Raw genomic sequence first — 239,042 nt, forward strand, 5'->3', positions numbered from 1 at the left:
TCGGAGTTCTGTTGGCTCTGTCACCCAAGAGCTGTCACGTTTACATTTACATGTATTCATTTAGCAGACACTTTCATCCAACACAGTGCACAAATAGTGCATATAAGTGCACTAGTGTGATAATGTTTGATTTGCATGTAAAGATCTAAACCCCAACACCACATGAGGCCTATCATCAGAGCAATTAGTAGAAGGACATAATAAAATGACATACAGTAATATCCATGTAACTGTGACAATCAGGTCCCCCCTACCTCAGATCATCATCCCTACTACAGTACTAAGAGGGCCCTCCCTCTTCACGCCTGCAAACAATAAAAGCAATCAGTCCACTCCTTTCTGCTCTGTGTATTTAAGCCAGTCACTCCCTTCACTGCTAAGTCTTGTTAACATTATACTGACATTTCTGGGAGATTTTCGAATAGACTTTCTGTTATATACTGACCTTGTTTTTGCCCCCGACCTTGTATCTGCTCCACCTGTACAATTCTTAGACGCCGTGATCCAGACCCTTGCCTGTCCTGTGGAACCTGAACAAGCCTTGCCTTCTTTGCCCAGTCCGTCCCCGTTTGACCTACGCAAGTGACCTGACTACCCTTTTGGATCTCCTCTCTGGCTCTGATATGTGTATGACCCCTGCTTGTCCAACTACGCCCAAATAAACCCGCACTTGGATCCAATACCCTTTGTCTTGGGAGTCTGTCCGTTACAGTAACACACGAGTATCCATCTGACTTTTAGTTTGCTGTATCTTTTAATAGGTCAGAAGGTTGTTTCCACCCCTAATGCTGTGTCTCTGAATTTGGGGAAAGATAAATGTGATTCTTCAATCCAGGCCAATACACCAGAGAGATTCTTCCAGTGGTGCTGTTGTTTTTTCAACTGTCACTAAATGAGGTCACTTTGAGGGAAAAAAAAGGTTTATAAATTGCTGAACCTACAAACACATGCAGGTGGAAGAGGATCTTTCCCAACTTTGTATAAGAATAGTTCCAAGAAAAATATTAAAAAAAATTGTGCAGTAGTTCATTCCAAAATGTCCAACCTTTTCAGTTTCTGAACATTTTATGGGAGGTTGTGTTATGAAATTATTAATCAAATTATTTGTTTTATGTGTTTGTGATTCATTTTAGTCTAAGATTTAGGCTAATATCCCTCAATCCTCAAAATACAAAATATGTGTCTGGCATAATTAATAGAAAACCCAGACAAATTAAGTACCTTACGTAAATCTACTAACAGTATTACAGTTTATTCATAATAATGTACAGGGGACATGCATACCAAGCAAAGTTTTTAAGATCAGTTGTTTTTGATAGTTGCTGTCCTAAACTAAAAACAACTTTTCTCTGATCTTTGTGTTGAGTTTATGAAAATTACTGACTTAAAAGAGAGTTAGAGAGGCTACATGTTTTTGTCTTTTCTTTTCTTTTTTTTTAATAAATTGTTTTGCCATGGGAAAAGCACATGTTGTAATTACAAGCAAAGACAATCAAAGTAGTATACACAAAGCAATATTTTTTTCCTATATAGCAGATATTCTATTTGACTTGACAATGTAAACATCACTAAAGTACCAATGTTTCAACTGGTCTACTGACAGGACTTTATAGGTAATGAAAACAATAAAAACATTTGAAATGTGTTTTTATTGTTTATCCTATGTAGTGGTTTGTGGTCAGGCTCAATCAATCTAAGTCCTTCCTGCACACCTAGGTGTGTGTAGAAGCTCAGTGAGGTAAGGGGACAGGATTTATAAATAGACCAAATGAAGGAAGGTGCCATCAATGACCCTTGAGATGTAGCGTTGGAGAGAGAGAGGTGAAATGGCAGACATTTATCCTGAAGAAACTAATCAAGCACTGTCTGTCAGCCAGGAGGTGAGTCAGCCCAGAGCAGCATCATTAGAGACAACCAGCTCTCTGATCATTTCTCATAGGGGAGATGACTATACACACACACACACACACACAAACACACCACACGTACACATTACCTCACACAAACCACCACATGGGCAAAAATCATGGACTATGATGTAATTGCAGTCTAATATGGACTCAAATATGAAGCCCACAAGATAAGAGTCAGTATCTATCATGTATTTCTTTGTTGACACACACAAAACTACTCACAAGCCTATTTGGTTGCATAACCTTAGATTTGTAATCGCAATCGTTTTGCAAATCGTTCCAATGGGATCATAAAACTATGACTGGTCGACCTAGATATGGTGTCATCCTTTTAACATCACAATATCATAGGCATTTTCAATGGATTACCTGTTATTCTTTTATTCCTCACTAAAGTTGTTATGTATCATCACATGATACATATGATGAATATGTAAACATGTTTACAGTATTTGGCTTGCAAATGTCCCATTAATTACTCTAGCCTCCTACTATTTTATACACCTTCAAATGATCAGGTGCACTGTCAATACTAGCCTACCCTCCTTCAAGCATTATAATGTTCAAGTGTCTCAGTTCGTCTTCCAGTTGATATCAAATCAAATTGAGACATACTCATGAACTGAAGAGCGTCCACGTTCACCGCCACATACATAAAGAGTAGTGAATGCTGACATGTTGACTGTTGAGCCATGTTCGGGGGACTGACGTCTGATGTCTTGAAGACGAGCGGCTTATAAGCGATGCCGCTCATTTGAATTACACGGACGTCGTCCAAAACGTTTCTAGATTAATCATGATCTTTCAAGGAGAAAGATGCGTTAGTTAGGCTATCTGTTACGACGAGATGAAAGGAGGTGGGATCAGCGCTGTTAAAGTTAGTTAACGTGGAGGGGAAGAGAGAGATATGTTATTCGTTCTTGTTTACACTTCCCCGCAGCGCGGCTCACCTCCTCGATCTCATTCAGTAACAAAATGACCTCGAGAATCCTCCTCGATGAGCTGTGTAGTCAGTCAGAATTCAGCATTTTGTTTGCATCGTTTTTCAAAGCCCATATGGCGCAACAGGATGCAGTATGGCAGGGCATGTTAATTCTAAACCAGCGTCAATCCCTGCCTTCTGAAATTCACTGTGCTGAACATTCATGCACGCTGTCATCTCTTCTCTCTAATAATGCAAGAAAATCTGTGTCTGTGTATACATTAGAATGGGTTTAGTAGCCTATCCCACGATCATCTCAAGAACCGGGCACTCTGCAAAATTCATATTTTGCAGGTGTCCTTTTTAAAATCCAACGGAGTGCAGTGCCACGATTGACGTGGTTTGGATAAGCATTTCGAGATATTTGCAAGGTAATTTGCAGCCAGTTTGGCTTGCTCTCTTCGCTCTGGACTCAGCCATCTTGAGTTGACTGAGCTGCACTAAGATATAGCTCTGGCGAGCAGAAACAATATGTAGTGAGCTGAAAACAGCCATAACATATGGAAAATATTATTTAGGCTATGTCAGTGCGATACAGAAAATCCAAGACTATTTTACTGATGACATACTGTCTAGCAAACTAAGAAAATACTATAGTGGATGGTTTATTTCAGCAGGTGCCTGGGAGGCACCTATACAATTATTGCTGTGTAATCTAGACTACACAGTCACAACGGTTTAGCCTAGAAAGACAACAAGGATTTGATTTTCATTGCTTTAGGTATCGTCACTTGCCGGTGTTACGTCCCAACTGGTTCCCAATTTAACTGGTTCCCCAGCTGTGCGTGCACCTATCAGTCTGCCTCTATCACCAGATTCGTTACAAATTCACAAATATGCGGCAAATATGAAAGTAGGCCTATAGGCTACGTGCGCACTACATTAGGCTACCATTCGCGACAAAATAAATGGAGACAAAATAAAACATTTGCAGGCTCGCATGAAGTGGGATTCGATCGCACTAAAGCAAAAATACATGCGTTCCTATGGCGTGAAATTAGTGCCGGGAGAGCGAGCTCTGTAAAAACGATTTGTAACTTGCAAAAAAGATTTGTGTCTCTGTAGAAAATGATTCGTGTACTTGCAAAAAAAAGTTTTGTGTCTCCGTAGAAGAAGGCAAGATTTGTAATTGCAAAAAAGATTTGTGTACTTGTAAAAAAAAGTTTTGTGTCTCCGTAGAAGAGAAAGATTTGTGTACAAGGAGTCAGGTAGCTGAGCGGTGAGGGAGTCGGACTAGTAATCCGAAGGTTGCCAGTTCGATTCCCGGTCATGCAAACTGACGTTGTGTCCTTGGGCAAGGCACTTCACCCTACTTGCCTCGGGGGAATGTCCCTGTACTTACTGTAAGTCGCTCTGGATAAGAGCGTCTGCTAAATGATTAAATGTAAATGTACTTGTAAAAAAAAGTTTTGTGTCTCCGTAGAAGAAAAAGATTTGTGTACTTGTAAAAAAAGTTTTGTGTCTCCGTAGAAGAAAAAGATTCCTGTACTTGTAAAAAAAAGTTTTGTGTCTCCGTAGAAGAAGGCGGGAACAATGCTTCCAAAACCATCTAAGCCAATCAAATATAGCCATTTCTGTGTCTAGTATCATTGGACATTTTCGTCTGTCAAAGAACGTCAGCGAATAAGAACAAAACTAGAATGCTGATGATTTCAATGGCGAGTCATTTGGTAAGTAGTTCAAAATATCCATGGGCATGTATCTTTAATGCAACATTTAAAGATTATTCGGTTAGCACACTCTTAACAGTATAAATTAATGGATAAGAGTCGTAGTAAGTTGAATAGTTTTTTAATGTAAATATGTATTCGGATATTTAATTAGACGACCAGTCATTAAACCTAGCATTAGTTGGACAATGTGCAGCTAAATGGCAGGGAACTGCCGCGAAATCACTCAATATACTTAGTGGTTTTCATTCGAAATGAAAGCTGGCAGTAAATAATACACTCTAGAGTGAAAGATCCATATCTTTTTAATTTATGCGCTTAACTTTCCCAGCCAACATTTGAGATCTATCCAGTGTGTCCAGCTCATGTTTAGTTTAGCATGGCGAATACACCAACATTAAAAAACATGTAAAGTTATGAACGCTTAGTATGATGCTTACCGGCTGCAATTTAGCTGCACATTGTCCAACTAATGCTAGGTTTGATGACTGGTCGTCTAATTAAATATCAGTATACATATTTACATTAAAAAAACTATTCAACTTACTACGACTCTTATCCATTAATTTATACTGTTAAGAGTGTGCTAACCGAATAATCTTTAAATGTTGCATTAAAGGTACATAGCCCATGGATATTTTGAACTACTTACCAAATGACTCGTCATTGAAATCATCAGCATTCTAGTTTTGTTCTTATTCGCTGACGTTCTTTGACAGACGAAAATGTCCAATGATACTAGACACAGAAATGGCTATATTTGATTGGCTTAGATGGTTTTGGAAGCATTGTTCCCGCCTTCTTCTACGGAGACACAAAACTTTTTTTTTACAAGTACACGAATCTTTTTCTTCTACGGAGACACAAAACTTTTTTTTACAAATACACAAATCTTTTTCTTCTACGGAGACACAAAACTTTTTTTTACAAGTACACAAATCTTGCCTTCTTCTACGGAGACACAAAACTTTTTTTTGCAAGTACACAAATAATTTTCTACAGAGACACAAATCTTTTTTGCAAGTTACAAATCGTTTTTACAGAGCTCGCTCTCCTGGCACTAATTTCACGCCATATGTTACGCGTATTTTGATCGTATTGTCTGGGTTAGCAGCGACGTTCTTAATATGAATTTTTAATATGTGGTGTCAGAAGGAGCTGTGATGTCGTGGAAAATACGGCTATTACCTCGAAAACAACCCCAAATACGTGCATAGTAGCTTACATTCGGGTAGTGTCTATGGGAACCAGGTGATTCAGAAGAAGCCAAATCAAAGTGTTACCTGAAGGCCAACTTAGTTAACAAATACGTAACGATTTGGCCAAAACTTATGAGCTTGTATAGCTCGCTGTGTAAATCAGCGGACTATGAAAAGCATGTATTTTTGCTCTAGTGCGATCGAATCCCACTTCATGCGAGCCTGCAAATGTTTTATTTTGTCTCCATTTATTTTGTCACGAATGGTAGCCTAATGTAGTGCGCACGTAGCCTATAGGCCTACATTCATATTTGCCGCAGCAAATATGAGATCCGACTTGAAAATCGCCAGTAATATGTTTGTGAATTTGTGACGAATCTGGTGATAGAGGCAGACTGATAGGTGCACGCACAGCTGGGAACCAGTTAAATTGGGAACCAGTTGGGACGTAACACCTGACAACCTTATGATCTTCAATCCACAAACGGGCATACAACAGGAATACTGTTCGTACGAATTTAGTGTCTTCGGCTCGTCAGTGTCTTATTTATGCAAATGCAATACATAAACTAGAGAGGGTACAATTTCTGGGGAAATTGTAGTGTTTGCGTCGGTTGCACAGGGGTCCGTTTTTTAATGACATTTTTACAACTGATATTTCTGTATATTTTATATAAAAATGCATAGGGCCTACTTATTATTTATAAAGATTACATTGATTTAAAAGCATCTTTTTTTTTACAACTCAAAATGCGAGTGAAGTGTAGAATGAAATATGATGTCTTCTCATTTCCCCTGCAAGAGGCAGCCTCATAGCTGAATCCAAACGAATAAATTTGGCAGACCGGTGTAAAAATTGACCTAATCTCTATGACTTAAACGTCCTTTTAAGTTTTCCCTTCTCGTGATATTTTCAGGCATTTAGCCTACCGCATTCATTCATTAATAAAGAACCCCCTTTGAAGATTATTCTACGACGTTACCGACAGTAGAAGATGGAATCGCGATTCAAACAGTAGCCTACCATCTGCTAACTGAAAATATGCCCCCAAAAACGTAAATAAGCTTGACATTTATTTGGTGGAAAATCGCTAATTCATAAAAAGCTCACTGGTAGCGATCATTGTCAGTAACAACGCAAAATGCGATATAGCCCTGTGTGGAGAAGCTGCCCCGGTAAATTGTACTACTACAGTACAGTACTAGACTACTGCTGTGTTCGTCTTGGCAGCGATTGCGTTGGTTGAATTCGATTTAACGTTCCGTTGTACGGTTTAGGCTGAAATTAATTATTTTCATGAACAGATTGACAAAGTTTAGGCTGTGGCAATGAAGTTCAGGTTAGAAGTCAGATAGTTTCACCTATTGAAAGAATTGATTTAAGTAAGGGGAGTGCCGAACATGTTCTGTCGGCGTTTGACTTCCTAAACATCTGTGTAGATGTTTTTGTAGTGTGTCTCGCGTAGGCTACAGCCTTGCAGTGAGCAACACTGGTTTGAAACCACAGGTAATGATAATTTCACCAACATATCGTTTACTTGTAATGTACTGTCATAAATCCTACAACGAAAATGTATTTGTGAGGAATTTTCATTTTAACGATCGAAAACAAATGCATCATAGACCACTGTAGTATGTGTTGCCCGGGCCACAGAGGCCAATGTCATGATGTTAAAGATCCTGTAAAGTAAATTCCATGTTTTGCTTCTAAGTACATTATATACGTGTGAAATGAGTTCCTGAAAGCATGTGCAAAGCGCTAAAACTTTGTCACACTGAAATGTTGAGTTAGACCGAAGAACCGTTTCTCTTCCATTTTCAGATCAGGTTTTAATGGGCGGAGCCAAAAAATGCCCTATCTACGTCATTTCGCCCCATCTACGTCAGATCACTGAATGGCTGCTCCTGCTGTACTGTTATTGTAGCTTACATTGGCTAGCTAGCTAGCTTCAGGATGTCTCCCACCACCCGCAACTGCATCTTCCCTGGATGCAAGAACTCCAGCTGCGCTGCAACGCTATAAGTTCCCTGTTAGGTGGATAGATTTTGTGAAGAGCCACGCTCATGGAAAGCTTCGGTTAAACTCCAACAGCCGCCTCTGCACCACTGACCATTTCACGGCAGACAGTTTTAACATGGACCAGAGACAGACTGGGTTCACCAACACACGGCTTCTCTTGCAGCGCGGAGCCGTACCGAGCATCGCCCCCCCCGGCCGTTCATCCTCCGCTCGCACCTGGACCATCCACCGCCGCTAGCAGTTCATAACTCAGTTCTGTGTGCTTGTTATAATTATACTAGATAACTTTTCCAGAGGTATCTCTGCTATGAGTTAGTGCAAACCGCTAAATTGATATTAGGCTACTCGGTGTAGAATTATGGTATTTTGGTGAAATGGTAGCTAATGTGTGAGAAGTAGCCTAGTTGGAGAGCTCACTGTCTGCTGTCTCTGGTGTCCATTTTTACTGTTACAGCTCATTTCATTTATATGCATCTGTATGTTTCACTCATTGAACAAATAAATTCTAATTCTATACGGTTTTGTTCGGCTTGACATAGCGTCCATTATCTGGGTCGGAGGTAGGCACTAGACAGCAAGGGGCGGAGCTTCAGCTCCTTCAGGCGACACGCCTCCCAGTCTCAAGAAGAGAAGACTGCTGATTTTTTCACGATTTCAAAGCCTAATTTAACATACTTGTCGGTGTTATTTTTTCATTCGAATTTGGATGGGTAGTTAATAACACATTATTCTGTTGTGTGGCGAACTTAAAACTAGTTTTCAGGTCCACTTTACAGGATCTTTAATGCTTGAGTGAAATAGTAGACTACCGTTTCCGAAAGTAGATGTGGGCCTACTTCCTTAATAATATCAGCTAATATTGTACATTACATTTCACAATTGTGTTTCACATCACAAAGTAAAATGAGTAAATAGTTATCACCCTGGCCTCTTTGCTTGTGGCGTTTCTGCAGCTGCCTTGCAGTAAAGCTATAGTTAGCCTAGCTATCCCCCAAGTTAACAGATGCGAAACGAATGTTCTGCTACAGGTAGTCACGCGTGTTTCCGTGACGTTAGTGACGTAGGGACGTTAGTAACGTCAGTGACTGTGGCTAGCAAATTAGCCACCGTTAGCTTCACTTTTCACCACAAAAACGCAATTTCTATTTCAATCGCTACCAATACGAAACTTTTGACACCTTGGTTGTCTATGTAGTCCAAATATTGACTGATCCTTAGGGGGGCGAAAATAAACAATAATAAATATATATGTGAGAGAACAAAGGTTGTGCCCTTGCCGAAGGCAAAGCACACCCAAATAGAAGACAATTTACAGCGTTGCATAGTAGAAAGGAAAACATATAAACGTTTATGTAAACATAGCAAACATCTCTTAGGCAGAACTGTAGGCCTACATGCATGCACTGTATGGTGAATTATGCTAAAATCATGACAACTGCCTAAACCATTGTGCACAGAACGACAATATAAAGTGGACCTACTTTCAGTATAGATCAGTGAAATTTGTTGCATAAATTATTGTATTTACTGCCAGCACATTGCAAATGTACAAGCACTGTATGGTGAATTAGGCCTCCAATTATGACAACTGGCTCAACCATTGTACATGTAATTACTTATGTTATGAACTAAATGTCTCGATGTTAGTGGTGGTAAGACAATTTAACAGAAAACCAATATAATACATTTTGATCAACATAACATAAGCAATTGATAACAACAAAAAACAGCAGACAAATGAAGGATACATTATCATTTGCATGAATGTACTAGAAAATTGGCAATTTGTTTAAAATAATGAGAAATTGCTTTTATGATGTGCATAAATGACAAGAATAGATGAGGTTGAACAAGTCCTTCAGAGATGACAGAGAATTTCAATTGTGATCTGAAAAATATAGGTAGCAAAGCCACTGAGAAGAACTGTTATCTACAGTGTTAACTACATCACTGGCACTGCATCTATCTATAATTCCAGAAATCTGTGTGTGTGTTTGTGTTTTATTAATAATTTTATCACGGGCACAGTGCACTATCTATAGTTTAAGTAATCTGTATTTCTGTGTTTCACTGACATCTTAAGCACCGACTGCATCACGGGAACTGCACTAGTTATGTTACAATTGCAGAGAGGAAAATCTTGACTTTGTAATAGGACACTTGGTTATCCTTATGAACAACAGTAACAGAAAAATCACTCTGGTTTCATAAATGATGGGATACATGTAGCCTACTCTACTGTACAAGTCATGATGATGAAGTCTAATTGGTATACAATTGCCTGCACACATTTCTGGTAACATCCGATATAGACAATTGATGTAGCATGAACAAAGTGCCGTATTTTCCAATTTGCTGTCTTCACTCTCATGTATGGTCTCTTCATTTAACTTTGCCATTACTCAGAGTGCCTCGTCTCTCTCCCCAATGTCATACACAGTTGAAAGGGTCAATTGCGTTTCATCTAGCATGTCTCTCTGTTACAGGATTCTATCATAGTCAGAGACTGGGGGATAGCTCAATATATGGATATTCTAATCTAGAGTTTTAATTAGACAGAAGTGCTCCAATGCTCCAGGTATTCCATTACTTCATTGTATCCCCAGACACAAACATTCATCATCATTTTTAGATAAACAGTATGGATGACACCGTTTACTGAGAACACTGTAGGCTATGTATTTCTCTCCTGAAAGGAAAACAACATTGGTCTCAAAAGGTTTGTCCCCTCTGCTTTTCTCTTTTGGTTTATCTGCTTTGGGACAGATTAGCATAAGGAACTGGGAAGTTCAGTGAGGAAATCGGCATGGCAGAATATCTCTCATTAGCATGTGTGTGCTATGCCAGGCTTCCTGTCTGGGTAGAAAAATAGAGTTATGAAGATGTCACTAGCAGACTGCTTGTGATCCGGTTCTGGGGGCTTGTCAGTATCCCTGGGCGTACTGAGAAGAAACATACACAATGTCACTGAAGCAGCCGGAGACAGAGGACTGAACTCCAAACATCTTATTACATCCTCTCTTGGAGGAAGAAAGAATTAACTAAAATAGCAGTAGTGTAGTAGTTGTTTAAGCATTGCATAAAAGGTCTTCTGAACTGTACTACAACCTTAGCCCTGTATTTTAGGTGGAATGTTATAAAATGCTATATTGTATCTGTTTATGTGAAAGAAATTGGGATTTCCTGTGTGCTTACATTATTCACTAATCAATAGAACTAGTCATTGGATACTATTTAGTATGATCTCATGTGAGGTTGCTATTAATAAGAGTAGATTGTGTCTATGTGTCAGGGTTAATAGATTTTCAGGGTCAGGAGAAAGTACTGGGTAAACGTCTCTTGTCATGACTACAAGGAGAGCACCAACTATGATCTCTCTAGTCTGAGAGTGGTCATGGAGAGTGGGGAGCTGTGAATCTCTTTCTCTGAGACTGTTGTAACGTCATAACTGCCTGACTGTCACTATCTATGTTTACATTCTTGTTCCCTATAAAAGATGGTCCTCTGGCCTTCAGAGCAGAGAGAGACATGACTGAGACCTAAGCCTGGTGTTGTTTTGTCATTTATTGTCAGAAGTCTGGTTTTCTCTCTCAATCTGCAGATTGATAATACTTATTTTGTCTGTCACTTCATTTATGAAGAGACAGACAAAACACTTTCTTCATCATTATCCATTCAGTTCACTGACAGAAAAGCATACTTTTAGTTGTATATAATAAAATAAAATGTTACAACAATTTTGTTACCAGTAATAATTTTTACTTCTAAAATAAATTAATAAAATGTAAATGGTGAATGATGGTGGATATTGTGTTTCAGAACAGAACCATTACATTTGATATTTTCTATGTCCTATTGGTGCTGATACTGTAGCTGTGGCTACAGTTAGTTTTTTTGGAGAGCTAACTTCTAGTCAGTGGTGTCAGTAGTGTTTACTCGCCTGTGATGGTAGACTGACATCTGCACTCACAGGTGGTTAGAGCTATCATAGTTGCTACACTTGCTCTCATTAACACTGTGAAAATATGGTGGCATGCAGCCAGTGCAACAGGTAGATTTTTCGAGTTGTTGTTGGAGTCCCCAGCAACAACAATCTTTGTGGTGAGTCTCCCCATCACTGCACGTCCACCAGGAGCCCTCTGAACCTACTCTGGAACCATCCTCCTGGTGTATGTGAGTCACTGTGAGCCTGGCCCTTGATCTGGTGGTCCATGTGTACTGAAGTTGCTGAGGTTCTGAGATGTCTGCTGCTGCATGATTCTGTGCTGTATGTGTGAAAGAGTGGGCGCCTTGGTGAACTCTCAGCACATGGGAGCAGATGGTGGTGGGGTGCTCCAAGCACCAGTGGGTGGTCTGCTATTAGTCTGGAATGAGAGGTGTCACCCACTCAATTTAAGGTAAAGTCTCTGTCTCTCCCTCTTTCTTTCTTTTTTTCGGTCTCTCTCGGTCTCTCTCTTTGCTTTTCTTTCTCCTTCTCTCTTGTTTTCTCTCTCCCATTCCCTTACACATTTATATCAAAGCTGAATTGGTTCATATTCTAACATTTGTGGTGCCCAAAATAATTTTATACATTTTCCTCATGCAAATTATATAATGACAGTATGTTGCGTTCCCCCTCCTTCAAGAAACTCCCACAGCCCATCCACTATCTCCTTTATCTTATCATTGTGTCGTCATGGTGACGGGTTTCCATCCTCGTGTCTCTAATTAAAGAGCGAGCGCTCGCTCTTCTGCCTGTCAGCTCACGACCTGAAATCCTAAAATATAGCTGATGCTGCTATTAAACTGTCCACACCTGTCCACAGTGGTCACTGGTCCACCCCTCTCACATCCATTGAACTGTCGAGAATATCACAGTTCAGTGATGGGAATGTTGAGGATTTGTACGCAGGAATAATATATGCTGTAGTTCTGCCATGCTCTATCCTAAATTGCATAGAATACGCTAGAATAGTATTGTAAAGAATAGGATAGTTATTACATGTGCAATTCCTGTGTGTTTTGCACTACATACATTTTCTATGCCATCTTGACGAATTTCAAGGCAATGTGGACCCCAGCACCTCTGTCACTGTAACCCAGATGTAACATGTTTGTTCTCAAAATTCTCATGCACCATGAATGAAAATGTTCATTATAGAGTGCGTCAAAATCAAACTCTCAATTACGAGAATGTCTCTTGATATGGTTTCCATAGTTACAGGAAAGGAGGGGGGAGATAAGAAAGGATGAACCAGAGTCTCCAGTTTAGGGTTTTTCACGTCATGTTTTTTTTTAATTGTGCATGTGTCTGTAGCAGGTGCTCTATGTTTTTTCAACAACGTTAGCACAGTTCTGATTACACAACTCAAATCTATTGTTACTAGTAACTGACATTTATTTGGTGACATTTATTTCAGGAGTCTCTATTTTATGAGTGTAGCATGATGATTACACACTGCCTTTTCAGATGACTTCCTTGGGGTTCTTCTCAATCATAAAAAAAACTATATGAATGGAATGAGAGTTCAGCATTATCACATTATATAAACCCGTAATCAATAGCACGTTTTTGAAGTTCAACAGTTAGAAATGGTTGCCTTTTTTCCATCACTAGTTATGTCCCCATCTCTTCAATCAATTGAATTATGTTAGCTGGGAACAAAATCAGCGATGGCACAGATAAAAAGCCCTTCACCTGACAAGTTCAGATGCTAAAAACCCCAGGTTAATAATACATGTTTCTAAACTATGCCCTTGTCTATATAACAGTGAGGGACAACCGTGATTCAGGTAGTTCCTAATCATATTGGATTTGACTAATCTAAGATGATTGTGTTTCCTCTCCTTGAAGGGTCATTGTGCCATATTTCTGATGGGGTTGTAGCTCTCCACTCTACCTGATTCAAGGGAGAGATTCTAAAATTGAGAAACAATACCCTCTTGTGTTAATTGAGATAACTACAGTCTGAAATCACTCACTGGCGAAAACACATCGGAAAGTTAAAATAGTGATGTGTTCATGGGTTTCTCATAAGTATTCCACACTCAGTTCATCCATTTAGAAATAGACATTGTGTTGAGGTAACATTTACATATGATGTTATGAATCACTTAACTAAACAGCGCTAAATAAGTTGATTAACAATACCATTTTGGCAAAATATCTCACACAGTTTATAATACACACTTCACAGCTGAGTAGTGTGTTTTTTCAGACCTTAAAGTCAGCATTTTACGTTTGCTCAGTTCTTAAAGCATTGCACAGATGAATGACAGGCAATGACTACCAAAACTTGCTGATGAAAATAAATGGAAATTTGTAGTCCTCTGTTTTTTAGAGGAACTACAAAATGTATATCCTTAAGACTCAGCTCAGAAGTTTCACGTGTGGCTAACACTCATAGAATTGGAGTTATATACATGGGGATTATATCAGCATGTATAGTAACACATCACTCACCCTGGGAAGCTGGTTTCCAGCCTGTAGATGTACAGTGAGGTTCTTTTCCTCCAAGTCCTAGATTAATGTAATAAATTACTTCTGACTGTCAGTTTAATATTCATTATACATTCAAATGAAGATTATCCATTACATGTGTATCTCATGTCAACATGACTGTTCTAAGGCACAACACATCTGTCAAAAAGGATTCATTAAGGACATGTAAGAAGCTGTCAGAGTCTAAGAAATATTAACTGAACCGAGTTAAATGGTAAGAAAAAAAGTTCTGAACAAACAGAATCTAAGGTGTAGCACATCCTGACTGAAGACCATCTCTAATTGTCGAAATGAGACAGTTAATAATACAGCAATGATTCTTTGGCTGGAAGTATCAGACTGCATTGTGTCCAGCTAACAGTGAAGGAAAGTGTCAGACACATGCCCTTATCAGTTCTCCGTCCAACGGATACAGAATGGATAGCTGGGCTGAAAAAGTGATAAGGAGATGTGGTCAACAACATTACACACTAGCAAAACATTTGTAATGGAGAATGCACTGAAAACTGTGAACCCAAAACCCTATCAGACCTTAATCCCACTACAATTTTGACCTAGTCTTCACGTCATCAAAGCCAGGACCTCTTTTCATACAGCATTAGTCGTTGGAAAGTAAGTATAGGTAACAAAGTTGCAGTATAGTGGATTTTCATCTTGGCAAATCTCAAAAGAATCAACAAGTTTGAATTGCAGTTTTCATCTGGTACTGGATCTGTTATAGAAGTATCCTTTTAGTGCTCGTTCACATCCAATGGCAAAGTAACTTTGTGGACACACCCCACTGAAGAGTTTTATTTCACATTAGCCCCACCTTGCTTCTCTTGTATCCTGTCTCTTATTGGTCTATATTCAACGTTGGCATTTTTGGTCCAGTCACTGATCTGTGTTTGGACAGTCTTTTGGTGTTTGGCCAATGGTGTACAAGGGGAATTGGCCAGACCCCAGGAATGGATGGAGAATAGTATTTCCCCAGGTGTGGCTCAGCTGTGCATTCCAGTCCCACATACCTGTCAAATCTCCTACTGAACTCTGACACTCCTGTATATTTGAATGTATATGGCTTTGAGGCTTTCTTCAATATCTCATATAGTGTATTAGCAGTACTGTTTTGCAATCCGTTGTGCCTGTACTGTAGATACCTATGACACTGTTATTATAGATGAACAAACTATTAACTGTAGGGGCATCATTAATATGACCGATATGACTTTTTATAAATACACCTGTACGAAAAGTATAATGTTAATTCCATGCCTTCAAAGTCCCTTGGGACCTAAATCAGCAAATCCACAAAAAAGGCTACACACATTTCACAACTCAGATGGGAAGGTATTTTCTGTCCCCAACATGACCCCTCTGCAACACCCATGAAGCTGTCTGTTTTCCCATGCTCTGCAGTTAGTGTATGTGTGTGTGTGTGACAGAATGGTTAGAGTTCAGTTCTTAGTGGCAGCGGACACAATCATACATGACACAGAAGATACTGGTCATTTTACAGACATTGGTTAGAGCACTTCACAAATGTATTCACGACTTATCCAAATTATATTGAAGATTAAAAAATAACATATTTGATGTTCGGCGCGCAATGACATGCCCTGAGGCCATTTGCATGGTCTGGTAAATTGTCCTGATCATCTATCTAGTGACGCCTGCATGCCATTGTAAGGAAGCGGAGGAGTAGCAGCCCACTGTCTTTGTGTGCTTTGCTGCTGGTTATCTCAGCCCAGTTCCTCCCCTTGGTGTGAAAGTCCTCAGCTAAACAAACATAGCTGGCGCACTCTTGATCCAGTTCCGGATTTCTTCTCCACACCAGCCGCCAGCCGCAGTCACACGGATGAAGGGAGATCTGCTAAAGCATCTCCTCTGCAGTGCTGCACTCTCCTGTGGGATTAGCTCTGCTGCATTCCCACACTCAGCAGCACCCAGGACTCTGTCCACACGTTCAGTGTAGGAGTTAGGGGGTCTACACACACGCATACCACACACTCTGACAAATACACACACAGAGAAACACACGCACCCACGCATACACATATTTAACAATGCTTCAGTCAAAGTCTGAAGCATGTGATCATTTAGAATAGAAATCAGCAAATACAGTACATTAATAGGAAAAATGTTGTTGGTGTCTGAAAGGGTTCTGCTTGATTTTGACAATTGAGACTTTGTGCACTGTGATCAGGTTGCAAAAATGTGCTATTGTTATTTGTCACATTTAGAGGATAAACATCCCTTCCCATTCATGTATGCCAGAGGACTAAGGATCACATTATATGGGTAAAGTAGGGGTCAGTGCACACGTTATCAGAGAATGAATGGAAAAAACCAGAGTGCAACAAGTCTTCACATTTCCCCGACTATGGCATTTCAGGTTAACGTCTAGAATTTCACCTCTATATTGAGGTGAAGTGATATAACTATTTTGGAGTGGCAATATACAACAGACAGTGCACAGCACACTGACAAGACAGACAGGTATCGTATAAAATGTTTATCATACATAAAGGGACTTCAGTGCCAAAAATGAGGATGCAGCTATTGCAACTACCTGTTGCTGTTATCACTTTTCCAAAGACAAACAGATAAACTTCTTCACTCTGAGCCCAGGTATGATGGATCCAAACCCAGACTAACTAAAGCCATATTGGTGAAGAGAACAACCCAGCCCCCAGAGAGAGCCCAGGGCAATCCAGAGACCCCACAACTATCAGATCACATTGAATTATAATTGAATGATTGCCTTTTCACTAAGAGGTATTGACTTGTGTTGAGGCTTGATTAGGGTTTACTATGGCGCCCAGGTAATTCCCTCTATGGGTGCCATAAGAAAGAGAGGGAGTTGGAGTGAGAAAGAGGGAGAGAGTGAGAGAAGAGACAGAGGAGAGAGGGACAGAAAAGAGTCACAGAGGAGAGAGAGGGACAGAGAAAGAGAGAGGGAGCGAGAAGGTAATAAAGAAGAGGAGGGAGGGACAGGGCCTTGGCTGGAATGTGCTAGATGTGCCCATGAGGATTTCTAGGAAGTTTCGCTTAAAAACAACTTCATACTGAATGTACTGCAGATCTTCTCCAGCAGAGGGCATTGTTGATGGTTACAATTCTAGCAATGGGACATTATTTCTAAAGGGGATAAGAGGCATCATGAGGATGTCTTCCTCTATTTCAGGGACAAGGGCTTTTTTTCATTCACTGTGCTCCAACAAGAGACTGAAAGACAATAATTGATCATTTTCAGTGTTTGACTTTCAACTTTATTGACAGTCAATGTCCTTATATTGTGCTTGCATTAGTCAAAATGCCCAAAGAGAAGCAGTAGCCAATATGTGGTATGGTGTGGTTGTTGGTAGATGTTTTTTTATGACTGACAGTGAAAATTATGATACATAAAAGCATTTCACTGAAAACATTGTAGAGCATATTATCTTGCATTTGGCCCCAGGCACGGACTATGGTCTAGTGAGGCCCCTGGAAACAAATACAATTAATTAATACAATCAAGTCGAAGTATTTCATAGTACTTATACCTACTTTAACCGTAACCAAGTGGCGTCTCATTTCATAGGGCTATGTAGCTCTTGCCCCTCAGAGACAGAGTAAGACAGAGTATTGGGATTCGGCCTAATAGTTCGCTAGCTACCGCTTTATAACCCTTTCACAAATACCGCAAACAAATAACTCCTCAGAAAATACATTCTGTGCCACCCTAATAGTTAGACAGCTAAGTTTTAGGTCGTTAGCTAGTTAACTAGCTGGCTTTTTAGTGCAGCTAATTTGGTTATAAGGGTAGCTAGCATGCAGAAATGGTGTCTGTTAACAAGTTGAATCATACTGGAAGCTAGCTAGAGAAAATGGGCAACTACTTCAAATAAAGGGATAGCTAGTAGTCAAATAACGCAGTGGTTCCCAACCCTGGTCCTCAGGGACACCTGTCCTGAATGTTTTAGATGTTTCCCTGCTCCAACACACCTGATTCAATTTAATGGGTCGTTATCCAGCTTTGCAGAAGCCTGCTTATGACCATTCATTTGAATCAGGTGTGTTGGAGCAGGGAAACATCTAAAATATGCAGGACAGGGGGTCCCCGAGGACCACGGTTGGGAACCACTGAACGGCTTGCCATAATATGACACCACTTTAATATATCCTGGTATGTAGAATGAACTGAGTTGTTGGTGAATATTGTATCATGTCACAGCATATTGTAGCATACCAACCAGTGGCTCAGTTAGAGGCTCTCTGAGAGGTTCGTTTTAAGCATGCACTGTACCAAGAAGATCAGGTGTTATACTCGATGCATGCACCTAGGGGCATGGGGACCCTTGTGGTCAACTCACACTGTAAGCACCAAGAGGCCTGGGGCCCCTAGTGGTCAACTCATGTTTTAAGCACAGAGGGTCCTGGGGCACTTGTAGTGAAATCATGCTTAAAGCCCAAGGGGCCTAAGGACTCTAGTGGTGAGCCCATGTTTTAAACCCAAAGGGGTCTGGGGGGCCTCACATTATAAGCAGTGAGGAGGCTGGGGGGCCTATATGCACCCATGGGCCCAGTGGTCAGCTTGCTCTGTCCGCACTGAGGTTCAATGCGTAAAATTTCTTTCGAAAAGTCAAGAGGACCCCTAGCAGTCCGAGGCCCCAGGGCACTGGCCCCACTGGTCAGAACCATAATCCAGCCTTGTGTGGCACAGTTCAGCTTGATTCTGCTCCTAACAAGAAAATACAATTTAGTCCCAAAAGCATTTACATTTAGTCATTTATCAGACGCTCTTAACCAGAGCGACTTACAGTAAGTACAGGGACATTCTCCCCGAGGCAAGTAGGGTGAAGTGCCTTGCCCAAGGGCACAACGTCATCTGGCACGGTCAGGAATCGAACTGGCAACCTTCTGATTACTAGCCCGCTTCCCTAACCGCTCAGCCATCTGACTCCCTGATTTACAGTGCAGCATTCAGTTTGGGGTATTAAGGATTCTAGAAAAACATATCAAGCTAGTTGTTGGCCTAATCAATTTTTGACAACAGAGAGTGGAACTCCGTTGCTATGGACTTTTAAAATTTTTATTTACCATGCCCATGACAACACATTAACACTGCATTTAAATAGGACACAATGAAACAACCCTCGATAAGACTGGATTTATCTGATTGTTTTTTTGTTATACAAATAAAGTACCTTATGCATTGTTAAATTTAGATATATGTAGCTATAATAGCCAACAAAATAGAAAGAGTGCACAGTACATTTGCACTGTACCCTGTCTGCCATTCCCTGTATATCACTTCATTTAATTGCGTTCTGATTACTCAGTCTGCTCGCTAAAAGCAAAAGCACTTGTACTAAGACATGAGCTCGGTGACATTCTGTAAATTGAGTGGCATCCCATCTCTCCACTGACACTAATTGTGGTTGCGTGTGGAAGTAAAATGAAGAGGCTTTATTAATGATGAGTGGCATATAGAGAGAAATCATTCTTATGCATTACAATTGCTATTATCCCCAGCTCAGTTTCACTGGTACACACAGTGAAGATAGCTATCTATATTACCATGAATCATTGTTACGTACAGCATAAATTACTCAACTCAAGACATTATAGGTAAGTTGCCATTATGTAATGACCATTTTACCTATGAAAGGCTGCCTGGGTGTCATCCTGCCCCCACCTCTCATATGCAAAAATATGGAGTTGCTGGATGGGGTCTCTACTTGATGGCTCTCACACCTCATTGTGTAACTTACTGTAGCATAGTCATATGTTGATAAGTAAGGGTCAAGAAGTGGTCTGATTGTTTGTTCTTGTTTATAAAGGGAATTGTGAAGCATTGTTCTGTGGATTCTTGATCTCCTGAGACCTTCTCTTCAGCTCTGGCTTGTCTTTGTACTCATTCTCCTTGCTCATCTCTTGCTTTCTCTCTGATTTACAATAATCATGGTAGAGCAGGTAAGATTTAAAGCCTTCATTTTGGAACATGTTTGCCTTGTAATTGATTTCATTCATTTGCAATGTTATTAAATGTATATTTCATTTTAACCTTATTTTGACCATTCTTGCTCTGATTTGGGATCAGATGGCTGAGCGGTTAGGGAGTCGGGCTAGTAATCAGAAGGGGGAATGTCCCCTCGGGGGAATGTCCCTGTACTTACTGTAAGTCGCTCTGGATAAGAGCGTCTGCTAAATGCCTAAATGTAAATGTGATTTAACCCATAGAGCACTACCTCCAGGGCTCTGGCATAGGTCCATTTTGAAGGTAACCAGGCAATGGTCTGATAATGTAGGATTGGGGGTTGACAACGAGGTTGGTAATCTCAATTCCCCACGTGAGAACTAGATGTAATGTATATGGAGTGAAGATGGGGTTCGGAGACCACTTGTGTAAGGCCCGTGGAATCAATGAGATCAGTGAAGGCCTTACTTAAAGATCCTGTAAAGTAAATTCAATGTTTTGCTTCTAAGTACATTAGTTCCTGAAAGCATGTGCAAAGAGCTAAAACTTTGTCTCACTGAAATGTGGAGTTAGACCGAAGAACAGTTTCTCTTCCGTTTTCAGATCAGGTTTTAATGGGCGGAGCCAAAAAATGCCCTTTCTACGTCATTTCGCCCTATCTACGTCAGATCACTGAATGGCTCCTCCTGCTGTACTGTTATTGTAGCCTACATCAGCTAGCTAGCTAGCTTCAGGATGTCTCCCACCAACTGCAACTGCATCTTCCCTGGATGCAAGAACTTCAGCTGCGCTGCAACGCCATTTAAGTTCCCTATTCATAATGAAAGGAAAAATAGGTGGATAGATTTTGTGAAGAGCCACGCTGATGGAAAGCTTCGGATAAACTCCAACAGCCGCCTCTGCAGTGGATAAGAGAGTCTGCTAAATGACTAAATGCAGTGACCATTTCACAGCGGATAGTTTTAACATGGACCAGAGACAGACGGGGTTCGCGGACACACGGCTTCTCTTGTAGCGCGGAGCCGTACCGAGCATCGCCCTCCCGGCCGTTCCTCCTCCCGGTCGCACCTGGACAATCCACCGCTGCCAGCAGTTCATCACTCTGTTCTGTGTGCTTGTTATAATTATACTAGATAACTTTTCCAGAGGTATCTCTGCTATGAGTTAGTGCAATCCGCTAAATTGATATTAGGCTACTCGGTGTAGAATGATGGTATTCAGAATCAGAATCAGAAAGGGATTTATTCGCCATGAAAGTTTGCACAGACAAGGAATTTGCTTTGGCAGGAAGGTGCATACAATAAACATATGCCTAAAATTTACATATGTGGACTAACTATACTAACGGTACATAAACTAGCAGTACTAAGTGGGATTAGAATAGAATTAAATATACAATAGAATATAAGTTTCTGTAAATTACAATATAAAAATACAAAAATACAAATATTACAAAAAATACAAATGTACAAGATACCATGTTGAAATGCAGTGCAAAAAGCACTTGTATGCACTTGAGTGTTTTAAGCAAGAAGTCATTTGAGTCAGTGTGGTCCCTTGGCCTTGTTGAAGAGGCCAACAGCGGAAGGGAAGAAACTGTTTTTGTGGCGTGAGGTATTGGTCCTGATAGACCGCAGCCTTCTGCCGGAGGGGAGTGACTGAAACAGGGAGTGTCCAGGGTGGGAGGAGTCGGCCACAATCTTCCTCGCTCGCCTCAGGATCCTCGAGGTGTGCAGGTCCTCGAGGGTAGGCAGATTGCAGCCAATCACCTTCTCAGCAGTACGGATGATACGCTGCAGTCTGCTCTTGTCCTTGGCAGTGGCAGCAGCATACCAGACGGTGATGGAGGAGGTGAGGATGGACTCAATGATGGCTGAGTAGAAGTGCACCATCATTGTCTTTGGCAGGTTGAACTTCTTCAGCTGCCGAAGGAAGTACATCCTCTGTTGTGCTTTCTTGATGAGGGAGCTGATGTTCAGTTCCCACTTGAGGTCCTGGGAGAGGATAGTGCCCAGGAAGCGGAAGGACTCCACAGTGTTGACTGGGGAGTCACACAGGGTGATGGGGGTGAGTGGGGCTGTGTTCTTCCTGAAGTCCACAACCATCTCCACTGTCTTAAGAGCATTGAGCTCTAAGTTGTTCTGGCTGCACCAGGTTGGCCGCTTCCCACCTATAATCAGACTCGTCTCCACCAGAGATGAGCCCAATAAGGGTGGTGTCGTCCGCAAACTTCAGGAGTTTGACGGACGGATGACTGGAGGTGCAGCTGTTGGTGTACAGGGAGAAGAGCAAAGGAGAAAGGACGCAGCCCTGAGGTGATCCGATGCTGATGGACCGGGAGTCAGAGACTTGTGTTCCCAGCTTAACGCACTGCTTCCTGTCAGACAGGAAGTCTGTGATCCACCTGCAGGTGGAATCAGGCACGTTCAGCTGGGAGAGCTTGTCCTGAAGCAGGGCGGGGATGATGGTATTGAAGGCAGAGCTGAAGTCCACAAACAGGATCCTGGCATAGGATGCTGGGGAGTCCAGGTGCTGTAGGGTGAAGTGGAGGGCCATGTTAACTGCATCGTCCACAGACCTGTTGGCTCTGTAGGCAAACTGCAGGAGGTCCAGTAGAGGGTCAGTGATGGATTTAAGGTGTGCCAGCACCAGGCGCTCGAAAGACTTCATTACCACAGAGGTCAGGGCGACGGGTCTGTAGTCATTATGTCCTGTTGGCCTTGGCTTTTTGGGCACGGGGATGATGGTGGAGGACTTGAGACAGGCTGGCACATGGCATGTCTCAAGGGAGGTGTTAAAGATGTAGGTAAACACCGGAGACAGCTGGTCAGCGCAGTGCTTGAGGGTGGCTGGAGAGACAGAGTCCGGCCCAGCTGCTTTGCGGGGATTCTGCCTCTTGAAAAGTCTGTTAACTTCACCCTCCTGAATGGAGAGAGTCATCACTGTAGAGGGGGGAAGGTGGGAGGCCTCCTGGGTGGGAAGGGGTAGTTCAAGACTGTCCAATTGTCTTTCAAATCTGCAGTAGAACTCATTCAGGTCGTTGGCCAGGCGGGAGTCGTTAGTGGAGTGGGGGGCTCTGGGCTTGTAGTTGGTAATTTGCCTGAGCCCTCTCCAGACAGAAGCAGAGTTGTTTGCAGAGAATTGGTGTTTTAGCCTCTCTGAGTACAGTCGTTTAGCCTCCCTCACCGCCTTGCTAAACCTGTTCTTCGACTCCTCCTCTCTTTGTCCCCACTCCTAAACGCAGCCTCTTTCTCTGACCTCAACCTTCTGAGTTTAGCTGTAAACCAGGGTTTGTCGTTGTTGTAGCTTACCCTGGTGCGTGTTGGTATACAGCAGTCCTCACAGAAGCTGAAGTATGATGTCGCAGCCTCTGTGAGCTCATCCAGACTATTGGTAGCAGTCGTGAACATGTCCCAGTCAGTGCAGTCCAAGCACGCCCGCAGATCCTCCATTGCTTCACTGGTCCACTGTTTTGATGTCCTCACAGCAGGCTTACAGCGCTTTAGCTTCTGCCTGTATGCAGGAATCATGTGGACCATGGCGTGGTCAGAGTGACCCAGTGCTGCTCGGAGGACCGCATGGTATGCTTTGCTGATTGTAGAGTAGCAGTGATCCAAGGTGTTTCCTTCTCTGGTAGGGCATTTGATGAATTGTCTATATTTTGGGAGTTCTTGAGTGAGATTGCCTTTGGTAAAGTCGCCTAGCACAATAACCAAGGAATCCGGATTTTCATGCTCCACACTCGGTATCTGGCTGGCGAGCACACGTTGAGCCTCGTTGACGCTAGCCTGCGGAGGCATGTAGACGCCAACCAGAATGAATGATGCAAACTCTCGTGGCGAGTAAAAAGATCTACAGTTAATAAAAAATGATTCCAGATCAGGAGAACAGTGCTGCAGAATCACTGTCACATCTTCACACCAGCCACTGTTAATGTAAAAACAAATACCACCGCCTTTTGTTTTGCCAGAGAGCACAGGGTCACGATCCGCTCTCAGCAGTTTGAAACCTGCTAGCTGTAGCGCAGAGTCTGGGATCAGTTCACTCAGCCATGTCTCCATAAAGCACAAAACGGAAGATGAATGAAAGTCTCTGTTTTTCCACACCAGTAGCTGAAGTTCATCCAGTTTGTTGCTCAGTGAACGCACGTTGGAGAGAAATAATATTTTGGTGAAATGGTAGCTAATGTGTTAGAAGTAGCCTAGTTGTAGAGCTCACTGTCTGCTGTCTCTGGTGTCCATTTTACTGTTACAGCTCAGGGGAACATTAACAAATAAATAATAATGGTTTTGTTCGGCTTGACATAGCGTCTATAGACCCAGATAATATATTATCTGGGTCGGAGGTAGGCACTAGGCAGCGAGGGGCGGAGCTTCAGCTCCTTCAGGCGACACGCCCCCCCAGTCTCAAACAGAGAAGACTGCTGATTTTATTACGATTTCAGAATCAGAATTCGGTTTATTCGCCATGTATGTTATACAAACACAGAATTTACTGTGGCAGGCAGGTGCAAAACACTAAACATATACAGATCTTAAATTAAGTAAAAGTACAAAAGTTTAACTATTTCTAAGAACTAAACAATCTAAGAATACAACAATTTAAATATAAAATATATATAAAAATAAGAATAGATCAAAGCCTAATTTAACATACTTTTTTTTTTTCATTCGAGTTTGGATGGGTAGTTAATATTATTCTGTGGTGTGGTGAACTTGAAACTCGTTTTTAATTCAATTTTACAGGATCTTTAAGCCTTGTACTATGACAGCTCCCTCATCCACCGCTTCATCAAAATGAAACGACACGCCATGATTGACGTGAACAATAGGCTACGTAGGTCGAGGTCCTTTTTTATATGGAAGCAAATCGTTACCAAAATTCAAATGTATTAGGTTGAAATACTATCAAACTCTGTCTTGTGACTCCACTAATCAGCTAATACCAATCACCTGTGTGAGAGACTGAGTGGTGCGTGTCTGTCGTTGCCACTGTGATGCAGCTTTGATTGCTAACGCGCTGAGGGCAGAGCATAACAGAAATGTAGCTAGAATCCACACCTCACAAAGTTAACCTAGACGCAAAACTATACGTCCAATCCAAAAAATAAGGATATTTTCAGAGACCCAAGACTCTGCCGAAACCAGAGATGTCCTTTATATTTCTGTGCGGTCAGAAATACGACTCAACCGGCAGTTTGAAAATCTTGTTCTTTTTGCTTTCTCTGACGATTTTGTCACCAGATTTGCATTGGTCTCTATGGGGCGAGAGTTGGACTTTGTCTCGCTTTCGTGGGGCTCTGAACAAATGTGTACGTCTGTTGGATTCAACAGACAACTGTCTACGACCAGCACAAAATTAGCTATCTATTGATCCAAAAACGAAGCATGAAAAGCGAAAATTGTGGCAATGCTGGCAAACTAGAAATATTTTTTCAACGACATCCGAAGCTCAGGCCTCCACTCTTGGCGTTTCAGTCTGCACTCTAGGGTTTCACGTACACACCCATGTAAATCTTAGAAACGGATTGAAAAAGTCATGAAACATAATCAGTGATATTGAAAAAAGTTGAATAGATAGCCTATCAAAAAGCTGAATTATTTTAAAATAGTTTAGCGTTTTGTCAACATTTTAAAGTTTAAATGATGGCTCTAGCTGAAAGATTGATGAAGAAGAAGGATTTGGAAGTTGAAGAAGTTTAAAGAAGTTTGAGAGGATTTGAAAGAAAACTCCATTGGAAACCCATGTGAAAAATATTATGAATATTGATTTATATTAATTCAAGCATAAGAGGTACAAAGCTGAAAAGTCATAGCACCCATGGCCTGAAACTGCAGAATTTTTTGATAGCTGAACGGTTTTAATAGCTGAAGATTTGAAGGCGCTGAAAGGTGCCACGGAAGAAATAGAAGAAAAATAATAAGTTGATTAAAGATTCAAAGAATAATACTTGGAATGCTGAAGCAGCATTCCAACAATAAGTTGATTAAAGATTCAAAGAACAATACTTGGAATGCTGAAGCAGCATTCCAACAATGAAATAAAATATAAAGTGGCTATAGTACAAATAGGGCAACATAGTGCAATATGGCAAGGTGTCTTGTGCAGACAAAGTGATAAGTGGTCAAGTCAGTGTGAGTCCTTGGCCTTGTTGAAGAGGCCAGCAGCGGATGGGAAGAAACTGTTTGTGTGGCGTGAGGTTTTGGTCCTGATGGACCGCAGCCTTTTGCCGGAGGGGCATGGCTGAAACAGTGTGTCCAGGCTGGGAGGAGTCGGCCACAATCTTCCTTGCTCGCCTCAGGGTCCTCGAGGTGTGCAGGTCCTCGAGGGTAGGCAGATTGCAGCCGATCACCTTATCAGCAGTGCGGATGATACGCTGCAGTCTGCTCTTGTCCTTGGCAGTGGCAAAAGTGTACCAGATGGTGATGGAGGAGGTGAGAATGGACTCAATGATGGCTGTGTAGAAATGCACCATCATTGTCTTTGGCAGGATGAATTTCTTCAGCTGCCGTAGGAAGTACATACGGTGGCCCTGAAGTGTAAAACACAACGGCAAATAGGAAAACACAACGGTGAATAGGAAAACACAACGGCAAATAGGAAAACGCAACGGCAAATAGGAAAACACATCGGCGAATAGGAAAACACAACGGCAAATAGGAAAACACAACGGCAAATAGGAAAACACAATGGCAAATAGGAAAACAGGAAAACACAACGGCAAATAGGAAAACACAACGACATTAACTTCTGACGGAAAAGGTAGGGCCTATCTAGCAGAGGACGGACCCTCCTGATTGGACAGACGGACTGTCTGTCTTTTAACAGGAAATTAGTACTCTTTGACTAGCTTGCTAGACCTCATGCCTTCATTCTGCGCCGAAATTGATAAAGGATGTTTTGCAGTCATTGTGGGCAAAAGTCGTTGGCGAACCAGCCAAATTTTTGCAGTGGTTGTGGCAAGAGAATTGGAGAAAGTCTTGAACCAACATCTTTGGCTCAACCCACCGATGGACCAAGTTCAGGTAAATTAACGTAATCTTATTTGTAGCTAATGGTGGGTTTCCCTAGCCTGGTCCTATTTGCCATTTTGCTGATTTGCCATTTTATAAGAATGCGTGTTGTGCTTCCCTGTTGTATCACAGAATCCTCCATCCAACCCAACCCCAAGATTACGTTTCTGGAATACCGGAAGAAAAAAGCAGAAGAAAGGCAAACGTTTTCCTTTGGTAAAATGCGGGAAAAGAAAAAGAAAAACAGGAAAGTGCAGGTAAGAAAATGTGTTTTGATAGAGTGAGAGTGAATAATTATTCCAACTCAACTCTAGTGTTGCTGTCGAAATCTCATCATCATTTGAACCCTATATTTAAGCCCCCTAGTAGGGTCAATTTAATGGCAAACAATCTAGTTATGGTTGTATCAAGTCATGTTGGGAGATAAAATATGTAAATGTTTGAAATAGGTTTCTGTATTGTAGTCAATTCACTCAGAAACAAAATAGAATTCCCAGATTTTACTTATTGGACATTTTTTTCTACAGATTTATGATCATGAATATCAATTGTGGTGTTCTGTGGAAATAGTTTCTTTAATACCCGATCAAGCTTTGATTTATTTAAAGGTGACATGACATGAAAACTTCACTTTAGGAGGTTATTTAACATTAATGAGTTCCCCTAGCCTGCCTTTGGTCCCCCAGTGGCTAGAATTTTCGATAGGTGTAAACCAAGCACTGGGTGTTCTTCTCCGCCTTTGAGAAAATGAAGGCTCAATTGCTCTGTTTGAAAATCTCCTACTTGTGACGTCACAAGGAGGAAGGTTACCTCCCCTCTCTCTGCTTTTGCCCGCCCAGAGAATATGGCCCACCCATAAGAAACTGAGCTACGACCGTGCAAGTGTTTTTATCCTCGAGAGACATCATGGCTTGCAAACGAACGAAGCATTACATTTGCTCAGTTTGGATGTACAAAGGAAAACAAAAATCTTTTTACAGTTCCTTCATCCGAGCCTCTGAAGACCCAGTGTCTTAATTTGCATTTGTTTTGTATGTCTGCGCCAAACACTTCAACCACGACTGTTTCCTCAACTTGAGCTAATACAAAACTGGCCTTGCTGAAATTAAATTCTGGATCAGTACTAACTCTCCTTTGTCCAGCTACTAACCTCGGACAAGTAAGTTAACTAACGCTATATCATTTTGTAGCTTTACTGTATATGGTTACCTAGCTTGCTACCCTTAGAATGTGGCTGTCACATTAGCTCTGCAGCTAACAGCTGAGTTACTGGCGCTAATGGAAAGGTAGATAGCATCAAGTATGTGTGTGAATACACATGCTGTAACGTGAGTGTTGTACACTTCTTTGTTATTTGGATAACCGTTCTGCTGTTGGTGTTATGGCGCGCGCGATATCTGCCTTTCACCTCATTGAAATGACTGTGTGCCTCTGCAAACCAGGGTTATCAGATGAGAATGGGCAAATTAGAGGCATCTTACAGCAATGGGGTTACAGCCATTGCGATACATACATTGCAGAGCCATAGAAAAAGACAGTTGCGACACGCTTTGATCTCGCCGACACGTGATCACATGGTTCATGTAGCTTGCTGTAGTTCCCAAAAAAACCACAGCTGTCAACCGGTTTGAATCATAGAGTTAACCCTCGTGCTGCCTTCGGGTCACATGACCCAAAGGTTCATAACGAACCAGCGTTGTGTTTACCCAATTCAAAAACAAATTAAAATAATTTTCTTTTAACCATTCCAATGTGGGGGGTCTGAGACAGCCCGACAGTTAAAAGAAAATGCTTCACTTTGTTTTTGTATGAGGTAAATTTGTCGCAATACGACGGTGGGTCACAATGACTGATGGGTCAGAATGACCCGAAGATAACACAAGGGTTAATATAACTAGAGGAAGCAACTTTTGTCTTCCAAGATGGCGTCCCCATTCATTTCTATGAAAAGTACTCAGTAGCGCAGTGAGGCAAGCGAGAGTACGAAACTGGACCGCGCCATCTTTCCACTTCCGACTCTTCCGGTCTAGCTTTAAACAGTGGCTCTTTTTTTCCCTAGCTCCGAGACCTTTTTTATTTTTTTTTATTTTTTTTATTAGCAATTTCAACAATGTCAAATGCATTCGAGTTTACAAGATACATATAGTAAGAAAAACATCATTTACATTCAGAGTAAACATGTATCAATACAAATTAAAATAACAAAATAAAATTAACGCTAGGGGATATAAACCTTTACATAAATATATTTAAATTACTACAGTGTTTTAATGGCCTTTTGTTTAAGAGAATTTTTTATTGAAAAAATATACTGTCTGAGCTCTCCGTTCAAGGCAATAAAGCAAGGTTTTCTTTCCATGAATTTGCATCTATGAATATGATACTTGGCCATAATAATAATAATACGATTATATATATACACAGGTGTTTTTCCTGGAACCGTCAAAAAGCCCAAACAATACATCCTTCCAAAATAAACAAAAATCAGCCTCAATATTTTCAGTAATAAACTTACAAAGATTTTGCCAAAATTCTTTTACAATTGGACAATGCCAGAATAAATGCACAACCGTTTCTTCACATTCATTACAAAAAGTGCAAACAACATCAATGTCTTTCTTAAATCTTTTCTTAATATAGCTTTTTGCTGGATAACATTTATGGATAAGTTTAAATGAAATTTCCTTCACTTTATTTGTGACTAAATATACATTAGGTAAAAGCCAGACATTCTTCCAAACAATATCATTGACAAAACGATTCCAGTAAGGAATAACATAGGACACCGTAGTTATATCTCTCTAAAACAAAGTTCGAATAGATCTATTATTATTTCTACCAGTATTGGAAAAGCAGGTTTTGCCTATAGGGGAGTCTGTAACAAGATTATGCACAAGGGGACAATTTTGGAGAGTAACCCTTAGCTGAGATTTAAAAAGCATACAAATACCAGAAGGTATTGCACCAAAGACTTTTGCATAATCCCCAGGTGTCACTGGAATCCTGTATTTAGCAAGAAACTCCTCATAAGTGAAAGGACGACCCTTCTCATTAAATAATTGATCTACCAGCAAGATATTATTACAGACCCAATTTTCCAAAAAGAGAGATGTTTTTATATAAAATGTTCTTGTTATTCCAGATCAAATAGTTGTGAGGAGAAAAATTGTGTTTGTATATGAGAGACCAAGCCAAAAAAAAACTGTCGATGATACGCAGATAATTTCACAGGAATTTTGTCAATGTCATAGTCACAAGCAAGAAAAAAGTTTAAGCCACCAAGATTAGACAACACATGGAGAGGTAACATATTCCAAACTGAAGAGGGGTTTCCAAAAAACTGTTTCAGCCAATTTAACTTAAAAGTATTATTTAAAGTACCAAAATCCAATACATTTAGTCCACCATTTTCATAGGAATCCATAAGAACAGTCTTTCTTATATAATGTGTCTTATTTTTCCAGATGAAATTGAATATCATTTTGTCTATCTCCTTTAGTAGCTTATTATCCAGATGCAGGGCCAAAGCCGCATAAGTCAAACGAGAGAGACCCTCTGCCTTAGTAATCAACACTCTACCTCTCAATGATAAATCTCTTAATAGCCATTGATTAAATATTTTTGAGATTTAAGGACAGGAGAAAAATTGGAATGACTTCTCTTATGTTGGTCTTTGGTAACTACAATACCCAAATAGAGAACTTCATCTTTAATTGGAATATTGTAAAGAGAAGAGGAAGTGCACTCCTTAATAGACAGAAGTTCACACTTATTAACATTCAAATGTAGAACAGATGCCTCTGAAAATTCTTTAATTGCTTTTATAGCAACAGGAATTTGAAACTGATTCTTCAGAAATAATGTGGTATCGTCTGCCAGCTGTGTCAATAGTAATTCACTGCCAAGTAGAGAGATACCTTTCACAGCACTAGCTTTAATATGGTCAGCCAACAACTGAGCCACTAAAAGGAAGAGATAGGGGGAGGTAGGGCATTCCTGCCGTATACCTCTAGACACCTCGAATCTAGGGGATGTGCCGCCTGTTAACTGAATAGAACTATTACTATGCATATACAAAGTTTTAATAGCCATAGAAAAGTAATTACCAAATCCAAACTTTCTCAAAGAATGCTAAATAAACTGATGCTCCACAGTATCGAAGGCCTTGTAAAAATCCAGAAACAAAATAAAGCCATTATCATCAATCACATCTCAATAATCCAAAATGTCCAAAACCAGCCTAATATTATTTGTAATATGTCTTTTTGCCATGAAACCAGATTGTGTTTCATCAATAACAGAAGTCAACACCATCTTGAGTCTTTTAGCCAAAAGTATCGCTAGAATTTTATAATCATTATTAAGCAAGCAAATTGGGCGCCAGTTGTAAATTAGCAGTTTGTCTTTGTTGGGTTTGGGAATTAAAACAGTCACCCCTTGAGTCATAGTAGTTGGGAGGCAATTTTTCTTTAAGGATTCCGTAAAGACCTCCAATAAAAGTTGCTAGTTCATCGGCAAATGCCTTGTAAAATTCTGACGTCAGCCCGTCAGTACCAGGTGACTTGTTGTTTTTTTAGTAGATTCAAATTATTCTTAATCTCCTGTACAGAGATAATCTTATCGCACATCTCCATTTGGCTCTTATCAATAGTTTTAACATTCAGAGAGTCCAGGTAATTATCCGCAGTTCTATGGCAAAACTTAGAGCTATATAATTTTTTATAAAAATTGTTACAATAATTGGATATCACTTTGAAGTCATCTGTAATAACCCCATCAATATTCAACTTATTAATACTCTGGTTATTGGAATGAGCTCTTTCCAAATTAAAGAAATAGTGGGAATTTTGTCATCTAATTTAGCTTGTAGATTAACTAACTCAATTTTTTCCTCGTCTAATACAGTATTTGGGCTTTTATTTGACAAAAAGGTATTCCTTGTTATTACCCTTAATTCTGCAGATCTTTGATATTTGGACTTCATAGAGCCATATTTTCTAAAAAAATACCCACCTCAAATTTAAATAGCTCCCAATTACTACTAAATCGTTCTTCTTCTTTAGCTTTTGACCAAAAATAAGAAATCTGATTTAAAACTCCTGTTCTAACATCATCAACTTGTAATAGTGAGCAATTGAGTTTCCAATACCTTGACTGAGCAGTCCCACTTTTCAAATTGGATAACTTTAAACAAAAACATATCGCCTTATGATCTGTAAGAGGAGTTGGGCATATATCCACCTCTATAGCATCTTTGTTAAGACTCCCAGAGATTAACCAAAAATCAATTATAGACTGACTCGAACCTGTACTATTACTCCACGTGAATGATTTATCATCAGGATATTTTTTTCTCCATATGTCTATGAGATCAAATCTATCCATAAAAGCTATGAGACTAGTATTGTTTCTATTTGGCTTACCAGGAGGCCATTTATCCATATGACAGTCTAAAATGTTGTTAAAGTCCCCTCCCAATAACAGAATGGCGCTAGGAAATTTAACCAACCATCTTCCAGAATATTCTCTAAGATACCAGTCAGGTCATCATTCTCCTTTTTTGTGTTATATCCATAGATATTGTAATTAATAAAAATCAACTCGTTGTGTTTAATCAATTGACATATAAAGTGTCCAGCTGGATCACATTTTGTAAGTAAAACCTCTCCACAAAACCTATTCTTTAAATGTAGCCACTCCCGCAGAACGTTCTGTACCATCAGAAAGCCATATGGAATTACCCCATTGAGATTTCCAAAAATTTACGTCATTTTGAAATAGAATGTGATTCTTGAAAGTAACAAAAATCTGTCTTGAACTGTTTAGCATATAAAAATAAAGCTTTACGCTTAACATTGTTACGCAAACCCCTAGCGTTAAGAGAAACAAAAGATAACGATAGCATATTGCTATAACTAGTAGTGAATAACTATGGATACTTGGATATGGATATCCGAGAACCGCTCGTTTAGTGATTGTAATTGAGCATTTCTGAAAATAAAACATTAAAAGTTGCTTCTATTATTTCACAATTAGAAGTAAATGAGGCTCAATATAGTCTAGAGTAAAAGAAACCTGAGTAACTTGAAAGTATATCACTTCTGCATACGCCTATACCTCAGACATTAATAGCCTATCATTTCATCCAGCACCAATATAGAAAGTAAATTGCACCAATATAGAAAGTAGACAAACAGCTGTATGCACCACCAGATAGATTCAACATTTCAATGAACCTGAGATATTGTAAGATACCCTACTCTACCTTATTATCTTAGTTTATGTCTATAACAATTTCTAAACCATTTACGAAACCTCTACCTCCCACGAAGTAGGCTGCTTTTCCATCTTCACGAGCCTTCTTTATCGCGGGCCACACACTCCCTTGCTCTGAAGGAAGTTGTTATTCTTTGCAGCCTTCCAAATTGCATCCCTGTGTCTCCGGGAGATAAATCTGATAATGATACCCCGGGGCTACGGGTCATCTTGTCGCTGTTTCCCTACACGATGTGCAACGTCAATGGCATCAGGAAGCTTCACCCTCTCCTCTGGTAGCACCTTTTGGCAGATATTGATCACCTCTGCCCGCACATTTTCCTTTTCCACTTCGGATACACCATAGAGCCTTAAATTCCACCGACGTCCATAACGCTCCAATTCCGACACTCGGTTCACACATTTCGTCGTAGTTTCCTCACTTCTCTCCACACGTTTTTCGATGGTGATAAACTTCTCATTCAAGTCCTTTATTTCGACACAGATGGATTCCACCATTTTTTTCAATTTTATCACTCCTAGAGTTGATGAGGTTAATCAGGGTGCGAACGGCGTCATCTGAGTTAAGCTCACTGCCCAATCCAACATGAGAGATGGTCGGTTTTTTAGCAATGGGTGGCTTACTTGGCGTTACCGGCAATGGAGGGAAATCTTCTTCGCTAACCCCTTGCACGTTACACTCCATTCCAACGACATAGTCATGATCGCTAGCAGGTGTGCAACTATTCGCTTCAATCTAGCTCGGAGACCTCGTCCACGCTTACAACTAGCTGTACACGTCATACTTTGCGACAACCAGTCGCGAGCATAGATTTATATGGTCGCGAGCGTGTGAGCTAAGGCATTGCAGTGGCAGAATGGGGTACAAGTCCGATAAGAATCAGAGACATGATGCAAACTTTACGGAAATGTATGCTGTCACTGTATAGTATTCCTTTCACTTGTTTTTTTAGAAATAGGCTATAGGGCTAAATATAGGTCTATTCTAGATGGAACTCATCACATATGTTGTTTTTATTCTTCGTGATTTGAGTATGATTTCCAACGCATTGTATCAGATTAAATAAACTGTTAACATGAACACTTAGCTCCGTCGTTGTTCTCGCCAGGCAAAGAAAGCTTAATAGTTATTTTTATAACAGAAATCTTCCATAATGCAGACTTACCATAGCTTACTGTCAACTTTATATTCAAACGAAATGCCACGAAAATCACACTGCCTTCAATTTAACATCAGTGTAGAAATGTGGCTTGTGTTTTATATGTTCAACCTACAAAACCAATTGGTTTTGTAGGGTTAACCCTAACCCAAACGCCTATTAATGGATATAACGTGATCTAACAAGACTTGGTAATAATGTAATAAATTGAGAAGTGTGTCTAAAATATAATCTACTTTATTGAACGTGCCTTTGAAAGGGGGAATATTAACAGAACTATATACAAGACGTTTCCATCAGATATAAGTGGGGGTGAAACAGAGTCACTGAGGACCTTCATTGTCCCACAAAAGCAGTCTGGCTTTGACACGATCAAAAAAAGAATAATGAGTGTGTTTAACAAAAGCTTCTGAAGGCAAGACTAATATTATTTAAATATATATATATATCATTTCCTATTGTGGTTATCAGTTAAAGTACTATTAATCTTCATCTTTTCTCCAGATAGACATGTCAACAATCTATGCTCACGCTTAACATAATATAATATTTGCCATGATGTCATGAACGTTTTTAGGAAAAATCAAATATATTTTAAAATAACGGGAATAAACTATATTAACAACATTTCATGTATGTGTGACAACCATTTGCTAAACTTGCTACAACAGGGCAGGCAACTCAAGCCATTTCTTTCAGCTCCAGGTAAATCGGCTATCGGCCAATGTGAACTTTTGTGCTCGTGCCCTGTTAGTATCCGCGAGCACATTTGCAGGCAACTTTTATTGACGTAATCAAATAAATGGGGTGCTAGTTTACCCATTTCGGATTGGTTTCAAAGTTAGCAAAAATCAGGAAAAATTCTTCTATGAAAAAGCTAGTAGTATGAGCCAGGAAAAATTATTTTCCTGGGAGAATTATTGGGGGAGATAGTTTTGTAAATGTTGACTGGAGTTAATAGAATAAAAACGACCGGAAGAGTCGGAAGTCAAACACGAAATGCAATACCACCTACATCCACCGTTAGACCTACAGTCTAGCTCTAACTGCGTTTCGAATCAAACGATCTTACGATAAACTTTATCTAAAGCTAGCTATATGAAATACTACTAATAACAATTGATATGTGGTGGTAAAAATATGAAAAAAGTAAGGATTTTCATCAATTTACCAGCTAACTTGCTTCGGAGACACTGAAAATGAATGGGGTTGAACGGTCGAAAATGCAATGTTTGTAACTACAGGTCGCATGTGACACTCTTTACTTCCGCATTCCTCGATTACAATGGGAGTCTATGGAAGTGTTGCAACTCTCTTTTTCTATGGCTCTGATCCATTGTAAACATTAGCGCATGGTGCCGCCCCTCCGCTCCTCATTAGCATTTAAAGCTACAGACACCAAAACAGCGCGTTCTGAGGAAAGCTCCTTGTGGGACTGCTAGTAGTGGCTGTAATTCTGCACCAATTTCGGGAAAGAGACTAATGAGACCAATTTCGGGAAAGAGACTAATGATACAGTATTAGGGGACCACTAAGGCCCATATAAAAGCATCCAAGCATCAGGTGGCTGAGCGGTTAGGGAACCGGGCTAGTAATCTGAAGGTTGCCAGTTCGATTCCCGTTCGATTCCCAGTTCGATTCCCGTCCGTGCCAAATGACGTTGTGTCCTTGGGCAAGGCACTTCACCCTACTTGCCTCGGGGGAATGTCCCTGTACTTACTGTAAGTCGCTCTGGATAAGAGCGTCTGCTAAAAAAAATGACTAAATGTAAATCCAAAAACAGCATGTCATGTCACCTTTAATTATAAAAGTGCCTTCCATAACTGCTGTTTACTAGGATTTGAAGGAAGGATTGGGGTTGCTCTGGTTTGAGTCACATTTTGAGTGAAAGATCTATTTTGGGTCTATGTGTAACATTTGCCAACAGAGAAACACCAACTTTTGAATTAAGCACTGTTCTTTAAACCAGGTGAAGAGACTCCCTACCAGTTCCTGTGTTTTGTATTGCAGATTAATCTTGGCTTGATGACTGCTCAGACGGGTGGTTTAAAGCCAGTTGGAGGAAAAACCATTCCCTTATCAACCGACTCTGACATCACCGCTCAAAGTCTTCTTCATCAGAGTGTGAAAAAAAGGAGGGACTTCAACCAAAACTTGGATGAAGGAGCCTTCATCCTTCTGTATCCAGATGGATCTGAAGTAATCAATACCCCTGGGACACAACAACATTTTATTGTAGAGGAGTATAAGGCAGAATTAGGCTAATCATATCGAAGGATCACAATTTTTATCTGCTCAAAGAAGGACTTTGAAAAAGGTAAGTTTTCATGTTTTGCCATAGCCATTTACTTCTGTGGCTAGATGTTTCACCTTTGAGAGATAAATACGTTTAAAAATAGCCCCCCATGGTGTTTTCTGCATTCATGTTAAAATTACTGTAAGCCCCTTGGAGTTGTAGATGCATAAAAACCAATCTGTGAACTTTTCCCCCCCATTGTCAGACCATGTGCCAAACCAGCTTTCTATTCACCACTTTCTTCTGGAGTTAACTTATTTTTAAATGTTTGTCTTTGACTGACTGACACCAATCAAGCTAATTTTAGTTGTTTTGTTTTTTGCAGTTGAAGTGTCAGACGTTTCTGACTCTGATACAGAGATTGTGATAAAAAGACCCCCCACAAAGTTTGACCTAGCTGACACGCTGGTGAGTGCAATGTAAAGCATATTTGGGTGTTTTTTTTAATGGAAATGTTGTTTTTGTTTGCTGTGTTAAGTATTGATCAACCTCCATTGTCTTTTTAATGCTTTACTACAGCCATGTGAACCTCTGCATGAAAGCAGTCCAATACAGACGAATACAGAGGATATCGGTCCAAGTACCTTTGGATGTCCTGGAAAGGCAAGAACTTATTACAGGTTTGGTTTGGGGTATTTTGTTTTAAATAGTTTACAATATTAAATATTAACACTCTTGAATACTGATAAGAAGACACACGGTATGTTTTCTTAATATTGTATTTTGTGTATATATTTTCTTTTTGTAGCAACTACACAGACCTGTATGCGCTTATCGTCATTGATGACGATGATGATGAAGTTCTAACTGTCAAAGAAACAAATGAGGCATCTTCTCAAGAACCTATGTGAGTCATGAGTGCATTATTAGAGTATTATCCATCATCCTGTCTCTTTGTAGAATGGACTTGCACAAAGTACGATTAGTCATTCAACGAATAAACATCACTGTATTAAGAAGAGTGAAATGCCAATTTCAGTTACTGTGGCAAGAAAAACTAGGCCCAGTAGATAGAAGTCTTTTTGTAAGGAATTCCATTTGAATGTATTAAATGTAGCTTATTGTTTTACTAACTGCCTAGAGTGTGTCCTAAGGAGTCAAAATCAAGTGTTATGAGTACAATTTATGAATATTGAATGGAAGGAATGCTTGATCCCATTTGTGTTCAGATAATAAGCTACAAAATTATGCTTGGAGCATCTTTCTTTTCAAACACAATGTAAATGTTATACTTTTTGTTCTAGGCATACAAGTGCACCTGAATTAATTGCAAATGTTGCGCTTCCCATTAACCACAAGAAAGTCAGCAGATTCAACGTGTCCGGATCTAATGTATGGGATGGTGCTGTCAGAGGTTTTCAGCGTTGCACGTACTCCGAGGAGAATGACATGTTTGTTAAGTTTACCGATGATGCTGGCTCCCCTGAAGAAGGCCTAGATACTGGTGGACCGAGGCGGGAATTCCTCACGCTTGTGATGAATGATCTGAAGCATCGTGCCATCTTTGACGGACCTCCAGAAAGCCGTTACCTGGTGTACAACTCTACAGGTGTCTTTTTTTCTTCATGGCAGTTTCTGTAACAAGTGTTAATATATTATTATGAAAGTATTATTTTTGGAAAGTCCAACTTTCTTCCAAATTTAAGCACTTTAAAATAAGTGTTGACACTGTACACAACCCCTTTAGTCTTGTGAAACAGAAAGTTGCTATTAACAGATAAAGATGGCCATTAACTGTCATTTTTCTGTACTCTGCATGACAGCTGTCAGGGAAAATTAATATGTCCTGGCAGGAAAGATCATTGCTGTGTCTATAGTACATGGGGGACCAGCACCACATTTCCTGTCAAAGTACCTTGTTAACCACATTGTAGGGAATCCCAGTTTCGGTGCCACTGTGGAAGATATTACAGATGAGGAGATAGGGAGAGTTGATGTATGAGTATGAAGTGACCTTGATTCAAGTAGTGGGTTTACTAAGAGAGCACATTATTTCAGAGTAAGGTCATAGTGAAATTAACAGACCAGAAGTTTCAGATCTCCCCTTCTATCAGTAAGACAACATTTAAGTAAAAATTAATTAGATCCCTGTTTTGTTTGTGGTTTACCATTTGACTTATGGGTTCTGCTAAGTCTTACAAAGTCTTTTTAATAGGTCCAGGATGCAGAATCTGTGGAATCTCTGCAAAATTTACTTTTGCAAAACAGCTCCATGTTCCAGACTGCTGGATGCTTCCTACATGTGAAGACTTCTGAGGACAAGCAAACGCTTGTGGAGGAATACCTCAGATGGTATATTTTACACAGAAACCAGAGTGTTATTCAAAGGTAATAGTTCTAAAGACTCATTCTCTGCCTCCATTCATCAAACATATTTCAATCTCTTGTTTAACAACCACATAATTTCCAGTCCCATGATTTATCACTTGCTTTAAAAGTGGCTACAGATAAGATTGTGTGACATGAAAGCCTGTGTAGACCACACCTCAGTCCAGCAAGAACTAATGGTCGGCAGAAGGAAGGCATAGCACTTGGATTTTGGTCAGATTTTCTTCTTGATTGTGAAGGTTTGTTATGGCTTTTTATATGATGTTTGTAAAAAGTGAAAACCTTTTGTTTTCAGTGTTAACTTAATTTACCTGTTAGATGATAAAGACTCTAAAACAATGTTGACTTTTCCCTTTCAGAAAAAGCGACTGCTGTGTGACTACTGCTTGGAGGATGTACTGATGTTTGCTACAGGGCTCGCATCACTTCCACCTGTTGGAGTAACACCACTACCATGCATCGAGTGCGTAACAAACTCGCCATTCCCTATGTCAAACACCTGTGCAAATACGCTAATGCTCCCTCTCCTTGAGACCTACAGTGTCTTTAAGACAAACATGGAGTTTGGCTTACAGAATTCTCCAGGCTTTGGGTGCATTTAACGCTGTGCCAAGTCTATTTTTGTCCAGTTTTAAAACATGCAGTTTATAAAGCATAAAAGAGTGCATGCTCAGTTCAGTTAAAAGTATTTTAATGATTATTATTGCTGTTCATTACTTGATTGAATGACAAATCACCGAAAAAATAAGCACAGGTCACATTACCAGTAACAGTAAAATTGTACTCGCTAAAATGTATGTAGTTTCACGTTTGAAACGGTGTATAAGATGTTGTGCTTGTAAACAACACCTCTTGAAAATAACCTGATAATCAATAAACAGCTAAGCCACATTTGAGAATGTTTTCCTTAACATCTGGCCTTTAAGAGTGGGCTGCAGTAGACCATATTTATAGGTCAGCTATTTATTTCAAGGTGACATATAGTTCTGAGGCTGACTCCCAATCATGTGGCTGCTGTAATCCATTTTGTTCAACAGTCTGTTGAAGATAATCCTGGATGTCTGGATCACTGCATGAATGAATAGTTTGCATTGACTCGGGAAATGTATCCAGTTCCCTGTCTTCAATGGGCAATCCACAGTCCCTTGAACCGAACCTGCATAGTGACACAATAATTAATCATAAAGGGAAAACATGCCTAAATACAAATGTATTTCCAATGTGTGTGGTGCAATTTATGCTTTAATACAAATTATATTGTTGTAAGAATGGAAATAGTTGATTGATATGGAGTTACCTGTGAGGCAAGAGATAGAATTTGTCTAGAATTCCCCCAGGACATGATGCAAGTTTGGAGGGTCTAATCCTGTGCTTATTCCAGAGGTCCGTGCACTCATCCAGGTCTTTTTGCAGAACATCACTGAAGCAGAATCTCAGTAAGTCCTGATGTTCATGGCTGCCATTAAAGTGTCTAGAGTCTCTCAGGTCTCCAAACAGGTCCATCCAAAATTGAGCCCTAGGAAATAGGAATACAACTCAAAGTTAAGCTACTTATTTTACACAAGAGGAAATTATTATAACTATTGAATAACTACAAGTAGGCTACTACAAAAAACAATGTTGCTGCTGCCAATATCCCCTGGCCCCTCAATAATGTATGAGTGGATGGCCACCCAGTCTGTTTTACCTGCTGAAATACATTTTTATTTGACTAAAGTCACTTTATTATGGCAGATGAATACTTTTGCTGTAACACAATTAAATGTATATGCGGCCGGAGCCGTAACAGTGGATTATTTACCTTCCTTTTCTCCACATGGACCACCACGCCTCGATACGTTGATTCCCAACCGATGATCCTTAGTTGTGGCTTAAGGAGCCTGCATAGTAGTCTGTATGCTCGTGTCTGAGGGTACGCTGTATTGCAGCCATGGTTCCATTTTCGGTACCATGGTCTGTCCTCAGTCTCATTGGGACCACACCAACACTCTTGACACAATTGATATAGTTGTGGGCGATGACCGATGGGTTGTTGTGGGTAGCCCCACAAACAAGCCACATGATCCTTATTGAAAACCCGTCTATACATCCTGAGAGGGCCAAGCCAAAGGGTTTCAGCTTATCGTAGCCATCTACATGCCAGATGTAGTTTGGACCCATGGAGTGATACGTACGCTTCACAAACCTCCGGCGTGTTTTCGCATCCGTTCCTTGTGGATTTAGTTGCTTCAGCAATCTCATCACTGTGTGTCGTTTAACACGTAGCTTGTGTTTTTGCTGAAGTATCTGCCACATAGTCCGACAGCCGAATAGTTGCCCTGGTCCACGCAGCTCTGTAAGGATGGCACGTCCCACCTCATTCAGTTGTGAATCGTTTTTCCTTCTGTACAACCCTTCTTTTCTCAAACGTGACTTCAAAGTGCGTATACTCATCTTGATGTTGTGGTTGGTTGACAACATATCAACCATAACGTCGTAGGTATGCCCTGCATCAAAATAATTCTTTAAAATACTAGTACTCATGTTTTCAAAATAGACGCTTTTCCGTTTTTTAACCTCTCCTTCCTGTTCAAAGACAGACTGTCCAATCAGGAGGGTCCGTCCTCTGCTAGATAGGCCCTACCTTTTCCGTCAGAAGTTAATGTCGTTGTGTTTCCTATTTGCCGTTGTGTTTTCCTATTCACCGTTGTGTTTTCCTATTCGCCGTTGTGTTTTCCTATTCACCGTTATGTTTTCCTATTCGCCGTTGTGTTTTCCTATTTGCCGTTGTGTTTTCCTATTTGCCGTTGTGTTTTCCTATTCGCCGTTGTGTTTTCCTATTTGCCGTTGTGTTTTGCACTTCAGGGCCACCATAAGTACATCCTCTGTTGTGCTTTCTTGCTGAGGGAGCTGATGTTCAGTTCCCACTTGAGGTCCTGGGAGAGGATAGTGCCCAGGAAGCGGAAGGACTCCACAGTATTGACTGAGGAGTCGCACAGGGTGATGCAGGTGACTGTCTTAAGCATTGAGCATGTTAGAGCATTGAGCTCTAACATAACGCTTTAACATTTATAAAATTAAATAAGATACCCTTTTCATCACTCTTTTTTCTCCTTTTTCAACCGCAAGAAAATATTGCAATGCATAACAATGACAGATTTACTTGTAACACTGTCTCACCATTTTGGTTTCAAAGCAACACTTTTTTTCACCTTCATACTGCTGACATACTTTTGTCTGCTATGATATTGATAACTGTTATGCAATATACTCTTCATCACTATATTTGCTCATTTTTCTAACTTCAAACTTTTTCTGTTTCTCAGTCTTTCATTCTTTAATACTTTTAACCCTTTTAATTGTATGAAAATAAATAAGATACTCTTTTCATCACTCTTTTTTCAACAGTAAGAAAATATCGCAATGCATAACAATGACAGATATACTTTTAATACTTTTTCTCACCATTTTGTTTTTAAAACACATACCTCTTTTAAAATCTTTGTAAAACCTTCATAATTCAAGCCATCAAAACAAAATTGTTTCAACTGCATTCAGCAAACACGCACATTTTTTTCAGGAAATTTACCTTTCTAGTTTATTTTTGCCCCCCTAAGGATCCGTCAATATTTGGACTACATAGACAACGTCGGTGTCAAAAGTTTCGTCTTGGTAGCGATTGAGTTGCTTGTATTTTTATTTACGTTCCGTTGCACGGTTTAAGTTGAAATTAAGTTTTTGTGGCGAAAAGTGAAGCAAACGGTGGCTAACTTGCTAGCCACAGTCACTGACATTACTAACGTCACGAAAACACGTGTGACTACCAGAACAGCAGAAGCAGAACGGATGCAATGGATAATTACTGAAGCCAGTTTAATTGTTCAAGATGACTTAACCTTAGGTAAGGGTAGAGATCTAATTTGGAATCTAATATTTTCATGTAGAAGCCCATCTTCTTCCACCAACTGCATCAGGACGAGGGGCTGGATGGATTCGCTGCAGTGTGAAATCAGCCATATCCTACCTCATGGACTTTGTGCAAGTATGTTTGTGTCTTATGACTTTTTGGTTGCATCACTGTTCACTGAACCTCCTGATGTTGTGCTGTGGCCTCGTCCCCATGCTGGTTTACTAATGTAGTATTTCAAACGTTTTGTGTTACAGTCTGGAACGAGCATCTCATCATTGCTTGAGAATCCTGATTCATCGAGGGCCCACCAGCCTTGCATCGTGTGCATTGGACACCCAAGTGGAGCTGCCCAGCATTATCTCATCGTCGCAAGAAGTGACAAGATTGCTGTGCCACTTGGAGATGAAGGGCTGACCTGCGCAATTGACAAGCTCTTCAAGATGTATTGGGTTTGCAATCTTAAGTACCCTGTCCAAATGCAGTCTGTCTTTTCCTTCCTGGAGCATATTTATGAAATACCCATTTCTGTTCAAAGTTGTTGAGCTTATCTCCAAGCTCCAGGCAATATCATAAGTAAGCCATGTATGTGTGCCCAAGGTGCAAGCGTGTCATTGGAGGAGAAGTCAGGAAGCTTATCCGGCATCTTAGAACCTTTGATGCTTTATCAGATTCCCAAGACTTTCAAATTGTATGTTGCCAGAACAACCGCCAAAGAACATATCACAATCTAAACTCCTATACAAAACATCTTAAGAAAGACCATTCAAAAATTATATCAAATGAACAAATTGACTATGTCCCAGGACACTTGGAATGTTGTAATATGTTGAATGAGGATGACATTGATAATGAACCAATTCCAGTAGGAGCCACAGTAGATCTCAAAATTGAAAATATGACAGTGGATTCAGCAACTCTTAATGATTGAGCATCTGCATTTGTAGCCCAAATGTATTCTTCACCTAATACAACTCTCACTGATGTGCAGAAGAGCGTTACATGTGCCAAAGAAGTCCTAGACCGAACTATAGACATAGTTGAAGAGAAAATGCTCTCCTTTATAGATACCCATTCCATACCTCATGATGACGATGCTTTTACAACTTTGATGCAAGAATTGGACAATGGGAGGAAAATGTTTGAGGATGTTGACACTCCCTATAAAATGAGCAAATATTTCTCTGATAAAAAGTGTCTTGTGAAACCAACAGACATATTCTTGGGGCATAGGGCAGATACTGCTAGAAAGAATGGACAAATGACACAAGTGCTGATCTCAGACACATGTCAGTATATTCCTATTATTGACACCATCAGATTTCTTTTTAGCAGTGAGAAAATGCAGAGCCTTTACCTGGAGTCTAATAAAAGTATAGATGGTAAAATGCGAGACTATAGCGATGGTGCACAGTTTGCTATTCATCCTCTGTACAGTAGATATCCAGATGCCTTACTGATGCAACTTTATTTTGATGATGTAGAGACCACTAATCCGTTGGGTTTTAAAACCAAAATACACAAAATGGGAGCTGTGTATTTTTCCTTCAGGAATTTGCCTGCAGAGTACAACTCATCTCTGGCAAACATTCATTTGTGTCTACTTTTTAACTCTATAGACAAAGAAACCTATGGCTTTACAAAAATACTACAGCCGTTGTTAGAAGACATTAAATATCTGGAAAGTCATGGTATTGCAGTTGACATCAAAGGTCAAACCCATTTGCTTTATGGTACCATTTGCCTTTTGACAGCTGACAACCTTGCTTGTCATTCTTTTTGTGGGTATTTGGAGAGTTTCTCAGCTAATGTGTTTTTGTCACTTCTGTTTATCTGACAAAGAAAATGTTCAACATGTTTTTGATGAAGATGAGTTTGAAAAGCGTACTAAAGACAATTATCAACAATATGACTGAACGATTCCACTTCCACAGGCATCAAGCAGGACTCTTGTTTGAATACACTTAAATACTTCCATGTAACAGAGGGTGTTTGTGTAAACATCATGCATGATGTATTAGAAGGTGTTGCTGCTTTGAAAGTCATGCTTTTGCTGCGACAGTTAATATATGAAGATAATCTGTTTACATTGGAGCAGCTTAACAATAGAATATCAAGCTTTGATTACGGTTACATGAATGAAAAGAACAAGCCATCTGTAATTCTGAATCTTAGAACAAACTAGAAAATGCATTTCCTGTTAAAAATACAGAAATGAGAAAAGCCGAAAATAATTTCAAAAATTGCTGAAAATAGAGAAATCCGAAAATGTACCAGCAAGACGAAAAACTGAAATGAATTTAAAAAATGCTCATAATACAGAAATGACAAAGTACCAGAAAGCGCAAAAATGAAATTAAGTTAAATTGCTGAAAATATTGAATATTCCAATGGCTTTGCTGAATAAGTGTTAATGCCAAAAAGTCAAGACGAGCACAGCAGGAAAACATAAAAGTGGCAGTGTGGAAGATGAACTGCAGCATTTAACAAAGCTAAGAGCTGAAATACAATGCAAAAGAAGCCAAAAGCTGCACTATTAAACTGTAGAAGTACTTGAAGAAGCAGTAAACATATTATAATACATCATATAATATTAGTTTTAGTAGCTGAAATTATAGCTGGGATAGTAATAGCAGTAGCAGATACAGTATCAATGGCATACTAGAATAAAACAGTTCCATTAGCAATAGTAGTAAAAGAGATATTAGTAGCATCTGCAGAATTAGTAGTTGTAGTAGTGGCATAAGATATATCAGCAGGTGCAGTAGTTGTAGCAGCACTAGTAGTTGTGTAGTAGTGCTCTTAGTCTTTTAATTAGACGAGTTGACTGAATAGCTGTCTTGTGACTCCACTAATCAGCTAATACCAATCACCTGTGTAAGAGACTTAGTGGCGCGTGTCTGTGTGGTTGCCACGGTGATGGTGCAGCTATGATTGCTAACGCAATGTTAAATGGTGTATGTAGCTGAAAGATTGAGGAAGAACAAGGATTTGAAAGTTTAAGAAGTTTAAGAGGATTGAGAGGATTGAGAGGATTTGAAAAAAAAAACAATTGGAAAACCATGTAAAGAAATTATGAATATTGATTTATATTAATTCAAACATAATAGGTAGAAAGCTGAAAAGTTATAGCAGTCATAGCCTGAAACTGCTGAATTTGTTGATAGCTGAACGGTTTTAATAGCTGAAGATTTGAAGGAGTTGAAAGGTGTCACGGAAGAAATAGAATAATATTAATATGAAGAATATGAAGAAGTTGAATAAAGATTCAAAGAACAATACTTGGAATGCTGAAGCAGCATTCCAACAATAAATATTTGAAGAACAATACTTGGAATGCTGAAGCAGCATTCCAACAATGAAAATGCTGTCAGGCAGACAGCCAGCCAAATGTTGTGTCTCTTACTCTTTTTGCCACTATTTATAGGAGACCTAGTTAGTAGGCAGAGTTCGCATTGGAAACGTTTTTTTTCTTCTGAGAGAAATATGCAGTATAATATTTGCACCTGTAGTCACAAACGGACTAGGTGTGTTTTTGAAGCAGTTGATTATAGACCATCATAACATATTTAAGACACTCTACCCAGACAGGCGACTTATCCCTAAGCACCATTTCATGATTCACTATGGTAGAGTGATTGTAATGTTTGGACCGCTTGTCAAGATATGGTGCATGAGGTTTGAAAGTAAACATTGTCCAGTGAAACGTCAGGCTCATGTAGTTTGTAACTTTAAAAACATATCCAAAACACTGGCTTACAAGAACCAAATACAGAGTACGTACAGCTGGAAATTTGGGAAGCCACTTGAGAGAGAAATATCAGTTCCAAATGCTTTTCCTGTCATTGTAGGCTCTTTAGAACTCGGTGAGCTGCTCCTTGAAAAACTGCATACAAAGGATGAAAATCTTGGAATTTTAGGCACGGTTCATGTTGCACACACAGTTAGTGTGTTTGGTCAGACATATAGAACAACCAGTGTAGTCCCCCTTTAATATGATACAAGAGGTGAATGCCAGTTTGGTGAAATAATTCACATCCTTTTTGGGGGGCATATTGTCAGTTAGCAGATGATACTGTTTGAATCGCGTCGTTGTTAGATAAGCTTCAAAGGGGGTTCTAAAGAATATATTGTGCTTAGTAAAGTTATGCATTGTGCTTATTAAAGTTCTGTCTTATGAACTTAGAAGTGTGCTCAGGCTTAAACATTGGGTCTCACACTGAGTGTGGGAAGCAGGCTGTTCTTTGTGTCTCTATCTCTACATTTTCAGAAACAACCTTGAAACCGGGTGGAGATGGCACCCGAGCAGGTGGGACGCGTAGGCAAGAACAACTCCCTGATGCACGAGAGAACAAGCTCAACCCTTTTTTGATACTTGTGTTTCAATTGCATTGTATATGATATGCTGGGGCAGGGAAAGATAGCCAGTTGGACTTTGTGAACCAGCCCAAACTCTGTTGCGGATAGGGAAACGTAGACAACCCCAGAGCTCTGTACTTGTTGATTTCCAACTGCTGCATTAAAGCTGATATTATCGGACCTCTGCGACTCCAGACCACTCTTTCTAGAACACAGACTTGTGTCATTGAATACCATCATTACATATTGGAATAGACACAAAGATTTTGAATCCTTCAGTTCTTTATTAATGAATGAATGCAATAGGCTAAATGCCTGAAAATACCACGAGAAGGTAAAAACTTAACAGGACGTTTAAATCACAGAGATTAGACATTTTTACACGGTCTGCCAAATGTATTTGTTTTGATCCATCGATTAGGCTGCTATATAGCCGATCCCCATTTCCTCTCCCAATTGTACCCTCTCTAGTTTACTGATGAAATACTGGCTGTAAAAAATATGATATTTAAAATGGTTGGTTTATTTCAGTAGGTGTAGCTGGAAGGGTATTAGCTACAATTGTGAAGGTGTAGACTAAACAAAGTCAACGGTTTAGCCTATAAAGACAACAAGGATTAGATTTTCATTGCTTTTGGTATCATCACCTGGGGGGTATTCGTCGTAGCTCGCTAAGCGGTTTAGCGAGCTAATTTTTAGGCTAAGATAAAAAAAACGCCCCTCTTTTTGGTTCGTGGAAGCAACTTTCGATAAATCACCATAGTAACATATCAATTAGCACTAACCTGCTCCAGAGCAGGCTAACGTAAGTGTAGCTGGATAAGCTTGCCACACCCCCGGAAAATAACATGGCAGCTCCCTTTTTGAGAGACCCAGTTGACCAAGGAGCTATATTTTAGTTCGATTAGCTTTCCATACCAATAGAGTTCTTCGCGATTGCCAAGATCCTTTATTTCACACGGATGAGTTCTTGTTTGAGCGATATCGATTCAGCGGACAAGGACTCATTTATTTGCAAGACCTTCTCGGGCCGTACATTGCAAATATCATACGCCGCAGCAAGCGTTATGAGCTTATGCTGCTGTATGTGAATATGTAACGCTATGTTTTAGGAAATGTCTTGTCTTATCTGTTGTGCCTGTGCTTTTTATATGTTTCACTGTGGGAGAGTGGGAAACGTCATATCGATTCCTTTTTATGTCTTGGCATGTGAAGAAATTGACAATAAACTTTAACTGTGCTTCAGACTCTGCATAGCCTTGAGGTTTTTTGCGTCAGGTATAGGCTAAATTTTTATACAGTATAGGCGATGCAGAAAACATTGGCAAAGCCGCAGCATGCGTTGCTGTAAGAAAAGTGTACTTGGCGCTTAACCAGCTGATGAATCAACTCATCATATTCCCTGGCCATGTCCCAGTCAATGAAATCAAAGAGGGATTTACACATAGGCCTACATGCATATACACATATATAGTACATGATATAAGCTCAGTAGCCTACATATATCCTCATAAGTGTCTATGAATTCGTATCAATTAGATACTCTTTGGCCTTGTTTTTATCTAGCCTACTTATTCTGAAAATTTCCATTAAGCCTACTGCCAGCAGGCACATTTAAAGAAATGTGATCTGATTGGGGTAATGAGGCACTTAAGATGAGCCTATACATTTCCCCAAAACTTTCGCATTTATAGCTTTTCGGAAATTTTGCCAAGCTGCTTGTCTTGCTCTGGCAGCGGCGGTGTTTGACTTAGGCATGATAATATGTTTATTGTCTTCGCAGAGACAGACTCATTATAATAGTTTGCTCGGATGGCGAGAATAGCCTATCACCGCTCTCTCTTTCGTCTTTTCCGCCATCATACCGTTAGAAAATCACGGTTTTGGTGATCGACCTTTCCTGCCTTTTGAAGTAGGACGTGCACGTGCAATTTCCCTGATAAGTTTAGCCTGATTGAAATTAACCACATGATTTGGATGCGGATCAGCCGTTGACGAACCGATATTTGCTGTTCTCACTCATCTCGCTAATGTTAGCGGGCTAAAGGGACAATTGATTAACTTAGCTTCAACCCTTACGACGAACGGGGCCCTGGGGCCTGTTCCATAAAGGCCCCTCAAAAAAGTTTGACTGAATGTCCCAAACCTGACTTGAATTAGTTTAATTAGTCAAGCGGGGCTAAAGCGGTTCCATAAAGGCCCATTTCAGCTCACGCAGTCCTACTAATTTAAGTCAGATTTAATTAGTCAAGCTAATTGCGCGTGCACCCTATTCGAGTCACATGACCCAAAGGTTCACAACGAACCATCGTTGTGTTTACCCAATTTTACCCAATACAAAAACAAATAAATAGCATTTTCTTTTAACAATCGCAATGTGGGGGGTCTGAGAAAGCCCGACGGTTAAAAGAAAATCCTTCACTTTGTTTTTGTATGCGGTAAAGTTGTCGCAATACGACGGTGGGTCACAATGACTGATGGGTCAGAATGACCCGAAGATAACACAAGGGTTAAGCAGCCCAAAAGGTGGAACGTGAATCATATCGATTAACAATGGCAAAAAGAGAGCGTGCGACCATATTCAACACGACCGATCAGCGTTTACTCCTTGAACTTTACGACCAGTTCAAACATTTAATAACTAAAAGAGGCAATACAGCGGTAATTAATAAAACGAGAGAGAAAGGCTGGCAAGAAATTACGGATCGATTGAATGCGTATGGTCTTAGTAGAAACAATGTTTAAATGTAAAAATCCTGCAATCCAACCTAATTTAGTAACAATTTTAGTTTAGACCTAACAAATTAAACTTTTTTACTGGGGGCGCACCTTCAAACAGCAACAACTTGAGTGGGGAAAAAGAATGTGGCAGCAAGTAAGAACCAAATACAAAAATATTATTCATAATGGTAAGTATGCCTAGATACCAAGCATTTTAGGATAATCAGCTTTATACAAGAACTGTCCAATCTCATGATGTTCAATTGCAGCTGCCAAAAAGAAGAATGACATCGCTGGCACTGGGGGAGGGCCAGCACCAGCGAATTTCACTCCAGCAGAGGAACTGGTCTTGGAGCAGAACAAGGGGAGGCCAGTAATGGAAGGCATAGAGGGTGGGACAGCCTCTGAGTCATGGCCATGTAGTCAAAGGCATAACTACATAAAAGGTTGTTTGATGTGTCTGTATTTGCATATTCTTGACAAGTCTTCATTCTGACATGTTATTTGTTTCATAGTGATGGATAACTCTGTGTGTCTGTTGGAACCACTAAACAGCATGCAGGAGGACCCTGTAAGTATGAAGTTCAAAGCACTGGTTCACTGTTAATGTTAAGTGGTGATCATTGGACATAAAAGACTGTCCGTGTATTCAAGGAGGGCTGAGGTAAGCAATGATTGTATGCTCCAAAGCCCTAGTTGTGCCCAAATGCCCAATGCTTATTTCTTTTTCCCAAAACATTTGTTGTAGGACACTGCCCCATGCCCTGACACTGATGACAAAGTGAGTAGCCTATAATACTAATAAATAAAACACAAGGGCATTCAAAAAAGGAATAACTCTTAAAAAAGGATGAAAATCTAAAAAGTGTCTACAAGAGATGCCTCCAAAAAAGAATGGATGCACTTGACGTAGACATGAGGTACAAGAAAATGAAGATGCAGAAGATGGAAATGGAAATCCAACAACTGTAGAAAGATGTAAGTATAACTGCCATTATCAAGACAAGCACACCCTCACATATATCAAATCACATTTTATTTGTAGAACTTTTTAAAAGCAATGTCAGAGGACACCTCAAACTAAATGTGTTCTGGTTTTTCACACAAGTAACTGTGTGCTGTTTCCCCCAACATCTTTAAGTTGAAATAAAAAATATATTGTGACTTAAATATCCTGTAAAGTGGAATTTAAAAACGAGTTTTAAGTTCACCACACCACAGAATAATGTGTTATTAACTACCCATCCAAATTAGAATGAAAAAAAGCAGACAAGTATGTTAAATTAGGCTTTGAAATCGTAAGAAAATTAGCAGTCTTCTCTGTTCGAGACTGGGGGGGCGTGTCGCCTGAAGGAGCTGAAGCTCGGCCCCCTCGCTGGGAGGCGTCGCCTCTCTCAAGTAAGCTACCTACGACCCAGATAATGGACGCTACGTCAAGCCGAACAAAACAGTATATAATTAGAATGTAGCCTATTTGTTCAATGAGTGAAACATACAGATGCATATAAATGAAATATTCCCCTGAGCTGTAACACAGGAGTAAACATTTACAGTAGAGACAGCAGACAGTGAGCTCTCCAACTACTTCTAGCACATGAGCTACCATTTAACCAAAATACCATCATTCTATACCGAGTAGTAGCGGTTTGCACTAATTATAGCAGAGATACCTCTGGAAAAGTTATCTAGTATAATTCTAACAAGCACACAGAACTGAGTGATGATCTGCTGGCGGCGGTGGATGGTCCAGGTGCGACCGGAGGATGAACGGCCGGGGGGGCGATGCTCGGTACGGCTCCGCGCTGCAAGAGAAGCCGTGTGTTGGTGAACCCCGTCTGTCTGGTCCATGTTAAAACTGTCCTCCGTGAAATGGTCAGTGGCGCAGAGGCGTCTGTTGGAGTTAATCCGAAGCTTTCCATGAGCGTGGCTCTTCACAACATCTATCCACCTATTTTTCCTTTCATTATCAACAGGGAACTTAAATGGCGTTGCAGCGCAGCTGGAGTTCTTGCATCCAGGGAAGAGGCAGTTGTGGGTGGTGGGAGACATCCTGAAGCTAGCTAGCTAGCTGATGTAAGCTACAATAACAGTACAGCAGGAGGAGCCATTCAGTGATCTGACGTAGATGGGGCGAAATGACGTAGATAGGGCATTTTTTGGCTCCGCCCATTAAAACCTGATCTGAAAACGGAAGAGAAACGGTTCTTCGGTCTAACTCCACATTTCTGTGCGACAAAGTTTTAGCGCTTTGCACATGCTTTCAGGAACTCATTTCACACATATACAGTTAGGTCCATAAGTATTTGGACATTGACACAATTGTCAGCATTTTGGCTCTGTATACCACCACAATGGATTTGAAATGAAACAATCAAGATGTGCTTTAAGTGCAGACTTTCAGCTTTAATTTCAGGGTATTTACATCCAAATCAGGTGAACGGTGTAGGAATTACAAAACATTTTATATGTGGCCCCCCCCTTTTTAAGGGACCAAAAATAATTGGACAAACTAACATAATCATAAATCTAATTGTCACTTTTAATACTTGGTTGCAAATCCTTTGCAGTCAATGACAGCCTGAAGTCTGGAACCCATAGACATCACCAGACGCTGGGTTTCGTCCCTGGTGATGCTCTGCCAGGCCTCTACTGCAACTGTCTTCAGTTCCTGCTTGTTCTTGGGGCATTTTCCCTTCAGTTTTGTCTTTATCAAGTGAAATGCATGCTCAATTGGATTTAGGTCAGGTGATTGACTCGGCCATTGCAGAACATTCCACTTCTTTGCCTTAAAAAAACTCTTTGGTTGCTTTCGCAGTATGCTTCGGGTCATTGTCCATCTGCACTGTGAAGCGCCGTCCTATGAGTTCTGAAGCATTTGGCTGAATCTGAGCAGATAATATTGCCCGAAACACTTCAGAATTCATCCTACTGCTTTTGTCAGCAGTCACATCATCGATAAATACAAGGGAACCAGTTCCATTGGCAGCCATACATGCCCACGCCATAACACTACCTCCACCATGCTTCACTGATGAGGTGGTATGCTTTGGATCATGAGCAGTTCCTTCCCTTCTCCATACTCTTCTCTTCCCATCATTCTGGTACAAGTTGATCTTGGTCTCATCTGTCCATAGGATGTTGTTCCAGAACTGTACAGGCTCTTTTAGATGTTTTTTGGCAAACTCTAATCTGGTCTTCCTGTTTTTGAGACTCACCAATGGTTTACATCTTGTGGTGAACCCTCTGTATTTACTCTGGTGAAGTCTTCTCTTAATTGTTGACTTTGACACGCATACCTCCTGGAGAGTGTTTTTGATCTGGCCAACTGTTGTGAAGGGGTTTTTCTTCACCAGGGAAAGAATTCTTCTGTCATCCACCACAGTTGTTTTCCGTGGTCTTCCGGGTCTTTTGGTGTTGCTGAGCTCACCAGTGCGTTCTTTCTTTTTAAGAATGTACCAAACAGTTGATATGGCCACACCTAATGTTTTTGCTATCTCTCTGATAGGTTTGTTTTGATTTTTCAGCCTAACGATGGCTTGCTTCACTGATGGTGACAGCTCTTTGGACTTCATATTGAGAGTTGACAGCAACAGATTCCAAACACAAATACCATACTTGAAATGAACTCTAGACCTTTTATCTGCTCCTTGTCAATGAAATAACGAACTCCCTTTATGAGAGAATAACATACACCTGGCCATGGAACAGCTGAGCAGCCAGTTGTCCAATTACTTTTGGTCCCTTAAAAAGGGGGGGGCCACATATAAAATGTATTGTAATTCCTACACCGTTCACCTGATTTGGATGTAAATACCCTGAAATTAAAGCTGAAAGTCTGCACTTAAAGCATTTTTTCATTTCAAATCCATTGTGGTGGTATACAGAGCCAAAATGATGAAAATTGAGTCAATGTCCAAATACTTATGGACCTAACTGTATAATGTACTTAGAAGCAAAACATGGAATTTACTTCACCGGATCTTTAAGACAATCTTTCTAACAAGTACAAATAAATAATCTGACTAATTTATGCAGACCAAAATTGAAGACAGTATTTTTTTAAAGCTGTACATTGAAATTACATTTACAATAGGCCTATACATTTACATTTATTTACATTTATTCATTTAGCAGACGCTTTTATCCAAAGCGACTTCCAAGAGAGAGCTTTACAAAGTGCATAGCTCTCTTTGAAGAGCCCTTCGCATGATCACAGCTCCCTCGTTTACCACCTCGTCAATGAAAGGACATGCCATGATTGCCAATGAACAGCACATTGAGTTCCTAAGTCTATTTATATACCTTTTATTTAGGCTAATTAGTCAAACCTGTTTGGTGGAAAATAGGCTGCTATCCGTGTTTTTATGGCCTATCATTGTGGTATACTTTATAAAAGTATATTTTATACAAAAGTACATTTTTGGACTAAAATAAAGTTACGTTTAGAGTTATGTCAGAAAATCTTAATAAATAATCGGTTTCCCATTGGGTCAGTGTTACAGGAAGGTCTGGTTAAGCACCAAGTCACGCTAAGCCTGACCGTTAGCCTGCCCCGGACCAGACTAGTTTCGCAGCCTAAGTTGCCATAGTAACCGAGTTCGAACTACGTTGAGCTAGCTTTATGGAACCGAATGAACTAGAAGTGAGTCCGACTAACTGACATTAGTCTGGCTTATTCGTAAACTTGCTTTATGGAACAGGCCTCTGCTAGACAACCTTTCAATTGGCAATTCACAAATACATTTTTGGGTACTTTATGGAAAGCCGTTTTAGTCAGTAAAATAAATAGATAGATGAATAAATATGGCTATGGAATAAACACTGAAATAAAAAAAGATGGCAATAAATAGATAAATATAGCATCATATAGCTGAATCCATTTACCTACATAAATAAATAAGTACATTTACTTTTTTCAAAATGACGTTTATGTAATGACATTTATTTATTTCATGGGACTTTTGTTTCCTAATGCCACTTTTAATATTTTTTGAGACTTTTATTTCCTAACACCACATTTATTTATGTGCTGTATTTATTTCCAATCCTACATGCAAGAAAGAGGGGCGTGGTTATCTTCAGACCAAAGCAGCTGCACAAGATCGAAGGCAGATAGGGGACACCCAGACCCCCACCCCTCGGCTTGAAGCAACGGACCCGGTGGATGTAGGTGTTATAGGGGTTATGCGGAGCGCCCAGCGTTCTAACCGGAAAACAGATGTAATCATTTCCGCTGCTGTGCTAAAAAATCTGAACAGATGCAGTCTCACTCAGATGTTTTACACAAATCACACCAAAAATCGTACAGCCTGGCTAAATGCAGAATTCCCATATCTCTTGAAAGCTGGCCTCCTCAAACTTTTTGATGTAAAATTGACCGGCATGTACAATTATTTACTTTGTGACATGACGCGAACGAGACGTGGCTGCCGCCTACAGTAAGACTATGCAGTCTACCGGGCGAGCCGTTCTCACTCAAATAAGACTATCACGACCCAAATCAAAATTCCGAGTCGACAGATCAATGGGGAATCACTTTTTCTTCTAAAGGCTGCCATCCTCGACCTTTTTGGTGCAGAATTCACCGAGATATAAAATTGGAAACTGCAGGCATCTTTGGTAAAACAGCATCATGTCAGCATAGAGCGTACAGATCCGGAAGTGATGATGTCTGTTTTACCGAATACAGAAGTGTTTTCTGCATAACCCATAGGCATAACCATATATATATATATATATATATATATATATATATATATATATATATATATATATATAAAGGCTTTATATATATCTATGGGCATAACCCCTATTGCATTTACGGTTAGGCACCCACCTCTTCCGGTCGTTTTTTTCTATTAACTCCAGTCAACATTTACAAAACTATCTCCCTCAATAATTTTTGTTCGATTCTCGAATCTGGCTCATACTACTAGCTTTTTAATAGAATAATTTTTCCTAGTTTTTGCTAAATTTGAAACCAATCCGAAATGAGTAAACTAGCACCCCATTTATTTGCTTACGTCAAGAAAAGTTGCCTGGAAACGTGCTCGAGGATACGAACATGGGACAAGCACAAAAGGGAACATCAGCAAATCGCTGATTTGCCTGAGCTAAATGAGAACAAGGAGAAAGGACTTGATAATTTACAGTTGCCTGCCTTTATTGTAGCAAGTTTTACAAATGGTTGCACACATACACACTGTAAACACAAATGTTCAAAGTAATTAAATATATTAAGTAGCGTAAACTTAATTTTAAAAAACAATCCAACTTACTCAAATATGTTGAGTCTGTGTGACATTTTCTACCTTTTGAGTTAATTGAACTGTTATTTTTTGATTTCCCTGAATTATGCGACCACTACAAGGCTACTCATTTATGACAATCACTATGCTAACACCAACGCTAACGCTAACCCAGAGGATGCATGCAATCACATACTGTATGCAACTTTAGTATGATCAAGAAAGACAACCTATGAGGGAATAATTAAGACATCTGGTTTAGAAGCTCAGCAATAAAACTGTAATGATCCTGCCAAATGGGTCGAACAGTATAACTAGAAAGGTACATTTCCTGAAGAAAATGTGTGTGTTTGCTGAAAGCAGTTGAAACGATTGTTTTGATGCCTTGAATAGTGAAGAAGGTTTTACAAAATTTTTAAAAGAGGTATGTGCTTTAAAAACAAAATGGTGAGAAAAAGTGTTAAAAGTATATCTGTCATTGTTATGCATTGCGATATTTTCTTACTGTTGAAAATGGAGAAAAAACAGTGATGAAAAGAGTATCTTATTGACTTTCATACATTTTTAAGCGTTAAAAGTATTAAAGAATGAAAGATTGAGAAACAGAAAAAGGTTTGAAGTTAGAAAAATGAGCAAATATAGTGATGAAGAGTATATTGCATAACAGTTATCAATATCATAGCAGACAAAAGTATGTCAGCAGTATGAAGGTGAAAAAAAGTGTTGCTTTGAAACCAAAATGGTGAGACAGTGTTAAAAGTATATCTGTCATTGTTATGCATTGCAATATTTTCTCACGGTTGAAAAAGGAGAAAAAAGAGTGATGAAAAGGGTATCTTATTTAATTTCATGAATGTTAAAGCGTTATGTTAGAGCCATTTTATATCATTCTAAACCTTTTACATTTTTAAACCCTTAGTATTAGTTAGACTTGTACACTTCTTATATGTTTAATGTGTGCACCTTCCTGCCACAGTAAATTCCTTGTCTGTGTGATGTTTCTTGGCGAATAAAATACCTATACTTAATTTAAAGTATGTTGATGTCATTTAAAGATGACATCAACATAATAATCCATAGTGCAGGGTTGCCGATGTTGTCGATGTCCCTGGTGAGTTTTTTTTAAATTCAATCTCGTCACATTATGTGACTTTGTTGTGCAACTGTAAAAGCTAGCTACTCTAACTCAGAATGCTGCTGCAAAAAAAGTAGAACTATTGTGGGTGGTAAATAAGATCACGTTACATCTAGCCAGCGGCTCATTTCTTGCAAGTGTGTCAAAGTGGTATTTTTACAGACTGTATTAACACCGTAGGCGTGAATAATGCATGCATCGTCATTGTCGTCCATCTTTAGCCGAAGAAGCTAGAGAGAGGATGCAATGGGAGATTTCCTACAGTAAGCTAGATACTGCTTCAAATTGAAAACGGAGACGATCTTTTGATTAAAGACAAGTTCCTTAACCTCTGTTGTGCATATCGCCGATAAAAAGTAAATACTGTTACGAAGCATTTGTTTGTAGGTAACGAACGATAGACGTAGCCAGTTCTCGCAGTTCTATGGCAGCTACTGTACTGTATGATGACAGTCGTAGCTAGCGTTGTAAGCACTCGTCACTAGAATGGCCATAGCTTTAAAACAAAAGATCATATTTCAAATCTGTCTGCTGTTCTACATTGCCCACACAATTATGTATATATATATCAACTCTAACATGGCTTGTATCTTGTATTGAAAGTGCTCGAAAATTAGCTTGTCTAATGTATGGTGGACTGAGAAAACATATTTGTCAAAGCGGAGCGAGCGGATGTCGTGGGAGAATTCCTACTGTGTTAGATTTACTGCTTCAAATTGAAAACGAAGAAGAAATTTAGAGTAAAGACAAGTTTCTTAACGTCTGTGTTCAATATCGTCAACTAAAAGTAAAAACTTTTCAGTTACGAAGCTTTTGTTCGTAGTAACGCCAGCTGCAGTAAACCTTTCGTGACCCCGGTTTGGCTGTTCGTGACAGTCGGATATGACAGTGTTGAGCCTCGATTTTTGCAGATTTCTGTGAAACTTTCTTAAAGAAAAATAATCTAGCTAGATTATGTACACTTTAAGTTCAATGTACATACCTTGTTTGGCCAATTTGGTCGATTGTGGAAAAAAGTAGAACCGTTTTTAGTTATAGAGAGCCATCGCGCTAGCTTGGAATTGCTTTATCCCACTCATCACTTCAGTGGTCATAACTTTTAAACAAAATAGTTTATCTTAAATCTGTCTGCTGTTCTGAATTCACGACAAAAGTACGCACATTTCATACGCTCTAACTTATCCTCTATCTTGTAGTGAAAGTGGTTAAAAATGAGGTTTTCTAAAAAAGTAATGCAGACGGAGAAGATTTGTCAGAATGGCTCCGTGAAATCGTCTTGATAAAGGATGATTTGCCTAACATGATCATATAAATATTTACATCATTAGAAAGCCCTAAATCTTGTCTTCAAAATGGTATAAACAGTTCAGGTATATTATTTGAAAAAGTCTGCATATTCAGGCAGGAAAGTGTTACACAGTGTCAAAAATTGACGCGGTGAGAAACACTTCTGTCAGTGCATGACGTCACAATTGAATTTGACTTGAACATTCTGAACCATTGAAACCCATTCATTTTTTTTGCACTTTAAACTTTAATACCTTAAAAACTTTAAAAGTTATCAATGAGAAAAGTAATAGCACACTAGAGCAGTTCAGACTTTATCAAATGAAGTTTGAACGGTGTTTCTAGCTTAAACGGTGTGAAAGGAGAGGCGACGGAAAAAGGTGGGAGGAAAATTTAAAAAAACTAGAAAAGGCTGTTCCTGCGAAACAGCAGTGAGAATGCTGAAAACATGAATGGGGATAGCTGACCATGCTAAAAAAGCTGAAAATAGTGAAAATTTTGTAGAAAGTTATAAGCTGAAGCTTCAAAGCGCCCGAAAGGTATTTTTGAAAGGGGCAGGAGCTGGACGAAGGCATAAAACTACAGAAAAGAGAAGAACAATGCAAAAAGAGAAATAATTCAGAAGAATTTGAAAATGTAGTAGAAAGTCATTTGCTCAGGTTTCAAAAGGTCTGAAATGTATTTTAGAGATGACCTGGAGCTAACTGATTAAAATGCTGCAGCAAAAAAAGTTGAACTATTGTGGGTAGTAAATAAGATCATGCTACATCTAACCAGCGGATCATCTTGCAAGTGTGTCAAAGTGGTATTTTTACAGACTGTATTAACACCGTAGGCGTGAATAATGCATGCATCGTGATTGTCATCTGTAGCCGAAGCTAAACTAGAGAGAGGATGCAATGGAACATTTCCTACATAAGCTACATCTACTGCTTCAAATTGAAAACGGAGACCATCTTTTAACTAGAGAGGGTACAATTTCTGGGGAAATTGTAGGGGTGTGCCTGCTTGCGTCGGTTGCACAGGGGTCCGTTTTTGAATGACATTTTTACAACTGATATTTCTGTATATGTTATATAAAAATGCATACTTATTATTTATAAAGATTACATAGATTTAAAAGCATATTTTTTTTGCTGCTCATTTACAACTGAAAATACGAGTGAAGTGTAGAATGAAATAGATGTCTTCTCATTTCCCCTGCAAGAGGCAGCCTCATCGTTGAATCAAAACGAATAAATTTGGCAGACCGGTGTAAAAATTGACCTAATCTCTATGACTTAAACGTCCTTTTAAGTTTTTCCCTTCTCGTGATATTTTCAAGCATTTAGCCTACTCATATTGCATTCATTCATGAATAAAGAACCCCCTTTGAAGATTATTCTACGACGTTACCGGCAGTAGAAGATTGAATCGCGATTCAAACAGTACCATCTGCTAACTGAAAATATGCCCCCCAAAACTTAAATAAGCTTGACATTTATTTAGTGGAAAATCGCTCATTCATAAAAAAGCTCACTGGTAGCGACCATTGTCAGTAACAACGCAAAATGCGATATAGCCCTTTGTGGAGAAGCTGCCCCGGTAAATTGTACTACTACGGTACAGTACTAGACTACTGCTGTGTTCGTCTTGGTAGCGATTGCGTTGGTTGAATTGGATTTAACGTTCCGTTGTACGGTTTAGGCTGAAATTAATTATTTTCATGAACAGATTGACAACGTTTAGGCTGTGGCAATGAAGTTCAGGTTAGTAGTTAGATAGACTTTTGATTTAAGTAAGGAGAGTGCCCAACATGTTCTGTCGCTGTTTGACTTCCTAAACAGCTGTGTAGTGTAGATGTTTTTGTAGTGTGTCTTGCGTAAGCTACAGCGTTGCAGTGAGCTACACTGGTTTGAAACGACAGGTAATGGTAATTTCACCAACAAATCGTTTACTAATGTCAGAATAAATCCTACAACGAAAATGTATATGTGAGGAATGTTTATTTTAACGATTGAAAACAGATAACACTACATCATAGACCACTGTAGTATGTGTTGCCCGGGCAACACAGGCTAATGTCATGATGCTAATACTTCAGTGAAATAGTAGACTACTGTTTCCGAAAGTAGATGTACTTCCTTAATAATATCAGCTTATATTGTACATTACACATCACAATTGTGTGTCATATCACAAAGTAAAATGAGTAAATAGTTATCACCCTGGCCTCTTTTCTTGTGGCGTTTCTGCAGCTGCCTTGCAGTAAAGCTATAGTTAGCCTAGCTATCCCCCAAGTTAACAGATGCGAAACGAATGTTCTGCCAAAGGTAGTCACGCGTGTTTTCGTGACGTAGTGATGTTAGTAACGTCAGTGACTGTGGCTAGCAAATTAGCCACCGTTAGCTTCACTTTTCGCCACAAAAACTTAACTTCAGCCTAAACCATGCAACGGAATGTAAATTCCAATAGAAGCAACTCAATCGCTACCAAGACGAAACTTTTGACACCTACTTGGTCTATGTAGGCCAAATATTGACTGAGTTTTAGGGGGGCAAAAAGAATAATAATAATAATATATGTGAGAGAACAAAGGTTGTGCCCTTGCCGAAGGCAAAGCACACCCAATTAAAGACAAGTTCCTTAACCTCTGTTGTCAATATCGCCAATACAAAGTAAATACTGTTCAGTTACGAAGCATTTGTTTGTAGCTAGGTAACGAATATTATGTCTGGAAAAACGTAGCTAGCTATGTGACCTGGTTTCGCCATATGATGACAGTCGTAGCGTCACTAGAATGGAGGCTAGATTATGTACACTTTAAGCTCAATGTAGCTACATACCTTGTTTGGCCAATTTGGTCGATTGTGGAAAAAAATCGACCCGTTTTTAGTTATGGAGAGCCATCGCACTAGCTTGATTATAAGAGAGAATAACAGAAATGTAGCTAGAATCCATACCTCAAACAAGTTAACCTAGACGCAAAACTGTACGTCCAATACAAAAAATAATGATATTTTCCGTGACCCAAGACTGCCGAAACCAGAGATATCCTTTATATGTCTGTGCGGTCAGAAATACAACTCTTGGCAGTTTCGAAAACGTGTACCCAACTCTGCTTTCATGTTGCGTGTCTTTCTGGTTGCCACGGTGATGGCGCAGCTGTGATAGCTAACGAGCTAGGCAGAGAGAAAAACGAACATTTACCTAGCATCCACACCTCAAACAAGTTGACCTAGACGCAAAACTACACGTCCAATCAATAAAATTAGAATATTTTCCGAGACCCAAGACTCTGCCGAAACTAGAGATGTCCTTTATATGTATGTGCGGTCAGAAATATGTCTCTACCGGCAGTTTCGAAATCGTCTTCCTTCCTGCTTTCTCTGACGGATTTTACCCACCTCTCCATTGAAGTTAGTGAGAGAATTTGAAAGGCTGCTCTCGCTTCAAGGCCCATAGCTGAAAATCTGTAAATGTGAGCTCTTTAGTAGTTACATTGGCTGAAAGAGGACAATCTTTCCTACATTTTAAGGTATAACTTGTTTCTGTACGTTAAACTATATGAACGTTAGAGGAATTTGTTTGACAATTTAGTTGAATATCAGAAAAAGAGCAGCCAGCAGTGTGCCACTCTGCTGGCTGCTCATTCATAAAAATCAAGAAGGAGCAAACATTTTAATATATTTCAAACTGTCATAATTCAAATTTGGCTGAATATTTGAAAAAGCTGAATCATTTGGGAATAGCTGAATGTCTTGTGAACATTTTAAAGGTTGAATGGTGTCTCTAGCTGAAAGTATGCTGAAGTAGTTACGTTTGAAAGAGGAGGAAGCTTTTTAATGATTTGAAAGGATTTACCATTACTTTTAATGGGAGAATAATTTGCACAAAAACCTTAATGTCTTAAAAAGTATAAAAGTGAGAAATACCAAGTCATAGCCAACATCTCCTGAAGGAGCTGAACGTTTTGATACAAAAATTAATAAGTATGCAGAATAACAATAGTGTTTTTGCTTGCAGCAAACACACTAATTACCTAGGGAGTCAGGTGGCTGAGCGGTGAGGGAGTCGGGCTAGTAATCCGAAGGTTGCCAGTTCGATTCCCGGTCATGCCAACTGACGTTGTGTCCTTGGGCAAGACACTTCACCCTACTTGCCTCGGGGGAAGGTCCCTGTACTTACTGTAAGTCGCTCTGGATAAGAGCGTCTGCTAAATGACTAAATGTAAATGTAAATGTTATCGACGCTCCGAAGCGGCAGGTGGCGCAATGCTTTTAATGCGCTGCTCAACAAAGAAGACACGTTGAACAATGCAACCGTATTGAATGCAACGCGGGATTTGCAAAGCCAAACCAACCGTCCTCAGGCACCTAAAGTCCAAGGTAAGAAGGCGAGAAAAATGCAAGCTCAAATTGTTAAAATTATATTTGCAGTGTGATGCATTCGGTTTGGATGTTTGAATATGAGGTGTTTGGTAATGCATGTTGTTCATTTATGGAATTAACAATTAATTGACCATGCCGTGGCTGTTAGCTGTATTGACGTGTTAGCCAGATAATTGCTAGCTAGCTCACGTGTCCGACCTAAACCAGGAGTTGAGTCAGGAGATTTACAGACATGCTTGAAATATCTGCACAATTACTGTATAATGTTGATTGGTAAAATGTATACATAGTTGGCTATTTTTGCAAAAACTGTTGATACCAAAGTAGGGTTGTCAACTTTTATTGAAAAGCATTAAGAAACATTTATTGTTCGCGGCTTTAACAGGCCATTTGATTAAAAATAGCTAGGTTGTGGTCTTGCACTGCCAAGCTGTAGTTAGCCCACGTGCTGAATTTAAAACCTATGTACTAAGCAAACACTACTGAATTGGACTGTTTGCTAACAATTAGCACGTTTCCTCGCCTCATTAAATTAACTTTGAATATTTTTGATGGAGGCCCGACATGCTTTAAGTTTCTGACTTTTTTTTCTTGACTTCCAGGTTGCTGGCTCCATTATGATCTGCAGTGTAAGTTGTGCTCAGCTTCTTTTAATTACAGAATACAATTATTTAAACATTATAGACTACAGCACAGCCACTTTTCAAGCGTTAGCCCCCTTCCATGTCTACATAATAATTGCATGTGTAGATTTAAAACGCTTAATGCACTGAGAACTCAATAGTCACGGTATCATACTGCACAACTTAGCAGTATTGCAGAGCAGAGTCAGGACCCTGTGTTATTTAAATGTCCTATATGCACATTTCAGCAACCTTTTTCGGAATCTGTTTTGTGTCATCTCAGAAAGCATTTAAAAAGTCATGAAAAGGTGGTGTGCCCATATAAGGATTGTGACTATAGCACAAATGTGTACTCTTCATTCAATTCCCATAAAAGTAGAGCACACCAATTAAGTCTTGCATCAAACCTTCGAAGTGAAATCATCATTGGTGATCCACAGAATCTCCAGGCCAGTATTTCTGAGGTCTCTAATGATTTGCATGAAGAATGTCAAGGCCAGAGTACAGAGGTGGGGGATGATGATCAGTGTGACACTGACAATCTAAAAAATCAACTCAAAATGAATGTATCTTCCTTATTCCTAAAGATGCAGGCTATCCTCCATGTCTCAAACACAGCTACACAGGAAATAGTAGACCACTTGAGTCAGATATTCTCCTTATCTCAGCCAATGATCAAGGAGGCAATTAGTGAGATATTGCAGAGAAATGGTCACAATATAGAAGAACCTACACTGGATGAAATTGTTAGTGCTGTCATAGACTCCAATGTTCTGTTTACTGCTACCTCTAAAGGTGCAGAGTTGTCTTCATCCAAGCGCAGAAAAACCTTTATTGAGCGCAACTATCCATGTGTAATTCCAGTAGAGTATCTGTTGGAGCAACCTGGACATACCATCATGTATGTTCCTATCCTTCAAATGATTCAGGAGTTGTTTAAGAACACAGACATTCTCAACAAGATAACTGAACAGAATACTGAGCCTGGCCAATATGTGTCATGCTCTAATGGCTCTCATTTTCTAGAAAATGAGTTACTGTCAGCAGGGGATCTCATCCTACCACTCCAAATATACATTGATGACCTTGAAATTGCCAACCCGCTTGGCACATCACGTAAAATTCACAAACTCTGTGCTGTTTACTGGGTCCTTGCCAATGTGCCACCAAAATACAGATCAGCTGTCGTTCCCCCCGACCGGTCCGGGGATCTCAGCTAGGATTGAGGCCTGCCTCACAGACATCTCCGCCTGGATGACCGAGCACCACCTCCAGCTGAACCTCGCCAAAACAGAACTTCTCATCATCCCGGCTAAACCCTCCATCTCCCACGATCTCTCAATCACCCTGGGATCTGCGACGGTGACCCCTTCATCCTCTGCCAGGAACCTTGGGGTTTCCATGGACGACGAGCTCTCCCTCACGGCCCACATTGCTGCGGTCTCCCGGTCGTGTAGATTCACCCTCTACAACATTCGGAAGATCAGGAGATACCTGTCTGAGCACTCCACCCAGCTGCTAGTCCAAGCACTCGTCCTCTCCAAGTTGGACTATTGCAACTCGCTGCTCGCTGGTCTCCCAGCATGTGCAACCCGCCCTCTTCAGAGGATTCAGAACGCGGCGGCCCGCCTGGTCTACAATCTACCCAGACGCTGCCATGTTACCCCGCTCCTCATCTCTCTCCACTGGCTACCTATCATGGCCCGTATCAGATTCAAGACCCTGGTATTGACCTTCCGAGCAGTGAACGGGACTGCACCCGTCTACATCAAGTCTCTCCTGCAGCCTTACACCCCCACCCGTCACCTACGGTCTTCTTCAGACAACCGCCTGGTGGTCCCACCGCTCAAGACCGCCCGGTCCCAACACAAGCTCTTCTCCTGTCTGGCCCCCCAGTGGTGGAATCAACTCCCCACCTCCATCAGAGACACTGACTGTCTCTCCACCTTCAAGAAAAGGCTCAAGACGCACTTGTTCCGGGAGTACAACGGTACTTAGGAACGGTTCGCTTGACCTGATGTTAGTTTCCTCAAGGATCACAATGACTCTTGCTTAGAGACTTGTTGCTCTTGTGGTAACTGATTTAAATTTTTGTTCTCGCTGTGATATATTGTTTTATTACTGTTGCTTGCTTTTTTCCACAGGTACACTTGCACTTATAGCTGTTCATGTTGTTTAATTGTAACTTGTTTAACTACATGCTCTTATGGTTCTTCCCTTTGGCACTTACTTTGGTTGTTCACAATGTGTGCTTCATGTTTTGGCTACTCGCAATGCTTTTTGGCTATCTTGTTGTTATGATCAGTGACCTATGCACTTTGTAAAGCTCTCTCTTGGAAGTCGCTTTGGATAAAAGCGTCTGCTAAATGAATAAATGTAAATGTAAATCAGCATTACACACTATACAGCTAGCAATGCTAGTAAAAGTGACAGACCTCCATAAGTATGGATATGCAGCTGTATTCGCGCCATTGTTGCGTGATGTTCGTTCTCTTGAACAGGATGGTGTGTTCATTGAAAAGGTTGGTCAGAATGTCAAAGGCACCATCTTTTGTGTTTCTGCGGGTAATCTGGGGGCCCATGGATTGAGTGGCTTTGTGGAGTCATTTAGAGCTGGCTATGTTTGCAGATTCTGTATGGCCACAAGAGAACAGTTTCAAGCAACTGTGTTGTGATTTAGGTGTTTACCTACATCTTTAACACCTCCCTTGAGACATGCCATGTGCCAGCCTGTCTCAAGTCCTCCACCATCATCCCTGTGCCCAAAAAGCCAAGGCCAACAGGACATAATGACTACAGACCCGTCGCCCTGACCTCTGTGGTAATGAAGTCTTTCGAGCGCCTGGTGCTGGCACACCTTAAATCCATCACTGACCCTCTACTGGACCCCCTGCAGTTTGCCTACAGAGCCAACAGGTCTGTGGACGATGCAGTTAACATGGCCCTCCACTTCACCCTACAGCACCTGGACTCCCCAGCATCCTATGCCAGGATCCTGTTTGTGGACTTCAGCTCTGCCTTCAATACCATCATCCCCGCCCTGCTTCAGGACAAGTTCTCCCAGCTGAACGTGCCTGATTCCACCTGCAGGTGGATCACTGACTTCCTGTCTGACAGGAAGCAGTGCGTTAAGCTGGGAACACAAGTCTCTGACTCCCGGTCCATCAGCGCCGGATCACCTCAGGGCTGCGTCCTTTCTCCTTTGCTCTTCTCCCTGTACACCAACAGTTGCACCTCCAGTCATCCGTCCGTCAAACTCCTGAAGTTTGCGGACGACACCACCCTTATTGGGCTCATCTCTGGTGGAGACGAGTCTGATTATAGGTGGGAAGCGGCCAACCTGGTGACCTGGTGCAGCCAGAACAACTTAGAGCTCAATGCTCTTAAGACAGTGGAGATGGTTGTGGACTTCAGGAGGAACACAGCCCCACTCACCCCCATCACCCTGTGTGACTCCCCAGTCAACACTGTGGAGTCCTTCCGCTTCCTGGGCACTATCCTCTCCCAGGACCTCAAGTGGGAACTGAACATCAGCTCCCTCATCAAGAAAGCACAACAGAGGATGTACTTCCTTCGGCAGCTGAAGAAGTTCAACCTGCCAAAGACCATGATGGTGCACTTCTACTCAGCCATCATTGAGTCCATCCTCACCTCCTCCATCACCGTCTGGTACGCTGCTGCCACTGCCAAGGACAAGAGCAGACTGCAGCGTATCATCCGTACTGCTGAGAAGGTGATTGGCTGCAATCTGCCTACCCTCGAGGACCTGCACACCTCGAGGACCCTGAGGCGAGCGAGGAAGATAGTGGCCGACTCCTCCCACCCTGGACACTCCCTGTTTCAGTCACTCCCCTCCGGCAGAAGGCTGCGGTCTATTAGGACCAATACCTCACGCCACAAAAACAGTTTCTTCCCTTCCGCTGTTGGCCTCTTCAACAAGGCCAAGGGACCCTGACTCAAATGACTTCTTGCCTAAAACACTCTGCTTTTTGCACTGCATTACAACATGGTATCTTGTACATTTGTATTTTTTGTAATATTTGTATTTTTGTATTTTTATGGCAACTTATATTTTATGGCAACTTATATATTTTTTTATTGTATATTTAATTCTATTCTAATCACACTTAGTACTGCTAGTTTATGTACCCTTAGTATAGTTAGTCCACTAATTTAAATTTTAGGTATATGTTTATTATATGCACCTTCCTGCCAAAGCAAATTCCTTGTCTGTGCAAACTTTCATGGCGAATAAATCCCTTTCTGATTCTGAACTGAAGTCAGAGAGAAAATGTTTTCTCAGAGAACCAAAGCCAACCATGACCTTCATGTACATCATGTTCAAGAAAGTGAAACTTTGAGCAGTCACTTTGGTGGTAAGCGTGGATGTGTCTTGCAAGAGTCCCTGAATTACTTCCATCCAATCACAGGATTTCCTCCAGATATCTTGCATGATCTTCTGGAAGGCATCGTTCCTGTGGAGCTTTCTCTTTGCATTAAGGAGCTGATCCGGCTCAAGTACTTCACTCTGGAGACTTTGAACCAAAAGATTGTATCATTCCCATATCAGCACACTGATAAAGTGGATAAACCTCACCCAATTCCAAAGACATTTACGTCTCGATGAACAATAGGTGGCAATGGGCATGAAAATGCCACACTGCTCTGTGTGCTTCCATTGCTTTTAGGTGGTGTAGTACCAGAGGGTGAAGGTGCATGGGCAGTTTTGATGGAATTGAAAGAGTTGGTGGAGTTAGCTCTGCGTCCATCGTATACGAATGCAACCTTAGACTCTTTTGAGTGCAAAATCAGTGATCATAGGCGGGTACTACTAGAGGTCTTCCCTGAGGTTAAGCTTCGTCCTAAACATCATTATGTTGAGCATTATTCCACCCTAGTCAAGTGCTTTGGGCCCCTGCTGCATGTTTGGACCATGCGGTTTGAGGCCAAACACCGCTTTTTCAAAAGAGTAGTGCATGACACTCAAAACTTCAAAAATATTTTAAAGACAATGGCAGTTAGACACCAACACATGATGGCATATCATCTTGCTGCACCATCATTTTTCAAGCCAAGAACACAAGCATCCAGAGTTGACTCTGTTCTGGTTTCAGCTCTACCAGAAGTAGCTATGGCACACATTAAAACACAAACAACTAGTGACACAATCTACCAAACATCAAAGGTGACCGTTGATGGCACAGACTATGTCTGTGGAATGTTTCTGTCTGTTGGAGTCAGTAGTGGACTATCCAAATTTAGCAAAATATAACAGATCTACCTTGTGAATCACAATGTTTCTTTTCTTTGTTCTGATTATGAGTCCTGGTATGTAGAACATCTTAGGTCCTATGAGCTGTCAGCCACTCATACAAGACTGTCAATCCATCTTCAATCTGATCTCAATGATACTTTTCCACTCTCAGGATATAAGATAGATGGCTTGCTGCTGTTGACTCCCAAGCACTTCATACAAGTGAAAGATAACTCAGACTAGCCAATGGTGAGTAGTTCTTTATTAATAAATCATTGTATCTTTATTTATTACTCTAATCGAGCAGTTCATTATCATATCTTAACCCTTGTGCTGCCTTCGGGTCACATGACCCAAAGGTTCATAACGAACCATCGTTGTGTTTACCCAATTTTACCCAATACAAAAACAACTAAAAATAATTTTCTTTTAACCTTTGCAATGTGGGGGGTCTGAGACAGCCCAACGGTTAAAAGAAAATGCTTCACTTTGTTTTTGTATGCGGTAAAGTTGTCGCAATACGACGGTGGGTCACAATGACTGATGGGTCAGAATGACCCGAAGATAACACAAGGGTTAATTGTCTTGTTTTGAAAGCACAATGGCATATGTGTCCCCACAACCCATGGTACTTCGGGTTGTGCAGCCAGATCAAGCAAGAAAGATTAAACTGAGTACACGACCAGCCTCTGTTGATGCATTGATAAGGATTATAAAAGAACAGTTGCAAATAGCACTCACAATTCACATTGTTTTAGCTATTTGTGTGATTGCATTAAAGATGTGAACATGTGATGTGAATATTGTGGACATGTTCTGATTGGACGGTTTAAAAGCAGGTCAACATCTTCAACTTCTATTTTTATTGTTAAAGGAATTGCATGACATCCACACCACGCGTACCACTGTTCTCCATGCCCTCCCTGTGTATCTGCGTGAGGAAGTGTCTGGATTTTTCAGAACCTGCACAGTGAGTCTCTGAATAATTAACAGTAGCACTTATATGGTGAACATTCATCAAAATACAAATGTTTTTGCACTTTCTGTTAATATGACTACATAACAGTATAATATTGGCTTTGTAGAACATTGAATCTAGTTCATGACTAGCATACTTTAGTGCAGGAGATAATTTGTCAACCAAAAAAATAGTCATCAGTGACAAAGACACAAGCCCAGTTCACTACCAGCCTGTGAAAATATCTGTCGTCATTGAAAATGACATTGTGGTCAGCCTCCCCAGACTTGCTGATGCCTTCCTGGTAATGTTTGGACTGATATATGCACTACACCTCAGCTATCCCATGGGATTGACCAACACTTTTGACTTCATTCAGAAGATTTTACTTGGTCTGGAAGATGGTAAACTGTCGCCCAAGCTGCAGACTCTCAAGAATGACTTGTTGATGTAGAAAAGTAGCTTGACCACAAAAACTTTGGGAGAGTTAGGGGAGGGAAGAGAAATTGAGGGGGGGGGGGGGGAGAGAGTGAGGGGAGAGGAAGAGAGCGAGGGGAGAGGAAGAGAGCGTGGGGAAAGGAAGAGTGAGGGTTGGGAAGAGTGAGGGGAAGGGAGAGTCTAGTTCAAAGGGCTTTCTTTTGTGAAAAGTAATGCCTCTGCAGGTTTTCAGCTGGTTTGTTAATCAATTACCCAAGATTTTGTTTATAGTTGCGGTGCATTTGAGCCAAATAGTATACATTCCATGTACATGTGAGGTGAGGAGAAAGTGAGGGGAGGAGAGATTGAGGGGAGGATTAGAAATGGAGAAAGTTGAGTGAGGGGAGAGAGGAGTTCAAAGGGATTTCCTTTATGAAAAATAATGCCTCTGCAGTGTAGAGCTTTTTTGATAAGTGTTTAACAAGATTATGTTTAGATTTGCGGTGCATTTGAGCCAAAAGTATACATTCCCATTCCTTTTGCATTTTTTTGTACATTTTAGTGATTATTTCTCTTCTGTGTTTTAAATATTAGCGATGAAGAAAATGGGCAAGAAAATAATAGACATTTGAGTTGGTTGTACTCAATTTAAGTGAGGCATTAAGTTGCCACAAAGCTTTTAAGTTTGAGTTTCATCTTTTTGAGTTTACTAAGTCAAAGTGTTTGACTTTTGTGTACAAAAAAAAATGCAATGGAGACTAATAAAAATTTAGTGAATTTGTGTATTTATTTTTTCTAAGTTATGTTAACTAATCCCTTTGGAGAGGTGAATGAAAACTTTGTGTCACAAGAACAGATATATTTGAGTTGACTAAATAAACACTTTAATTTAACTGTAATCAAAAGGTACATGTAGCATCAAATCCAAATATTTAAACTCTGAAAATATAACAAATAAGTTAGCAGAACTCAAAAAAAGTAAGGCAATCAGTTGCCTTAGTTTTTTTGAGTTCTGCTAACTTATTTGGGTTTACAGTGCATGACAGTTGTTTGTAGAGTTTATTTCCATTATTTTAAAGCAGATTTAACAATTTTGTAATGAATGCATTATGCTCATGGCATGACAAACGTAATTATAGCCTAATATAATTAGTTATAATATCGTGGCATGTTACGGCGTCATTATAGATTGCTGACATGTTATTATGGAGCAAAGAGGGAGTCAGATGGCTGAGCGGTGAGGGAGTCGGGCTAGTAATCTGAAGGTTGCCAGTTCGATTCCCAGCCGCGCCAAATGATGCTGTGTCCTTGGGCAAGGCACTTCACCCTACTTGCCTCGGGGAGAATGTCCCTGTACTTACTGTAAGTCGCTCTGGATAAGAGCGTCTGCTAAATGACTAAATGTAAATGCAAAGACGAAGATTAATAAATCATGTCTGATAACCACAATATTGTTATGGTCGTTATATTGTTAGAGCTTTGGTTGAACATTGGTTGGGCTCAAAATGGCCCGGGTGCTGTTCTATGCCCCCTGATACATACAGTGAAATTTTCCCGGGGAAAAACGCTAGGTTTTCTTATTTTATAGTATGCTCATGAATATATAGATGAGCTGCACGCTGATTGGTTGGTTTACAACGAGTGAAGCTGCGGAGCAAAGACGCAACACCCCACGTAGGAGGGGACGTTATTGGTACTTTGCATAACGTTCCCTAAAAGTTATCTAAATGTGACGAACTTCCCGAACCTTTACAGAACATTGGGGACGTTTTTAAAACGTTATAATTTATTTCTGAACGTACTTTTTTTAAAGTTTCCTGTATGACTTTATGGAGACGTTCCATGTATGTTATTTTGGTTATTTTATGGTCACATACAACTTTCGCTATATTCACATGCGTCGTACAATTTTAAACCAAAACGAGGCTATTACGAGATGGACGGAAGATCTTGGTTGCTTTTTTTATGGTAAGATGTGAAAGCTTACGGTAAATAGGTATATACTAATAACATGTGTCATCGGAACACATTCTAAAATCAAAATAAGCATCGGCAAATGATTTCTTCTAATCTCTGTGCTCTATTTCAAACTTCGCAGATACGTCGGCTCATCGTCGGCTCATCACTGTTTGAGCAAGAACGTTCCATAACGAGCAGCCAGAGACTCGCGAGTCAGAGGCGCTCACTTTTTAAACCGTCATTTATCTTCACATTAGAAGGAGCAGTATTATTCGTTGTTAGGTAAGTACATGGACGTAGAAAAATATCGAAATGTTTTGCGATAAGTATTGCTTGTAGCCTAGGCCTACAACAATGTGTAAATTTACTGTAATCTGCTAGGTTTGAATGAACTCTAGGCTATAGCTAGAGCTAGCGCAAGGGACCCCAACCGGCTACAGTACAGTAGGCTAGCTCTCGACACACTGGTCAGAAATGTTAAAGGGATGTAGCTAGCTAATAGAGCAAAATAAACATATACATGTTATGTCAAAGCGTATTGTAATAATTAACTAGGCATAAATACACATAGGCTAACACATTCTGGTTTAACAGTGATGTCAGATTTTTTTTCTTCTAATTTCGGCAGTCGGAGGGCGGCGGAGACCAATGGAAGACGCGGAACTGTAGGCAAAACTTATGTTTCTCTGTTCCGTTGTTCTCTCTTTTCTGTGTTGGAGTTCTTTTAAGAGCTTGATGGCATCAACATCCAGTCTGATAATAAAAGATCATTAACTTGAATTGTATCATTTCATTTTAATACCCACACACGAAAATCCAGGTTGAATCAAGTAGCTACAGTACTGCTAATAGCATACTTTGCGACAACCAGTCGCGAGCATAGATGTATATGGTTGCAAGCGTGTGAGCTAAGGCATTGCAGTGGCAGAATGGGGTACAAGTCCGATAAGAATAAGAGACATGATGCAAACTTTACGGAAATGTATGCTGTCACTGTATAGTATTCCTTTCACTTGGTTTTTAGAAATAGGTTATAGGGCTAAATATAGGGCTATTCTAGATAAAACTCATCACATATGTTGCTTTTTTTCTTGTGATTTGAGTATGATTTCCAACGCATTGTATTGGATTAAATAAACTGTTAACATGAACACCTAGCTCCGTCGATTTTCTTGCCAGGCAAAGAAAACTTAATAGTTATTTTGGTAACAGAAATCTTCCATAAAGCAGACTTACCATAGCTTATTGTCAACTGTATATTCAAACGAAATGCCACGAAATTCACACTGCCTTCAATTTACATATCAGTGTAGAAATGTGGCCTGTGTTTTATATGTTCAACCTACAAAATCAAACCCCTATTAATGGATATAACGTGATCTAATAAGACTTGGAAATAATGTAATAAATAAGAGCTTGAGAAGTGTGTCTAAAATATACTTTATTTAACATTTGCCTTTGAAAGGGGCATATTAACAGAACTAGGCCTATATATACAAGACGTTTCCATCAGATATAAGTGGGGGTGAAACATAGTCACTGAGGACCTTCATTGTCCCACAAAAGCAGTCTGGCTTGATGACACGAAAAAAAAAAGAATAATGTGTGTGTTTAACAAAAGCTTCTGAAGGCAAGACTAATCATATTTATATCATTTCTTATTGTGGTTATCAGTTAAAGTATTAATCTTCGTCTTTGCTCCAGATAGACATGTGAACAATCTATGCTCACGCTTAACATAATATAATATTTGCCATCATGTCATGAACGTAAAAACTTTCTTGACAGAAAAATCTAATCTGTTTTAAAATAACAGGAATAAACTATATTAACAAAATGTCATGTATGTGTGACAACCATTTGCTAAATTTGCTACAACAGGGCAGGCAACTCAAGCCATTTCTCCCTGTGCTCATTCAATATGGCTCATTCAGCTCCAGGTAATTCGGCTATCGGCCAATGTGAACTTTTGTGCTCGTGCCCTGTTAGTATCCGTGAGCACATTTGCAGGCAACTTTTATTGACGTAATCAAATAAATTGGGTGCTAGTTTACCCATTTCGGATTGGTTTCAAACTTCAGGAAAAAATCTTCTATGAAAAAGCTAGTAGTATGAGGCAGGTTCGAGAATCGAACAAAAATTATTGGGGGAGATAGTTTTGTAAATGCTGGAGTTAATAGAATAAAAATGACCGGAAGAGCCGGAAGTCTAACAAGAAAGTGTAACAAGAAATGCAATACATCCACCGGGGCCGTTGCTTCAAGCCGAGGGGCGAGGGGTGGGGGCTTGAGCAGAGCAGATGAAAGATAAAATTGCTCGCAGAGCAATCGAGCCTCAATGCAAAATTGGATTAGGCCTACATCGGACTGAAGCATGGTTCCGGAGTCTCATCAGCCACCTCACAAAATAAAGAAGGTTCTACACCAAATTTGAATATTCTTCTAAGAAAGTCAGCGACCGGATATAGGCCTATTTTATAAATTATTTTAAAGTGAGTCTCTTTGACTTTTGGGGAAAATGGGCCATTTAATGAATTTAAAATGATGAAAAATATTTTTTTTTCCATTGAAATATATATTCATATGTGAATTTGGTGTTGTTTAAATTTCAATATTAAGTATTCCATGCCTTTTAAAATTCAAAACATGTCACTGATTTGCTTCCATACAAATGGCAGAACGCCCTCTGCTGACATCCTGAATATGTGGACCAGAGTGACTGTCAAGCTCGTGGGAGCAACTTCCGGGTCACAACACAAACGTTTATGCAAAATTTAGAAAAAAGATTTCCACACACTATTTTACTTCCCAATTTCCATGTTTAAGCACATCAAAGAAAATCAGATAATGGGTCGTTTTTTCGTTTTCCGTTTTGTAATATCGAAACATAAAACGTAAAATGGGTAGTTTTCCATTTTTTGTTTTCCTATTTCTAAATGGTAGTCGGGAAACAGCTCGTTTCACGATTTTGGTTTTCTAATTTCAAAACGAAAATCCATTGGCCGCAAAGTACACAGACCCGTTTGCCGCGGATAGTGTGCAGCTGCTTTGGTATGAAGGTACCAAAGCCACTGAGAAGAACTGTCATCACCAGCTGCATCACGTCACTGCACTATTTATCTATAATTCCAGACATCTGTGTGTGTCACCGACATCATCGCAGGCACTGTGCTCTATCTATAGTACTGACTGGAATGTGTGAATGCTCTGTTTTACTGTTGGATGGCCACTAGATGGAGATGTCATGTAGATGATTGGTGAATCAAGCTCATTATTAGAATATATGATGAGGCTGCACTTCCTGTAAGATGCATATGAAGGAGCCAGCAAAATAAGAGGTTGCCATATAAACTGTAAGTGCTCCTTGGCAAGTTTTACTGAATGCAGCATATTGTTTGGTTTTATTTTTAGAGAAAACAACTGCAACCAAGATGAATCAACCATCTTGAACTAAAGTCACACGTGTGTCTGTTTTTCAACCACTGTTTGATCACAGTCAGCCACCAGCCTCAAATTCACTGAAATGACTCCATACTTGATATTCAAGTGAGTTAATCGAGGGTGACTTCAATCCTCAATTCAGAACAGTGCCTTGAGGAACCCTAACAACTCACATGAACATATCAACCAATTCAATTAAGACTATCTACTTTGAACTCTATTACTGTGTGTATAGGAGACAGTGACAGAATGTGTAACCTATAGTTCTGTACTGTATACCTGAATGGTTCCTGCTGAAAACCATGAATGACATAGGCCATCTTCTTGGCAATAGCCACAGAAGCATGAGGACAGAGAAAGTGATGAAAAAGCACATGCATGCATTTTCAAGTAACACTGCAGTAAAAAGGAGGAAGTTAAGGATCACAACCTCAAAAATCAGCTCTGAACAGTATTGCCAAGTCTTGTTGCTATGGAGATTGCATCCTACTGCAGGTGTAAGTAACGGCAGAGGAAGTCAACTATGCTTCCCCCTCTGTGTTTTTCTTCCTTTTCCTGTATCTCTCTCATGCTCTTTCCTCTCCCACTCACTCCCACTGGTAAAAAGTACAGTTGAGAGGCAAAAGAGACATCTTTCACAACCTTTGTTTCATCAGCTGTCAACCAAGAAGACTCACACACCTCATTCGTCTTCCATACACACATTTTTAAGATTTGATGTCAGAACTGAATCCAAGGGTGAGTTTGAGAGCAGCCTGACTCCAGACATCTGTTGTCCCCCAGACTGAGCCAGTTGATCAGACGACTTCAACGGACCAGAAGCTCATTCCGCAGTCTGTGGAGGATTGAAAGATGTGTGGACTGTGTGAGTGTAATTAGACCGTAGGCTATGTGTGCAGAACACAGACTGAAATAAATACATGCAGCCATCTAAATATTGCCTGAAAAACTCCAGCCAGCCAGAAGGGTTTTGCTAGGCATCGGTACTATGAGAGGCTGTCACGACTACAGGAGTATTGGCCTGTTCTTTTCTTGGGATAGCCCAATGCTGATGCTTTCATTTATACACCTGCAAGTTCACAAGTCAACTGAGTCAAGTCGATTTCCATTTACATAGTTGTAGTTGTGATCGTGACACATGAGAAACAAGAGAATTCAATGGGCAAAAAATTGCAAGACTCGCATCCTCGCCCTAGCTTGTCCAGTTCCATCAGTTTTGGAAGGTTTGTTTTGTACTGCAGGCGGCTTCCTGTGGCTTTGAGACTAACCAAGGCAGACTGAGAGAGGCTTATTAAACTCAAACGCAGCAGATCCATTCTTAGGGCCACGACCATGGCAAATGCACATCCATCCACAAATAGATTTCTAAATGTAGACCATCTAGATGTATGAAATGAAGACATGAAGATCCACTGCACTGGATTGTTTCCTGAAGGGAGGATTAATTTAACATTAATAAGGACTGACATTTTCATACTTCATGACTCCCCTCTCTGTGTATGCGCTTAGAATAGGCTTCATGTACATTTATTGTGCAATGACTCGATGTTGTCTCTGAGTAGGGGTTGCAGTTGACACTTGTACATTACATCTATAAGCACTTCTGGAAAAAAGTATGACAGTGGAGGATCTCTACTGCGTGGAGATTGGTGGCAGAAGGTCCTCAATGCTGCACCGGGCTGCTAAATCACTCAGCTAGACCGTGATCATGATTTGTCATTAACAAGCAAAACATTCCTTGAGAAGAATGTCCCTAAAAGAAGAATCAAGAGGAATTTATGGGTCCACACACCAGGAATAAAACAAAATCGGTGAAATTAACAGCATGTGCCCTACGGTCTAAATGTCAGACAGACAAGTAAAAGAGCAATGATTTTGGGAGGTTGCTGAGATGGGTTAGAGGGAAGGGGATGGGGGGTGGAAGGTTGCTGATGTACAGCTTCACCTCAAATAATAGCATTTTATGCTCGTCAACAGTGCATAACCTTGGCTGGCCTGGCTAGTGCAAAGCTGTGGTGTAAGTGATGGTCCTCTGCCAGGCTCTGACCATTAGGACTCATTAGATCCCATTGATAGCCCTGATGCACTGATAGGTACTCTGAGAAGAGGCCGCCAAGGAAAAGGTCAGCGTATGGATCTTGATTTGACCTCACCAACCTTTCCCTGATTGGCAGCATCTGTCATCCTTATGGTTAATTTCATGGTGATTGACTGCTGGAGAGAACAGACTGGTAATAACTGTTGCAGGCTGTCTCATTGACCTCACACATCCAAATGGAATCTGTGTCTGCCAGCCATAATGGCACATTGTCCTTTGTGCACCTGTGATCTATGGCTTGAATGCAGAGGCCATGGTTCTATCAGTATGCCTAACAGGTATCAACCGCATCGCCTTGTCTGTCTGCACCTTTACCAATCTACCTCTCTGGATAAATTCATCAGCCTGCCCTGGACATTCTTGTAACGATACAATACCTTCCAGAAGATTCTTATTTATACTGGGAATATGAATACTATATATATATATATTCGCCTACCTGTACAAAACATTATTATACTAGCATTATTATACCAGAGATTGACATTCTGGAGACAGGTTGAGAGATCTCATCCAGGGCCTGAGGCAGGAGTCTGGTGTGACTGGTGAGAAAACAAACTTTCCCACCAGCACATCTTCATGCCACTGTCTGTATTACTGTAGACTGAACAAGACTCAGGGTTGTGTGTTCTTAAGCAATGGCACAGTGTTGTTTGTCTGATCAATACCTCATTGTAAATATATGAAGTGTCTTGACGCAGAGCAGGAGTGTGAGGTGGACTTCTGCATGAGGTATGAGTGCCTGCATACTACATGGGTTCTTAACAGCATACAGGTTTGGAATTAATCAAACTGCTTTCGTCTGAACACAAACTGAAATTATCTTTGTTATGAGTATGGGTAGGATCAGCCAGGTAGCCATGCAGCACGTTGTAAACATTTCTAACTATCAAACGTTCCTTTGGGAAGGTGTTTGGAAAAAAGTGTAAACCAAAATTAACAATTCCTCTTTACCCACTCCAGCCATGAACCAAACAGCAGACACAAATGTGGTATAGCTGGAGATGGGAAGGATGCTCTGGGGAAGATGGGCCTTGTGGCATGGTGGCCTGACTGCCACCATGTCTTGCTATCTGGCTATCTGGCTGCCTGGTTGCCTGATTATGTTAACAGACAGACTTGTTTGCGTGTACCCTCTGAGAGCACATTAGCTTCTGGAGAAGGGGAGGGCTTTAAGACACCCTGCCTTTCCCTCCCTTCTTGGGCTCTGCCACACTGCATTAATGTCTTCATTCACAGTCACTGATAATTGGCCTACATTAATGGGTTTGTTTGTTTGCCTTCTACTGTAGAATTGCACATCAGAGAGCTACAGTGTGCAATAGGCCCACTGCTCTCCGAGACTCCAGCCTGGTAGTGGATGAGAACTTAGAAATAGAACATCACGAGGAAAAAGAAAACTGGAGGCCATATCATCCATATGATTAGTCCACATACAACAATAATCTGAAAATGGTTAAACATGTTTATTTATAGATAAAAGGAAAATAAAAATGATAGAACAAATGTTAAAATAACACATTAGCAAAACTGAAGACTGTGTTATTCAGTTGACATTGATAACCTGGCCATCATGCATCTGTACGTACTGCACTTGCTTTTACACCACCAGTTCATTCTTAGAATGGAAAACCTTGTGATGGCAGTCCTTCTAAAGATTAAATACCCCAGATACTGTGGGGAAATATGGAACATTGATATAAAACTTCTCCATCACACTGTGTTGTTTCATCCCAAATAACACATAATTTCAGCTAGTTGACAAAATCAAACACACGTAAAAAAAAACTATGTTCAAATATAGTTGCAAGCAGCAATGAGGTGGCCAAACTGGCAAAACAGGTAAAATGAACAAAAAACATTTTAGACATCCTTAGAACAGGGTTCTGAGTAAATGCAGCTTTGAATCCATCAAAGATTTGCTAAGATACGACCCAACTTCCTGTTTGCTGGCCTTGCCGCAGATTTTGATTGGCTGTACCGATCAAACCATTTCGGAAATCTAAAATAATTTTGATCGTTTGTGTGCTAGACAGAAAACCAGTGACATGGCAGGCTCGTTGGCTTTGGCTACGTTGCTCTTACGAGGACACCAATTTATCCTAGTGAATTATTCTCAGTGCTGGAAATTACTGTGTTCAGTTACTGTGTAAAAATATAAGCAGTTTTTCAACTGGCAAGCAGTTTGGCCCAAGTTTAAACAGCAGTAATTCAGTCCTATTTTGACATGTCAAGGTGACTGTGGTCTGAAGATAATCTGTGCCAAATTTGGTGAATATTGGATACATTTTGTTGGAGGAATAGGGAAAAAACGTTTTATAAAACGTAAAATTGGCGGCCGCATCAATTCAGCTGGTATCACAAGTTAACTGGTGCAAAATTTTTGCTTGTTGCAGCGCCACCTAGAGGTGAAATGGCATGATATTATGGACCTAGCAGTAGAGGTGCTGATATGACCTCACTTCTTTTATGGTGGCTTGGTTGACGACTTTGATTGGCTGTTCCAGTCAAAAAGTTTAGAAAATCAAAAAAACATGTGATGTCTTTTGTGAGGCTTGGTCTGAAGATGATCTGTGCCAAATTTGGTGAAGATTGGACAAACTTTATAGGAGAGTTAGCGAAAAAACGTTATATTCAAAATGGCGGCCACATAAATTCTGCCACATCAATTTGATTGGCTGTAACTAAGAAACAATGTCGAAAATCTAAAATCCATACGATAACTTTTGTGAGGCTTGCTATGAAGATCATCTGTGGCAATTTTGAAGAAGATTTGACAAAAATTGTAGGAGGAAAAAACGCTTTTCCTTAAGATTCAAAATGGCGGAGAATCTATATAACTGGGTATGACGTCATATAGAGTGCGTTGGACTCGTCTTGATCCAGGGAATACAACGCTACCTCATTTTCGAAAATGAGACATGTGGTTCAAAAGTAAAATGTGTAAACACACCTTCAACTTTGACCCATTGGTGGCGCTAGGGTGTTTGAAATGGAGACATGAAACTTGGTGAAATTGATGAGGAGACTGGCCCCAAAGAGTGTGCCAAATTTCACAACTTCTGACAATACGGTTCGAGGGGCTGCCATAGACTCCCATGGCAGAAGATGTATAATAATAACTAGAGATGGTACAATTTCTGTGGAAATTGTAGGGTGTGCTCGCTTGCGTCGGTTGCAGAGGGGTCCGTTTTTTAATGACATTTTTACAACTGATATTTCTGTATATTTTATATAAAAAAATGCATAGCCTACTTATTATTTATAAAGATTACATAGATTTAAAAACATATTTTTTCTGCTTATTTACCACTAAAATACTAAGAGTGAAGAGTAGAATGAAATAGTTGTCTTTTCCCTGCAAGAGGGAATGGTGATCAGCAGCCTCATAGTTGAATCAAAACGAATACATTTGGCAGACCGGTGTAAAAATGACTTAAACGTCATTTTAAGTTTTTCCCTTCTCGTGATATTTTCAGGCATTTAGCCTACTCATATTGCATTCATTCATTAATAAAGAACCCCCTTTGAAGCTTATTCTAACAACGACGTTACCGGCAGTAGCTATCTCAGATGGAATCGCGATTCAAATAGTACCATCTGCTAACTGAAAATATGCCCCCAAAAACGTAAATAAGCTTGAAATCTATTAAGGGGAAAATCCCTCATTCATAAAAAGCTCAGTGGTAACGATCATTGTCAGTAACAACGCAAAATGCGATATAGCCCTGGGTTGCGTTGTACATCTTAGGGTAGGGTAACCGGTTTACTTATCTACACATTTACGGTGGAATAAGTGACACAGCTCATCATCGGAATTACTTTACCGGGAAAGGGAACAAACATTTATTGTGCACGTGCTTATATACCATACAGCAACACGTAACGTCCAATCAGATCACTGTATGAGAGCATATGGCCCCCACTCAAATCAACACCCTGTGTGGAGAAGCTGCAGTACTAGTAGTGATGGGCATTCCGGCTCTTTTTCGTGAGCCGGCTCGTATGGCTCAGCTCACCAAAAAGAGCCGGCTCTTTAAAAAATACATGTTTTAACTATGAATTTGACTATGATGGGTGTGAAAACAATTTGAATTAAATTATTAAATGAAATCATACTCGACCGTAACCACATATCGTTAAAAATGCATTGATTTGTCATGGCTCTCCTCCGAGTTTTGACTACTCTCTGAATGTGTGAGTTGGCTCGGCCCTCCCTCATGCAGGATTGACAGGAACAGAATGTGAGGATGATCGTGTGCGCCTTTAAGCCTACAATTATTTTTTTGTTGTTCTTTGAATTAGTCAATTATTTTAAATACAATTAAAATTAGTTATTTCATAATCATTTAGTTTTTATAGGCTGTATTAATCTATTAAAAATAGAGTCGGCTCTTCAGATATGCGAGCCAGCTCCCGACGTTCACCTTCAAGAGCCGGCTCTTAGAGCCGGATCGTTCACGAACGACCCATCACTAAGTACTAGACTGTTCGTCTTGGTAGCTAGCGATTGCGTTGGTTGAATTCGAGTTAACGTTCCGTTGTACGGTTTAGGCTGAAATTAACTATTTTCATGAACAGATTGACAAGTTTAGGCTGTGGCAATGGAGGTCAGATTAGTAGTCACTAGTCAGATAGTTTCACCTATTGAAAGACTTTTGATTTAAGTAAGGGTAGTGCCGAACATGTTCTGTCGCCGTTTGACTTCCTAAACAGCTGTGCGGAGATGTTTTTGTTAGCCTAGCTACTAGACTAGTGTGTCTCGCGTACAGCGTTGCAGTGAGCTACACTGGTTTGAAAACATTTACATTTAGAAAACATTTAGTCATTTAGCAGACGCTCTTATCCAGAGCGACTTACACTAAGTACAGGGACATTCCCCCGAGGCAAGTAGGGTGAAGTGCCTTGCCCAAGGACACAACGTCACTTGGCATGACCGGGAATCGAACTGGCAACCTTCGGATTACTAGTCCGACTCCCTCACCGCTCAGCCACCTGACTCCCTGAAACCACAGGTAATGATAATTTCACCCACAAATCGTTTACTTGTAATCTAATGTCATAATAAATCCTACAACGAAAATGTATTTGTGAGGAATGTTTATTTTAATGATTGAAAACATCGTTTGCCCGGGCAACAGAGGCTAATGTCATGATGCTAATGCTTCAGTGAAATAGTAGACTACCGTTTCCGAAAGTAGATGTGGGCCTACTTCCTTAATAATATCCGCTAATATTGTACATTACATTTCACAATTGTGTTTCACATCACAAAGTAAAATGAGTAAATAGTTATCACCCTGGGCTTTTTGCTTGTGGCGTTTCTGCAGCTGCCTTGCAGTAAAGCTATAGTTAGTTTTCGTGAGGTTAGTGACGTAGTGACGTTAGTAACGTCAGTGACTGTGGCTAGCAAATTAGCCACTGTTAGCTTCACTTTTCACCACAAAAACGCAATTTCTACTTAAACCGTGCAACGGAACGTAAATAAAAATACAACCAACGCAATCGCTACCAATACGAAACTTTTGACACCTAGGTTGTAGTCCAAATATTGACTGATCCTTATTATTAAACAATAATAATAAAAATAAATATAGCTGCAAGCAGCAATGGCGGATTCCTCCAAACATTGCGAACCATTGAAAAATGTATATTCTTCACAAATTGTCTGTATAGAAAAATCCATGCTGCACACTTACCAATGGGATACCAAATCTGAAATGCAATACCATCAAGATCCACAAGGGCCTTCGCTTCAAGCCAAGGAATGAGTGGGGGCTTGGTCAGCCCACACTTTCCACTTTCCTGAGTGTGTGTGAGAATGTGGAGCGTGCGCGCTGAGGAGCAGCGGAGATATTCACAAAAAATCTACTTTTCATCTTACAGTCAACTTTTTCTCAGATTTGTGTACTAAACATTCTCAAGTCTTCATACGAACTTGTGATCAGAGTATCAGTTTTTGACCGGCGAATGTGTAAAGCGTTATTTTAGCATTAGCAATGAATTAGATTTCCTTTATTTCAATCATTTTTGAAGATATTAAGTTGCCTTTGCACATGGGAACATGTTGTAGTGTCTTCCACGTGACACACCAAGTTTGGTGTTGATATCTCAAACATTTGCTGAGATTTGACCCAACTTCCTGTTTGGTTGCTTTTTTGCCAAATTTGATTGGCTGTACCAGACAAACGGCTGTGAAAATCAAAAATGTGTTAAAGAATTGAGTGAGGGTTGCTCTGACGATGATGTGTGCCAATTCTGGGGAAGATTGGACAAAAATTGAAGGAGGAGTAGCGAAAGAACATGTTTCCTGAAGTTTTATTGTACAGAAAAATCCAATATGGCGGCCGTTATAGGTTCTTGAGGCTTTTTTGTTCCTCATGAGAAATAAGGCATATCTATTGAATTTCAGAATTTTGGGACAAATTGGATGCAAATGGCATCACTTTGTAAATGGACAATTGGGGCGTGGCCGTAGGGCCACCTATGGATAATGGTGCGTCATTTGTGGTGTGGTAGTTACTCCTGGCCTATACTATCAATGTTTCAGGATTTGGAGAACTTTTTCTAAAATGCATTACCATCAAGATCCACAAGGGCCTTCACTTCAAGCCAAGGAATGAGTGCGGGCTTGGTCAGCCCACAATTGCCTTAAATGTTGTGTATGCGTCTCGCCAAGCCCGCGCGTGTGTCAAGGGAAAGGCTGAGTGTGTGAGAATGTGGAGCGCGCGCTGAGGAGCAGGGGAGACATTTCATTGGAAATTTCGTTAGCAATTAGCCAAGCATGCATGTTTCAAATATTCACAATCGACTTTTCATGTTACAGTCAACTTTTTCTCAGATTTGTGTACTCAACATTCTCAAGAGTCTTCATATGAACTTGTGATTGAATCAGAGTATCAGTTTTTGGCCGGTGGATGTGTTAAGCATTATTTTAGCGTTAGCGATATATTCGATTTGCTTTATATCAATCATTCTTGGAGGTATGAAGTTGCCTTTGCACATGGTAACATGTTGCAGTGCCTTCCACCGATATACCAACTTTGGTGTTGATATCTCAAAGATTTGCTGAGATTTGACCCAAATTCCTGTTTGGTTGCTTTGTTGCCAGTTTTGATTGGCTGTACCGGACAAACGGTTTTGAAAATCCAATATAAAAGTAATACCTGAGTGAGGGCTGCTGTGACGATGATGTGTGTCAATTCTGGGGAAGATTGGAAAACAATTGTAGGAGGAGTAGGCTTTCAAAGGTTTTTGATAAAACCGGAAATGGAGGAAAATCTATATAACCGGAAATTGACGTCGTTGAACTCGTCTTGATCCAGGGAATCCAGTGGTACCTCATTTTTGAAAATCAGTCATACGGTTCAAAAGTTGCGTGTGTAAACACAAGTCCAACTTTGACCCATTGGTGGCGCTAGAGTGGTCTAATGGGATACATGAAACTTGGTGTAGGTATAGAAGGAACTGTCCTTAATGAGTGTGCCAAATTTCACAAAAAGTTATCGAAGGGTTCTAGGGGCTGCCATTGACTCCCATGGAACTAGAATAATAACTAGAGGGTACAATTTCTGGGGAAATTGTAGGGTGTGCTTGCTTGCGTCGGTTGCACAGGGGTCCGTTTTTGAATGACATTTTTACAACTTATATTTCTGTATATGTTACATAAAAATGCATACTTATTATTTATAAAGATTACATAGATTTAAAAGCATATTTTTTTTGCTGCTCATTTACAACTGAAAATACGAGTGAAGTGTAGAATGAAATAGATGTCTTCTCATTTCCCCTGCAAGAGGCAGCCTCATCGTTGAATCAAAACGAATAAATTTGGCAGACCGGTGTAAAAATTGACCTAATCTCTATGACTTAAACGTCCTTTTAAGTTTTTCCCTTCTCGTGATATTTTCAAGCATTTAGCCTACTAATATTGCATTCATTCATGAATAAAGAACCCCCTTTGAAGATTATTCTACGACGTTACCGGCAGTAGAAGATTGAATCGCGATTCAAACAGTACCATCTGCTAACTGAAAATATGCCCCCCAAAACGTAAATAAGCTTGACATTTATTTAGTGGAAAATCGCTCATTTATAAAAAGCTCACTGGTAGTGACCATTGTCAGTAACAACGCAAAATGCGATATAGCCCTGTGTGGAGAAGCTGCCCCGGTAAATTGTACTACTACGGTACAGTACTAGACTACTGCTGTGTTCGTCTTGGTAGCGATTGTGTTGGTTGAATTGGATTTAACGTTCCGTTGTACGGTTTAGGCTGAAATTAATTATTTTCATGAACAGATTGACAACGTTTAGGCTGTGGCAATGAAGTTCAGGTTAGTAGTTAGATAGACTTTTGATTTAAGTAAGGAGAGTGCCCAACATGTTCTGTCGCTGTTTGACTTCCTAAACAGCTGTGTAGTGTAGATGTTTTTGTAGTGTATCTCGCGTAAGCTACAGCGTTGCAGTGAGCTACACTGGTTTGAAACGACAGGTAATGGTAATTTCACCAACAAATCGTTTACTAATGTCAGAATGAATCCTACAACGAAAATGTATATGTGAGGAATGTTTATTTTAACGATTGAAAACAGATAACGCTACATCATAGACCACTGTAGTATGTGTTGCCCGGGCAACACAGGCTAATGTCATGATGCTAATACTTCAGTGAAATAGTAGACTACTGTTTCCGAAAGTAGATGTACTTCCTTAATAATATCAGCTTATATTGTACATTACACATCACAATTTTGTGTCATATCACAAAGTAAAATGAGTAAATAGTTATCACCCTGGCCTCTTTTCTTGTGGCGTTTCTGCAGCTGCCTTGCAGTAAAGCTATAGTTAGCCTAGCTATCCCCCAAGTTAACAGATGCGAAACGAATGTTCTGCCAAAGGTAGTCACGCGTGTTTTCGTGACGTTAGTGACGTAGTGACGTTAGTAACGTCAGTGACTGTGGCTAGCAAATTAGCCACCGTTAGCTTCACTTTTCGCCACAAAAACGTAACTTCAGCCTAAACCATGCAACGGAACGTAAATTCCAATAGAAGCAACTCAATCGCTACCAAGACGAAACTTTTGACACCTACTTTGTCTATGTAGGCCAAATATTGACTGAGTTTTAGGGGGGCAAAAAGAATAATAATAATAACTAGAGAGGATACAATTTCTGGGGAAATTGTAGGGTGTGCTTGCTTGCGTCGGTTGCACAGGGGTCTGTATATTTTATATAAAAATGCATCGGGCCTACTTATTATTTATAAAGATTACATAGATTTAAAAGCATCTTTTTTTTGCTGCTCATTTACAACTCAAAATACGAGTGAAGTGTAGAATGAAATATGATGTCTTCTCATTTCCCCTGCAAGAGGCAGCTGACAGGCTGAATCAAAACGAATACATTTGGCAGACCGGTGTAAAAATTGACCTAATCTCTATGACTTAAACGTCCTTTTAAGTTGTCCCTTCTCGTGATATTTTCAGGCATTTAGCCTACTCATATTGCATTCATTCATGAATAAAGAACCCCCTTTGAAGATTATTCTACGACTTTACCGGCAGAAGATAGAATCGCGATTCAAACAGTACCATCTGCTAACTGAAAAAATGCACCCAAAAACGTAAATAAGCTTGACATTTATTTAGTGGAAAATCGCTCATTCATAAAAAGCTCACTGGTAGCGATCATTGTCAGTAACAACGCAAAATGCGATATAGCCCTGTGTGGAGAAGCTGCCCCGGTAAATTCTACTACTACAGTACAGTACTAGACTACTGCTGTGTTCGTCTTGGTAGCGATTGCGTTGGTTGAATTCGATTTAACGTTCCGTTGTACGGTTTAGGCTGAAATTAATTATTTTCATGAACAGATTGACAACGTTTAGGCTGTGGCAATGAAGTTCAGGTTAGTAGTCAGATTGTTTCAACTATTGAAAGACTTTTGAGTAAGGGGAGTGCCGAACATGTTCTGTCGCCGTTTGACTTGAACAGCTGAGGAGTTTTTGTTAGCTACTCACACTAGTGTCTCGGGGAGGCTACAGCGTTGCAGTGAGCTACACTGGTTTGAAACCACAGGTAATGGTAATTTCACCAACAAATCGTTTACTAATGTCAGAATAAATCCTACAACGAAAATGTATATGTGAGGAATGTTTATTTTAACGATTGAAAACAGATACATCATAGACCACTGTAGTATTTGTTGCCCGGGCAACACAGGCTAATGTCATGATGCTAATACTTCAGTGAAATAGTAGACTACTGTTTCCGAAAGTAGATGTACTTGCTTAATAATATCAGCTTATATTGTACATTACACATCACAATTGTGTGTCATATCACAAAGTAAAATGAGTAAATAGTTATCACCCTGGCCTCTTTGCTTGTGGCGTTTCTGCAGCTGCCTTGCAGTAAAGCTATAGTTAGCCTAGCTATCCCCCAAGTTAACAGATGCGAAACGAATGTTCTGCCAAAGGTAGTCACGCGTGTTTTCGTGACGTTAGTGACGTAGTGACGTTAGTAACGTCAGTGACTGTGGCTAGCAAATTAGCCACCGTTAGCTTTACTTTTCGCCACAAAAACTTAACATAAGCCCAAACCATGCAACGGAACGTAAATTCCAATAGAAGCAACTCAATCGCTACCAAGACGAAACTTTTGACACCTACGTTGTCTATGTAGGCCAAATATTGACTGAGTTTTAGGGGGGCAAAAATAATAAAAATTATAATAATAATAATAATATATATGTGAGAGAACAAAGGTTGGGCCCTTGCCGAAGGCAAAGCACACCCAACTAGAGAGGGTACAATTTCTGGGGAAATTGTAGGGTGTGCTTGCTTGCGTCGGTTGCACAGGAGTCCGTTTTTGAATGACATTTTTAAAACTGATATTTCTGTATATTTTATATAAAAATGTATACTTATTATTTATAAAGATTACATAGATTTAAAAGCATTCTTTTTTTGCTGCTCATTTACAACTGAAAATACGAGTGAAGTGTAGAATGAAATAGATCTTCTAATTTCCCCTGCAAAAGGCATCCTCATCGTTGAATCAAAACGAATAAATTTGGCAGACCGGTGTAAAAATTGACCTAATCTCTATGACGTAAACGTCCTTTTAAGTTTTTCCCTTCTCGTGATATTTTCATGCATTTAGCCTACTCATTACATTCATTCATGAATAAAGAACCCCCTTTGAAGATTATTCTACGACGTTACCGGCAGTAGAAGATTGAATCGCGATTCAAACAGTACCATCTTCTAACTGAAAATTTGCCCCCAAAAACGTAAATAAACTTGACATTTATTTAGTGGAAAATCGCTTTCATGAAAAGCTCACTGGTAGCGATCATTAAGTAACAACAGTAACAACGCAAAGTGCGCTATCCCTGTGTGGAGAAGCTGCCCCGGTAAATTGTACTACTACAGTACAGTACTAGACTACTGCTGTGTTCGTCTTGGTAGCGATTGCGTTGGTTACATTTTACATTTAGTCATTTAGCAGACGCTCTTATCCAGAGCGACTTACAGTAAGTACAGGGACATTCCCCCGAGGCAAGTAGGGTAAAGTGCCTTGCCCAAGGACACAACGTCAGTTGGCATGACCGGGAATCGAACTGGCAACCTTCGGACATTATTGTTGGTGGCCAAGCCGCGAAGCGGCGAAGCCACCAACAATAGGTTCCCTCCTACCGGAGGAACCCTAATAATAAGAATACTAACAAAAACAATAGGTTCCCTCCTACCGGAGGAACCCTAATAACAGAAATGTAGCTAGAATCCACACCTCAAACAAGTTAACCTAGACGCAAAACTATACGTCCAATCCAAAAAATAAGGATATTTTCCGAGACCCAAGACTCTGCCGAAACCAGACATGTCCTTTATATATCTGTGTGGTCAGAAATACGACTCTATCGGCAGTTTCAAAATCCAATAATACTATATATGATAGAGAACAAAGGTTCCCTTTGCCAAAGGCAAAGCACACCCAATAATAATAATAATACGTAGAAACACTTAAGGTGGCTTCACCGCTTTGTGGCTTGGTCACCAAATACCATATTTTAGAAAGGAAATATAGTATAAAGTATAAAATACTTTTTAAATTATCTGAATATACAATACAATGTTTTGGTAGGGTTAGAATGTAAATGAAGCATGACCATGGGTATAATGGGTAGTGAAATCATAAACTAATGGGACTGGTTTGCCCTCAAATAGAACATAATGACAAAGCAGGAGAACCTTGAAGACTGCACAGTTAAGTGGGCTGTGGTATGTGTAAAATTCAATTACCGACCTGCTGTGGAGGAACTTTGGGTGGGCCATGCTGATTGGAGAAGGCAGCAGCCAGGTGGCAAGCCCACAGGCAGTATCTAACACCCACCACCATGCCCTGGGCCAAGGTCTCTGCCACCTATAGCTCTCCTTGCAGGACATGGTCACTCATAACTCACTCTCAGCACACTAAGAGCATTTGCCTCACTGCACTTAGGTCAATAAGGAAGTGAATGTACATTGTTGGGTACTTTACTCTATAATTCATATCCTAGTTCCAGAAATAGCAACATTCTTACTTTCACCATGGCACACAAAAATTGAATTGTGGCATTTTGGAATAATGTCCATGGAGGTAAGAATAAAACATAGTAGTTGTAAAATATTACGCCAAACATCACGAACAAATGGTTTGATGTGTGTGGAGGGTTCATATATTGAGTTTCAATCATTAGGACTCCTTCTAGTGGTGGCTCATCAGAAACAGCCTATGCAATTGCAGAAGTATGCCAATGGCCATGGTTAGAATGAAGTGGAAGTAAACACGAGGCCTTTCTGGTTGGGAAGGGCTCACCCAGGCAAGCGTCTGCATGAGCAGAGCGCCATACTTCCTACATGGGACCAAGATTCAGAGCCCTAAGGAGCTGCCCTGCCGTCTGCCTCAGTGTAGTTACACAACCAGCCCTGCTGCACCTCTCTGGAGCCACAGCCATCTCCAATATATCTGACTAAAGCATATTCTGACAAGTGGGGATCATTTATTTTGTTCATAATCTACTGTGTCTTTTGTCTTCCTGTGTATCCACCTTCAAGAAAAGGCTCAAGACGCACTTGTTCCGGGAGTACAACGGTACTTAGGAATGGTTCGCTTGACCCGATGTTAGTTTCCTCAAGGTTCACAATGACTCTTGCTTAGAGACTTGTTGCTCTTGTGGTTAGTGGTAACTGATTTAACATTTTTGTACTCGCTGTGATATATTGTTTTTATTATTGTTGCTTGTTTTTTCCACAGGTACACTTACACTTATAGCGGTTCATGTTGTTTAATTGTAACTTGTTTAACTACATGCTCTTATGGTTCTTCCCTTTGGCACTTACTTTGGTTGTTCACAATGTGTGCTTCATGTTTTGGCTACTCGCAATGTTTTTGTGGCTATCTTGTTGTTATGATCAGTGACCTATGCACTTTGTAAAGCTCTCTCTTGGAAGTCGCTTTGGATAAAAGCGTCTGCTAAATAAATAAATGTAAATGTATCAGTGTGTGTGTCCAACTGTTACTAATTACACTCTGAGGACCAGTCCAGACCACAGATATACTGATGGAGAAAGACATATTTATGTAATCTACAGAGAATTGTTAAAATCTTAAAAAAGGCAGAAATGCTGGTTGGTAAGATGAGTTTTAACTGGTCTTGGAGTACAGTTAACAAACAATCAAGATCATCTTTAAGGGAATTACTGGATGTGAGCTCATGAAATTGCAGTTGGATTTCCTTGTGTCAATGAAACAACCAAACTAGTGTTTCCAGCTTCCTGGTCCTCCCCACTCCCACAGTGGTCAACTCTGAGTGGCAGGCCTGCTAATGGCTCCTGACAAAGGACAACAAGCATGAGATGAGTGGAGCAGCCGTGGGACCAACGGATGGCTGACACATTCTAGATTCACTTCATCTCTGTCTGCAGATCTAGGATGATTCCAAGTAGTTCTGGTAGAGCTGTGCTATCCTGAGAACATGCATGATTTTGGCAATGTGTGTCACCAGAACTCGATACTGGCACCAACTCTGTCCTGATTGAGTTGTCCTGAGTTCTAGAATAACTCAGAGAGAGGAACAGATTCTTCTCTCTGATCTGGAAAACATTTGATCCAGGCGCTTGTATTAAGCACTACTTAATTGATAATAAAGCCTTACTAATATACACTTACATAGTCTTATTAAGCACACATTAATAGTTATTAAGACTATGTAAGTGTTCACAATATTAGTAAGGGTTAGGGTTCATTTTATTACATGAGACAACTGTTGGGTTATAGGTAATAAGGCCCACTGTAAAATGCTTTTTAACATAAATGTGTTTTAATAAGACTTACTAACTTACTAAGGCTTTTTATGACAACAAAAGTAAATAGGGCCTGTTAAAATCCCAGAAACAGCTTCTAAAACAAGCTTGGTTAATATATACTGTTTAATGGGACTCCTGGTGGAATCATCCCGCATACAGCTCTCATAGTGGGGAGAACCACATTAACAAAAAAGCTACATCCTCATCCTCCAGGTCTCAGGGTGTGTAATAGGATCAGCTTGAATAATGCCTTCATGCCTTCATTACTGTCAGGCTTGCAGAACACACAGTAGGAATGTTGCGCAAAGATAGCGACGAAAACTGCAAATGCAAAGGAAAGAAAGGGAAGAAAGGCCTTCCTTATGATCATGAGTTTGCTATACTGACGGACAGTTAGCGAGAACCGGCCTGGTTAAACTGGTTTTAGCACGCGTCATCCTCTATGAAATTTGTGTGCCTGAGGGGAAAGTGTGTGGGGATGAGGAAGGGGGAGGGAGGTGGAGGAAGGAGGGTGGGGGGGTGTCCAGCAGAGCTGCCGAGCTACTCAGCTTCCTGAGAGCAGCAACACAGTCATTCCTGATTGAAGGTCCAACAGCCGTTGCCTTAGCTACCAGAATAATGCTGATTCAGATGACTTCAAAAGTGTAACAGTTTTTTCATTTGTCTACGTGAAAGAGAGCCACATTAAGAGGCATATCTGAAGGTGTCACATGTGTGTCCTGGGGTCCATGGAACAGGATGGAGACTGAACACAAACTGTCCTGTTGTAGGGGGTTTCAGCTAGACAGGAGCTTGGCACTGTCAAAGCACACCAACAATACAGCCAGTGTTATCAAACTCTAGCATGTACGTCGATGCAAATCTATTGAAAATGGGTCGTAAAGATTATTCATTGATAGGTGCCTAAAGTTTGCACTGAATCCATTTATTGCAAAAAAGGACTGGCATATGTTTTTGGCATACAGTACATCATAGGATTTAAACGATAATGTTAAGAATCTGACTTTCAGCTCATATCTATCGCATGAATAGTTGATTTAGAGGACAGTTTGTTTAACTAGCTGCCTCAGTGTAGCAAACGATTTATGAGAGAATGGATCTGAGAGAGAGCAGATAACAACAGGATGAAGTAATAGATAAATCTCCTCTGAGAAGGAGCAAGAGGGCTGACAGGACCAGATTAGAGCTTGTGCCTTTCAAACAAATTGGGTGCTCAGAGAGGCATATTGCCTGTGTGTTAGAACATGTTTTATAGCACAGCTATATAACCACAGGGACACAGACTACTGGCACAAGTCACATGACACAAGCTCAAATAAGCTCAGATAATGGGATTGTCAGTGAATTGTAACTGTGAGTTCAGCAATAATATGGATTACATACATAGGTTTATATGAACCTACACAGTAATTTGTGGAGCAGACAAGGTTACCTGTACACTAATGAACCCATCCAAGAACTGTATTGAATAAAAGAATGTACAATATTTATATACCCTTGTTGATTGTCAGATTTGAGACAGACAAAGAGATAAAAAAGCATTAGTGAACAACTATGTATATGATAACTTGATACAGCAAATTACTAGGCTGGGAAAACAGGCCCTGACAGTGGTTGGGTAGAGGGACTGGTTTACCTAGCAAAGCCATGTTACGAAAGGATAGATGTGTTTCTTCTATTGACATAGGCACAGTCACTGAGAGAGGCCAGTCTCAGCACACACAACATGATCCCAGCTTATGCGTCTTGATCTTTGCATTATGTGTGAATTGAAGGCTAATGCATTTATTTTTATTCTTATAGAATGGACAGTGCAATAAAGGCATTGTCAGATTATTGCCGACAATAAAAAACACCAAGATACTATTCAACCTTGATGTTACATTTCAGCAATGATTTTTTTTTGACTTAACAAAACCACATATCCTTCAAAAGTGTAAATTTTAAACATACACTAACAGACATGTGAAAATACAATTTCAGGTTTAAATAAAAATCAAACTGTCATTTAAGCCTTTAGAATGTTCAGTAAAATTGGGTGTAGTCTGCATAGAGAGCTATCCACTTCATAAGGGCAATCTCCATCTCATTCCCAGGAGAACAATGTAGGTCACCATTACATCTTCATCCATCTGCTTTCTGTCACTTAAACCCTCTCTACCACCAAATGTCACAAGGTAGAAAGGAAAAGCAATGGGACTAACACCCAAAACATTTCTATTGCCAAGAGACAATTTTATTGACCAATTTCTGCACTTTTCCAAAATTGTGCTGTCTCCTGGAAATAAATAAGTAAAACTGAGATACATTTACACTTACAATTATTTGAGAAACAAGTTGTCGCTGAACAGTAAATCTGATCAAAATAGCTTATTGTTGAATGTTGTTTTTCTGGAGGGCGTGAATGCAGCTACTTTCATACCTGTGGAGTAGCAAACAAGTTCATACGATGATGCTACATCTAGGATGCTTTGTGGTTGTTGCGATTTCCCTGTCCAAGGTCCTGAAAGCTGCCTTGCTTTCCCAAGGACATGCCACGCGACATTCATTGCCTGCCTGGCTCAGCACGGAGCTCATTGTTTTTTCTGAAGATGTCATGTGAAAATTGAACGAACCACCTCGCACACAGTTTCTTTCCCTTTCCTTGTTTGTAGATTGAACTAAAGACCTATTTTTTCTCTGTTTTTATTCAACGAATGTGAACTTGTTGGAAACCACAACAATCTTTTCAGACTCTGGGATGACACTCATGCATTCTTCGTTATGTTATCCTCTTTTTTACTTCATGCCAATACGGTGAATGCGTCGGCAGAGCGGGCTACTGGTGGTCCGCAAAAGTCCTTCTCTGTTAGGACGGGGTTTAGAAGGATGTAAGGACCAGCTACCTTTTTTCAACCAAAGTCTCCAGATCAAAATGCAGAAAGGAATACGACTCAATGATGGCCATGTTACCTTCCTTGGTCTTTTGGCAAAGAAGGATGGCACGAGGCGAGGCTGTTTGAGCAAAAAGAGCTCTGACAATACAAAATGGCACACAAAGTGGTTTGCTATATTACAAAATATGCTGTTCTATTTTGAGAGTGAGTCAAGCTCTCGACCCGCGGGATTATACCTGTTGGAGGGGTGCTTATGTGATAGGGCGCCGTCACCAAAATCTTCACTATCAGCCAAAGAGTGTTTAGAAAAGCAGGTAAGAAAAACACACGTACGCGCGCACACACATACACACGAGCAGGGACACACAAATACAAAGTTCATTACATTGTTCATTAATTTCAAATGAACAGTGTAAATTATAAATTAAATGTATAGTTGAGGAATGCGCAAGAATCGATGCTGCACTATATGTTCAGAAGTGCAAACAATTCATTTTATTGACAGTCATACACCTTGCACTTGTGAATTGTTGTGCTGTTGTGTCATTTTTCAGACTTATTTTTACTGTCTTCATGCATCCATTTGAATGATCGCATATGATGTTCATATTCAGTGCTTTACTATAGCCTATAAGATATGTTATGTAATTTTTGTGTTAAATTAAGGACTCCCTTTTCAACACCTTATTGAATTCTATGTTTTGGCTTGTGTAATGATGCACATTGCAATAAATAGCATAGCTTTTCCTGGTTAAGATAGCTATTTCTTAGCATCATCCTATTATTTTTCGAATGTTTGAACAATCATTGCAATTAATTGAATGTTTTGCATGTTCAGAGTGATATCTAATTCTAAATATGTCAGCTAGTTTGTTGTCATTGTTTACACTCTTGGAATAAAATTCTTCTTGAATAAAATTGTATGCGCAAAATAAGACGATCGCTTCACACAGTCGCCATCTTGCGGGAAACAGGAGTAACTACTGTTTGACGTACAGCATCGATTTAACTCTCACTCTGATATTAATAGCATCATATCTTGGCAACTGCGTTTTTCTTCGCAAACAGTGAAGTCAATATCCAACATAAAGCTTTCATTGGTAATTTAATCAGATTTGTACATGTTTTTTGTTAGTGTAGGCATTATTCCCAATTAATAGTGGTGATTTAATAATCCCTAAGGAATACAGGGATCAGTAGATTGTCATAGGATCAAGCTATGTCTAACCAACATGATCTGAAATCAACAAAACAATTTGTTGATAGTCTTGTCTATATAAATACCACAGTTCAACTGTCTGGTAACTGTTCTCATTATCAAAAGATTCAATGAGGTTTTATTCCATTGATCAAGATTAGCTATAGATTAAAACTGACTACTGTAGCTAGGGTATACCTGCCTGCCATTCCATGATCGTTAACCTTTTGCCTTTATAATTTTAGACTACCAGCTGCAGTGATGCTGTTATTTCAATTACAGGTAGCTATTGGTTTGTCGAGATTAGACAGGTAGAAAATAGATAGAGATTGATTCTCAGCCCACAGTTTTTCACAGGCTCTCTCCTTGTCTGAAAATGGCTGCAGTCCAAAGCTAGTCTGGGTCCTTCCTGTGAGCAGCTGCCCCTGTGCTGACAAAGCACTGTGCCTCGGACGGGGTAATGTTTATCACTACCAGTTTCTCCCAGAAAGGAATGAAAAAACGCTCATATCAGAAACATGCTAAATGTATATTGTTGCATCCCTCATTTTATTGCATAGTACTGTATTACACTTGAACTCTGAGTGCCTTGAGAGAGGAAATTGTGTCACTCTGAACAGTAGGCCATGTTTTGCCTCTAGGATGCCTCAATTTTGCTCATCTATACTTTTTTGTACAGCTGCCTTCTGCAGTATAATTCAACACAGATGATCCACTAGGGTCTAAACCATTCTGATTTAGAATGCACATATATTTTCTTGAGAAATGCTCTCTAATTTAAAAATACTAATGTATTTTAGCCCATGGTTCCTATGGCAACCCACATTAGAAGCTAAAAGAATGATGAGGATTGGGCGCAGTGACTGTGGAAAACTGCTTTGTGATGTGCCTCTATTAAAGCAACCAACCAACCAACTATCTGTGCTAAATTTGTCCTGAGCACCAGTCTATCTGGGAGTGGTCAGAAACCATTTATAGAAAGCACAGTCATCCCTCTTTGGGGTACAGTGTATATCCAACGGCTTTAGATGGCTCTATTCATAGACACAGTCAGCAGTGAGGGAGGAATGAATGGCTGATGTCTTTCTGCTGTGTTCTTTTTCATGTGATTTAAACATAACTGAGTGAATCTGTGACATTCAGAGACAAAAGGCATGATAGAGCAATAAGAAATTGTATTTATCCTTCACACAGTTTACTGTATACTTGCCGCTTATTCTTTTACCTAAAACATAGGCCATTAAATGGAAATTAATTCACAAGGAGTACATGTTCATGGATATTCACGCCTTCTTGCACTTTCTTGAGGATGTATGACATAGTTTTACCATTTCTCTGTTGTAGATTTGGGGTGTTCATTTAGGGCACTTGACAAAGAATTGCAGGACTCCATAATAGTGTAGCATGAAACAAATAGATGAGTTATATCTATAAGGTTTCTTAAACTAAAGAAAAAGTGTGAGTCTGTCACCAAGTGCATGATTCAGCTGTAAACATAACATGAAGCAGGGTGTTACATCTCTTTACTCTCCATGCTCTTAAAAGCTGATAAAGGGAAACTTCAACAGCGACAAGCAAACTCGCTCAGCTAGCAGGAATAGATTTTCTTTGAAGGAAAGATGAATACCTAATGAATGTGAAGATGGAGGTATTCATACATTTATAATTATGGTGAAGGTTTACACAGCTAGAACCTGTTAAACATGGAGGATTTGCAAGCTAAAGACAAGAGTCTTTAGCTAGAGTCTTTTGAATGTTCTTTTGATGGTTCTTGCTTCAAGTATTTAAAATCATTGCTATTCAGACAGTATGTTAACATGTTTGTAAATTGAAAAGTGAGAGAAATTGAAGTGGTTTGTTTTTGTTGACATTTCTATACTTTTTAGTAAAAAAAGTATGTAAAAAAGCTTTTATGTGTATAATTTTTTACCCAAAGTTTGATCACATTAAAAAAAGCTGTTGGGTGACTTTGATTGGGGAATTTAGCACGGAGAAGACACTGACACGCTTATCTACAGTAAAGGGGAGTGAGACCAGCGCAAAGAGCCTATCCATTTGCACTGAGTCGAGTTGCTAGGTAACAGGTAGCGCGCGTTATGTAATTGGTCATGCCTCCAGTCTCCTCCTTGCCTCATGGGAACCAAAGCCTTGCTAGGCAGGGGGAGGCTTCCCTCAGCACGCCTCATCGATCGCCTGAGTGGGTGAGGAAGATGTGGGTTTCCCAAGCTTTTTGTGGTTCTAACTCCCCTGTCTTGAGAGCAAAAAAGGAAAAGATGCTAAAATTTCTAAAGAACATGATTAAGTGGTTTCTGAATAATGACATTGACGTTCCAAACTTAGCCAGTTTTTTGTTCTTGCAGTCAAAATGTAGGCTCTCATTTAGAACACCGACAAAAATGAACAGTGAATGATACTCTTTTAGGATGAGGAGTTACTCGTTTATGCTTTTCACCCGGTTATTTTTGTGTTTCAGTACTATTTCACTGTCAGTTTCACCCATGAGAACCAGAAAGCCCTGGAGCTTCGTACAGAGGATGTAAAGGACTGTGATGAATGGGTGGCTGCAATAACACATGCAAGGTAACCACCATGTAGCTGAACATCAGCCTTCAACACTTTTTATCAGATACATTTTGCTGTCTCATTTTCATAGAGACCTGTTTTTATTTGAACAAAATATGTTGAACGTTAAAGACCTTCAACCCAAGGATGAATTAACGGTTTCCAAAATGAAACATGGTTCTTTGACATTAACAATATCATGCATGAGCTCATGCAGGTTACATGGATTGTGCTTTTGTGGTTGATACAGAGTACAATACTTTTAAAGTCCATGACCGCTGTGTCTGTGAATGTGTCCACAGTTACAGGAACTTGGCCACTGAGCATGAGGCGCTCATGCAGAAGTACCTACATTTACTTCAGATTGTTGAGACAGAGAAAACGGTTGCTAAGCAACTTCGACAACAGATAGAGGATGGAGAAATAGAAGTGGAACGCCTGAAATCAGAGGTAATATTTTAAAATGTTTCATTATTAATGTTTTCACCTCAACAGGGATTGAGTATTTTCAGTACAATGCATAGTATTTCTAGGATTGTGTCATCTCTGATTGAACCAAAATTGCAAAAGACAGTGTTTCTTTGTGTATATTAATTCATCTTACCTGTGCCAAAGAACAGTGTGATTGAGAGGGGGAAAAGGAGTGTCCTTCTGTCTCTCAAGTAGATATCTGTTGGCCCATTGGGCTCCATGGTGCATCGCCTCTCATAAACAACCCATCCAATACAGCTATGTTCCCTCCTGTATTCTACACATCAAATAGTCATTCACTTTAATGTGCAAATGTGAGGCTTGAAATTAAATAGTGTGCTGAATATGCATGAATAGGTCTTTATTATACATATTTCACCCCTACCCCTTCTACAAAACCAAATAATAAACTCTTTCAGTCTATACAAAGAAAATTGAGACACTTAGCTTCAGACGCTTCATTGGAGCACCCAGCCTTTCAGTGCTACACGTTTATTGTAACATACAAGATGATTCTGCACATAGCAATTTTCCTTAGTAAACCCAATAAGTGCTGATTCGGAGATGTTAGCCAAATGAACAGTGTTACTGTTGCCACCAACACATGGCTCTGCTGTCAACTCTGACAAGCTATAATCCTGCTTGATTAAGTCACTTTGTTAGCATGCTGGAAAGTGAGAAGGAAGTTTGGGTAGGTTCTTGTGAGTGTGTGAGAATGAGTATCCTGTGGATGTGTCCCTGGCAGATTAATGGGCTACTCAAAGACAATGAGAAGGTCCAGTCCAGCCCTACAGCAGCACCCATAGACAACGACTCGGAAATTCAGAAGATCAAAAAAGTAAAACCCAATACGTACATTTGAATTATATAACTTGATTTATAATATATATATCATATATATATCATAATCAAATCATAATTTGTGTTTTCCCAAAAATAAACATCCCTATTAAATGAATCAGAACTCCCAACCATTTTGATACCTGTGGCTCTCTAGGTGCAGAGCTTCCTGCGAGGGTGGATCTGCAGAAGGAAATGGAAGACCATCATCCAGGACTATATCCGCTCTCCACACGCTGAGAGCATGAGGAAGAGGAACCAGGTGGTGTTCAGCATGCTGGAGGCGGAGGCTGAGTACGTCCAGCAGCTCCACATCCTGGTCAACAACTTCCTGCGGCCGCTGCGCATGGCCGCCAGCTCCAAGAAGCCTCCCATCACCCATGATGACGTCAGCAGTATCTTCCTTAACAGGTGCGTGGGCAGTTTGTGAACACTCTGCTCTTCTCTCTGGGCTCTCGCTGTGGTCTCTTTCTCATGGAGGCTGGAGAGTGGTGGGGGCTCACTTTGTTATTGACCACTCTACGCACTGTACTGTTCATAAACACAGCTCGCAATGTGAGCTTCTAATCGTTTTTTTGTATATTTTCTGATGTTCTGTTGCTATCTAATCTTTCTTCTCATCATGTTGAATCATTCAGATTGCGATTGCACTCGATAATTGTTCCATTTTCATTATTGTTTCCTTTTTAAATTTTAGTGAAACAATCATGTTTCTGCATCAGATATTCTATCAGGGGCTAAAAGCAAGAATAGCAAGCTGGCCAACATTAGTTTTAGGTAAGCATATTTGAGTTTCCTTCACATGTCTGAAAATACCCAACTATTATCAACTCTTTCCAAGACCGTAACAAACTGTTATCTGACTAGGCTGGTATCTGTGTTTGTGTATTGTCCCTTCTCTCAACAGCTGACCTGTTTGACATCCTGCTGCCCATGCTAAACATCTACCAGGAGTTTGTGCGTAACCACCAGTACAGCCTTCAGATCCTGGCCCACTGCAAACAGAACAGGGACTTTGATAAACTGCTGAAGCAGTATGAAGCCAAGCCTGACTGTGAGGAGAGGACCCTGGAGACCTTTCTCACCTACCCTATGTTCCAGGTGGGCCCATTATGCTTGTAGTTGCCTGTCTCACTAGCTGGCCATCCATCTCTCACGCTAGCTGTAACCACCCAGCACAGACATGAGGCTCCTTCGATGATTAGCAACACAGCAGCCATTTGTCTCACATGCCTTTTGCTCAGAACATTCCTGTAGTGTTTTCCATAACCACATAAAGTGGTTGTTTGTGAAGCACAGGATTTCATAATGGCTCTTTTATGGCAAGCAATGCAGTTTTAACACAGTCGGCTCCATCGGGGCCTTCTTTGGGCTCTGCTGTGTTGGTTATAAATTTTTGCTGATGACTGTAAATGTGAAGAACTCCCCACTGATATGCTTCTTTGTATGTGTGTATATTGTATGTATGTACTGTGTCTGTATTCTTGTGTCTTTGTGTGTTTTTATGGGTCTCTGAAAAGCTTGAAAGCTTGCAAGCTTGATTATCCCGTATGTATATTATTGTACAATATTTGACTTACCTGTCTGTACTCATTCCCTGTGACTCTAGATCCCCCGTTATATCCTGACTCTCCATGAGCTTCTGGCCCATACGCCCCATGAGCATGTGGAGAGAAACAGTTTGAATTATGCCAAATCAAAGCTGGAGGAACTATCCAGGTATCAGCCCAGCCATGTTCACATGAATGCAATATACAGTATAAGACATATCAGTTGAGCAAGTTTGGAATGGTAGGCATGCACTGCAACATCCAAAACGCATCAATCTATAAAAAACTATCTTTGAAATACACTCCTTAAAAACAACCTTTTTCACCTGTCTAGAATAATGCATGATGAGGTGAGCGAGACAGAAAACATCAGGAAGAACCTGGCAATTGAGCGGATGATCGTAGAGGGTTGTGAAATTCTCCTTGACACCAGCCAGACGTTTGTGAGACAAGGTAAGCCATCAACGTGGTCTCCGACCTCAGGGAGGCTCTCCTCAAAGCAGCCCCAGATTTTAGGTAAGGGTAGGATTACATTGGTGGATTTGCCACCTCTCACCTGTCACACCGCCAGATCCTACTGTCCCCACAACTTCAAACCTTCTCTGAAACACCACGAGGAAATACTTAACCGAAGGGTTGGGCTATTTAATCCTGTTTGCCTCTAAAGAACAGCATGTACTCAAAGTGGGCTGACTCTGTAATTTCCAAGTGTAATTAGACTCTTACGAGGCGACTCCACGATGAGTCAGGGATTGGAAATGTCACTCGTCCCCCCACGGCTTTGACAGACATTTCGACATTTGAAGTAATTGAATCTCACACTGCACCTCTTACTCTGCATACCTGTCCAAGACTCATTCATGTTTCCGTTAAATCTCTTCTAAACCTCCACCTCCACCCCACCCCCCTCACTCTGCTGCTTTTCCTTCCTTTCTTGCAGGATCTCTCATCCAGGTACCTATGAGTGAGAAGGGTAAGATCACCCGTGGGCGACTCGGCTCTCTGTCTCTGAAGAAAGAGGGGGAGAGGCAGTGCTTCCTCTTCTCCAAGCATTTAATCATCTGCACTAGAGGCTCCGGGGGAAAGTTGCACCTCACCAAGGTGGGCCTGAGCTGCTGGGCTAACTACAGAGAGGTTCTTTTCAACACTTAGATAAGCTAACTGGAATCCCCAGAGCTATGGTTAATGGATTCATTCTCAGGGGATGAAAGTGTCAGAAATGTTTGTTTTATCAATTGCTGGGACCACTTTTCACTCTCTTACACACACACACTCAAACATTTTGTAGCTAATGAGATACACTGTAGTTATTCCAGTTTTATGCTATTCTATTGAGTACATTCCCGGCTAAAGTGTACTCTACGTTCTTCTCAGAATGGAGTGGTCTCTCTTATTGACTGCACTCTCATGGAGGACCCTGAGGGGACAGATGATGAGGGTAAGTACCTTGTTGATTCGTTATTGGAATACAGTAGGTCACTGAAATATGTGTGTGACTACTGCATAATATATGACCCCTAATCTAACATACAGATATTGCAGCTAGATTTCTTCAAGTGCAGTCTGACTCTGATTGAATCGGATAAATTGTATGTTTGTGTCTTTGTGTTTTTTCTACCCTTGACAGCCAAGTCAGACAAGAATGGTCAGGACATGGAGCACCTTGATTTCAAGGTGGTGGTGGAGCCCAAAGACAGCCAGTCTTTTACAGTCATCTTGGTGGCCTCCTCAAGGCAGGAGAAATCTGCCTGGACCAGTGACATCAGCCAGGTATGTCTGACTGCCTCTATCTCATATTTAGCAGTGAGATTTAGGACCTGGAAGTCTACAGCACTGGCCAGGCTGAAAACTCCCTAACCCTCTGTACCTGTGTCTTGTACGTAGTGCATTGACAACATTCGCTGCAACGGGCTAATGATGAATGCCTTTGAGGAGAACTCCAAAGTCACTGTTCCACAGATGATAAAGTGAGTATGACATTTGTGTGATTTGGATGTATGTAATGTGTGTGTGGGTGAGTGTGTGTGTGTGCAGGGGTACGTGTTTGTGTATGTGGCCTTATGTGTGCCTAGACATCTGGCAACAGCGCGCTTCTCCTTCTAACAGATCTAGGTCGTTTTGTTTTTTGTTTGTTTTTGCGCAGGTCAGACACCAGCCTGTACTGTGACGACGTGGACATCCGCTTCAGTAAGATGATGAACTCCTGCAAGGTGCTGCAGATTCGCTACGCCAGCGTGGAACGCCTGCTGGAGAGGCTGACAGACCTGCGCTTCCTCTCCATCGACTTCCTCAACACCTTCCTGCACTCCTACCGCGTGTTCACCGGCGCTGACGTGGTGCTGGACAAACTCATCACCATCTACCGAAAGCCCATCAGCGCCATCCCAGCACGGTCAGCACACTCCAGCCGCCCAACCGGGGCTCTTTTACTAGATCTATGGAGATCCTTTTCATATATATTTTCAGACGTTGTAGCTCTAGCTGTTTATGGGGTGTAAAACTCTTGTCATGAGCATTGTCCTCTGCCACGCAGTGAGGGATGTAGCTAGTTACTGTGTGGCTGATGCTAACAGCCCCTGACAGGCCTCACAGCCTTTAGCCTCCTGCTGGTTGGTTCTGCTCTTGTCTACTGCTGATACCCTCCCAACTTCGCTTTCACAGCCCACAGCATCCACCATTCACTGGGACTGTGTGTGTGTGTGTGTGTGTGTGTGTGTGTGTGTGTGTGTGTGTGTGTGTGTGTGTGTGTGCAAAAGAGTGAGAGAGAGAGTGAGAGGGAGCGAGTGGGGGGAAAGACAGTAAAGGTGAGGTGAGGTGAGGAGAATTGTGCAGAGGTCACGTCAGTGTGTATGTCAGCTTGGTGTGTTTTCCATGGGAGGAGGCAGTAATTGGGCCCAGACTCTCCCTCCTGTCTCTGAGCGTATCAACAGGGCACTGTTGGTGTCACCTTAGCAACGGGTCTCCATGCCGCAGGACCCTCTCTTTCCCTCATCCGTGGACATCTATAGGATGAAATATTGATGCTGTGCGACATATTACTGTGGACCTGACCACCACAACCACCTCTCCAGGCGAGAAGAGAGAGCCCAGGTCCAAGGCTCAGATCAGGGGGAACTCCCCATGCCTAAGCCTTGCAGCACACTCTCCTGTAGAGCCTGTCATGTCTCTGTAGGCCACCTACATGCGGCTGCTTGTGTCAGCAGCAAGGCTACGTGCTGTGTTGTCACTTGCTGGGCTATATATGGGAAGGCGTGAGGTTGCCAGGAGGGTGGCACTGAGTGGGAGAGATTTACCACAACATTATAGTCTGTCATATCAAGAAAACACAAGACGGGCTGTGAACACACAGCGTCTTATCTCGATGTCTCCGACGACGAATACATTGAAATGTGTTTGTCTACCTCTGTTGCAGGTCTCTGGAGTTGTTCTTCGCCAGCAGTCAGAATAACAAACTCCTGTACGGAGAGCCCCCCAAGTCCCCCAGGGCCAGCCGTAAGTTCTCCTCCCCCCCTCCCCTTGCCCTCGCCAAGACCTCGTCAGCGTCGCCCAACCGCCGGCGCAAGCTCTCCCTCAACATCCCCATCATCACCGGTGGAAAGGCCCTGGACCTGGCAGCCCTCAGCTGCTCCTCAAACGGCTATGCAAGCATGTACTCCTCCATGTCCCCCTTCAGTAAGACCACCCTAGACATCAACAAGCTCTATGTCACAAGCCCCGTCACCAGCAAGATCCCTGACGAAGGAGAGGGCCAGGCAGACAAGACCGAGGAGATCTCAGGTATGTCAGCTGTTGATAGATGGACATGGGAAGTAAACATGCAAACCTCTGACCAAGCGCTGACATAAAGTCCAAAATGTAAACAAAAAAAAGCTCCAAATTGTTTCTTTGCCATGGAGGCCTCAGGTTTGCACCAGTGTTCTAAATGTTACGCTAACTGACCTTTGTGCCCTGGTAGATCTCTCAGTGCGCGAGGAGAGTGACAATGACCAAAACCAGAATGATGACGCAGATCCGGAAACCTCTCCCATCAAGTCACCAACCACCCCAAAAAATGTCAAATGCAAAAACTCTTCAGGTACATTGTGTCCCAGACTGCGTCGTCATGATTCATAGTCATTTTATTGTCAGATTCCGGAACAATATGCTGGCTACCCATCTGCATCCCTTTTCTAAGACAAAACATGCACTATTTATCAATGATACTCTTTTCAGTCTCTCCTAATCTGAGTTCTGAAGACTGCTCTACAATACCTATATTGCCCTGCAATCTATTACATGCTGTATGGCTTAATTTGGATTTGTATTAATTTGTATGTATTTATTACTATGTATGTACGTACACACATGATGACATTATGTTGTAGTGCCAATGTCATTTTAAATTGCATACTCCAGGAAGTATTTGTTTCAAATAGGCTTATACTGTGGAAAATATACATGAATACAGGTGTAAATTGGAGAATTAACATGCTGGGGAAGCCAAAGCAAGGTGTGAGTAGGTGTTAAGGAAACTTGTGCCATAGCAACTACAGTATGAGTGCAATTTCCTTTTCCGCCCCCAGTGACAACGTTGTTTCATCAAGTCTATGGAGCTTCTTATGTGAGCTGTAATGTCTCCAAAGACAGCATTTATAATCTCATAGACTGCATATAATGCTTTTTGCTTTCTTAAATAATTCAGTCTTCCAAAAATCATATGTGATTTTAATTGTTTGTATACTGACGTTGTTCAACATGTAATATCTCTAGGTTGTCAGCATTTTCAATGGGGCGGTAGAGAATCAGTTGATGGCCCCATTATTCTTATATTGATGTATATAACATACACATCTTGAAGATCAAAGCCACATGTAGGGTCTTCATATTTTCTGGAATAGTGTTTTAGTGGGAAGCTACTACCCCCTGCTGGACGCATCAGATAGGGAAACAAAGCCTAAATACCCACACAATTAATTAGAGTGACATATAGGCTTAAAGAATCTGACATAAAACTTCATTCACATGCAGCAAAGTATTTTGAACGTTGTCTTTGATCTCTTTGAATGGATCAGATAATCTGCCTTTGTACCTGCTACCATTGGAGTGACTTGAAGCAGGCCCATGAAAAACAACACAACATTTGCATAGACTGACTGAGGAAACAGTTGTTAAATTAGACCTTTGCAAAAAGGGAAGCATCTCTATTTTCGTTTCCTCCTTCCTTTCTTTCACACTGTAAACCCCTTGTATCGACCCATTGACATGAACCTAGTGTAACACTTTGGGACTATGTCTCCCTGTAGAGTTCTCACTTTTCTCATACAACAATGGCATGGTGATGTCATCCAATCGGGAGCTGGACAACAGCCGCAGTGCCCTGTCTGCAGCCTCCGCCTTTGCCATCGCCACTGCAGGAGCCAATGAGGGCACCCCTACCAAGGAGAAGTACAGACGCATGTCCCTGGCCAGTTCAGGTACAAGTTCTGAAGGATCGTCCAACTGTAGACTTTTAGCAAACAGAAACCACAGCACTAAGGCTCTGCATGGACACTGGTCAAGCCCAGTCCAACACTGAGATGTGAATTTTTTTAAATTTAAGATCTGCAGGGCTCTCAAGTTTTAACAAAAGTTTTGCGTGAGATCACCATACCGGTCGACTGGAGGGGGTGGGGGCGCCTCGTCCATGAATTGTATATAGCGGGACAAGTTATCCCTTACTTCTCAACGTGAGAAATGTTTGAAATGTGTGAGAAATACAAGGTGATGCGTGACAGTTTGAGAAATGGCTGAAATGCACGAGTCTTGCGGCAAATGTGTGAGACTTGAAAGCCCTGGATTTGTTGTGGATAAAATTCTTAAGTTATTCTCAACAGCTACCATACAGTAGGGGAACAAACAGACATTCACCTCATCTGCATTCAAAGGGAATTATATTCTTTCCAAATATAATTTGATAAATTATCATTGTATGGTGCAACTCATTTTGGATGGTTGAATTCGGTTTCTGCAGGGTTCCCAACAGACCAGAGAAATGGGGACAAAGAGTTTGTCATCAGGAGAGCAGCAACCAACAGAGTCCTCAATGTTCTGAGGCACTGGGTGTCCAAGCACTCACAGGTATAACTCTTAAGGCCCGTTCACACCAAAGACGATGACGAGAAATAAACTATGTGGATATAGTTTACAGAATTGTTGAGTCCACACCACAACGATAACGACAGCTATATAGCAGAATGATATTGTTGGGATCACTTTCAAATGATTTTTTTCCAGCACTAAAAGGTACAACTTTTACACCTTTGCTACTATCACTTAACTACCTCCTTGGAAGGATGCAATGTCTAGATTGTTGTACCACATGCCACTCATGTCTTCGGTGGAATTTCTGTGTGCCTCCAGGACTTTGAGAGTAACAATGAACTGAGGTCAAAGGTCATTGCTTTCCTGGAGGAAGTGATGCATGATCCTGAGCTATTGACCCAGGAGAGAAAAGCTGCCGCCAACATCATCAGGTACCCACATTACAGTACCATCCTACAGAGTAAGAATACATGTAAACACAGTTCAGCTCAACTCAAAAAGTAGACCTCCTCTGCAGCACAGTAGTTGACAGTGTCTTTACATTGCCTGGCAGAACACTCACGCAAGACGACCCTGGTGACAATCAGATCAGCCTAGAGGAGGTGATACAGTTGGTGAGTGTGACAACCCTTACTTGGCACTGATCTTTTAGGTACATTGAAGCTGTGAACCCACTGTTTACATTCTTTATACCCATTTGAAAGGATCTAGAAAATCAACTAGAAAGTTATTTGGCATATCCCACATCTGTGGTGAGATGTTTACAGTTACGGTATGTGTGGTTTGGTGAGTAAGGCTCAGGGAGGCACGGTAGAGCCGTTTGAGAACCATTCTGCCCTGGAGATAGCTGAGCAGCTCACTCTGCTGGACCATCTGGTGTTCAAGGTCATCCCTTATGAGTGAGTGAAATGCCTGTTAACTGTACTCTCAGACAGTACTATACCAGAAGGATTGGCCCTGCTGTTCTTATTAGGGGAGAGAAACTGTCTGTTGAGAGTTTGCCTGATTTTTGAACTTTCCAGAGAGTTCTTCGGTCAAGGCTGGATGAAGAACAACAAAAATGAGAAAACACCTTACATAATGAAAACAACAAAGCACTTCAACGATGTAGGTATCAACCAACCATCCTCATCTAACAACATCCAACCCATAGCCTCTCATTCTATATATCCCAAGTTACAGGGAGGGAGATGTCTCACTCTCACCTTTGTTATTTGACCCCTTCCCTTTTAAAATCCTAGTATATGATCATAGAGGGAAAGGGTTGTATTTTACCCCCTACCCAACCTTGCCTCCCATATTTCAAGCTAAACCTAAATTCCTGATTTTCTCTTAGCTGATGCTTAGTCAGTATGGCCCACCTGTCATCTTCTCTGAGACAGATCAGCAACCTCATAGCTACAGAGATCCTGCGCTGTGAAGATGTGAATACTCGGGTCGCGGTGATGGAGAAGTGGGTGGCGGTAGCAGACATCTGCCGCTGTCTCCATAACTACAACGCCGTGCTAGAAATCACCTCCTCCCTTAACCGTAGTTCTGTGTTCCGTCTCAAGAAGACTTGGCTCAAGGTGTCGAAGCAGGTGGGGGCCACATGTTTCTGTAGTATTAATCATGCCAAAAGTAAAAGCATCATTTTCTTCTAAAATGTCACAATCTATCCACTAGACTAAGACGGTGATTGACAAACTACAGAAGCTGGTTTCATCAGAAGGGAGGTTCAAAAATCTGAGGGAGGCTTTGAAAAAGTGAGTGTTTCAAGGTGGCTGATGTAGGTTAACTAACACCTTAGAAGAATACTTTTAGCTGGTTGTTACTTACTGCCTTTTTGTGTCCCCGCTGCCAGTTGTGACCCTCCGTGTGTGCCATACCTGGGGATGTACCTCACTGACTTGGCCTTCATTGAGGAGGGCACACCCAATTACACTGAAGACAACTTGGTGAACTTTTCCAAGATGAGGATGGTATGCTTTCTCTTCAGTCAAGCAGAATATGATGCTGTGTGTTCTTGTTTTTGGAAATATGGTGATTCTCTCTCTCTCTTTCTCTCAATCACTACAGATTTCTCATATCATCAGAGAAATAAGACAGTTTCAGCAAACAGCATACAAGATCGATCATCAGCCAAAGGTACACATTTTATGTTTTTCATGACAGATACAATGTGCATTCACATTCATAATTTAGACACAGAGAAACTGAGAAAGGCCAGTGAATTAAGTGCTTTGGAAGAGATAACTCTTATTGGGAATTTGCTAAAAGTGTCCATCTGTCCATGTTTAGGCAGCACAGTATTTACTGGATAACAGCTCTGTTCTGGATGAAGAAAGCCTGTATGAAGCCTCTCTAAGAATTGAGCCCAAAGTGCCCAACTAATGAGAATGACAGTGTCCCAAAGTCAACTTCTTAAATAAACTGTAAATTCCTATCATGTACAGTCAATACAGAACTGTTTATGTCATGACTTACATATTTTGCACTTATTTGTATATTTATTTTTTAGTGGTAACCAAGAAAATGTATTTGTCTTATATTTTGGAATATACTATTTTCCTCCAGACCATTTTATTAGGCTTCTATTATGACTGCAAGCATATAAGTATTTTACAGTAGTGCGTTTTTGTGATCAGTTACGTTGATCTGCATTTTTTCATACTATAGACTTTGAACTCTCTGAACACACATAAGGGTGGGGTGTGCCTCTTATGTAGCATTGTAACACCGATTAATATCAAACCAGGTAAAAGATCACTGACAATTATTATCTCAACTAAGAATTTATATAGCTTGTCCAGTCATGGTTCCCAGTCAAACCTGGTACACCTGAACACAGAACTTTTTTGATATCCACAAAGACATGAGTTGTCTTCACAGGTTGTGACCCACATGCGAAGTCCCTGGCTGTGGAATAATGCAATTTTGTAGATGATGAACATTTTTTATGACATTTCAGACATCCAAACCTCTACTGTGCAAAACCAGTAAACCAATATTTCATAGGATATGCTCTCATTAATGTAATACCATGTAATATTGTAATATCCCAGTAATAATATCATATTATATTTAAAATACAAGGGTACTTCCAGTGTGACAGTGGTTAAGGACGAATATTTGCTGCTTTTCTCAGAGCATGCATGGTAATGATTCATTTACATTTACACAAGAAGATGTTCTTTTGCTTTGATTTCAAAGTAAATTGAGAACACACAAAGAAAAATAAATCACTCATATGTATTTATTTTCCAGGTTTGGTGATATTCATAAAGTACAAAGTTGTTCTGCTATTATGTAATTAAAAGGCAATCTGTGTCCTTTTTTCTGTTCCAGTGATTGTGGAGCGTGACAGTTAATCACTCTTTTCAATGCATTGTTGTTTAAAAATGAATTAGCTCCGCCTGCAGCACACTAAAGGTATTTTTGTAGTATAAGGGAGGACGAATACACTTAATAAGAACATGGGGACCTATTTTTTACTTTGCTGTTACTTCACCTAGTTGATACTGTATGTGCTGTACATTTGTATATGCATCCCAACATATTTCTTAATCTGGAATAATGTACACCTTAGAAATGCATTGTGTTTAAAATACAAATACACAATGCAACAAAAAGGGACAAATTCCAAAGATGATTTAGAAGTTTATCCATGTGTTTAGCATTGATACTGTAATCCTGTCTATAGTCAGTTTTATAGCAGGAATATAGTATTGTAGTGCTTATTCTGTGAATATTTGTATGCATTTTTTTTCATGTTCAGTCTAAAAACCTCTAAAGCTCATGTGGCAGGCATGCAACACTGTGTGAGTGTAAGAATACTAAAATACAATATATGCTTCATTCTGTATACACAATATGTGCACATATAAGTTATAGTATACAAACGTTTTGCTGTTAGCAATATCCAGTGGTATGAGAATTATATTTCAACCCTTATGTTTATTTCAAAGGCTTAAGTAATATTTCCAATTTTGTAAAAAATATATATATATATAATAATAAAATAATAATAAATAAAAATGTATGTTTCCTGATTACCTCTTGTTAATAAATATGTTCTATCTCAGGGGTATTGTTGTCTCATGAGTGTTTTTAGATAGTAGGGATCTTTCTCCCTCTCCCCCTCTTTACAGACTGAATAGTTTATCCTCCGCGTGACCAAATGGAGTAGTCTCTACCAGCGCTCTCTATCACCTATAACTTACACAAGCAAGCAAGCATGACGACAATACTTTTAACGCTCATGTTCTTATTTTCCGTGCAATATGCTATTTCAAAAGGGTTTTCAGAAGAAGGTAAGATAAATACCGTAATGCCGAGTAGTCTCACTCCAGTTCAAACGGTGTCAAGTCGTGTTATACTTTCACTTTTATTTATGAATCTACAATTGTGTCGATATTTACCACTGCAATTCTATTAGTTATCTGAGTTAGTTATTATCGTAAAAGTATTGTTCTCTTTGCAGACGAATATAACTTTAAGTCATGGATGATGCAGGTAAATAAAGTTATGAATTCAAATGTTTGTCCAGATACCAGTTTCTATCCCAAGGTTGCATGAGGAATTAAGGAAATTCAATTTAGGGCTGCATTTAGGCTAGTTTTTCGAAAGCTTCGGATCACTTAATTGTAAAATTTTATTGTTCAATAATTTACAGCACAATAAACAATATGACATCGAGGAATATTACCACAGACTTCAAATATTCATTGAGAACAAAATGAAGATTGAGCGGCACAATGGAGGAAATCACAAGTACAGAAGTAAGAATAGATGCAGTTTGTTGTTGTGATTCAGATTAATTAGTTCAATCTGTTCACTGGCCAATGAAGATCTTTCATTTTTCACTACCTAGTGGGACTGAATACGTTTTCTGACATGACCTTTGATGAATTCAGAAGGTCCTTCCTCCTGACTGAGCCGCAGGTATAGACTTTTTATATGGTGTACAGCTATGTATGATATGCTTACACATGCGAGTGATCAGTGGGCTAATAGCAGCAAATATTATGCCAGAGATTGAGGCATGAATGTATCAGTTGGCATTCAAACTGTATCTGTCTGTCTGCATCAGAACTGCTCTGCCACCAAAGGTACTCATGTAAGCAGCAAAGGACTCTACCCGGACTCAGTGGACTGGAGGAAGAAGGGAAATTATGTGACAAATGTGAAGAACCAGGTATGATAACGTTATGGTGTTGTTGATTTTTAAAGTAAACATAAAGACATGAAGCAATACTGCATTGATGGCACTTCTAAGGAATACATGATCTCACTCAGACTGAACTATTTTATAGTTTACAATATGAAGTACTTCACTGTACTTTTGGGTACTGTAGTAATACAAGGGTTTGTTTTGGACCTTAGGGGCCTTGTGGTAGCTGCTGGACTTTTTCCACCACTGGCTGTCTGGAGTCAGTTACTGCCATCTCAACAGGAAAACTTTTACAGCTGGTTAGCTACTTTTATTTCCTCATTCTTCTCAATGAGTACCACTTGCTTGTTTGTGATTGCCATTATCACAAACCTGTTTTATTTTAAGCAGTCAACTGTAATGTTGACTATCTTTTTTTCATTATGATACTGTTAGACGTATTCACAACAGAGTCCATAAATGCAGTGTGAATGTCAAAAGTATGTTTTTTAAAGGCCCTTTCCATAAGCTGTGTCATCTGATAACTCTTACATGTGTAAATGATTAGTCGTTTTTTGGGGCTTTTCTGTTTGTTAATCTTTAGTCAGAACAACAACTGGTGGACTGTGCCCAAGCATTCAACAACCATGGGTGTAATGGGTGAGTGTCAGCACAGGCACTGGTGTTTCCTTTCTGTACGAAATATTTCTACTGTATAAGTCTGTCCTCTTTCAGTGGCCTCCCCAGTCAAGCGTTTGAGTACATCAAATACAACAAGGGACTCATGACCGAGGATGATTACCCCTACACAGCCCAAGTATGTCAACAATACATTTAACAAAACACAACACAGAAAATAATGCTTATGATGATACAGATGATTACAAATTTTCATGTGCATTAATTTAATTAGGACGGGACGTGCAAGTTCAAACCTGAAAGGGCTGCTGCGTTTGTTAAGGATGTGGTCAACATCACAATGGTAAGAGAAATTTGCTCTATATGCTCTGGTCTAGTGACCCATCGAGTCATTGTATTTATTTGTCTTTTTCTTTCTGTGGCAGTATGATGAAATGGGTATGGTGGATGCAGTGGCCAGGCTCAATCCTGTTAGCATGGCCTATGAGGTGACATCAGACTTCATGCACTACCACAGTGGTGTATACAGTAGGTGAGAAGACTTTTCTTCCTTTTCTTTAAGGAATGTCAACTCATGAAAAAAAAAGGTCTTGTAAGGCAGGTTTTAAATGCTTTCTTTTTTTCTATGCTATAAAATCTCACTTCCTTTTTCATAGTTCTGAATGTCACAACACTACTGACACAGTGAACCATGCAGTGCTGGCTGTTGGATATGATGAGGAGAACGTCACCCCCTACTGGATAGTAAAGAACTCCTGGGGACCCTTCTGGGGAATGAAAGGGTAATAGGTCTACTATATATTATAAATCATCGAAATATGTGAAACTAAATCCCATTTGCTACCAGGAAAACATGTTGATGTGTGTGATAATAATCTGCTAATAGTTTGATGTTTTTCCTCACAGATATTTCTTCATTGAGCGTGGGAAAAACATGTGTGGACTCTCTGCCTGCTCATCCTATCCTTTGGTGTGATATTGATTGGTTGACAGCTAAGAAAGGAGTTACAATGTGGAGCCAATGTAATAATTTAAAGTCATAAATTAGATGGTTTGATTTTCTTCTCATACCTGTGGTTCATCAATATTCAATAGAGCATCCAGGCCACATTTTTTGTTTGTTGACAATACCTGATTGAGTTGTTCATGTTGTCATTAATCACACGTATTTGATCTGTTTTCAATTACTAATAAATACCACATCCGCAATGTCCTTGCATGCATCGTCAGTAGACGCCACAGTCAACATAGGTAACCATACTAATTTGAGACGTTTGTAGGCTATGTAATTAATGGTTATGTGAGATAACGTTTGCAAACTGAATTAAAAAAAGATTACTATTTACTAGTTTTATTAGCCTACTACTAAAATTAGGCTACCTATTCACCTAGTTATTACCTAGTTATTATTACCAGCAAACTGTTGCCCACTGTCACTAAGTTTAGCTAGCTAACGTGAACCATATAAGGTTGCTTTTAATAAAAATTAAAAAAGATGACAAATTAAGTCATATGAGATACTAAGTCGAAATTATGAGATACGTAATTCATAATTATGAGATACTAAGTTATAATTATGAGATACGTAAGTCATAATAATGAGATACTAAATCGAAATTATGAGATACGTAAGTCATAATTATGAGATACTAAGTCATAATTATGAGATACGTAATTTATAATTATGAGATACTAAATAGAAATTATGAGATACGTAAATCATAATTATGAGTTACTAACTAGTTTTTTAACGCCCTGCACTGCTTGCCTTCCCACAGTTCACGCTCGGAGGCCTCTTAACCTAGGTTAATACAGAGTTGTACCCAGCTAACAAAATGACGTCCCCAGGACGTCCCCTGAACGTCCCCGAATGTTATCAGGACGTCGCAAGGGAACGTCCCCAGGACTTCCCTTGTTAGCTGGGTAGTTCTCTAAGGTCACTATTGTTGTAGTCATGGCCAAGCGTGCAGACTTGGGTTCATGTACTCACAATATCGATCAAAATACCACTTTTACACAATATTGTGTAAAAATACACAATATTTTACTAGTGCAAGATTACAGTAGACTACATGTTACGCCACCGGTCACTCAACCAGTCGTGTGTCTGCTGTGCTAGCGAGCTAGCAGTGGCACAGAACAGTCACGTAATGTGACGAGACTGAATTAAAAACACACCAGGGACACTGACAACATCGGCAACCCTGCACCATTCATTATTATTTTTATCTAATCTTTAAATTCAGGCTCGTTACGTTTCGGGACTTTGTTCTGAACAGGAACGCCCGGCTTCATTGAAAATGAATTGGAAGACGACGCTCCGCGCCGCCCGCTCCGCTGTAGTGGACACGCACTGTATCTCATAATTGGAGCACACCCAATTATGCACAGCGAGCAGGGGCGGAGCTAGACTTTCAGTGCAGTGGGGGCGGAGCTTCATCATGGGGCCCTCTGCTACCAAGTCATTTAAAAATTAAAACCGTAAAAAAACGGTAAAATATCTGATGAATGCATAATGTGTCACTTGTTCATCCAAGTAAGCCTATATGTCAAGACACAAAGAAAAGCCACATTTGTTGACAAGTTTGTATTGACGAACAAAGAAAACAGTTTGCCAGTCAAATAAAATATTTTCAACACCACGGACAGCAACAGCTGATTGACAGCGATGGTGCTGAACAGGCCAAGTGCGCAGCTAACACAGTTACGTTGCCCTTACGTTGCCGCAACGTCACTCGATGACCAAACATACGTTGCCGCAACGTCTTTGGCGACGTTGCGGGACCGTGCATCTGTGGGACGCCAGAACGTAACCGCAACGTAATCTTTTGACGTTGCCAGTCCGTAACCGCGACGTCGTGGCAACGTTATTTTCCGACGTTGCCAGTCTGTAACCGCGACCTCCTAGCAACGTCATTTTCCGACGTTGCCAGTCCGTAACCGCGACCTCCTAGCAACGTACTTTCGTGACGTTGCCAGTCCGTAACTGCAACGTTAACTAAGTAACCTATTTCTCAATTCTACTGCTTATATTGGGGCGGTTCATATGCAGACCTCATTTGCCCAAAATGCTACTTGTTCTTGTATAATAGGCTACATGGTAGCCAACTTTAGGAGGACTATGTTTGTGTGATGTGTAGCCTGACTCCAGCTAATCATGAACAAGGCAGCATTTCCATGTAACATTGTCATTTTATTTCAAACAAAGTGCCAAACAGTGAATTAAAATCTTCTGCCAGTCCCCGCTACAGGTCCTGTCTGTTGGCCCTGACAATGAAGCACAAAATAAGTTAGTGTTCTATCAACATAATTGCACGTGTAAAAAGGCGCTATACAAGTCATAAAAAAATCACATCTAAAATAATATACATCATCAAAAAAAATATGTGATTCTAGATTTTTGTCACATAGCCATGTGAAAGGTTGGATATGGAAGCTGCAATCATGATTCATTCACCTGGCTTGTTTTGAATGGGCTGCCGGGGTGTGTTTGAGTGTCTCCTCTATGAGGAGCTCCACAGCTTTCTCTGCCAGTCCCGTCTTCCACTTCATCACAGCGTCTGGAATTAGAAGTCATGAACTTATTGTCAGCACCAATGTGAACGTTGAACGCTGCGTGTAAGCCATAGAGCACCGTAAGGCGCTCCTCAAGGTCTTGGAGTTCAACCTGTGTTTGGGCCACCTGTAGGTCCATCACTGGCACCTCTTCAGTGTGTCTGCCCTGTAGTCGCCTGAATAGGAGAGCCTCTCGCTGGTTCTCCTCCAATGTCTCCATCTTCCGGAGCATAACCTGTAATGTGTCTGTCATTAAAGACAAGTAAAACAAGTTTACAAGAGTTAGCATGATTGGCATACACTGTGGTTCATCTAGATTAGCTGTAACTTTGATGTAAATAACAAATGTTACCTTGAATGGTTGTATACAAACATATATTTTTATGAGTGTCTTATATTTGCACTTGCCTGGCTGCCAGCTGTTTTCCTGGGCCCCCAATGGGTTCACCTCCACCAGACCAGAGTTGACATCTAGGGGTATGGAATCTGGTGATGCAAAAGTTTTAAGTCATGCTTTTGCTTCAAAACAGCCTTTAGGGTTGCCATGGCTCATACAATTATTGTCACTGTTTTAAACGGTCATTCATTAATTTACCATCATTTCCCAGGGACACAGTGCTAGGCCGTGTGACGGTGGTAGGATAATCTGTACAGAAATGAAAGTTGAATGTAGTTTATGTACATAGTATTAGCATATTGATATTAAAGGAGTGGCATTGCACATATGTGATCGTTCGAAAGCAGGGCCCCACATCGTAGCGTCGCACATGTGTCATTCTGAACATTCCAACCGACTATTTTCTGATAGACAAAAACTATATGACAAACGCTATAGTATGGCTTCAAAATTTACTATTAGTAGGCTAACAAGTAACACTATCAGGTAGTAGCATTGCTACGAGTATTATGCTAGGTTGCTAGGTAACAGAAGCTAATTAAAGCTACCTAGCTGCCGTTTTGGAAAAATAACTGGTGGAAGCGTCGGAAATATTTAGAACTCACGCATCTAAAGGTTAAAACGAATAAACCAAAAACAGTACATGTCATGTACAAATTGAAAAAAATAGTGACATGATACTTTTATAGACGCCATTGCTGTGCATGCCATGGCCGACTGTGATTAAAACGTGATCAGCCACGCTAGCTCCACAGTCTTTGAAAATTCCGGGCTAAATAAACTATTTTGGGACAAGGTTTTTTAACAGTTCTGAACGTTTATTTTCACTGATTCTTTTGTGGGTGATTTGTGAGACGCTTTGATAACATGTAGGCCTATGCATTTTCAGTATTTCAACATAACTTTCTGGGGGGTTTAACCTCTACTGTACTGTAGCTAGCGAAATCCTAACGTAAACAATGTGAATCAGATAGCACATAAACAGGTTAAATAGCCTAAATTTCAAACATATAGTTACGTATTAACATGCCCCATCCAATTTCTGAAATTGTTTATATATTTAAAAACTATTTCTGTAAAGAAACTCACCTTTGAAGTAGCTAATTTCCAGTTGAAATCCAATGCGTACAAGACGGTGTTGAACCCCTGCAAAATCTCTTCTGAAACCCCAGTTTCAGCGATGCGTTGAAATGGGCATGCGCAAAGTTGTTGCTCAGGGGCAGACTGAGGGGCAGGTTTGCTAAGGAAGAATTGTAATATTCTGTGATGACTTGTCTTTGGAAATGAAACTCTTAAGAGTCGCTTACCTTTTGGTCACATTTAACAATTTTGTATTACAAAAATTATTGTGTCATACAGCTTTGGTGTGCTATACAAAGAATGTTTGCTTAATCATGTTACACATCACACATTAATTGCTTTTGTACATGTTTATAGTAAAGAATGAAAGACTAAATTATATTCCAAATTCAGTCTTTTATTTATTAAAGCTATGTTTCTGCATATGAGAACATTGATGACCAATGACATGCTGGGGCTGAGCTGCACATGAATTACATGCATTGTCTACATTTATACGTGCTGGGTGCAACATATAATATTGTGTGTGATTGAAATTCATGTAGACTATGGCTACATTGCAAAAGTGTCAGAACTGAGAGCAGTCCAGTGTGATCTCTCCATCTCTGGATAAACCACTATATTGCACTCGAGATCCGTTGTCCTGTGACCAAAGAGCGACTTAACCGCAACTTAACCCATGGTACCAAAATTAATGTATCCAGCCGACCAAGGTACAACGTCGCGGCAACGTTGTCCATGAGACTAAAAAATAACGTAACCAGCCGACCAAGGTACGACGTCGCGGCAACGTTGTCCACGGGTCTAAAAATAAGGTAACCAGCCGACCAAGGTACAACGTCGCGGCAACGTTGTCCATGAGACCCAAAAATAACGTAACCAAGCGACCAAGGTACGACGTCGCGGCAACGTTGTCCACGGGTCTAAAAATAAGGTAACCAGCCGACCAAGGTACAACGTCGCGGCAACGTTGTCCATGAGACCAATAAAATTACGTGACCAAGGTACGACGTCGCGGCAACGTTGTCCATGAGACCAAAAAATAACGTAACCAGGCGACCAAGGTACAACGTCGCGGCAACGTTGTCCAGGGGACCAAAAAATAACGTAACCAGCTGACCAAGGTACGATGTCGCGGCAACGTTGTCCACGGGTCTAAAAATAACGTAACCAGCCGACCAAGGTACGACGTCGTGGCAACGTTGTCCATGGGACCAACTGGCAACATTCCCTTTATAACGTTGCTACGACGTTGCCACGACGTTGCCAGAAGGTAACGTCGCGGGTTACCAACTGAGCACTTACTGGCAACGTTGCCGCAACGTCATGTGTTAGCTGAGAATAAAAACGTAGTTAAGGCGAAATCTTGACAAGATTTCAGGACCAATTTGTTATCGTATTGCTGAAAATATAAGGAAAACGCTAAATACTAGAAGGTAATACGCAGTAGTAATACCGCCGCCAGCATGCATAATGCAGGTTGCCTCTTAAAATGTGTTTTTGCATTCCTATTTGTAATTTGTAAAACTATTTTTTTCGCTGAACGATAAGAAACTGATACGACTACATTTCCCACAATGAACAGCAGACAGGAAACAAATGAGAAGTCAGGAAGAAGATTTCTGCCAATGGCAAGCTGTCTAAACAGGCGCAAAAATGATAATCCATTCGATTGAGCGAGCTGCTAGTCCCGCTGCTACGTTATTGTGGCTTCAAGCTGAAGTGACCACAAATTAAATGTTGTCTGTCTTTCTACGTAGGACGGCACGACAATATATCATGGAGACAAAACACGGATAATATACGATTTGTAAAAAAAAAAAGAACATGTTTAAACGTTATGAGCGCGTCTGTGACTTCGACTAGCAATGACAACAATGACAACATGTCGCAAGCTAGCTACAGTAGCTACACTACAGTATCTATTTAATTTATAAAGCTACGTGTCCTGGCTCATTTTACTTGAACTTAGCTTGCTGCAATGTCCTGTCTTCCGCAAAATAACCTGAAAGAGCAGCTCCAGAAGCATAGTAATGCAGCTCAGAGCAGACTGTCGTTAGCTAAACCAAAGCCGGGGTAGGTATTTACATGGTGTTTTTGTAACAGCAGACCACTGCCAGCCAGTATCAGTGTCAGTGTAGTCAACACCATGGACCTCCAATATATTAATTTCGGAAACTTGCTTATGTTTAAATGCCACATTCACAACGTGATTGAAAGTTTTGGAAACTTGTATCTAATTTTTTATGTTTTTTAAATTTTATTCCAGAGCATTTTGTTTCAGAAAGAAGTCTTCATCAGGCATCACTAAAGTGGAAATACCCACAAAGGTAAACAACTCAAATGTCTTGGCTTACAGGAGTGTCAACATCCCTCAAAACACTGCAATAACTAAACCTCCTTTGGTATTTTCAACCAAGCCTAACCCACCAGTTGTAAAAATCAACAACCACTTTCTAAGCTCTGAATACAAGTCGGATTCCAGCACTCCTGTGTTCAGCTCACATCCTCTAAGCAAGTCTGTTACAACATTGCCTGCGTCTGATGGACCTGCCTTGACAAAGTCGGACAGTTCATTCACTGTTAGCAATGGCAGCAAAGCCGCAGGACTTGACGGGTCATTTGGGTTTCCTGTGAATGCTTGGGATGATTTGGATGACTTCGAAACCCCTGTAAAGGGCAAAAAGGCTCTACCAAGCCCAGCCAGAACCCTCTCAAGTGGAAAGGCACCACATAGAACGAACAGAACAGATGAAGACATCCCAGGACTTGTACTGGACTTGGAAGCAAACAGCCATGCTGGGAAAAAGGATCCTCCTGCTGGGAAAGAGCTCGATACAGAGGGCTCAGAACAGCCCATTGCAGGCATCCCTGATGTTTGCCCTAGAGACACACAAACCCAGGATGAAGAGAAGTGGGCACCGGAGAAGGATTCCCCTATTCAGACGGCTAAGAGACGGCCCACTGCTCCATCCAAGTCGGTTCTGAGTGACAGTGAAGAGGAAATCACTGCTGAGACCAGTACAGCCAGAGGAATTCGGACAGGTGAGACAATTAGTATTAAAAAAAAAAGAAAATGTTTTATTGGCCGATCAGCATGAAAATGCATCTATAAAGAGACTCTCTACTCTCCTTGTCTTATTTTAGGTCATAAGAAAACATGGGTTGACCCAGATATAATAGATGTTGACTATAAGGAACCAGAAGATGACTTGGATTACATCCCTCCATCCCCCCAGCCTGAAGAGCACAGTCCTTCCATTTTTTCTAGGAGAAGGTGCGTTCATAGGAGATCTCATTTGAATCTGGTAGCTGCTTAGTATATGGTGTTTTTACTGATGTGTTTATGTGTTGCTTGATTTGTAGTGTCTCCAGATTGCAACCTGCTGGCTCAGCCAGTACAGACATAAGCCCCGTCTTAACAGTGAGGTCTGTGTCAAGCCTGCACAGTGTCTCAGATGCCCATCCTAAAGAAAGAAGTGGTGAGTTGAGTTTATTCTCTTCAAACCTTCCCCCCCGCTATGAATGTCTCGTTTTAAACGCATTTTGTTTTCATTTGTGATATTTTCTTTTGGTTCCATAGTCACTAATTCCAAAACAGATGACCAGCTCTTCAGCATCATGGAATCCATCTGTTCTCTGGTGGATTCCATCCCTGAGCATGCCATAATAGGCCTGTCCTGTGGAACAGAGCTGCTACTCCTCAGGGCTCACAGGTATTCTGTTTATGTGTTTACACTGAGACTGTACTCGGTAAATGTACCTTTTCATGTCAACATAAGCATCTTTTTACCCACAGGAAAAGGATTCTTGCCAAGGGAAGTGACATGTCTGTAATCAAGACCCAGCCAGACAGCACCGTGATCTTGGAACCCAGCGATAAAGAGAAGCCTTCCTTTTCACTTCCCACTCCCAGCGCTACGTCCTCCTGCACCTGTCTGCCCACAGACAGAGGGAACCCCTCCAAGAAACCATTTAGCAGGACGTCTGTCATATCAGTAGACTACAACAGCACCATGTTCGAGGACTCTGACTGCCTCATCAATGAAGTCCAGACTCCCAGAACGTCATGGAAGCCCAGCACCATAGCCGATTCATACATCAGAGGAGAAAAGGGGACACTAATTAGACACCTCAGTAACACGGACTCCCCATCAGCCTGTGTCCTCTCGACACCGTGTGACCTGCCTACAGACGTAACTATTGATGACCTGGATGTCCCTGAGCTCTTCTTCTCTCCTAAGAGACCAGCAGCTGTCCAGAGTAGATGGGAGAGCAGTGCTTCAGCAGTGGCTGCCTCGGCTCCAGTAGAGACAGAGCTCGATGACTTCTTCAATGATAACTTTGACATAGATGACCTGAACGAGTCGGACATCCCTGACTACTTTGATGAAGCGGCAAGCTCTTCAACATCTCGGTTTAACTCCCGCACCGTGACGTCAGCAGTCAAGGAGGGAGGACCCACTAAGTTGAGCTGGGAGAAGAGACCAGTCACTCCAGCTCCTACCTTTAAGCCTGCCCCAAAGATCTCCTCTCCAGGTAGGAAGTGCTAGATTTGAGTTGAGATCTGTGTGTCTACAAATATTTGTATATCTTCTTGTCTTGTACTCCTTCCTTTTTGTGTTTTTTTTGTTTTTAAAGAGTCTACATATAGAAATCCTGCCCATGATCGCTTCCGAGGGTTCAATTTTCCCCACGCTTCAGAGATGATGAAGATCTTCCACAAGCGATTTGGTCTTCATCAGTTCCGCTTTAATCAGCTTGAGGCTATCAATGCTGCTCTGCTGGGAGAGGACACGTTCATTCTGATGCCCACTGGTGGGTCGTTGATGAAGGTTGCATACCACACATCATACATGAGTAGTTCACCTACCTTACAAGAAACTGATGTTGGTTTTCTGATGGTGTGTTTGTGTGTTTCAGGTGGGGGTAAGAGCTTGTGCTACCAGCTGCCTGCTTGTGTGTCCCCAGGGGTCACTATAGTGATCTCCCCATTGAAGTCACTCATTGTAGACCAGGTTCAAAAGCTCACCACTCTGGATGTAAGTCATTTGACCTGTTATTTAGAAATGTTGACATATATTACAAAATAACCCTGAGGATTATGGAAATGTATTAATTGTATTTGAATATAAACACAATACCAAAGAATACAAGAGAAATAGTTGAGTAGCTAAAACCAGTATACCCAGTGAGGTTATTACCTTAAGAAAGGCCTTTGGGTTTTAGGTTTATTAGTGGATCTTAATGGAATTTAGAGATATTCATGGCATAAAGAGCAGTGTTGTGTCATGTATTGATACTGCTCTGTCTAAATAGGGCAGTGCAGTAGCTGTTAGGCTGGATGTTTCTTCTGATCTTGAGATGGTTATGAATTCAAATATCCTTACATAAAAGATCCCGGCCACAAGTTTGTCTGGTGAAAAGACTGATAGAGAAGCTGCCAACATCTACATGCAGCTGTCCAAGAAAGACCCCATAATCAAACTGCTGTACGCCACTCCTGAGAAGGTAGGAGCCTTGAACATTGCTACATAATCACAATTTGAAATCACAGTTTGAAATGCTGTGTGTGGTTCTCATGGTTTGCCGAGCCTTGTGGGAAATCCCCCAGCCGTTTTTGAGAGCGCATCTTCCTCCCCAGGTGTGTGCCAGTTACAGGATGATCAGCGCCCTGGAGAACCTGTATGAGCGAGGCCTCCTGGCTCGCTTTGTCATCGACGAGGCTCACTGCGTCAGTCAGGTAAGCGGCCTGCCGTCCCTATGTGTGTGTTTGGCGGCGGAGGCTGAGCCCTGTCGTGTTGTCTTGTGTCTCAGTGGGGTCACGACTTCAGGCCTGACTACAAGCGGATGCACGAGCTGAGGCAGAAGTTCCCCAAGGTGCCCATCATGGCCCTGACTGCCACTGCCACCCCCCGCGTCCAGAAGGACATCCTCAACCAGCTGCAGATGAGCCGGCCCCAGTTGTACGTGCTTCACAGAGCCCGGTCCTGGCCTAGCCACCAATCCCAACTGTCTGTGTTACAGGCAGCTGTTGGAAACCCTTGTGTGTGTTTCCAGGTTCACTATGAGCTTCAACCGGACCAACCTCAAGTACGTTGTGCTGCCCAAAAAACCCAAGAAGGTTGACGAAGACTGCATCGGCTGGATCAAGAAGCATTATCCACGTAAGAGTCCCCTCCCTGAAGTGCCCAGTGGTGGTCTAGTTTTGTTCTGATTAGTACCACCAAAACTGCTCTTCTCTCTGTTTGGCCCGTGCAGGAGACTCGGGCATAGTGTACTGCCTGTCCCGGAATGACTGTGACACCATGGCAGTAAGTCTCCAGAGGGCAGGGATCCAGGCGCTGGCCTATCACGCAGGTCTCAACGATAACGACAGAGAGTACGTCCAGAACAAATGGATCAACCAGGACGGATGCCAGGTGAGGGGCCCGCTCTCGAGCCAACAGACCTACTCGCCACCAGATCTACTCTCTATGGATCTCCAGGATTCGACGACGTGTTCCCTGGTCTTGCAGGTGATATGTGCCACCATAGCCTTCGGGATGGGCATCGACAAACCGGACGTACGCTACGTGATCCATGCCAGTCTGCCTAAGTCTGTGGAGGGCTACTACCAGGAGTCCGGCAGGGCAGGCAGGGACGGGGAGATCTCCCACTGCGTCCTCTTCTACTCCTACACTGACGTCATCCGCATCAAGAGAATCATCAGCAGTACGTAGATCTGAAACCAGTCGTGCCAGGGTCCCGTATTGGTTTAGCCTTCAAGGCTTCTGATCACAGTCACCCGTGTCCTATGATATTCCATGTGTTTTTATTGTGTCCTCTACAAAACTGCTCATTGGACTTTTATTCAGTTGTCATTAATGTAACTCCTTTCTCTCGTTTTGACCGCAGTGGATAAAGATGGCAACCGAGACACGAAAGCCACGCACTTCAACAACCTCCACAGCATGGTGCATTTCTGTGAAAATGTGATGGACTGTAGGAGGATTCAGCTGCTGGCTTACTTTGGAGAGCACAAATTCAACCCCAGCTTCTGCAAAGACCACCCAGACGTCATCTGCGACAACTGTGCTAAGCCTCATGTGAGAGCCAGCCCACAGAGACACTCTTCACCGCCTTAAAGCTTAGAGTCTACACATCACTTCAATAACGTGCATTATGATGAAAACATACAAAATGAGGTGATTGATTCCCCCGTCTGTGTTTCCAGCAATACAAACAGAGGAACATGACTGAGGACGTGAAGAAGATCGTCAGGTTTGTCCAGGAGCACTGTGAGAAAGTGGGGTGCAGATACGGCAGGTCCTCCAACCAAAACCGACTGACCCTGAACATGCTGGTGGACATTTTCCATGGTACAGACTGTCATGAAATCCCTTGCAGATAGAACAATAGTCGCACGTTTCAAAATGTCGAGGACCGTACGATCTTTGTTTGTGTTTTTGCATTGGGCTCTGCCAGGTAAGAATACTGCCAAGGTGCAGACAGGGATGTTTGGAATGGGCGCAGCCTTGTCCAGACACAACGCAGACCGTCTGTTTAAGAAGCTGGTGCTGGACAACATCCTATTGGAAGACCTTTTTATCGGCAGCAACGGCCAGGCCATAGCTTACATCTCTGCTGGACCGAAGGCCATGAATGTGCTAAATGGACAGATGCAGGTCAGCTCAACGAATAGATACTAATCACACACACTGGCTTTATGGAACTAAATAGGTGTATAAAAAAAACAGCCATAGATTCAGTTCCTGTTTACTAGATATGAAACTGCCTCAGTGCACTAAAGGTTTTTTCGCTAGATTTCTTCACTCGCATTACATTTGACATTTCATTTATCAGCATCTTTCATCCAAAGCTACATAGAATGTATGCATCTTGCAAGCACAGCAGAAAATCAAAGAGCACAGTTATCACAGTATTTCAGCAGTTAGTGCCAAGGAACAATCTGTATTATACCTGATGCAGTGGATCAATACCATCGTCTCAACCAGGCATACCAGTGTACTACTACCTACTACCTCGTGTCTCCTCCCAGGTGGAGTTCTTTGAGACGGAGTCGGCCTCCAGCATCAGGAAACACAAAGCCTCCGTGGCCAAGAGCGTCTCTCAGAGAGAGGAGATGGTCCAGAAGTGTCTCCAGGAGCTCACAGAGCTGTGCAAGAAGCTGGGCAAGGTGTTCGGCATTCATTACTACAACATCTTCTCCTTCGCCACTCTGAAGAAGATAGCCGGTGAGTTCTGAATCCTCTACACACACACACACATTTCAAAGGATTGCTGTAGTTGAACCGATCCAGCTCCTCAGTTTTGGTTCTCCGAAGGTACTCCCGTACTAAGTTAGTGACCGGGTGTTTTCTTCTGTTTCCTGCCGACAGAGACGCTGTCGGCAGACGCGGACGTTCTCCTGCAGATAGACGGCGTGACGGAGGACAAGCTGGAGAAGTATGGGGCAGAGGTCATCGAGCTGCTGCAGAGATACTCACAGTGGAAGCTGCCCGGTCAGTCACCCTCCCTCCCACACATACACACCGTGTGTGACCCCACTTCTGGAAGTTTCTGGAGGCCAAAGTGTTGATTAATGCTTGTGTTTGTACCCCAGCAGCAGAGGACGAGTGGGGCGCCAACCCAGGGAACACTGACAGATGGATAGACATGACACGAGACAACGAGGGCGATGACGACGACGACAGCGGCCAGTCGAGCTACTTTAGCAACACAACAGGCAGAGGACAGAAGAGAAAGAAAGCGCCCGCCTTTAATACATCCAAAAAAAGGAAGGCCTACAGCAACCAAAACTACAATTCCAAAAGGTGTGTGTAGTACTGTGACTGGAAAAATATTTTGTAATTCCATCTGCTAGGTTGTTTTAGTTTTGTTTCACTGACTTCTGTGATTCTGCTGTCTGTTGTGCAGTGGCTACAGTCGCAACAAATCCTGGACGTCCAGTTCCAGGGGTCGTGGCCAGTCTGCAGGCAGAGGCTCCACCAGGCCGGCTGCATCTTCACCACCATCAGGACCAGTAGGGAGGAGGCCAGGCTTCATGGCCATCCCTGTACCTCAAACCAACACTAGACCTTTTCTCAAACCAGCCTTCTCACACTTGAACTAGACAAGCTATCATGTATTGGCAAGGACAAGGATACTCTGACAGTTTAGACTTGTTGTGTTTGTACAAATGTGTTTTATTTTTGTGCCGTTTTTGTCTTTAAATGTATGGATGGATTTGTTGTATTTAATTGTACAGTTATGCAATGTTCTTTTAATTTTTTTATTAAAGGTTACTTGAATATAATTTCTGGGATTGATACCTTAATCTTGATTCATCTTCATAGATCTGGAGAACTGCACCACATGTAATGTCTGGTTACTTCCTCTAGATGTCAATCTTTGTGTGAGATATTTACCAGTCAAAGTCACTGCTGAGTTGAACATGTCTTCAACTTCAATCAAACATATGCGGAAGAACTACACACCACAAGAAGCCACATCACATTTTTATTCAATGTTTATTTCAAGTTTGAATAGTTTATTGGCACCAGTTACAAGGGACTATCAGAGAGAAACAATATTTCATACTGATTTGTACAGAAGGTTTCCTACAGTACAAACTTGGGTTTTGGAATGGATCGGACTGAACAAGAACTGGATTTGGCACATGGATTTCTATATTTGTATATTTATATATTATGTAAATAAACAGCAACCTCCAATAGAAAGATGCAGGATACAGGAGTACACAAAACGCCTACAGACACTGATATGCATATACACATTTACATGTATATGCACAGTTGTGTGAGAATCTGTTGGGAAGCTGGCAAGAGTGGGGCAAAAGCCTATAAGGTGACTATCATTAGGACTTAACCCCTCAGCTGGGTAGCTGTGTTCTCTGTCAATATGTTGCATTGGTATTGTATGACTGAAAAGCATCAATAGATGCTTAGTTTACATTTACATTTAGTCACTTAGCAGACGCTCTTATCCAGAGCGACTTACAGTAAGTACAGGGACATTCCCCCGAGGCAAGTAGGGTGAAGTGCCTTGCCCAAGGACACAACGTCAGTTGGTATGACCGGGAATCGAACTGGCAACCTTCGGATTACTAGCCCGACTCCCTCACCGCTCAGCCATCTGACTCCCTGAGTTAGTTAAATGTTTTGTAACTTTGCGTTATGATCACATTTGCAAAATTTACTCAAAATACTTGCTTTTATAAGTGCACCAGCATTTAACAACGTTCCCCTTTGAATGTACATTTCATGGATTTCCAAGGTAGTTCAATTTAAAATGAACCTATAAAGTTAATCTAAGGGTCCATGTCCAAAATCAGTGCTATTGTCTAACTCACGACCAGCTAGTCAGAAACATAGGCCTACTACTAATAAGCACACTGTCAGTTCGCATGAGAGATCAGTTAAAGAAATGTAAACATGACACCAGACCAAGATGTTAACAATGATTCAAGGTTTTTCAGCTGCACTATTCCTTTACAGAAAAATTAAGACAGATACAGCAAACATCTTCATCTGGACATAAGACATTGTTGTAAGTCCCCACCCAATAATCTATAACCTACGTAAGTTCAGACTCATCCACTCAACATTACTGAACAAACTCTATATGGGACAAAACAGTGGTTTCCCTTTAAAAGTAGTGAAATTAAAGGGTTTAGCCCATACCTTGTATAGATCCTCTGCATTTCTCTCTCCATTCTCTTATTTGCCCCTTTGGTGATGTACTGTACATAGCTGTTTAGATACTGAACAAGAGGCACAGGGAACAACCCCTTGGTCACGCTGAAGTACTGTTTAACTGTTAACTTTTACAGGTACAATCTCACCAAGAGCACTAACAATAAATAAATACCAATACACAATGCTGTAATTACTGAGAAAAAGTTAGCTGTCTTCATTTCACATTAGTATCATCAGGCAACCAAATTGGATAAAATGAAATTATTTCTTCAAAGCAGTCTGACAACGCAAAAAACTATGTCCAACGTAAAACTTCCATATTAACTTATATTCATGCCCACATGCTCCTACAATTTTACTGATTATTGCTCATTGAATAATGCTGCCTTGTTTGTTGCATGCATGGAAAGACCATTGATGCTACATAATGCTGAAAAAAATGGTAAGGTAAGTAAAAAGACCAAGGAAAAAAGATTATCTTTCCAATTAGCTAATCTTTAGTTTCTGCTTCCAATCTTAACTGGTTGATTTTATAGCATAAACATGTGATAATTACATAAAATGAACAAACTCTTAAAGTTTGTTTTTATATTTTACAGTGTCTATCTTAAAATGTTTCTTTAAGTTGTTATCCCTGTTAGTTTATCAGCTGTCTTTGTGTGTCAGTAAAATATAAATAAGGTTGTGGCTCTCTTTAGCTGTACTGTAAATCTGTATCCATGAATGAGTATGACACTTAAAGTTGTGATCTGTATTCATAGGAGCTTGGAGTCGGCTAATGTGGTAGCAGGCTGGTCTCCCCAGAGCAGACAGCACCACTGGGAGCTCAGTGGAGCAGCTGTGTAGGAGTTACGGTGTTAAATAACAAGCCAAAACAGGCAATGCTGCATAGCCAATAAGGTCACGAGCCACCAGGAGCTCACGTAGAGTATGTGCCATCTTGACTTCTCTCTCTCTGGTCACTATCAAAGTTTCTCAAAAATCCCTTCTTCTGACATCCTCTGTAACCCTACCTCTTTTACACTCTGCCCGTATACTTTTTTTCTTATTTGTCCAAAAATAAGATCATCCTCTTTCATTATCTGTCAACTCTTCTTATTACCAACTAAAACTTTTGTTATTTCCCAACATACAGTCACAAACAAGCTCAGCTATACCTGTACCAGGCACAGGATACATGAAACAGGTTTTACCCAGAATCCAGCAGCTATTACAGCAGAATTATTGCTCCTTCAATCGAGGCAAAATAATCTGCACCATCACAGTCTCAAACTACATTTACATTTAGTCATTTAGCAGACGCTCTTATCCAGAGCGACTTACAGTAAGTACAGGGACATTCCCCCCGAGGCAAGTAGGGTGAAGAGCCTTGCCCAAGGACACAGCGTCATTTTGCACGGCCGGGAATCAAACTGGCAACCTTCTGATTAATAGCCCGATTCCCTCACCGCTCAGCCATCTGACCCCCAACCTACAGAATAAGACTTATGTATTGTAATGTGAAAAGGTATTAACACATTTTAGACACCCAGATTTTTGTGGTAGTTGATACTAGGGTCAGGTCTACAGTTTAGACAATATACTGTTTGCCAACCATCTGCTGTGCCTTGCTTTACCAAATTGGGCCATTAAAGGTGTTTCTTGATGATTAAAAATATTTGCATACTGTGAAGAAACTGTAGCTGCTGGTGGAGAGGGAGAGGTGGGATCAGTGGAGTGTGGATCAGGCTAAAAGCCCTGTTTTCAAGACGCTCTTTCAATATTTCCACAAAGGCTTGACCTAACTTGAAACAGCTCTAAAAAAGGTATAATTTAATCTTCAATAACAAAATAACATTTCAGTTCTGTTAAAATATACATGGAAAACTGTCAATATATTAGGAAACAAACTACTTTGTACAAAAAGTACATTATTGTTATTTTTCTAACAATCAATTATAGAGTATGGTATTCACAAACTTAAGAGCAAGGCTGATATGGAACTGAAAGAAATCGATTTTTTAAATATAAAGAAATCTTTCTAATTCATAACAATAACCAAGAAAAGTGAATAAAATAAAATAAAGAAATATGATTAAACAAATGTGCACATTTAAAAGTACTGAAGTATTAAAACAATAGTAGTATTGCACATCTACAGTATTTAGACTGATTCTATTGGTGCCGAGGGGTTGCAAGAATTTGAGCATGAACACTTCTCTAACAGTTGCTGACACTATTGGGTCGCACAACATTGTTACTGCTTTATTTAACTGCATCCCTTATAAAACTTTAAAAAACGGATCTGAACTTCACAGCTTCTACTTTGTACATAATTTATACTAAAGTATCATTGACTTTCTTAAAAACAATTCACATAATTAAAAACTTTCTTCAGTCATTAACATTTTCTTTTTCCATAAAAGGCATTTGGCATTGTCACCCTGACCACACTCATAACAATAACTTGCACTTTCATAGATGTCACCTAGATTGTTTTCATTTCTTCAGGTTTTCTGGCCTACTTTTGTTGAACTAAAGCATTGAGTTAAATTGTGGTTGTGATGGATGCTTTTTCATCTGCATACACATTACAAAGTGAATTTTTCTCTCACTTTGTTGTGAAGGATTTCTATGGTTTTGCAACTTCCCTGATTCTCTGAACTTTCCATCACATTCTTTCCTTACGCAAACTTCTGTTAAATACAATAAATATTGAATGAAGGCAAGTTTCATTTGATGCAACTTAATGTCTTGTTCCTAAAAGGAACTGTTTAAAATACTTCAGTCTTTGATTTCAGTTTTGTATTTTTTCGTTTATATTTTCTGAAAAAATAAAATACCTGAAATGACCTGAAATAAAAAAAATGCAAAAATGTCATCTGGCTTTGTAAAAAACAAACAAAACGTAATAGGAAAAAAAGAAGGGGAACTCAAAAAATGAAGAAAAAGAGAGAGAGAGCTCCTAGCCCAGTGTTACCAGGAGTGGTCCGAGGGATATGTCTGCAGGATATCATGAGAGAAGCTGGGTTCATGGCTGGGAAGAGCTTGCTCTCCTCTCTGGAGTCCTAATGGTCTTCTCAAACCCCCAAACGGGCTACGCGTGCTACGGCCTCACTCTCACTTGTTAATGAGCAACTCGCCCACCCAGCGGAGCTTGCAGGCAAACCACCGCCTGAGGGGACAAAAGTATTCGTAATGGAACTGCTCAAATTCGGGGGTTTGGCGGATATCACGTAAAAATGCAATGTCAAGGTCGGACTCGGTGAGGACGATGAGGAGGAGGAGCAAGACAAAGAGGAGTCCAATGGTCACAAGGAGCAAACGGAGGACACTTAAAACAAACTTATTCACCTGTTCCACCTCGCTGAGTGCCGAAGACCCCCCTTGGCCTTCTAGTGCTGCTTTACTGTCAGTTCCCAACTCGCCTGCTTCCCCCACTGATGGGGTGCCTGCTTCCGACTCCTTTTCCTCCTCAATACTGCACGGGGCGCCGTTGATCTGACGCGAGACCGCCAGGTCCATACTGTGGTCGGACACCGGGGTAGGCAGGACGCTGTCGGAGGGGCTGTAGGCCTCGTCGGAGATAACCGCCGTCCCATCGCTGCCATCGGTCGCCTGGCTCCGCGATCGTGGCATGAAGGAGTCTCCGTGGGACATGGAGCGCACCGGCGTGGAGTGGGCGCTGTCACGCAACGACTCCAGACCTGGCCAGGGATGGGAGGAAAGAAGGAGGGGAGATGTGTGAAGATGTGTGAGAGATGAATCAGAAATGAAGGAAGGAAGGCAGAGGAAGGACAGGGAAAAGAGAGGGGAGGTGGAGCATTTTGGGGGAGAGATGGTTGGGAGGGGGAAGGAAGATGGTGGAAGCATGGACACAACAGAGTTGAATTACATCAGCACAAAAAGCCTATCAATCTCAATCGCAGCCCAGACTGCCTGTCTGTGGAAGAGTATTTGTCTATGGGTGGTGTTGATTCAGACACACTATAGAAGCGATCAATTGGTGTGGAGAGTCTGCTGCTACAGTGTACCACAGGAGCTGTGTTACTGAGAGCAGACACTCAGGCACCAGCCTCAGTCCAGTAAATAAACATGGACTGCCCTGACACAGAGGGTACCGGCACCAAATATACATTACAAAATGGCTTCCACTTCATGAGAAACAGTTAGTCCTTTAATATAATAAGTTTCAGATCTTTTCAACATTGCATCAATGCAGTGGGTATCAACATCCCGTTTAAACCAGTTTCCCATTAGCAATCAGATAACCCCATAATCAAACCCCAGTAGGTCATGAAGTATGCTTATTTTATTTTAGTATATTGGCTCAGAATAGTGCTGTAAGGTGCAGAAGCCTTGATAACTTGGCAATACAGGTAGCACGAAGTATTGCTCAATTCAAGCACAGAGTTATAATTAACAAAAAGAGCCCCATGAAATCTGAAGAGGAAAGAATCCTAATTCATGCTTCATAAAATAGATCTGAAATGAGACCTGCACCAAAATGAATCAGTGCTGACTGACGTAAATGAATTTTGTCAGCGAAATGCTTGAGTGCAGTACCTCTTCAAAAGCTTCTTAATATCTGTAAAATATCCTTGTTTTCATCTAAATCTACTTCCTGAACAGCTGAACCATGTCATGGGTCTCAACTGGGTGCAATGATCTGAAGTGTATACTAGATTCGATTTCTCTAGATAAGAAAATCAATACAAAACATATAAACAAAACAAATTTACCAACGAATAAACAAAAAACAGAAACAAATACACAGTACGATAAGTGTGCATTCTGACATTCTTTTTAAAAGTGCTAAACATTACAGTGCTCCTCAGTACAGTACAGTATGTCTGTGCAGAGGAGAGTCAATGCTGACTGTCACATTCCTCAGAAAGCCACAGCAGAAATATCATCCCTTCTTTCTGAAGGAGAAGGATTAACATTTGATCTTTTGATGAGTAGGCACATTTGAACTGCCATATGTGTGCTTTTCACACAGAATGAAAAAATCTTCATCCGAGAATCCAAAGGAGGAGATTAGGTGATGCGTACTAAACCCAGCTGACTGCTAGGGTTTTCTCAAATCAAAAACAGGAAAGATAAAAGTGTGCGGTGATGGTAGGGTAAGGTAGTGTGGGATAAAGCTGACAGCTGTCTTTACATGTAGGCAATCTCCTTCACTAACATCCCAGGGTATGGCTGGTTGGAGGGCCGATTGCTACAGGCAATATCCATACCTCCGAATGAGAGGTAGCCATAAGCCAAAATTCTCTTTCTCAACAAACCAAAAATCCAACACAGTCTCATCACCAAATCATGGTACTTCACTCTCACCAGACAAACTCTAAATCAAAACCAGGATATTAACTATGTGAACCAACATTCCAATAAAAGACTTAACGTATACATCTAAATCTAAATATCAATTCATTCACCATGAGCCCAGTGATTTAAAAGCCTCGACATAAAGAGGCACAGGACCATTTCCATTCTGTCAACATTGACAATGTATGGCTGATTTACGACCCAGAGGACGCCTGGCGGCAGGTAATCAACACAGTCACATGGGCGCCGTCTTGAGATGACTCTACCTGTCGGGGTGCCAGGCAGAGGTGTGGTCGACCGGGGCAGGGGTGAGGCGCTGGCAGACTCAGGCAGCCCAGTCAGGATGGGGTAGAGGGGCAGCACGCCTAGGGCCTTGCCCAGCATGCGGGGCCCCAGGCTCAGCACGCGCACCTTCACATCCCGGTAGCAGTGGTTGATCATGCGTAGGTGGACATTCACCCGGGTGGTGATGCGGATCAGACACTTCACCATATTGGCGGACGCTGGTGGCTTCTACAGCTAAAGCATACGCGTCCCTGTGCTCCCCCTCCTGTCCTGAACGCTCTCTCGCTGTGCGTGGAACGTTTGGTAGGCCCGATAGGTAGTCCCACAGTTGCCGTGTTGCGAGGTGCTCAGAGAGTGTTTCAGAAGCAATGTTTGCAGGGGTCAGCGCTGGCCGGCGCTTGTCCAAGCTCCACCCAGAACAGTGACATACATGGAGAGGAAGGGCCGGGCTATTTACGGCAGCCTGGGGTATTAATACTCTGTTAAGACACCCCGTCAGCACACACAGTGGGTGTGTTCCTAAGAGAGCTGGCAAGAACACACATCAGTTATCTCTGTCTCTCTCTCTGTCTCTCTCACTTTCTCCTTCCTACAGCAACAGGACTCAGCCAGGCTGTCGGCAGACAGGTGTACTTTTATTGTAGTCCCAGTAGAGTATGGATGAGAGGCAGGAGATCAGCTGTGACAAGGATACGTAGCAGAGCACCTCTAAGTGTCACGGTGCTCCTATCCACCCCGGCCTGTGCTGCAGTGTGAGCCTGCAAGGTTAGCCTTGGGGAGAGAGCACAGAATACAGTCTGAGAGAGACCACCTGCCCATGAGGGCTGAATCCTGGGACTGTAGGTTGTCTGGCTGGCTCTGCTCTCTCTTTTTTTATATCTCTCTCTCTCTCTCTCTCTAATACAAGCACACACACACACACACTGAAAGAGCTGGCACTGAAGTAAAGCAGTCTGACTGACACCCAGGCCTGTGACTTGGCCTTCCCCTACCACAAGCATGGACAGGGCCGAGCTCAGGTTACAGTGTGTGTGTATGTGTGTGTGTGTGAGTGTGTGTGAGTATGTGTGTCCATCTGCATATTTTCAGAGGGGAGGGCTACTGGGTCTCAAATAGACTCAAAGCCCTGATCCATTTAAAACTCTTTGGATTTCACACTCACCTCTCATAATGCTCTAATTCATTATGCACAGCTTTGTTTTAAACCCCCCAGATCAAGACAGAGGTACCGATGCTGTATGTGTACACTGTCCAGCGAAGGAGAGTTTAATCCGATCAAGCCAACAAAGAAATAATGATGGAGCCATATTCCTAAAGCCTCTTCTGGTAAACAATATGACCTTTGACACCAACACTGTGGTACCCTGTAAAGGTTTTTCTGGGGTGTCTGCTGAATGTGGGTGGTCGTGCTGAGGGCTGAGGGGAGGATGAGATCTTACCCTCCATGATAGATATGTGGACGGCTCTCCTGCGAGTCCTCGGTACACTAGTGAGGCGAGGGCCGTGAGTGATGGATGGACAACTTCTGCTCGGAACCAGTCCAGCCCTGTGGAGGCAATGGCAGGACCCACAAACGCACACACACATACAGTAAACACATGTCAGAGGGCGAGAGATGAGCGACACACTCCATCAGGGCATAACAAGAAGAGAATCAGTGACCTATGCACTTTGTAAAGCTCTCTCTTGGAAGTCGCTTTGGATAAAAACGTCTGCTAAATGAATAAATGTAAATGTAAATGTAGAATCATCGTGGGACCACGATACAGATGTGAGAAACTCAAGGACAGTGTATGGTGTTTCACCTCCTCTTGTTTTACCTGTGTATCTCTGGAGGCTCTCGCTTGATTTTGGCGCTCTGCTCCATCACTTCTTTTGCCACTCGTCCACTGTAAAACATGAAAACAGAACCAAACTCAAGACAGACAGACAAATAGATATCCCCCCCCACACACACACCTCTGACAAGTGTTGTGAGCAATGTCATCAAATTAACCTGCTAAACTGAGCCCAATCACTGCCCACCAGGTTAAACTCATCCCCAAGCAGGTAATTTAACCTTGGAAAAACAAACTCAATGTATCCATTTTTGTACACAGTTCTGTACCCTGTCACACACACACACATCTCCTTCATGCCCCTTTTGTCTCCTTGTGTGCGTGGTGTCGGCTCAGGTCCAGTAGGTGTGCTGCTCTCCCAGGAGAGCCTACCCTAGCCCAGCTGTGACCTGTCTGCAGTGCCCTTCCTTCCCCCTCCCCAACACGTCACCCATCAAACTGGAGCGTACCTGTAACGGAAGCGACTGCCCTTGAAGAACAGGTTGCTGCTTGACACCGTCCGCACCTGACTTGACTTGTCCAGTCTGATGGAGAAAATAAGGGAGGACAGAGATAAGATAGGAAGGACTTTCAGTGAGGATATAAAGGAAATAAGACTATATGAGAATGTGAGCATTCAAGAAAAAAATCATCTAGCAGGCAGGGTGAAATTATTAATAATTTCCCTATGGACCACAAAGCTCATGCTCTGATTGCTAAGCATATTGTCCCTTTCAGTTAGCATTGACTGAAGGTAACCTCTAGAGTGTTGCCGTTTTCTGAACACTAAGACGAGAAGAAGCAAAGACACTGCCTGCCTACTTATCTAAAGCTTAGCATTATTTGGATCCATTCCGGAGCTGAATACATCTTATGTGCATACAATGTGTAAAGACATATTGAATAAGTCACAAATGCGTAAATATTATAACTGGTTATCAAAAGTAATTCTCTGAATTATATGTGTGTGATATGATGTTATATTTCTGAGTGGAGCTCCATGATCTTGTTTCCTATTTGTCTGTTTTGATTGATATTTTTCTTCTGCCAACATCATGCAAAGCTACAATGCATTAGCCCTTCTGCTCATTCATGAGATCATCCCATCATACAAACTCTGTTCCAGATGGTGCTTGGGGCTGCCCTTGGTTTGCCCTCTCCACCCACCCCACCCCCCCCTGCCCCTAAATCCCCCCACCACTCCCCCTCTCAACCCCCCACACGGTTGACCTTTACAGGCGACCAAGGAGAATGGCAGGCCCATCCATTAGCACACCCTCTGCGGTGCTGGTGCTGTCGACAGGATGGGGGTATGGGAGTTGGGTGGGGGTTTCTATCATCTCACACAAGGTGAGGGAGACAGAGAGAGGACAGACATAGTCATCATCCGTCACGGCTGAGACAGAGAAGAGAGCAGCGTCTCTATATCATGGGGGAAGGTGAGGATGGAGATGTTGCCCCAGAGCCCACTAACTCACTAAAGGTCAGCTGTAGCACACGTCCCTGACAAGCCACCAGAAACTCTCAAAGCACCTCAGGGTGACGGCATAGAACACATCTTGCAGGGCAGATATGAAAGAACAGTAAAAGGGTCAGACTCACTTGTAAAAGGCTTGGTTCTCTACTCCACACTTCCACAGGTGTTTGCAGGCCTCAGGTGACGGTGCAAAATAGGTCAAGATGAACTTTTGATCCTGCATGTAAGAGGGCATGCAGGAAAATATAAAAATCTGACTAGCAAACAATTATGCCCAGAGCAGCAGAACATTCTGTTATCATTGCAAAGACTAAATGTGAAGTGCATGCTGGGATGTGACTAGAACATGGTATTTCAATGTGACAGCGTTGTCAAGACATAAAGGTCAAATGATGGACACGGTCGGCGTTCCAAAACACAACACATCCGCCTCCCGATAATTCCTGAATTCAATCTCACCTCTCTCTGCGATGCATATGTATGGAATGTCTTCCCTTCAAACTTGAGTTTGGTCACCTCGTTCCTAACCACAAAGAAACGAGAGTCGTTTACGCAAGCGGCAGAGAAAGCCAGATACGCTGTTTAAATATTAATCACAACCACAGGCAGGTCACAGCAAAAGAGCTGTGTTCGGATGACGGAACATATCTGGTTTTGCAGCCAACACACAGGGGACACTGAAAGAGAAACCCAGCGCTTGTGTGCTAAAAGTAAACAAAAACAAAACATAGAAATCAATGACCAGGGGGGTATTCCAGGTAGCGGGTTTAACAAACTCTGAGCCTAACCCTGAACTCTGAGTTGAGTTACTTTAAAATTGGAAACTCTGAAAACTTGGTTCCAGAAAAGCTGATTTGAATTTGTTAACTCAACTCGGAGTACGTCAACTCTGAGTTAAGCGCGCGCATGAGAACTATTAAAAGCCAACATCAATGGAGCTCCGATACTGGGATCAACCATGGCACCCAGCAACAAAAAACCTTGTCCTACTTCACCACACTTCAGATATAAGTTTTATTTCGTGTTCAATCTGAGCACATATTACGGGAAAAAGGCAACACGGCTGTAGCAGCGTATACAATTGGCGTGGGAGACAAACTGCCAAGTCAATGCATACATTTGATGTAATAGCCAGTCCATACCGTTAATATTACAGAAGAAAAAGTGGGAGACTTAATATAATAGCATGTTCAATGTTATATTAAATATAAAAACATACTACAAACAGGTAAGACATATTTTGCTTAAGCTATACGCTTGTGATTGTAGCCTCGAAGTCACCTTGGTTTTAATCATATATCGACATGATACAGGTGGGAGTCAGGTGGCTGAGAGGTTAGGGAAGCGGGCTGGTAATCTGAAGGTTGCCAGTTCGATTCCCGGCCGTGAAAACCGACGTTGTGTCCTTGGGCAAGGCACTTCACCCTACTTGCCTCGGGGGGAATGTCCCTGTACTTACTGTAAGTCGCTCTGGATAAGAGCGTCTGCTAAATGACTAAATGTAATGTAAATGTATGATACAAAGTAAATATCAATTGGTGCCTATTTCAACTTGTAATAGCAGTGTCCCTTGTGTGGAATTGTCAGTTACACTGAAATTATGAGAATAATGAATATAAAAAACGATTTGCACATTCTGATCCTGTTGAACAGAGCATGGATGCAGTATACAGTGATATGTTCATTTAATGGCAGGTGAATTCTGCATGTGGAACTGTGAAATGTAATGCAATCCCATGTATTCCCAGTTACAAGTAAATGAGTTGAACACATTGCACCTCATGAAGAATTGCTAAAAACTGACCAAGAGATGGTGTAGGCCTACTTAGGGTAGAAGAATAAAGTATAATCTTGAAAAGGATTTACTGGAACACCAGTTACAGGAGGATGCATGTAACATGTGATGTTAATTGTAGAAACAATAATCTATATCAATATTAATTGTTGAATTTGCTGAATTTCTATTTTGACCAAGAGATGGTGTACTTAAGGCAGAAGAATAAAGGCTGATCTTGTAAGGCTATCAACCTGCCCCCACCTCTCATATGGTAAAATCTGGAGTTACTGGATGGAGTCTCAACTTGATGGCTCTCACACATCATTGTGTAACTTACTGTGGCATTGCTAGTCATGTTGATAAGTAAGGGTCAAGATTGTGGTGTTATTAGTTGTTTTGGGTATAAAAGGAATTGTGAAGCATCTGTGGATTCTTGATCTCCTGAGACCTTCTCCTCAGCTCTGGCTTGTCCTACTCCTTCTTCCTCACCTCTTGCTTTCTATCTCTAGTTTACAATAATCATGGTAGAGTAGGTAAGAGTTAACCTTCATTGATTTCATTCATTTGCAATATGATTAAATTATTATATTATTTAACCTTACTTTGACTATTCTTGCTCTGATTTAACCCATAGAGTCGAATAACTGTAATTCCATTGGTATTGGCATTATTTGGTTAATGTTAATACACTGTTCAGTTTCCCATCTTCCTTCAAACCATAGGGGAATTAGTTTCAGTTGTTTGGCCAATATTGACCCCCTACAATGTTGAAATAGATTTACTGAAACACCAGTTACAGGATGGCACATGGTCACAGGTGAATCATGTAAATTATAGGAACAATAGCCAATAAACATAATCATTGTTAGATTTCTATTTGTAGGCAATGAAGAAGACCAAATACAATTTCAATTATTTGTCTTTATTTCAGTGCCAAAAAGCATTTGGTCAGTTCTGAGTGCACGTCCACGGCGAGTAACATTAGCGATGTTGGCCTAAGGGCTGACAATGTTGCTAAAATACATTACAGATTGTGACGGGAAACGGTAACGTTAACCTAGGTATTCATCAGGGAATTAAAGCACATCGAATCGCAGTCTTAAAATCCTCTCCCGGCGTATAACTAAGCGAATTAAATTTTGTTCGAGATCGGTTGGCTGAACCAGAAAAGGATATCCCTAGTCTGCCAACGCTATCAGGCTCAGAAAGAGGAAGGGGATAGATAAAAACGCAGAGTTTGGCATGGAAAACCTTCTAGCGAGCAGGTTAGTTTCACGGAGTTAGTTACCATGGAAACTTACCAAAAGGTTTCGTTACCTCTCTTTCTGGAACGGAAACCTCGGAGTAAGCCTCTTTTCAGGGTTAAACAACTCAAAGTTTTCACTAAACCTGCTACCTGGAATACCCCCCAGAAATATTGTTTACCTGACCGGTATGATTTCCAATATGATCGCTGTCATAGAGCTTAACCATGAAAACATGTGGTGCAGACCTGTGTTTGTATCGACTCGCTGCATAGTTGAGTGTTTCTCTGTGGCTATTGTGAACACCAGTAAACCTCAGTTGAGGTCTAGCCTGCCAGCTTGTTGGCATAGTGAGTGCAGACTGGCAGAGGCTAGCTGAGGTAATTAGCCACCTGTATCCCGGTGTGTGTGTGTCTGTGTTGCCTCTTGTGCTGGCCACAAGGAGAGAGACATATGTTCATGCTCTTTTGTTACGACAATCCAACCAGCTATGGCGAAAACATACATGCTGGTAGGCATATAGTAGGACGTTTCTCATAGTGAATATTGTACATAGATTAAGTCAGCACATCCTTCGAGTCTCCAGTCCTTCTCCATAGTAACCTGGCTATGGGCAGTATACGAGGATGTAGACAAGTTGGGTGCATATGGATACATCGGTGTCTAAGACAACACTGCCGACACTCACCATTCAAGAAAGTGAACCCTCTTGTTCCCCTGTAGCACGACAAATCCAAACGGTGTGAAGGCAAGGAAGGCTGGGTTTCCAGAAACATCCTGGGGCACACAACACAGAGCTGGTGTGATTAACCTGGACAGGCGATTCACATTACTTGTTAGTGAGCAGCATGGTGTTTGTTTACAAAAGGATCCGACCTTGCATGGATGCGGGTCCACACCGTATGTCTCTAGCATCTGGGCTTTCTGCAGGAAATTCAGCTCTGACGTTTCAGGTGTCTGTCCGCTGGGATAGAGCATCAACACACACAACATCTGGACATCAGTGTTTGGGTGAGAAAAACACAGTGTACAACTGCACCAAACACTTCTGTACTTCCAGTGTAAGGGTTATGCCAAACTACACTTTACATACTGTTGACAAATATACTTTTTCAAAGTTGCATTTGATAAAATGTCTGTTAAATGACTAACATGTAAATGTACTGCATTAGTGCATGCCAGTAAGCAATGCCCCTCTGAGCAAGCCTCTTTGATTGTACAGACCAAGTATGCCACCTTGATACCTTTACTAATTAACACTGCTAATTAACAATGAATCACCCTCTAACTATTCATTGTCCCACAGCTAGCTGTGTACAGTAACAGGAGAAGCATCAAAACCAACAGAAACGGTATCTCAGAATCACTTGAGCCCCCGATTCAGCATCCCTAATATCCCAATACATTCCCTACTAAACATAGTGTAGGTATACACTTCCCTGAGGGTGAGGGACAAATGTTGCACTAGAGGGCAGCAGAGTAATAATAATAATAATAATACATAACATTTGTCTTGCTCTTTTCTAGATACTCAAAGATGCTTATCCCCACCCCCCAAATATCTGTCAGCATGCTCTGCCTCTACTCTTCAGGTTTGGTTGGTGTAATCATGTCCCTTTGGTGTGGACATGACTTATGTTCTACATATCCATTGACCAGGTCGCTGAGCAGTGTTACTGGGCAGATTAGCTTCTCTATTAGCCTCTGACCTCTTCTCCTTCAGTCTGTAAGGATAACATCAACCTTGAAAAAACCCTGAGCTAATTTACCCACTGCTGCTGCTTTACATCAGCCCAACAATGGCTCTCATTTCTGAGCAGGCTAGTGGCAGTTCAAACAAAGGAAATGCACTTTGCTAAGATAAATAGCTGAACCATTATGGTTAACCCATTATGTGTGTGGAATTTCTGAGGCCGAGCTAAAAGGATCAGTGTGCCACACTGTCTTATATCCATGTCCGTGCAATCACCTAAGATGTGCTTCATCAGATAGCATAAGGGTTGACTAGAACGAGTGTGTTTTGTGTCTACACATAGTCACCATCTATGTCTGTATTACACTACATTTTCTGTCAAAGTTAGCATGGTGACCCTCACACTAATGACTGTGGAAGAGGTATGTTTGCTGATGTCATCCAGCTTACTCAACCCTGCTCTCTGCAGCAGCAGTAGACAATTGACCTGGCTTGTCCACCCAGACAGTGGTTCGTCAAGGTTTTCCATCTGCGGCCAATCAAATTGTTGAATGAAGTGACAAATGACCCATTCCCTACTGCAATGAGCAGGAGCACGATGGTAGAAACTAAAGCTTGTGTGACAACGTGTTGTGTTACAAGAAGCCATACTGAGGAAACAGCGTCTGGTCCTTACATCAGCTCCGTCTTGTGTATCTCTGCAATCCTTCGCTCCAGCTTCTCCGAGTGTTTGGGAAAGAACTGGAACTTGGAGCTGTATCCTTCCGGGTGTTTCCCTGGGTCATAGTCCCCGATCTCAGCTGGAGGAGGAAAGAAACACGCGTTTACACAGTAAGTCATGAATCCTGAAGATTTTGACATGTCCTCATAGGGGGATGGTTATTGACCATTATGGGGAAGGTTTACACACGATTTCTACTGAGAGCAAAGTGCAATGACACTTCATGTGTTTGCGATGAAACAAGCAGCCTGTGTGTGAGCAGAGCTCTTTAAATGCGATAGCTTGAACAGCCGCAGTGTTATATCAGTGACTTCAAGAGCTGCACCAAGTTCCCTTGACAATTCTTCTGACCAATCGGGAGGTGACACATCTTTTAATTCAGCAGCTACAGACAGGGCACCTGACAGAAGACTGCTTGCCATTTACCACTGCATCTTCTGTGGCCTTCAGCAGACTTACAGTACAGTATGTGCGTGAACACACATGCCTGTGTTTGATTACCATTCTGTAACTCTACAGAGTCAGAAGATAAAGCTCATAGCAACATGTCTGATTAACTGGAATCTTGTAGAACATAATACATTCACAAGTTAGTTTTTAATGCCTGGCTGTAACATTTTATAGGGATTGTTTAACAATGCAATCTAGGTATAGTGTGTAGCTGCATGATTTGGGGGCATGAAAATACTTATTTTCATGCTTTTAAAAAAACTGCAGAGATCGGTTTGAAAAGATAACCAGCGGGCATTTTTGGGATGCAAACCGATAAGAAACCAACTTTATATCTTGTGGAACTAAATCATGTAATTCATTCGTTTTTTTCCCCCAGTGAGATTATTCTTCATGCTGGATGCTTGGATGAGTCGGGTTGATGGGTGGTGGAAGGGGGTGAGGGTCATGTGAAAAGTGCAGTGCTGTGAGTGGTGCGGGCCATTTCCACCTGTCAGCCCCCATTACCCTGAAGGATGTAAGCAGCCAGCAAGGCAGCGTCCGATGTCTTGCACAGGAGGCGGCCATGGTAGAGATCTCTTTTGATCTGCAGGAACACTAGATATCTGTGGCCGGAGAGAGTCGGGGCAGAGCAGCATGACAATTATTACGAGAAAGAAGCATACGTATTTCTAGCCAGATATACTTTCAGAAAATAAAAGCCCTCGAAAAAACGGAACTTCCGTATCACGGAAATATCAAAAGGATGTTGATTTGAGATTTCCCTGTGGGCGTTTTGAATATTTCTTTTTCATTTAGGTGAAATTAGCTTTTTGTTTCTGGGAACAGAGCCTTCACTGAGGTTGAGTCCCCTACTCAGGCCCTGATGATAAAAATTGCTGTTGTCAACAGTTTTTCTCTTCTGTCCTCCAGCCTGGAACCCAGACGGTGAGTGGCTCCCAACCCACAGCAGCAGCAGCTCCAGCCATCTCCCACTGCTATGGTTGGAACACTGAACCACCTGGAATTAGGGCCAATGAAAGCTGTGCTGGGAAGCCAGGGTTTGCTTAGCCTCCAACTAATTGAAGTGTTTCAGATAAATCACGCTGGAACACTGAACCACCTGGAATTAGGGCTATTACGATGGAAATGTAATAGGTGGAGATAAACCGGAACACTCACTTGAAAGTGGAGTGGCAACACTGTCCAAAACACCCTCAACCAGAAACAACAACACTTCCTCTGTCTGATCTACTTATTCCAATCTCACCAGCTCTCTCTCTCTCTCTTAGCTTTTCTCCTTTCCATCCATCAGCACCCTGTCACTCATCTATGATCCACATTATTCATTACGATATAATAACGTTATGTGCTCTGCAGTCTGTTTTCGTCTCATCCCTCCTGAGTGAACTGTCTGTTCTCTCTGAAGCATAACTGGCCACGTGCGCCTCTTGGTTTGGAGCAACATAAGCACTGACAAACCTACAGAGACACAATCCCACCTGTGCTAAAAGAGTACACATTCACAAGCATCCTCACACCCCATCTACACATTGTCAGCATCAGGTGGGGGAAATCTGGGCTGATCAGAGGGTGGTTTAGGTCTCTATTGAGGGCTGGGTTTTCTAGTTTTCTGGGTGACCTCATTGCAGACTGCACTGACGATGCGGGAGAGAGGCGCAGAGATGAGAAAAAGTGATCCCAGTCTGAGCTAGCTTGGGGCTAATCATGTATCATTTAGAGTAAGCTGCTAAAATAACAGGCACTGACCCTCTGTCCTCCATCCTCCTCTCACCAGCCAGCCAGATCAACTCAGATCCCAGCTAGTAGAATGGCTGAATCCATCTCAGAGACCAGGCTGCCAGCTTACTTAAGAGGGTGTACTGTGAAAGGCTTTTACACACTTCCCAACTTTAAGAGTCCTCCTTCGAACTGTGTAACATAGTTGAATATTTATCACACTGTTTTTAGACCTACTACTCTCAGGTTTTTAATTATGAAGCCCCTTCAATAATATCAATAGTGTAGTGATGTAGCTATGTGTGCATTCAGCCCAGTATCTTTCCAGAGAACAAAGACCAACGGGAAAGGTAAGAACAACAAGAATTATGCGTGATTGAAAGCTTCTGTACACAGAGATGTTATGCCTCCATTCACTTGCCTCCGAGTACACTCACAATACAATATATGCAGAGGGAAAAGTAGTGAATAAGACGACAGCTGACCAGAGCAACAGACAACAGGGTGGAGGCATGCAGTTAGGCCTACCTGGTGATTTCCTCCTTCAGAGCTGCGGGGTCAGGGGGGTAGAACTTGACTCTCAGACACATGGTGAAGGGAGGTTGGGCTGGAGGGAGAAAAGAGGGCATTTAGCATTGGAGGCTTGGGGAGATGTACTGAGGTCTGAGAGACTTAGCAAAAAGGACTGTTATTGTAACAGTGTGAATGTTAAAACAGTGGGATTTAGAAATTGTAGACATGATTTATTCTGTATGTTTGACATACTAAACAAAACTAACAAAGCTTTGGATCAAGAGTGATGTAAAAAAAAAAAAGCAACTGACAAATAGTTCTTAACAGATTAGTTTCAATATTTGTGTAGTACGTCATTTACACAGTAGTACACTTAGGTAGATAGTAGTGAAAGACCTTTCAGGTGTATTCATATGCTCTATTAGAGTCATTTTAAGGGCAGATCATCTGTCCATAATCACAGTCAAAGGGAGGATCTTGATCTGTGAAATCACAATACAGGTCCTACCATCTGCATTCAAATGCATTCATTATTCAGAAATACATGCATAATCAGAGCCCCATGGAGATAATGAGAATAATTGCTCAATTTACTGAATTATCATAGCAAGGAACAGAAAATCGCCAAAAATACTTACATTTCATTTGTTTGGCAATACACTTTGTAAACTCCAACCAATGCTGCAACCACAAGAAAACGTGTATAAAAATACTTATTTATATGAGATCATAGTGTATGAAAGTGACAGATATGAGAGTACAGAATACAGAGAGTACAGAACATAAACGTGACAGATATGAAATATAAGGCAGGTATACATTTCATCCAGGAATGATAGCTGTGCAGGGAGGCCAGGGGTTGCCTAGCCTCCAACTAATTGAAATCTTCAATGTTTCAGATAAATCACATCTCTTCATGTCACAGTTCTAGCTTCTATGTCATGACATCATCAGCAAATGGAAATCTACCAGACTGTCTGAATGCATCAAGCTTATTTGAGCAGTATGTACGGTAAGGCTCCAGGTAATACAGACACCCCCCCGTGGAAGGGTTCTGTTTCCCCAGTGTGGTGAAGGTTACGCCTGCTCTGTCGTCTGTACATCACACCTCCAATTTATCCTGCTGTCCTTCTGGAAAGGATTGCTCCATCAATCCCCACCTCCACCACACCAAAGGGTCTTTCACCCTGGCGTCTTCTCTTAATCTCTCTCTTTCTCTCTCTCTCCATCCCTTCCTCAACAACAGACACTAAAATAGCAGTGAGTGACAGCCCAGGAGAGGGGGAATCAGCAGGGCCTGGCTCCTGTCTCCACTCTGCATGACTAAAGCAGGATTTAAAGGAAGGGTGAATTCTTCATGTATCAAGCAGTGGAGGGGAGAGACAAGTCATCTCAGAGAGAGCAGTAATAACACCAGTGCTGGGCTGAGGGCTGATGGAAGGAGGGTTGCTCTAAGAACCGCTGTGAGAAAGCAAAAGGAGAGCATAAATCATCAATCTTAACCTGTGTAACTCTCTCTGTCTGTCTTTCTCGCTGTCTTTGAGTCTCTCTGTCTGTCAGTCTGCCTGCCTGCCTGTCTCTCTTTCTCTATGTTTACGACTCTGTGGTCTCCCCCCACAAACAAGACACACGCTCACCCTCTGCTTGTCCGGGTCAACATATCTGATGCCAAAGTAGTCTTTCTCCAGCAGATTTAGGTGGTGGCAGATGAGGTCGAACAGATACTGTCCCTTTGCGTCCCGCTGCAGGAGAAAAGAAACACAGTCATCAAGGAGCTCGGAGAAAAACTACGACAGGGGCATTCAGTCAGCACAGCAGAATTGATTGGTAGAAACATCCACACACACACAAACAAAACGTTTGTCGCCTTAAAGGAAAGAGCTAGGGTAAGAGATTCAGCGAATGAAAGTGTGGATAAACAAGGTTGTTAATTACTGATTAGCGACTTTGGCTCTTATGTTCTTAACCATTTTTTGAATTAATTCAACGTTAACTCAGCCAGTCAAAGTAATCAGTAAAGTCTGGGCCCAAGTCCTTTCTTAGCTAGGGCAGGAGAGGGAGTGGATTAAGAGTGCTGAGATCAGGCAGGGTCTGACTGCCACACTGGCCCCCTATGGTGACCCTCCCCTACTCGCTGCCATGTGGGCACACACACCTTCAGAGCAACGGTCTGGCGGGCAAACAGCATCACAGAGGGAGGCCTGGCCACTGGTTTCTGCCAGTGGCCAGGCCTGGTTTCTGCACCACTACCCAATCCATGCCCTGCTTTACCAACCGCATAGCCATGCCCATAATCACACAGCTACAGGTGGCAACCAGTCCTCTCCCCAGATAAGATCTTCATCTATCAGGCAAACAGATGGTCGTCTCTCACTAACATCTTAAATCATACACATATCTGTATCAGAGAAAGTTTTACTGCAACCCTGCACATCCACTGCCATGATCAACACTATAAGTAGGGATGATTGGTCACATAATCCTTCTCCGAAGAGATGTGCGTCTGGTTGAAGGCAAACTGAAAATCATGTATAAGGAGATTTAAATGTGTTACAAGGAGATCAAAGCTGAAGAAAGGCAGATGAGAGAGAGGGGATATGGGGAAAGCAGATTCTGCCCACCTGCCAAACCTGTGGCCCTCCCTCTCTCACTGGGCTGAAAGCCCTATCCAAGTACTAGCACTGACGACTGTTTTAAATATCACTCAGGCAAAGGTTTACCCATAATAATATTCTCACAGATACTCACACAAAATGTTCCCACTGTAAATTCTTACTGTTTTCTGCTGGGTGAGCTTTGCGAGGGCTGCTGATGTTATTTGAATAAGCAGCAGACCCAGGGATGATTTAAATGCAGAGCAACACAGGGACAATCTGACACACGGCTTAAGGCCCACAACTGAGACACCTGGAAGAGCTTCTAGACTTCAGCAGTCAGGACTAGTCAGTCCTATAGGCCCTCTTCAGTAGTCAGTATGCTACAGTTCTAAGCCACCGAAAACACAATTGATATCCACAAACGTTTTCCAACTGAAGTAAAAGGAATTGTAGTGGTATGACTGAATGGAGATCTGTAGCAGGGTCAGTCAAGGCACAACTGTCCACAGCATCACATTCTGCTCTATAGTCTTTCACTTGTCAGTGCCAGGGGTCTGAACTTCAAGGTCAATTTCGATAGACTGTGTGACGGATTGGGCCGCTACTGGTGTGTCTCATGCATACATTCTGTTGAATCTCAGTTGTGGGTTAGGGTTAGGGTTCTTTCGTGTCTAAGAGACTACACAAAAAAGACTAAATAAACCCCGCTTTCTATGACGGCCGAGCTTTGTTAGTCTATTTTTGTCTTTCTGACAGATGGAGGGTAGTGGACCTTGAAAGTGTACGGTACAGTACACTTGATGCATGCCAAGCACACTGAGCAGCGGAGGATGGGAGAGAGAAGGATTCCTTGAATGAACCCCCCCACAGAGGGAGGAGGTGGTGACCTCTCTGTCCATCTGTGACTAACACGCTGGCCAAAACCTGGCCGTCCCCCTGACAGAACAGGCTCACCCCTGAGCAGGTCACCTGAGGTCAAGGTCGCTTGGACAGTCAAGGTCATCCTTCAGAGCAACTCGGCACTGTCTCCAGTCGATCTGCTGTGATTGACTTTGCAGCAGCAGAGGAGCAGTAAGTGGCAGCACTCTCTTTCATGACATCACTGGCTGACAGACACTTCATTAGGAGAAAGGCCTGTCAGTGGGAACTGACTGGTTGACAAGCCGTGGCGATGGAGGCACCGCCCAGGGGATCCAACCTATCGCCAGCCAAGACCTCAGCACAGGGGTGCCCTCACAAAACACCCGACTCTCTCACCCATGTGACTTCCTCACAGTCACGGCAAAGCCTGTATATTTGACCCCAGCAGAAACACAGGCACACAGATAGCTGTGTTTTGCTATTGCACGACACATGCACAACATTCAACGGAACAGTGTCAAGTTAAACTTAATCCAACGGACTGACATTTTGTGATGCTCTGTCCACCAAAATCACCAGAGAATCCTGACAAGGAGACAACAAGAAGAAAAAAGAAAAGAAAAACTTTATCGAACTGTATCAGGAGAACCATTGCATGTAGAATTAGAGTGGATACCCGACCCAACACCTTCCCCCAACCCATCGCCACCCCTCTCTGTGTCTCTACACCACACATCGTACAGCTGCATTATTCCCACCAAACACTCTCTCTAATTGCAGGATCTGTATGATTGTGTGGTGGGGAAGAAAGGGTGTAATGAAGGACGCTGGTGAATTCCTAATTAAAACTAATGGAGCACCTCTCAGCTGGGCTGGCAAGTCAATGATAAAGATGACAACAGCGGAAGCCTGACTGAACCATCATTAGAACCCACCAGTGAAGGCTGCAGTCTGGCCTTCTATCTTCCTACTGCGTTTGAGGAGTCAAAAAAGAGATAACATTCAAAACTGTATGACAATTCCTCGATTGTATAGTACTGTACAGCTGTCCAGAGAGTTGATTCGTTTAATTTATCCTTGGCAGATATCAGAATGTACTTCTAGAGCAATAAGCCTCCATACTCCACACTCTGCTGTGTCTTGAGTGTGAAGGTGGCTATTCAATTTCAAACCGCTGTACTGTATAAGCTGAATTCCTCTCCTGCTGTTTAGAGGTAAACCCTCTGTTGGCAGCAGTCTTAATTTTGTCATTAAACTGTAATTTAGTGAACAATAGCTCACCCGGAGGGAGATTCTGTGCCAACAGAAACATATCACCCTCATATCACTGGTATATGACTCAGCCTAAAGGCCTGCATTAATTTAGAAAGCAAATCTTATTTATATTTCGAGTGTCCATTGTGCCTCAAGTCCACACAGCAACCACAAACATACAATACAAATAAAGACTTTAACTATAATACACAGGCATCAGGTTTGTGGCCATGCTTAATTATCAAATGGAGTCCTTCTCTTTGCATATCAATGACCAGTAATATCATTCCATTCAGAATGGTCCTTTATTCCACAGGGTCCCCATGGGTACAATGGCCACTTTCCTTCCAGATTAATCATTAAAATGGTTTCCATGTCACCACAGGAACACAGCCCATTAATAAATGATGCTATCACTTGAAGAGGGAGTCAGGTGGCTGAGCGGTGAGGGAATCGGGCTGGTAATCCGAAGGTTGCCAGTTCGATTCCCGGTCATGCCAACTGACGTTGTGTCCTTGGGCAAGGCACTTCACCCTACTTGCCTCGAGGGGAATGTCCCTGTACTTACTGTAAGTCGCTCTGGATAAGAGCGTCTGCTAAATGACTAAATGTAATGTAATGTAAATGTAAGAGGGGCAGGGAAACCTGATGCAATTGGCTATAAGTACTTGTGTATGTGTTCAAGTGCATGTGCGGGCTTGAACAGTAGAGCCCTAGATAATTCCGTCAGTTTTTCTCCTTAACTGATTCCATTGTTGTGCTCAAGGTGGGTTAGTGACTGCTGGGGTTAATGTAGGTAAAGCTAATGGAGGGTTCAAGCCCTGGCTCTGCCACCTCAGCCAGACAACATGTGCCTGTTTAGTCCAGGACCTGTTGGCCTGGGTGTCAGGGGTCCTGGAGGGCTGGGGGCACGGTGAACTGGGGGTCTGTGGGCTTGGGGGTTTGGAGGTCTAGTGGTATGGGGGTTTGGGGGCCTAGTGGCCTGATAGTTTAGAAGTCTAGAGGCCTGGGGTCTAAAGATTTGGGGCTAAATCTCTTCAAATACAGTGTATGGGAGAGAGCTCTTCTTAAACCAGAAAGCCAACAAGTTATTCACCCATTCCAGAAGCAGTCAAACATTCCACCACAACAACAGGAATCTATAGATTCCTTGAAACAGAGCCCTTAAAATCATGTGGTCGTAAGGAGGGGATCGTTACCAGATAGATTTATGAAATGAATTCTCAAGCACTCAACACATTTATCAAGCGGTTAAGCTTTATTGATCTATGAGAGAGCCCTTTAGAGATTTCCATTGCCTGGCTCTAATGGGGATGTAAGGCACGAGAGAACACAGAGCCCATTCTCATCGCTTTTTGACTCCTACAGTAGTAACCGTTGATTTGGATAGGTCAATGACTTTGTACTTTGACACCGTCATCAGTCTGTTTTGACCACTGTTGCTATTGATGTGATTATCTTATGGCACTAAAGTACGATGACTTTTGGTATGCAGCCGTTTCTGAGATGACATGTGGAACTGTTAAAGTCCGCTGAAGAGGAGCTACAGTGGGTCTATAAAAGCATGTTGGAACAATTGTTACTTTGAGAGACACCTCAAACTTATTATCAAGCGTGTCTTCCATGTTTGCAAAGATTCAAGAATACTCAAATCGTATTTGTTTTCAGAAGCCATAGTGCTCACCTCATCTATCAATTTACAGAAAAAGCAAGCTGTAGTTACATTTCCAAACATAACCACACCAGTAGCCCTCCGCCCAGGACTGTCCCTCTAGCCCAATTAGAGAACCCTCCATCTGGGGGCTACCACACACTGCTCCCTGTACCATGGAGAACACAAATTAGAGCTGGTTGCAGAGAGGTTGGATGAGCTGAACACAGAGTTTGAGACAAGAAAGACTAGTTAGGGTTTGTGAGGTCAGAGACAGTGGCTAATTAAAAACATTTGTGGTGATTCACTCTTTGAGATAAAGACCCCCAAAAGAAATCAGATAGATACTGCAAAAGTTCAGAGAGCAAAGTGAGCGAAAAGCATCAGAGGTCTATGTGCTGTACACTAGACGTGTCGTTAGTATGTTGTGAATGGCCACATTTCACTAAGTCATTGTGGCAGTACTATAGCTTCTTTCACCAAAGCAGGGAAAAAAGCAGTCCACTTGAGCAGGAGGGTTAGAGAATCAGAATCAGAATGGGATTTATTCGCCAGGAAAGTTTGCACAGACAAGGAATTTGCTTTGGCAGGAAGGTGCATACAATAAACATATAGGGACCTGAAATTTAAATTTGTGGACTATCTATACTAAGGGTACATAAACTAGCAGTACTAAGTGGAATTAGAATTAAATAAAATATACAATAAAATAAAATATAAGTTGCCGTAATTTACAATATAAAAATACAAATATTACAAAAAATACAAATGTACAAGATACAATTTTGTAATGCAGTGGAAAAAGCAGTGTATTTTAAGCAGGAAGTCATTAGAGTCAGTGTGGTCCCTTGGCCTTGTTGAAGAGGCCAACAGCGGAAGGGAAGAAACTGTTTTTGTGGCGTGAGGTATTGGTCCTGATGGACCGCAGCCTTCTGCCGGAGGGGAGTGACTGAAACAGGGAGTGTCCAGGGTGGGAGGAGTCGGCCACAATCTTCCTCGCTCGCCTCAGGGTCCTCGAGGTGTGCAGGTCCTCGAGAGTAGGCAGATTACAGCCAATCACCTTCTCAGCAGTGCGGATGATACGCTGCAGCCTGCTCTCACGTTAGGACAACGTGTCTGTGATCATACAGATTCACCATATCCAAATTACAACCACATCAATCATGGCAACACGGTAAACATCCATTACACAATATGCTCATGTATTTCTGCTACAGAAATATGGATGAAACAATACAAAATAAAGCAGAATTATTTATTCAAACTTTTCATTGACACAATAAAAACAAAACCCTGTAAAACCTCAAATCTGCCTGAAAGTCTTACTGTCTTAACATGAATTGGAAGAAACTTTTGTTTGACAAAACACAGTTACTGTCTGTTACTGTGCATCTGGAGACTCAACCTACCACCTCCAGCGTGTTGCCAACCATTAGAGAAACAACAAGCTGTTCAGACCTCATGCAGGCAGAAAGTGGGCCATCAAAACATGGCGGGTATAAAGCAGAGTTGGTCTGAATTTGCCCCAGAAACAGGAAGCTGAACGAGGAGAGCAACAGAGCTGGAGTAGACTGAAAGCAACAGACACTTCATGTACCCTTGTTACCACAAAATATTTAGTCTGAATATCTTACAAAAAAAAACTTTTGCATGATAAATTGGCAGAGGAGGAGGAAATCAGGCTATTGAGATTGTGAGTTGGAGTGTAGAACACTAACAATAAGTGTTTGAGACTTTAAGAATAACAAGTGTTTGAGTGCTTCTAGCTCAATACTTGTAATTACACAGTAATTTATTTAGAGCATTGTGAAGTTTATCATTAGCAATCTGTTATTAGGTCATTAATCTCACACATTACATAAAGTGTTAACAAGCAAAGAAAATGCATTATTCCATGGAGTAAAGGATCAATGCTTACTTCCAACCAGATTAACCATTCTGTAGATACTGTAGGAACATCTCCAGACATTGTTTTTAACACCACATTTACATTCCTCTCTGTGTCAGTTTTGAGACGAGTCATCAGAAAAAGGCCGGAGGAGCACTAAGTGGGGGAGGAGCCTTGACCTGTCCTGGTCCAGATTTGCCCTTGTCATAGCAAGACATGTCTGACTTCTGTGAATAGCCTGGTCTCTCTGAATCATTTATTGAGGAGATTGAATCTCCCCGGGGTTTCCATTATAACGTTGACACGCAGAACTGTGACTGGCACTGAGGCTAAGGCAGGGGCTGGGGACTGCTGAGGTAGGTCTCTCATGCCTTTATGCTCAGGGAGCCAGTCTCCAAGGCCAAACAGCTTTCTGCATTTTCATGGCTGAATTCACCAGTGGTAAGTGATCGGTCCTGGGGCTGTGGAAACAATGGAGTAATGGCATGATGAGCTGAGGTAACCAGAGGCACTCCACTCCCTCCTGCTTCCCAGTTCCAGCCAAGCATCCTGCTTTAAACACACATGCAACTGCAACTCTTACGCCACCCATGGGCAGTGAAGTCTACCTAACAAGATAACAAAGAATTTAAGCCTTTAAAAACACAACTCGAGGGATTCAGACAGTTCAGTGGGAAAGACCACAAGCAGTAGAAGCCATACAGAAGGTCTTTGCAGTACACCTGGAGAAATATGATCGAGCTACCTCTGGTCTGGACTACTGGAGTCATTAGAGGTTTTAAATCGATAAGATTCTATTTGAGTGCGGTCAGTCAAGAGACACTGACTAATCCACACATCAAGAGCAACGAACCACAGTGACTTCGGTTTGATGTACAATACCATGACATTGAGAGGTACTGTGTGACCATCTCTGTCCCTCAGTAGCAGTGTCAGTCCCTGACCCTAAGCATCTATTTCTGTCTGTTCTCACTCAGTGGACCCACTGTACAGAGAGCAGCATGGATCTGTCTGTCTGACCTTATGCTCTTCAGGGGTGACTTAAACAGCACTGTCAGACAAATCAAGTATTCCACCCACTCACTCACTGTTCAGTTTCATCTAATCAACAAGCTTCCTGCTGGATCTTCCAACTCACATTAGAGGGGGTTTCTATTTTCTGGCTACAGTAATGATGATGCTTCCTTCATAAGAAACAGCCAAAGCAGCAAAGCTGAATGTATGCTGGGCTGGTTTTATGTGATGGGAGTTGGACTGTGTTGGACAGGGACTTGGTAAACAGCAACACATGCACTGAATTGCGAGACCTTTAAACAGGAGAAATCAGCAGGGCTGCCTGAGTGTGTTAGTATCGGAAATCTAGCTGTATCGTCCAACATGCTGCATATGCACGTTTCAAAAAGAAAACTGCTGCAAAGTTTGAAGAAGCTCATGTGTATTTGAGTATCAAGCTTATACATATGGATGAGCTGGGGGAAAAAAAGAAGATTTAAATTCCACTCTAGGAACCATGCATTGGCATGGCACCCACAGAAGTATTAAAATAGCCAGGGCAGCTCAAAAAAGCTCTTAATTATGCAAAAAGGGAGAGCCTTCCCTACTGCTCTGACCAAGTGAGCAGTAGAGACTTTTGTCATGCTAACCACCACTAGCTATCCATCTCCACCTACACCAAGAGAAGAATGACAGCATGCAGCGGCGTCACTTAAATAAAGACAAATATTTCCATCGAGTGACCCTCCGGCCTGTTCCAGACACACACACACACACACTTGGACCCAGAAATAGAGTCAATACAGTTGTGCTATAGAAGATAATGATCTCGCCTCAACTTAGGTACACTCGGTTGTAGTCACTCTTTAGACAGGATAGACACTAAGACATGTGTCTGTCATCATCTTTCTAGGCAAAATCAGGCCTTGGGCAGCTGAATGTTACTGCAAAACTATTTTTTGGTAACTTATATATATTGTAACAGAGAAGATATCCTGAAGGTCCCAGTCACAGACTATGGTCTGAAGAAACTAGACGAAAATGTATAAAGGACTTGACTTTGGAAAACACATAGCTTATCATCCAGACATGGGAATGTTCATGTAAAATCTACATTGTATTGCAAACAGTCTTGCACTGATCTCCATTTTCTGCTAACAGTGAAGAGACTCTTAGGACCCACTACACAGAGCTAATTCTCCAGTGGCCTCGGATTCAAACAATCAAGCAGATAGGGATGTATTTTCTTCAACAAAAATACCTGTTATATTCAGGTGGGAAATTACAGTTTGACAAGCAAAAGATAACAATGAACGCCCTCTTTCTTTGGAAAGCTGACTTTCCACTGCCCTGCTTTTTGCACGCTCTCTCTTTTCATCCCCAGATCTGACGTCTTAGGTTTATAGAGGGAGACACACAACACCATCACTATCTGTTGTATTTGCTTCAGTGCATTCTTTAAGTGGCAGCCAAAAGGACAGTTTTTTAAGAGAAACAATATGGATAGAAACAATTTAAGGAAGATAATTTAAAATGTCAAGACAATAACAAATGAAATCTGCAGATACTGGTAATTGTTAATCAAGCCATCGTCACAATAGCCAGGGAGTGTGGAGGCAGGATCACTGAAGAGCATGCAGCCTTGCTGTTAGGAGGGGGTCAGTTCTGTTAGGTGGGGTAAGTGCTGCTAGGAGGGGTTCTGTGCTGTTAGGAGGGGTTCCGTGTTGTTAGGAGGGGGTTAGTGCTGTTAGAGGTTAGAACTATTAGGAGAGGTTAGTGCTGTTAGGAGAGGTTAGTGCTGTTAGGAAAGGTTAGTGCTGTTATGAGGTGTTAGCGCTGTTAGAAGAGGTTAGTACTGTTCGTAGGGGTTAGTGCTGTTGGGGAGGAGGGGGTGTAGTGCTGTTAAGAGGGGGTCAGTGCTGTTCTGTAAATGCACCAATTATGCAAAACTAACGGTGCAATGGAACTGGAACAATTAGCCACAGTGGGTGTCTACGCATATTTTACAAACAAGAGGCCAGATTCAAAGGGCAAGTGGAAGGCTAGTCTACAGCTGCTTTGGCATGGTTAGACGTGGTGGATGAGGAGAGGGGTGGTGCCTAGCCTTGCAGGAGGTTCATTGTTTAAAAAGGGCAGAGGGCTGAGACAGACTACAGGCTTAATGTGTGACTAGTGACCATCTGCAGACCCTTCACTGCTCACCATACCTTGTACATGGCAAATCTTTATCTCCTGTTATGGCGGAATGTTCTTTATAGTCATTATGAACTGCAAAGATATGTAGTGTACATACCCTGTTCCCTAAAGAGTAGTCTACTATGAAAATGAGTTATGGCCAACCATACTAATGATCACACTGGTAAGGTCAGGCAAAGAAAAAAACTTCTATGAGTCATGCTTCTGATAATACTATGAGCCCCCTGATAGAACAGTTTGCATGTGAGACGCAGAGACAGGCAGGAAAACAGGGAGACAGGCAGGGAGACAGACAAGGAGACGGAGACAGACAGGCAAGGAGACAAAGAGACAGGCAGGGAGACAGGCAGGGAGACAGACATGGAGATAGGGAGACAGGGACACAGATGGGCAGGCAGGCAGAGAGACAGACAGGCAGGAAGTCAGGCAGGCAGGGAGACAGGCAGGGAGATAGGGACACAGACAGGCAGGCACGGAGACAGAGAGACAGGCAGGCAAGCAGGGAGCCAGGCAGACAGGCAGCAGCATCTGAGAGAACATGTCAGTTTTGGGGGGCTGATGCAGTCTGGATTAAAGACATTGAGTCATAGCCCCCCAGCCTGACACCGTACACACCATGTGAGAGACTATTCTGATGCATCACTATCGGGGCTGCACAGATGCCAAGGAATTAGTTATTGTGTCTATGCTAATCCTAAGAATGACACCAATTGTGCAGAATGGGTTGTGTTCTAAGGCCATTTACTACACTTTCTCAGTGAGCACAATTAACTATTATACAGTGGCAGAACTACCCCAAGCCCAACTAATGCATTTAGTATGGTTGAGTTTAGTAGTCAGTAAAAACACTGTAGAAAAGGCCACCAAATGACAGGAGCCATGCGCTTCCTTGAGAGAGGAGACATAAGCAAGCATCAGTTGGGGCTCGGAGTGCTACCAACAAATATTTTGACCATTAACATTGTTCAGCACCTCTATCTTCTATAAAGACAGTTACAGACACTGGTCTACAAGACATTCTCCTGGTCGTCTATTCCCACAATGCTTGGAGAGCAGAAAGGCTGTTAGGGCAGAGTTGGTGGAGAGATCCATCACAGCTGGCACCAGGGGCTCATGACTCAGGAGTCCTGTCTGGGAAACATTTTCATTTTCTGGTGCCTTCTGGCACAGCTGGAAGACACAAGACTCACAAAAGACAGTTATCCGGACAAATCCCACTAACATGACATCGCTGTGTGTGTGACATGCTGCTGTGTTGCAGTTCTGCATTGTGGTGTCGCTATGGGACTTGGAACCAATAAACATTTACATGTCTGATATTCATCCTTGTAATCAATGCGAGATGTTTGTTTACAGTAGGCCCTATTATGATTTCATTTCACAGTGCATCAACCAATATACTACAACACCTCAATGACAATGATGCATATATTGACAGCACATACTGCGCAGCTCAAATACACAGATCTACACTTAAACGCCCAGGCTGCCAATTGCCTTGACAGGGTGTCCTCTCATTAATGAGATTTGTCTATCACATTGAAGGAGGATGTCATTTTAAAGCTTGCCTCCCACTATCTCTCCATGGGTGAGATTGAGGGAAGGACAGGATTAGGCTACACTTGGATGGAAACACTCGACTATGAGGAGATTGCATGCAGAGACCTAGTTGGGACTACCAGTAAAAGGGACACAAACATCAATATTTAGGACCAGGATAGACTGTGTGAGAATATACTTTGTTTCGAAAATAACCAGTGTCATGACACTTTCAAGTACAGTGACAATTGATTGGAAGTTTTTTGTTAGAGAACACACACACAAAAATTCACTCACATACAAACATGCTGCTTTCCTTCAAAGATAAAAACTTTTGAAACAAGCCATTGCTAAATGTTATGAGATGTCAAACCTCCACAGAGCGAATTTCACTGTAGACTGCAATACCAGGTAAACAAAAACATAAAGGGACATTTCAGACATACATTACCTGTGGATCGGTGCAAAATTCAAATGTGTGTCTCTGCGATACCGTACAGGGACTTAAAGGTTGAAATTTAAATGTTTGTCTAATGTTCTTATGTATTATGTGCTCTCAATATAACTGCAAAGGTTCATTATGGTTTCTGGATTTTCTGGGATTATTTTGAGATGAAATGTTTAGCATTGCAGCCACTATTTCTGTAGATGCATATACACAAGTTCATCACCACCAGTAAGATGGGGAATTACAGCACAAGAGTCTATTACTGGTCACACACATATGGATGGTCTACTGGGAAACAAAGAACCACTTGAATGCCTCCAAGACTTTTCAGTGCCCTCCAACACTATGCCCTCTTTGATAGTCACCTAAGGACATTTGTGGTGAGTCTCTAAATGATAAGAGGCAGGGTGGCCCAGTGAAAACACAACACGATTTGTCACCTGCCCTATAACGTTAAGTCTTCCCCACATCACGAGTCCCATCAGCTTGACATGCAGCCCCAGTTTTGGAACATAAAACGGCAAAACTACTTGGAAGTCACAGTTCCCAAGGAATGGTTGGACACTATCAAAGGATTTGAGAGAACTTGTTTCAACTACAATGGAAAAGCCTAAGGCTGAGGCTACAATTTGCCAAATTAATTTACCCTCTGTGCAAGACACATGGAATGATTGGGGGTGAAGGGTCATATGACCCCCCCTCCCTCCCACTCACCTAGATAACATCACAATCACAGCATCTTCTCATGAAGCCTCTCAATTGTAATCTATGAGCAAAATGCAGTACATACAACATGGAACTTTTCCTATGGATTTGAGGTAACATTGCTGCATGCTGTTCCAGCAATCTGTTTCCTGAGAGCTTGGAGGACGTGAGTGAGTAGAATGATTTCTAGACTATCCCATCCCTCTAGTTGATGTAGTATGACAGCCATGTAAGGAGGAGAGGGGGATAAGCGTGTGCAATGCCCTGCATCTTTGTACTTTATAATCAAATAGCCAGGCAGGGCAAGCTTAACAGAGTTGGTGAGATGGTTGTCCAGGATTGAAATGACAGGCTATTTGAGAGATTTCCTGTGATGTCACTTATTTACAGCTCTACTGCTTGATCTCTGACTACAAATATTCCCACTGTAAACTGAAGGGGCAGATTACAACAGAAAAATTAGGAATCTTTGAATAAAGTGACTACATAACTGACCTCTTACGATATGTCTTTCCCTAGGAAACTATCAACATTACTGTATGTAAGAGTGTTCAGACAGTGGTCCTCTGCAAAGACACAGAATATAACCTAAATATTGTATTTGCATAGTCTACAGTGTACATTCGCATAGAACATCCTTCCCCGTATGGGGGTTTCTGCACTGAAAGCTGTTGAAATCCACAAAACACACTGACCTCTGTAAAATGAACACTCAGCATGATATTTTTTCTAGAGTGAAAAACTTGTTCATTTGTCTATAATGAGTCAGGTGGCTGAGCGGTGAGGGAATCGGGCTAATAATCCGAAGGTTGCCAGTTCGATTCCCGGTCATGCCAACTGACGTTGTGTCCTTGGGCAAGGCACTTCACCCTACTTGCCTCGGGGGAATGTCCCTGTACTTACTGTAAGTCGCTCTGGATAAGGGCGTCTGCTAAATGACTAAATGTAAATGTAAAATGTAATTGTCTAAAGTTGTCTACCCCCCTGCCATGGATCATGGTCACTGCTCTTGCATCTACTCATGCTCACTAGTCTGTAAGACACAGGAGTTTACAGTAAAATAACCACAGCAGAATGTATTGTTTTACCAATCTGAGGTAAACAAACCACAAGCATGTTGTAAACCTGAGAGGGAGATCTGAGCTCACTGCTGTTCTAGGGCTAACCTTGGTTGAAGTTAACCACGGAAAAATCAACAAAACAGAAGTGCTTCTTAATTGGTTGGAGCACTTAATTAAAAGAGGCTATTTTGAGTCTAATCTGATAGTGGAGCTAATATGAATTACTTTTTTAAATAGAACCCCAAAAAAGGGGCTTAAAAAAAACAGAACTCGAATTCTATCAACTATTTCAGTAATTTTTCATTACTGGGACTTCATTTGCTCTTCAATTTAACAGTGAACATTAAAAGTGATGTTAATTCAGTCACAAACCTACCATGGTACAGCACACAGTTGACAGTATACTGTCAACTGTTTGTAACTGTACAAACCATCTAGTCAAATGACCACTTAACTAACAAAACACTTTTTTTTGCCTGTTACACAAACGGAAACATGAATCTGTTTCTGAGTAGAGAAGAAGAGTACGAGGAGAGAGAGTGAAAATGAGAGAGTAAAAAGGAGAGCGAAAAAGCAAAAGGCAAAAGAGAGACAAAGAGAGAGATGTTCTGCTCTTAGTGCTGCCGGTGGAGAATCTCCAAAGAGTCACACCGTATTTTCACTCATAAAAGCAAACCCTGCCAACACAGGGCGTTCCCAAAGCACACACACTACACAAGTTTAGCACAGCGCCTGGAGCAGAGGATGCTTTCCAGCTGTGATTTTAGTTTAGAGAACATTCAAAATGTTTATGAAAAATTCTGGACAGTTTTTCGTATCTCCCCTTTCCTGCCCGCCTGCCTGCCCGCCAGTCTATCACTGTATTAAATAAACAATTGTAAAGCCCTAAGCTGAATAGCCAACTATGACTGCGGCATTTCCACAGACAAACGATCCAATTCCCCTCCAAATGAGTTTCGATTCACTCATTTTCCTTAGAGCATGCCTAATCTAACATTTCTAATTAAGATGGCTGTGTCAGCTCCTTCAGGGGATGAATGGTCGAAGTGCCTCCTCCACTACATGGATGTAATGACAGGATGTGGATATACAGTCCCAAAGAAAAGTGATGCAGAGAAGGATGAGTTAGAAGCTAATACCCTGAACTCCATACACTTTATTTAGACCCTGTGGAGGAATAAGCTACACCCATTCATACAAATTGCAAAGTAGCTATAACTAATTCATAGAAGCATCCGTCCTGTTTTCGTCACTTAAATGTGCCTCATTTCATCTTTATCAACACAAGAATACGGCAGAGGTTAAAATTAGAATAGGGCTAAGTCAGAGCTTTCTCTGTTTTAGCAGTTAGAACTCAAGTCTGTATTGATGAAGGTAAGAGAAGAGTGGTCATTGAAGGCCAACCAGTTAACATGCTGATACATCTTATTACGCTAGAGACTCATTCTCAAATGACAAAACCTGTCAGACCAGCACAAATAAATGCCTGAGCGTCACTTTAAATGAAATGCTTTGCCTAAATGCCTTTTATCCTTTTCTGGAGGAGCAGTTGTGTGCACATTTGCACATATATAAGAACAACAGATGGATCCCTTCATTATTCCTTTGAGTGCTGATTTGAAGAACTGGGGTGCTGACAGTGGGTTTCTTGTTTACGGGGGAGAGATCATCTGATCACCTGAGCAGGTGACAGCATTAAGGTTCAGACATGCATGCAGGTTAGGTGACTGAATCAGGTAGATGAAGAATGTGCTGTAGGCAGGGCAGGGAGGTGGTTGGCTGACAGACAGGGGATGTGGCATCTGCCTAGCGGGCTTAGGGGAGCGCAGGTGTACGCCGCCCATAAGCAGCCCTTGTTGGACCTTGTCAGTCACACACAAGGCTACCCGGTCTTGAAACTGCCTGGGATGGTAGACAGGGTTAGGAAGGGCAAGCAAAAACTAGCACAGAGTTCTCCAGCCCTGCTCTGCAGTCAAGCCTGCTCTCTGAACACATCAACAATCATTTACTGGGACGCTCCTCACAAACAAGGACAGTCAACTGTCAAAGTCTAGGTTTTTTCCACGTGCTAGAATAGTAATGAAGTAACTTTGCTAGATAGTTTGGTTCTCCAGAGTATAGGGCATACACACACCTCTCTCAAATAAATGCCTGTGTAGAATATTCCAGATACATTGCTGCAGAAGCATAGTGAATTGTTCCTCTCAGCTGGACAGCATTTGCCCTTTTCTGAGATGGTCAGAGCAGGAAATCATAGGACAAAATCAGCTTGGCTGCTCAGGCAGGAGCAGGCCAGGCCACTTCACAGAGAGCAGTCGAGAGGAACAGATTGCTTCTGCTCTGGGTGGCTACAGTGGGGACTGGCCTGAAAGGGGTCTTTGTTTGCCCCCGGGGGAAGATAGTGTTCCCTGGCTTGGCTGCACAGGGTGGCATGTGGTCAGACTGAGACTATGGTGGCATGGGAGGATGTGCTTTTCGCTGCAGGCCCTCTAGTCTGTCTTCCCAGTCTCCTCTGTCTCTGCTTGCGCTGGGAGCCAAGCTGTGACATCATGCTGCACTGCAGGGAGCCAGTAGGAAGCCTCCAAAGGGAGTCTTACTGTAGATGAGAGTTCAGAGATTTAGGAGAGAACTGACTTGACTACTCAGCCAAGTAAAAAAAAACTCAGTGCTTAGGAACTTGTCCCAGCATCACATTTGGTCACACACTATAATCATTTATCTAATTCATTTTCTGCTTCCTGCAAGTCCTTGGTGTTTGCTACATCTATGTGTACTACTAGACTTGCATTGTCACCAATTGTCACCTACAGGAATCAATTAACTGAAGATACAAAAAATATATTCATCACCCCAAATTCTGCAGGGAGAGAGTATTATTTTATCAATCCAACCTTGTGGTAAATGGTTTAAATACTACAAAGTACAAGACTTAAAAGATATGACTATACTATGTGTGAAAGAACATGTATTCTGAGCAAAGCATGAAGCTATATGGTGGGTTTAGTGGAGGCTATCCATCAACTGTGACAAAAACCTGGAGAGGGAGGTCCCATAAGGAAGCCTGAACCCGCTATCATCTCCTCTTCACTAACTGCCACCAAGTACAAGAGGGATGAGAGATCGTAAAATAAAAACCATGCAGTTTACAGCTAAGAGCAAAACGGACACACGCAGCAAAATCTAGCAATAGCAGGGAATTCGATCATCAAAACAATCCTGGCAAGCGACAAAATGTATTTTCTGAGATTTTTATTCTATGCCATATTCATCTCTAAATGACAACGATAAGGACAGAAAATCACTTGACAAACCCCAAAACAAAAAAATACTAGGGTGAAATTATTGGGAATCATTTTAGAGACACAAGTATTTTCAAACATAAAAAATGCTCCATCTTTTTATTTTTGAAAAAAAAAAAAAACTGTCCACACATTGCTGATCCTGACAGAGGAGTAGGCGGTGACTAGTCCCTGTGGAGGAGACAGCCTTCATTACTTTTAATACACTCAATTTGTAAATGTTTAATTTGTATACCTTTCAAAGCTGCATGTACCAGTGCGTGCTGACACCGCCGTTTTTATTTTAGCTTCTGCACAGACAACAGATTCCATCTTACGTAACAAGGAGGGGGCTAGGGCTAGCCTCCAGGGTGCCTAGTCCCTCGCTGTCTCTAAGTAGAAGGTTAGGGTTTAGATGAACATCTGTTCTGCTCAGCTCTGTGTTTAGAGAGTGGCTTCAAACACTGCAGTCTCCTCAGTCACCTCGCATTGCTGAGAGCCATTACACACCGTAGCTTCTGCACTTCCAGGTTGTCGTGTCACATTCCAGGGGTTTTATAATGCTGCGGTCAAATGGACTGACCGGCCACTACTGCACTGGTGCTTCTGGAAGACAGATGAACAGGTGGTGGACCCATGACGAAAGACGGAGGTGTTCAAAGGAAGCCCTCAGTGCCCAGTTTAGTTCAAACCACAGAAGGGCTATGAGTACATCTGACTTAATCCAGCCAAATTACGCACTTATTTTTCCTTTTACAGCCCATCATCGATGAATATGCCTCAGCAAAACTTAATGCCTGCACACAGTGAAAAGGAATACTGAAGACCTTGTCTGAGTCTTCTGAAGGTTTTAGAATAATCTAAAATTGAATTGATGCATTTATCTTTAATGGGCTTCGTTTCATTGTAAGAAACCAAGCAACAACAATTCTTTCCCAAGAGTAAAAATCTTTTAGACATACTCAGCAGTTGTTTACCAGCAAAGACCTACATGTATAATGTTTATGGTGCATGTGCTAGTACATTGTAAAGTGTGACAGGCTAAAGGGGTATGGTCCATATGGGTTTGTTTGGTCGACTGGAGCAGCAGAGATGGTTGATCAGAACAGAACACACACATATACACACACACACACAGTCCATCTGTAGGGAGTAGGAGCAACACTGGCCCACTGACAGTGATTAAAGTGTAGATCATTTAAGCTCTCACCTTCCCTTAGGCTAGAGCCCAACTAGGTTAAAGACACATCTTCATACTGTAGCTCTTCTCTACTGCTTCGATAACGCCAAACCCCCTTCAAACATTTTATTTGTAGCCATTAATCAACTGGCAATGACAGGCACATTTAAAGGATAACTAGATGATTTTTTACACTTTTCCTAGGGATATACACTAAACTCCCCTCAGTAAATGTCACTAGACAGTATATTTGACTTTCAAGAACCTTTTAAGCTTCATTGCAAATCCCAACCAGTCCTGGTACCAGAGAGAAAACCACCAACCTTGAGCCCAAAACACTGATCCCATTAGGGGCGTGCAATCTGTCCTTTGAAATCATTTTCTCCTCTTTTAAGCCTGCTTGGGTTAATGTCACCCTTCTGGCACACTGGGAAAACTGCCGCCCTGCTCTTCCAGGATTAGCAACAGTGCAGGGCCAGCTAGGGCCCTGGTACCCTAGGAAGTGCTAGAGCAGTGATCTTCAGTCAGTAATTACAGGAGGAACATAAGTGCTTTCATCCGCAGGCGTCATTGCTCCCACTGGGGTGCATGACACTTGTGGTTCTTCAGTGTTTATTGATGCTCTCTACGTTGTAAATACAGGCAGTGAGGCATCCTTGCAGCCTGCCCAGGGATATGAGTAGAGATCATTAGATGTGACATATCTGCTAACAATTGCAGAAGAAGTGGTCAGAGTGAGAATACTTGAGCGTCTCTCACTCCGAGCCCTCTCCATCTGCATCTCAACTCATGACTCATAAGAGGAGGGTATTGAAAAGGTTCTGAGCGGAATTGTGTCTCATTGGGTGCAGTCGGAGGTGAATATTTGCAGTCACACAGGTGTTGGCGGTGAGGCACGTAGCCCGGAGCCGAGAGTTTAGGCATGCATTACACGGCACAGCTGGGGAACTGTGATGAAACCACCATTACCATTACTTATCACCATGGTTACCATGGTGATAAGGGGGCACAGCATCCCAGCAATCCAAGGACGGGGGTAATGTTGTCTCAAAAGGCTGATGTTTGGGCCTTTACAGATAAAAGAGAAGACTTACCCCAGGAGAGGGATTTTCATAAAAACATTGTATGCTCATTTGAGTTGCTTTTAGAGCTTCTGATGTGTAAAAGTAGACAATCTTTTTTTTTTTTACCAGAGGATCGCAGTGGGACATCATTAATAACGTTACACCTCAAACTATCCAAAAACAACCTTACTTTTCAAGGAAAGGAAGGAATAATACTTAAGTAGCGTTTCATTAATGCTGTCATTTAAAGGCCCGGAATGATGCATTCTCATAATCCACTGGACAGTGGTTACATAAAACATGCTGATTGAGTGATGATCCAGTAATCCACTACAGCATAATAACATGGGGTCAGATTGGAATAGACCTGCATGTTCTGCCATGAACCAAAAAATATAGAGTTGGCTACTACAGTATATTACTGAGGGACAGGAACAAAGCCAAGATATATAATACTGACGTTTCCTTGTTAGTGTGACAATGTCTTCTATTAGTTGGACCTGAAAAGCCGATATCTATCCTAAATTGTCAGCTGCATCTGTTTTATTGTTGAAACAAAGACATACAGTATTTGTTACAAAGCCAGAGAGTGCTGCAGTTCAATTTGATGAACACGCACCCCCATGTTTCACCCAGTGCAAATAGTGAATTAGCGGTCAATAACCTTGATGAATGACCTTGACGGTCCAGTATGGCCCAGATGGCTAGACGGAGGATATTCCCAGACCCTTTTTCATCTCAAACTCGGCCAGTAATTTGTCTTTTACAGGACATGTACAGCTGGATCTACTGCTCTACAGCTGTATGTTGCCGTTTCAGTCATTTAGCTGATTCAGAAACAACATAATATTGCTCAGGTTCACTAAATATTGGATTGAATAATGTTTATTAGACAGACATGTACCTGCCTTGTTAGATTTGCCTCTACTCTAGCAGATGTCCATGGCCATTTGGGGAGGGCATCAGATCCGGTTTGTTGTGTCAGTCAGGATGAAACAACACCAGCCATGGCAGCCACCACTACGCAACGAGGGAAAGTAGAGCAGAGCAATCTGCCAAGCTGTGTCCTGGGGGAGAGATGCTATGTTCAGCAGGGCTATAAGAACAGGAAACTCATCTTTGCCTCCATGAATGGTAGTGAGGAAACATTTTGGTGTCAAATTTAACAGGAGGTCTACAGGGAAAACCTATTTTGTGGATGTTACATAATGTAATGCTAAAATGACAGGAACTTTTTTGCTATTACTGATAAAGACACCATTGAATGTAAGTAAACATTAACAAGTAAAACAAATAGGATCAGGTTTATTGTTGGAATGCTGCTTCAGCATTCCAACAATAAATAAAAAAAATCAGCAGTTTCAAGCCATTCCTGCTATGACTTTTCAGCTTTGTACCTCTTATGCTTGAATGAATATAAATCAATATTCATAATATTTTTAACATGGGTTTCCAATGGAGTTTTCTTTCAAATCCTCTCAAACTTCTTTAAACTTCTTCAACTTCCAAATCCTTCTTCTTCCTCAATCTTTCAGCTAGAGCCACCATTTAAACTTTAAAATGTTGACAAAACCCTAAACTATTTTTTAATAATTCATCTTTTTGATATCTATTCAACCATTTTCAATATCACTGATTATGTTTCATGACTTTTTCGAACCGTTTCTGAGATTTACATGGGTGTGTACGTGAAAGCCTAGAGTGCAGACTGAAACGCTTAGAGTGGAGGCCTGAGCTTCGGATGTCGTTGAAAAAATATTTCCAGTTTGCCAGCATTGCCACAATTTTCGCTCTTCATGCTTCCTTTTTGGATCAATAAATAATTTTGTTCTGGTCGTAGACAGTTGTCTGTTGAATCCAACAGACGTACACATTTGTTCAGAGCCCCACGAAAGCGAGACAAAGTCCAACTCTCGCCCCATAGAGACCAATGCAAATCTGGTGACAACATCGTCAGAGAAAGCAAAAAGAACAAGATTTTGAAACTGCCGGTAGAGTCGTATTCCTGGGTCTTGGGTCTCGGAAAATATCCTTATTTGTTGGATTGGACGTACAGTTTTGCGTCTAGGTTAACTTGTGTGAGGTGTGGATTCTAGCTACATTTCTGTTATTCTCTCGTATAATCGAGCTAGCGCGATGGCTCTCCATAACTAAAAACGGTTCGACTTTTTTTTCCACAATCGACCAAATTTGCCAAACAAGGTATGTACATTGATCTTAAAGTGTACATAATCTAGCTAGATCGTTTTTATTTTAGCAAATTTCACAGAAATCTGCAAAAATCGAGGCTCAAGACTGTCATAGCTGACCGTCACGAACAGCCAAACCGGGGTCGCGTAAGTGTTTGCTGCAGCTGGCGTTAATCCTACGAACAAACGCTTCGTAACTTTACTTTTAATTTACGATATTGAACACAGATGTTAAGTAACTTGTCTTTACTCTAAATATCTTCTCCGTTTTCAATTTGAAGCAGTAAATCTAACACAGTAGGAATTCTCCCACGACATCCGCTCGCTCTGCTTTGACTAACAAATATGTGTACTCAGTCCACCATACATTAGACAAGCAAATCTTCGAGCACTTTTGATACAAGATACAGGCCATGTTAGAGTTGAATTGTGTGGGCAATGTAGAACAGCAGACAGATTTGAAATATGATCTTTTGTTATGGCCATTCTAGTGACACTACGACTGTCATCATACGGCGAAACCAGGTCACATAGCTAGCTACGTTTTTCCAGACATAATATTCGTTACCTAGCTACAAACAAATCCTTCGTAACTGAAGAGTATTTACTTTTTAATGGCGATATTGACAACAGAGGTTAAGGAACTTGTCTTTAATCAAAAGATGGTCTCCGTTTTCAATTTGAAGCAGTAGATATGGCTTACTGTAGAAAGTCTCCCATTGCATCCTCTCTCTAGCTTCGCTTCGGCTACAGATGCACGACAATCACGATGCATGCATTATTCACGTCTATGGTGTTAAAGATCCTGTAAAGTGGAATTAAAAACGAGTTTCAAGTTCACCACACCACAGAATAATGTGTTATTAACTACCCATCCAAATTCAAATGAAAAGAAACACCGACAAGTATGTTAAATTAGGCTTTGAAATCGTAAGAAAATCAGCAGTCTTCTCTGTTCGAGACTGGGGGGGCGTGTCGCCTGAAGGAGCTGAAGCTCGGCCCCCTCGCTGGAAGGCGCCGCCTCTCTCAAGTAAGCTACCTACAACCTAATGGACGCTACGTCAAGCCGAACAAAACAGTATAGAATTAGAATGTATTTGTTCAATGAGTGAAACATACAGATGCATATAAATGAAATATTCCCCTGAGCTGTAACACAGGAGTAAACATTTACAGCAGAGACAGCAGACAGTGATCTCTCCAACTACTTCTAGCACATAGCTACCATTTCACCAAAATACCATCATTCTACACCGAGTAGCCTAATATCAAGTTAGCGGTTTGCACTAATTATAGCAGAGATACCTCTGGAAAAGTTATCTAGTATAATTATAACAAGCACACAGAACTGAGTGATGAACTGCTGGCGGCGGTGGATGGTCCAGGTGCGACCGGAGGATGAACGGCCGGGGGGGCGATGCTCGGTACGGCTCCGCGCTGCAAGAGAAGCCGTGTGTTGGTGAACCTCGTCTGTCTCTGGTCCATGTTAAAACTGTCCTCCGTGAAATGGTCAGTGGCGCAGAGGCGGCTGTTGGAGTTTATCCAAAGCTTTCCATGAGCGTGGCTCTTCACAAAATCTATCCACCTATTTTTCCTTTCATTATCAATAGGGAACTTAAATGGCGTTGCAGCGCAGCTGGAGTTCTTGCATCCAGGGAAGATGCAGTTGCGGGTGGTGGGAGACATCCTGAAGCTAGCTAGCTAGCTGATGTAAGCTACAGTAACAGTACAGCAGGAGGAGCCATTCAGTGATCTGACGTAGATGGGGCGAAATGACGTAGATAGGGCATTTTTTGGCTCCGCCCATTAAAACTTGATCTGAAAACGGAACAGAAACTGTTCTTCGGTCTAACTCCACATTTCAGTGCAACAAAGTTTTTGCACTTTGCACATGCTTTCAGGAACTAATTTCACATGTATATAATGTACTTAGAAGCAAAACATGGAATTTACTTTACAGGATCTATAATACAGTCTGTAAAAATACCACTTTGACACACTTGCAAGATGATCCGCTGGTTAGATGTAGCATGATCTTATTTACTACCCACAATAGTTTAGCTTTTTTTGCAGCAGCATTTTAATCAGAGTTAGCTCTAGGTCCTATCTAAAATACATTTCAGACCTTTTGAAACCTGAGCAAATGACTTTGTACAAAATTTTCAGATTCTTCTGAATTATTTCTCTTTTTGCGTGGTTCTTCTCTTTTCTGTAGTTTTAAGCCTTCGTCCAGCTCCAGCCCCTTTCAAAAATACCTTTCGGGTGCTTTGAAGCTTCAGCTTATAACTTTCTACTAAATTTTCACTATTTTCAGATTTTTTAGCATGGTCAGCTATCCCCATTCAGGTTTTCAGCATTCTCACTGCTGTTTCGCAGGAACAGCCATTTCTAGTTATTGTTTATTTTCGCCCCCCTAAGGATCAGTCAATATTTGTATTACATAGACAACGCCTGTGTCAAAATGTTCGTCTTGGTCTCGATTGCGTTGCTTGTTTTTTAATTTACGTTCCGTTGCACGATTTAGGAGGTTACAACGTTTTTTGTGGCAAAAAGTGCCTTTAGTCAACGAAGGGTACTCAGTGCTAGCTACGTCACCACGTCAGCACACGTTAGCAACGACGCATGGATTGATGTGCTGTTGCACAGCGAGTATCGTATTGTGCCGTGGTGTACTAGCCTACTACTAGCAGCATCATACATGTACATTTAAGCACATCAAGACTTGCAAGTACAGTAAGTAATGTCACATTAAAGAATGTATGTAAAGTTTAAACTCAAGCTTGTGTGGTGCGTCGCTGGCTTCAGTGCCACAGGCTAAACTTGATGTCAAAACAAACATTCTAATTTCCAACGCTTTCAAACAATCCCCTCACTCAGTGAAGTTTGGCTAGCCACCGCAACTAGCTTGCTCGTAGCAAACTTCTTTTGAATTAGCCATTTCTCCCTAAATAGATGTAAAGCTTATTTACGTTGTTGGGGTCATATTGTCAGTTAACAGATGGTACTGTTTGAATCGCGATTCCATCTAAAATACTGCCGGTGACAACGTTGTTACAATAGCTTGTTTCTAAGGGGGTTCGCTTGTTTCAAAGGGGGTTCTTGAGTACGCTGAGTACAGCCTGTCTCAAGTCTTCCACCATCATCCCTGTGCCCAAAAAGCCAAGGCCAACAGGACATAATGACTACAGACCCGTCGCCCTGACCTCTGTGGTAATGAAGTCTTTCGAGCGCCTGGTGCTGGCACACCTTAAATCCATCACTGACCCTCTACTGGACCCCCTGCAGTTTGCCTACAGAGCCAACAGGTCTGTGGACGATGCAGTTAACATGGCCCTCCACTTCACCCTACAGCACCTGGACTCCCCAGCATCCTATGCCAGGATCCTGTTTGTGGACTTCAGCTCTGCCTTCAACACCATCATCCCCGCCCTGCTTCAGGACAAGCTCTCCCAGCTGAACGTGCCTGATTCCACCTGCAGGTGGATCACAGACTTCCTGTCTGACAGGAAGCAGTGCGTTAAGCTGGGAACACAAGTCTCTGACTCCCGGTCCATCAGCACCGGATCACCTCAGGGCTGTGTCCTTTCTCCTCTGCTCTTCTCCCTGTACACCAACAGTTGCACCTCCAGTCATCCGTCCGTCAAACTCCTGAGGTTTGCGGACGACACCACCCTTATTGGGCCCATCTTTGGTGGAGACGAGTCTTATTATAGGTGGGAAGCGGCCAACCTGGTGACCTGGTGCAGCCAGAACGTCTTAGAGCTCAATGCTCTTAAGACAGTGGAGATGGTTGTGGACTTCAGGAAGAACACAGCCCCACTCACCCCCATCACCCTGTGTGACTCCCCAGTCAACACTGTGGAGTCCTTCCGCTTCCTGGGCACTATCCTCTCCCAGTACCTCAAGTGCGAACTGAACATCAGCTCCCTCATCAAGAAAGCACAACAGAGGATGTACTTCCTTCGGCAGCTGAAGAAGTTCAACCTCCCTTCCGCTGTTGGCCTCTTCAACAAGGCCAAGGGACCACACTGACTCTAATGACTTCCTGCTTAAAACACACTGCTTTTTGCACTGCATTACAAAATTGTATCTTGTACATTTGTATTTTTTGTAATATTTGTATTTTTATATTGTAATTTACGGCAACTTATATTTTATTTTATTGTATATTTAATTCAATTCTAATCCCACTTAGTACTGCTAGTTTATGTACCCTTAGTATAGATAGTCCACATATTTAAATTTTAGGTCCCTATATGTTTATTGTATGCACCTTCCTGCCAAAGCAAATTCCTTGTCTGTGCAAACTTTCATGGCGAATAAATCCCATTCTGATTCTGATTCTGATTCTAAATGCTTGAAAATATCACTAGATGGGAAAAAACGTAAGGGGACGGACCCACCTGCAACCAACGCAAGCGAGCACACCCTACAATTTCCCCAGAAATTGTACCCTCTCTACTTTTGTTAGCTTTGCTAAGCACCCCCCAAATCAGGAAAATATTTATTATCCTTCCTCGTCTGTGATGGAGACGCATACAGCTCACGTACCGAGCTATTAGAATTCTAGTAAGTCTGTCCTACACCTTGAACAGAGGGCATGACTGAAGTTTCAACAAAGGAACACAGCATCTCTGTGACACATTTGGGCTGTTACTAGATAAGCAACACACAACAACCGACCTTCATCGTGTGTGAAGAAAAGACTCCAACACATTAGTTTCAGCAGGTCATGACAGGAGAACAGATCAGAATACAGTTGTATTTGTTAGATCACACTTTATAAAGGCTTCTCTAAATATGAGTTTAGATCTATGGACATGTGGCTGATATCTGGTTGAGGGGACCATGATGATAAATCAGATGGCCTGAGTGCACTGGATGGTAAGGCACTGGCTGAGATCGCCTGTCTCCCTGAGTCACAGTCCAGAAAGGCCCTGACAACCGATTGATAATGACTGCACAAAACCAGTAGAAAGGACACAGTCTTGGACACAACCTAAAGGCTCGTATATTGTTCACAATAATTTTCAGTGAGCTTTTGATAAAGTGGATTAAAGGTCAAGTGCTTTGCAATATGCAGATTTGATGTTTTAATGTGCAATCATCAACACTGGTGCAGCAAATGGTGAAGACCTTTCTAGCATAAGTAATTTATCCTAAACTTCCCAGTATCTATTCTCAGATATCTAAACAGCATCGCTTAGTCATAGCACATGCATAATTCATCATTTTCACTTATTTATAATTTAGGAAAGTTGGATAAAACTTTCTGAGAGAAAAAAGACAAGGCAATAATGTAATTAGGCTGATATAATGGTGCCTCATGTTCCACTCCCACTTCCTGTTCTGTCACTGTATGGGGACTGTGGCACCAGCAGACTTGTTATTCCCCTTTAATGTTCTCAGTTTGCCTCTGGGTATGTCGCTACACTCAAGCACTCAGCTCCAAGAGTAAACTGTTCAATTAGCATTCCAGCCTCTATAGGAATGAGGGGACAACGTACCAGTATTATTAGATCTGCACTCAAAGCCAAGTGCTAATTGAGAGGTCAAACACCACATGATATTGGTTATAATTATGAGGCTACATAAAAAGATAGACATTATCGCTGTAAATAATCTGGGCCTTCATCCCCTTCAAGATATTCACAGCGCATGCAGATTAGGTCAACCCCATTTCTCTTTGAGTGACACTAGCATTAGGTGCGTTCGACATGAACTGACTTCATGCAGCGCTGCAGGCGGCTGCAGGCGGCTGACTTGAAACAGTGAATTCTGGTTAGACTTTTTGTCCGACTTGAGACGGCGCCGAGGCTAGGTCACTGTGACGTAGCCATCAAAGTACCGTGAAATCGATTCGAGAACTGCCGGCTGTGTAGCCGAGCGCATTTTCTCAAGAGCAACTGCAAGGGTTCTAATGACGACACAGCTATTTCATGATTGGCCAGACTCACACACGACAACTTTGATGCGTGTTTTGTAATTATTCTGACACCTTCAGTTTCGCCAACACTCAAATCCGGACCAAACAGTTTAATTGAATTAAAAGTGTTGAAGAAAGGGGTTTAGTCCGCCTCTTCACTAACGGAAAGACTAAGTTTAATTATAAATAAAGTAAAGTAAGCAAACAGCGCTTGATCGGCCATGACTGACGTCAACGCAGCAAACCACGAGAAGCTGGAATGTCCGACTTTACAGAGCCTTTTTCAACTCCTCCCCGACTGCAAGCGGCTACTCTCGCCAGTCGTTTCATGCAGCCGCAGTCCATGTCGAACGCACCTAATGTCACGGCCACAGCCCTGCCCCCCCCCCCCCCCCGGTTTCAGTTTTTTGCTCTGCCCTAGTGTTTCCCTGTCATTGTCTTCACCTGTCTCGTTAGCTTCATTGTGTCCACCTGTGTGTCGTTTGGTTCTGTGTATTTAGGTTTCTGTTTTGTGTCCGGTCCTTGTCTTGTCCTTACTACCTGTGTCGTGTGAGTACCCTTTCTGTGTCCCTGGCGTTTTCAGTAATACGCCCTTTGTTTTCGACATGGCTGCATACTCCCTTGCATTTGGGTCCTACCCCACCTCACACCCTGACAAGCATGGCTGTAGGCAGGCAGGGGCTGGTAGTACCTGAGGTGGACGAGTAATGGGGATGTCTGAAAGATCCTTAAGGGCACTCCTGGGGGCTTTTCCACAAATCTGGCCTGCCACTCGTCTGTTAGCCACTCTCATTAATAATGGAGGCCAGTTAATGCCTTCTGTGTGAGAAGTCTCTTAGCACAGCCCACCGGAGGTACGAAAGGGGAGTACTGGTCAAGGAGACGTGCAACAGTTCAGTCATGGTAGGCCACAGTTCACATGACAGTAGAGCAGCAGGGATTTGTGGGCCTCTGAACTGCAGCTAGAGGCTGCACAGAGTGGTGGGACACTGCAGCAACTGTATGTATTGACCCAACAACTAGACACAGAAACGGTGAACCAAAATAAAGCAAAGCCTCAGTATGTTTTGTCGATAAAGTCAAAGTGACAAAGTAGGATGGGAGTATAAACACTGCGAAAGAGCATAGCGCCTGATTCCTGGAGTCCATGAGTCAGAATGAGATCCGGGTGTGTGTGAGTCATCCTCCTTCTGCTCTTCTCCACTCTTCCTCTCCTGGCTGGCCTCCCTCAGGCTAGGGTAGGAGCATGCCAGAGCTCCTTTCATCCCTCCATCGCCTCAGCACACCTGACAGAAGACTAGGTAGCGCAGCCCTGCCTTGCTAAACTGGCTCCCCCTAGCATGGTTCAAAATAACACAGCGGGTCGGCCCTTAGTTAGAGCGTCGCTTCTGAAAATGTGTTATGGCAGTGTCAGAGAAGGTGTGTGTGAATGTGAGTCAGCCTCTATGGAGGCCAGAGGTTGTGTGTATATAATAGGGACACGTACACACAAACACACCACACGCACCATACACGCTGTAGCGTGGGTACCTATTGTGATTAATTAAGCCTACTTCTATATAGCGCTTGAGGCAGCGTGGCAATGATGTAGAAGACAATCTTGTCTGGCGAGAGTTTAATCTATCTACCTGCACTGGATGGATGCTAAGGCTAAAAATAGCTCTGCTCACTCCAGGCTTGACCGCAGCACACCATCAGATACCACGCTGCCTGCACTGGAATTATTGATCTCCCGTATTGATAGGACTCTTCTACTCCAATTGAATTCCGATTAGAACATCAACAATAGCCTAGGAGATCATTGTTTAGTAGTATTGGAAAACAAGCTCAACTTGCAATTTAAATCCCTAGACTTTCTACTTAATAATAAATCATATATCTAATATTAAGCCTCTTTAAAATATATTATATCTTAAGTAAATACTAATTAGATAATCTGCTTTTTAAAGGAATTTTGTCAACTGTTGAGACCAACAACCATGAATTAATTTGAAACAGAACGTGAATCTACACAATTATGCAAAGCAGACACTGTCCTCTCACTATTCTCCCCATCCCTCTATTTCCTTTCCCTCTGGGCTGAATGTAGAGCCAACAGAGGGCCCAGAGACAAATAATCATGCTCTTCTACAAATGATGCTGAGGGATTGGCATGCTGCGGTAGCTCTGCAAACAGCATTTTATTTTCCCATGTGGCACCTGTCTCCAGGCCTGGGGGAACTCTATTCACTTGGAGGGAGGGAAAGAGCTGCTGGAACAATCCCTTTGACTCCCATTCTCCTGCCATATGGCCCACCTCAGACTGCGGACCGTGCATGGGCTGAAGTCTGCCAGTGACTGTTGGTGAACATGCACCATGTGCTTAAGCATGTTACCGCACAAAACCTTTGTACATCCACGGTAGGTTTGTCAGTTTTTCATGCACACCCTTACTCTCTGAGACAGGGTCAAGTACACAGAGGCCGCCCTGAATCAATGCATTCTAAACGGCACTTCCACTCAAACACATCTGTACAGTACAGCCTGATATTTGATATTTTTGGGGGAAACAGCAACTATATACAGTTGGACAGAACATTGATGGATTTCATCAGATACTACAAGCATTCCATGTGAGATTTGCTGAAAAACAGTATAATAAATGCAGTACCCTTAAGCAAGTAACAGTGTTATATTACAGATCAATAATGACATTTCTACTATTTAATTTAGTTGTTTATTTTTGGCAGAAGGATAAGCGGTAGCACAGCTGGCTGATGTGGATGTCAGATGGCCTGTGCAGTCAGTTAGAGGACTAACACCCTCAGAGACCACACACACACACACATACATTCTCCTTTTCACTACATCTGCAAACATCTTGGTCCAGGTCTGAGCCAAAAATACATTATATTAGCCACTGGGCTATCAAGATTAGAAGGCCTGTATAGCTCATTGGAGGACTATCATTGAATCAGCAATTTCTCCTGTGATATCAATTTGTTCAAGGCTCAGCAGATGAAAAGTATAATGTCTTGTGTTTGTGTGCTGTGTTGATTTTTACATCCCCAACATCCCTGAAAAACAGTGTAACAGATGAAGGTAGGTGGACACGATGAAAGAAGTAGATTTGCCATGGGATAGAGCCCTCCAAGCTCTCACTCTACTAATAACCAGTACCACATGTGGTGCAATCAGAGGGGTACTTCCTTATCCCCTCCCTCTCTCTCTCGTCCCCCCTCCTTCTCTGTCCCCCTCTCTTTCTCTCTCTCCCCCGCCTTTCTGTGCGCTTTCTCAACCCCCCCAATCCCTCCTCCCTGAGAACAAAGACTGCAGACAGAGGCTGGAAGGCAGGTGGGAAAGGGACAGGAGGGGTGTGAGCCAGACAACAGGCCTGTTCTACTGACTGCTTAGACCATTTCTAAGACCATGTCTTAGACATGGTCAGACACGCACTGTCAACCTCGCCAGGGAGGGGCAGTGGGAGGGACAGCATGAACAGCACCTATACCAGGGCCAGGGGAGGCTGGGCAGACAGCAGGGACACCCTGGCCGCATATCCAGACGTAGCCATGCTCCTTCCAGCCTCACACATGATGAAGCAGCAGGTGAACAGTGTCTAGGATAATTTATGCAGTTATGTTATGTTATGCAAAATGTGTGAAGCAAGTGTAGCTGGTGTGATTTTATTTAATTGTTTTTTCTTATCCTTGTTTGCATTAATGTTTAAATTGTGTTTTATAACGTTAGAACGCTTTATTAGAAACGTTCTGTGAACTTCATGAAATGTTGTCCCAGTTAAATAATTAAACATCTAAGGGGGCCCATTGCTAAAGTGGAACTGTTAACCTGTGTTTTGTTCGGGTGGGTCATTGAGGTGTTTTCATTGTGCGAAGTTGATGAGCACAGGCATTGTATGTTACTCCAGCAAATTGTTCTAGTATGTTGATGGACTTTATACAAACAGGCCTCTATGCTGAATTGTATTATATACAGTGCAGCTAATGTATAATAGCTTAATCTTTATTTTCAGTTCACAGAGTATACAGTATATTGGCTATAATAATGGCAGTTTTTGCTGTTAGTGGTCATGTAGCCTGGTTGGTCCTTGTTGTAGCCTGCCTCTTTGTTTCCACCTTGTGCTTTTGCCTAGACTCTCCAGAGACACTCATCTCCTCTGACTGCTGCGCTGACACACACACAAAGAGAGGGGCTGATTGCATGAATGAATTGCTGCCGGTGCAATCTGCAGACCCAGTCACATGCGTGACTACAGGAGGTATCCAATCACCAATCACCCCAGGAGGTTACACTTGAGAGTGACACGGAATAATAAATACCATTAAGTCATGCAGACTCATGGCTAAGGTAAAACACACACATACAGACAAACAGACACACACACAAACACAGACATTAACAAAGCAACTGTGTGCCGTTCATTCAACCAGCGGAAAACCAAATCTGCGCCGCTGTTGAAAATTACCAGCTGTTCAGTAGCTGTGACTTAAAACATTAAAACAGTCAATGGGAGATTTAAAAACTCGGAAAACAATAACAAACCAGCTTGTGTGCTGTGCTGAACCAAAACACACATTTTCCCAAGCTCTCTGTCTCTCCCTCTCTTCCTATGCCTTTAGATTCCTTGTTCTCAGAAGAGCATTTGTTCAACTGTGAGCCATGACACACCTGAGAGAATGAGAGCTTTGTCAGTCCTTTCAACTCCAAGATAAAAGACAGTGACAAAGAAAGAAAGGGGGGAGAGAGAGAGGAGAAAGAGAGCTGGATCCACAGAGAGAAGAAGTGATGCCATACTCTCAAGGCAGCTCTTTGCGGCTTCCCAGCCACATCTTCACAATTACATCAAGGTCTTTACTGTATGTTTCTCTGAGAGCTAGACGCTCATTTGGAGGAGTGCAGATGGCTTGCCTCCCTGGCCACTCTCAGCAGACTGCTAGTGATCAACCCTCCTCCTCCACAGTAAACAGTAAACACAGGCCTGGAAAACTGATCCTGCTAATTCCTGACAACAAAAAATTATGAAAATATTTTCTTCACCACCATGTCACCACACCAGACAGAGCACAGAGCCCAAACAGCACAGTTTGCAAGTAGCACTGTTTAAAATCTCCCTTCTGTGCCCACTTCCATTGGCAACACTAAATTATTTAAAAGTACTGTTTGGTGAGGTTCCATCGTTTCGTATGAGAAAATGAGGTGTCTAAAAAGGGCTGTAACTCAATAAATATATCGGACGTCCAGGGACTAGGAATGAAAGGACAAATGACAAAATAATGTATATTCTTTTGTTTTACACACATGAACATGCTGAACAGACAGCAATTCATTCATTCATTTTGGAGCTACCTAGTTTGTCAAAAACACACTTCTCTTTTAGCTTTGGCCAGTTGGAATGTAATGTGCTGAACTATTGGGTGAAAGAATGAAAAGTAATTACATCATAATGAGATAGTGTAACAATTGTTGTGTGTGTGTCTGTATGTGTAACAGAGTCCTCCCAGCAGGGTGGGGTGAGGTGTGAGAAGCTTCTTGACAGCCACAGATGACAGAGAGATAATGGTTTCTATCAATACACATCAGCACCAGGACAGGCCCGACAGACACAAACAAGCAGGAGAATGTTCTGCTTGTTTCCTCCCCCACTCAGTGCAACAGTGGACACATTCAAAACCTCAGCCTCTGCTGAGAGTCAGAGGGAGAAACTGAAGCATACAGAGGACAGCGATGAACAAGAGCAACCAAGGCCGCCCAGAAAAGGAGGATAAGCGAGATGGCAAAATAGAGATAATGAGATCATTAGCTTAAGAAACCCTGCAGAGGAGAGGAATTGGGCGGAACGAGACTGATGATGTCGAGGAGAGAAGCCGCCCGCTGGGTGAACGCTAACTCTAATATGAGACGGAGATTGAGAGAGACGAGGAGAGAAAGAGGAAGAGCAGAAGAGGCCGTCAGTGATGTCTGTGGCCGTGTCTAGCTGTTTTCTAGGCTGAGCTCACATGACTAGGGACGTCTTATTCGCCTTTCAGTTCCGCTCTGATCCATGGCTCTGCTGCTCTGCCTGAGAGTGTCACCGCTGTGCTTTCAGGGCAGGTCTGATTTCATGCCATCCACCCACCCCTGTCTGCCTGACTGGCCTGTGTGTTGATGGTCCTTAACCTCTAGTCAAGCAACCTTCTCACACACCCCCAGGAGGATTCCAACATCAGGGGAGGAGGCGGGGGTCATTTCTATAGCCACTCCTACAATGTCTTCTCAATGCATGTGCTCGACAGTGAGGACAGCATCAAACTCCCCCCAAAAATCCACCCAAACCTCAAATATAGAATCCAACTCTCCACATGTATCATATATTTTGACCGGAACCTGAGTCAAACAGGAGCTTGCAGACAGAACCCAAAGCAGCCATGCAAACTGGATACTGAGAGACTTGCTGTGTGCCATGGTGAGCTCCATGGTAGCAGTACATCGCTGCTTTCCCTCATTAGTCTACAGAGGCACAGGGTCCTGGAGGGAGACCCAGACAAAGGCTGGATTCTCCCCTGCAGTAGAGAGCCCCGAAGCCCACTGAGCAGCAGGAACACAGGGCGGTGGAGGAGAGGTAGGGTCTGGCATGGGTATTCGCATTATATCTTTACTGTAGGCTGCCAACACGCATACTGTACAATGTACACCCATTCCAAAGTCACTGCCATCTCACATGAGAAGACCACTAAATGTACAGTGCCTCCCACCAGACCTCAGGCCAAGAAACAAGTTTCCTCCTCCCAGAACAAACCTGGGGACCAGGCCTTCTGTTCCACTGCCCCATGACGGTGGAACTCTGCCTGAATATCGAAGAGCACCCCAATCAATAGATGTCTTTAGAGCTGTTTTAAAACACTTATTTTGTAATCATATTGTTCTACAGCACTCATAAAAATCAGTAGCACGCTTGAGATTGCCTCATCAATGAAGGGTGCACTATAAATAAAATACATTTTATTTTTATCATAGTTTATCTAACCAGGGCCGGATTAACAATTTTCTGTGCCCTGGGCAACAAGGCTTAAGGTTTTTCAAATTGGTAAAATCTTGACAGACAGTAGGTAAGAAAGTAACAGCTAGCTGGCGCAGTGACTTGTAAAATGCATAGATAATGTTTAACAGTAAAATCTCAATCTAGCTTGCACCTAACTAAATTAACATATTTGAGTGTGCTAACATTAGCAATAACGTCAGCAAGTTTGAGGTGTATGCATAGGCTAACCATTAAATTAGCAGCACATTTCCCGTATTTAACAATGATTAAACATGGACTTACCTGAAAGTGATGCACGGGCACCATCTCGCAGTCTCTTTCTTTCTTTTTTCCTTCTCCTGACTCCTGTTATCGTTTTAAGCCCATCTTAGAAAAGTTGACCTTGCCTACTGTCAAAGTTCGTCAGCCCACTGAGGGAAGGGCACCCAAAGCGAGCTTGGGAAGTTGAGTGTGTAGCCTATTTGTTTTGTTTTGGGTCTAATATTTCTATACTAAATAATATCGGTATTATAAGTATTATAACTATGATGATTTTTCAGTTGGCTATTTTTTGGTGCCCCCTCAGGAGTTGGTGCCCTACGCACAGCTCGTAGTGAGCGTTATGGGAGCGGCGGCACTGGCTACTACTAGACTACACAAACACTGTTTTTGACGTGATTTTAACATAACATTTTGATCGAACGAGTTGTAATAAAGTACTCACATTAAGGAAAGTTAGGACTGCGTTCATAACGTGATGTAACATTTTAGTTGACATTGTCCAGGGCCTCTTAGATGTCATGTGCCCCTGGGAAGTGCCCAGTTGCCCTAATGGTTAATCCGGCCCTGTATCTAACCACAAATAAGGGAGATAGCCGTAATCCCTAACGGAATCGGAGATGTATAATTAATAAAGCCGAATTATACTTCTCCGACTCCGTTACGGACAGACGCACGCACGGAGTCGGACGGATTGGTTGAATTTATAGTACTCCGAAGGCTGTGGGTGCTGAAAACAATTCACTGCCAGAAGAGAAGGTGGCGCTGCACTGCGATGCTAGTTGGTTATCGAAAAGTTATAGCAAATTTATAAATTAGCCGTTTCATCAATAAAATAAGCACGTTTTCAGCAACTACACTGTCCATTTCTCGTCACATTTGAATTCAGATGCTGATTTACATGTACTGTTTAGCTGAAATATGAATTGTAAAAACGTACAACAATGGCGGTCAAAGGATTTTGTTCTCTTGTTGGTCACGGCAACCCCGCCCCCGTATGGCGTGAAATTAGTGCCAGGAGAGCGAGCTCTGTAAAAACGATTGTAACTTGCAAAAAAGATTTGTGTCTGTAGAAAATGATTCGTGTACTTGCAAAAAAAAGTTTTGTGTCTCCGTAGAAGAAAAAGATTTGTGTACTTGTAAAAAAAGTTTTGTGTCTCCGTAGAAGAAAAAGATTTGTGTACTTGTAAAAAAAAGTTTTGTGTCTCAGTAGAAGAAGGCGGGAACACTGCTCCCAAAACCATCTAAGCCAATCAAATATAGCCATTTCTGTGTCTAGTATCATTGGACATTTTCGTCTGTCTATCACACAAAGAACGTCAGCGAATAAGAACAAAACTAGAATGCTGATGATTTCAATGGCGAGTCATTTGGTAAGTAGATCAAAATATCCATGGGCATGTACCTTTAATGCAACATTTAAAGATTATTCGGTTAGCACACTCTTAACAGTATAAATTAATGTCGTAGTAAGTTGAATAGTTTTTTAATGTAAATATGTATACGGATATTTAATTAGACGACCAGTCATTAAACCTAGCATTAGTTGGACAATGTGCAGCTAAATTGCAGCCGGTAAGCATCATACTAAGCGTTCACAACTTTACACGTTTTTTAATGTTGGTGTATTCGCGGTTGGTGTATGAGCTGGACACACTGGATAGATCTCAAATGTTGGCTGGGAAAGTTAAGCGCATAAATTAAAAAGATATGGATCTTTCACTCTAGAGTGTATTATTTACTGCAGCTTTCATTTCAAATGAAAACCACTAACTATAGAGTGATTTCGCGGCAGTTCCCTGCCATTTAGCTGCACATTGTCCAACTAATGCTAGGTTTAATGACTGGTCGTCTAATTAAATATCCGAATACATATTTACATTAAAAAACTATTCAACTTACTACGACTCTTATCCATTAATTTATACTGTTAAGAGTGTGCTAACCAAATAATCTTTAAATGTTGCATTAAAGATACATGCCCATGGATATTTTGAACTACACCAAATGACTCGCCATTGAAATCATCAGCATTCTAGTTTTGTTCTTATTCGCTGACGTTCTTTGTGTGATAGAAAGACGAAAATGTCCAATGATACTAGACACAGAAATGGCTATATTTGATTGGCTTAGATGTTTTTGGGAGCATTGTTCCCGCCTTCTTCTACGGAGACACAAAACTTTTTTTTACAAGTACACAAATCTTTTTCTTCTACGGAGACACAAAACTTTTTCTTACAAGTACACGAATCTTTTTCTTCTACGGAGACACAATTTTTTTTTTTACAAGTACACAAATCTTTTTCTTCTACGGAGACACAAAACCTTTTTTTACAAGTACACGAATCTTTTTTGCAAGTTACAAATCTTTTTACAGAGCTTGCTCTCCTGGCACTAATTTCACGCCATACCCCCGCCCCTGACGCAAGCGGTTCTTAATACGGACCAATCACAGCCAAGGGGTATCCGTAAAATGACGGACGGACGGATAGTCAGGAAAATCAGGAGATGCACGTAGAGCTCTCCGAGGGGCTCCGAGGGAGTTCCTTGACGGAGAGGGCGTTCCGTGTCTCAGTCTCCGTAAAAACGCAGAAGTATAAAGGCCGAATTATACTTCTCCGACTCCGTTACGGACAGACGGACGGACGGAGTTGGACGGATTGCTTGAATTTATAGTACTCCGAAGGCTGTGGGTGCTGAAAACAATTCACAAAGTGGTTGTTTATAATTTGAACAAAATGATCACAGACATTTGTGTGTCCAAATCTCCCAGAGTATGAATGCCCAACCAGAGCTGAAAACAGAGATTTGGTCCTACAGGAGTCTGATTTGGCTCTCCCTCCACACTCCAAGGGTTCCAGTCCACCGTGTCATGTCATTTACAACGCCACTGAAGGATATAAACAGCACCAATAAGCTGTGCAATCTTTTTGTGTTGGGATGGTTGGGGGCTCTCACTGCACCTTGTCTGGGTGGGGCTCTATGGTGGTAGCTGCCCCATGCTCTGTAATCTCTCTCTCTATTCTCTATTCATTGTACTGATGGATATGTTAAATTTGGTATTCATGTCTCCAACTGAAACATCAACTCTGTATGGAGATCACAGCAGGCTGCTGTATGGAATCGATACTCTGACAGACATTTGCCTGCTGTCTATCTTGACCAGCCCGCACAAATATACAGAAAGAGGCACAGGGGATTGGAAGAGGAGGACAGCCCTAACACAAAAACACATGCACACTAACAGTGCAAGGCACTCCCAACAGTACTTTATTAGAGCATCATGGATTTGTGAGATTCAAAGAGAGCAAGAGGGAAACGGAATGCCTCTTAACCTTGCGATGACAAGACATCAAAAGACTGTTTTGTGATCTGCCAGTAATGCCTGTGAGTGTGCATGAAAAGTGTCTGTTATCCCAGATGAAACACATGAGAGATGTAGATACCGTAGACTTGGCATGGCATGCTCTCATCCATGTCTTTCCTCTGGCATGCCATCAACGTAATCCTTCAGCCACTGAGCGCTCAACCACTCAGCCAGCCAATCCCAGCACGGCTGCATCAAGACATTGGTAAACACTAGCAATGCACTCTGGAGGTTACTCCTTATCAAACATTCAGACCTAGCACACATTTTAATTTTTTATACACAGTATAGCAACAGTGTGGCAGCCAGCATGATCACTGAAATGCACATAAACACACACGGCTGGTCCTGCAACACTGGCAGACACATGACCATGTCTGTGGCTACTGGAGTCTAGACAGGAACACTTGAGCACGCAGACGGGAAGAGAGAGAGAGAGAGAGGAGCAGGACACCACAAGCATTCAGAGAAGAGGCAATCCCTAATTCCACTACTGGAGAGGTTTGTATGCAGACAGAACTCTGCTGTGTACTTTTATTAGTACATAAACTTTGTGAAGATCTTAACTTGGGAATTTCCTGAATATGTGTATAGCATTATGGGTTATTATTTCATATTCATATGCAGGACTACATTCAATAGGTTAGTCTAGGTTGCCAGACTAAGCAGAGGAAATTCTAGTGATCAGAAAATTCAAGCACCGACTTTCATTCACACAAGAAGTCAGTAAAAAGACAAAGCTACGAGGACAAAGATAAGACGATTCAAGTTTAAGACAATGAGTAGTTGTTTAGCCTTTCAAAGTTGTGTCCCAGCAAGGCACCATTAAGAGTGTCTAGGGGAAAGACAGTACAAAGCTACACACCAGCCTTGGACGTTTCCACATAAGAACACTATTGTAGGGAAGAGGGAAAGAGGGTTAGAAAAACAGTGGGATAGACTTGGGGGTATTAGTGCTCAAAGAGAAAGTGGTGTTGGTTATTGTAGCCATTCCAATAGCATCCAGGGAATAAATTATTAAATATCTATGATTATGATGGTCACCTACTGTTTGGCCATGGTTAGGGATGTTGTCATGGGATATATCCTGAGCGAACTCACATTATGGTAGTGTAACTCGGGAGTCACCATAGCAACAGTTGAGACCCTGGCACCATTTTTAAATGTAAGACACCCGTACCCCTGTCTTGTCACCACGGAGACAGGCCTCTGGAGAGGCAAGGAAACACTCCAGAGATCATTGTCCCAAACTATTCCCTTGTTGTAGCTTTAGGGTGAGCTGGGGCTTAGTAGTCCTTGTCTAAAGCAGAATGTTCTATAATTACATATGGTAAAACTGCAGCACACAGCAGCACACAATAAATACAGTTCCAATAAAATCAGCAATCACATCACAGACACACACTCACACAAAAGCACTATGCTACCAACTGTATGCAAGTCTTTGCTATGAAACAATGTTTACAGAGTCTATTGACCACTTCACAAACAGACTACTATAAACCCTGGGCAGTAATCCTTTGTGTATCTGACATGGGGCATGTTTTCACAAAGACGCTACACTTGCTGCAATGAGGAGTAGACGATATAAAGTCTGTATCTTTTTTATAAAAAGTAGGTGAACTTTCTAGATTTAAGGAGATTCCCAGGCTGCACTTGCCTCTTCCCACGTATGTCAGTTGGGTACAGAACAACCTGAGAGAAGATACGTATCTCTCTCTCTCACTTTAATTTGACAAACCTAAAAAAGTTTTAGTTAGTTTACTTAGTTTTGCTTCAGGACTTAATGTCATCAAAGTTCGGTGAAGTACATTTTATCTGCACTTTTGAGTCTTGTTATTCAATGTAAAAAAAAATCTGAACTTACATTTCATGCACGAAGAGTTGACAATCCAATTCTAAACATAAAGGTGTTGACTCATAGTGTCTCTTTACTTCTCTGTGCCCCTTAGATGTTATAGTCTGTCTGCTATTTAAATATGACCTCAAGATGTGAGAAGCCTTTAAATCCTAACCATCACTGGCTCTGGGATGTTGCTTCAGGGAATAAGAGAGGTTAGCGGTTACAGACAGGGACTTCTATCTAACTGCTGCAAGAGCTACATCTGCAGAGCTGTATGATGATGTGCACTCATCCTATCTCAGCCCAACATAGAGTAAGGATCCATAATTTATCAGAGTAAAACTTAAAGTCATGCATTATGGCTGCCAATGCTTCCCAAAGACCTTTTATTTCTTAATTTAGGACTAGAATCCTTTGGTTTGGTATTCATACGATGAGGACAGTATACTGACAGATACTGTCTATTCAGCGCCTTGGTCTGAAAATGATATGATGGCCATCCATGGAAACAGAACTCCAATGCTATCATGAAAATAACATATAACACAGTTTTATAGGATGACCTGAGTTGGTTTGACGTTAGATGAGAGGCCAGCCTGCACCAGAGGCAGATCAGAATATAAAGCCATTAAACTGTTTAGGGAAGAGATCAGAGTGTAATGAAAACAGGTCCAAAGGGAATTAAATCTCGGCACAGTGGGAACAGATATGCCTGAAAGAAAGACAGAGAGAAAGAAGAGAAAGAGAAGAGAAAGAGATTGACCCAGTTACGCCTCTCACTGCTCCCACCCATGCCTAGGTGTCCTGGAATCCTGGGTGTATTTGGCAGGCTGGGAGGAAGGGCAGAGTGAGAACTAAATGAGGAAGGTGCTCTCTGGCCCTTTACTGACATGGCTGCTCAGATGGACTGTTAACTTGGCACCTCCTCCTCCATGTTAAAGATGGCCAAAAGAGGAGAGGAGGACACCAATCGGCCAGGGTAGAGAAAGACCTTTCTGCTTCATCACTCCCTTCCTTCGTCCCTATGACGTCACCCATCCCAAATCCCACAGCAATGCTGCAAACGGTACACCTTCCCAGCTCAAGCACCAGCTTAGACCTGTGACTATTGGTTAAATACCTGGTGTTTGTGCTCTACCACAATGTAATAAAAATAAACTACAAAATACCAACTGATGTTGTTTTAACTTATAATGTAACCAACATAGTGCCCAAACCGTACAAATGTTTCTTTAGTAAGTTATCAAGGGGATTGATTGGTGGGATGTCTCCATACATTTTGATCATTGTAAAGGTCCTCCAGGGATTTACTTGTTTCAAACCCATAACTTCAGAGCTCCCCCTCAAAAAATACAAATGTACTCTAATTGATTTTGAACAGCCCTCTACCCTGCCTGTACTTCAGACTGAACATAAAACGAAGCAACCATCAAAGCCAGACTTGCAAGACTACAGAAAAAGTAACCCGTGTCTTCTAAGACAGCTTAAAACCTACCTTTTTACCGAAGCATTTAAGTAATTTTATCTCAAAAGGGTTTTCCTACTTTTAAAGTTGTTTTCTCTCTTGAACAGAGATCTTATTGGGATTTTTATTTTTGTTTGAATTGTTTATCACTTGTATTATTGTTTTTATTGATTTTATGTAAAGCACCTTGAGCTACAATTCTTGTATGAAATGTGCTATATAAATAAAGTCTTACTTACTTACTTCTGTAGACCTGCTGTCTCAATTTATAGGAAACAGATTTTGTCAAAATATTAGCTTTTGTAACAATCTATGGATGTTTGGTTCATGCAATGGATGTATGGTTCATGCAATGGATTTTGAAACATCTAGGTATGGTTTGAAATGTGAAACATTCTACTTATTTTACTTCTTTATGTTGTTTCATCTAGGGTTAGAAACCTGTGTATTAGCATCTTCTGCATTTCAGTTGGTCACAGCATATAGCTCCTGCCTGTTGGACGGTTAAACAACTATTTTCCTGAAGAATCAAGTTAGAAGCTAAAACCACACAGACTATTACCTTTTGAAACAACCCGTCGTTTTATAGGCTAAGGCTTTAGATGTAGGTTGTAAAATAATCGCAATGCTACCGCAGGCTATTTTCTTCCTCAAAGTAACTAATCCATCCGATTCCACGTAGCACTTTTCTAACTCAATTACGCTGAATTACTACAGAATTTAGGAGTGAGTTAGACTTCATAGCATCCGATATTAATGTTGTTACCGAACATGTAGAGAAATAGATGGACTACCTAACAAAAGATGCAGGCAGCCTAATACGAGGCTACAACGGCGGGACCAGACTTGCTTCATACCGGAGCCGACCGCATCAGATCACCGGCATATTTGTAACCTTGAACCTTAAATAAAAACAGTTGAAGGATAGGTACAGGTGACTGACCTGAATTGTGCATGTATATTCCGTATCATCCAGTAGTCTGACGGTGCAGTTGTATTCTCTCTCAAGATTCCTGATGCTGCCACTCATAAATCGGCTCAACATCTTCTCACAGAATTGCTGGTATGCGTTTAGGACCAGAACAATACACTGAACACAGCGTGTAAGTAATGTCACATAAAACACATTTTCCAATCACTCAACCGAAAAGCTGCTGAAAATCTTACTGCCAGAAAGCAGCACATTGTTATCCCATGAAGTGGACACACCGCGGCCACTCCAGTGCGGAAAGGAATAAAAGGATGGCCGCATCCAGATCAACGATTATTCACACAAGTATTCTGTAGTCGAGCGACGGATGACCATTCACAGATGCAACTTCAGCTAGGGGGTGGATCCTTCGACCAGACTGACGTCAATAAGAACCTATATGAAATTGGCACTGGTAAATGCAATGGATTCAGTTCATGGTGCAAAAAAAAAAGATTTTAACAACTAATAGAGGTTAATGTTGTCTTAGCCCTTAGAAAATTATTACAATTTCAAAATCTCCCAACATACCTTTGAAGGTCTCGTGCTCCCCCTGGTGTTGTGACCCAATCTTTGGTAAAACAATGAATTTCTTCGGGGCTTATTTTATATCTGCCGACTATTCTCTTTCTCTTTTTAAGGGAGAAAATAAATCATATGTAGGCCTACGGGTAGAAAAAGACAACCCTTGTGCCGTGACATTGTTTCGCAATGCCGTGACCCGGATTCGAACCGGGGTTGCTGCGGCCACAACGCAGAGTACTAACCACTATACGATCACGGCGAGCTACCAGGGCTGGTGATTGCATCGTGGAAATTGCATGTATAATCTCTTAATACAGGGCTCTCACGTCTCACGTTTTCGCAGTGCATTTCAATCATTTCTCACGCTCTCACGAAACCCCTTCCTTGTATTTCTCACGCTGAGAAGTAAGGGATTACATGGCCACGACCCGCTATGTAGGCTACTATTAATGGACGAGGCGCAGTCATACGGAAGAAATTTATTGAGTTTCATGCCACCTACCAGCCAATCAGAAACAACGAATGGTAACAAATAAATTGTAAAAAGACACACTGTGTTAAATAATTTTTTTGGCAAGTAGCCGTGTAATAAACGGGATAATGTATAGAACGCCGTTCTCATTATCGGGAAAATAAGCCCTGCTGTTCGCCCTGTCGGGGCTTATTTTCCCGATAATGACCGGCGTTCTATAGGCTACATTATCACTTACTTAAAGAATAGAAGCCTTGTTAACTGAAGTGTAATTTTGTTTTTAAATTGAAACTTGTTGTATCTGTCACAGATTCAGGAAAGATTACTGGCTCATAAATATTTGATATCTCCCACTCTTCAGATAGGAACACATTAAGCCCAGACAAAACACTAAGATTAAATTAATTTTACCCACATCATGGGTAGGGGATCTGTAACAAGAAAATGTATGTTGCAACAGGAGGTGTGTGCTTCATTGTGTGTATTATGGACGAGGAAACAAAGTTCTGGGACACAGACATCATGGTTGGATTAGCGTCACATTAGATTCATATGGAGTGAATCGGGAAAAACACACTCACTAATAGACGACTGATAAACAAGTAGGCTATTCCATTATAACTGCTCGTGGATAAGAGTATCTTTTCTGGGCAACTTGTAATGTTTCGTCATGGCAGTGGCTAATTCTCAGAGATTCTTAAGGTTTAGCGTAGTGGTAGATAAAACAGATTAGCAAATCAGTGTTAAATGATTAGGCCTACTTACATTTAGTCATTTAGCAGACGCTCTTACATTTAGTCATTTAGGCCTACTGAGGTGCAAGTAGCCTAATACAGACATATCAACTCATTGATAATCTCTTCTGTGCTGTGAATTATATTCATAAACAACACTCACACTCACACACCAATTTGTAAGTCTACATTGTGATCCTCGAAGGTGTGCACCAGCCGCCAGACCTGACTTTGGCGGTAAAGGGTCAACAATCCTCGCTAACTAATTTTCCTGGCAGGAATACGCCGTCTCCCAAAACTTAACTAGGGCTATAGCAAGCTATAGTCTAGTGATTCAAACAAAAGTGTGAAAGCAATGAAAAAAGTATCCACAGTTTAGTTCACAGACTGTTAAGTGTGTGCTAAGAGTGTGCGCAGACATCCCAACCTGCAGAGACTCATTTCCGGGAGGTAGCTCACCCAATTTCCCAAACTCGCTGTGGGTGCCCTTCCCTCAGTGGGCTGACGAACTTTGACAGTAGGCTAGGTCAACTTTTCTAAAATGGGCTTAAAACGATAACAGGAGTCAGGGGAAGGAAAAAAGAAAGAAAGAGACTGCGAGATGGTGCCCGTGCATCACTTTCAGGTAAGTCCATGTTTAATCATTGTTAAATACGGGAAATGTGCTGCTAATTTAATGGTTAGCCTATGCATACACCTCAAACTTGCTGACGTTATTGCTAATGTTAGCACACTCAAATATGTTTTAACTTAGTTTGGTGCAAACTAGATTGAGATTTTACTGTTAAACATTATCTATGCATTTTACAAGTAACTGATGCCAGCTAGCTGTTACTTTCTTACCTACTGTCTGACAAGATTTTACCAATTGAAAAAACGGCTTGTAAAATGTTTATTTTACATAAAGCTCAAAAAACTATTTTGCGCTCAAATAAAGGCCCCAAAAATTCGCTCGCGCGCATTAATTTTTGACATCCGTAACTAGCATCACATCAAACACAGGGGGGGGGGGGGGGGGGGCTTAAGCCTTGTTGCCCAGGGCACAGAAAATTGTTAATCCGGACCTGTTCTTGCCACACTGTTTTGCTCATCTGTTTTTGATAGGTCACCGATTTCGGTACAACACCTGTATTGTTTGCAGTGTCAGGCAAGGGCTGAGATTCAAGCGAAGATTTTTCGAGTCATTCGTTCATTTCAACGGGGGGGGGGGGGGGGGGGCGGGGGGCGGGGTAGCCTATGCAGGTCACTTGAAAAATGATCCAAAGACTCGTAGAAAGACCGAGTCGGGAAATGAACGAATCGTTCGTTTCCTCTAGATACCAGTACAGAGCATATGCAGGTCATGTGAAAAATGATCCAAAGACTCGTAGAAAGACCGAGTCGGGAAATGAACGAATCGTTCCCTCTAGCGTTTCATCTAGCTACCACTACAGAGCCTATGCAGGTCACGTGAAAAATGATTCAAAGACTCGTACCCGAAGACTGAGTCGGGAAATGAACGAATAATTTCTGTTTACTTGGACGAGCCTATGCAACAGTCCCGATGCGCGGCCACGAGAAAATGAACGAATCACTCTTTGAGAGGACTCGTTACTCCCGAGTCCTTGTAAGGATTCGTTCACGAACGACACATCACTAGTGTCCTTGGCTCGAGCACTCACGACACCAGCATAACGGGGCTGAAGGGGTGCATTGACGCTGTACGAACTTGATGTGTACGTGTAATAACCTGATCTTCAGTTATTTTGATTTTCATCATTTGTTTGTATTTTTCTTAAATTGGAAATATGTGTTAGTTTTTTGGAAATGTAACTTGATGTACAGTTATATACAGGGCCGCGTTTCGTACATTTTGCGTTTCGTAAACTCTAAGTCAAGCCGAACAAAACAGTATAGAATTAGAATTTATTTGTTCAATGAGTGAAACATACAGATGCATATAAATGAAGCTTTTTCCCCTGAGCTGTAAAACAGGAGTAAAAATGGACACCAGAGACAGCAGACAGTGAGCTTTCCAACTACTTCTAGCACATTCCATTTTACCAAAATACCATCATTCTACACCGAGTAGCCTAATATCAAGTTAGCGGTTCGCACTAACTCATAGCAGAGATAGCCAACCTCTGGAAAAGTTATATAGTATAATTATAACAAGCACACAGAACTGAGTGATGAACTGCTGGCGGCAGTGGATGGTCCAGGTGCGACCGGAGGATGAACGGCTGGGGGGGCGATGCTCGGTACGGCTCCGCGCTGCAAGAGAAGTCGTGTGTTCATGAACCCCGTCTGTCTCTGGTCCATGTTAAGACTGTCCGCCGTGAAATGGTCAGTGCAGAGGCGACTGTAAGAGTTTATCCGAAGCTTTCCATGAGCGTAGCTCTTCACAAAATCTCCCACGGAGTGAGAGAGATCATATGAGAAGTTTGGACTAACATCGAAGTAAAGAGGCGACATAAAAAGGTTAGTATTCATTTTGACATGTGGCCCTCCTCATTTACAGTTTTTCAAAAGAGCAACTTCGATTTTGGTCCCATTTCCAAAACAAACTTCTCATATGGTCTCTCTCTCGCTCCGTGGGGCCGAAAATCAAGCTGTTCCACTTAGCACTCCCCCTAGAGGCCGGAGAACTTCCGTTGTGAAAACTGGATGCTGCGTTTTTGGCTTTCGTTTTTGCAACGCGTTTATGTACTGCAGCGTTTTTGGTTTGCGTGCTTTCATTTTTGCAACGCGTTTATGTACTGCAGCGTTTTTGGTTTGCGTGCTTTCGTTTTTGCAACGCGTTTATGTATTTGCAGCGCGTTTATGTATTTGGTTGTGTTGTGTATTTGCAGCGCGTTTGCTGAATGCTGCGCATGTGTTGTCAAATTAATGAAGATGTTTTCTTAATTTGCAGCGAGTTTGCACATGTCGGCCACCGTAGGAAAGGGACATGGAGAACCTGCCTAAGGAGACTGTGTGACATCTACTTCTGGATAAGTTGCTTACGTCGTCGCAACTACTTGTGGATAACGTTGTCGCCATACTTTGAAGTAAATTTTAGAGTAAATTTATAGTTATAAAGTTTTTGCCAGTTCATCATTTTGGAGCTTTTAACACGGAGCACATTAAGGCAATGTCAGAAGATGACATGTCGGTGATTCATTACAACATTTGTTGTCTAGCCCTTCAATCTCTCAGCAAAATGTAGGCTAATTATTTGGCCGCTATAGGGTGCCACACATGTTGCGTATCAGACAGATGTTGTGCTATAAATGCGTAGCCCGACATAAAAAATATTTTAGAGTCGGCTGACTGATCGCGTTGTTGTACCCAGTCAAAGGAATTAACACACAGGAACATCATAAACATTCAATGGTCTAGCGGCAGTTATCCTGGCAAAACATGTAGCCTAATGTTCTTTATGTATTGTCAGGACATGGTCCAAGTAGGCATACACATTATAGACTATACTTGATGTTGATGTTCAGCCTATTCAATTTAACAACTTCCAGAAGGAAGATATCTTAATATCTTTTTTTGTAGCCTATGCCACTTTCATTCTATCCTTTGTGTAGCCAAAACACTGCATTTTTAAAGACTGAAAATAAATTAATATGTAGTCTACATGTTATTAACTTATCTTTTTCCCATTTTTGATACAGCCTTACATTTTGTTTTGGAGGTGTAGCCTCTGACCCTACACCCCTAGGCTACTGTGTATTGAAGAGGTTTATCCTTAACCACTGATCAGTTAACAATAATTAAATATAATGATTATTTTATTACTTTTATACTGTTTGGAATACTCTGAATATGATAAACAATGTTTGATCTATACCCTGCTAAATCAAGCTAATGAGAACATAACCCTTGGTCATGTCCAGGAGAGAAATATAGAGAATCTATGAATTATTTTGCTAGTATCATTGATAAACTGACATTTTGCTTATGCCTGCATAGCCATACGTTAGTTATTTGTGAGGTGTGACTTGGAAATGCCTGTGACACTAGTGTAGGTCAGAGGTCACAATATTACCAAAGTGTATAATGCCATGCAACTTTGAACAAGGAAAATAGAAGGAGCGTCAAGGCCATTTCTAGGAGCCCTATCTAAAGGCCTAAACAAAAGCTATCTAGACTAGCATGCAGCGTCTTCTTTCTGTGCTTGCAAAGGCTATGTTGATTTTCACCCCCTGACGTTTCTTGTGAGAGTAAAACTCCCCATATTGTGATACTATTTAACTACCCTGATTCCTGTATTCTTTGTCCAGTCTTCTGAGATGCTCAACTTAAGTGTATCAGACACCTGCACTTTATAGATCTATAATAAATACAGTGATTTTGTCTTGAACTGGTACTTGATGATTCACTTCATTGACTTGGTACTTTCACAGCAATTGGGTACTATCGAATATGTCTTCAGTATTAACCCTGTAAGTTTGTCTGCAGTTGTAATTCAATGGTATAGAATCATGTGTTAAAGCTTAATATTATGAGCAATATCAATAGGCTAGTGACAAATACACTTTTGTATCATGTTATAACAGTCTACTGGTTTCTGTTAGTGTAGCGTCCACACAAAAAATGGAAACCACTGATAGTCTGAAGATGTTTAATTTGCTGTCTTGCACTTCTACACCAGTGCTAAACAGAAAAGTGTAGTCAGAAGGCAAAATTATAAATTAAAACTCCATTAGCGATAGGTAGGGATGGGACATATGGCACTGACGCATCGATGCTTGTGTCGCAAAACCAATACGCACAGTTTCGAAAAAGTGGTTTGGAGCTTGTGTCAAATGACGATGCCACGTGATTGATGACGTTCAATGCTTCAGACGTCACGAACTGGTTCAAAGTTGTGGCGCACTTCTAAACCTTAAAAGAGGGAAAGAAACCAGTGCTTGTCGTCTTAATAGGAGGCGAACACTACATTGGCAGAAGCGCAAACAGTCATTAGTAGAGTACATAGTTATTATTAGAAGACGATTAGAGAATTATCATTAGCAGACGAGAAGTAGGTTACATTAGCAGAATAGTATAGTTCATCAGCAGAAGAGAAGTAGGTTATATTAGCAGAAGAGCAGAAAGTAGAAGACGATATGGATGCTACCGGAGGAAGAAAGCGATCAAGAGTATGGGAACATTTTGATATGTTATCCCCCAAATGTGGCCAGGACGGAGGACCCTCTGGACTACTGGGTCACACGCAAGGCCCTTTACCCTCAGTTATTTAAAGTGGCCATGCAGTTTCTGTGCACACCAGCATCCTCAGTGCCTTGTGAGAGGATCTTCTCCAAGGCTGGAGAAATTGTGAGCCAGAGGAGAAGCCGCCTGAAACCCAGTACAGTCGAACAAATCCTGTTCCTGAATAAGAACTTATAAATGTTCTCAAATCAGACTGTTGCACAAACACATTCCCCCGAACCCCGTTATGGTACACTGCCTTTTCATATTGCACAAGCACATCCCCACTGTCCCCACAAGTATTCCCCTGATTCACAATACATATCACAAATGTAAGGAAAGAGACAGCTATATAAGCAGAGTGGTCGTGTAGGCTACTACTCTGTATCAGCGGTCATTTAATACTTCCATACACTTTAAGCATTCTACCGCCTTACTGTTTGCTGAACATTACAAAGTGTGGTGTAGACTAGTTGAACATCACAGTAAAACATATTTATTGTATGAAAATTACACAGTTCTCAAATACACATGTATGGTTTTAATGAATGAACACGAATATTAGACCACCACGTAGCCTTACAAAAATGAAGACATTGAATAATTAACAGGCGAAGTACCGTCAGAAACTACTGGTACATCTCATTCAGTTGAGATGGCTGCTATGATTTTAGCTGACCACTAGATGTCACTGTGCTCTCCAATTTCAATGCGCCAATAGTTCGGCTCTTTGGTTCGGCACAATCCGGAAGAAACCACCAAAGCTTCACAAGGCATCGTTTTCCCATCCCTAGCGATAGGCTACATTCATTAGTAACTCATTAGCACCACCAAGTTAGCAAACACATCAGACAAACTCAATATAATTAAACTGCACTGTTGCCGAATGAAATAACCAAATACAAGCAATATAACAAATTTAACTAGAGAGGGTACAATTTCTTGGGAAATTGTAGGGTGTGCTTGCTTGCGTCGGTTGCACAGGGGTCCGTTTTTGAATATACAGAAACTGATATTTCTGTATATTTCTATATAAAAATGCATACTTATTATTTATAAAGATTACATAGATTTAAAAGCATTTTTTTTTTTTTGCTGCTCATTTACAACTGAAAATACGAGTGAAGTGTAGAATGAAATAGATGTCTTCTCATTTCCCCTGCAAGAGGCAGCCTCATCATATTAAAACGAATAAATTTGGCAGACCGGTGTAAACATTGACCTAATCTCTATGACTTAAACGTCCTTTTAAGTTTTTCCCTTCTCGTGATATTTTAAGCAATTTAGCCTACTCATATTGCATTCATTCATTAATAAAGAACCCCCTTTGAAGATTATTCTACGACGTTACCGGCAGTAGAAGATGGAATCGCGATTCAAACAGTACCATCTGCTAATTGAAAATATGCCCCCAAAAACGTAAATAAGCTTGACATTTATTTAGTGGAAAATCGCTCATTCATAAAAAGCGATCATTGTCAGTAACAACGCAAAGTGCGATATAGCCCTGTGTGGAGAAGCTGCCCCGGTAAATGGTACTACTACAGTACAGTAGACTATACTGCTGTGTTCGTCTTGGTAGCGATTGCGTTGGTTGAATTGGATTTAACGTTCTGTAGTACGGTTTAGGCTGAAATTAATTATTTTCATGAACAGATTGACAAAGTTTAGGCTGTGGCAATGAAGTTAAGGTTAGTAGTTAGATAGACTTCTGATTTAAGTAAGGGGAGTGCCGAACAAACGCCGTTTGACTTCCTACAGCTGTGTAGATGTTTTTGTAGTGTCTCGCGTAGGCTACAGCGTTGCAGTGAGCAACACTGGTTTGAAACCACAGGTAATGATCATGTCACCCACAAATCGTTTACTTGTAATGTAATGTCATAATAAACAACGTAAAATGTATTTGTGAGGAATGTTTATTTTAACGATTGAAAACAGATGCATCATAGACCACTGTAGTCAGAGGCTAATGTCATGATGCTAATGTTTCAGTGAAATAGTAGACTACCGTTTCCGAAAGTAGATGTGGACCTACTTCCTTAATAATATCAGCTAATATTGTACATTACATTTCACAATTGTGTTTCACATCACAAAGTAAAATGAGTAAATAGTTATCACCCTGGCCTCTTTGCTTATGGCGTTTCTGCAGCTGCTCCCCCAAGTTAACAGATGCGAAACGGGGCGTCAGGTGGCTGAGCGGTGAGGGAAGCGGGCTAGTAATCTGAAGGTTGCCAGTTCGATTCCTGGCCGTGCAAAATGACGTTGTGTCCTTGGGCAAGGCACTTCACCCTACTTGCCTCGGGGAGAATGTCCCTGTACTTACTGTAAGTCACTCTGGATAAGAGCGTCTGCTAAATGACTAAATGTAAATGTAATGTGAAACGAATGTTCTGCTACAGGTAGTCACGTGTGTTTTCGTGACGTTAGTGACGTGGTGACGTTAGTAACGTCAGTGACTGTGGCTAGCAAGTTAGCCACCGTTAGCTTCACTTTTCGCCACAAAAACGCAATTTCTACTTAAACCATGCAACGGAACGTAAATAAAAATACAACCAACGAAATTGCTACCAATACGAAACTTTTAACACCTAGGATGTCTATGTAGTCCAAATATTGACTGATCCTTAGGGGGGCGAAAATAAACAATAACTAGAAATGGCTGTTCCTGCGAAACAGCAGTGAGAATGCAGAAAACCTGAATGGGGATAGCTGACCATGCTAAAAAAGCTGAAAATAGTAAACATTTTGTAGAAAGTTATAAGCTGAAGCTTCAAAGCGCCCGAAAGGTATTTTTGAAAGGGGCAGGAGCTGGACAAAGGCATAAAACTACAGAAAAGAGAAGAACCACGCAAAAAGAGAAATAATTCAAAAGAATCTGAAGATTTAGTAGAAAGTCATTTGCTCAGGTTTCAAATTGGTCTGAAATGTATTTTAGAGAGGACCTGGAGCTAACTGATTAAAATGCTGCTGCAAAAAAAGTTGAACTATTGTGGGTAGTAATAAGTTCATGCTACATCTAACCATCGGATCATCTTGCAAGTGTGTCAAAGTGGTATTTTTACAGACTGTATTAACACCGTAGGCGTGAATAATGCATGCATAGTGATTGTCGTCCATCTGTAGCCGAAGCTAAGCTAGAGAGAGGATGCAATGGGAGACTTTCTACAGTAAGCCATATCTACTGCTTCAAATTGAAAACGGAGACCATCTTTTGATTAAAGACGAGTTCCTTAACCTCTGTTGTCAATATCTCCAATAAAAAGTAAATACTCTTAAGTTACGAAGCATTTGTTTGTAGCCAGGTAACGAATATTATGTCTGGAAAAACGTAGCTAGCTATATGACCTGGTTTCGCCGTATGATGACAGTCGTAGTGTCACTAGAATGGCCATAACAAAAGATCATATTTCAAATCTGTCTGCTGTTCTACATTGCCCACACAATTCAACTCTAACATGGCCTGTATCTTGTATCGAAAGTGCTCGAAAATTAGCTCGTCTAATGTATGGTGGACTGAGAACATATTTGTTAGTCAAAGCAGAGCGAGCGGATGTCGTGGGAGAATTCCTACTGTGTTAGATTTACTGCTTCAAATTGAAAACGGAGAAGATATTTAGAGTAAAGACAATTTACTTAACATCTGTGTTCAATATCGTCAATTAAAAGTAAAAACTTTCCAGTTACGAAGCGTTTGTTCGTAGGATTAACGCCAGCTGCAGCAAACACATGCCCCAGCTCCGGTTTTTGGCTGTTCGTGACGGTCAGCTATGACAGTCTTGAGCCTCGATTGTTGCAGTTGTTCTGTGAAACTTGTGAAAATAAAAACGATCTTTCTAGATTATGTACACTTTAAGCTCAATGTACATACCTTGTTTCGCCAATTTGGTCGATTGTGGAAAAAAAAAAGTCGAACCGTTTTTAGTTATGGAGAGCCATCGCGCTAGCTCGATTATACGAGAGAATAACAGAAATGTAGCTAGAATCCACACCCCACACAAGTTAACCGAGACGCAAAACTGTACGTCCAATCCAAAAAATAAGGATATTTTCCGAGACCCAAGACTCTGCCTAAACCAGAGATATTCTTTATATGTCTGTGCAGTCAGAAATACAACTCTACCTGCAGTTTCGAAAACGTGTCCCTTTTGCTTTCCTGGTGCGTGTTTGTTTGGTTGCCACGGTGATGGCGCAGCTGTGATGGCTAACGAGTTGGGCAGAGAGAATAACAGAAATGTAGCTAGAATCCACACCTCAAACAAATTAACCTAGACGCAAAACTATACGTCCAATACAAAAAATAAGGATATTTTCCGAGACCCAAGACTCTGCCGAAACCAGAGATGTCCTTTATATGTCTGTGCGGTCAGAAATACGACTCTATCGGCAGTTTCAAAATCTTGTTCCTTCTTGCTTTCTCTGACTGATTTTACCCACCTCTCCATTGAAGTTAGTGAGATAATTTGAAAGGCTGCTCTCGCTTCAAGGCTCATAGCTGAAAATCTGTAAATGTGAGCTCTTTAGTAGTTACATTGGCTGAAAGAGGACACATTTTCCTACATTTTAAGGTATAACTTGTTTCTGTAAGTTAAACTATATGAACGTTAGAGGAATTTGTTTGACAATTTAGTTGAATATCAGAAAAAGAACAGCCAGCAGTGTGCCACTCTGCTGGCTGCTCATTCATAAAAATCAAGAAGGAGCAAACATTTTAATGTATTTCAAACTGTCATAATTCAAAATTGGCTGAATATTTGGGAATAGCTGAATGTCTTGTGAACATTTTAAAGGTTGAATGGTGTCTCTAGCTGAAAGTATGCTGAAGTAGTTACGTTTGAAAGAGGAGGAAGCTTTTTAATGATTTGAAAGGATTTACCATTACTTTTAATGGGAGAATAATTTGCACAAAAACCTTAATGTCTTAAAAAGTATAAAAGTGAGAAATACCAAAAGTCATAGCCAACATCTCCTGAAGGAGCTGAACGTTTTGATACAAAAATTGTAGGAATCGGTGAAAGTATGCAGAACTAGTTAAAGGCCAAAAAACGGCGGAAGAACTAAGAAGTTGACATAATAAAGAGAAACAGGAAAACAATATAGAAACGGCTGTTCCTGCGAAACAGCAGTGAGAATGCTGAAAACCTGAATGGTGAAGGATTCAAAATCTTCCAATATGTAATGATAGTATTCAATGACACAAATCTGTGTTCTAGAAAGAGTGGTCTGGAGTCGAGGTCCGATAATATCAGCTTTAATGCAGCAGTTGGAAATCAACAAGTACAGAGCTCTGGGGTTGTCTAAGTTTCCCTATACCGCAACAGAGTTTGGGCTGGTTCACAAAGTCCAACTGGCTATCTGTCCCTCCCCAGCATATATTTATACAGTGCAATTGAAACACAAGTAAAAAGGGTTGAGCTTGTTCTCTCGTGCATCAGGGAGTTGTTCTTGCCTACGCGTCCCACCTGCTCGGGTGCCATCTCCACCCAGTTTCAAGGTTGTTTCTGAAAATGAAGAGATAGAGACACAAAGAACAGCCTGCTTCCCACACCCAGTGTGAGACCCAATGTTTAAGCCTGAACAGACTTCTAAGTTCATAACTTTAATAAGAGCAATGCATAACTTTAATAAGCACAATATATTCTTTACAAGCCACAGAAATAAGGATAACAGTGTATTTATTCAATAAAAAGTGCTTACAAAGAAACAGTTGGATGTGAGGGTCATGTAAATTAGTAGTGTAGGGAGTGGATGTGGGATCAGTGCAAGTGTGGAGTGTGTAGAGAATCATTACAAACTAAAAAGCAAACAGTGATGATGTTCCTGCTAGTAATGAGAGACCCAGTTTGTTAGGGCACAGCTTATTAAGAACCGAGGCACAGATCACAGGTGTACCCTTGCAACAATCACAGCTCCTCTGCCTGCCTTCCATCCTGCAACAGAAACAAATCACAGAAACAGACAGGGAGAGGAGAACCAAACAATGCACATAGAGCCAACAATCTAACATGGCTTATGCCATCATCAGAACAGGCATAACCTCCCGATCAATACAAGTCATTCAGGTAATGGTAATGTCCTATTGACATCTCTGAACAGTATGCTTTCTCAAGTAGGATTTAACAATTTTAGCCTATTGAAGAAGCCGTGCTTTCACTGAACCACGACCTAGAATAGTCTAGGTGACCACAATACAGTGTGTTTCATGCTTGTAAAGTTTGCATTAATAATAATAATAATTATATTTCTTGTATTTGGTTATTTCATGTGGCAACAGTGCAGTTTAATTATATTGAGTTTGTCTGATGTGTTTGCTAACTTAGTGGTGCTAATGAGTTACTAATGAATGTAGCCTATCGCTAATGGAGTTTTAATTTATAATTTTGCCTTCTGACTACACTTTTCTGTTTAGCACTGGTGTAGAAGTGCAAGACAGCAAATTAAACATCTTCAGACTATCAGTGGTTTCCATTTTTTGTGTGGACGCTACACTAACAGAAACCAGTAGACTGTTATAACATGATACAAAAGTGTATTGGTCACTAGCCTATTGATATTGCTCATAATATTAAGCTTTAACACATGATTCTATACCCTTGAATTACAACTGCAGACAAACTTACAGGGTTAATACTGAAGACATATTCGATAGTACCCAATTGCTGTGAAAGTACCAAGTCAATGAAGTGAATCATCAAGTACCAGTTCAAGACAAAATCACTGTATTTATTATAGATCTATAAAGTGCAGGTGTCTGATACACTCAAGTTGAGCATCTCAGAAGACTGGACAAAGAATACAGGAATCAGGGTAGTTAAATAGTATCACAATATGGGGAGTTTTACTCTCACAAGAAACGTCAGGGGGTGAAAATCAACATAGCCTTTGCAAGCACAGAAAGAAGACGCTGCATGCTAGTCTAGATAGCTTTTGTTTAGGCCTTTAGATAGGGCTCCTAGAAATGGCCTTGACGCTCCTTCTATTTTCATTCTATTGAATGTTTATGATGTTCCTGTGTGTTAATTCCTTTGACTGGGTACAACAATGTGATCAGTTAACCGACTCTAAAATATTTTTAATGCCGGGCTACGCATTTATAGCCTGGCTTTGCCCTCCTACGTACTTCCGCTCAATTTGGATTTTGCTTCTGTACTAGGTCTGGGATTTCAGTGCATCAGTCGGTTTTTAGAAACACATTTTTTGTAGGTCCAATCAGCGAACAGAGAGAGTGGCTGAGAACGATGACGTTGATGTCGTGCACTAGTTTGAGTTGTAGTTCAGTAATGGCAGCGGAGAACAATGCGAGCGAAGCTATTCTGCGGTTGTGGCAACGCTGCCGAATATCCATAAGTTAAAGCCGGAGCAAGAACAATCCTTGCTGAGTTTTGTTGGTGGTCATGATGTTGTGGCCCCCTCCCCACGGGGTTCGGGAAAAGTTAGATTTTCCAGCTACGGCAGCTAGCTCAGTGGTGAAGGAGTTGGCTATGGCGAACGCTAGCGATTGGTTATGGCAGATCAGAGTGGCTCTGGGCAGATCCAATAGTTTTAAACTTCGACAGAGTACCCGCCTTCAAGGAAGTTAATGCTTGTCATGGAGCGTTCCCAGACCCTCTGTACAAATGAAATGTACGAGGGTCTGGTTAGGATCAAGCTAACGCATTTATAGCACAACATCTGTCTGATACGCAACATGTGTGGCACCCTATAGCGGCCAAATAATTAGCCTACATTTTGCTGAGAGATTGAAGGGCTAGACAACAAATGTTGTAATGAATCACCGACTAACAACACGGAAATGACATTGCCTTAATTTGCTCCGTGTTAAAAGCTCCAAAATGATGAACTGGCAAAAACGTATAACTATAAATTTACTCTAAAATTTACTTCAAAGTATGGCAACGACGTTATCCACAAGTAGATTTGTTTAGAAGTTACACCCCCCCGCGCGCCACCTACGGTCTTCTTCTGACAACCGTCTGGTGGTCCCACCGCCCAAGAGCGCCCGGTCCCAACACAAGCTTTTCTCCTGTCTGGCCCCCCAATGCTGAAATCAACTCCCCACCTCCATCAGGGACACTGACTGTCTCCCCACCTTCAAGAAAAGGCTCAAGACGCACTTGTTCCGGGAGTACAACGGCACTTAGGAATGCTTGGCTGGACCTGATGTTAGTTTCCTCCAGGATCACAATGACTCTTATTGAGAGACTTGTTGCTCTTGTTGGTTAGTTGTAACGGTTTCAAATTCTTGTACTCGCTGTGAAATATTTTACTGTTGATTGTTTTTTCTACAGGTACACTCTTGCACTCTTGTGGGGAGTTTCATGTTTTCAATTGTAACTTTTAACTGCATGCTCTTATGGTTCTTCCCTTTGGCACTTATTTGGTTTTCCACAATGTATGCTTCATGTTTTGCCTGCTCGCAATGTTTGGGGCAATCTCGTTGTTATGATCAGTGACCTATGCTCTTTTGTAAAGCTCTCTCTTGGAAGTCGCTTTGGATAAAAGCGTCTGCTAAATGCATAAATGGAATGTCAATGAAATGTAATGTAAATGTAGACGCAACGACGTAGGCAACTTCCAGAAGTAGATCACACGACAGTCTCCTTAGGCTGGTTCTCCATGTCCCTTTCCGCTCCCCATACCTGGGCGAACAACCAGTCCCAGCCTGCCCAACAGTCCCACACGGTGACATTATTGACGTGACGTGCAAATGAGCGATAGAAAACTGATTGACCAAATTTCCCCATTCCGATGTTATTTTTGGTGCGGGCGCCCTGTGCCGCCCCCGGCAAGATGCCGCCCTGGGCGGCTGCCCATGTCGCCTATGCTAAATCCGCCAGATTCACGAACAACACAATATTACACCACTGGTGGGTGGGTCATAAATATTTTACGGATAGTTATGTAGAACATGGACACCATTTTTTCATATTTTAATAGGTTTTATTAAAAACAATCAAAGGTTGTAGGCCTATTTTGTCTGTATCGGGCCTACATAACTAAATCCCTTTTTAAAGATTAGAATAAATAATGGTTCATTGAGTGTCATGCTTGGGCACACACACATACTTTCATACACATCATACACACATGCACAAACGCACAAACAACACATAAAATGTCTTGATACGCTTGTGTAGTATGTTCAAGATAGAGGAAATGTCAAAAGGTAAAGTCTTGTAGCTCATTCTCATCATTCTCCTCTGGTTCATTGCTCCTTGCAGCAGGAACGCTGACAGCACACTCTGCCTTCCTGGTAAAGGGCCTAGTCCGTTCTAGCACCTGACGGGGGGGCTGCATACTACATGAAATATGGCCAACATTTTGAGCAGGGACACCCTCTTGATTTTTAGCCATCCCTGCATGCTTTTTCTTGTAAAGCTTGCAGGATGCCACCAAAGGTCTTCCAGTGTCCACTTCTTTGGTTTCTTTCTGTCGTAGCTTGTTGTCTTTATGAGTATAGTGTAGTTCCACATTTATCATCAGCGATTCCTAAGGAGATAGATCAGTAGTAATGGCATACACTGTGACTTACCAAAATAATAAAGTAAAATATAGTTCAGTTCTTGGGAGGTGTCATATTACTTACATAAACAGTAGTTTACTGAAATGTCAGTGGCAAATTGCATACTGGAATACAAGGTTTGTGGAATGTATTCATACCTGGAGCTTTTGAAGACCACAAAGTCTAAGACTACAGTCAGAATTCTCAGAGTTGTTAAGCAGCATAGAGTCCATCTCATCTGATCTGTTAGGACCTGAAAATATGTCTTCCATTGCCTAAAGGTTTTGGGGAAAAGGGTAAATAGTGGGTAAATAATATAATAATAATAAGACTTTATTTATATAGTATGGAAGCAAATCGTTACCAAAATTCAAATGCAAATGCATTTTCAGAAATGCATTTGCATTTTAAGAATGTGGCTGCATTATTTGACTCATAAATGAAATTAGTAATCAATCATCCTATTTGCATTTTAATTTTCTTCTTCAAGAGTGCTCAATCTTTCACTTAATTAAAATGAAAAAGAAATAGACATTTGAGATTTAAATCAAAACATGCCCCAGCAAATAGATACCAAAATTCATTTTGAAATGTAAAATTTGAAAATGAATTACAATTGAAATTCAAATGCATTTCCAGAAATGCATTTTCATTTTAAGAACGTGGCTGCAAAATCGTGACCACAATTCAAATTCAAATGCATTTCCAGAAATGCATTTTCATTTTAAGAACGTGGCTGCAAAATCGTGACCACAATTCAAATTCAAAAGCATTTGCAGAAATGCAAAATGAACGAAAAAGCATTCTGAGCGGCGCAGCAGAGTGACGTCAGTAGCCGCTCTTCTTCAGCTCCCTGCTGACCGAGCTACCCATCTTGTTTGGTAGGGGGCGGTGTGCACATCTGCATTGCATTACATTGCAAATGTGCCAGGAAATTGATTGAATTGCCGGGTCTTACCTAACTCTTAACAGTTTTACAGTGTTTGGGCCAGAACTGGGCCGGGGACCAAGCCGACACTCAGCCATATCTGTCTTACAGTGTATGGGCCAGACCTGGGCCACATAACACAATAGGTGCTTTACAGTGTTTGGGCCAGAACTGGGCCGGGGACCAAGCCGACACTCAGCCATATCTGTCTTACAGTGTCTGGGCCAGACCTGGGCCACATAACACAATAGGTGCTTTACAGTGTCTGGGCCAGAACTGGGCCGGGGACCAAGCCGACACTCAGCCATATCTGTCTTACAGTGTCTGGGCCAGACCTGGGCCACATAACACAATAGGTGCTTTACAGTGTCTGGGCCAGAACTGGGCCGGGGACCAAGCCGACACTCAGCCATATCTGTCTTACAGTGTCTGGGCCAGACCTGGCCCACATAACACAATATTACAATTTTACAGGGTGGGGGCCGCATCTGGGCCAGAACACATCGTATGTGTCTGTTTTCAGTACGTGGACCAGTTTTGGGCCGGGGACCCAGCCAGAACTGGGCCAGAACTGGAGCAAGGATGTGGCCCAGAGATGGGCCAGACAAATTTTGCTACCTGGGTAACAAGACATTTATCGACAGAAGTACAAAACGCAATAGCCTAACAGAGTTACGTTCACCAGGACATTTGTTTGGCTATCGAAGCATGTAGCAAGTAGTAGGCTACTTAAGCAAAAGTATAAATTGCATGTTAAACGTCAAAATCGATAGCGAAACAACCATCCTGGTCCACGTAACTTTCATTACCATGAAGTTGATCGTTTTGGTTGGAAGAAAAGAAGAAACATTTGTGTTAACAATTCAGTTATGACTACTCTTTATTTTAATCAGGGACATTCCTATGAAATAATCTTAGATATGCTGTTAACGTTTCACAACATTAAAATAAGTAGCATATGCGCACGCTAAAAACACAGTTGAAGGAAGCAGTAATTTTCAGAAGAAAAAACTAATAGTCCACAACAGAATAACGAAATGCCACAATGACAGAGTTACGTGGACCAGGATAATTGTTTGGCTATCGATTTTTATGTTTAACACGCAATATATAGCCCACTTTTGCATAAGTAGCCTACTATTTGCTACATGCTTCGATAGCCAAACAAATGTCCTGGTGCACGTAACTCTGTCAGGCTATTGCATTTTGTACTTCTGTCGATAAATTTCTTGTTAGTTAGCCTACTGCATCCATTCAGCGACGAAGTATTGTACCTACCCTTTCCGTTTCGAGTTAATGTAATGTGTTTTTGAGTTAATGTAATGTCGTTTCCCATTTGGGGGAGCGTGTCTTTGTATTGGGGGGAGGTGAGCAAGTCATCCTATTTGGGGGGAGTTGACTCGTATTTGGGGGGAGTGTTTTCATTTGGGGGATGCACTCATGTTAGCAGTAGCGGTTATAACCGAAACTGTACTGTACTGTAGCGAGTGTTACGTGACAGTGGAGCGAGTGGTACATGACAGTAGCTAGTGGTACATGCCAGTGCCTCCACTGGCACGTGACAGTGGCTAGTGGTACGTGACAGTGCCTCCACTGGTACGTGACAGTAGCTAGTGGTATATGCCAGTGCCTCTACTGGCACCTAGTGGTACGTGCCAGTGGAGCTAGTGGTACGTGACAGTAGCTAGTGGTACATGCCAGTGCCTCCGCTGGTACATGACAGTAGCTAGTGGTACGTTACAGCGCCTCCACTGGTACATGACAGTTACTGTTCTGTTGATAGTGGTATGCAAGTGTGTCGTGGCAGTTGCATTGGGTGTCTTGCAGCTTTTGTTTACTGTGGTGTAACTGCCCCGCGGCCATTTTAGAATAGGAGAACAGGCTATAAACTTTCATTTAAAAAAATAAGTTAAACTGTTCGTGCTAACAGACTCCAAACCATACTTTTGATGTCTCACTACAAGCTCACCATACAAAGTAGTCGATTTAAACATTATATTGCATATAGTGTAATGGTGTGACTGTAATGTAAAGCAGACTTGTACACACGTAATGAATTAGTAAAAAATTATTTTACTCAGAGTAACTGAATTTAAGCGTGCACATGAGCCACCGTTGTAGACTCGTCTCTAATGCACATCGTTGTGTTGTTATCAGCGCCTCCTAGTGGCGTATATCATTAATTGTAATAGGGGAGTCAGGTGGCTGAGCGGTGAGGGAATCGGGCTAGTAATCCGAAGGTTGCCAGTTCGATTCCCGGTCATGCAAACTGACGTTGTGTCCTTGGGCAAGGCACTTCACCCTACTTGCCTCGTGGTAATGTCCCTGTACTTACTGTAAGTCGCTCTGGCTTGAGAAGTCACTTCTACGACTTCTCAAAGACGCACAATCTCAACTGCGGTGTGAAGCGCGTATCCATGCTATTCTCCGACATGCACTCTAACAATCACATAGACGTCCTAAAATTTTGTACAGCTCTATTTCTGATACCCTGGCGGCAGAAATGTAGTCGTGGCGGCAAAATAAACATAGGAAACACTAACGTGCAAGGTCCCATCCTCTATTTGACAACCATATCCATCCATGTTGACAAAAAGCAGCTACCTTATTGGTGTAGAAGGATTACATGTTGAACCGTGCCACCAAAATCCTATTATGCTCTGAAGAAACTAGTTCTGCATAAAACATAGACGCATCGACAATCGACTGGAATTTCAGCGACAAACTTTTTTTGGGTAGCTTAGCAGTTCTTTTTTATGAGCTAAAGATTGTGTAGATGCCAGACTGTGGAGCGGGTTGAAACGATAACAGGGTTCACCTGGCAAGTAATCAATCGTGAGCAGTGGTCCGCTCAACGTTAACCGGCGCAACGGTAACGTTGTTTGCTTTCAAAGTGCGTTTTATATTCCAGTGCGGTTTATACTGTGATTTACAAACACAAAGTGCTCATTCTGGGGGGGGGGGGGGGGGGGGGGGGGGGGGGTTCCAAAAAGGGGGGGGGTTCCGAAAAGTTCCAAAACTTTTCTTTGCTATTAGTTAACATAATGAACATAAATATTATACTGTAAATTTGTAATGTGGTTGGGCACCAAGTTATTTATGTTTTTCAAGTCCATTTCTGCTTTATTTCTGCTACCTGTCAAGTCAAATTTCAGTGTTTTTTTGGGTGTGTAATTTCACTTTGTTTTGTAAATAAACTATGCACTGTGTTATTTCTGTAACACAGAAATGCTATTATAAGTCCCTGGTGCTTGAGCTTTTTTTCCCAAAAATATTTTGGATGTTCCAGCACTTATAGACCCAGATTATACTGTATATATTAATGAAAACAGTGACCCAAGACTCTGGACTCAGCCATCATTGAGTCCATCCTCACCTCCTCCATCACCGTCTGGTACGCTGCTGCCACTGCCAAGGACAAGAGCAGACTGCAGCGTATCATCCGTAATGCTGAGAAGGTGATTGGCTGCAATCTGCCTACCCTCGAGGACCTGCACACCTCGAGGACCCTGAGGCGAGCGAGGAAGATTGTGGCCGACTCCACCCACCCTGGACACTCCCTGTTTCAGTCACTCCCCTCCGGCAGAAGACTGCGGTCTATCAGGACCAATACCTCACGCCACAAAAACAGTTTCTTCCCTTCCGCTGTTGGCCTCTTCAACAAGGCCAAGGGACCACACTGACTCAAATGACTTCTTGCTTAAAACACTCTGCTTTTGCACTGCACCACAACATGGTATCTTGTACATTTGTATTTTTTGTAATTTGTATTTTTGTATTTTTATATTGTAATTTACGGCAACTTATATTTTATTGTATATTTAATTATATTCTAATCCCACTTAGTACTGCTAGTTTATGTACCCTTAGTATAGTTAGTCCACATATTTAAATTTTAGGTAGATGTTTATTGTATGCACCTTCCTGCCAAAGCAAATTCCTTGTCTGTGCAAACTTTCATGGCGAATAAATCCCATTCTGATTCTGATTCTGATTCTGGACCCCCTGAAGTAGCCATAGCCACCCCTTGGCCACCCCATGTATAAAACTCTAGTTCCGCCACTGCCACTGAGCATATACACACACCACTCGCCAAATATGGTAAATATGAAAGGTGTAATTGGTTTATGAGAGGTTTACAATATACAGTTTATACAGACAACAGCTAAAGATGCTGTAAAGCAAATTCCATGATTTGCTTTCAGTACATTATATACGTGTGAAATGAGTTGCTGAAAGCATGTGCAAAGCTCTAAAACTTTGTCGCGCTGAGCTCAGGTTTTGTTTAGGTGGGGCAAAACCCAACCTATCTACGTCACAGCCGCTGCTGCCACTGCCAAGGACAAGAGCAGACTGCAGCGTATCATCCGCACTGCTGAGAAGGTGATTGGCTGCAATCGGCCTACCCTCGAGGACCTGCACACCTCGAGGACCCTGAGGCGAGCGAGGAAGATTGTGGCCGATTCCTCCCACCCTGGACACACTCTGTTTCAACCACTCCCCTCCAGCAGAAGGCTGCGGTCCATCAGGACCAAAACCTCACGCCACAAGAACAGTTTCTTTCCTTCAGCTGCTAGCCTTTTTAACAAGGCCTCAAACTGACACTGTCACTTACCTTATACACTCTGTCACTTTAACATATTCAGTATTATTTTTATTCTATATTATGTAATTTTTTATTTTATATATATTGTAACTTTATTTTACATTTAGTCATTTAGCAGACACTCTTATCCAGAGCAACTTAAAGTAAGTACAGGGACATTCTCCCCAAGGCAAGTAGAGTGAAGTGCCTTGCCCAAGGACACAACGTCATATTGCATGGCCAGGAATCGAACCGGCAACCTTCTGATTAATAGCCCGACTCCCTAACCGCTCAGCCATCTGAGTTTATATTATATTTGTATATTTTATTGTATAGCTCTGCCAGTAGTTTCTTTAATTTTTTTGTACATTTTCTACATTTTCTTTTTGTTCATTATGTTTAAATGTTCACTGTTTGCACCTGCCCACCAAAGTAAATTCCTTGTTTGTGACCACTTACTTGGCGGATAAACTAAATTCTGATTCTGATTTCTACGTCAGATCACAGAGTAACTTGCATTCAGTTACTCAGCTGGTACGATGCAAAGACAAAGTAATTAACACATAAAATACACTGCAGGTAGGTCTGTTCTGATATCTGCAATTGATTTAGCTAGTTGTTGCTGTTGTTGCTAAATTCAATAAATTCGAGGGGGCGGAGCTTCAGCTCCTTCAGGCGACATGTGTTTGTTTTTTTATTCGAATTTGGATGGGTAGTTAACAACACATTCTTCGGTGGTGTTATGAACTTAAAACTCCTTTTCAGTTCTGCTTTACAGCATCTTTAAGATCTTCACCAAGAACACTGTAACATATTCAGCCACTAGGTGTCAGTATGTACAAGGAAATTATAATTTTCGTTTTCCTACTGTCATCGGATGACAATCATCTTCACAATATGACTCAGCATATCTTTTGAAAGAATATGGTAAAAAGAGATGCATCGAGATTTATTTCTGAATAAAACTCGGAAATACTATGTGGTGCAATCAAGTCTATGTGCAATAAAGTCTAACAAAGATGTCCATGTATTTTGCATACCTATACCTTAGAGCATGCAATCTTTATGCATCTACACAGCTAGACCGTATCAACCTAAGAGCTGTAAAAGCAACAGGAAAGAGTGTAGACCCTGGTGAAGTCTTTTTCTCCTTAAAACACACTTGACGTCACCTGTGTCCATATTGCCTTTTAGACACAGTTGTGTGACAGAATCTACAGTAGTTAAGATTGATGATGTTACTTACTGGTGTGCTTCTGAGGTTAACAGTGCAGTCCACGGCTACGGCACCGGTGGTCTTCACCTTGGCAAAGACCACCATGACATTCGAAAACAAGGCAGAGAAGCTGATCTCTATCTCAGCTCCACAAGGAAACACCAGCAGCCTTTGACATGGTAGCTCTGAGAGGGATGACATCACACAGCAAGACAATGACCTAACGCAGCATTGGTTTTATGCCTGAGAAAATCTCTGACAGCAAGGCTAGATAAAGGAAAGACAGATTAAATTGAAAACACATAAATTGGTCATAGATTTTTTTAAATTATTTGATGAACAATTATTTGACTTGTTAGGAATTGTCTTCTGATCTGTCTAAAAGGCCAGAATAAATTAATGTAGAGGTGAGCTGTTTCTTAGAGCTCACCGTTGGCCTGTCTCCAGCAGATGTTTCTGAGGTGTAGCTCTCCTGTATGGCCTGTGGTCCTGATAGGGTCTGTGAGGGAACGAGGCTCCCTCAGCATGTGCTTGATCTCTACAGCCTGCTTTCCCATCACAAGAGGGTCTCTACCCAGATCTGGGGAGGAGAGAGGAAGAGAAAAAGAACAGTTTCCCACTTTGGTACAATTTAAGAGGAACTGAAAATCACACATTTTATTTCTGAGTAAAATCAAAAGCCCACAAAATGTGAAACATCAAGGTGGAATTCATATCAACCTGTGAAGACAGACAGACAACTGTCCTAAAGGCCTTGGATACTGGCTTACTCTGAGCATTTTAGAGGATTTGAATTCAGTCGTATTTTAATCTGTCTTCACCTTGTTCCCATTAGGGATGAGAAGACAGCCAACTCAACTCATCATGCAAAACCCTTTTCCATTTATAAATAGGTCTAAGGCAACATGAACAAAGGCACTTTCTCTAAACAAGCCCTGGAAATGCTAGAACTGCTCTTGGCATGGTTGTATGGTGAGGTTTAAAGATAGGTATGTTTCGTGTAGCAATACATCTCTCTCTCATTTCTTCATCTGTCTGTCTATCACACACACTGGCAGTGTTCTAAAGGCAGCCAGCAGCCTGGTTTACTAGTGACTGTGTGAGCAGAGGATGATAGCAGTGGAAGGGGGCATACGCACACAGCTGAACAGCTGTGTTCAACTCTACAGCTCTCGGGTTTCCTGTTGCTCTCCAGCCAGCAGTGTGAATTTCCAGAGCATGAGGTCACATGCTAATGTGGCACTGTCCCACAAAGTCATGTTACCAGAGAGACCCATTAAACAACTAAACAAGTACCCAACAGGGGGACAGCATGACACCCACCAACTCCCAATTACTCCAGAGGGACAGTGTAAACAGCCAGGGTAGCAGCCAGTGACAGAGTGAATGTCAACATATGTTCCCTACAACCATAAGAACGAACAACACATTCCATAGTCATTCTGTTTACTAACACATCCAACACCAACATATTTTCATTTTCTTAAGGCTTTTAAATGACTGGCATGTAATTAGCCTTGGAAAGAGTTGAATTGAACTTTTTCTGTTGCTCTCTTTGAAAAGGGTTATAGTACTAACTAAGCAGTACAGCACTAAGCAAGTACTAAGACCACAGCCTTTTCGGCAAACACTGACCCTCAGACACCTGCTCTAGGACATGGGTGACTTTCTCTGGCTTCAGGATGTGTTTGTTGAGGTACTTGGTAAAGATCCCAGTACTCTTCCCTCCATCCTGGACCTCATAAGCCTCAGCGTCTTCACACCTGTAAAGATGTTACTTCCTCCATCAGGTCTCAGTCAAACAGTATTGCATGGCTGCTTCAGTCAGATTCTTAAATAGTTGGGCCATCATTGTTTGGTGTGAGATGAATACATACGTGCCATATCCATACACTGTGTTTCCCATGGGAATCAAAGGCCTGATTTCAGACACCTTACAATCCTGGTTGTACCTAGTTTAAAAAGGCAAGATACAAGATTAATATCATCCTCCTTTTTTGAAATACATATGCGGTTGTCTCTCACAACAAATATGCTGAAACATCAGAAGCCTTACCATTTTCTGCAGGTGTCCAGTAGTACCACATTCAGAGATGTTCGTCTTTCCTGCATGTTATGCATGACCCTCTGCACACAGACACAGTTATCCTGCCGGTAGGGTTGTGGAGCATCAATTGGCACCAGGTAGTTCCTTCCTGAGCACTCATACCCATGGCCAGCATAGTAGAAGAGGGCTGGGTTGGGACATGTAGTAGGAAAAGATTGTGTCCTTTTTTTTTATTCCTGGTTCCTGTAAAGCTTACATGTCTCTTAAGCATAAAGAATGAATGCAGATAACCAACAACAGTATCCTCAACACAGGTATAGACAGTGGAAAAGGTGAACAGGACTTCTTGAAATAGTATTACTAAAGAGACAAATAAGAGCCAACAAACAGTCAAGTCAAACTAAATTATGCATTTTCTAAATCTTACCAAGCCTCGTAAAATATTGTGTAGTTAGTGCTCAGTTACCAGACATTTCATAACTTGTCAGCAGGCTCAAAAATAAAAAGTAAATAAGCTGACATCTTGGAAGGTTGCTAAAAAGTATTTACAGGCCCTAAATAAATCTTCCATCTCAAAGTCCTACGTGTCTTTGTAAACAGCTATACATAGCAAGGCACGCAGTTCACAACATTAAAGTGCACACTTCTGCTTTCCACCTCTTATCTGCCCCCTCAACCACACATTTAAACCCCACAACATACAATACATTATTTGGCCAGGAGCATAGTTTTCTGACACTTGACACTAGTAAAAGTGTGTACTATACAGAGAGTTAATAGATAAACATTTAACTAGAATGTAAGAGAAACCTGGATATTCCACAGAACTGCAATCCCCTCTTCTAGATGCTTACCGTACACCCCCCTGTCCAGAAGCTGCAGGAACTTCTTGATGGCAGCCAGCATCTCCTCCCTGGTGAGGTCCAGTAGGGACACGACTCGGAAGTCCAACTGTTGCAGGAGATTGGCCAGCTCATGGACATCCATGGTGGGGGCCATCAAGCCGGGATGATGGAAGTAATTCAGGTTGCCAATCAACAGAGCCACTTTGTCAGTTGCTGGAGGAAAAAATAAACAGGTTGTAAGGATACATCTGTACAGGAACCTAATTATAGTATCATGAAACCACAAACAAAAGGGAAATACCAAATAAACCCACTGCTTCAATTGTGATCTAAAAACAGCTGAACCTGAATTTTATTCAACCCATACCTGTAAGCGTTGTAGCAGGAAGTTGTTCAGGTGGCCCTACTGCACAATAGGAAATCAACAGACAAAAGCTAAATATAAATCAATATGATCCTATTTCAATATTTAACAAACAAAACGTGAGGATGTCTATGTTCAGGTACCATTTAGGCCCATTCACAAACTACTATTCATGTAGAATGCTGTTGGGCTGTATCTATGCCAAAAAGTAAAAAGGGAACCATATACAAGGGATAGTTTCACTTCAAGTCGTGTTTTCATTGTATGTCTACAGAGGCATGTTGCTTATAGAATCAAACAACTTCCTTCTAAGACAATCTTGGAAATGGGAAAGTACCTTGAATACTGCTAAATGGAAAGACCCATTTGATGACTTTGCAGAAAGTAGTCACATTTTATGAGCAATATTTTGTCAATTTACCTGTCACATCTACTGCTTCGGTCCATTTCTCCTCTTCAATATTAGAGACAGAGCACAGGTAGGATCCTGCATGGTCTGCTGTTGCATTCTCTATCTAAAAGAGTCACAATCAAACTTACTTGGTACTTGGTTGTCAGATGATAGAATTGACACTTCAGCACAGGAGTTAATAAGCAGTAGCTTGTGTCAACCACCTGACCTACCTGTAGTGTGTCAGTGGTCTTGTCGTGCAGAGGATGTCCATTTCTGTACCACTGGTACTGTGGCATGGGTATACCAAATGCAGAGCAAAGAAGCATCAGTCTCTCCCCCTGAAGTATTGTCTTGGGTTTTGGGTGAACAGCAATATGGGGCTCTCCTTTCCATGCTTTTGGGAGACCTAGGATTATAAAAAGTAAAAAAACACATTTGTAATCCTACTAAATGTAAAATAAACATCTTAAATGTGCACTACAAGTCTATCCATCTGTATAATCTATGTACATTTCTGTGACATATTTCCTGTTCTACTGTATCTATCTATTTAGGTAAAGTAAGCACATATGCCTGACTGGGAATGTTTTTATAAAATGATGTAGAGACTTTTAACAGCATGTTTTGATGGTAAATACACCATGTACCTGGTTCATCAATGTCCAAAACTTTAACTTTGACCCAATCACTGAACACGCAGTTGCAGCGCTGGTCGTTCACACGACACACGTATAATTGAGTATTCACAGCTTTGATTGTCAGATCTGCTTCAGTCCCACCAAGTACCTTCAAAACCGTTACAATGTCATTGGTTGTTCTCTGAATGTGTTTGCTAAATATACAGACAGACTAAATTAGACAAAAGAAAACCTGGACATGAAAATGAACCATTACATACCTCCTCCACATCCGATTTGAACCACTGGTACTTAAGGATTCCTTTTCCTTCTGCCCGAACACGGAGAGTCACCTTGTAGTTTACTGGTACACAGACAGCTACAGGATGCTGCACAATGACAATGTCTGAAAGTGGACAACATTAGTTGCATTGGACAACATGATAGCATTGATCATAAATAACAAGCGTACTTGCTTCAGTAGTTACACACCTCTGATCATGATTTTCAAAACTCCAATGAACATCTGCCACTAGTCATTAGTCTGAATCAATGTCATCAGTCATTATTGAATTGCCTTTGCTGTAGAGAAAAAACATGATTGGGATTGTTTGGTTCAGTTGACAAATGTCATGCATATAAATAAAAATTTTTAATCAAAAGTTTTGTCTAAAATGCTGGCAATAGGTCAAACAGAAAGAGCTTCTTAAATCACTTCCTATTTTGGATTCACGTGACATCACAGCATACATGTTACCACAGTAATCAAGACCCTAGTATCTCAAACAAATGTATAACCTGTCTAAAACATAAAGTTGTAGCCTACAAATATCTAAACATTATTCTGACTGTACATAGTATGAAATACGTTATATTTAGATACATTATTAAACATACATTATTAAAAACAATAGCTGCCTGCCCATCACAGAAATCGTAAAGTATGTATTATAGTGAACGCCTCAATGTCCTACATAACATTAGACCAAAATAATGAGGGGAAACTACAACCTGCAAGAGGTCTTAGTTGAGTGAATGTGTTCCTACCTGACCTACGACACATTGTGTCTGACACACTGAAAGAACAGCCAGAACGTCTAGACTTTTCGATGGTCTCAAATGTCATCTGAAGATATTTCCCCAATGAGAAGAATGAAGAAAACTTTGTTTAGAAGAAAAAAAGCATGACGTGACCTTTTCCCGGAAGAATGGGTAGGCCTATACCGTCATATACATAATATGTACTCTTTTCATTAACGTTATCAAAATAAAAGGGTAAGAATCAATCATTTGTGATGAATTTGAAGTTATGTGAACGCTTCACTATCTCTCTCTCGCTTCACTACTAAATAACATTTTATAGAAGTGCAATGGTCTATCAGCTTTAAATATGCCCACAAGAAAGCATAAAAAGAATGAGCATGATATTATTACCATTACGGTACAGTGATGTTTTTCGTGAGAGAAAAAAAGTCGTTCACATGCGTCGGGTTTATTACACCAAATTAATTAATACATAAATGTTTTCAATTCGAAATAAATGTAGGCTAATTCATCATTGTATGCCTGCATTGACTGGTTTCTTGGCCGTGTTTGTAATATTATTGAAACTGTGTTTAGTGTGAAGCACAGCATTTGCCGCTTATAAGGGGTGATTATTCCTTGTGATATGTGCACACAATAAAAATTAAGGAAATATGACATTCAAAAGGGACTTGAGGTCATTTTCTTTTACTTCACTTTCATATGTCTCAAGTATGTGGAACTTGAAGGAATTTAAAACACCACCTCTTCTAATCTAAATCGATGTTGGAGTAACTTTACTTTAGGAGATGAAGCAATGTCACATGACTGAATTTACAACCTCTACGCAAGAGAGGATGTTTTGGGACAGAGAGACCGTATCAAATACGGACTGTCCCTGTTGAACACCAGAGAAAACATAGGATGAAAGGCGTCATCATAAAACAATTCTCCCAACATTCAAAAGTACACTCAGAATGCCAGAAAACACTACAACGTTTTGCACCTCTATATCCCAGTGACAGCTCATCACCGATCTATAGGTATATGGTTAAACATTCAAAGGGTGGTTTTAAACATTGGTTTCATACTGGACTATTATGGACTATCATAATTTGTTGTACACTTGAAAGGATTTATAAAATTTTTGATAGTAGGCCTACCTGTTTTTAGTTTGGGGAAATACTGCCTTTTCACTTTAGGCTTCCTACCCACTTGTCTATGGCTAGTTTCGGAAAATGTGATGTGCACTTGCACCTATTTGTAGGCCTGCTATAAATAGGGCCCTGCTGGCACCATTTGCCTTTCCATGATTGACAATTTCAGAGCTTTGCTTTTGGGACTCCGGCTCCAAAGGACACTGGAAAACATCAATAGTGAGTTCAAATTTGATTTAGTTTTACTTCAAAAACGTTCATCTTACCACTGGAATTAATTATATTGGAAGTGAAAAAGTTTTTCAAGATTAAGTTTCACTACTGACTATCCTCTACATGCTGATGGCTGTTCCTATATATAACTTCATCCAAAGCAACTGCTTGTTCAAAGCACAGTAGTAGCCACAAACTTTGGGTTTTTACAGTTACTATCATGTTGTTTTGTAAGAGATATCTGCAGACTCAATTTACTATTCAGAGGATCCTCTTACTCCACATAATCATTGAGGTTTTCCCCCTTCTTTTCTAGTTGCTACTTCACTGGTAAAACCCTGCTACTTTAAACTGGGGCAACAAAACAAGCCTAACTTTTGTGAGTCAAAGGATTAGCCATTTTTGGTAGATATTTTTTACATTGGACATTTTGGCAAATCCTGCCATTGGACAATGACTTCCAGAAGACCAATGACCCGCTCCTTTTCTGGCAACGGGAGGTCCAGCAGCTTTAATAATGAGGACGAGATCAGCTCTTCCAATGGCCGCTCGGAGAGCCGTAATCCTTACCTTTCCAACGTCAGGCCAGAAAACAGGTACTGTGTACAACCTCATCTTCCCGGTTCTCATGCCTATAACCTATAGCCTACAACCCGAGCCTAGCTGGATCTACACTTTATTACACCATGCTTTTTAGAATAGCTATCATGTCATTTACTGTAGCAAGAGCATGTTGGCTGTCGAAGACTCAGACAGACCCAACAGACATGACTGATAAGCTGAGCTGCCTGTATTTGCCTTATGTCTAAATAGCTACTCAAGTCAGAGGTACACAGGTTCTCACTACAGACCTTCGAGGTAAACCATTCTCTTAAAGCACCTATTCCCACTAACATGTTCTTAACCACAACGTCCTGGTTAACCCCAAGTATGAAACAATAAATCTATGTCTCTTTTTAACAATGCTGTAAATGAACATGTTGACTTAAGTGAGCATCTATTATGGTGTTGTTGTTTTTTGTTTGTGACTCCCTTTGTACTGTATGTAACTCTTTTATTTCATACAAAACTTGAATGTTATTCCAACTTTTTCTCACAATCTGTAATTGTCATCAAAAAAAATTCCCTTTACATTATGACAATTGAAAGAATAAGGACTTTATGTTTACAATAAACAGGTTATTCAGAGGATAACGTTATTCAGATCTGTCAAGCTCTTTCACCTGAAAGAGCAAATGATAGCAGATACCTGAAACCCACACTAAAGCAATACTCTTTTTTCTACAGGAGTACATTATGTTCTGTCATGGCTCAGCTGACTGACGATATCCAGCCTTCATTTGATATCACACTGAGATCAAAGGCCGTGTCAGAGACCTGTAATGTCAAGTTTACTTGCGTGGTTTCAGGTACCCTGATTTAATATTCCCCTGAATGTTCATGTTTTCAAAATTTCTATGTATAAAAACAGATAAAAGAAGAAAAAAGAGAGATGTTTTTATGCAGGCACAAGCATTGGTTCTATTTTCAACCTCAACAGCAGAATGTGTTTGCACATGTCAGAGATGATGCAACCGTCTGAAACACACCCGTAGCAGACGTTTATTAAGAAACTCTCTTTTATTATGTGTTTGTCTTTGACAAACAAGGTTGAAAGACAAACACGACCAGCTTTTCTGTTGCTACAGTAGTTGGTTATTACTGACGCTGAAGTTATGGGTCTTAGGGGTTGAGATCCAACAAGGTGAAAACGGATTACTCCACAGTTGCACTGTCTGTCTGCAATTCATTATCTGCAATGCCTTTCTATATTCAGGTTACCCTGCTCCTGAACTGACTTGGTACAAAGATGACATGGAGATGGACAGATATTGTGGTCTTCCAAAATATGAAATTGGGAAGAATGGAAAAACCCACACACTTCATATTTACAAGTATGTCACAATTCCTTAAACATTTTAATATGTGTCACATTTGGTTTTCACAATTATGAGAAACATCTCTCTCTCTCTTTTGCTTACCAGTTGCACTGTGGATGATGCGGCAATATACCAGGCCTCAGCCTGCAACAGTAAGGGAATTGTCTCCTGTTCTGGAGTTCTGGAAGTGGGTACAATGAGCGAGTACAAGATTCACCAGCGATTCTTTGCCAAGCTGAAACAGAAAGCAGAGAACAAGAAGCGAGAGCTGGAAGAGAGTAGGAAGAGGGGCAAAGAGAATGTCAGGAGCAGCCCTGACCGTTCTCAAAGGAAGCGTATGTCTCCAGAAGAGGCCGAGCCCCCCAAGGCTCCCAGAGCACCACAGGAAGAGGCCCAGGTTGCAGATGTTGTGGAGCGGCCTGCAGCTATTTCTGTAGAACCCAATGGAGTCAGTGCTGAGGCCTGCAAAAAGGACGGGAGCCAAAGCCTTGATCTTGAGGCTGAGACCAAGAACTCAACCATAGAGACCTTAGCCAAGAAGAAGAGTAAGGTCTCAAATGGTATAGATTCTGGGGCTTTCAGCAGCAACCATACAGTACAGGGAAACGGGGGGGAAAACTCCTATGATGGAGGACTTAGTTTGGCTCAGTTCCTGGCAGAGACTCTTCACTCCCAGGTTGCTGAAGATAAACAGAATCTTGCACGGTCAGAAAAGACTGTCCAAGTGGATAACTCTTCAGCAGATGTCGATATGGAGAAACAAAGCGAGACACAGAAGGAGAAGCAAGAGAAAGAAAGGGCACTAGCAGAAGAACAAGAACGTAAGAGAATAAAAGAAAGAGACCTAGAAATGGAGAAACAGAGAGAAAAAGAAAGAGAGTGCGCAAGGCAGAGAGAAATGTTACAGAGAACAACACAAGCACCCCCCTCAGGGGCAAAGATGGAGACCAAGGCACACAAGGAGTCAGATCACCACAACATCCAGGCATCCCTCTCCTCGGTGCTCCACAGTGTTAAAGACTTCTTCTTTGGTAAGAACAAGAAAGGTCATTCTCATGATGAAGAGAGCAGTGAGGAGAAAGAGAGAGATTTTCCTGTAGTGCCTAAACAACTTTACCCCAGCCCTCCTCCACATCATCCACAGGAACTGTTTGTTAAACCAGAAGTGTATGAACCTCCAAAAGAAGAGGCTGTACCATTGGAGGTCAATGAGCCTCAGAAGGCTCCAGGAATTGTGGTGTCAGACACACAGCCAGTGTCACTGGAACAGTTGACACCAGATGAGCACAACCACATGATTACTATTCCACATACAGAGGATGAGCCTGAAACCTTTGAAATAGCACTAGAGGATGTAGCTGATTCTGAAGAGAAAAACATTGTTGACATGTGTTTGGAAGTTGTCAGTGACAGACCACAGAATGTATCCTTGTCTGTTCTTCCAAGCTCCATTGAGGTGAGTTTCGCCATATTGCTGTCAGTGTAAGACCCAGCACTATTGGTTGCTGAGTAGAGCTCAACACTGCCATACACAGCCACCTGAAGGCTATTTATAAGTTCTACATTAGTGTTTCAAGATATTAGTTTTATTTTGGCCGATAGCCAAAGCTAGACAAAGTATTGAGCACAGATCCTAAGAACATGTTGGGTGCAAATAAACTGTAACAGGGGCCCACAGTACTAAATTTTGCTACAGTGTTTAAATGCCAAATCTGATAAGTGATAAGTAAGCTATTTTTGTAGTTAGCTATCTCTTTGGGTGTGGGTCAGAGAGAGCACACTAGCGCTCGAAGGGAAGTATCAGGAGTGAGAGGGCAAGTGAATCAGCCATACTCTATTACACTATCTTCACAGAAGAGAGTGTGGGTTTCAGTGTGTCAGAATCACTTGAGAGAGCAACATTTTGCACAATATAGTGGGGAAATCAATGAACCCACCAACACAAACATATGAGCTGGGGGCAGGGGAGCATATTGAGCATATATAAAACCAGATACTATGTGCAAAAGTGTGAGCGGTTGTGTGTCACAATGATGAAACCAAGGTCCAACCAAGGTCCAACCAAGGACAGCATTGCGAACCGTGTGCAGACACAGGACTTAATAGTCAGTATTTAAAGGAGCATAGAGCCAGTCTGAGACAGGTTCCAGCATGGACGTTGGACCTCTTCACATTGACCGAATTCCATACACCCCCCAGTCCCCCATGCCTTAAAATAAACCTTTCTTATCTGGGAGAGAGGAAAGCAGCCCTTTCCATGTGTAGAGTGACTGAGCAGTGAACAACTCTGCTTTTACAGTATTTTAATGTTGTTAATGGGCAGTTATGTTGAAATTATATTCTCGTATACCAACTAAAAGTTCATTTTTTAAATATAAACTGAAATGCATTTGTCCATTCTAGAGGGACACTTTTTGACATGAACTTTATTATGCCTCTTAGCAGCTTATTTCATTTATTCTGCTGTCCACTGTGTTACCGTTCAATAAAAATGACATTTGCAGAAAGTGTGGCACAAACACTTAGCACCTGCCAAGCAGTGGTTTTGCAGACAGATTTCTCTATAATGTGGAACTGCAACTCCCCTTTTCGAGCACATCTAGTCAACAATAGATGTATCACATCTATCGTCGTACAACACAGTGTTGTATCAACAATTCTAAGAGCTCCAAAAAATCCTGAATGTGACTTCAGTTCCCTTTTTTTCACGGAACTGCTCATGGCTAGCTTCCGTGTGTAGTCTGACACTGATTCTTATTTACGTTCTGAGAGGATGTTACATTGTTGTATTATACTGCGCTTCCACTCAGGGAACATTTATGTCAACATTGCTTGAAAGATGAGGCAATAAAGTATATGAATATGTGCTCAGCATGTGACATTAATAAGTGGGATGAGTTTATGGTGTTTGTGTTGATATGACACCTGTTTATTTTATTTTTTTAGTCAATCAATATCCTACTCTCATAATCTCAAAACAACCTTGGATAAAGTAACACAAATATTCCCTTTAAATATTGTCCTTCAACATTACAATTGTTCCAATGTAGCTGCATGATGCGCAGAATATAATATAATGATTGTATTGTCATTTGTTTAAACACTTTTTGTTTAGACTCTTTGTTGTTGATGATGACACTCCATTCATTTCATGACCACATGCTAGGATGTTTCTTTGTGAGGACAAAATAGGAACTATTTACCTTCCAAAAGTGATGTAACCTGAGTGAATGAGGAAACGTCATGAAATACATTTACACAAATTTGGTTAGTTGCTAGGCTGTAAACATAGAAATATGCAATCAGTTGTCCCACATAAAAATATTAATTGAATAATATTCAAATAATTGTGTATATCTGGTATGGGTTGTGTACGACCAGTTTAATTAGTACCTTTGTCTGTATTTGACAGACTGCCAAAGCAGTTAAGTTGTTAACAGTTTAAGACCTAACTCTACTGTTAATCATTTAATGTATTATGCTACTTTCAGGCTTGGCAATTTTGGTTGATAACTGATTACTATAATTTGTTTCTCAGTTGTAAGGGAATTATATTTGACTGCCCAGGCTTATGATGTATGTAGATACAGAAGTGTACTGTAGCTGTATGTTCTATGGAGTTTATTACAAAGTTTGTATAGATTACTGAGGTATTCTGTACTAAAAAGGTCTGTTTGCTTCGTCTGAAGGTTGCCAATACAAACTACCAGACGGTCCCAGTCACCAAGGTTGTTGTCCCAAACCCTCATGAGGTCAACATTCCAGTGTTGTCACTAGAGCTGGATCATCTGGTGCAAAGAGGTGAAACTCAAGCTGCACCCAAACAGGATCCATGTGAATATACACCCAGCCCAGAGTCAACCCAGAAATCAGGCTGCCACATGTCGAATCCTCCCACTGTGGCTCTCAGGGGCAGCCTTCCGGACTGTTCTGTCTTCTTCACAGACAACCATGAAACCACTGAGATAGACAGCCATGAAAACGTTGAAATGGAAGTTCAAGAAATGCACGTTGATGTAAACATTATTGTAAGTGACTATGAGATACAAGAGAATCATTCTCAAAGTATACAGGATAAAGGAGAGAAGGTCATGGAAGAGATTCAGCCATGGCCACATGTAGAAGACGGCATACAAATGATTGATTCAGAAACACCTGCTTTAATAGAAAGAGTACTAACAATTGAATCAATTGAACCAGAACAGCTTCTTCTTGTTTTGGGAGAAAATTTGTTGATTCAGTCACAAGAGGAGTGTATTACTGAGAATACCAAAAACCATTGTTCAAAAACAGATGAGTCTATCTCAGTTTCACAGAAGACTCTAGAGGAAACACCAATCTTTGAGGAATGCATAGGGAATGGTGATTACAATTTCATAGAAGATGCTACTCCAGTTTTGAGGGAAAGTGAAGAACAAACTATCTTGAAAGCAGAAACACAAGTGCCAGTGGTTCCCAAGGCAGAGGAGAAGGCTGAGGAATTGTATATGAAGAATGTGAATATACAGGGCATGAATGAAGTACTTACCTTTAAAAATGAGAAAGCAGTTGAAAGTGAAGAGGTGGAAGGACAGACAAAGTTGGATGTTCAATATAAGTCAAGCAACCGTTTAGAGACACAGCCAGAAAGAGACAATGTTAGCATGCATGATGAAATTAGTTTGTCTTCCTCTGTCAGCAGGCCAGCTGACAACACCTCTCACCTGGGAGGATTTACAGAGAATGTTCCAGAAATAAGAATATTTGATTCTGTTATGGAAGATCTATCTGAATTCAAGCAAAATGAATACATTGCAATACCACCAATTGAAATAATGAAATCAGAAGTTGGAGAGCCAATACCATCGAAACCTTTCTCGCTCACTGATTTGGAATCAGAGCATGCCATTTTCCTAATTAAAGAGGAAAAAGATGCATCAGAGATGGAAGTTAAAACCACAGCCATGTCTCCTGTAATTGTAGGTGTTTCACCCGCTGAAGAAAAGATGCAGGATAATGATCTCTTCCCAGCAGCAAAGAATGTACAGGAAATTGCGCAACAAGATGAGAAAATACTAACACTCATTGGAGAAAAGACAAATAATCTACATAGTGCGAGGCTCTCTGTTATGAATCAGTGGATTCCTACAATAAATATCTGCTGTACTGATGGTTTTAAACTCACAGATGATGATGATCATCATTCCCTTGCAAAGCCATCTGCCTTTGATGGACCACTGCCGCATGAAGCACCCAAAAGCCCTTTGTTTGTGGTGCCTCCTATTTCTGTTTCTGTTTGTGAGGACAGTCCTAGTGAAACAAAACTGCCCCCTACAATTGAAAATACAGAATCAGAATCCTTGCTTAAAATGTTGAGGGGGGTCGAGAGTGATCTTGAAAAAATCACTACCGTTGACACTGACAAATGCCATGGTGATCAGAAACAGGACACAGAAAAAGAGAGAATATCAAACAACATTCCCTCTGTTTCCTGCAAAACAGCAGAAGTAGTATCCATCATACCCTCACTAAGCAAAGCAACAGATAGCGTCAGTATTACAGCATCTGATAGGGTCAAACCAACTAGAGAGTCCAAGACTGAGCCTGAAATTGATAGGCTAGGCTTTAAGAACCCAACCCCCCCTATGATGAGTCCTGCCAGCCTGCGCATGTTCCTGGCCAAGGCTGCTCCCACAACAGACAGTCCAGGGGGGATGTCCGTCCCTGCCATCACCGTGGGTGACTCCTCTCAGAGTGACAAAACAGGGGATGAGCTTAGTGGCGGATCTACGCCGACATCCTCCCTGTCCTGTGAGAGCAGCCCAAGACTGAAACGCAGGGACAGTCTGTCCCAGATCCGATCTGCCACACCTGAGGAACTGGCCTCTGGAGCTCGCCGCAAGATCTTCATCCCCAAAACTCAAGGAGTGGAGGGAGAGAGTGCGATGGTCGGGCCAGGCGTGCTGGATGTCCAATGTAAGAAGGAGACCCCCTACATGTCCCCCAGCCAGGCTCGCAGGGCAGTGTTTTTGCAGGCCTCTGCCGGTTCCCAAACCCCACCACTGGAGAGGCGTTCGCCTCTGTTAGCTCGCAGGAAGACCACTTTGGACGTCCCTAGAGTCCTGGAGGAAACCACAGTTGAGGAGCCAGAAAATCCAGCTAACGAGACCAAACCTGTGGAGAAGGAGAAACTAAACCCATTCAAAGGTATGCAAAACCACTTGCCAAGCAGTACACCATTCTAAAAATATATTTCCACCACAATGTTTGAGTGACTTCTTCAATCTATTATATTTAGTAGTTTGCATGTGTAAATAATCACTGTGAGAGTACTGTGTGTGTCTGGGGTCATAGATGCTGCATGTCGGTAGGCATGGGCTAAAGGAAGTGGAAACATAAGAACGTTTACAGTATACGTTTACCTTGGGACCCTGGCAGTCACCTCTCTCTCACCAATTAGCTCCTCAGGTTATCCGCAAGATCAGAGGAGAGCTCTTTACAGATGTCTCGGGACACTTGAAGCTGTGGTGCCAGTTCTTTAATGTACTCAGTGACTCCACCATTAAATGGTACAGGGATGAGGAGGAGATAGTGGAGGTTCAGAGAAGGTAAATCCCATATCAATGTGACAACTTTTATAACAGCTTCTTATATAATACTATCAATCAAATTGTGAATAACCCCATTATATCCAGTCTGATAAAGACCAGTTCTGATGGAACCACATAGTCAAAGCATATCCCATATGCTATTGTTTTCCCTGGAGAGCTCATTGGAGCTTGAACCCCACACCTATAGCATAGGGAGGTGAATCTTTGAGTAGACAGCAACAGTGTAAACTGAGACACTATTTCACCAGGGGGCAATAAAGTCTATATCTGTGCTTCTGACTGCAGACTCAGCAGAACCCACTCACGCACACATACAACATCACTGTCTGTTTCAAAGCGACCTCTTGTGGGCCCTAAACCTTTAAGATGATGCAGACTCAATAAACTATCATTAAGCTAGCATGTTTATCCTCTCTTTCCTAGCGGAGGAGATGAAAGCCAAGTCGCTTTGGCTATTGTCCAGGCATCAATCCGAGATTGTGGAGTGTACGGCTGCACAATCAAGAATGAATACGGCACAGACTCCACTGACTTCCTACTCAGCGTTGACAGTAAATTGTACCACATGAAAGGAATTTTGAAATCCAAATTACCAAAATATTTGCTCAAAGGATTACTGAATGTGTCTTTCTCTTATCTTTCAGTTCTCTCAGAGTTTCTCTTGCGTGATGACTCAGAAGGTAGGCCTCTCAGTCAATGAGAAATTAATTATTCAGGATTGTCCTCTATGGCTTTCATTATTTTAACCATTTTACAATATTGCTGCGATGGCAATATATTAGTGTCTGAGAAAATCATAGATATTCTCTTCATTTACAGTGGGAGAGGAGATAGAGATGACCCCACTGACGTTCTCCAAAGGTCTTGCGGACTCAGGCCTTTGGGGTGATAAATTCTTTGGCCGTATAATGACTGAGGAGGCACATCTGGGTGAAGGCTGCAAACACAAGGCCAGCAGGGTCAAGGTAATCTACGGCCTGGACCCTGTGTTTGAGTCTGGAAGCACCTGCATAATGAAAGTGCAAAACCCCATCTCTTATGGGACCAAAGAGGAGAGCAATCTTATGGAGAGAAACCTAGAGATTACCAAGCAAGTGAGTGCCACTGTACCCATCCTTAATGTATTTTTCTCTAAGTGTTTCAAAACCTACTTAACATTATTGCCAAGCTTAAGGAAGCTGACAGATTTTTCATTAGTCATTAGACACATAATGAACTATTCATTGGTTATGGGCAATAGGCTGTCTGGTTTTACATGGATTTATAGTGGCCTCTGTGCTGGATTATAGAAAACCCACCATATTCAAGCATTCAGGTGAGGAAAGAGACTACAGTACATAATTTGTTTCCTGCATAAATTTGAAAATTGCGAGATACAACATTTTATGAAAAGGCCATCTTAAAATGATAATAGATACAAACAAATGTTGAATGTCTCGGTTTTGCCAATGTATAGAAACAATAAAAACGAGTGAAGGAGTGAAAAAAGTCTGTAAGAAGTGAAAAATGTTCTTAAACTAAATATTGACTAAATTGATAGTAATTGAGCTAAAGATAATATTTATGGTGAAAATGTTTTTTTGTACTTCGGCATGGTTAAACAGGCACCAACTCAATTTGACCTGGGAACATTATTGCTGTTCCTTAAGGTTGAACATAACAGGACGGTTAAGTGAAACTGTAAGATGAATCATTGTCTATATAGTAGACGGTCCCAGTCACCAAAGTTGTTGTCTGGTAGTTTGTATAGTGGGACCGTCTGGTAGTTTGTATAAATGTCTAAAAGACTTTGACTGCAAGCCCATATACTGGAGCTTACTTGTTGCATATTCTTGATTATTTGCAGACTACAACTATTAATGCAGTCCCCAAAATGTACAAATCTATGCAGCAAATATGGAAAATGAAGGGTTTTGATAGAAAAACCATGTTTGTCTGTAATTTTTTCTCTCCAGGAGTGCAGAATCCAAAACATAGTTCGGGAATATTGTAAAATCTTTGCTGCTGAGGCAAGGGTGATTGAAAAGTTTGGCTTAGCACTCGAGTAAGTAAATACTACAAGCCACTAATACTACTTTCATATGGTTAAAAAACATTGTTCTTGTCTATCCTCACATACCCAGCAAACTCATTATACAAGCAAATTATGAACATTTCAAAGACATTATATCTCCACCTTTTACCTACTTTACATTTTATTTGCGCTTGTAAAAATTACTTCTTTTGTGAATCCAAACAGAGTGATTCCTCAGTATCTGATGTACCGCCCTGCAAACTCAGTGCCGTATGCCACAGTGGAGGCTGACGTAAACGGAGTTTACTTGAAGTACTGTCTGATGGATGATAAAGGCAGGCTGATCACAAGAACCATCTCTGAGGTGGAGCAGAAATGCTGCACTTTCCAGCACTGGATCCACCAGTGGACACATGGCAACTTACTGGTCACTCAACTAGAAGGTAAGACTCACAGTGTTAGTGGTTATGAATCAAGATTAATTATGTATTTGTTAAAGACTGTTGAGGTATTGTTGTTAGAAAATAATCTATGTGTTCTGTTTTTTAGGAGTTGGAATGAAAATCACTAATGTTAGAGTGGCTACCAAGTCAAAAGGGTTTGTATCTATAACTGTATTACTGTTCTTTGAATTGTACTCTTTGAGGTCTTTTTATAACTCTATAATGATTGTTATTATGCGAAATATTGCTCATAGTCCATCTCATATTATACTATTTTCTGAAGTATTTCTGTGTTGCAGGTATCAAGGTCTTACAGACAATGGCTCTCCTAATGTATTTGAACAGTTCTTGACTCAGCATCAGTGTAACTATTACTGTGGGCTTCTTGGTCTACAAAGCCTGAAAGTCATGGACAGCCTGCAGCAACCCCTTAAAATCAAAGGCTCCAGGAGCCCCCTGCTCAACCGCAAGTTAGGCCAAGGCTCCAGTCCCCAGATCCAAAGAAAGGGACTCGGCAGTCCTCAAACAGCCAAAAAAGCCACTTCTAGTCCACAGACGGTCAGAAAGACCAACTCTAGCCCCAAAGTTGTTCGAAAGACAGAGGAGACAGAAGACAGGCCCAAGATGGTTGAAATTTCCAAGGATGTCACCATAAGGTAGAAACAGGACATGTCAAACCCAACTTTCATTTGATTTTGAAACACAGAGGATTGTAGGTTACCTTGGCGCTTCAACATTACGAAGATGTAAAAGCACATATACCTGAGCAACCATCAAAACAAAAGCAATAAGTATTGAATCCTTTATGTGTAAAACAGGGAATAGGTCAATGACCAATCGTGTTGTTGTGTAACTTTACTGTGAAATACCTAATTGCTGACTTTACTGTTACACAATTGCCCCTTTTCCAGCTTAAAGATAACTGTTAAACTTAATGGAGCATATAGGTGGAGTTTACAGCACTGAGGAACAGGTCTCCAGAGTCCATGCTCTGACCTCTGATTGACATTTGAGGTTGTATTCAAAACAGTGGTGCTAAATAAACACACTATTTACTGCTGATGTAGGAACAAGTATAAAAGCACCAACAACCATGTACTGTACATCTGGGATGTACTCTATGTGCCTTGGTATACGTGGTCTTATTTACTCATGATGTCAACCAACTGTTAAACCTGTCTGAATCAAGGCAGCATGCATTACATGTGCACTAAGTTTTTTTCTGTAGCATTGTATTTCTAAAATCTCTGCACATACGTGCATGTGCTAGGGAACTGCATACAATTAGTGTCTTGAACAAATTGTTGTGTAATCTTTGCAAACATGTCTTTTGGTAGCTTTTGGATTAACTATTTGAATTCCTGTAGATTTATTTGGAAAACAACAGGTTCACATGTGGAAATCAAACTACAATCCACCAATCCCATTGGCCTACTTCCTTTATTGGTTGTTGTAATGTTGTGGAAATGTACTTACAAAGTCTTTACAGTGTTGAGGAGTAGAAATGGGTTTACAGAAACACAGATTATATCATTTAGGCACATGGTCAGGCTTTCAGAACTAAGACATAAGTATGAGACTGATGTACAGACTGTTGGAATGACCCATCGTTGATGTTAAGATTTAGAATAACTTACCTTCAGCTGATCTGAATTGCATGTATCACATTACAGTTTTATTTATTGTGCCTCATTTATTTAGATGTTTATGGCATTCTTCAAATATTGTAGAAAAAAAGTGGTTTGTTTATAATTCTGTTGAGATGTGTAGACAAAGTCAGTGGTGTATACGTGAAAGTGTGAGTGCTGAGCCTGAGAGCGATCATGTTAGAAGGTGTGTACTGTGTGAAAACTGTTATATTTAGTATGTTATTTGACAGACAATTTTGTAAAATAAAATAGTAAAACATCCAATACATACTCTTCAGAGATTATTTAATCATGTTGTTGTAATACCATACATTTCTGTGCAGATTTACTACAATAAATGCAATTTATAAACATGAATGTAGTGTAGATATGTCACTCTACATGTACATTTTAGTAATTTCTTAAAGATGTCCTCTCATCCTCTGAATTAAGATTGAATACTAAATACAGTAAAGCAGAGAGGTAAAGGATTATCTGTGATATCAAACAATTCCCTTTTCATCCTTTTTTTGACTCAGTATTGTATTGTATCATTATTAATCACATTGTGGTTAAACGCGGAAGGTGAAAGTATATTATAAAATATTAAGAGGTAAACAAGTAAGTGGCTGTAGTAAAGCATTTCACACCGAGTTCATTCCATATAGCCTGATGTGGAATTTTTAAAATGTTGGCTATAAGTTGTTTGCATGCAAACCCATAAATTATTCTTAATTAAATCAAATTTACAGCAATAATTAATCATCGAGCTTGCTACAATTTTTGTTTTAACATTTCAAACAACAAGAGTCTTCCTACTAAAATAAAATATAACAAAGATTTATATGTACAGTACCAGTCAAACTTTTGACTGGTACTGTATACTGTATATATTTGCCAGTACACTTGGCATAGTTGCTTTAATCTATAAATAGTTTACATTCACCTTTAGGTAAGATTAGGAAATTGTTTATTTTGACTGCATACATAAATATAAATATTCTGTATATTGTGTATATATACATACACAAACATATATACAGTATGTAGGTGCATATTTCAATCTATCTGAAATCAACATAAATTACTATTGTTCTACAAACAACAACCTACCTACAAATAGGTTTATCAAAGACACCACAACACTTTGTAAAATATAGAGTGGCATTTGCCACTGTCTTCCAAGAGCCCTCAAATGAGGTCCCATTGTTAGTGCTGCAAAAAATTATTGAAATTATGAAAGTCATACTAATTTGATCATATTTTCTGTAAAGATTTTGTGAAACTGATTGATGTCCTGTTTCTGATATTTGATGTTACAGTAGATATATTTTACAATTGTGACTTACTTTTCAAAGAGATCTTCACAACAAGTGTTCAAGTTCAGAGTAGAGGTGTTGAACGCATAATTCCTGAAAACATCCAGACAGTCGAGAGGCGGTACAAAGAGGATCCCTGAAAGACAGCAGAAGTCACGATAAAGAAAACAAGAGACTTCTGAACTTTAGGAATATTGCTCAGTCTAAGATCCAACAGAGGTTACAATGTGGAACACGATGGCAGGAGAGAGGCGTAAGTGCTTACCTGCAATGCAAGCGTTAACTAAAGATACACAGGTCCCCGTAAAAAGGGCTCTCAAAACTAAAGAGGAAATGTCTCCTCTTCTGGAAGGGCAGATTGAAGCTTTAACAGAAAATATTGGCTTTTGTCAGATTTTATTCACATAGGAAGTAAATGAACATGTCATCAAGTCCCTGGAGCAAGCAGGGTCCTACTTACATAGGCCTCCAATCACAATCCCCAGGGAGCTGAAATTGGCGAATCCACAAAGAGCATAGGTGCAGATGATTTCTGATCTCACCTTAAAGATGGAAAGAGAAGAAAAGCGCAAAATGAGATTTGTGACAAAGACATTGGTTACCATAGTAAGTGCAGGTGTGAACAAAATTTGATGCAAGTTGACAGAGACAAAAGTACACTTACAGAGATCCACATCCTCTCTGAATTAATGATTTCTTCAAGTCCATCAAGTCGGTTTTTCTTCAGCTCAGCTAGCTTCTCGTAGGCCACAAATTCGTTGAGGAAAAGCTTTGTACCAATAAGTTCTGCTACTTTTTGAGTCTCATCAAACGGTATTCCCATCATGAAGGCCACAGGCATGAACACATAAGAGCAGATCTCCTGCAGGCGAGAATGTGTAATATATACAATGGAAAGAAAACACGTGTACTGTAAATGAAGTCAATTTGGATGAATATGCATCAAGAAATCAACATAAATTCACATACCTCAAATGTAAGAGTAGGATATCCCACCATGCCACCCAGCCAACCCAGAGCAGAATTAATAAAAGCAAATATAGCCAGGAATGCTATTAAGTTGACGGCAATGTTAGCAACAAGGCCTATTGATGCTGATGCCCCACTGCTAGCAGCCTCCAAAACGTTCTGTTCACCACTAGAGATAAAAGTCGATCCAATTAAAATTTTCCGTGAGTTGTTTTCAAAGAAATGCCACTGAACAAATGATGAACACTTACCCACTATCCACTTTGATACTTTTCTCTGATCGGAACTTGGACTCTTCTGTCTCTGGGTAAGAAAGCTTGGAGAAAGCCAAAGCACATGGTGCAGCCATCACTGAGGCAGATATCAGAGAGGAGGCATCAATCTGTGTTGTAAAGAGAAATGGCATTATGTAATTCTATGGAAAACGAATAATCAAATTCCAAACCTGCTGTGACACAGTCTGCTACTATGGATATTACTACATTTCTATCAGAAACAGCTGGGACTCCACCCTCTCACTACACCAGTTCCAGACACCCTGCTCTGCCAAGATGTACAAAAACTACCCTTGTGGTTGGAGTCCTCAGCAACATTATCTATTGGTAATATTGTATTCTGTGATATTGTATTCTATGAAAACATGAACCATAATAGCACAACAAAGCAGTGGTCGTACCCCAAATAAGATAAAGGCGCCCATCACACTTCCTGCAATAGTGGCAAAACCACCAGTCATGACAGCATGGATCTCAGACTGGGTCATGTCCTTCAGGTAGGGGCGAATAAGCAGTGGCGCTTCTGTCTGATGGATAAAGAAATAGTGAGGATTGACTGGAAAATCTGAACAAACTGAAAAACATTAGAATAATTCTTATCCATGTGTATCTACAGTATTCAATGTTATGACGGTGATCATCATTTAGACCAAAGGCAGACATGTTGAGACCAAGTCTGGTCCAAAGTACCTGTCCAACAAATATGTTGCCTGCAACACTCAAGGTCTCAGTGGGTGAGGTTCCCATCGTTATCTGCATGGCCCATGAGATCTGTATGTACGTAAACACAGTTAAGACGCGCCCAAACCTTACTTAGCAGGTTGAGTTTGTTTGTTAATGGACTTTTACCTTAATAATGATCCACTGCATTATTCCCAAGAAGTAAAGGACTGACATCACACTGCTAAAGAACACTATGATGGGCAAAGCCTAGAAATATTTGGATATCACATACAGTGGGTTATTAAAATGTGTTCTGATCAGGCAAGTATTTATGATGAACTCGTGTTTAAGTATGTTACAGTATGTTAACTGCATAGAGATAAATTGTTCACTCACTTGAAATGCGAAGATGCCTACTATTAGATCATTTCCAAACACAAACTTAGATCCATCTATTGTGTAGTTCAGGAATATCTGAAAGGGAAACCCATAAGAAGAGCAAGCTATTTTAGAAAGGTCTCAACCATGTAATGCATGCCCTTAAAATAACCTTGTGGAACTGTAAGCATGTTATTTAGGTAATTGCATGCAAAGATAGCCAAAAGCAAACGTACGCATCTTGACATCTATATGTTAAGGTTGTAGGTCTTTAGGTTTATCACAGAATGTCTGTGTTTGTGCATATTTGACACTGATTTTATTGTTAAATGGACTACTACCCAGAGGTTGGACACCATAAAAATGGAACTTATAGATAAACACAAGACTTCAAATCAGTCATGGTATTACCATGTTAAAATGATTTGTTGTCCATTTTTACCTGCACTTGTTTCCCCAGCCATTCGAAAGCTATGAAACCTGGTTCTGTCCTTATGACAAACAGCCCTATGCAGAATTGCAAGCCAAGACCCCAAAAGACAGTTCTCCATGCCACCTAAAAATAAAAACAATACACGTTGTTTTATACAATGTCAGGAAAAGCATATACCTGTAATACTTTAAGAACTAATAATGTAGGAAAAATACATCAGAGGGATTTTCTTGGAAAATACCAAGTCATTGTAACATAAATCACTTATTACAACCTAACGAGAACAATTCCACAAGCATAAAGGATATCCAAAGTCCGCAATAAACTGTAATAAATGACAGGTTACAACAAGTTAACACGTGGCTACATAGCCTAGGAAACAATCTACTTTCTTTTTGTACTTACTGCTGTCCTATGTGCTGAGAAGATAAATATAACCAGAATGAACATGCAGACACCCACAAATGAGATGAGCTGTTCTGGGCGTTTGCTTGTGTCCACTGCCAGCCAGGTCACCAGCAGGCCCACCACCACAAGAACAAACACCCTGGATTAGCCAGAACAGATTCTGTTAACAGAGACACTGAAACCACCAATCAATGTTATTGCGTTCCTCAGGTACATTATTGTAGTTGCTTACCATGTGATCCATCTCTGGTTGGCTTTGAAGCATCTCAAAGCAGGTTTCAAACACTTTACAATATTGTCTCCCTGGTAAGTTTTAAGTAAATCGTAGGTTTTCGAGACAACTGCCAAACTGGTGAGGACCACCAGAGCAATAGCCCTCTGAAAGTCTAGTACACAGGCAGTGATGAAAAACGACACATAACCTGGGATGAGAGAAAAGAACACTTTAGTAATACATAAAGTGTTGAGTAGGCAATTAGATAGTATAAAAGGCTGATATGACTAGATCTGATAAAGTGGGATATAAGTACTACTGTCTTTTCTAAACATGAACATATTTCATCTGTCCTTGTGTGGATAAGCACTTTTTTATGCAGTCCAATGATGTATGCATTTGGATAGGCAAAATAATTTGGCCAGTCTCACTATGAACATTATTTTACCTGCTCCGAGTATGCCCAGAACAATGTACTTGATGGTTTTTGAGTGAGCTGTAAAGTAATCCTCTGCAGCATTAATCGGCTTGGAAACCTTGCTAAAGTACAAATGAAGGAGGTTAGTTCTCCGATCCCACTACATGCCAGTCCAGTTCTAACAGCCAGTCCTTTCATTACTAAACAAAAGCACCTTAATTTGAATAATTTTTCTAAATATGAAAGCCTGTACACAACGATTTCATTAAATGTGACATGACAGAAGGTGCAGATTATATTTGAAAGTTGTTCCAGAACTCTGAACTGGTTATGGAACTGTTACCAAACATAGCTGAATACAATCTAGACAGCTCAGTTCAAACTGAAATTCCAGTAAACAAATCTGTATAGATTTGAACCATATGGAATATTGCATTCATATTAAATGCTTACCTCATAAAACAAAGATTATACAGAAATCATTCAAATGTGTGGAAAAATCATGAAACTCACATTTTAAATATAGTTTCTGCAATAATGTGATAATAGATTATTGTCCTACCCTACGTTAGAAATATACTTTGATGAATAAGTGTGCATGATAAATCACCCATAGTAATCCCATAGATACAGTCTTAAATCCTTTTGTTTAATGATTGTACCTCAAGAATGATCCCAATACTTTTCCAGACTCCTCCTCATTGATAGTGCTAGCAATTGAAAGGTTGTCTTCCTAAAAGAAAGAATAACGTTTTCATATTCAGAGCATCTGCTGTAATGCACTGCACAGAAAACAGTAATGATTCTTGACACATACCTGTATTTCAAAACCGAGGTTCTCAACCCCATTTCCATTGGCAGGAGAGACAACCTTTAGCTGTGTACCACTGGCTTCCGCTGAAAATAAAGTCAAAGTTCCCTTATTTGTTTTTGTTTTTTTTAAGTATTCACTATTTCAGCTACAACACAGGGAGCAAAACTTCTAAAACAATTTCTTCCCATGCCATTTCTCACCATCTACACTAGTAAATATTCCCACACTATCTTCCTGGTTAATTTGTAAAGAATGTAGCCAAACAAAACACCTGAAACACTTGAAAACGGTTTTAAATAAAAGATCAATTCAGGAAAAGGAGAGCTAATGGCTTACTCATTCTGCGTCCTGTTTCTCTGGAGGGACAGAAGTTTCTCTGTGTTGGACAAATACTGTGCATAGAAATATTATCTGCCCTCCTTGGAAAACCTTATTATTAATTAACAGACGAGTTGAAGAGAAGCTGTCAGGTACTATCTCATAGGTAACAGGTAAGAGGAGGCACACATGACTATTGTTAAAATTGATTTATTGAATTGCCATATACATGGAATAACAGAAAGGAGGCTACCT

At 41.3% G+C, this 239,042-nt stretch overlaps 8 protein-coding genes, 1 long non-coding RNA gene and 1 other non-coding gene across 15 annotated transcripts; 5 read left to right on the forward strand and 5 right to left on the reverse strand.

The window, feature by feature from the left end:
- Window positions 1–65,066: 65,066 nt before the first annotated feature.
- LOC136941705 (uncharacterized) lies at window positions 65,067–65,894 on the forward strand (the record flags this gene model as incomplete). Its single annotated transcript, XM_067234262.1, has 1 exon — window positions 65,067–65,894. A coding segment is annotated over exon 1 (828 nt), but the record flags the coding sequence as incomplete, so codon positions are not given.
- A 29,391-nt stretch (window positions 65,895–95,285) lies between these two features.
- Window positions 95,286–110,393, forward strand: rasgrf1 (Ras protein specific guanine nucleotide releasing factor 1). Of its 2 annotated transcripts, none has more exons than XM_067234776.1 (27): window positions 95,286–95,576; window positions 98,934–99,040; window positions 99,325–99,472; window positions 100,239–100,331; window positions 100,491–100,744; window positions 101,031–101,110; window positions 101,241–101,434; window positions 101,943–102,052; window positions 102,218–102,336; window positions 102,824–102,984; window positions 103,258–103,321; window positions 103,511–103,653; window positions 103,768–103,850; window positions 104,027–104,275; window positions 105,296–105,660; window positions 105,839–105,958; window positions 107,166–107,336; window positions 107,873–107,979; window positions 108,262–108,374; window positions 108,497–108,557; window positions 108,739–108,842; window positions 108,966–109,050; window positions 109,326–109,523; window positions 109,609–109,688; window positions 109,787–109,904; window positions 110,002–110,070; window positions 110,224–110,393. In XM_067234776.1, exons 1-27 carry the CDS (start codon window positions 95,301–95,303, stop codon window positions 110,314–110,316), a joined length of 3,765 nt encoding a protein of 1,254 aa, XP_067090877.1. In that variant the 5' UTR covers window positions 95,286–95,300; the 3' UTR covers window positions 110,317–110,393. The 2 variants fall into 2 exon arrangements, with proteins under 2 accessions (XP_067090877.1, XP_067090878.1); XM_067234777.1 differs by having other exon boundaries at window positions 95,301–95,576; window positions 103,237–103,321.
- Window positions 110,394–112,077: 1,684 nt separating this feature from the next.
- Window positions 112,078–114,922, forward strand: ctsh (cathepsin H). Its single transcript, XM_067234415.1, has 12 exons — window positions 112,078–112,235; window positions 112,406–112,437; window positions 112,598–112,703; window positions 112,796–112,866; window positions 113,015–113,119; window positions 113,308–113,394; window positions 113,679–113,734; window positions 113,810–113,891; window positions 113,988–114,056; window positions 114,139–114,245; window positions 114,370–114,495; window positions 114,620–114,922. The coding sequence occupies exons 1-12, from the start codon at window positions 112,160–112,162 to the stop codon at window positions 114,687–114,689; spliced, it is 987 nt and encodes a 328-aa protein (XP_067090516.1). The 5' UTR covers window positions 112,078–112,159; the 3' UTR covers window positions 114,690–114,922.
- A 1,963-nt stretch (window positions 114,923–116,885) lies between these two features.
- Window positions 116,886–118,972, reverse strand: LOC136942471 (uncharacterized). Its single transcript, XR_010876600.1, has 6 exons — window positions 118,755–118,972; window positions 117,864–117,914; window positions 117,677–117,754; window positions 117,381–117,514; window positions 117,171–117,273; window positions 116,886–116,980 (listed from the first exon to the last, which is right to left on the reverse strand). It is a non-coding gene; the product is annotated as an uncharacterized lncRNA (long non-coding RNA).
- Window positions 118,973–120,451: 1,479 nt separating this feature from the next.
- blm (BLM RecQ like helicase) lies at window positions 120,452–128,043 on the forward strand. Of its 3 annotated transcripts, XM_067235434.1 has the most exons (22): window positions 120,452–120,821; window positions 121,015–121,075; window positions 121,166–121,790; window positions 121,893–122,022; window positions 122,112–122,227; window positions 122,329–122,461; window positions 122,545–123,284; window positions 123,387–123,563; window positions 123,669–123,787; window positions 124,143–124,256; window positions 124,390–124,488; window positions 124,563–124,711; window positions 124,806–124,912; window positions 125,007–125,167; window positions 125,264–125,459; window positions 125,643–125,833; window positions 125,962–126,106; window positions 126,213–126,412; window positions 126,787–126,982; window positions 127,127–127,249; window positions 127,351–127,561; window positions 127,665–128,043. In XM_067235434.1, exons 1-22 carry the CDS (start codon window positions 120,727–120,729, stop codon window positions 127,858–127,860), a joined length of 4,284 nt encoding a protein of 1,427 aa, XP_067091535.1. In that variant the 5' UTR covers window positions 120,452–120,726; the 3' UTR covers window positions 127,861–128,043. The 3 variants fall into 3 exon arrangements, with proteins under 3 accessions (XP_067091535.1, XP_067091532.1, XP_067091534.1); XM_067235431.1 differs by having other exon boundaries at window positions 121,015–121,790; XM_067235433.1 differs by having other exon boundaries at window positions 121,015–121,790; window positions 127,354–127,561.
- A 4,230-nt stretch (window positions 128,044–132,273) lies between these two features.
- On the reverse strand, window positions 132,274–190,274 carry LOC136942580 (FERM domain-containing protein 5). 2 transcript variants are annotated; one of them, XM_067235556.1, is made up of 14 exons: window positions 190,173–190,274; window positions 148,086–148,190; window positions 147,087–147,129; window positions 146,464–146,542; window positions 144,724–144,821; window positions 143,722–143,845; window positions 142,229–142,316; window positions 142,041–142,129; window positions 138,791–138,854; window positions 138,457–138,548; window positions 137,325–137,399; window positions 136,858–136,926; window positions 136,477–136,583; window positions 132,274–133,131 (listed from the first exon to the last, which is right to left on the reverse strand). In XM_067235556.1, exons 1-14 carry the CDS (start codon window positions 190,272–190,274, stop codon window positions 132,545–132,547), a joined length of 1,722 nt encoding a protein of 573 aa, XP_067091657.1. In that variant the 3' UTR covers window positions 132,274–132,544. The 2 variants fall into 2 exon arrangements, with proteins under 2 accessions (XP_067091657.1, XP_067091658.1); XM_067235557.1 differs by lacking the exon at window positions 148,086–148,190.
- A 637-nt stretch (window positions 190,275–190,911) lies between these two features.
- trnah-gug (transfer RNA histidin (anticodon GUG)) lies at window positions 190,912–190,983 on the reverse strand. Its single transcript has one exon. It is a non-coding gene; the product is annotated as a tRNA-His (tRNA).
- Window positions 190,984–206,011: 15,028 nt separating this feature from the next.
- On the reverse strand, window positions 206,012–218,746 carry malt3 (MALT paracaspase 3). Of its 2 annotated transcripts, none has more exons than XM_067235542.1 (15): window positions 218,639–218,746; window positions 218,084–218,173; window positions 217,873–217,997; window positions 217,622–217,760; window positions 217,205–217,380; window positions 217,002–217,095; window positions 216,584–216,622; window positions 216,226–216,429; window positions 215,381–215,558; window positions 215,202–215,276; window positions 214,960–215,087; window positions 213,755–213,904; window positions 213,355–213,509; window positions 206,754–206,870; window positions 206,012–206,582 (listed from the first exon to the last, which is right to left on the reverse strand). In XM_067235542.1, exons 2-15 carry the CDS (start codon window positions 218,115–218,117, stop codon window positions 206,253–206,255), a joined length of 1,944 nt encoding a protein of 647 aa, XP_067091643.1. In that variant the 5' UTR covers window positions 218,118–218,173; window positions 218,639–218,746; the 3' UTR covers window positions 206,012–206,252. The 2 variants fall into 2 exon arrangements, with proteins under 2 accessions (XP_067091643.1, XP_067091644.1); XM_067235543.1 differs by having other exon boundaries at window positions 218,603–218,705.
- A 1,196-nt stretch (window positions 218,747–219,942) lies between these two features.
- alpk3a (alpha-kinase 3a) lies at window positions 219,943–232,863 on the forward strand. The gene is made up of 14 exons (XM_067235554.1): window positions 219,943–219,990; window positions 220,301–220,580; window positions 221,272–221,393; window positions 221,801–221,918; window positions 222,009–223,359; window positions 225,593–228,089; window positions 228,343–228,490; window positions 228,917–229,044; window positions 229,138–229,173; window positions 229,313–229,587; window positions 230,449–230,537; window positions 230,733–230,950; window positions 231,057–231,105; window positions 231,250–232,863. Exons 2-14 carry the CDS (start codon window positions 220,438–220,440, stop codon window positions 231,608–231,610), a joined length of 5,535 nt encoding a protein of 1,844 aa, XP_067091655.1. The 5' UTR covers window positions 219,943–219,990; window positions 220,301–220,437; the 3' UTR covers window positions 231,611–232,863.
- A 12-nt stretch (window positions 232,864–232,875) lies between these two features.
- slc28a1 (solute carrier family 28 member 1) lies at window positions 232,876–238,809 on the reverse strand. Its single transcript, XM_067234266.1, has 18 exons — window positions 238,806–238,809; window positions 238,473–238,552; window positions 238,318–238,388; window positions 237,686–237,777; window positions 237,256–237,445; window positions 237,021–237,162; window positions 236,625–236,738; window positions 236,201–236,278; window positions 235,991–236,071; window positions 235,832–235,912; window positions 235,543–235,668; window positions 235,118–235,248; window positions 234,867–235,035; window positions 234,562–234,759; window positions 234,358–234,439; window positions 234,163–234,261; window positions 233,928–234,033; window positions 232,876–233,793 (listed from the first exon to the last, which is right to left on the reverse strand). The coding sequence occupies exons 1-18, from the start codon at window positions 238,807–238,809 to the stop codon at window positions 233,688–233,690; spliced, it is 1,950 nt and encodes a 649-aa protein (XP_067090367.1). The 3' UTR covers window positions 232,876–233,687.
- Between the last annotated feature and the right edge of the window lie 233 nt (window positions 238,810–239,042).

This window comes from Osmerus mordax, chromosome 4 (assembly GCF_038355195.1).
Source record: "Osmerus mordax isolate fOsmMor3 chromosome 4, fOsmMor3.pri, whole genome shotgun sequence".
Lineage (NCBI taxonomy): Eukaryota > Metazoa > Chordata > Actinopteri > Osmeriformes > Osmeridae > Osmerus > Osmerus mordax.

Coding starts and splice junctions, on each gene's coding strand:
- rasgrf1 (XM_067234777.1), top strand. CDS start 95,301: ATGCAGAAAGGAATACGACTCAATGATGGCCATGTTACCTTCCTTGGT. Junction 108,375..108,496: donor GCTGCCGCCAACATCATCAG/GTACCCACATTA, acceptor ATTGCCTGGCAG/AACACTCACGCAAGACGACC. Junction 108,843..108,965: donor TTCAAGGTCATCCCTTATGA/GTGAGTGAAATG, acceptor TGAACTTTCCAG/AGAGTTCTTCGGTCAAGGCT.
- ctsh (XM_067234415.1), top strand. CDS start 112,160: ATGACGACAATACTTTTAACGCTCATGTTCTTATTTTCCGTGCAATAT. Junction 112,438..112,597: donor TTAAGTCATGGATGATGCAG/GTAAATAAAGTT, acceptor AATAATTTACAG/CACAATAAACAATATGACAT. Junction 113,892..113,987: donor ATTACCCCTACACAGCCCAA/GTATGTCAACAA, acceptor TAATTTAATTAG/GACGGGACGTGCAAGTTCAA.
- blm (XM_067235431.1), top strand. CDS start 120,727: ATGTCCTGTCTTCCGCAAAATAACCTGAAAGAGCAGCTCCAGAAGCAT. Junction 122,228..122,328: donor CCATCCTAAAGAAAGAAGTG/GTGAGTTGAGTT, acceptor TTGGTTCCATAG/TCACTAATTCCAAAACAGAT. Junction 127,562..127,664: donor CAAAACTACAATTCCAAAAG/GTGTGTGTAGTA, acceptor TCTGTTGTGCAG/TGGCTACAGTCGCAACAAAT.
- LOC136942580 (XM_067235556.1), bottom strand. CDS start 190,274: ATGTTGAGCCGATTTATGAGTGGCAGCATCAGGAATCTTGAGAGAGAA. Junction 148,191..190,172: donor AATATACATGCACAATTCAG/GTCAGTCACCTG, acceptor TTTCTCCTGCAG/CGGGACGCAAAGGGACAGTA. Junction 133,132..136,476: donor CCACATATCTATCATGGAGG/GTAAGATCTCAT, acceptor ATCCCTGGCCAG/GTCTGGAGTCGTTGCGTGAC.
- malt3 (XM_067235542.1), bottom strand. CDS start 218,117: ATGTTCATTGGAGTTTTGAAAATCATGATCAGAG. Junction 217,096..217,204: donor AGACCACTGACACACTACAG/GTAGGTCAGGTG, acceptor TGACTCTTTTAG/ATAGAGAATGCAACAGCAGA. Junction 206,871..213,354: donor TTAACCTCAGAAGCACACCA/GTAAGTAACATC, acceptor CAAAACCTTTAG/GCAATGGAAGACATATTTTC.
- alpk3a (XM_067235554.1), top strand. CDS start 220,438: ATGACTTCCAGAAGACCAATGACCCGCTCCTTTTCTGGCAACGGGAGG. Junction 221,919..222,008: donor CACACACTTCATATTTACAA/GTATGTCACAAT, acceptor TTTGCTTACCAG/TTGCACTGTGGATGATGCGG. Junction 223,360..225,592: donor TTCTTCCAAGCTCCATTGAG/GTGAGTTTCGCC, acceptor CTTCGTCTGAAG/GTTGCCAATACAAACTACCA.
- slc28a1 (XM_067234266.1), bottom strand. Junction 237,446..237,685: donor TCTGGGCATACTCGGAGCAG/GTAAAATAATGT, acceptor CTCTCATCCCAG/GTTATGTGTCGTTTTTCATC. Junction 234,262..234,357: donor GATTGTGATTGGAGGCCTAT/GTAAGTAGGACC, acceptor TTTCTGTTAAAG/CTTCAATCTGCCCTTCCAGA.